Source organism: Salvelinus alpinus, chromosome 27, assembly GCF_045679555.1.
Source record: "Salvelinus alpinus chromosome 27, SLU_Salpinus.1, whole genome shotgun sequence".
NCBI classification, from domain to species: Eukaryota; Metazoa; Chordata; class Actinopteri; order Salmoniformes; family Salmonidae; genus Salvelinus; species Salvelinus alpinus.
This window is the reverse complement of record NC_092112.1, coordinates 45,414,203-45,702,560: the sequence shown is the minus strand read 5'-3', so window position 1 is coordinate 45,702,560 and position 288,358 is coordinate 45,414,203. Positions and strand designations below refer to the sequence as shown.

The following is a 288,358-nucleotide window of genomic DNA, read 5'->3' as shown; positions in this document are numbered from 1 at the left end:
TCTAAGCAACACTGAAGCATGCATGAGAGCACTAGCTGTTCCGGACAACTGTGTGATCACGCTCTACGTAGCCGATGTGAGTAAGACCTTTAAACAGGTCAACATTCACAAGGCCACAGGGCCAGACGGATTACCAGGACGTGTACCCCTCAGGGGTGCGTGCTCATTCCCCTCCTGTACTCCCTGTTCACCCATGACTGCATGGACAAACATGACTCTAGCACCATCATTAATTTTGCCGATGACACAATAGTGGCTGCATCACCGATTGGTATGGCAACTGCTTGGCATCCGCTGCATGGCGCTACAGAGGGTAGTTCATACGGCCCAGTACATCACTGGGACCGAGCTCTCTGCCATCCAGGACCTCTATACCATGCGATGTCAGAGGAAGGTCCTAAAAATTGTCAAAGACTCTTGCCACCCAAGTCATAGACGGTTCTCTCTGTTACCACACGGGAAGAGGTACCGATGCATCAATTCTGGAACCAACAGGACCCTGAACAGCTTCTACCCCCAAGCCATAAGACTGCTAAATATTTAACCAAATAGTCTGGGTAGCTATCTGCATTGACCCTTTTTGCACTAACTTTTTTCATGTAAGCTGCCGTAACTGTTAATTATCCATCCTGTTGCCTACTCACTTTATTCCTAATTATATGCACATACAGTATCTACCTCAATTACTACCTCGTACCCCTGCACATCGACTCGGTACTCATACCCCGTGTACATAGACAAATTATTGCTACCCATTATGTATTTATTATTACTTTTATTATTAGGTGTTATTACTTTTCTATTATTTCTGTTTTTTATCTCTCTTTACATTGTTGGAAAGGGCCCGTAAGTAAGCATTTTACTGCTAGTATACACCTGTTGTTTACGAAGCATGTGACTAATAAAATGTGATTTGATTTGTATGGAGTGACATATCATCTGTGTTATGACGCTATTGTGTATTCTGACAGGCACACATCATCTTTCCTCCTGCCTGTCCATTCATTTATCCCCCAAGGATCTCGGCTCTACCTCTCATCCAGTACTCTTCAATGAATGTGTGTGTGTGTGTGTGTGTGTGGCACATGGTTGTGTGAGTGTGCTTCTGTGCCTGTGTGTGTATGTGTGTTTGTGTGTGCGACACGTGAGAGTGTGTGTGTTATCTGGACACTTGGAGGAGGAACGGGTTGGTTATGCTTGGGTGGTAAAATGCAACAGATGCTTCCCATCTCGTCTCATTTAATTTCCTCCTCATCCTTTCTTATTCATTTCTTTCTATGAAAAACAACCATGAGGCGAAGATTAATTCCTGATATACACTTTAGCTACTGGGTGATTCCGTCTCGAAGTTTAAAAGACCTTTCAACAGCTCCCACAACTGGAAAACTGTGTCAGTGTCACAGTAACATGTCAGAACGACCTACTCACTTTCACTCACAACGACACTAAGCACACATCCAAGACAACACAGAAGAAGTTTCTTACAATTCTCAGAATGTCCTTGAGTGGCCAAGTCAGAGCCCGGACTTGAACATCTCTGGAGAGACCTGAAAATAGCTGTGCAGCAACATTCCCCATCCAACCTGACAGAGCTTGAGAGGATTTGCAGAGAAGAATGGAAGAAACTTCCTAAATACAGGTGTGCCAAGCTTGTAGTGTCATACACAAGAAGACTCGAGGCTGTAATCGCTGCCAAAGGTGTTTCAACAAAGTACTGAGTAAAGGGTCTGAATACTTATGTAAATGGCATATATATATTTTTCTCGGAATGGATGTCATTATCATCATTATGGGGTATTGTGTGTAGATTGATGAGGGAAAAAACGATTTAATACATTTTAGAATAAGGCTGTATCGTAACAAAATGTGGAAACGGTCAAGGGGTCTGAATACTTTCCGAAGGCACTGTATATTGGAACTCGTCCCTTTCCCGGCTTCCACATTCACCATCTGTCATTACAACCATTTTCCTGAAATAGTTTTCTAAAGATTCAGAGGTATTTAGGCACTGTGAGCCAACCACCCTCTCCATCCTTATCCGGCTATCCGACACTAGCCAATCCTCCCTCTTTAACCCTCCCTTCTCTGCCCCCCCTCCATGCTCTCCTAATAAGGACCCATATTGTCTCTCCTCTCATACAGATTAATGAGCTCAATCAGGGGGCTTGTTCAGGAGAACTCCTCTCAGCACTTATTTCATGGGTTCACTCTCTATGATATTACTATTTAAGAACCATCCCTCAAATTAGTTGCTGTCCAAAGTCAATTAATCACTTTGAATTCTGATTCAAATAATTGGACAAGCGTCGTGATTGATTACAGTTACTTTTTGACACACTTGTAGTGACATATTTGATATGTGAGATGTACTGGGTCCATCCACTGTCATCCTGCATCAACACAACTTTTGACACACTCAAGTCCCCACAACACAAGAGTTTAACTTCTATCATTCTTGCCCTACACAATGCATTAAGTAATTGAAAATTGCCTAGAAAGTAGTCAACAGGCTTCAGCTCAAAACTACAGATAAATAACTTACAGTGTTGGCTGCGCCTGGGTCTGAAGCATGGGGATACAACCACTTACTTACAGTGGTGGCTGTGGCTGGGTCTGAAGCACGGGGATACAGTGCCTTACAAAAGTATTCATCCCCCTTGGCGTTTTTCCTATTTTGTTGCATTATAACCTGTAATTGAAATAGATTTTAATTTGGATTTCATGCAATGCACATACACAAAATTGTCGACATTGGTGAAGTGAAATGAAAATAATAACTAGTTTCAACATAAAAACATTTTCACCCCCTTTGCTATGAAGTCCCTAAATAAGATATGGTGCAACCTATTACCTTGAGAAGTCATATAACTAGTTAATTTAAGTCCACCTGTTTGCAAACTAAGTGTCACCTGTTCTGAAATGCCCCAGAGTCTGCAACACCACTAAGCAAGGGGCACTACTATGCAAGTGGCACCATGAAGACCAAGGAGCTACAGATCAGGGTTGGGTTATAAAAAAATATCCAAAACTTTGAACATCCCACGGAGCACCATTAAATCCATTATTAAAAAATGGAATGAATATGGCACCACAACAAAGCTGCGAAGAGCGGGCCGCACACCAAAACTCACTGACCAGGTAAGGAGGGCATTAATAGGAGATGCAACAAAGAGAACAAAGATAACCCTGAAGGAGCTGCAAAGCTCCACAGCAGAGATTGGAGTATCTGTCCATAGGACCACTTTAAGCCATACACTCCACAGAGTGCACTCTGAAGAGTGGCCAGAAACAAAGCTATTGCTTAAAGACAGAAAAAAGTAAATATGTTTGGTGTTCACCAAAAGACATGTGGGAGACTCCCCAAACATATGGAAGAAGGTACTCTGGTCAGATGAGACTAAAATTTATATTTTTGGCCATCAAGGAAAACACTATATATAGGGCAAATCCGACACCTCTCATCACCCCGCGCACACCATCATGCTGTGGGAATGTTTTTCCATCGGCAGGGACTGGGAAACTGGTCACAATTGAAAGAATGATGGATGGCGCCAAATACAGGGACATTCTTAAGGGAAACTTGTTTCAGTCTTCCATAGATTTGAGACTGGGACGGAGGTTCACCTTCCAGCAGGACAATGACCCTAAGCATACTGCTAAAGCAACACTCCAGTTGTTTAAGGGGAAACATTTAAATGTCTTGGAATGGCCTAGTCAAAGCCTAGACCTCAAACCTATTGAGAATCTGTGGTAAAACTTAAAGATTGCTGTACACCAACAGAACCCATCCAACTTGAAGGATGGAGCAGTTGTGCCTTGAAGAATGGGCAAAAATCCCACTGGCTAGACGTGCCAAGCTTAATAGAGACATACCCCAAGAGACTTGCAGCTGTAATTGCTGCAAAAGGTGGCTCAATAACATATTGACTTTGGGGGGGTGAATAGTTATGCACGCTCAAGTTTTCTGTTTGTCTTATTTCTTGTTTGTTTCACAAGATAAAATATTTTGCATCTTCAAAGTGGTAGGCATGTTGTCTAAATCAAATGATACAAACCTCGAAAATGTCAATTTTAATTCCAGGGGGTAAAGGCAACAAAATAGGAAACACGCCAAGGGGGTGAATACTTTCGCAAGCCACATGAGAGGCTGGTGTGATTACATGAGGCTGTTTACTAAATGAAGCAAGGCGGAGAAGAAGCCTTTTCTGGATGATTATATAAAGCCTTCCCACTGGGGGCACAGAAGTAATTTCAATGTCTAGTTGTGATTTGGTTGAGTTAGTTGAGTTGTCAACTAATGTAAAATTTACATGAAATCCACAAAGAAATTCACTATGTCATTCATTGGATTTAGTTTAAAAGTTGGGTGAAAAAGAAACAAAATTCCCATACGTTGATGACTTTAAAAAAAAATCCAATCAGTTTTCCACGTTGATTCAACGTCATGACATTGAATTCTTTAGTTGAAATGACATGGAAACAACATTGATTCAAAAAATTTCTTCCCAGAGGGTTGCATCTTCAGAGCTCTTGTTTATGTGCCCAGGACTCTGGACTGTAGAGGGCTGAGGATAGGGCTGGGCGATATCGCCAAAATTTCATATCACGGCATGAACAAAAAAATGATGGTATGACGTTATTTGAAGGTATTTTATGTTTTTGAATAATAAATGTTCCAAATTTGCTTCATGAGTAGTGCATGACCTTAGGGTGGGAACACATACAGTACCAGTCAAAAGTTTGGTAACACCTACTCATTCCAGGGTTTATCTTTATTTTTACTGTTTTCTACATTGTAAAAAATAAATACTACTCTGTAACGTATAACACTTGGGTGGGGAGATATCAGGGCAAAGACCATATAAACGGAGTAGAAAATAATCCACAATATGACCTCGGAGCTATAAATCAATAAATACAAACCAGAATATGTACTGTACAGTACAAGACATTATTATTTTTTATTTTTAAACAATTTTCTACATTGTAGAATAATAGTGAAGACATCAAAACCATGAAATAACACATATGGAATCATGTAGTAACCAAAGAAAGTGTTACTTTATTATTCAAAGTAGCCAAGCTTTGCCTTGATGACAGCTTTGGAATGGAAAAATTATGGAAAAGCAGCCAACAAGTGCTCAGCATATGTGGGAACTCCTTCAAGACTGTTGGAAAAACATTCCAGGTGAAGCTGGTTGAGAGAATGCCAAGAGTGTGCAAAGCTGTTATCAAGGCAAATGGTGGCTACTGTGAAGAATCTAAAATATATTTTGATTTATTTGGTTATTAGATGATTCCATATGTGCTATTTCATAGTTTAGATTTTTTAACTATTATTCTACGATGTAGAAAATAGTACAAATAATATAGTCCAAACTTTTGACTGGTAATGTATTGAATTATCTTACAAATTCTTATTTATGGGCAGAGTGTTTTAATTGAATTGGTTAATAAACAGGAATCAAAATTCCTTTATCATGTATGTTCTGAATTTGAAAAATGTTTAAAATGTTACAAATTTGTCGAACGTTCCATATGTTCCGAATTTGCAAAATGTGTTTTATGTTACGAATTCTAGCTAGCTGACTAACGTTAGGTAGGCTAGGGGGTTAGGGTTAAGTTTAGGAGTTAGGATTAAATGGTTAAGGACAGGGATAAGGTTAAGGTCAAGGTTAGGGGAAGGGTTAGCTAACATGCTAGTTAGTTGAAAAGTAGCAAGTCATTGAAAAGTTGCTAATTAGTTAAAATACTAAAGTTGTCCGTGATGAGATTCGAACTTGCAAACTTTGGGTTGCTAGACGTTCATGTTATATGCCCACCCGTCCTCCCCGACCAACCACCGTACTTTCATTTTGCCTTAACAATACCAAACTTAACATGTCATACTAATTTGAGTGTCTCCAATTTACATTGACTATGTTTTGTCTAGTCTATGAGACCAAGCTGCACACACGTCCTTACATACAATTGTCATGTCTTTGGCATCATTAAAAGTGAAGACTTATTTTATCAAATCAATTCTCTGTAATTATTATTATGTGATTAAACTAATCATGTAAATTGAATTAACTAGGAAGTCGGGGCACCACGGAATATCATTCAGATTACAAAGTTATACTTTTCCGAATATAACTCTTCAGAAATTTTTATATCTGATCAATTCGTCTTCTATTAATGAATTATTCTTTACCACATGTCAGTCTCATTCCAAACGTCGTAAATTGTTGGTTATCTGCACAAACCCAGCCTAAACTATGAATCATCCATACACCAATTGACTTAATCATTTAACTAAATAATCACAAAAATGTATAAACAAACAAACAGTAGATATTGGTTACTAACAAGGATAGGGAAGATTCCCTAGTGGGCTAAGCCAATATGACGGCTTGGTGGACAAAGGGAAGTGGGTGAGGACTGAGAAAGAAGCTGGAAAGAAAAAAGGGATCACTACACACAGTTAATAATTATATTAATTGAAATGCTAATCATTTGAACATGAACTCTCACTCATTGGGAAAAGTTGCAATCAATATATATTTACACCCATTTGTCATTGTGATCTTCTCTGTTGGAATCCGGTCCGTATGCTGGAGAGTTCATCCGAGTCTCTCTCTCTCTCTCTCTTTCTTTCTGAAGATCAAAGTATTTCGTGGTTAGAATGGATACTTCAGAGTACCATTCAGAGGTGTTTCGGGGGTTGTCTGTATTCTCGTCCCAGGTTTACAGAATTTCTAGCTGCAGACTAGTAATTAGTATCTAAGATTTGCTCTTATTCTGTAGGGATCGATAATCTCAGAGTTTAACCATTTCCAGCCGTGTAGCCAATGCTCCACATGGTATGGTTATGAATTCAATAACTATTCGCAATCAGAGCTCACGCTGTGGGTATGCTTAGTCTTGGTACTCAAACCTGTGCCACCTCAGCTTACACCAAGGTATGCATGGCCTTAAGAGGATTTCCTCAGGGGGGGGGGGTTATTCGTAACAATAGAAAAGGTGGTTACATGACGCCAGATCATGTCTGTGCTCACAGGGGCAATGACTTAGTTAAACTTTAAAGGGAATACAATTCTCTCACATTAAAGGTTTAACATCACATTGCATCATTTCACAAATAGTTTCTCTTCACAAATATCTTTACTCATTCATTTTATACAAGAATTAGATGCAAGCCTTCTATCTGAGGAACCTGTTTAAACAGAGTTAGGGTAATGTGGCTGTACTGTCTTTCATGAGGTCACAAACATGAAACAAACTGGACCGGGTTGTAGCTGGCTTCTCCACCAACCGATTACACATTCTCCAAAATATGGATATTGTTCAATTCTCAAATTCTGGAATGTAGTAGAATTTGGCGGGAGTCCCTTTGTTCTACTGTGAAACTCTCTCTCTCTCCATACTGCATGGCCAAGGGGAGAGAGTCTCCGCCAGGAATTTACGACCTGAGATAACAGAACCTGGTTGTAGGTGAGAGTGAGAGAGGGGGAAGCCACGATCTATACCCAGAAAGGGCCATGTCATGACACAATCACACACATAGACATTTCCTCAAACCCTTCTTCCCTGAGGGTCGGGGCGTTAGATTGGAGGAGGAGGAAGAAGGGCCATGGGCGAGCAGAGAAGGCAGAGAGAGAAGGAGAAAGGCAGGTCAGAACAGGCACTGAACCAGCCAGACCATTCCTCAATGCTGGAAGGGAGATGGCTATTAGAGTGAGTGAGTGCCACATTGACAGGCGTGTGGGAGGGCTGAAGTGTTTACTGGCCTTTATAGTCAGGCCCACTCACCGGGCGCCTCAGAGTCCTCACAGAGATGTTCAAACTATAAGAGCCAGATTTACTACGCATTTGCACTGGGCAAAGTTCTCACCTGGGTTTTTCAGTTGGGAATATATCAACTACGTCATTTTAAAATGGTATATTAAGGTGAAGAGAAGGAATGAGACCTCAAATGCCACCATAGGTCTCTTCACAGCACCCAATTCCAGAACAGACTATGGGAGTCACACAGTACTACATAGAGCCATGACTACACGGAACTCTATTCCACATGAGGTAACTGATGCAAGCTGTGGAATCATTTTTAAAAAGCAGGTAAAAATACACCTTATGGAACAGCGGAGACCGTGAAGAAACACAAACATAGGCACATACACATGCATACAAACACATGAAAACATATGCACTATACACACACGTGGATTTTGCGTTGTAGATCATGTTGTAGTGGAGTATGGGCCTGAGGGCACACAGTGTGTTGTGAATTCTGTAGTGAATGTATTGTAATGTTTTTAAAATTGTATAACTGCCTTAATTTTGCCAGACCCCAGGAAGAGTAGCTGCTGTCTTGGCAGCAGCTAATGGGGTCCATAATAAATACAAATACAAATGGAGGTAAGAATAAAGACAATTGAATGGTTCAGCTTTGTTTTTTATTCTCTGAAAACAAATTTTGGACTGGTGCAAATCTAGGTTCCTATTGGTAGTATGGAAGAGGGATTATTTTGGACAGGCAGTGTTCTGAGAGAACTTTGAGCTTGATGCTAAAGGGTCTTGTAAAACTTGTCTCTCAAAGGTCTTCAGATCAGAATAGTCATTCCTGGCTGAAGTAAACATCTACTTTCTTAAAGTTGTTGTCAGGGATCTTCAGTTGGGTGCAATTATTTTGGGGTACTAAAGATTGACAGGCAGGCTTTTATAAACAAACAACACAGACACATCTAGCCCTGTCAGAGAGGATATTGTTACCATTGTAAAAACACAAGATAGTCTGGATAGCTATTTGGTGAACTATCTGCATTGACCCTTTTTGCACTAACTCTTTTGAACTCTATGCACACACACTAGACTCTACCCACACACTCACACATACTTACACTGACACTCCAAAACACACACACAAACAACACGTACGCATAAGCACATATTTGCCAAACACACACTTCCAAACTCATCACATACGCTCCTGCTACTGTCTATTATCTATCCTGTTTCGTAGTCAGCTTACCCCTACGTACAGTTGAAGTCGGAAGTTTACATACACCTTAGCCAAATACATTTAAACTCAGTTTTTCACAATTCCTGACATTTCATCCTAGTAACATTTCCTGTCTTAGGTTTGTTAGGATCACCACTTTATTTTAAGAATGTGAAATAGGAATAATAGTAGAGAGAATGATTTATTTCAGATTTTATTTCTTTCATCACATTCCCAGTGGGTCAGAAGTTTACATACTCAATTAGTATTTGGTAGCATTGCCTTTAAATTGTTTAACTTGGGTCAAACGTTTCGGGTAGCCTTCCACAAGCTTCCCACAAAAAGTTGGGTGAATTTCGGCCCATTCCTCCTGACAGAGCTGGTGTAACAGAGTCAGGTTTGTAGGCCTCCTTGCTCACACACATTTTCTATAGGATTGAGGTCAGGGCTTTGTCATGGCCACTCCAATACCTTGACTTTGTTGTCCTTAAGCCATTTTGCCTCAACTTTGGAAGTATGCTTGTGGTCATTGTCCATTTGGAAGATCCATTTGCGACCAAGCTTTAACTTCCTGACTGATATCATGAGATGTTGCTTCAATATATCCACATAATTTTCCTACCTCATGATGCCATCTATTTTGTGATGTGCACCAGTCCCTCCTGCAGCAAAGCACCCCCACAACATGATGCTGCCACTCCCGTGCTTCACGGTTGGGATGGTGTTCTTCGGCTTACAAGCCTCCCCCTTTATCCTCCAAACAAAACGATGGTCATTAATGGCCAATAGTTTCTATTTTTTGTTTCATCAGACCAGAGGACATTTCTCCAAAAAGTACGTTCTTTGTCCCAATGTGCAGTTGCAAACCGTAGTCTGTTTTTTTCAGGGCGGTTTTGGAGCAGTGGCTTCTTCCTTGCTGAGCGGCCTTTCAGGTTACTTCAACTGTATATGTACATATCTACCTCAATTTGACTCGGTACTTGTACCTCATGTATATAGCCAAGTCATCATTGCTCATTGTGTATTTATTCCATGTTACAATTTAAAAAAAATATTATAATTATTTAATGTATATTTTTATTCCGCATTGTTTGGAAGGGCCCGTAGGTAAGCATTTCACTGTTAGCCTATACCTGTTGTTTACGAAGCATGTGCCAATTCAAATTGATTTGACTTTCTATGAAGCCCACATGTGTAATGCATTATAAAGCATCATAAACTGGATGGTTTGTGCTCTGAATGCTGATTGGCTGACAGCTGTGGTATATCAGACCGTGCTCTAATTACGTAGGCAACCAGTTTATAATAGCGACAAGGCACCTCGGGGGTTTGTGGTATGTGGCCAATATACCATAGCTGAGGGCTGTATCCAGGAACTCAGCGTTGCGTCTTGCATAAGAACATCCCTTAGCTGTGGAATATTGGCCATATTCCACACCCCCTCGTGCGTTATTTCTTAAATAAGCTGTTACTACACATTTATAAAGTGGTCAAAAGGAATACCTATGTAAGAATGCTGTTCATTGACTACAGCTCAGTATTCAACACCATCGTCCCCTTTAAACTCATCACCAAGCTCAGGACCCTGGGACTGAACAACTCCATCTGCAACTGGATCCTGGACTTCCTGATGGGCCACCCTCAGGTGGTGAGGGTAGGCAACAACACATCCGCCATGCTGATCATCAACACTGGGGCCCCTAAACGTGCACACGTGGCTACACGGAGCTCTTTCTTAGATCTCAAAACAAGCACATCTACTCACAACCGCTCATGCTGTAAACACAGTCCAGTTCAAACTAAATGGCACAGATCCATATATGGCAACGGTCTATTTGCATATAGGCCTACTGCAGCTCTGATAGTTTATGCAGCACCGGTCTGTGTAGAGTACGGGCTGAGTAGTGCATGTCAATGAAATAGAGTCCTACTCCGATGCGTTCTGTATACAACAAAATTTCTTGCATATTTTGTTTTGTTTCAGGTATGTTGCATTAAAAGTGGCTAATATTGTGTTGATTTAATCACAATTGCCACAGTAAAGGGAAAAGTTGATTTTGTTAACACGGAAAACTCTAGAACAGTCGTCACCAACCTTTTCTAAGTATAGATCACTGTGAGTCAAAATGCATGCCGAGATCTACCGCTCAGATTTTTTTTTAACTTCACTTAAAAAACGTAGGCATATGCAACGTTTACCAATTAAAAACAGTACTGTAGCAATGATGTTATAGGCAGTGAGCTATAGGCCCAATACATTATTAACGCATATTGGCTTTGCTTAAAATGCCCTGCCAATGCATTGTTGTTCGGGCCATCAAAATATATATTTTAAACTTGAGCTAGGCTATATGATCACATTGGCAATAGATCCGTTGTTGTATTACTTGTGAGGCACAGCTGAGTGAGCATACATTTAAATAATTGCCATTTTATTTTACTGGGCTGATGGTGCCTGCCACTGAGGGTCCGCCTCTCAACAGCCCTCCGATCTCCCTTTACTCCACTGACCAAAAAGGGGCACTGTCTTCGAGCTGATGGTGAAATGACAGTCGCATCGCATTATTTCTGCCTCATGCACAAATTCATGTTGTTACTCCTATGAACAGAGAAAGTGAAAGCTGTCGCTGGGCAATACGGACTTTCAGCTCCCTCCAAAGATTTTCTATTGGGTTCAGGTCTGAAGACTGGCTAGGCCACTCCAGGACCTTGAGATGCTTCTTACGGAGCCACTCCTTAGTTGCCCTGGCTGTGTGTTTCGGGTCGTTGTCATGCTGGAAGACCCAGCCACGACCCATCTTCAATGCTCTTGCTGAGGGAAGGAGGTTGTTGGCCAAGATCTCGCGATACATGGCCCCACCCATCCTCCCCTCAATACGGTGCAGTCGTCCTGTCCCCTTTGCAGAAAAGCATCCCCAAAGAATGATGTTTCCACCTCCATGCTTCACGGTTGGGATGGTGTTCTTGGGGTTGTACTCATCCTTCTTCTTCCTCCAAACACGGCGAGTGGAGTTTAGACCTAAAAGCTCTATTTTTGTCTCATCAGACCACATGACCGTCTCCCATTTCTCCTCTGGATCATCCAGATGGTCATTGGCAAACTTCAGACGGGCCTGGACATGCGCTGGCTTGAGCAGGGGGACCTTGCGTGCGCTGCAGGATTTTAATCCATGACGGCGTAGTGTGTTACTAATGGTTTTCTTTGAGACTGTGGTCCCAGCTCTCTTCAGGTCATTGACCAGGTCCTGCCATGTAGTTCTGGGCTGATCCCTCACCTTCCTCATGATCATTGATGCCCCACGAGGTGAGATCTTGCATGGAGCCCCAGACCGAGGGTGATTGACCGTCATCTTGAACTTCTTCCATTTTCTAATAATTGCGCCAACAGTTGTTGCCTTCTCACCAAGCTGCTTGCCTATTGTCCTGTAGCCCATCCTAGCCTTGTGCAGATCTACAATTTTATCGCTGATGTCCTTACACAGCTCTCTGGTCTTGGCCATTGTGGAGAGGTTGGAATCTGTTTGATTGAGTGTGTGGACAGGTGTCTTTTATATAGGTAACGAGTTCAAACAGGTGCAGTTAATACAGGTACTGAGTGGAGAACAGGAGGGCTTCTTAAACTAACAGGTCTGTGAGAGCCGGAATTCTTACTGGTTGGTAGGTGATCAAATACTTATGTCATGCAATAAAATGCAAATTAATTACTTAAAAATCATACAATGTGATTTTCTGGATTTTTGTTTTAGATTCCGTCTCTCACAGTTGAAGTGTACCTATGATAAAAATTACAGACCTCTACATGCTTTGTAAGTAGGAAAACCTGTAAAATTGGCAGTGTTTCAAATACTTGTTCTCCACACTGTATATCCAATAACGTTCCAAACGGAGCGTTCTTTTCAGTCTCTATAAGTAATGGAACGCATGGCGATAACATGAGGAATGCGCGTGACCAAGAACTGGCAATCTGCCAGACCACTGACTCAAACACCTCCCATCCGGTCCCACAACACAGCATAAGCTTCATTACACGTTCTACTGACTGTTGACATCTAGTGGAAGGCGTAGGGAGTGCAAACAGATCAGTATATTTCAGGGAATTGAATAGGCGATGACTTTAACATCGACCACTCTTATGACTTTAACATCGACCACTCTTAGAATTCTCACTTCCTTTTTGGATTTTTTCTCAGGTTTTTGCCTGCCAAATGAGTTCTGTTATACTCACAGACATCATTCAAACAGTTTTAGAAACTTCAGAGTGTTTTCTATCCAATAGCAATAATAATAAGCATATATTAGCATCTGGGACAGAGTAGGAGGCAGTTCACTATGGGCACACAATTCATCCAAAAGTGAAAATGCTGCCCCCTATATCAAAGAAGTTAACAGCCCAGCCATCCTACAATCTAAGCTTGATGCCCTCAATCTCACACAAATTATCAATGAACCTACCAGGTACCACCCCAAAGCCGTAAACACGGGCACCCTCACAGATTTCATCCTAACCAACTTGCCCTCTAAATACACCTCTGCTGTTTTCAACCAAGATCTCAGCGATCACTGCCTCATTGCCTGCATCCTTAATGGGTCAGCGGTCAAACGACCTCCACTCATCACTGTCAAACGCTCCCTGAAACACTTCAGCGAGCAGGCCTTTCTAATCGACCTGGCCGGGGTATCCTGGAAGGATATTGATCTCATCCCGTCAGTAGAGGATGCCTGGTTATTTTTTTTAAATGCCTTCCTCACCATCTTAAATAAGCATGCCCCATTCAAGAAATTTAGAACCAGGAACAGATATAGCCCTTGCTTCTCTCCAGACCTGACTGCCCTTAACCAACATAAAAACATCCTATGGCGTTCTGCATTAGCATCGAACAGCCCCCGTGATATGCAACTTTTCAGGGAAGCTAGAAACCAATATACACAGGCAGATAGAAAAGCCAAGGCTAGCTTTTTCAAGCAGAAATTTGCTTCCTGCAACACAAACTCAAAAAAGTTCTGGGACACTGTAAAGTCCATGGAGAATAAGAACATCTCCTCCCAGCTGCCAACTGTACTGAAGATAGGAAACACTGTCACCACCGACAAATCCACTATAATTGAGAATTTCAATAAGCATTTTTCTATGGCTGGCCATGGTTTCCACCTGGCTACCCCTACCCCGGTCAACAGCACTGCACCCCCCACAGCTACTCGCCCAAGCCTTCGCCATTTCTCCTTCTCCCAAATCCAGTCAGCTGATGTTCTGAAAGAGCTGCAAAATCTGGACCCCCACAAATCAGCCGGGCTAGATAATCTGGACCCTTTCTTTCTAAAATTATCTGCTGAAATTGCCACCCCTATTACTAGCCTGTTCAACCGCTCTTTCGTGTCGTCTGAGATTCCCAAAGATTGGAAAGCAGCTGCGGTCATCTCCCTCTTCACTCTTGACCCCAGCTGCTACAGACCTATATCTATCCTACCCTGCCTTTCTAAGGTCCTCGAAAGCCAAGTCAAGAAACAGATTACCGACCATTTCGAATCCCACCATACCTTCTCCGCTATGCAATCTGGTTTCAGAGCTGGTCATGGTTGCACCTCAGCCACGCTCAGGGTCCTAAACGATATCTTAACCGCCATCGATAAGAAACAATACTGTGCAGCCGTATTCATCGACCTGGCCAAGGCTTTCGACTCTGTCAATCACCACATCCTCATCGGCAGACTCGACAGCCTTGGTTTCTCAAATGATTGCCTCGCCTGGTTCACCAACTACTTCTCTGATAGAGTTCAGTGTGTCAAATCGGAGGGTCTGTTGTCCGGGCCTCTGGCAGTCTCTATGGGGGTGCCACAGGGTTCAATTCTTGGACCGACTCTCTTCTCTGTATACATCAATGATGTCGCTCTTGCTGCTAGTGAGTCTCTGATCCACCTCTACGCAGACGACACCATTCTGTATACTTCTGGCCCTTCTTTGGACACTGTGTTAACAACCCTCCAGGCGAGCTTCAATGCCATACAACTCTCCTTCCGTGGCCTCCAATTGGTCTTAAATACAAGTAAAACTAAATGCATGCTCTTCAACCGATCGCTGCCTGCACCTGCCCGCCTGTCCAACATCACTACTCTGGACGGCTCTGACATAGAATATGTGGACAATTACAAATACCTAGGTGTCTGGTTAGACTGTAAACTCTCCTTCCAGACTCACATCAAACATCTCCAATCCAAAGTTAAATCTAGAATTGGCTTCCTATTCCGCAACAAAGCATCCTTCACTCATGCTGCCAAACATACCCTTGTAAAACTGGCCTTCCTACCAATCGTCGACTTCGGTGATGTCATTTACAAAATAGCCTCCAATACCCTACTCAATAAATTGGATGCAGTCTATCACAGTGCCATCCTTTTTGTCACCAAAGCCCCATATACTACCCACCACTGCGACCTGTAGACTCTCGTTGGCTGGCCCTCGCTTCATACTCGTCGCCAAACCCACTGGCTCCAGGTCATCTACAAGACCCTGCTAGGTAAAGTCCCCCCTTATCTGAGCTCGCTGGTCACCATAGCAGCACCCACCTGTAGCACACGCTCCAGCAGGTATATCTCTCCGGTCACCCCCAAAACCAATTCTTCCTTTGGCCGCCTCTCCTTCCAGTTCTCTGCCGCCAATGACTGGAACGAACTACAAAAATCTCTGAAGCTGGAGACTCATATCTCCCTCACTAGCTTTAAGCACCAGCTGTCAGAGCAGCTCATAGATTACTGCACATAGGCCATCTATAATTTAGCCCAAACAACTACCTCTTTCCCTACTGTATTTATTTATTTATTTATTTTGCTCCTTTGCACCCCATTATTTCTATCTCTACTTTGCACATTCTTCCACTGCAAATCAACCATTCCAGTGTTTTACTTGCTATATTGTATTTACTTCGCCACCATGGCCTTTTTTTTGCCTTCACCTCCCTTATCTCACCTCACTTGCTCACATTGTATATAGATGTATTTTTCTACTATATTATGTATGTTTGTTTTACTCCATGTGTAACTCTGTGTTGTTGTATGTGTCGAACTGCTTTGCTTTATTTTGGCCAGGTCGCAATTGTAAATGAGAACGTGTTCTCAACTTGCCTACCTGGTTAAATAAAGGTGAAATAAAAAAAAAAGATTAAAAAAAAAAGATAATTGAGTGAAACGAGCGTCTCACCTGAGTGATCTGAATTGAGACCAGAGAGAGAGAGTAAAAAAAACGAGGGAAGAGGGAGGTGACAGAGAGAAGAGAGGGACAAGAGATGGAAAATGAGCAGAGAAAAAAGGAAGGAAGGATTTAGAGGATGAGGGAGAGAGGAGGAAAGTGGTACGTGGAGGAGATAAGTGGAAAGTGTTTTTAGACTGGTGTAATTAAACCATTCCTAGTCTGTTATGGGAAGAGATACACATGGCGGTAGAAAAAAGCTACCATTGATCTCTGGCGGGTTTGAACTGACTGATGTTTTCCTAAATGAGCTGGCTATGGTTCGGTTTGTGCTGGTGTCCAGTTGGCAGTTTCACAGCCCCTCAGAGTTACAGGGTAATTTAGGAAAAGGGGGATGCCTAATCAGTTGTACAACTGAATGCCTTCAACTGAAATGTGTGAGTTGGATGCAGGCATGTGTGTGTGTGATGGTAAAGGGGGTGATGGACCTGATTTGGCAGAGTAAGTAACCTGTACTTTTATGAACTACTTTTTGAGCTTTGTGAACAGATTTACTCTCTCAACTTAGTCTGACAGGGAACATAGTGCTATCTCAGACCTGGGATAACTAACTAAAAACAGGGGGAACAAATAATTAATTTGGAGGTGACTACAATTATTTGAATACAGATCCCCCAAAATTACTACTTTTTAAAATGATCTGAATACAGTCTCAGAAGGTGACTAGGCTACTTTTAAAAAAACATTTGAATATAGATCTCAAGAAGTGACTACTTCTCAGAAATTACTGGATTGGCTGCCTTCAACTAACGGGAGGGCTGTATCTGGGACTGCCAGAAAGTACTCTGACCCCTTGACTTTTTCCACATTTTGTTACATTGCAGCCTTATTCTAAAATGGATTAAATAGTCCCCTCCCCAAATCTACAGACAACACCCCATAATGACAAAGCAAAGAGGATTTTAGAAGTTCACATAAGTATTTAGACCCTTTACTTAGTACTTTGTTCAAGCACCTTTGGCAGCGATTACAGCCTTGAGTCATCTTGGGTACAAGCTTGGCACACCTGTATTTGTGGAGTTTTCCCATCCTTCACCCCAATCTGAAGTCCTGAGCGCTCTAGAGCAGGTTTATCGATGATCATCTTTACCCTTGATCCTGAAAAGTCTCGCAGCCCCTGCAGCTGAAAAACAATACCCACAGCATGATGCTGCCACCACCATTCTTCACTGTTGGGATGGTATTGGCCATGTGATGAGCGGTGCCAGGTTTCCTCCAGACGTGACGCTTGGCATTTTTGGATTTTTATCAAATATTTGGCAGCCATCAAATATTTTTTTTCTGTGTGCTTGCAAATCTACAATGACATATGTTCAATGACCTTGATTTGTTACAACGCCATTGATTGGCTAAATGGAAGGCGGAACACATACAACGTGATGTTTACATAGCCAGGTAGCCACATGTCATGTTTGCTGTCAGCTAGCTAGCTAATCCAAAATTAAAGATCTTACACATTTTCATTTAATGTTCCATGTTTTATTTAACTAATATTTGTTGGCTTATTTATGCATTTTGTAGTACAGAATACTACATTTCTAGCAGTTAAATATTTACAATGTGCCATGACTAGGCTAGTTTTTTGTAAAGAAGCAAGCTAGCTAGCTAACGTTACATACAGTTGAAATCGGAAGTTTACATACACTTAGGTTGGAGTCATTAAAACTCGTTTTTCAACCATTCCACAAATTTCTTGTTAACAAACTATTGTTTTGTCAAGTCGGTTAGGACATCTACTTTGTGCATGACAAGTAATTTTTCCAATAATTGTTTACAGACAGATTATTTTAGTTATAATTCACTGTATCACAATTCCAGTGGGTCAGAAATGTACAGACACTAAGTTGACTGTGCCTTTAAACAGATTGGAAAATTCCAGAAAATGATGTCATGGCTTTAGAAGCTTCTGATAGGTTAATTGATTGGAGGTGTACCTGTGGATGCATTTCAAGGCCTATCTTCAAACTCAGTACCTCTTTGCTTGACATCATGAGAAAATCAACAGAAATCAGCCAAGAACTCAGAAAATAAATTGTAGACCTCCACAAGTCTGGTTCATCCTTGAGAGCAATTTCTAAATGCCGGAAGGTCCATGTTCATCAGTAAAAACAATAGTATGCAAGTATAAACACCATGGGACCACGCAGCTGTCATCCCGTTCAGGAAGGAGATGCATTCTGTCTCCTAGAGATTAATGTACTTTGGCGCGAAAAGTGCAAATCATCCCCCGGAACAACAGCAAAGGACCTGCTGGAGGAAACAGGTACAAAAGTATTTATATCCACAGTAAAACAAGTCCTACATCGACATAACCTGAAAGGCCGCTCAGCAAGGAAGAAGCCACTGCTTCTGATACTTACCTTTAATGTTGAAACTGTAAAGTTGAAATGTGTAAATTGATCGTTTGAAAACTGTTAACGATCTTGACAGAGATGCCTGGGTTTGCGACTAAGCAATAATAGCCATTGGAATAATACAATTTTAAAAATATACACAGTACCAGTCAAAAGTTGACACACCTACTCATTCAAGGGTTTTTCTTAATTTTTTACATTGTAGAATAATAGTGAAGACATAAAAACTATGAAATAACACAAATGTAATCATGTAGTAACCAAAAGTGTTAAACAAATCAATCATTTATATTTGAGATTCTTCAAAGTAGCTACCTTTTGCCTTGATGACAGCTTTGCAAATTCTTGGCATTCTCTCAACCAGAATCACCTGGAATGCTTTTCCAACAGTCTTGAAGGAGTTCCCATATATGCTGAGCACTTGTTGGCTACTTTTCCTTCCCTCTGCAGTCCAACTCATCCCAAACCATCTCAATTGGGTTGAGGTTGAGTGATTGTGGAGGCCAGGTCATCTGATGCAGCACTCCATCACTCGTCTACTTACACAGCTAACACAGTGTTGGGTCATTGTCCTGTTGAAAATCAAATGATAGTCCCACTGAGCACAAACCAGATGGGATGGCGTATCGCTGCAGAATGCTGTGGTAGCTATGCTGGTTAAGTGTGCCTTGAATTCTAAATAAATCACTGACAGTGTCACCAGCAAAGCACCCCCACACCACCTCCTCAATGTGGGAACCACACATGTGGAGATCATCCATTCACCTGCTCTGCGTCTCACAAAGACACGGCCGTTGGAAACAAAAATATCAAATTTGGACTCATCAGACCAAAAGGACAGATTTCCACTGGTCTAATGTTCATTGCTTGTGCTTCTTGGCCCAAGCAAATCTCTTGTTATTTGTGTCCTAGTGGTGGTTTCTTTGCAGCATTTCAACCATGAAGGCCTGATTCACGCAGTCTCTTCTGAGCAGTTGTCACGTGTGCTCATCTCGCCGGCCTCTAGGTTCCCGGGCCGCTCGTTATAGCGCACACCTGTCATCATCGTTATTTGCACCGCCGTGTCATCAGACTCACCGGGACTCCATCACTTCCCTGATAACCTTCCCTATATATATATATATATATATGTGTCACTCCCTTTGGTTCCTTCCCCAGGCATAATTGTTTCTGTTCCAGTGTCATGTCTGTACATTGCTTATGTTTCTTGTTTTGTATTTTGTTGCGTTTATTTATGAAAACACTCACTCCCTGAACTTACTTCCCGACTCTCAGCGCACTCGTTAAAGCAGTTGACGTGTCTGTTACTTGAACTCTGTGAAGCATTTATTTTTTTGGCTGCAATCTGAGGTGGTTATTTTAATGAACTTTTCTTCTTCAACAGAGGTAACTCTGGGTCTTCCTTTCCTGTGGCAGTCCTCGTGAGAGCCAGTTTCATCATAGCGCTCGATGGTTTTCACGACTGCACTTGAAGAAACTTCCAGATAGACTGACCTTCATGTCTTAAAGTAATGGAGTGTCATTTCTCTTCGCTAATTTGAGCTGGTCTTGCCATTATATGGACTTGGTCTTTTACCAAATAGAGCCATCTTCTGTATACCCACCCTACCTTGTCAAAACAACTGATTCGCACAAACGCATTAAGAAGGATAGACATTTTACCAATTAACTCTAGGCACACCTGTTAATTGAAATGCATTCCAGGTGACTACATCATGAAGCTGGTGGAGAGAATGCCAAGAGTGTGCAAAGCTATCAAAGCAAAGGGTGGCTAATTTGAAGAATCCCAAATATAAAATATTTACATTTTAACACTTTTTTTGGTTACTACATGATTCCATATGTATTATTTCTTAGTTTGTCTACACTAGAATAATAATGTAAAAAAAAAACAAAAAAAAAACGAATGAGCAGATGTGTCCAAACTTTTGACTGGTACTGTATATATTCAGGTTTGTTTTTATTGATTTGTAGCTCCGAGGTAGTATTTTCAACTCTGTTTATATGGTCCAGGCCCTGATATCTCCCCACCTAAGTGTTATAAATTACAGAGTAGTATTTAAACTGTATACGCTAACACTATGCTAACTGCGCCTGTCACGCCTATAGGGTTGCTATTAGCTTAGCGGCTACCGTTAGCTGGCTCATTGAGATGGCTGTGCTGGTTTACGGTTCATTTAGATGTTTTAAGGCATTTTTATTGAAGCATAGTACATGAGGTTAAGAAAAATACTGAGAATGTAAAATACAAGTCAATGTATTAGCTAGTATGAGTTCAATACAGAGGATATATGTTTCTGTACTTACAGTACTTTCTAGTCTTTTACAGCATTAATAATTAATTGATGTCTTGCAGATGGAATTTCAACCAGGCTCGAACTTTAATCCTAAAGAACGTCTGGAGGGTGGCCATACAACCAGGCCCACAGTTCCACAGCAGTGGCAAAGGTGCTTTTGGATGCTTAATAAAGATTTCTTATTAAACCGAATCTGATAAGCTTTTAACAAAAAGTTTATCCTTAATTAAAAATAATTATAATAATATGACCCCTAACTGCTCTTTATCATCTGTGTTGCTTTCCCCCCACAGACGCTGCCATGAAGCACTTCCCGGGTGCAACAAAGGGACAAGTGGGAAAAACTTAAACTAAGAAGCAAAAAAATAAAATGAATAGGATTAAATTGTGTTGTTTGTTTTGTTTTATTAACATGACAACAAGTATCACTGAAATAATGCTTCCGTAACAAAGATGTTAACAGATATTGTTAACAGATATTGTTAACATGTAGTGACATAAAGGACATCTAATAAACATTAGAATTCTGTGTCACACATTCTTGTGTATTCCCATCATCGGATGGGGCCACAGTGTCTCCTGACCCCTCCTGCCTCAGCCTCCAGTATTTATGCTGCAGTAGTTTGTGTCGGGGGGCTAGGGTCAGTTTATTATATCTGGAGTACTTCTCCTGTCTTATCCGGTGTCCTGTGTGAATTTAAGTATGCTCTCTCTAATTCTCTCTTTCTCTCTTTCTTTCTCTCTCTCGGAGGACCTGAGCCCATGATGACTCCTTGCTGTCCCCAGTCCTGGCCGTGCTGCTGCTCCAGTTTCAACTGTTCTGCCTGCGGCTATGGAACCCTGACCTGTTCACCGGACGTGCTACCTGTCCCAGACCTGCTGTTTTCAACTCTCTAGAGACAGCAGGAGCGGTAGAGATACTCTTAATGATCGGCTATGAAAAGCCAACTGACATTTACTCCTGAGGTGCTGACCTGTTGCACCGTCAACAACTACTGTGATTATTATTATTTGACCATGCTGGTCATTTATGAACATTTGAACATCTTGGCCATGTTCTGTTATAATCTCCACCCGGCACAGCCAGAAGAGGTGTCACGATCGTTAGATGGTGGAAGAGAGGAGGACCAAGGCGCAGCGTGAGAACAATACATCTTCTATTTATTGAAGACGAAAATGAAGAACACTTAAACAAACTACAAAACAACAAACGAACGAGACGCTATAAACAAATAGTGCAGACACAGGCAACTAACATAGACAATAACCCACGAAATACCCAATGAATATGGCTGCCCAAATATGGTTCCCAATCAGAGACAATGATCAACAGCTGCCTCTAATTGAGAACCAATCTAGGCAGCCATAGACATACAAACACCTAGACTAGACACCACCCCATAAATCTACAATAAAACCCTAGACAGTACAAACACCCTAGACGAGACAAAAACACACAAACCACCCTCGTCACACCCTGACCTAACCAAAATATTTAAAGAAAACAAAGAATACTCAGGTCAGGGCGTGACAAGAGGACTGGCCATCCCTCATAGCCTGGTTCCTCTCTAGGTTTCTTCCTAGGTTTTGGCGTTTCTAGGGAGTTTTTCCTAGCCACCGTGCTTCTACACCTGCATTGCTTGCTGTTTGGGGTTTTAGGCTGGGTTTCTGTACAGCACTTTGAGATATCAGCTGATCTAAGCAGGGCTATATAAATACATTTGATTTGATATTTGGACCCCTTCACTTTTTCCACAATTTCTTACGTTACAGCATTATTCTAAAATATATATTTTTTCCCCCGCATGAATTTACACTACCTCAATGACTAAGCAAAAACAGGTCTTTAAACAATTTTAAATGTATTAGAAATTTAAAACAGAAATACCTAATTTACATAAGTATTCAGATCCTTTGCTATGAGACTAGAAATTGAGCTCAGGTGTATCCTGTTTCCATTGATCATTCTTGTAGAAACATATCAACTATGGTAAATTCAATTGATTGGACATGATTTGGAAAGGCACACACCTGTCAATGTCACAATGTCACACACCTGTCACAGTGCATGTCAGAGCAAAAAACCAAGCCGTGAGGTCAAAGGATTTGTCCATAGAGCTTGTAGAGCTCTGAGACTGGATTGTGTCGAGGCACAGATCTTCGGAGTTGTATCAAAATATTTCTGCAGCATTGAAGGTCCCCAAGAACCTAGTGGCCTCCATTCTTAAATGGAAGGAGTTTGGACCCAATGATACTCTTCCTAGAGCTTGGCCGCACGGATAAACTGAGCAATCAGGGGAGAAGGGCCTTGGTGAGGGAGTTTACCAAGAACCCGATGATCACTCTGACTGAGCTCCAGAGTTCCTATGTGGAGATGGGAGAACCTTCCAGAAGGACAACCATCTCTGCAGCACTCCACCAATCAGGCCTTTATGGTAGAGTGGCCAGACGAAAGCCACTCCTCAGTAAAAGGCACACTACAGCCTGCTTGGCGCACCTAAAGGACTCTGACCATGAGAAACAAGATTCTTTGGTCTGATGAAACCAAGATTGAACTCTTTAGCCTGAATGCCAAGCGTCACGTCTGGAGGAAACCTGGCACCATCCCTATGGTGAAGCATGGTGGGGGCAGCATCATGGTGTGGGGATGTTTTTCAGTGGCAGAGACTGGGAGACTACCCAGGATCAAGGAAAAGATGAACGGAGCCAAGTACAGAGATATCCGATGAAAAACCTGCTCCAGAGCACTCGGGACCTCAGACTGGGGCGAAGGTTCACCTTCCACAGGATAACGACCCTCAGCACACAGCCAAGACAACGCAGGAGTGGCTTCGGGACAAGTCTCTGAATGTCCTTGTGTGGCCCAGCCAGAGCCCGGATTTTAACCCGATCTAACATCTCTGGAGAGACCTGAAAATACCTGTGCAGCGACGCTCCCCATCCACCTGGTATAGCTTCAGAGGATCTACAGAGAAGAATGGAGAAGCTCCCAAAATACAGGTGTGCCAAGCTTGTAGCTTTGATACCCAAGAAGACTCAAGGCTGTAATCACTTTCAAAAGGTGCTTCAACAAAGTACTGATCTGAATACTTATGTAAATGTGATATTTCATTTTTGTATTTTTACTAAATTTACGAAAATAAACGTTTTGCTTCATCATTATGGGGTATTGTGTGTAGATTGAGGGAAAAAACAAATGAATTCATTTGAGTAAGGCTGTAATATAAGAACGTGGAAAAAGTCAAGGGGTTTGAATACTTTCCGAATGCACTGTATATGCACCTTTATCAACACCCTTGTTAATTTGACAGGTCCATTTTGCTGCTGTTAATTGTGAACAGCACATTTACCACTGCATGCAGTCTGAACCCCAAAATAGGAAGGAGGACAGCATTAGAGGTGAAAAAAGGTCGAAAAAAACAGTATATCACAACACTTAAGTGTCTAACTGAGTCTAGATGTTATCAAATTGGGAGAAGAACAAAAGAAGGAAGCACAATAATGTGGTGAAGGCAAGGTGGGTTTATAGATATAAAATGGAGACATGGAGCATAGAAAGGCAAAGTGTGGAATAATGGGTAGCTAAAGGTGTGGTTGGCCATAGAATAAACATAAAATGAGGTGTTGGTGTGCTTCTGCACCTCTTACGTCATACTTGCTCTCAGCACATGTCCAGTCATACTTGCTGTCTCAGCACATGTCCAGTCATACTTGCTGTCTCAGCACATGTCCAGTATTACTTGCTGTCTCAGCACATGTCCAGTATTACTTTATGTCTCAGCACATGTCCAGTCATACTTGCTGTCTCAGCATATGTCCAGTCATACTTGAGGTCTCAGCACATGTCCAGTCAATCAATAATTTTGCTTGGACTGTTTGGGAGTGGGGAGGGAAAAACTGAAAATTAGCTATTATTGGCAGAGAGGTTTGGAACTCTTTCTTATTGGTCTATTAACTAAATTTACTGTTTGGCGATGTCACCAGGCAGGCCAAAACTCCATCCCACCAAAACAGGCTGACATTTCAGGCGGCCTTTTCAAACATCTTACACAAAAAAGGCATCATCGTAATTTTCACAGTATTATTCTGACCTCAGTGTGGAAATATATATAAAACACAGGAAATAAAGTTTGACTGCACTGGGCCTATAAAGAGGATGAGTGATCACAGCATCAACAAATTGAGCCATACACAATACACTTAAGCCTGGCATACACTACATGACTTTGGCTCCGATTTTTGAAAGCAGAGAAATTCCCCATGTTTATTCGAGGCGTGCGGCCGTCACCAATGCTCTTTTAAATGTGAGTCGGTCAGATGCGGGGGGCAATCGATCCCGTCTTTGAGCTGTCCCGAGATTTTCAAACATGTTTGATTTTAAATGGCACAAAATCTTCAACGCTCTTGTAGGAGGAGATGTGTAACGACACGTTTTCATAACAGTGATCAGCAATAACCAATGAGAGCTCGACAGAGAAAAAGCCAGTGAGATGAAGTTGTATTGGATCGCCCAGAATGTGTAGTCTCTCAAACATGTGTTTGAGTGTTTGGACATGTGTTTGGACTTGCCTTTAACCAAAGCGCCAAATCGTTACACATGAAGTTCACAAGCAATGTTATTAAATTCAAAATGTATTGGTTAGTTATTTCAACTCTGTATGACAAGCCTGAACGTCTGACTGAAAACATTTGAGGCTGCTTTGAGACACAGCTCGTTCTAGCTACATCAACAACAAAAAATCTAGTAATCACGTTTTTGCGAGACAGTGTGGTATGGAGAATCCTCATGAAGATGTGAAGAATGTTGTAGTGTGTGACCTCCCGTCTGTGCCACATGGTTTAGTATGCACACTACTATGTAGGCAAAACAACAAACTACAGGAAAGAAGGTTGTTTAATGTGAGAGGTTCAGCGATGTTGTGTGGTACACGCTGAGCATTAAACTTTAAGGACAGCGTGTTGTTGACAACATAGTGGGTTACACTATGTCTACTGTGTGTGAATGATGGAAGAATATTACCCCATCTGTTGGTCCATTAGTGTGTGCGGTCACTTAGCCCTGCACACCAACCAGTTCTGGGACCATTGGAGACTGGGGATGCTTAATCTCACAGTGCTGCTTGAACGTCAATAAAAGGTAAAATTCTAAATGGAAGACATTAGCAATCTGTGGCTGAGATTGAATTAAAAGTTGACAAAAGATAAACTGAGCAATGTAACGCAACAGACTACTACACACTACTGCGTTGGCCACACCCACTAATTGGCCACACCTGCTCTTAATGAGTGCTTGTTTCTTTTGAAATGGGGTCTGTTTGAATAGACTCAAATGAACATTAAACATGTTTTACTAAATGCTAGCTCCATCCTGGTGGCGCAGTGGACTAAATCCATTGATAGAGAACAGAAGATAATAGGTTTTAATCTCATTGACTCTGTGTCACAATAAAAAAATGTATATATGTTTGCGTGATTAATGCCTAAGCAAATTCAAAGAGCATTAGGCTATATTAGCTATCTAGCTTTCTTACTTGAGAAGAAGCTCCATGCTGGGGGTCCACCATGTTGCAATGTGGCTACCTGAGGATTTAAACGTCAAGTTGTATGGGTCCTGCCTTCCATCTAGCTTGCCAATCTATGGCATTGTAACAAAAAGCAGTGCTATATGATTGGACAATAAGACTGCCAATGATATTTGAGTAACATGTCATTGTAGATTTGCGACCCCACAGAGATCATATCGAGCGAGCGCAGGTGAAATTCGAGCGAACACAGGCAAGTATACCTTGAGCAGGGAAATGGGTGCTCGACACTTAATTTCTTGCGCTCAACATTATCCTCCGCGTTCTCGACATACCACTGAATTTCCATGTGTCCTTTGGTGCTTGGAGTTCAAAACAGTTAACCCAAACTAAGCTAGCAGTGTTATTAAAAGTCTTATTGAAATGTTACACAACCTTGCCTACTAGCTATACTAATTATCTGCTGTTCAAAAGGGTAACAGACAGCAGATCAATATCTTCCCACAGTAAAGTTAGCACTCTAACTCAAGAGGATGCTAAATCAGTCCATCTCTGAAACCTCTCAAAAAGCCAGACCAATATAATGACGCTATATTTAGATCTCGGGTAAGGTTAGCATATCAAGAGAGCATTGCCCAGTAAGATTCTTCCACAACAGAAGCTTGACAGACATTGACTGGTGTCCGATGAGCTTGTGTTGTGACTGGGTCATCTCCCTCCATCGGTCTGTGTAGAACAGCCAGATGTGCTGTGGATGAACAGTTATGAGGTCAGATAGAGAGAGAGCTTAAAGGCAGAAGTCACAACATGGCAGGCAACCATATCCCTACACAACCGATGTTAAGATTACCGTATGCTTCCCAATCGAAACAGTTCGGGCGTATATTAAGATAACTTTTTGTGACGTTTTGGTGTTTGGGCCGTTTGAGCACAACATTTTTTCTCAAGGCAAGTTTAAGTTCGGTAGCTGAAAATCAATGCCACTTCGTCAGTGATTGGTCTACAGTAGGGATTCTTCAAGTAAGTGTTTGTTGTTTTTCAACGAGAGACATGTTTTCATGCACATTTTTTCCTCTTGAGATATACTGCACCAAACATCTTAGTTATATGTAACATTGCGCGACTAAGACCTCATCGGCAAAACCGCCAACATTACAGATTTCTTGATTTATCTTCGATGAATGCGGACTATTTTGAAGAAGTGTTATGGCTACGTTGTTGTATGGTGTCTCAAGAAGGACAAACAGTAATATTGCCACTTCTCATTTTTCAAGCAAAGGTCTTGTTATGGGAGTATGTGAGGCACAGACGTTCACTTCGCTTAGCGGAGTTTGAAATCGAACCTAGTATGCGGACACCTTTACTAGTCCTAACCTTGATAAATGCTTCCTATTAAAAATATGCTCTATGCAGAAATAGCTTCACCATTTCCTGGCTTTTAAAATTCGAATAGTTCACCTAATTTAAGTTTATATGACAAAGCCATATTTAGAGAATCATTGTACCAAACCGCTGTGAAATATCCCAAAATATTGTATTTTCAGCTGTTTGAAGCAGGTGTACAAAACCGAAAGTAAGACGCAAAAACTAAACTTAAGAACGGGAAGAATAGAAATAGCACACATAGAACAGACCTACCGCTTCTTAGACTTGCGTTCAATGAGAATGACAGATCTATAACAAACTTTTCTATGTGAATTTCAACAGGTCGCCTAAAAAGCGACATATTGCAGCTTTAAGCTGTGTAGCTGGCGTCCAGGGGATAAGTCCAGCCATTTAGACTACAATTCCACCATATGCTCTGGCAGAAAACCAAAGCCGTTCATCTGAGTACTGCATTGCTGGTCACCATAATCAGACACACAGCTAATAAGATTTCACTTGACTTACATTAGAACACCAATGGCTGAATCACCATATAGACTCCTCCCCATGAATACTCATAATACTGCTACTCTATCAGATTCAGAACCATGGCTCTCCTGCCCCTCCCAGCATCACAGCCTGAGGCAGCGAGTGCTGATGTTGAGATGGACAAACTAATCCTCTCCAATAGAGCTGTATTCATTATCTATTGTCATGGGTGATTTATAGTTCTGGCACTCTAAGTTTCTGCCGGCCATATGTTGGCCCATCCCAACGTCCCAGCACTGGGACCTGCTCGAATAATGATGTTTGGTTACATCATAGAAAGACAAATACTCCAAATTAACTTTTAATGGCATCGACTCATGAATATTCCCTAGTTTCTCTCTTGGCTCTACCGACTTAGCTCACCTAGCAAAACACGCAAGATGTCGATTTGAAAGCAAAACTCTACGAAGCAATTCTCAGGTCCTATTGCACTTGCCAAACAGCAACAAAAACTGCCTTTTCTCTTTTCTGTGTTGAGTGTCCGCCAGATTTGTATTAAATGTATTAACCTGTTAGTGTAGCAATTACATTAGACCCGAAGACGCCCATTCAGCTGGGGCCAATCTCAATATGTCAAGTGGTTCATTATCTGTTTAGTCCCTCGAATACCATGGAGATGATTAGCTGCACATCAGGTTTGGGATCTCTATGCTGACATGTCTACTCATTCAAGGGTTCTTTATTTTTACTATTTTATATACAATGTAGAATAATAGTGAAGACAAACTATGAAATAACACATATGCAATCATGCGTCAACCAAAAAAAGTATTAAACAAATCGAAAATATATTTTATATTCTTCAAAGTAGCCACCCTTTGCCTTGATGACAGCTTAACACACTCTTGACATTCTCTTAACCAACTTCACCTGGAATGCTTTTCCAACAGTCTTGAAGGAGTCATCCCATACCTTCAATTGGGTTGATGTCGGGTGATTGTGGAGGCCAGGTCATCTGATGCAGCACTCCATCACTCTCCTAATGTCCATTGCTCGTGTTTCTTGGCCCAATCAAGTCTTCTTATTTGGTGTCTCAGTGGTTTCTTTGCAGCAATTCGACCATGAAGGCCTGATTCACGCAGTCTCCTCTGAAACAGTTGATGTTGAGATGTGTCTGTTACTTGAAATCTGAAGCATTTATTTGGGCTGCAATTTCAGAGAATGGTAACTAATGAACATATCCTCAGCAGCAGAAGAAACTCGGTCCTTCTTTCCTGTGGCGGTCCGCATGAGAGCCAATTTCATCATAGCGCTTGATGGTTTTTGAGACTATTGACTGACCTTCATGTCTTAAAAGAAATTATGGACTGTCATTTCTCTTTGCTTACTTGAGCTGTTCTTGCCGAAATATGGACTTGGCTCTATTTGGTAAAATACCATCTTCTGTATACCACCCCTACCTTGTCACGACACAACTGATAGGCTCAAACTCATTAAGGAAAGAAATTCCACAAATTAACTTTTATCAAGGCACACCTGTTAATTGAAATGCATTCCAGGTGACTGCCTGATGAAGCTGGTAGAGAGAATGCCAAGAGTGTGCAAAGCTGTCATCAAGGCAAAGGGGTGGACGGGGGGGGGTGGACGGGTTCTGAGGTACCAGAATACAGAAGAAGCATCAAACCAAGTAGCCTACTATCTATGATGATGAAACGGAGAGCACCCTCCAAGGTGCTAATTAATTTGATGTCACTGCAGTATGCTCACATACCTGAGTATAGCCGCAGGGCTTACACAAGTCCAAATTTCTTATAGCCTAATTTTCTAGACGTCAATGTACAGCAACATTTTTAGAAGACACTGCAGAACACCCGCCATATGCACACATACTCAGTTGTGGAGCTTACAAGTCCCGAACTTCATATAGTTTAAGGTAAATGTATTAGTAGAACAAATATCACAATATCGGCATATAACTTCAAATAAAATAAATCAATGTAGGCTACAGCAGAACACGCACATGAGAATATATGCCTTCTGCCTATGTGATAATATGAATCACATATTCAGATTATCTTCACAGCACAAGTTTGGAAAAAAAAAATGTCCTACCATGGTTTTCAAAACCTCCCACAATGACTCTCCCCATGTCAAGTCCATTTAACTCCTGAGAGTCAACTTCTTGCTCAAAGCCATGAGCGGGCATGTGACTGATGTTTAGCTGTTCTGAAGACTCTGGCTTAAGTGTAAATTTAATAAATTTTTCCATTTTGAGTGTTAACCTGGGTGTCTTCTTTAGCCTCGTCTACAATGCGTGCTTCCTCCAAATGCGCCTTGGTTCAGGCATGTTCAAAAACCTTTTTTCTGAAGGCTCTTTTTTTTTAACGTCTGATGCATAAAATGTAATTTACTGTACATTCCACCCACTCTTTTGCTAGTTTAAGCCCTCCAGTCATTTCTAGAGCCAAGCTTCCTACCTTTTGCGTGTTGTACAGCCAAACTTTGAATTCTGCATAACAAGCCGGGGGTTATTTTTTATGTTACCTTTATTAACTAGGCAAGTCAGTTAAGAACAAATTCTTATTTACAATGACGGCCTACCCCGGCCAAACCCTATCCCCGGACGACGCTGGGCCAATTGTGCGCCGCCCTATGGGATTCCCAATCACGGCCAGTTGTGATACAGCCTGGAATCAAACCAGGGTCTGTAGTGACGTCTCCAGCACCGAGATGCAGTGCCTTAGACCGCGGCGCCACTCGGGAGCTCATATAGGTTACCTTTTTCTTGAACTGAAAATTGCACTTTCTCTGAGCACTTCAGCTCCCCGTCTCTCTCTCCCGCTGAGCCTGACTCGCTAGTAGGCCTACTAGCTAGTAGAAGAGCGGGTGGTGATGCTGAACTGGCCCTCCCCATAACCTCTTTGTACAAATAAGAGAGTAGGTCTGGAATCAGTGTGGCAGGATAGAATGATTACACAGATGGATCACCACGCTTTTACACAATGGTCTTTCTGGGGGGCGGGAGAAATAACGAGGCGGCAACTTGATTTAATGCTGATCACTTTTATTAGAATGTCTACAGTGCGAACAGTGAAATAATGAATAACTCATGCCACAAGAAGTACAGGATTGGGGCAAATAGGTGCCAGAACAAACAAAGTCAAATCTGAGAGGTGCCGGATACTGTTCCCGGCAAGATCCGGCTCAAATTAAGCCCTGTGTACCAGTAAGTAATATGCTATTAATTTATCCAAATGTTGATAATACGATGTGTGCTCTATTGATGTCTGCTCTGAGTTTGATTGGTTATACCTAGGACTTCCAATAGGGGCAGACGGGCTTCGCAGCTCAGTCATTACAAGTGGTTTGAAGCCGAAGCTATATCTCCATACTCCCCCCCTCCCCCTGTCAAGTATGAATGCAATTTTGAATGTATTTGTTCATGTTAGAATGTTACATGTGTTAGGGTGTAATTTAGTCAGTAGTAAACATGTTTAAAACAATGTGTTATTTATATGTTCAGATCACTTGGAAATTAGCCATTAGCAATTTTGCTAGCTAGCTTGCTAGAAGGCTGCTCACTTGCACAAAGTGACTTCCTGATCAGAGCGTGCCCGAGAGTCCGTGCGCGGACAGCTCCTGTGTGCGGGTGAACGGGAGCATTTGAAAACTTTTGGGAAATGTGAATGTTTTCTTTGTTATTAAGATGAGTTTGCATACTGATAGGAATTAGTAATAAATGGGTCAATGACGAATAGGATTTCAAAATGGGATTTCAAAATGCTAATTAACGTTCTACCTTCATTAGTGTATGTATATTTTTAGTCACTGAGAATTACATTTAATTTTGAATCATTTTTTCCTCACATGAATAATGTCATTCGGTGTAATGATAGATTCTAATTATTAGATTATTTACCAGTATTAGCATTCAGCTGTTTATAGATTGATCTAAACAAACATGTACCGCTTTGAAAATCTAATTTGCATACATTAATATCATACATTTTGGCTGTTCTACTAACAAACTCAGTAGATTTTGGCACCCAAAACTTCACGCTCATAAGGGGGAACTTTTTTTTTTTAAATGTTGTGCTTTTCTGTAAAGTGGTGAAGATGATTATAGTTACCACATCTTTGAATTGATCCCAGTCCGGGCTGCAAAGTTTTGAGCTGCGAATGGCTCTGCCTCTGAGATGACTGCTTTCACGTCAGACATGTAATAAAAGATCACATTGCTTGTGTCTGGCCACATGCATTAGTTATTTCCCAAAGTGTGTCTCATGCAACTCAACTCAATGAATTTCCCACCAGATCAAGCCAATGAAAAGCTGGTCATAGTACATCAAACTTCTTTGTGCTGGCTGCAGTGTTAACTGAGGTTGTGGTGACAGGCTCCTCAGATCTTTCTTGATTGAAGTCCACCTAATTTGGACCGTTGCATTCACAATGTATATATCTCTCTGCGGCTGCAGAAGCAGGACAGCTCACTGCGACTTATCTTCCAAGGGGTTTGTGAGGCTTATTTATTTTCATGGTGCCTTTAACCACTTGCAACTGACTCGGCACTGCATCGTCATATCTATATCTTCAGATATCCAAAAGGGCTTGAGCTTGTGTTCACCTGTAGTTTGCTGTACAGATATTTCGGGGTCTGGATATCTGCTCCCATTTTCAACATGTCATCAGCTCTACTTTTGACTGCTCCACCGACTCCATCAGGAGCATCTTTACCATGCGCCTTCTCTGAGAAGTCCCACGTTACTTCTTTGAATCCCCAAAGAAATGGAAGTGTGCTGAGTATGTAAACGTTTATTTTGTTCCTGTACTGTGTGACAGGACCGTCACTCCTGGTTAGAGGGATTTTGCCCCTTCACTTCCTTCAAAATAGGCTCAAGGTGTGCCCACACGGCTCTTGCATCGTGACAGAGGCTATCTGATAATGTAGCGTATGCCTGGAACCACTGAGACGTATACACCACACTAGTGGTCTGCTTTCTGCTCCCTCCAAAATGGAAAGCCTGAACCTCTGTGTGCAATTTACATGCATAGTTTTCTGAGAAGTCCATGGGAACAACTACCTCATTGTCACCAATGTTTTCCTTAGATTTCAGCACTTCTCAACTTAATGAAGCCAGATGAAATGCTTGGCAAGCAGGTCACGTTTTCTATTCAGGATTCTATTCAGAGCTGCCGCGTTCCTGTCTTTGTGAAAAGAAAACTAAGTTTGAATGTCTTTTCTTCCTTGCTGGTCTTCTCTCTTTCCCATTGATACAATGTGGTGTTCATGTCAGGCAGAGCTAGTTCTACCTCACTTTAACAACATTTTGCACAGACACAATACATACAGTTTTTGCTATTAGGGTCACACACTATGGAGGCCACCAGCTCTGAGATGCTTGAGGTTTTCAAATATTAACTTTTGGTTCAGTTTGACAGCAAGGAGCGTGACATTTTCATGATCAATACATGCACATGTGTTGCGATCATTTGTTTTTGGTTATGTGACATAAAAAGGGACGCAAACACACAAACTGTGTGACAGGGAGAATTTTTCTCTTTTTTTCATACTTTGAATGTAGCTCTTTCAAAAGGTTTGAGAAGGACTCGTCTCTAAACTTTCTCTTTGTTTTACGCAAGTGTCTTTCTTCCCAGGCAGAAGTCTGCTATGTTCATCCCTACACAGGAATTGAGTGGCCTGTGTCTTCTCTGCTGCCAGTTTCTCCCTCTTTCCACACATTTCCCACTCAGTTCTCCTTTTCCCCTTCTTCGCCTATTCTTTCTAATTTTCTCACATTTTCTTTTTGACTGTGCAAGTTGCATTTTAAAATCTGATAATTTGTTGGTTCAACTGTGCCTTTTCTTTACCCAACTGCGTACATCGCCTGGATATCTATATCACTTCTCTCTGGGGTTGATGAAGCAAGTGGTTGTCCCTGCTCTGTTGGTGGCTTCTCAGGTGGGTGCTGTAAAGGCAGTTGGCTTTGCTGTTGAGGTGGGTGCTGCTATTGAGCTTGTGGATCTTTCCATTTATCCCTCCACTTTTCTGCCTCAGAGGTCGTCATCTCCCTAACTGGGCGATGGTCTATATGGCCATCCTCCTTACGTCTGCAGTAGCTAAACACAGGACAAATATAATTACAGATAGTGTAGGCTATAGTCAAAATTAGTTCCGTTACATTAATATTTCCTAAATGCTATAGTAAACTCCTTTGAGTAATCACCCACAGCTTTGTCTGACACTCATACATTGTATCGATTACCTAAAAGATCTAGCCTACTGCAAAAGAGTGTGAACTTAGTCTTAATTCCGGTTTAGTGGTTACTGAACTTGTCACTTAAATGCATGACCACTACAATACCTTTCTTTCCTGTTCAGAAGCCACTCTTCCCTAACTAGAGGATCTGAGCTAAATACTGTAGCTAAGAAAGCAATACTAAGTGTATGTTGTGTAATAAGGTGTTAGTAGCCCATGTGCTTCACCCTAATAATTTGGTCCCATTTCCCCTCCTAATTTTGACTACTGTTCTGACTTGGTGGTGCACATGTAGCCTATAGCCTGTTTGAGAGAAATGTAATCATTGAACATTGTATTAGCTTTCATTGTCTGTATATAGAGCTTTTCATACCCCCTTTATATAGCCTAGTTATTGTTTTATTATATATATATATATTTTTTTACTTTAGTTTATTTAGTAAATATTTTCTATACACCATTTTCTTAACTGCATTGTTGGTTAAGGGCTTGTAAATAAGCATTTAATGGTAAGGTCTACACCTGTTGTATTCGGCGCATGTGACAAATAAAATGAGATTTTATATTGAACAATTGTAACAGCTATGTAATTTTAGAGAAGATATTTTGTGCATTTGTGAATCATTCTTTTGTACCTATGTACGGGCTCCCGAGTGGCGCAGTGGTCTAAGACACTGCATCTCAGTGCTAGAGGTGTCACTACAGATCCTGGTTCGTCAGGGTTAGGCCTCATTGTACGTAAGATTTTTTCTTAACTGACTTGCCTAGTTTTACATCACTGATTTAGCTAGTTAAATAAAAGTTAAGAACAAATTCTTATTTACAATGACGGCCTACACCGGCCAAACCCGGACGATGCCGGGCCAATTGTGCGCCGCCCTATGGGACTCCCAATCACAGCCGGTTGTGATACAGCCTAGATTCGAACCAGCGTGTCTGTAGTGACACCACTAGCACGGAGATGCAGTGCCTTAGACTGCTGTGCCACCAAATGGTGGATTTTTATATGAAAAACACTCATTACAAGTGACTTAAAGCTGAAGCTACACCTCTGTGATTTCTTTAAATATTTCCCCCTAACATTAGCACCAGGTACAGTTGAAGTCAGAAGTTTAAATGTAGTTTCTATGTATACCCAGTATTTCACAATTCCTGACATTTAATCCTAGTAAAAATTCCCTGTCTTTGGTCAGTTAGGATCACCACTTTATTATGTGAAACGTCAGAATAACCGTAGAGATTAAAAATTATTTCAGCTTTTGTTTCTTTCATCACATTCCCAGTGGGTCAGAAGTTTACATACACTCAATTAGTATTTGGTAGCATTGCCTTTAAATGGTTTAACTTGGGTCAAACGTTTTGGGTAGCCTTCCACAAGATTCCCACAATAAGTTGGGTGCATTTTGGCCCATTCCTCCTGACAGAGCTGGTGTAGCTGAGTCAGGTTTGTAGACCTCCTTGCCCACATAAGCTTTTTCAGTTCTGCCCACACATTTTTTATAGGATTGCGGTCAGGGCTTTGTGACGGCCACTCCAATACCTTGACTTTGTTTTCCTCAAGCCATTTTGCCACAACTTTGGAAGTATGCTTGGGGTCATTGTCCATTTGGAAGACCCATTTGCCACCAAGATTCAATTTCCTGACTGATGTCTTGAGATGTTACTTAAATTATGTGGATATATTGTCCTCCCTCATGATGCCATCTATTTTGTGAAGTGCACCAGACCCTCTTCCAGCAAAGCACCCCCACAACATTATAATACCACCCCCGTGCTTAACGGTGGGGATGGTGTTCTTTGGCTTGCAAGCCTCCCCCTATTTCCTCCAAACATAACGATGGCCATTATGGCCAAACAGTTCTGTTTTTGTTTCATCAGACCAGAGGACTTTTCTCCAAAAAGTACATTCTTTGTCCCCTTGTGCAGTTGCAAACCATAGTCTGGCTTTTTTAAGTGGCGGTTTTGGAGCAGTGGCTTCTTCCTTGCCGAGCGGCCTTTCTGGTGGTCGATATAGGACTCGTTTTACTGTGGATATAGATACTTTTGTACCCGTTTCCTCCGGCATCCTCACAAGGTCCTTTGCTGTGGTTCCGGGGGATTGATTTGCACTTTTCGCACCAAAGTACGTTCATCTCTAGGAGACAGAACGTCTCCTTCCTGAGCGGTATGACGGCTGCGTGGTCCCATGGTGTTTATACTTGCATACTATTATTTGTACAGATGAACGTGGTACCTTCAGGCATTTGGAAATTGCTCCCAATGATGAACCAGACTTGTGGAGGTCTACATTTTCTTTTGAAGTCTTGGCTGATTTCTTTTGATTTTCCCATGATGTCAAGAAAAGAGGCACTGAGTTTGAAGGTAGGCCTTGAAATACATCCACAGGTACACTTCCAATTGACTCAAATTATGTCAATTAGCCTATCAGATGCTTCTAAAGCCGTGACATAGTTTTCTGGAATTTTCCAAGCTGTTTAAAGGCACAGTCAACTTAGTGTATGTAAACTTCTCACCCACTGGAATTGTGATACAGTGAATTATGTGAAATAATCTGTCTGTAAACAATTGTCGGAAAAAATTACTTGCATCATGCACAAAGTAGATGTCCTAACCGACTTGCCAAAACTATAGTTTGTTAACAAGAAATTTGTGGAGTGGTTGAAAACTTCCGACTTCAACTGTATATGGTTGCAAAATTTTGTTAAATTCCCTGGTTTTCTAGACATTCTGGTTGAAAGCTTCCCGTAATCAGAAGGGATTAAACAGGATATCCTGAATATTCCAACCAGGATTTCTGGAAAACCATTTGGGAACATTGCATACCTAACCAGGTATAAAACGGGCTTATGTGGCAGTGGTCCAGAAAACCACACAGCTCCTGTGCAGAGTGTTATCAGCTTTGGCAGGGGCTCTGTTTAACACTGGGCAAAGAAGGGGGTGAAGTTGACAAGGGGGTAAGTAGCGAGAGGAGGAGAAGGAAGGGTAAGGAAGCTCTAAGTCCATTCTCTGTCACTGTCAGGGCCCCTTGCATCTCACTGCCTCCACTGCCATATTGGTTCACTGAGGCTCTCTGTGTGACATACATCCTGTTTGATAGGAAGTAGGTAGGTGTTGAGGGAAGAGCGGCTGTACCTTGCAATTAGACTCTGGATAAGAGTAAGTCAGAATATTTAGAGAAATTGACATTTCAGATCTATTCTAACCAGGATCAAAAGGTCAATTCTATCATTCGATAGGAGACATGTTTACTTTATTATAGGTATTTAGTGTATTGTGAACATTCAATCACTTAGAAGCTCCTCCTAGGAACTTTCACAGCTAGACAATTGCCTTTTAAAATCATATAAATGCTCATGTTTTAAACGTCTCTGAGCTAACTACTATTTTAGCTATCCGTTATGGAACTATAGCAGGATGATAGACGTCTCTCTCATTGAATAGTTTAGCTCCCATTGATCTCATGATTACCATGTTAACCGAGCTGTCAGCTCTGCCATCTGGTGTCAGTGATTCAGCCAGGGAGACAGAAACAGAGGGGGAAAGACAGATCATGCACAGCCATGCAGCCATGCAGCCTCTCATTCCTTTCATCTGGTTCCTTGGAAGTTGTGGGAATAGATGTTTTTGGTTTCAAATTGGTTGTGGGAATGAAGTCATATACGTTTACTGACCGTTAAAACGGAAAGTTTACCGGTCAGTACAACTTTCTGGGAATGATGCAGGATCGTTGCTTGGCTTTGGAACATTCAGCACATTTAACAGGTTGCGCTGACAAAAAAACAATACTTAAGTTATGTCGCAAACAGCGAGACTTCTTTACAGTGTACCACATCTCTGGTGAGCACATGTGAGAAATGTAAAATTGTTAAGAAAGCATGTCAGCTAAGCTAACAGCAGAAATTGTTTATGATGGCAGCCATGTTTGTTCATGTTCAACAAGCGAAAACTCCCTAATCCCATTCACTGTAAAACGCAAGTAAAAACAAAGTCAAAGATGGCTGCGCCCATTGCCCGAAAACTATGATTTTAGTTTGGCCACTTTTCAGCATATTACACAATTGATGTACTTGTAAAAGTTAATTGAAGAACCGGAGCACATGACTTTAAGTCATTCACAGTTTGACAAATCACATTTCATCACCTCACAGATCACACAAAATTGCAAGCCTACCCGCTAGCCTAACCGTGGCGCGAAAGCTAAACAGGGTTGCCAGATTTAGGGGAAACTATTTTAGGGGTCCATGGGGGAAGGTATCGTGGGGGGATATGATGCAGGAAATATTACTATGATGGGGGATTATCAATAAAATGGGGGGCAAACAGAAGATTAAAAGCTAAATAAAAAATAAAACCCATGGGAAGGGTTTGTCTGAGTTACAATTTAAGTCAGTCTAGTGAAACATCCCTTCACCTTGTTTTGTTATAACATCGTTGGTCTGACAGATGATTGTGTGACAACCAGAATGCATTGTATGAGGTCAACAAACATGGCGCCACAGTGGCTTGCGAAAGTATTCACCCCCCTAGGCATTTTTCCTATATTTTTGCCTTAACCTGGAATTTAAATATATTTTGGGGAATTTTGTATCATTTGATTTACACAACATGCCTACCACTTTTAAGATGAAAATATTTTTGTGATACAAACAAAATAACAAAAAAAGGAAAACTTGGGCATGCATAACTATTCACCCCCCAAAGGCAATACTTTGTAGAGCCACCTTTTGCAGCAATTAAAGCTGCACGTCTCTTGGGGTATATCTCTATAAGCTTGGTACATCTAGACACTGGGATTTTTGCCCATTCTTCAAGGCAAAATTGCTCCAGCTCCTTCAAGTTGGATGGGTTCCGCTGGTGTACAGCAATCTTTAAGTCATACCACAGATTCTCAATTGGATTGAGGTCAGTGCTTTGACTAGGCCATTCCATTCCAAGACATTTAAATGTTTCCCCTTAAACCACTCGAATGTTGCTTTAGCGGTATGCTTAGGGTCATTGTCCTGCTGGAAGGTGAACCTCCGTCCCAGTCTCAAATCTCTTGAAGACTGAAACAGGTTTCACTCAAGAATTTCCCTGTATTTAGCGCCATCCATCATTCCTTCAATTGTGACCAGTTTCCCAGTCCCTGCCGATAGAAAAAAAAATCCTGACAGCATGATTCTGCCACCACCATGCTTCACTGTGGGGATGGTATTCTCGGGGTGATGTTGGGTTTGCGCAAGACATAGTGTTTTCCTTGATGACCAAAAAGCTAAATTTGTGTCTCATCCTACCAGAGTACCAACTTCCATATGTTTGGGGAGTCTCCCACATGCCTTTTGGCAAACACCAAACGTGTTTGCTTATTTTTTTCTTTAAGCAATGGCTTTTTTCTGGCCACTCTTCCGTAAAGCCCAGCTCTGTGGAGTGTACGGCTTAAAGTGGTCCTATGGTCAGATACTCCAATCTCTGCTGTGGAGCTTTGCAGCTCCTTCAGGGTTATCTTTGGTCTCTTTGTTGCCTCTCTGATTAATCCCCTCCTTGCCTGGACCGTGAGTTTTGGTGGGTGGCCCTTTCTTTGCAGGTTTGTTGTGGTGCCATATTCTTTCCATTTTTTAATAATGGATTTAAATGGTGCTCTGTGGGATGTTCAAAGTTTCAGATATTTTTTTATAACTCAACCCTGATCTGTACTTCTCCATAAATTCATCCCTGACCTGTTTGGAGAGCTCCTTGGTCTTCATGGTGCCGCTTGTTTGATGTAGCCGCTTGCAGACTCTGGAGCCATTCAGAACAGGTGTATATATACACTGAGATCATGTGACAATTAAATTAAGTCCACCTGTGTGCAATCTAATCCTGTGACTTCTGAAGGTAATTGGTCACACCAGATCTTATTTAGGGGATTCATAGCAAGGGGCTTCAAAGGGGGTGAATACATATGCATTTCACTTCACAACTTCACCAACTTGGACTATTTTGTGTATGTCCATTACATGAAATCCAAATGAAAATCAATTTAAATTAGAGGTTGTAATGCAACAAAATGGGAAAAACGCCCAGGGAGATGAATACTTTTGCAAGGCACTGTAGCTGGGGTTTTGCTTAGCATTAGCTCATAATCACGACAACCTTCCAGAAAGTATAGTACTTGAAAATTTGAAAAAAACAGTAAATATATTATTCTCCATACATACGGTGTACTACAGTAGAAACGACAACACGATATAGAGATATTATAATGATAACGTAATAAGGCACTTTGATAGGAACGCACAAATGTTCAAAGTTATTATTAGTAAGGAAAATAACAATGAAGGCAATGCGGGCGCCAGCTGGAAAATGTGCCAGGTGGAAAGGTTTGAGCAGGTTCTGTTCTGACTGGAGATGCGTTTGGGCTTTTGTTGAAAGTGTTTGGGCTGTTGAAGAGAGAAGTTTGTTCGGCTCAGTAAAGCCTCAAACATAAATTGTCCACAACAGTGAAATGGGCTATTTCTATGTGAATTAATGAGGAGGAACACACCTCAAATCAAACTGTTAGAAAATACTTTGAAAATGACAAGTTGAAATATAGCCTATAGATAATTGGCAGGCAGCATGCCTAGGTTTAAAGGCAGCACGGGTAAAATGGGGGGCAAGGAGAACCCCAGCTCTGCTAAAACCATTGATAACAATCCCTTGAAAACACAGTTAACTAAGATAATTCCATTGTGTGGTTTGTTATCTTACAGTTGATGTAAATAATTTGGGCTAATCATGTTATTCCACTATCATTAAGCAGTAATGATAGACATTTTAGAAAATTCATCCTACTCTGTCTGCGCAGCTTCCCAGGCAACCACCGCATCAGGAATGCTGTGATACATAATCAGCTTTCCCACGGCAAGGAAGGGTGGGATATGCTGTGAAGCAAGACCCACACTGTAAGTCAAAGTTATTCCTTTCAAATCTGCATCAACTGAGCATTTCAGACATACAACATTTCAAAATACAAACATTGAACAGTTTCACAAAAGTGCACGACTAAATATTGCCTAATTCAAATTGAGTACTTCAAAAACACCAGAAAAGACATTGTAGAATGAGTTGATCAAAACATTAACGAATTGATAGCAAATTAAATGCACTACCCATTTAATAACAAACTTTTCCCTTTCAAAAACATTTCACACTACGTAGACAGGCCAGGTACCTATATTAGGCTCATGGCTGGATTTATTTTGTATTTTTATGTCAAATGATGTCTTACATTTATTTCTCATTAGTGTTTTTTTTTAATAAATGTCTGATCAATACATACAATTCTGAACATAGACTGTCAATTATAATGCTAATGCAGAGGCACCAATACATTTACTGTATGCTGTTCTTTTGTACATTCCCTTATGTCTAAGCTTCTAAGGTGACTTACACTTCTTTACAAAAATTTGTAAAGCCCATCCATGAACTGTATTCTATAATTAGTTAGAAAACAATAGAAATGCAAAGTAGCTCTAAGAAACATGTTCTCAGAACATTATGTGCTAGCTGGGTCTTAACTCAACCTGGTAAAAACAGGCTTCCAGAATACACCTGTCTGACTCATTTCAATTCTGAATAATGGTGGGGAAAACCTCTTAAAACATGCACACAGACACACATACTTAAACGGTTAGAGAGAGAGAGAGAGCAATAGAGAAAGCACGAGAAAGAAAACGGCAGAGAGCGAGAGAGAGCACACCCACACCCTGAGATTGAGACGAGTTTAATATGTCATTATGTTTGTTTGAGGCTCCCAGCCACTGTTTCTTCCTTCCCACATAAAACTAATTATACAGTTGTATAGGTTACCACATAATTCTATAGTAAAACTATAGTATACTGTAGATTCCAGTGGAGACTGGTGACTTGAAAACTTGAGGATTGTAGACCCACAGTATCGGCACGGAACGCACAGAGACCAAAGTGTCTTTCAAAAATCTAAGAAATTATTTTAACCTAAAGCATTTAAGAAAGACATTTCTAGTACAATTTTATGGGGAGGAGGAATGAGAGGGCTACTTACAGTGTTGGAACGGGATCACAGCAGTGACTGAATGAGGGTATGTGGCATGTTCAGAGGCTTGACCAATGCAGGACAGGATTTTACTGAGAAGACAAAAAACACAAGACAGTTAGACAAAAGAGGTAAGAAAGAGTTAGTCCAAGCAAGGAGTAAAATCTTTGTGTAATAGTGTATACAGTGATAAGAGAAAATTGATAGGGGTACTCACAGTGCTTGGAGAGGAAACAGTCAATGTGCCAGTGGATGAGCGGGCACGAGACATGGCTTCAGTTCATGTCAGGTGAAAGTTGACACTGGTAGTGGAGTGGAGCCGTCATCACCTCTTAAAACAGGGAACATGAGGGTTGTAAATACAAATAGCAGATACCTCTACAGCGGCGCCATCATAGGTTTGGACAACGAGTTTCTCTATGAATTTAACTCAGAGAACTCACAATGCATAAACTCAAACAGACTGCACATCTCGCCCACTTGACACATCAAGTAGCCCAAGAAACATTCCTGAATAAAGCCCTGATCGTCCACATACCTGACAACTGCAAGCAGACTGGTGGCACCATAGGTCCCAGAGTGGTGGGGCAATTTTTACCCCCTAGGTCCTGGAGTTTTTCCTTATATGTTAACCTAAATAGGAAAACTCTGAACCCTATAAGGTATGACAGTGATTAATCAGTTGTAAAAAGGTTTCATATGGGCTGTGATGGGACCATTTTTTCCTAATCAGGTCACATGGTTATAAAAAAAATACTCCTGGCCCTGAGGGGATGAAACCCCTGTCAAACTGCAGCTACCTTATATTTGTTCATATAAATTATATTTAGACCGGATTAGGAGGGGGATTTCCTCTACCCAGACAACAATTGATAGACAATAGAACTCACAGGGCTGAGCTTGCATCATGCAGCCCTATGCAACTGTAAACTGCCATCACTATTATGTCGATTGATTCCAGGAAATAGATTTTGGATGAAATGTATATGCAGCCTAATTTTGAATATAATCTAAGTTTGATCACATTCACATTTTCTCCTGACACACAAATGGACTATAAATACATAACGTTACCAATTAGTTTACCCTGACTAAATGGACAGGGCAGATAGGCTACTAATAAGAGCAGCTGCATAAAGCCTACAGTTGATCAGACGAAAAAAATCCTCCTTTTCATCCCATACAGCATGTCAGATGTCTAATGTTTAGGTGTAGCCTAGGATGCTGCAACATTTATGTCATGAGTTTCTGCTTGTGTCTGTCGGGAGTGATTATGTGTTATTTTTGCTAAATAAATACCGGAGGAAAGTTGAAAGCCTAAGTGAGCACACGCGAAAAAAATGCGCTGCTTCAACCTCTTTAATCTAACTTTTAATGGATGATGCGATAGAAGATATCAAATAATTCAGAATTGTTTGACATGCCAGAGAAGATGTTCAGCATGTAAAGCATCGTAACGTGCAATTACAGGCGGCTTGATCATAGGCTCCCTGTTAACCAGCTACATATTTTATACTAGTTGGTATTGAACACTCATCTTTTCATCCTTCTTCATGAAACTGATCTTAGACAGCGGTCGACCCTCGCTTTTAACTCACACCTTTTCTGTGTACCCCAGAGAATGAAAGGGGTTCTTCAATAGGCCACAACATATTTCTGCAGCATTGGCCATTCTAGCGGAGAAAACTTTACACTCACGCTGAAAGCTAGCCAGCTACTGAAGTTAGCAAGGCAAATAAATTGCACTAACTAAACACAAAAATAAAGTTCTAAATCCAAGAAAACTATTTATAAATGTACCTCCATCTCCTGTAATTTGAAAAAAAAAGTGAATTGAATAATGTCCCAAAAATGCTCAACTATCATTCTTCACTCTTAATCTCTATCCAACAATGTCACCAAGCTTCTCAACCCCCATAATGCTCTGTGGCACAACCCCAATACAACATATTAGGTTCGTTCTCTGATCCTACATGATGAATGGATGGACAACACCTCAGTTCATACTGCGAAAGCTTTGGTTGGAGGACGTCCTCCGGAAGTGGTCATAAATAAGCAAAAAAAGACGTCCTCTCACTGTCAACTGCGTTTATTTTTCAACAAACTTAACGTGTAAATATTTGTATGAACATAACAAGATTCAACAACTGGGATAAACTGAACAAGTTACACAGACATGTGACTCACAGAAATGGAAATGTGTCCCTGAACAAAGGAGGGGGGGTATTTTGTGTGGCCACCAGCTGCATTAAGTACTGCAGTGCATCTCCTCATGGACTGCACCAGATTTGCCGGGGGGGGGCTAGATTTGCCAGGGGGGGACTCTAGCCCTCACCCTCCGATCCAACAGGTCCCAGACATGCTCAATGGGATTGAGATCCGGGCTCGTCGCTGGCCATGGCAGAACACTGACATTCCTGTCTTGCAGGAAATCACGCAAAGAACGAGCAGTATGGCTGGTGGCATTGTGATGCTGGTGGGTCATGTCAGGATGAGCCTGCAGGAAGGGTACCACATGAGGGAGAAGGATGTCTTCCCTGTAACACACAACGTTGAGATTGCCTGCAATGACAACAAGCGCAGTCTGATGCTGCTGTGACACCGCCCCAGACCATGACGGACCCTCCACCTCGATCCCGCTCCATAGTACAGGCCTCGGTCTAACGCTCATTCCTTCAATGATAAACGCGAATTTGACCATCACCCCTGGGGAGACAAAATAACGACTCGTCAGTGAAGAGCACTTTGACAGTCCTGTCTGGTCCAGCGACGGTGGGTTTGTGCCCATAGGCGACGTTGTTGCTGGTAATGTCTGGTGAGGACCTGCCTTTGAGCTCTGATGGAGGGATTGTGCATTCCTGATGTAATTCGGGCAGTTGTTGCCATCCTGTACCTGTCCCACAGGGACGTTCGGATGTACCGATCCTGTGCAGGTGTTTTTACACGTGGTCTGCCACTGCGAGGACAATCAGCTGTCCATCCTGTCTCCCTGTAGCGCTGTCTAAGGCGTCTCACAGCACGGACATTGACATTTATTGCCCCGGCCACATCTGCAGTCCTCATGCCTCCTTGCAGCATGCCTAATGCACGTTCACGCAGATGAGCAGGGACCCTGGGCATCTTTCTTTGTGCCTCTTTAGTGTCCTAAGTCTCATAACTGTGACCTTAAATTGCTTACCATCTGTAAGCTGTTAGTGTCTTAACGACCATTCCACATGTGCATGATCATTAATTGTTTATGGTTAATTGAAACAGTGTTTAAACCCTTTACAATGAAGATCTGAAGTAATTTGGATTTTTACAAATTATCTTTGAAAGACAGGGTCCTGAAAAATGGCCATTTTCTTTGCTGAGTTTATGTTTATGGAAGGGGGTGAGGCTTACCAGCCTCCTAGGTTTTGTATTGAAGTCAATGTAGCCAGAGGACGGAAGCCTGCTGTCCTCCGGCTACACCATGGTGCTAGCTCAGACAGTGCTGTTGAAGTTACTGTAGACCTACTTTGCAAAACAGTGTATTTTAACCAATTATTTGGTGACATATGAACATAGTTTTATCTAAAAAGGATAACTTAATGTTTCACTATTTCTATTTTTATTTGCATTTAATGTTTCACTACTTTATTCCCCTTCCTCTGAGGAGCCTCCACTGGTAAAATCCTGTACTCTCCACTGTAGTATTATTCGATCGTTTAGTACTTTAGAATTTTGAAGAATAAAATAAATTGTAGTATACTGTACAGTCGTAGCCAAAAGTTGAGAATGACACGAATATTAATTTCCACAAAGTCTGCTGCCTCAGTTTGTATGATGGCAATTTGCATATACTCCAGAATGTTATGAAGAGTGATCAGATGAATTGCAATTAATTGCAAAGTCCCTCTTTGCCATGCAAATGAACTGAATCCCCAAAAACATTTCCACTGCATTTCAGCCCTGCCACAAAAGGAACAGCTGACATGTCAGTGATTCTCTCGTTAACATAGGTGTGAGATCACTCTGTTATGCTGATTGAGTTCGAATAACAGACTGGACGCTTCAAAAGGATGGTGGTGCTTGGAATCATTGTTCTTCCTCTGTCAACCATGGTTACCTGCAAGGAAACAGGTGCCGTCATCATTGCTTTGCACAAAAAGGGCTTCACAGGCAAGGATATTGCTGCCAGTAAGATTGCACCTCAATCAACCATTTATCGGCTCATCACGAACTTCAAGGAGAGCGGTTCAATTGTTGTGAAGAAGGCTTCAGGGCGGCCAAGAAAGTCCAAAAGCGCCAGGTTCGTCTCCTAAAGTTGATTCAGCTGCGGGATCGGGGCACCACCAGTACAGAGCTTGCTCAGGAATGGCAGCAGGCAGGTGTGAGTGCATCTGCACGCACAGTGAGGCAAAGACTTTTGGAGGATGGCCTGGTGTCAAGAAGGGCAGCAAAGAAGCCACTTCTCTCCAGGAAAAACATCAGGGACAGACTGATATTCCTCAAAGGTTACAGGGATTGGACTGCTGAGGACTGGGGTAAAGTCATTTTCTCTGATGAATCCCCTTTCCGATTGTTTGGGGTATCCAGAAAGCTTGTCCGGAGAAGACAAGGTGAGCGCTACCATCAGTCCTGTGTCAGGACAACAGTAAAGCATCCTATACTCTATCCTATACTATACAAAATACTATACTATACATCCTATCCTATACAAAAAAATACCTAAAGTTGTACTACAAAAGTCGTTTGAAATGTTTTGGCAGAGTTTACAGGTAACTTTTGAGATATTTTGTAGTCATGTTTCACAAGTTGGAACCGGTGTTTTTCTGGATCAAAAGCGGCAAATAAATGGACATTTTGGATATATATCGATGGAATTAATCGAACAAAAGGACCATTTGTGATGTTTATGGGACATATTGGAGTGCCAACAACAGAAGCTCGTCAAAGGTAAGGCATGAATTATATTTTTTATTTCTGCGTTTTGTGTCGCGCCTGTTGGGTTGAAATATGCTTCTCTCTCTGTTTACTATGGTGCTATCCTCAGATAATAGCATCAATTGCTTTCGCCAAAAAGCCTATTTGAATTCTGACATGTTGGCTGGATTCACAACCAGTGTAGCTTTAATTTGGTATCTTTCATGTGTGATTTAATGAAAGTTAGATTTTTATAGTAATTTATTTGAATATGGCGCTCTGCATTTTCTCTGGCTTTTGGCCAAGTGAGACAGTAGCGTCCCGCCTAAACTCAGATTTTTGGATATAAATATGAACTTTACCGAACAAAACATACGTGTATTGTGTAACATGAAGTCCTATGAGTGTCATCTGATGAAGATCATCAAAGGTTAGTGATTCATTTTATCTCTATTTCTGCTTTTTGTTACTCTTCTCTGGCTGGAAAAATGGCTGTGTTTTTCTGTGGCTATGTACTGACCTAACATAATCGTTTGGTGTGCTTTCGCCGTAAATCCTTTTTGAAATCAGACATGTTGGCTGGATTCACAACAAGTGTAGCTTTAATTTGGTGTCTTTCATGTGTGATTTCATGAAAGTGTGATTTCATGAAAGTTGGATTTTTATAGTAATTTATTTGAATTTGGCACTCTGCATTTTTACTGGCTTTTGGCCAAGTGGGACGTTAGCGTCCCACATATCCCAGAGAAGTTAACTATAGGCTGAATATATAGCCGTCTATTGTACTGTTGATGTATTGAATTCATATTGATCTCATTGTACACATTTCACATATCAATATTTACTCAAGGTGATTATTTTTTACATTTATTTTTAAATGACAAAATATAAGCCAGCATTCTTTTCCTAAATGATTCAGCTGTGTGGTCTTCATTTCTACCTACTGCTCCAGTAGCGAACCTAACTGGTCCAATAGTTTGAGCTTAAACATACAGTAGCCCATTGTGTTAAGCAATTGTTACACAGACATATAACCATTCAACTTGAACATGTGGCTTGTCATTTCTATACTAAACAACTTTGCAGTATTTTTTTGGTTTGTGTGTTATATCTTACATTGTTAGCCCAGAAAGTTTTTTGTGTTATTACATACAGCCGGAAATAACTTGTGTATATCAGAGTGGCGGTAACTCACCAGCATTACGACCAGGAATACAACTTTCCCTAATTGGAATCTTTGTTCGTACCCCACAGGGCAATTTAATTGATCCCAGATGCTAATCCAAGACGCCAACGGCAGAGAAGAGATATTTGGAGTGGATTTCTGAGTATATTATCGCTAATGTTAAGTCTTTGGCCAATAAAGTAGACAAGCTCAGGGCAAGGATCTCCTTCTAGAAAGACATCAGGGACTACAAAATACTCTGTTTCACGGAATCATGGCTCTCTAGGGATATTCTGTCCCCGTCCATACAGCCGGGAACTCAGTACATCGCATAGACAGGAATAAAGAACTCTCTGGGAAGAAGAAAGGTGTGGTGTATGTTTCATGATTAACTAAACATGGTGTGATTGTGATAACATACAGCATCTCAAGTCCTTTTGTTCACCCGACCTAGAATACCTCACAATCAAATGCAGACCGTATTACCTCCCAAGAGAATTCTCTTTGGTTATAGTCAGAGCCGTGTATATTCCCCCTCAAGCCGATACCACAGCTTCCCTCAAGGAACTACATTGGACTTGCCGCCATCCATCCACGGTTTCTGTTTAGGGCAGGTTTTAATAGTCACAGTAGGTACAACGTCTCCTATGCACTTCCTTATAAACTTACTCACAGAATCAGCGTATACATCAATATTATTCTCTCAGGCTACCCGGAACATGTCCCAGTCCTCGTGAACAAATCAAGCTTGAAGCGGGGATTCTGATTGGTCAGACCAGCGTTGAATATTTCTTAGCACGGGGGCATCCTGTTTGAGTTTCTGCCTATATGAAGGGAGGAGCAAAATGGAGTCATGGTCAGATCACCCTAGCTCTGTGGTTATTTGTTGTGGTAGCCAAATGTAGCACCACCAGAGAAAACGGATAATAAACGGGAAATAAATGTTGTCTGATGATTTTGTTTAGTGGATCTGGTAGCAATAAGTCAATGTGTGTATATAACTTGTTTGTTCCATTTTTTTGGGGTTGGATTGAGAAATACGAACTTTGTGGTAATTAGTCAACTAACTAGCAATTATGACGCACTGCAGCGCCGGATGTTTACAGGGTATGTAACGCTCATCGTTGCATGAATTAGGTGTGGACCAAAGCGCAGTGTGGTAAGTGTTCATGTTATTTTTATATAAACAGAACACTAAACAAAATAACAAAGAGAGTGAACGAAAAGGAAACAGTCCTGTCAGGTGCAGCAACACAAAACAGAAAACAACTACCCACAAAACACAGCTGGGAAAAAGCTACCTAAGTATGGTTCTCAATCAGAGACAACGATAGACAGCTGCCTCTGATTGAGAACCACACCCGGCCAAACACACAGAAATAGAAAACATTGAACACAAAACATAGAATGCCCACACCAAACCAAAATAGAGACATAAAAAGGATCTCTAAGGTCAGAGCGTGACAGGGTAACCTCTTGGTTGCGCGTGCATATAGAGCGTGTTATTGTTTTGACAGTTGATAAGGTCTATTTGGCTGCAATTTCCACCCCGTTTTGGGGGGTTTATGTCATAGCCCCTCTAGTAATTTAATAGGATCTCTATGAACAGGGTCTACAGAGCGAAATTGGTGTGTGGTTTAATACATCTATCTAAAAAGACTGATCAGCAGCAGGCCTTCTCCCAGCAGAAATAGGGTTTATTATGCAAAAAGCTTGTTATTGAATTCAGAAGTTTTGCATTCTATCGCTTTAGGATTGCCTAATTTTTGTCAACATGACTCAGTAAAACACTTGGGACTAAATACAAAACAGACACTTTCAATGGTGGTAATCATTCTCAGAACTTAAGTGTTGCCAGCAATCATCCGTAAACTCTCAATAATGTTATTGTTCACTGATCCATAACAGTAATTATTCATGACTTGCCCGAATCCCTTTTCTTTTGTAACAATAGAACAAGACATGACGGTCGATCTTTAAGTTTACAGCTCCAGGCCCAGTTCACCCTTTGCAGCGAGGAATGCAGCGAGGAAGCGTGGAACGCCATGGCATGACCATGGGAGAAAAAGGGGAATAAACAGAAAGTAAATAAAGGCCTGTTGTTGTTTACTGGTGCGATTTGCGCATGCTAGCGGAATGGCGGCGGCAGCACCGTGATGCCAAATATCAGAGCATAGCTAATGACCCATACTGTATTGGCACTATGGAGGTTTTGACTGATCCCCCGCCCCTCCCAAATGCCTCCACCCTCGACACACTGATTTATATTTGTCTCCACCCATTAGCTCCCCGGCCGGTGCTCGGCGGTAGGAAAAGTGCCATGACAGAAGAGAAGAGGAGTAGAACTAAACCGTTTTCTAGAAAACTCTATAGATCCATCATGGCTGCAGGGAAGATGTGTCTGTGTGTGTCTGTCAAAGGGGCAATGCAATCATCTTGTAAAAGTGGGATGAAAAATGTGTGGGTGATTGCCAGTGCTAATGGCTCGGTTAGCGTGTGAATCAGAGGGCCACGGTGGAGAGAGGGGAAGGGAAAGACGACGAGCGCGATAGAAAGGAGGCGAAACGGGAAAATGGATGGAGAACTGAGGGAAAAACACATTATGAAGAGAAAGCACAAGAGGTGTGGCAAGTGAGAACATTAATTAAGAGAAAAGGGTGAAAGCGGTACAATACTAGAAGTTAATGGGAATGAGAGAAAAGAGAAATGAGTGGATGAGTGTGATTTATGCTAAAGCAGCAACGTGGTGGCTGTGCCTGCGCTCTGTCATATTAGTAGGAGTGATAATGCATTAGTGCATTAGACAGCAGTGATATATCTGAAGAGCGGGATGTGTTCGTTGCCTCTCTCCTCTCCCCAGATCTCAGTCTCCCTCCCTTTATTTAAGGCCTTTAGCTAAACATGCTGACTCTGACTATGACAAACATGGTCTGTGTAGCAGCCAGCCAAAGCCAGTCTCACTGGGAGCATCGTCCTCAGGGCAGTGTTCACCCATTAACAGAACTTCACAATACAGTAAAGTAAGAGACCTCACAGAGCGAGGCAAAGATGCAGCTAATGCCCCCGCTGCTCTATACAGTCAGACGATTTTAGATACAGTATGTTCCAGCACTTTGCAGAGTAACTGTGCATATTAATAAGGTCCTTATTCTTTTAAGGTGACTCGGGGACTTTACTTTAAAGTTTCCCTGTCTTCACAACTCTGTCTCACCATATAGTGTCCTGTCTTTGTCATCCCAACACCATCTTTCTCTTTCACTCCCTCTTTCCTTATGTATCTCTCCCTCCCTCCCTCTCTCTATCCTTCCCCCTCCCTCCATCCTGTAGGTTTCCAGCCCACACCAACCTCTTTTTCCATCCCTCTCTCTCACTGCATCTGTCCCTCCTCCGGGCCAGGAGGCAGCTACCCGCTCGTCCAACACCACTGTCTCCGCCACTACACACACACACACACACGGCTGCCAGCTCAAAGGAGACGGTCAGAGAGGAGGCCAGCGTGCGAGCTGTACCGCGTAGGGAAAAAAAAAACGAACCCATCTCCCCTCTCCCAGCCCATTTCCCCCTCCCTTCCCGTCCCCTTCGCTGGAACCACCATGACGACTGGCCACTTCACAGCAAGCCCGTAGGATGACGGCTGAGGAAGTTGAGGGAAAAGCATAGAGAGGATGTTGTTTTTTTGTTTTACTTAGTAACAAAGACATTTAGTACAAACAGATTGTGACACACCAGGGAAGCAAATTAAATTGGACTGTTATTGTTTGAATGCCCTTATTGAGGGACTGAGATGATGATGTAGGATGATGTTTGATCTAACTGCCAAGCTGGGTTCACGCTACACCATGACAGATATACAAGCAGCACTGCAATCCACTGGAACTACCGGTTAGCGGATTATGACTGGTCCAGGTTTACTGCTATGCTACACTGTTGTAGAATGTGAGCATGAGGTATTCATCCATGGATGTCAGCTAGCTAGCCAAGACCAGCTTAGCCTTTAGCAGAAAGGTCAAAGCATGTTTCCAAGGCTGAGATTGAACATTTTGTCACTTGAGTTTCAGATGGGATGGCAAGACGTTTTCTGCAACATTTCAACACATGCAAACTAAACATGAGCAATTCCGTTATTGAACTTCTCAAACCGCATGCTTTCAGGGGAGCCATGGACACGAAATAAGTTGTTCCGACTTTGCCTCAGCCTTGGCTTTTAATTAATGGTCAGTGGTACTGAACGCAGTGAAGAGCCTCCTCTGGGTACACAAGTTCATAACTTATTAATAATGTATGTACCATTACAAGTGAGAACATCACTAGGGTACAAACTGGGTGTGTTTGACTAATTGACACACCCTGGGACCCTAGGGAGGATAAAATATCTCTATTTGAACAGTACCTAAGCAGTTGAAAGACTTACTCCTCGCTCTACTTGCTATATACTACTATATGGAGGCTGCTGTTCCATCTAATCATACCCAGCTTCCAATTGGCTCATTCATTCCCCCATCTCTCCCCTGTAACTATTCCCCAGGCCATTGCTGTAAATAATGTGTTCTCAGTCAACTTACCTGGGAAAATAAGGGTTAAATATACACATATTGAAGTGTAGGAGGGAGGCTGACCAGTCGAGTGCCACTGGAGATGAAATAAAGTTCACACTTGCCCGGCATGCAGATATTCTAGCTGCACTACTTAAACTAATTAGTGACTCTGGGGTACATGCTGGCCGCTCTACAAATAGATTTGATCAAGAACATGATCAAGGGATTGGTCTGAGTACAGTCGAAGTCTGAGTACTCCTTTTCTCTGGCTGAGCACTATGCTGGTGAGGGAAATTAAGTGAGGGGTTAGGTTTCCACCACGTTGCTTTTACGTGACCGCCTTTAGGATGTGTCATGCTAACCTTAGAAAGGGAGGAAGGAAGGAAAGGAGGAGGGATGGAGAGACAGAAATTAGGTGGAAGAAAGGAAAGACGAAGAATTGAAGGGAAGAAGGAAGTGATTGATAGGCTAACCTCTATCGAAAATAATACAGATGGTGTACAAAGCAATGAGCATACAGGAACAGTTTCAGCGCCATTTATATGACCAAGATGAATCTCACCTCCAACAACATTAATTGGACATATACTCTTTAAATAAAAGGGTGTACAGGAATAAGTGATGAGTAATAATCTGGTGAAATAACTTTTTTGCGTAGTTTGGGGTAACAGAGGACTGCATGCGGAAGGTAGGAAGCTGGGTTTGTTGGCTAACTACTTCCCATCATTAATTTGTTCTCTCAGTTCCCGCTCAGCGCCTTCCTCTGGTAATATTACTATAATGACAGAACCTCATGCTGTGCAATCAATTTCTTTGATAAATAATAATGATGAAGCCCGCGCTGGGCGCCTGGCGACGTGACAGATTTCTGCTCATAACGAGGACCATTTTCATCATAACCGTTATGGATGCCCGCCATGGGACGGCGTTGAATCCTGGGTAATATTTTCCTGATGAGACGTTTGCAAAGAGGGAGTGTAAACAACTTCACATATGTGTTTGTTTACAAAATGTATGAATGGTGATAGAATGCTTCACATTAGAAAGTAATATCTACTGGGTTGTCTGTGACAAACTGACAACAATCCTAATGACACTATTCAGTGTTCCCAATGTCACTTGATTGCCTAACTGTTTAACATACGTTGGACATTTGTACTGCTAACAACACCATAAAGGATCTCGCCATTTTTCACACTTGTTGTTTTGTATTATAAGACTAACACACAGTTGCCGGCTTGTAGAGCAGAACCAAATGTATATTTCTGGGGAAGCACACATTGTTAATAATAAGTCCTTGAATCAAGAGGCCACAGAAAGAACAGCTGTTGTAAAAATGTATTTAGAATAAAACATATGTAGCCATATTACATGTAGAGTGGTCAATTTATACTACATACCTCAGGAAAGACCATCATCATCATCATCATCTCTATCATCATCAGTCCAAGGACATAGTTGGAAGAGGTTATAGTAGTGTTATTAAAACGAACACGTTTTACAGGATAGCAAAGCACAAAACACGACAAGTAACTCAGAGAGAGACCAGTGCTAGTGGTCTGACAGGGGAAAATCAACACATACAGACACAGTATACTGATGAGGGGCAGCAGGCCACAGACCCATCGGTGGTGAAGTAATAGGATGTGTTTTGTCTACTAGGTATCTCAACAAAGCAGTACACATCTATAAGCAACACACTTCGAATGTTTTTTCGGTTCGTTTTCTTGTCACGAGTACAGTCAAATTGAAAGGAAACAAGTTACAGACCACGCAAATGAAAAGGTGTTGGTGTCTGAGGTAGCAAGGCAATCATGGCTTTCTAATTTTATTTACATCGATTTATAAAACTATTCTACACAATGACCTCTTACAATTGCCACTTACAAACCCGGTTATTTCTGAACAGCTTCAAATTCAATTAATTTATTGTTTCCACTATTTCGCCTCAATACAACAATCCAACTTAACTACTACAACGTTAAACCAGTCTGCCACACTTGGAATGACAACTGTATAGGCACAGAAGGGGTTAAGTTTACATTGCAATTGCGGCCGGCATGACAACTCCGACAGAAAAGCTTTATTAACGCTTTAAAGAGGAAAAATATTTTCAAAACAAACGTGACGCTTCAAGGACTGACACAGCCGATTGTCTAAAATGATCATTTGAGGCGATAATCTTAAATTGGGCCTTCTCTTTCCCAAATCAGAGAGAAAAACAGTGAACATGTCCATCGTGATGACAGCAGAGGGTACAAGCAGAGGGGGAGCAGTGGAATAACAACAATGTAAACAGTTTGATTCCCAGTTAAAGCAGAACAAAACAAAAGCAACAAAAAAATCCCCAGAAAGCATATGCTCTTATACAAAGCCGAACTCCATAGCAATCGGCATGTTCTTACAAATCACTGACAAACGTTTAACCGACTCCAGGTACAATCTACAGTTCATAAAATGTACATTTTGCATAGTACTAGACGACGACGTGGTAATAGCAGTGAAGTTCTGTATGTCTTTGGGTTTTAGGGACGTCTCTTGCTAGGGGCTCTAGCTCTCGTCTGTCCTCCAGAAAAGTGAAGCGAGGGAGAGCGTATAAGCGGTGTGTTTCTGTCTCTCCGAAAGGAACTTTCTGTGGGTCCTCACATCACCTGAAAACAGAGATAAAACACACACATAACGTTTCAGACCATTCACATACAAACGTACACACACACACACTGGCGAGCACACACATGCACACAAATTAGCTACACTAAACAAAGTTGTCAGACGTGTCAAAAATGATCAAGACCCTTCTCTCTGGGTAAATCATTTCTCTGTCACAATAATCACTGAGGTAAAATACACATTAAGCAGAGCAAATACACTATTCCAAAAGATGAAAAATTCAAATAAAATGTGTCTACCCACAGTTATTTCTATATGGGGAGGGAATGAGAGTTCAGGGATGCATAGACAATAAATATATTTCGCTGTTTTTTGATATAAACCACGCACATCAGCAGATAAAGTAACAGAGGCTCTTAAAATGCAATCAGGGCATGTTGGCAAACAGACTGGCAGTCTCTCAAGCCCTTCACAACCCATTTAGAGAGAGGAGACAGGAGACATAAGGGACGCAGATGGGCACTAAGGATTCTGGGATAGGCTTTTAAATGTAACACCGGGGTCTCCTCGGGAACAAGAGACTGGAGTCTGAATGGACATTTGAAGCTATTCAACCACACTCTGGGGTTAGAGAAACCTACAAGAACCACTTTTAACGGAGTTACACTGAACAAAAACTATGAACGCAACATGTCAAGTGTCGGTCCCATGTTTCAAGAGCTGAAATAATACAAGAAATATTCCATGCGCACAAAAAGCGTATTTCTCTCAGATGTTGTCGTTCTACATTCCCCTCTCTCCCTCAGTGACATGAATAAGGATATTTCATATTTTCAAGTGTCGAAGTCAGAACCCATCAGTATAGATAAGAAAGAAGGGAATAAAAAGAGAGACAAGTGGCAAATGTGTGTTGACTGCGGGTGCATATTAAGAGGACATAAATTCCAAATCTGACCCAGGTTTAATTAAATATGTGGATAAAAAAATCAGATAGCACTGGCTAACATAATGGACATCAAGGGGAAAAGAAAATACTGGAGAGGGAAAAGAAATGGGCTCTTGTGAAGGAGCGGCCAAATACTACTACGTAACAAATAAATGGTTTAACTGACTATAAAGGCATCGGGGAGAGTTGAGATGAGCTGAGATGTTATTAGGCGAGAGAGAGAGGGTGGGAGAGAGAGATAGAGAAGACTATACAGTAATTAGAGTAACAGCAGTAAAATTGTGCTGCTGGTCTACAGTGCCTCAGAATCCATCTCTGCCTCCATATACAAGTACATTTCAGTGATCTATTTTATTTTCTGTGTGTTTTGTTACTCCCTCCCCTTTGTCCTTATCTACTGGCCGTGATAAGCACAAAACTGCCATTCTCCTCCAGAGAGTGCCTGAATCTCTTGTACATTCAGTTCATTGAACATTTGGAATGCATGCCAAGTAGCTAGTCACAGTATACCTGTTTTTCTCATTTGCACATTCACCCTTTAAGAAATAAGCTCCAGCTAATTTCCTCCTATCAGATCCTGAGTGCAACGGATATTATGCAGAGGGATGAGAAATATAGATTACCTGTGGTCTCGAGGAGAGGCTTGAAGCTACAAGAAAAACAGAAACAACTTTGTGAGAACACGTTCCACAGACATGTGACTAACAGAAATGTAATAATGTGTCCCTGAACAAAGGGGGGGGGGGGGGGGGGTCAAAATCAAAAGTAACAGTCAGTATCTGGTGTGGCCACTGCATCTCCTCCTCATGGACTGCACCAGATTTGCCAGTTCTTGCTGTGAGCTGTTACCCCACTCTTCCACCAAGGCACTTGAAAGTTCCCGGACATTTCTGGAGGGAATGGCCCTAGTCCTCACCCCCCGATCCAACAGGTCCCAGACGTGCTCAATGGGATTGAGATCCGGGCTCTTCGCTGGCCATGGCAGAACACTGACATTTGTGTCTTGCAGGAAATCTCGCACAGAACGAGGAGTATGGCTAGTGGCATTGTCATGCTGGAGGGTCATGTCAGGATGAGCCTGCAGGAAGGGTACCACATGAGGGAGGAGGATGTCTTCCCTGTAACACACTGCGTTGAGATTGCCTACAATGACAACAAGCTCAGTCCGATGATGCTGTGACACACCACCCCAGACCATGACGGACCCTCCACCTCCAAATCCTGCTCCAGAGTACAGGCCTCGGTCTAACGCTCATTCCTTCGCAGATAAATGTAAATCCGACCATCACCCCTGGTGAGACAAAACCGCAACTTTTCTGAGAAGATCACCTTCTGCCAGTCCTGTCTGGTCCAGCGATGGTGGGTTTGTGCCCATAGGCGACGTTGTTGCCGGTGATGTCTGATGAGGACCTGCCTTACAACAGGCCTACAAGCCCTCAGTCCAGCCTCTCTCAGCCTATTGCGGACAGTCTGAGCACTGATGGAGGGATTGTGCGTTCCTGGTATAACTCGGGCAGTTGTTGTTGCCATCCTGTACCTGTCCCGCAGGTGATATGTTCGGATGTACCGATCCTGTGCAGGTGTTTTTACACGTGGTCTGCCACTGCGAGGACTATCAGCTGTCCGTCCTGCCTCCCTGTAGCGCTGTCTTTAGGCGTCTCACAGCACGGACATTGCAATTTATTTCCCTGGCCACATCTGCAGTCCTCATGCCTCCTTGCAGCATGCCTAAGGCGCGTTCACGCAAATAAGCAGGGACCCTAGGCATCTTTCTTTTGGTGTTTTTTAGAGTCAGCAGAAAGGCCTCTTTAGTGTCCTAAGTTTTCATAACTGTGATAAGTCTACCGTCTGTAAGCTGTTAGTGTCTTAACGACCGTTCAACAGGTGCATGTCCATTAATTGTTTATGGTTCGTTGAACAAGCATGGGAAAACAGTGTTTAAACCCTTTACAATGAAGATCTGTGAAGTTATTTGGATTTTTACGAATTATCTTTGAAAGACAGGGTCCTGAAAAAGGGACGTTTCTTTTTTTGCTGAGTTCATTATCTATTAGTGTTGTTGAGATCATTGTTGAAATCTTTGAGCCATTGTGCCTGCCAGGTGAGCAGTAAACCAGTATTGATACCCACACAGCACCCTGTAGATGACTTTGAACTAAACTCCTCTTGCCCAGAAAAAGGTAAGAGGAGAGGGAGGTAAACAGAGAAAAGATGAGAGGGAGGTAGAGTTAGAGGATTTACGACTGCACGCAGGAAAAGTGCTGTTGATCTGTTCCAAGACGTCTGCCTTGTCAGAGCTTCTGTTGTGTGAGTGGTACAACAGCTCATCTGAAACACACACAAACACAAACAGCAGATTAACACAATGTGTGTGTGTGTGTGTGTGTGTGTGTGTGTGTATGTGTGTGTGTGTGTGTGTGTGTGTGTGTGTGTGTGTGTGTGTGTGTGTGTGTGTGTGTGTGTGTGTGTGTGTGTGTGTGTGTGTGTGTGTGTGTGTGTGTGTGTGTGTGTGTGTGTGTGTGTGTGTGTGTGTCGAACCGACCTGTGTTTTCCGTGAGGGCCCTTCGTTCCTGCATGCTGGGGGACGACACTCCATTCACCCTGGCGTCCATCTCCGGCTGAGAGAGAGGAAAAACGATGAATGATAGAGTTGTAAAGAGGACAAGGGAGGAGGGGAAAAAAACAGGAGGAGGGATTGAGGATCAAGTAAGACGAGAAGAGGCGGACAGAAGAATCGAGAGAAAAACAAGAACAAAGTCAGAAAGAAAAGTAAAAAAATAGGGAGGGAGAGAAACAAGGACAAGCATCATTACTAAAACATGGAGACCTCACTCTTCATTATTTATAGTGGCATACTTCACTTGTGAAGGCATCAAACAAAAACATTGCTCCGCATAGAAATCACCAGTCACATACAAGGAAATACCACACAGTGTGACACGATGGGGCTGGGATAAAATATGTCATCACGTGTAGTAATATTTACATGTCTATAGCCCTGTCCCAATTTTTGTCAAACACTGCCACTCCCTGTCTATGAGTTCAGCTAAATGTCTAAGGGTTTGGATTCTCGTTAGTTTAATTTGATGACTTTCAGTCATGAAAAAGTACAATTATTTCATGGGGAACTGGCTTAGAAACTTCTGAGAATCCATGTTGTTTACTTGGCTAAGGCATTTCAGTTACCATGAAAAAGAGAGAGAGAGACAGAATACCAATAAAAGGAATAAACAAAGTTAATACTGTAAGACAGCATACTCAACATGTTTTTAAGAATCCTCAAGCAAACTTGACAGTTCATCAATGCAGTAAAAGCATGAATGTATGACCACGCACGCACGCACACAGAACAGGGCACCTGATATCCACTGACATTTACTATCTAGTCCAATATGCCCCTTAGCTTTCCAGAGACAATCAAATTAGCCTGCCTGCCTATCCCATCCATCGCTCCTCTCCTCCCTCCCCGTCTGTACAATCTCTGGCTCGTCTCCTAACTCCTATTCAGTCCCCAGCTGTACTAAAGGTTAACGTGATGGAAATGTCTCCAGAGCATTTCACACAACGTCTTTAGGGTTCACTGAAAAATAGCACTGACTACACAGAGCTCTCTAATAAAATCTGAAACATGCAGTACAAAATATCTTATTTTTTGTTTATCGTTTATTTCAATTGATTCGGATTTAAAGGCCTACATGGGTATTTTGGGTAATTTCCTACAGACGAAATCATGGATACATTTTTATGTCTCTGTGTGCAATTTGAAGGAAGTTGAAGGTAGCATATCATTAGCCTAGCGGAATTCCTGGAAGAATATGGGCATCTACTAGCCAGCTTCTCCTCTTCTTACTACTCCTAAACTGGGTGGTTGGTCATTTAAAGTCTTACAAAGCTATACATACATCATCATAACATTTGATAAATCATGTCGGACTTTGAGATATATTTTTTTATACAGAGCCATATTTATTGGTCGCTGAGCAACACGTCGTTGGAGGTTCCGGACTGTGGCCCGTCGTTGGAGGTTCCGGACTGTGGCCCGTCGCCGGAGGTTCCGGACTGTGAAACGTCGCCGGAGGTTCCGGACTGTGAAACGTCATCGGAAACTCTGGGCTGGGAACTGTCGCCGGAAGCTCTGGACTGGGTACTGTCGCCGGAAGCTCTGGACGGTACTGTCGCCGGAAGCTCTGGACTGGGTACTGTCGCAAGAAGCTCTGGACTGGGTACTGTCGCCGGAAGCTCTGGACTGGGTACTGTCGCCGGAAGCTCTGGACTGGGAACTGTCGCCGGAAGCTCTGGTCTGGGAACTGTCGCCGGCAGCTCTGGACTGGGAACTGTCGCCGGAAGCTCTGGACTGGGAACTGTCGCCGGAAGCTCTGGACTGGGAACTGTCGCCGGAAGCTCTGGACTGGGAACTGTCGCCGGAAGCTCTGGACTGTGAAAGCGCACTGGAAGCCTTGTGCATGGTGCCGGAACTGGTGGTACCGGGCTGAGGGCACGCACCCCAGGGCGAGTGCGGGGGAAGAAGCACAGGCCGTACTGGACTGTGGAAGCGCACTGGAGGTCTGATGCGTGGTGCCGGCACTGGTGGTACCGGGCTGGGGACACGCATCTCAGGGCGAGTGCGGAGAGGAGGCACAGGACGTACTGGACTGTGGAGGCGCACTGGAGATCTGGAGCGTAGAGCTGGCACAATGCGTCCTGGCTGGATGCTCACTTGAGCCCGGCAAGTGCGAAGAGCTGGAATAGAGCGCACCGGGCTATGAATGCGAACTGGAGACACCGTGCGCATCACTGCGTAACAAGGTGTCTGACCAGTCACACGCTCCCCACGGTAAGCACGAGGAGTTGGCTCAGGTCTCCAACCTGACTCAGCCAATCTCCCCGTGTATCCCCCCAACATTTTTTGGGGGGAGCTGCCTCTTGGGCTTCCGTGCTAGCCGTGTCCCCTCGTATCGTCGCCGTTCCTCCTGCGCTATCTCCACCTGCTTCAATGGTAGGCGATCCTCTCCTGCCAATATTTCCTCCCACGTCCAGGATCCTTTACCGTCCAAAATCTCGTCCCATGTCCATAATGTCTGCTCCTGCTGAACACGCTGCTTGGTCCTTTTATGGTGGGTTCTTCTGTCACGTTCGTTATATGAATCGGACCAAGGCGCAGCGTTGTATGCTTACATTCTATATTTATAAAAAGAATGAACACTGAACAAACTAACAAAACAACAAAACGAACCGTGAAGCTAATATGAATAGTGCAGACAGGCAACTAAACATAGAACAAGAACCCACGAACACAAAAGGGAAAAACAGCTACCTCTGATTGGGAACCATATCAGGCCACCATAGACATACAAATACCTAGACCTACAAAACCCCTAGAACTACAAAACCCTAGACAATACAAAAACTAGCATACCCACCCTCGTCACACCTTGACCTAACCAAAATATAAAGAAAACATAGATATCTAAAGGTCAGAGCGTGACATGCCTTCATGTGTAGTTTGTGCAATTCGTCGCAAATATCCCTCACCGACAGGAGTCTACATGGGATTAAGGAGGCAGAGGATGTAATGGGTCTGTTGTAATTATACTCTTATGATTCAGCTTATCAGCCAGACATTGCCTGACCAATTTTATCAAATCAACCTATTTTGTTACTATCTACTACAAGTGATTGATTCATTACAGTATGCCACATGAGAGTGTTGTGTATGAAATACAGTATAGCAGTCAGATCAATGTATCAGCAACATTTTAATACTAAAGATACATTGGTAAAAGCCAACAAAACATAGTGTAGACCAGGGATGGGCAACTGGCAGCCCGCATGGTTAATCCCCCCCCCCCCCCCCCCCACACAAATGTAATAATCAAAAATGTGGAACTCAGTCGGTGTCTCAACTGTTGAGAGTTGAAAATAGTAGAATACTCAATTTGCATTTTCAAAATGTGGTTGTGCATCAGCAGTTTATTTCGTTATGTCAGTCACTGACTGTCAATCAATTAACTCATGTCACCCATAACATTTTTAAGATTGGCAAGTTTGTCTCGCTAGCTATCTAACTTGTAGTAATCATGGTCAAATTACCGACTGTTGGGCCACCATTTATTTTTGTCACTCTCACTCAGATATCACATTTAAAACTTATTTCACATTTAAAAGTATTTCTCTCCACACTATGGTAAAATGAGTAGAATTTCATTTCACAAATTTGCTGTAAAACTGCATTTTGTCTCTGCCCCTTGGAAAAATGAATAGAATTTCTCAGCTGTCAAGGGGGCCGCTAAAATGTTTTGCTCGCAAGGTGAGGGTGCACCCAAAAGGCTAGGGCCAGCTCTGACTGCATGTGAGGGTATGGATGTTGGTACGCAGACCCTGTGAGCCAATGCGGGCCCTCATGAGGAATTCAGATCTTCTTTGGCCCCCACCCCTATCAAAGCTGCCCTGTTAGACAGTAGCCTGTGGAATGGCAGACCAATCAGGACTCATTTCTCAGCATGACCAGCCCCACCAATGTCTTAGCCAATCAAGTGTAGTCAGGAAGAATCCTTTGTTACTCCGTAATTATTATGACTTATTCATATTTACAGTTCACCTATGAGTTTGTTATTAAGGCACCAGAAGGTTCACCAAAATGAATACATTTTCAAATGTTTCCTGTCAATTAGGAACATCCATCTTATGCCTCACTTCAGAGATCCAGACACATTTGGTTAGCCATAAACTGACAATGATGAGCTGAAAAGATGAATAAACATTTATTCTGTAAGGGGTGCATACTGGCGGCAGAGAAGTCAGGCGCAGGAGAGCAAAAACTGTGTTACAACGGCGCAGTTTAATAATAAAAATCACCGTAAACAGACCAATCAATACGATGGGTACAAAACCCGTCGCACACCAGAAATAACGTGTACAAGCACTTACAATAAACAATTCCGAACAAGGACATGGGGGGAACAGAGGGTTAAATGAACAACATGTAATGATGGAATTGAAACCAGGTGTGTGGGAAGACAAGACAAAACAAATGGAAAATGAAAAATGGATCAATGATGGCTAGAAAACCGGCGACGCCGACCGCCGCCCGAACAAGGAGAGGAACCAACTTCGACGGAAGTCGTGACGTATTCTGTGAATGTCAGAGAACTACAGAAGGCGCATTTTTTTTATAAATCTCATTTGAACGACTTAGTATATCTTTTGAATGACTTATAATCTCGTTCAAACAACGTAGTACAGTTAAAGAAAAATAATGTTCATTGTGGCTGAGTCAGGATCTGGATATCTGAGGACTCTGTGTATGCATGGATGTGTCTATGCTTGGATGTTCATGTTTGTGTAAGATGCCGGGCTGTGGTGTGTGTGTGTGCATGGGTGTGAGTGTGTGTTTTGTGAGTGTGTGTCTTGCAAGGTTTAAATGAGCCCCTGATCCCCTAAAAATCAGCCGAGTCATCTCCCCCAGGCTGAGGTTACTTAATATTTTGTCTCTCTGCTTTCAGCTCCAGGGCCTTGAGTCAATACCTACCTGCCTGCCGTTTATCTGCTCTGATTGACTCTGTTTGGTTGGGGAGCTTTTATTTCTGCACACCTAAAAACTCATCCTAATTTACTGAGCATCAGGCGAGGCATTCACAGAGGAAAGAAGGATTGGATACTGGAAAGGGAGGGATTATGAGGCTGGTTGCAATATGATCAGATCCTAACTTTATAGGAATGAGTTATAAAACAAACAAGGACACTTTCTAGGCTAAGAAGGATGTTTTGTTGTTGTTGCATGATCAGTGCAATAGAAGTAATGCCACAGCTGGAACGTGCATGTTTGTCTCTGTGTGTGTGTGGTATCAACACACAAATTGCACTAACAAGCTGTCTGAGTTGGTGTGTGTTCGTGGGTGCGTATACTGTATGTGTCCCTCTATGTGTTCCCCACCTGGTGCAGTAGCTGTCTGAGCCGGTGGAGCTGGGACTCCAGCTGTTTGTTGTGCTCCTCCAGTACGTGCATGCGGGCCTCCAGACGGCCCTTGTGCTGCCGGAGCAGTTTGGCCTCAGCCAGCAGGTCAGCCTCGTCAGGACCCCTGGGGTGAGATGACCCCTCAGGGTCCCAGAGCCCCACAGAACCAGGCCCCCGCTGACCCCCGTGCTGCTCCTTCAGCTGCTCATACTCCCTCTGCAGGGTCCTTGGGGAGACACACAGAGATAGGCTTAGGAAGATGCAGAAGTCCGACACACTGCACATGCAGACGCACACACACGTGCAGACACACGAGCACACACACACAGTCACCACACAATCGTGCCCACACATACTGTATGACGAGCCCAATAGTACTACTAGAATCTCCCTCTACCCCTTCTCTGTCTCAGTGAAATCTTATCTAAAGCCACTGTACAAAGAGGTCCTGGCCCTGTTTTTATCTGTGTGTATAGAGCCGTAGGCTCCAGACTGACTGTATTAATTTAGCTGGCGTTTATAGCCTGGCTCATAAAGCCGACTGTGAGCAGAGCTAAATCACAGACATAGCCACTGCCTCAAACAGAGAGAAAGACACAGCAGCTCCAAATACAATAGAATGCAGTCATTGCTGACCTTACACTACCTCAATTCACTATTCAAAGAGGGGGAGAGAGAGAGAGAGAGCTGACTGAGACAGCCTGAGGTGGCAGTGTGTATGTGTGAAAGTTTGTCTAGGGTAAAGAGAGAGCGAGAAGAGATGAGGAACTATGAGAAGAAGACACTGGGCATCACTTTTGGTAAGACGACCTATCCTGTACCACTGCTCGTCCTCCAGACGCTGGATGATTCGCTCCAGCTCTCCCCGCTCCTCTCTCTCCACGGCCTGTAGGATCTGGGCGGGGCTCTGGGGCTGGCTGCAGGGAGACACCTCCCCCCCTAGGGTCTGGCAGTACTGCAGGATCAGAGCATGCTCATCATCCCTATGGGAGACAGAAGGGAAACGAATCGATACTAATTAACTGCATGACTTTTACGGGTTATGTCTTGACTTTTGATTTGAAATGTGTCTGTATGTCCTGTATGTTGGATATAATGTTTCCATGTTTATATATTCGCCTGGCCGGGAACTGCACATGTAAATGAGCTGTTAGCTAAACCTGGTACAACACATCACTTCTCACATCTGAGACTTTTGTTTTGATGTACGTTGTCGCTGCTCAATTAAACATAATAAATAAATACAGTGCTTATTGTCATTCTATTAGAGTTTCATTATATTAGATGCATTGTGTGACAGTGTGCTCCCACCTCGAACTAAGTTTAAGTTCAAAGAGCTTTGTTTCTCTAAATAGTCTTTGGTAGTTCCATTACATGGGCTCAGTGGTTTTGACTTTAGCTTTGGCTAGCTGTTATAGGACTGTACTGTATGCCTGGGAGCTAGATCCTCTCTGCAACACAGATGTGTCAATCTCCACCATCAGATAAACGCATGAGAGCGATAGAAAGGAGGGAGAGAGAAGGGGAGTAGGAGAAAGGAGACAGACAGGGAGAAAGAGTGCTTTCCTACACAACAGCGAGAGGAACTACCCCTCCCTACCTTCAGGCTATGCTCAAACCCAACTCCCGCTCAGTCCCTCTCAGCTAATTTACTTTAAAATATAGTTTGTATGTGATATGTGGTTGTCCCACCTAGCTATCTTAAGATGAACGCACTAACTGTAAATCGCTCTGGATAAGAGCGTCTGCTCAATTACTAAAATGTAAAAATGTAACGAGAATGAAGTATGGGTCCACGTTTTTCTGTGTCATATTTGAATGATCTGAGATGCGGTAGCAGGTCTTCCTAAGCCACAGCTGTCACTTTCACTCAAACACCCACACACCCACACACCCACACACACACACACACACACACACAGGCCCAGGGATTGCAAGGATTAAACCACGACAAACCATCACACATTGCATATAGACTTATTTTTCTACTGTATTATTGACTGTATGTTTGTTTTACTCCAAGTGTAACTCTGTGTTGATGTATGTGTCGAACTGCTTTCGCAATTGTAAATGAGAACTTGTTCTCAACTTGCCTACCTAGTAAAATAAAGGTGAAATAAATAAATGAAATAAAATGCATGGAGGGGTAGGATGATTCAGCCACCTGTCCATTAACAAAAAACATCTGTAATGACTGTTATTGTCAGTCTATGGCAAGGTCAGGGCCATGGCTTGGCGCATGTACCGCTAACTGTGTTGTTAGCATGGCTAGGCTAAGCAAACACCATCTGGCTAACACAGCGCCAAACTCCTAATGTACAGCACCCAGGAGCCACATTACAGAACCCAGACACAGAATTCCATAAAGTCCCAAGTAGTCAGGTCCTCATTAACATTGCATGCATATTCAGAGCGTTTAGTAAATGAATGAACAAAGAATGCTTTGCTGCACAGGTAATTGCGGTTCTATTGTGTTCACAAGAAGGTGGACTCCTAATGGATTCATGGCCAAATATGGCTAAAAGGCACTGATGACAGGATATAATATTGGAAAGTTAAACAAGATGGGTAGGGAACTTGTTTGTCTGGCCTTTATTAATGACCAAAATTGTCCCTAAAAATTGGCATAAATAAAATAAATATGTATCAGTTTTACTTTAGGACCAAAATGCTGACCGCCTCGCGATGCAGGTTGCAAAAAAGTGGGGAAGAGATTTTCGATGTGCCGATTCCGTGGCACAAAACATCTTCCATCCAAGATGGCGTAATAGTGCAGACGTGTTTGTCATTGTCCCGTGTAAATGTAGTTTTTTTCCTCTTCTTTTTTGTACATATTTCAATATCTTTTTCCATTTTTAAATGAAATATACCTTCCGGCAACCCGCCTCACCCAATGTGATACGGATCTGCTGTTTTTAGACATAGCTAGAACCTCCATCAGCAGCTAGCCATCAGATGCTAAACAGCTAATTAGCTACTAGCTATTTAGTCATTGTTAGACAATGCTAGCAGGCCTTTACCTTTAGCTGAGCCGCTTTTAGCCTGGATAATACCCGCCAGTCTGCACAGCGCGATATCAACCCTGAGCATACCGGACTGCTTTTCTCCACTACATCACCAGATTCCTGCCGTAAGCTCTGGACCATTACTCCAGATCATCGCAGCTAGCTAGCTGCTACCGAGTGGCCAGCCCTGAAGCTAGCCTTGAGCCAGGCCCATCTCCTGGCCTGCTCAGTGGACCCTATGATCACTCGGCTACACAGCTGATACCTCCCGGACTCTTCACTAACACGACTAGAAGCCACTACATCACCGGATTCTTGCCGTAAGCTCTGGACTTTTGCATCGGATCATCGCAGCGAGCTAGCTGCTACCGAGTGGCTATAGTGGCTAACACACTTGTCCCGAAGCTAGCACCAGTTACTCAAGCTACAATACCTCTTTTGCCAATTGGCCTGGACCCTTTATCTACACAGAGCCCCGCCGATCTATCACGACTGTTCTGCCGACGTAATTCCGTCCGTTGTGCCCTCAACCGATCTTTGCCGGACGTTGGTGAAGATGCTTCTGCTAGCCCCGGCCTGCTATCTTTATGAACGCTGTGTCTCCCGCTTTCTAGCGTTGTAACGACTACCTGACGGCTTCCCTGTTTTATCTATTGCTGTTCACTGGCTACATAGCTGATGCCTGCTGGACTGTTCATTAATCACGGTACTCCATTTTATTTTGTTTATCTGTCAGCCCCAGCTTCGAACTCAGGCCCTGTGAGTAGTTAACTAACCCTCTCTGCCAATTCATCACCATTTTACCTGTTGTTGTTGTCTTAGCTGATTAGCTGTTGTTGTCTTACCCGTTGTTGTCTTAGCTAGCTCTCCCAATCAACACCTGTGATTGCTTTATGCCTCGCTTTATGTCTCTCTCTAAAGTCAAAATGCCTTGTATACTGTTGTTTAGGGTAGTTATCAATGTCCTAGCCCCAATCAAAATGCCCCAGATACCTCTTATGTTCCACACATGCGGTGACCTCACCTAGCATAACTATTTCCTCCAGAGAAGCAACCTCTCTCATCATCACTCAATGCCTTGGTTTACCTCCAGTGTACCCGCACCCTACAAATACCCCTGTCTTAATATTATGCCCTAAATCTATTCTACCGCGCCCAAAAATCTGCTCCTTTTATTGATCGCACTAGACGACCAGTTTTGGTCGCACTAGACGACCAGTTTTGATAGCCTTTAGCCGTACCCTCATCCTACTCCTCCTCTGTTCCTCGGGTGATGTGGAGGTTAACCCAGGCCCTCTGTGTGCCCAGGCACTCTAATTTGTTGAGTTCTGTAACCACAAAAGCCTTGGTTTCATGCATGTTCACATCAGAAGCCTCCTCCCTAAGTTTGTTTTACTCACTGCTTTAGCACACTCCGCCAAACCTGATGTCCTTGCCGTGTCTTAATCCTGGCTTAGGAAGGCCACCAAAAATTCTGAGATTTCCATCCCCAACTACAACATTTTCCGTCAAGATAGAACTGCCAAAGGGGGAGGAGTTGCAATCTACTGCAGAGATAGCCTGCAGAGTTCTGTCATTCTATCCAGGTCTATGCCCAAACAGTTTGGGCTTCTAATTAAAAAATGAATCTCTCCAGAGATAAGTCTCTCACTGTTGCCACCTGTTATACACCCCGCTCAGCTACCTGCTGTGCCCTGGACACCATATGTGAATTGACTGCCACCCATCTATCTTCAGAGTTCCTTCTGCTAGGTGACCTAAACTGGGATGTGCTTAACACCCCGGCCATCCTACAATCTAAGCAAGATGCCCTCAATCTTACACAAATTATCAAGGAACCCACCAGGTACAACCCTAAATCTGTAAATATGGGCACCCTCATAGATATTATCCTTACCAACTTGCCCTCCAAATACACCTCTGCTGTTTTCAATCAGGATCTCAGCATTCACTGCCTCATCGCCTGCATCCGTTATGAGTCTGCGATCAAACAATGACTCCAACCTAAGTGTATGTAAACTTCCGACTTCAACTGTATATTAGTTATACAACCATCTAATTTCTGCAGATTTTGCTATGAAGAGACAATCATTAGATCACTTATTTTTGTATTGGCCCTATGTAACTTGGTTCTGGTCACAGATTCAGGAATTCATCTAAAATGAATCGTACAAATAGCACGGTTGGGAGATTTGGGAAACCACAGTCAATCAACCAACAATATAATAATACTTTCAGTAAAAAATACTTGTCTTTAACTTAAAATCTGTAGATACTATGTGATTAGACAGGTTCAGAACGTATGTGCAACATAACAGCAGAGTTTTTATATAGCACATGGAAATCATAAGAGGGTGGTTTACGGAAATAGGTGTAGACGGACTGAGAGTAGATGAGGTGTGGGTTTAATAGCTCATGTGCTATATATTAGTTATGACTGAAAACACGATGTATAATGTACTATCTAGATATAATGTTCTTCAAAATATCAAATTACTTTAATCTTGTAACTACTGTATTAATTATTGCTGTAATTTTTTAAAACAAAATATATGTAAAATGTGTGTAAAATGTACATGTTTGAAAAAAAATTTAAATAAAGATGATTTTTGTCCTCTGAAAAGGACAAAAAAATGTATTAATAAATAAAGTTAACCAAGATCCAAGAAATGTTACTGAATACCGTAGCCATACATGTATTCAGGTTCTCCATGATATTCAGTACTAGAGGAAGTGAGTCCAACTTGTCAGTCAGTGCAATCAATGACTGTCTGCCTCAAGGCTAAGGGCTGTGATGTGTAGGAATGGAATGAGCTATGATGGTATAAATGTACTATGAAGCTATGAAGGTATGGAATTCTATTCTTCCCCTCTCTGTATGGTGTGATTGATGCTTCCATTAGTGCTCACTCCACTGCATAGTAGAGCTTCACATGTGAACGTACGCACCCATGCACCCATGAACGCACACAGACACACTCTCACACACACACGCCTAACATACTCCACTCTCATCTCAAAGACAGTTATCTATCAAACTTCCTTCCGTTACAGAATCAGTGCCATGCCTGAAATCAATGAGACATAGATAATGACATAAGAGCTAGGCGGAGAATGGAGCTAAATCTCTCCAGGACATGTTTACAAGCAACACATCTAGCCAATATATACAGTTGAAGTCGGAGGTTTACATACACCTCAGGCAAATACATTTAAATTCAGTTTATCACAATTCCTGACATTTCATCCTAGTAAAAATTCCCTGTCTTAGGTCAGTTAGGATCACCACTTTATTTTAAGAATGTGAAATGTCAGAATAATAGTAGAGAGATGGATTTATTTCAGCTTTTATTTCTTTCATCACATTCCCAGTGGGTCAAAAGTTGACATACACTCAATTAGTATTTGGTAGCATTGCCTATAAATTGTTTAACTTGGGTCAAACATTTCAGGTAGCCTTCCACAAGCTTTCCACAATAAGTTCGGTGAATTTTGGCCCATTCCTCCTGACAGAGCTGGTGTAACTGAGTCAGGTTTGTAGGCCTCCTTGCTCGCAGACGCTTTTTCAGTTCAGCCCACAAATTTTCGATGGGAATGAGGTCAGGGCTTTGAATTGGCCACTCCAATACCTTGACTTGTCCTTAAGCCATTTTGTCACAATTTTGGAAGAATGCTTGGGGTCATTGTTCATTTGGAAGACCCATTTGCGACCAAGCTTTAACTTCCTGACTGATGTCTTGAGATGTTGCTTCAATATATCCACATCATTTTCCTACCTCATGATGCCATCTATTTTGTGAAGTGCACCAGTCCTTCCTGCAGCAAAGCACCCCCACAACATGATGCTGCCACCTTCGTGCTTCATGGTTGGGATGGTGTTCTTCGGCTTGCAAGCCTCCCCCTTTTTCATCCAAACATAACGATGGTCATTATGGCCAAACAGTTCTATTTTTGTTTCATCAGACCAGAGGACATTTCTCCAAAAAGTACGATCTTTGTCCCCATGTGCAGTTGCAAACCGTAGTCTGGCTTTTTTTATGGTGGTTTTGGAGCAGTGGGTTCTTCCTTGCTGAGCGGCCTTTCAGGTTATGTTGATATAGGACTCGTTTTACTGTGGATATAGATACTTTTGTACCTGTTTCCTCCAGCATCTTCACAAGGTCATTTGCTGTTGTTCTGGGATTGATTTGCACTTTTCGCACCAAAGTACGTTCATCTCTAGGAGACAGAACGCGTCTCCTTCCTGAGCGGCATGACGGCTTTGTGGTCCCATGGTGTTTATACTTGCGTGCTATTGTTTATACAGATGAACGTGGTACCTTCAGGCGTTTGGAAATTGCTCCCAAGGATGAACCAGACTTGTGGAGGTCTACAAATTTTTTTCTGATGTCTTGGCAGAATTTTTTATTTTCCCATGATGTCAAGCAAAGAGGCACTGAGTTTGAAGGTAGGCCTTGAAATACATCCACAGGTACACCTCCAATTGACCCAAATTATGTCAATTAGCCTATCAGAAGCTTTTGAGCCATTACATTATTTTCTGGAATTTTCCAAGCTGTTTAAAGGCACAGTCAACTTAGTGTATGTAAACTTCTGACCCACTGGAATTGTGATACAGTGAATGATACAGTGAAATAATCTGTCTGTATACAATTGTTGGAAAAATGAATGCACTAACCAACTTGCCAAAACTATAGTTTGTTAACAAGACATTTGTGGAGTGGTTGAAAAACAAGTTTTAATGACTCCAACCTAAGTGTATGTAAACTTCCGACTTCAACTGTATATATATATATATGATATGGTAAGGGAATATGGAACGGGAAGGAGAGCTGTGTGAGAAGATGCTCATATAGGGCCAGGATGAAACCTTGACCGCACTGTGAGTCACCAATTAAATAGTGAGAGAGAGAGAGAGAGAGAGAGAGAGAGAGAGAGAGAGAGAGAGAGAGAGAGAGAGAGAGAGAGAGAGAGAGAGAGAGAGAGAGAGAGAGAGAGAGAGAGAGAGAGAGAGAGAGAGAGAGAGAGATCATGTTAGGTATAGTAGGGGTTAGAGAAGGACAGTGTGGTTGTCACGCCTGCTCCTGCTCTCCCTCTCTGGCACTCAAGGGCGCCAGGCTGCCCTTCATTACGCACACCTGTCACCTTCATTACACGCATCAGCTCTCACTAGACTCACCAGGACTCCTTCCCCATTCCCAGACGCTGTTCATGTTCTGTTTCAAGTCCGTTGTTTTTTAAATATTCTCCCTGTACCTGCTTCCCGTCTCCAGCGTTGTTCCTTACAGAACGCTGACACCACTATACGAAGCATCAGGGAGGTCTTTGTTTTTTGGTTGATGACGTCGGGTCCAGGTGTCGTCGCTGATGAAACCGGGGGTGCCTCAGCTAGCTCGTCGGGTTTCCACGCCTTAGCTGGCTCGAGACATCTTGCCTCGGTGGCCTCGGCAGGCGCCCATCCCCGTCATGCTTGAAGGGCACCTAGGTTGCCCTTCATTATGCACACCTGTCACCTTCATTACCTACAGCTGTGCAATATTGGACTCATCTGGACTCCATTACCTTGTTGATTACCCTCTCTATAACTGTCTGCTCCCCCGTTTGTTCCCGGTGTCAGCTTTAATGTTGTTTTGTGTTCATGTCCAGACGCTGTTTCTGTCCTGTTCCATGTCCGTTGCTAATCAAATGCTCTCCCTGTACCTGTTTCTCGTCTACCAGCATCGATCCGTACAGTGGTAGGGTAGAATTTTGCCAGCTTTACTGCAACAATGTGTTCAGGGCTCTGTGCCTAGAACTTCACAAAGCACAGGCATCCCAATGAAGCTTATTGACCAAATTAGGCCGAGAACTCTTTCATGCCATACTTCAGATGAGATTTCAAACCTTTTCTCTCCTGGGACTGGTGCTATGGAGTCGGTTGTGTGGAGGTTTGAGGGGGAGGAGAGGCGGGGGGGGTCATCAAATGGTTCATTTCAGGGGATTTTTGTCTAGTTTTTCTCTGTGATGCAAAGAGGGTAAATTGAGTTCAGAGTTGAATGAGAAGCCTGGTTTAAGCCCAAAAGGTAAAGCTTGATTTTACTAGAGCCAAATCAGATGGTGTGTAAGAGCGGACTTATGGAGGGAGAAAAGGAAAGAAGAAGGGAGGGACAGAGCGAGTGCTAGAGGGAGAGAGAGAAACATATGAGGAAAAAGGAAGAGTCACATAGGGAGAAGGTCAGAAAGAGAGGGATTGAAATACTGGGGAGAAGGAGACAGAGAAGAGAAGAGAGGAAGGACAGGCAGAATCCTGGCACCTTGGTGATTAACAGCAGCATCAATGACAACACTGAGGCTTGGCTGGAGATAACACAAAATAAGCAGCTCTCTGGCTTGCCTGGACACAAATGCATAGTACAACAACAAACACATACACACAATTAAAGACGTATGTGTGTGTGTGTGTGTATAACTGAGCATTCTAAGACACAGGTGGTGTTGGAGAGATGAAGACCTCTCTAAAGATCAAGTGTAGGTGGAACAGACCTAGATATGACTCTTTAAAAAATTATTGAAATCATAAAGCGTGATATAAAAGGGAATCAGAATTAATCCTTAGCAGAGTACAAGCTGAACTCAGTGTTAAGCCTGGCCGCCGTCCAAACGCATCACACAAGCAAAGTGATTTTTGGATTTGGGAAATGTGGCTGCGCTCAGATCAGCTTAGACAGGATTTACGGGTGTTAACACGTTTGTCCACAGATTCCAGGCACTTAATCCTTTTAAAGGAAGCATCGATAATTTGCCTGTTAAAACTGACACAGCGCGGAGTAGTGTGACATTAGATATATCGCTGCATTTAGCAGTCTTGGAGTTAAAACAAAATTTGGAGAACATTGACAAATTTTATCCTCATCCCTGTCACGTTCTGACCTTAGTTCCTTTTTTATGTCTTTATTTTAGTTGGTCAGGGCGTGAGTTGGGGTGGGCATTCTATGTTGTTTTTCTATGTTTTGTTCTAGTCGTTATATTTCTATGTGTTTGGCCTAGTATGGTTCTCAATCAGAGGCAGGTGTCGATCGTTGTCTCTGATTGAGAATCATACTTAGGTAGCCTGTTTTCCCATTGTGGGTTGTGGGTAGTTATTTTCTGTTTAGTGTTTTTCTTTGCACCTTACAGAACTGTTCGTTTGTCGGTTTGTTGATTTTGTTTAGTATTCATTCTTTATTAAATTATTATGAATACGTACCACGCTGCACTTTGGTCCTCTTCTCCTTCCACCAACGACAACCGTTACAGAACTACCCACCAACCAAGGACCAAGCAGCGTGGTAAACGGGAGAAGAGGATTATGGACTCCTGGACATGGGAGGAGATTTTGGACGGAAAAAGATCCTGGGCACAGGCTGGGTAATATCGCCGCCCCAAGGCAGAGCTGGAGGCAGCGAAAGCTGAGCGGCGGCGATATGAGGAGGCAGCACGGCAGCGCGACAGGCACGAGAGGCAGCACACGCGGTGTGGCAGAGTCAGGTTGGAGACCTGATTCCACTCCTTGTGCTTATTGTAAGCAGCGCGTTACTGGTCAGGCACCGTGTTATGCGGTTAAGCGCACGGTGTCGCCAGTACGCGCCCATAGCCCGGTGCGCTATAGGACAGCCCCCCGAAAGTGTCATGCGAGTGTGGGCATCCAGCCAGGGCGTATTGTGCCGGCTCAGCGTGTCTGGTCTCCGGTACGGTTTCGGTCCAGGGTATCCTGCGCCGGCTCTGCGTGCTGTGTCTCCGGGGCGCTGGGAGGGTGCAGTGCGTCCTATGCCTCCACTCGTGCCGGCGAATGTGGGAATTGAGCCTAAGGGAGAGGTGCGCGTAGTATGCACCAGATCTCCAGTGCTCACCCACAGCCCGGTTCAACCTGTGCCTGCACTCTGGAGGGTCCGGGCTAGAGTAGTCATCCAGCCTGGGGGAGTGGTGCCAAGGCTGCGCACCAGAGCTCCAGTGCTCCCCCACAGCCCGGTCCTTCCGGTGCCTCCTCCAAGCACCAGGCCTCCTGTAGGTCTCCCCAGCCTGGTGGGTCCTGTGGCAGCCCCACGCACCAGGCTGTCTCTCCGTCTCCTCCCTCCAGGTACTCTCTCCAGGCCAGAGCCACCCGTCTGTCCTGAACCGCCAGAGCCGCCCGTCTGTCCTGAGCCGCCTGAGCCGCCCGTCTGTCCTGAGCCGCCTGAGCCGCCCGTCTGTCCTGAGCCGCCCGTCTGTCCTGAGCCGCCTGAGCCGCCCGTCTGTCCTGAGCCGCCTGAGCCGCCCGTTTGTCCTGAGCCGCCTGAGCCGCCCGTCTGTCCTGAGCCGCCCGTCAGTCAGGAGCCGCCTGAGCCGCCCGTCAGTCAGGAGCCGCCAGCCAGTCAGGAGCCGCTAGAGTCTCCATCCAGTCCGGATCCGCCAGAGTCTCCCTCCAGTCCAGATCAGCCAGAGTCTCCCTCCAGTCCGGATCTGCCCATCAGTCCAGAGGCGCCCGTCAGTCCATAGGCGCCCGTCAGTCCAGAGGCGCTCCTCAGTCCAGTGGTGCCCTCTACTAGGGTCTCCAATCCGGAGTCAGTGGCGAGGGTCGCTACTCCTAAGGTGCCACATAAGTGGGCCGAGACTATGGTGGAGTGGGGTCCACGTCCCGCTCCAGAGCCGCCACCGCGGTAAATGCCCACCCAGACCCTCCCCTATAGGTTCAGGTTTTGCGGCCGGAGTCCGCACCTTTGGGGGGGGTACTGTCACGTTCTGACCTTAGTTCCTTTTTTATGTCTTTATTTTAGTTGGTCAGGGCGTGAGTTGGGGTGGGCATTCTATGTTGTTTTTCTATGTTTTGTTCTAGTCGTTATATTTCTATGTGTTTGGCCTAGTATGGTTCTCAATCAGAGGCAGGTGTCGATCGTTGTCTCTGATTGAGAATCATACTTAGGTAGCCTGTTTCCCATTATGGGTTGTGGGTAGTTATTTTCTGTTTAGTGTTTTTGTTTGCACCTTACAGAACTGTTCGTTTGTCGGTTTGTTGTTTTTGTTCAGTATTCATTCTTTATTAAATTATTATGAATACGTACCACGCTGCACTTTGGTCCTCTTCTCCATCCACCAACGACAACCGTTACAGAACTACCCACCAACCAAGGACCAAGCAGCGTGGTAAACGGGAGAAGAGGATTATGGACTCCTGGACATGGGAGGAGATTTTGGACGGAAAAAGATCCTGGGCACAGGCTGGGTAATATCGCCGCCCCAAGGCAGAGCTGGAGGCAGCGAAAGCTGAGCGGCGGCGATATGAGGAGGCAGCACGGCAGCGCGACAGGCACGAGAGGCAGGCACGAGAGGCAGCACACGCGGTGTGGCAGAGTCAGGTTGGAGACCTGATTCCACTCCTTGTGCTTATTGTAAGCAGCGCGTTACTGGTCAGGCACCGTGTTATGCGGTTAAGCGCACGGTGTCGCCAGTACGCGCCCATAGCCCGGTGCGCTATAGGACAGCCCTCCGAAAGTGTCATGCGAGTGTGGGCATCCAGCCAGGGCGTATTGTGCCGACTCAGCGTGTCTGGTCTCCGGTACGCTGTTTCGGTCCAGGGTATCCTGCGCCGGCTCTGCGTGCTGTGTCTCCGGGGCGCTGGGAGGGTGCAGTGCGTCCTATGCCTCCACTCGTGCCGGCGAATGTGGGAATTGAGCCTAAGGGAGAGGTGCGCGTAGTATGCACCAGATCTCCAGTGCTCACCCACAGCCCGGTTCAACCTGTGCCTGCACTCTGGAGGGTCCGGGCTAGAGTAGTCATCCAGCCTGGGGGAGTGGTGCCAAGGCTGCGCACCAGAGCTCCAGTGCTCCCCCACAGCCCGGTCCTTCCGGTGCCTCCTCCAAGCACCAGGCCTCCTGTAGGTCTCCCCAGCCTGGTGGGTCCTGTGGCAGCCCCACGCACCAGGCTGTCTCTCCGTCTCCTCCCTCCAGGTACTCTCTCCAGGCCAGAGCCACCCGTCTGTCCTGAACCGCCAGAGCCGCCCGTCTGTCCTGAGCCGCCTGAGCCGCCCGTCTGTCCTGAGCCGCCTGAGCCGCCCGTCTGTCCTGAGCCGCCCGTCTGTCCTGAGCCGCCTGAGCCGCCCGTCTGTCCTGAGCCGCCTGAGCCGCCCGTTTGTCCTGAGCCGCCTGAGCCGCCCGTCTGTCCTGAGCCGCCCGTCAGTCAGGAGCCGCCTGAGCCGCCCGTCAGTCAGGAGCCGCCAGCCAGTCAGGAGCCGCTAGAGTCTCCATCCAGTCCGGATCCGCCAGAGTCTCCCTCCAGTCCAGATCAGCCAGAGTCTCCCTCCAGTCCGGATCTGCCCATCAGTCCAGAGGCGCCCGTCAGTCCATAGGCGCCCGTCAGTCCAGAGGCGCTCCTCAGTCCAGTGGTGCCCTCTACTAGGGTCTCCAATCCGGAGTCAGTGGCGAGGGTCGCTACTCCTAAGGTGCCACATAAGTGGGCCGAGACTATGGTGGAGTGGGGTCCACGTCCCGCTCCAGAGCCGCCACCGCGGTAAATGCCCACCCAGACCCTCCCCTATAGGTTCAGGTTTTGCGGCCGGAGTCAGCACCTTTGGGGGGGGTACTGTCACGTTCTGACCTTAGTTCCTTTTTTATGTCTTTATTTTAGTTGGTCAGGGCGTGAGTTGGGGTGGGCATTCTATGTTGTTTTTCTATGTTTTGTTCTAGTCGTTATATTTCTATGTGTTTGGCCTAGTATGGTTCTCAATCAGAGGCAGGTGTCGATCGTTGTCTCTGATTGAGAATCATACTTAGGTAGCCTGTTTCCCATTATGGGTTGTGGGTAGTTATTTTCTGTTTAGTGTTTTTGTTTGCACCTTACAGAACTGTTCGTTTGTCGGTTTGTTGTTTTTGTTCAGTATTCATTCTTTATTAAATTATTATGAATACGTACCACGCTGCACTTTGGTCCTCTTCTCCATCCACCAACGACAACCATTACAATCCCAAAACGTCTGACACATTTTGCCATTTAGCATTACCTTTCAAAGAATACAATAAAATGTATTTTTATAAATGTGTAGAGGGGGAAATCTACTAGTGAATGGGGGGAAAAAATCTATATTTACATATCAGGATATAATTTGACGATATATCCTATTGTATCGTTTTGACAATATGACATAATTTTTGCGCTAGTTTGCTGTACCTGCACCAAAACTCTGTGTTTTTCTTTCATAGCTTGTTCTCCATCTTCTTTTTAAATAGGGAGTCAATTTGTTTTCAGCACTTTTTTTTCCATGACTAATCAAAACTAATTTGCTCCTGGCTCTCTCTTGTCTCTGCAGCAGACGTATGGTGAGCAATATGTTTGGAACATCAAATCGCAGTATTGAATCACAATACATATAGAATCGTGAGAACGTACGTGAGAAAATAAGATATATAAATGGGATATTACCTGAGCAGAAAGGTGTAAAAAACACCTTACAGTGGGTGTACTTACTGAGCTGATAAGGATAAGTAGTTTGAGCCTGGAGGCTGTTTTTACTCTGCTACTTCTAATGGAGCTATCACATTAACCTTCCTCATCCTCATAATCATCATCCTTCACCTATCACTTCTGTCTGGCCCTGTAAAAAAATAAAATCTCTATCCATCCATCTTTTCCTCCCTCTTTCCTCTCATCGATCCAAAGCAGATAACATTGTTATACCTAATCAGAGCAAAAAGCATGTTCAGGCCGTTACTGTGGTGAAACTGTACTTTGGGGTGTCTCGAGCACAGCTGTTTTAAAATAGAGTTTTTTAGTAGAGAGGGCAGGCGGACAGAAAGAGGTGTGGGGGCAGATGGCTGAAAGGAACACAAAACACACGTGAGTATGGACACGCACAAAATCAAATTGTATTTGTCACATGCTTCGTAAACAAAAGGTGTAGACGAACAGTGAACTGCTTACTTACAGGTCTTTTTCCAATAACGCAGAGTTAAGATAAAGAGGGCTTATCACTGAAAACGATGAGACGTTCTATAGGGAGGAGGTCAGAGAACTGGCAGTGTGGTGTCAGGACAAGCACTTCTCCCTCAATTGGAGCAAGACAAAGGACCTGATTGTGGACAACAGGAAAAGGAGGGCCGAACAGGCCCCCAATTACATTGATTGGGCTGTAGTGGAGCGGGTCGAGAGCTTCACGTTCCTTGGTGTCCACATCACCAACGAACTATCATTGTCCAAACATACCAAGACAGTTGTGAAGAGGGCACGACAAAACCTTTTCCCCCTCAGGAGACTGAAAAGATTCGGCATGGTACCCAGACCCTCAAAAGGTTCTACAGCTGCACCATAGAGAGCATCTTGACCGGTTGCATCACCGCCTGGTATGACAACTGCTCGGCGTCTGACCGTAAGGCGCTACAGAGGGTAGTGTGAATGGCCCAGTACATCTTTGGGGCCAAGCTCCCTGCCATCCAGGACCTATACAATAGGTGGTGTCAGAGGAAAGCGCATAAAATTGTCAGAGACTCCAGTCACCCAAGTTATAGACTGTTTTCTCTGCAACCACACGGCAAGCGTTACCGGAGCGCCAAGTCTAGGACCAAAAGGCTCCTCAACAGCTTCTTCCCCCAAGCCATAAGACTGCTGAACAATTTAAAAAATCGCCACCAGACAATTTGCCCCTCCCTTTTGTATACTGCTGCTACTCGTTGTTTATTATCAATGCATAGTCACTTCACACCCACCTACATGTACAAATTACCCCGCACACTGACTCGGTACCGGTGTACCCTGTATATAGCCTCGTTAGTGTTATTCTTATTGTGTTGCGTTTTATTATTACTTTTTATTTTAGTCTACTTGCAAATATTTTCTTAACACTTCTTGAACTGCACTGTTGGTTAGGGGCTTGTAAGTAAGCATGTCAAGGTAATGTCTACACTTGTTGTATTCAGCGCATGTGACAAATAACGTTACAAAATAAAATTGTAAAAAATCTCGAGTGGCATAATGGATAATTACACAATGAATAACAATAATGAGTTAAAGTAACATGGCTATATACAGGGAGTACCAGTACCGAGTCGATGTGTAGGGGTACAAGGTAATAGAGGTAGCTACGCAGATACTGTATAGGTAGGGGTAAAGTGACTAGGTAACAGGATAGAAAATAGACAGTAGCAGCCGTGTATGTGGTGAGTGTGAATGTTGGTGAGTGTGTGTGTGTCATCAGTATGCATGTGTATGTGTGCGTCCGGTGTGTGTGCATAGAGTCAGTGCAAGAAAGGGTCAATGCAGGAAGTCCGGGTAGACATTTGATCAGCTATTTAGCAGTCTTGTTTAGCAGTCTTATGGCCTGGGGTAGAATCTGCTTAGGATCCTGTTGGTCTCAGACTTGGCGCTCCGGTACCGCTTGCTGTGCGGTAACAGAGAGAACAGTCTACGGCTTGGGTGGCTGGAGTCTTTGACAATTTTTGGGGCCTTCCTCTGACACCACCTGGTGTAGAGGTCCTGGATGGCAGGGAGCTCGGCCCAAATGATGTACTGAGCCGTCCTCACCACCCTCTGTAGTGCCTTGCGGTCAAATGCCTTGCAGCTGCCTCATGAAGCAGAGGCCGAGCAGTTGCCATACCAGCCGGTGATGCAACCAGTCAAGATGCTCTCAATGGTGCAGCTGTAGAACTTTTTGAGGATCTGAGGGCCAATGCCATAGCTTGTCAACCTCCTGAGGGTGAAGAGGTGCTTACGTGCCCTCTTCACAACTGTGTGGGTGTGTCTGGACCATGTTCATTTCTTAGATATAAGGACACAGAGGAACTTAAAGCTCTCAACCCACTCCACTACAGCCCCATCGATGTGGATGGGGGTGCTTGCCCTGCCGTTTCCTGTAGTCCACGATCAGCTGCTTTGTCTTACTGACTTTGAGGAAGAGGTTGTTGTCCTGGCACCACACTGCCAGGTCTCTGACCTCCTCCCTATAGGCTGCTTCATAGTCGTCGGTGATCAGTCTTACCACCGTCGTGTTGTCAGCAAACTTGATGATGGTGTTAGAGTCGTGGGTGAACAGGGAGTACAGAAGGGGACCAAACACACACCTCTGAGGGGCCCCCGTGTTGATGGTCAGCGTGGTGGATGTGTTGTTACCTACCCTCGCCAGGATCCAGTTGCATATGGGGGTGTTCAGACCCAGAGTCCTGAGCTTGGTGATGAGCTTGGAGTCGTACTATGGTTTTGAATGCTGAGCAGTAGTCAATGAACAGCATTTTTACATAGATATTCCTTTTGTCCAGGTGGGTGAGGGCAGAGTGGAGTGCAATAGTGATTGCGTCATTTGTTGATCTCTTGGGGCGATATGCGAATTGGACAGAGCCATGACCAGCCTTTCAAGGCATTTCATGGCTATAGAGTGCTACAGGGCTCGCACTTCTTTCATATTTCTGTCGCTCTCTTTTCCCTCTCCAATCTGTCTATCCCGCTCGCCGTGTTCCTGATTATGTTTCTCTCTTACGCAGTTGTCTCCCCCTCCCTCAAACACGCCTGATGCGCCTTCGCGTGTGGATTGACTTTTGCCAACGTGTCCTCACTGAAAACCATTTCCAAATCCCACATGTGCTTCAGTGAAGGGACACGTGCACACATGCAGATCATCTGAGTGATATCTGCCGACTTCAGCTCTGCTTTTCCCTCTTATCAGAGCAGGTTGAGGGATCATCACATTCTAACCCCTCTCTAAACAGAGGATCATAGCGACAGAGGGTGTACAGAGAGCTGTGTGTGTGTGTGACCTCAGAGGGCGTCAGAGCTCAGGGAACTCATTCCCCCGATAAGAATCTCAGTTGGGAATAGGTCTTAACACTCTCAAGCTCTCTCTCTCTCTCTTTCTCTCTCTCCCTCAGACAGGCACACGCACAAATCTGCAGCTTCGGTATTGCTTACCGCCTTTCTATCTTTTGTCATCCCCTCTCCCTCTCTCGCCCCGCCTTTTCTCTTGAAAGTTCTCTCTTCCCATAAGCGTCTTCCCACTCCAAGATCATTCATTTTAATCTGTGTCAAAGCAAACCATCTTTCTCGTTTTAACGCACTCTTTTCATCCTTGTCTTTCAAACTCCTCTCCTCCTCCCTCTCAGTTTCTCCATCTCCATTTCTCCTCCTTCTCCCCCCATCCTCTCCGCATCCTCTTTTTCTATCTATTGTTCTCGACTTATTCAATTATTATCACAGACCAAATACTGACGATAATAATCGTTATATTTTTTTTTACACATGCCACTCAAAGCTCCAACACATGAATTGACTGAGAGACTTCAATATTTTACGGCAGGGTGCGACAGTCCACGGAGCCAAACATAACACAGGTAGTCATGACAGAGATGTGAAGTCCATTAGTCTAACCTCAAGGTTGACAAGTAGGTGGACAGTAGGGAAACGGGGAAACCTAATGTTTACTCATGGTTACTTGTGGCTACTAATGTTTACTTACATGCTTCCTGTAGTTGAGCTGCTGTCAGTGGGCAGAGAACCATTGGAACGTTCCATCTGAGCCAGTCTGAGAAACACAGAAACAGACATTAGTTGGATGAGTTAATGAACGTTAAGTTGGGGGTCCATGCCTACGAAACATTACTGGGTACAGAAGCAACTACTGCTGGCTCGTGCACCATTCTAGGTGACCGGATGAAATGTGACATAACATAACGAGTGGACATCAGACATTCAGACAGAGTTCAGTCCAACAGCCAGGGGGTCAGCCACTACAATATGGGATCCAATTATGACATGAGATGGATTATAGTGCAGTGACTGGGATGAGAGGTTCAGAACCACACCGGTCCAATCCTATTGGGCACGGGTGGAGTGTGGGTGTGGTGATAGATCCATGCGATTGGGAGAGGAACACCGTGGATTACTGGCCCTATACTGGCCCAAGGCTAACAATGGGATAGGGCTAGTATGTTAATACAGAGTCTGTGTGTACAGTATGTGTATGTTTGCGTGCGTGTGTGTGTGTGTGTGTGTGTGTGTGTGTGTGTGTGTGTGTGTGTGTGTGTGTGTGTGTGTGTGTGTGTGTGTGTGTGTGTGTGTGTGTGTGTGTGTGTGTGTGTGTGTGTGTGTGTGTGTGTGTGTGTGTGTGTGTGCGCGTCAAGGCAGCTTGTTAACTGGTAACAGTGAGGGGCTGCAGTCTTTGAGCTGTGGGTTAATGGTTCATGAAAGGGAAGGATGGGTCAGACCAGGTGGTGAAATCCTATCAGTATAAATCAAATGAAATGTTATTTGTCACATGTGACCATGCATAGATAATAAACAGAGAGTAAACAGAGAGTAGCAGCAGCGTAAAAATGGGGGGGGTAGTCATTTGATTAGCTGTTGAGTAGTTTTATGGCTTGGGGGTAGAAGCTGTTTGGACCTAGACTTGGCGCTCCTGTACCGCTTGCCATGCAGTAGCAGAGAGAACAGTCTATGACTAGGGTGGCTGGAGTCTTTGGCATTTTTATGGGCCTTCCTCTGGTATAGAGGTCCTGGATGGCAGGAAGCTTGGCCCCAGTGATGTACTGGGCCGTTCGCACTACCCTCTGTAGCGCCTTGTGGTCTGAGGCCGAGCAGTTACCATACCAGGCGGTGATGCAACCAGTTAGGATGCTATCGATGGTATAGCATATGGAATGGCTGAAACTGAGGGGGCACCATAATATTTGCAAGGGAGGCTAGCCCTACTGTCTCTAATTTAATGGACAACAGTGTAGATGAAATAGGCGGTAATACATTGCATTCGGAAATAATTGAGACCCCCTTTTTCCACATTTTGTTACGTTAAACTAAAACAGAAATATTACATTTACATAAGTATTCAGACCCTTTACTCAGTACTTTATTGAAGCACCTTTGGCAGCAATTACAGCCTTGAGTATTCTTGGGTATGACAATACAAGCTTGGCAGACCTGTATTTGTGGAGTTTTTCCCATTCTGCAGATCCTCTCAAGCTCTCAATCATATCAAGCTCTGTCAGGTTGGATGGGGAGCGTTGCTGCACAGCAATTTTCAGGTCTCTCCAGAGATGTTCGATCTGGTTGTCAAGCCACTTCTGCATTGCCTTGGCTGTGTGCTAAGTGTAGTTGTCCTGTTGGAAGGTGAACCTTCATCCCCAGTTTGAGGTCCTGAGCGCTTTGGAGAAGGTTTTCATCAAGGATCTCTGTACTTTGCTCCATTAATCTTTCCCTCGATCCTGACTAGTCTCCCAGTCCCTGCCGCTGAAAAACATCCCCACAACATGATGGTGCCACCACAATGCTTCACAGTAGGGATGGTATTGGCCAGGTGATGAGCGGGTCCTGGTTTCCTCCAGACGTGATGATGAGCTCAATGTTGGTTTCATCAGACCATTTTTTTTTTTCTCATGGTCTGAGAGCCCTTTAGGTGCCTTTTAACAAACTCCAAGCGGGCTGTCATGTGCCTTTTACTGAGGAGTGGCTTCCATCTGCCCACTCTACCATAAAGGCCTGAATGGTGGAGTTCTGCAGAGATGGTTGTCCTTCTGGAAGGTTCTCCCATCTCCACAGAGGAACTCTGGAGCTCTGTCAGAGTGACCATCGGGATCTTGGTTACCTCCCTGACCAAGGCCCTTCTCCCCCGATTGCTCAGTTTGGCCTGGAAGCGAGCTCTAGGAAGAGTCTTGATGGTTCCAAACTTCTTCCATTTATGACGGAGGCCACTGTGTTCTTCGGGACCTTCAATGTTGCAGAAATGGTTTGGTACCCTTCCCCAGATCTGTGTCACAACACAATCCTGTCTCAGCGCTCTACGGACAATTCCTTTGACCTCATGGCTTGGTTTTTGTTCTACAATGCACTGTCAACTGTGGAACCTTATATAGACAGGTGTGTGCCTTTCCAAATCATGTCCAATCAATTGAATTTACTACAGACGGATTCCAATCAAGTTGTAGAAACATCTCAAGGATGATCAATGGAAACAGGATGCAATTTCGAGTGTCATATTTTTTTTTTTAATTGTAAACATTTGTCATTATGGGGTTTTGTTTGTAGATTGATGAGGGAAAATGTTTTTCATCCATTTTAGAATAAGGCTGTAACGTAACCAAATGTGGGAGAAAAATGAAGGGGTCTGAATACTTTCCGAATGCACTGTATATATTCTCAACTTCTACGCGACCAAGTGTGTGCAACGTTTGTGTGATGGAAGCGGACAGTGCCTGCTAGCGTACTGTACCTGCTAGCGTACTGTACCTGCTAGCGTACTGTACCTGCTAGCGTACTGCTCTATCCTGGAACGAGTGTCATCGTGAGAGAGCTGGGGTGACTGGGAAAGTCTGGAGAGGGGGAATGAAGGGGCGGAGATGGGTACACAATGAGACACAATAACACAACCAAAAAGACTGATTACAAAGTCAAATCCAATCAGCAGCGAGAAATCAATGAGAAGAAAATAAATAAACAAACAAATCAACAACAGAAGAGTGTGATGATCTAGGTAGCCGGTCAGGAGTGGGACGAAAGGATGTTAGGAGGAAGAGGATGCTGTAAGGAAGTGGAGGAGGAAGTGCTTGCTTGGTAGATCGGGCAGACAGGCAAACATGCGGTATGACGGCTGAGTGGGGGTGGTTGGGGTGGTGAGTTTTAGATGTATAGGGACATGGGGAAGAACATTCTGATCTGGAAGGGGGGAGGGAGGGGACACATGCAGATACTCACTCATACTGCTCCGGACACATGCTGATGAGAGTGACGGGACTGCAAGAGAAACGGACGGAAGGAGGCAGGGACGGGAGGGGAGGAAAGGCACCACAGAAAATCAATATTTAGGACCACATAACAGGAACACGTTCAAGAACCAAATACAACAGGAGGAGAGTACAGGTGGTAGGGTTCCAACCAACAGCACAAGAGGGTCTATGCTTGGTATAGCCAGCAGTGGTGTGACAACAGGAGCACGCAGCACACCAGGTAGATGTTGCCCTTAGGCACAGATCTAGTATCAGCTTGCCCACACCAAATCCTAACCTTTACTATTATAGATGAAAATACACTGACCTTAGGAGCAAGTTCATCCTATTCTCAAAGCCTGCTCCAAATGAAATCTTCCCTTTCGTCTTAAGCCGATGGTCCAATGGTTTCCAATAATTAAACTATTCATTTCCAAATGATATTGTAACTGATTTCCTATTTAAATCATTTTTGTGGAATATTAACTTACAAGCAAGGTTATGTAGCTCCAAGCCTGTATTTACCGTAGTAGCTAAGTATGCTTTTTCATTTCAGCACTGATTGATTGCAAGGACAAATTTGCAGCTATTATTAGGCTTACTTGACATTTGCCGGCATTACTGTCACGTTTGTCGTCTGAAGATGAGGAATCATCGGACCAAAGCGCAGCGTGGTAAGTGTTCATGTGTATTTATTAAAACAGAACACTAAACAAAAATAACAAAGAGAAATAACGAAACGAAACAGTCCTGTGTGGTACAGACACAAAGACAGAAAACAACTACCCACAAAATACAGGTGGGAAAAGGCTACCTAAGTATGGTTCTCAATCAGAGACAACGATAGTGTAACGGTCGTTTTCCTCCTCGTCTGAGGAGGAGCAAGGATCGAACCAAAATGCAGCGTCGTTTGAATACATACTTATAGTTTATTAAACGAAGACGGAAAAAGACAGCTCACGTCCTGACCAACTAAACAAAGACAAAACAAAGGAAATAAGGTCAGGAACGTGACAGATAGACAGCTGCCTCTGATTGAGAACCACACCTGGCCAAACACACAGAAATAAAAAACATAGAACACAAAACATAGAATGCCCACCCCAACTCACGCCCTGACCAAACCAAAATAGAGACATAAAAAGGATCTCTAAGATCAGGGCGTGACAATTACCGAGATTATCAAAGTACCATATCCTATCTGTGCCGTTCCCTTATTACAGTTACAATTCATTTGCAGTCTTCAAAATGTCTAAACTTGGAATGCACAGTGCAACAAAAAAAATGAATGTAATGTACCGAAAAATAACAGCTGCTAAATATAGATGTGATAGGAAGAGAAGGAAAGGACGTTTGAGAGGCTAAGGTAATTGCTTGTGAGCTCTGAAAGTTAGATCATTCCTTGTGTTATAGTTCGCAATATGAAAGTGGAGACATTCAAACGCAAAACACTGAATCGCGGATGTGTGTGTGTGTGTGTGTCTCGCATTGGTAAAGAAAGCCGTAGTCTCTTCTCTGCCAAAATGAGACTCCTATTGTACATGATCACTCAGTGAAGCTGAGATTGCACTATTTGGGACTGCTGTCTGCAGTGTGCTAGCACTTTGTGCAACCCCGTTAACTGGTGCCATTAGGACGTTTTTTTTTCTCGACAGAACAACACCAACTAAGGTTTCAGTAGAATTTTTCAAAACCAGACACACTGCTGTGATGTGACGGTTTTCTCTCCTCCAATTTTTCTCATGACAGGCTGAAAGGGTGCAATCTTATGAAAAAGATGAAGAGAGCGAGGGAGGAAGGAGAGAGGGCGACCTTTGGAGCGTTTAGCTCTGACTAATGTTGCAGCTGTTGCTGTATAGAGCGCAGTCAGAACAGGCAGCAGGAGTAAAGGGCCTGGAGAGTCAGTGATGCTGGGCCCTAAGTTCACTTTTCCCTGGGATGGCAGCAGGCCAAAGGACAGCGCAACTACAGCCAACCTCCCTGGGTATACCGAGTAACCACATTTAACCACCGTGATCGACAGGAATGATATTGTCACTGTCAACAACCAGCAACTATGGAAAAAAGTTAGAAATTCACAATGATCACATGACAAACACAAACATGCTCAATGTATACCCCTGATATAGAATAGTCGTAATACACTCAGTAGTCTCGTTCTGACAAAATGTGAACAAATAACTGTTGGATTAACTATTTTCTGTAAAAATAATTATTCCAATTATTTTTAAACACATTGCATAACAAAAACTGATTCATTGAAATTCACACCTAAACAAAAACACGTCTCTGCATTGAAGCATGTCCCTGGCACCATCAGGGAGACTTTGTGTGTGTGTGTGTGTGTGTGTGTGTGTGTGTGTACTTGTGTATTAGGGAAAGGGACTGACTGGTATGTTCAAAGCCAACAGTAGACTCCTACACTGACTCTCAAAATGAAGGGGAGGGAAGGGCATTTTCATATGCAAAGCCTTGATCACATGATGTTGTGTGTGCAGAGTGCTGAATATAGTGTGGTGTCATATGTGATACTATACAGATGTTGCTGGAGTTTCTACAGCAACTAGCCTACATGGCACACACACACACACACACACACACACACACACACACACACACACACACACACACACACACACACACACACACACACACACACACACACACACACACACACACACACACACACACACACACACACACACACACACACACACACACACACACAGTTCCATGTGTTGAGTGTTCCATACTGTAGCAAAAGGTTTTCCTTATTATTGTTTGCATGATGTTGTGTCATATATTCTATCTTTTCACTGAATACCAAAACACGTATTAAATAAAATTCAAACCTGATTATTTCAAAAACACTTGTACGCCAGTGCAGCTCAACAGGTCTTAAGGGACAAGCTGCCCCCACTTTTTCACTTAACACTTTTTCACTTCTGTTTCTTTCCTCCCCTCTCCTCTCATCCTCTATCACCCTCTCCTCTCCTCTATAAGGGGGGTAAACAACACATGTGCATTCCGACACCTTTCCTTGCTTGACAGACAGACAGAGAGGGTGCTGGGAACACAGAAACACTGCCATATGTTCAGGAGGAATTTCATTAGCCCGCGCTCACTACTGCCGCCTCTGCTCGGGTTGACAGAAGTGCGTGTTTGTGTTTTGTGTTTGTCAGAATGTGTACATCTCTGTGATGTGTTATTGACTCCACACAAAAGTCTGAGTTAATGTGTCTTAAGATGAGTCCCCAAATGCACGCTCTCAAACTCCAAACCACGCAACTCCTAAACTCATCAGACTCCCTGCTATAGTTAATGTAGTGTACAGCCTTATCCTGAGCTCTCACAAATAAGGGTGGTGAACGACACATAACACAGCAAGGTAGGTGGCTCCAATGCGTCTTTCAAATTAACATATGCCTCTGTGTTAGATATCCTATTTGTCGTGTGATGAAGGAAGAGCAGGTGGGAGGGAGTTAACAGTGGGTGTGATTGTTTTGAATAGTCATATTCAAGTCACCATTTCCTTTGCAGCATTTTAAAGAATCCCTTCCTGATTTTCCACCTTTTAAAGGCATTTGTCAGGTACACACCACTGCAGGTGGTACACTATATTTACTAAAGTATGTGGACACCCCTTCAAATTAGTGGATTCGGCTATTTCAGCCACACCTGTTTCTGACAAGTGTATAATATCGAGCACACATCTCCATAGACTAGCATTGGGAGTAGAATGGCCTTACTGAAGAGCTTAGTGACTTTCAATGTGGCACCGTCATAGGATGCCACCTTTCAGATTTCTGCCCTGCTAGAGCTGCCCCGGTCAACTGTAAGTGCTGCTATTTTGAAGTGGAAATGTATAGGAGCAACAACGGCTCAGCCGCAAAGTGGTATGCCACACAAGCTCACAGAATGGGACTGCCAAGTGCTTAAACGCGTAAAAATCGTCTGTCCTCGGTTGCAACACTCGCTACCGAGTTCCAAACTGTCTCTGGAAGTAACGTCAGCACAAGAACTGTTCGTCGGGAGCTTCATGAAATGGGTTTCCATGGCCGAGCAGCCACACAGACAAGCCTAAGATCAGCATGCACAATGCCAAGAATAGGCTGGAGTCGTGTAAAGCTCGCAGCCATTGGACTCTGGGGCAATGGAAATGCGTTCTCTGGAGTGATGAATCACGCTTCACCATCTAGCAGTCCGACAGACGAATCTGATTTTAGCGGATGCCAGGTGAATACTACCTGACCCAATGCACAGTGCCAACTGGAAAGTTTGGTGGAGGAGGAATAATGGTCTTGGGCTGTTTTTCATGGTTCGGGCTAGGCCCGTAAGTTCCAGTGAAGGGAAATCTTAACGCTACAGTATACAATGACATTCTAGACGATACTGTGCTTCCAACTTTGTGGCAACAGTTTGGGGAAGGCCCTTTCCTGTTTCAGCATGACAATGCTCCCGTGCACAAAGCGAGGTCCATACAGAAAAGGATTGTCGAGATTGGTGTGGAAGAACTTGACCTGCCTGCAGAGAACCCTGACCTTAACCCCATCGAACACCTTTGAGATGAATTGGAACACCGACTGCAAGCCAGGCCTAATCGCCCAACATCAGTGCTCAACCTCAATATCAATGCCCATGATTTTGGAATTAGAATTTCGATGAACAGGTGTCCATATACTTTTGGTAATGTATTTTATGTCTTAGGCATAGAGAGAGGTGGGAGGAAAAGAAGGACAGAGTGGAGAGATGAGTGGAATGAGGATGGTGGGGTAATTAATCTGAGGAGTGGCTGTATAGATCTGGAATGTGCGTGCGTGAGTGTGTGTGTGCGCGTCTGTGTGAAGGAGAGAGAGAAAGAGAGAGAGAGAGACATACAAAGATGGAAAGATACTGATAGAGGAGGATATAGCAAAAATGGGTGAAATAAAGAGATGTGGGGAGAAAGAGAGACATTCTATGAAGCTACTAGTTGATGGAGACAGAGAGGGGGACATAACTCACACCTCCCGCCACCTGACTTTAGCATCTGCATAATCTGCAATAGCTAAACACCATTACTGAGGATTTATGTGTGTCTGAGCGAGCGACCAGCGTAAATTCCGACAGACTCACTCCACAGCAGAGCAGCAACCCTGTGCTACAGCTCTGTGCTACACGGGAGATAAATTGCCTGAGTCTGCCAGAGGGTATAACGCTCCGCAGACAGGTAAATAAACACACAGGGAGTGTAAATTAAAGTCTTGACAGGAGGGCAACACAACGAGACCATCCCTTCAAGGCACTTACATCTCCATATTGTCTCCATCAAGAACAGTCTGGACTGGTAAATAGCCCAAGCGGGGGTGCTTGGCAAAGTACTTCTTGGAGCGGAACTTGTTTTTCAGCACCTTGGTGAAATCACGCATGTCCTCACCTGAAGTGGTCTGGAGGAGAGAGAGAGAGAGAGGAGAAAGATTGCAAGACGGAGAGGAGTGTTAAATGTATGTTTTTTATCTGGCTGTGTTCCTCGTTAATGAGTTAATTAGCAACCAAATTTCTAATCAAATCCAATTGCATTTGTCACGTGCTGCATACAACAGGTGTAGACCTTATCGTGAAATGCTTACTTACAAGCCCTTAACCAACAATGCAGTTCAAGAAATAGAATTAAGAAAATATTTACTAAATGAACTAAAGTTAAAAAATAAAATAAAAAGAAACACAATAAAATAACAATAACGAGGCTATATACATGGGGTACCGGTACCAAGTCAATGTGCGGGGGTACAGGTTAGTCGAGGTAATTTGTACTGTAGGTAGAGGTAAAGTGACTATGCATAGATAATTAACAGCGAGTAGCAGCAGTGTAAAAACAAAAGGGGAGGGGGTGTCAATGTAAACAGTCCGGCTGGCCATTTGATTAATTGTTCAGCAGTCTTATGGCTTGGGGGTAGAAGCTGTTAAGGAGCCTTTTGGATATAGACTTGTCGCTCCGGTACCGCTTGCCGTGCGGTAGCAGATAGAACAGTCTATGAATTGGGTGACGAGTCTGACAGAATTTTGGGCCAAATTTTTGGGACAACGCCTAGTATATAGGTCCTGGATGGCGGGAAGATTGGTCCCAGTGATGTACTGGGCTGTACGCACTACCCTGTGTAGTCGGTGATGCAACAAGTCGGGATGCTCTCGATGGTGCAGCTGTATAACTTTTTGAGGATCTGGGGACCCATACCAAATATTTTCCTGAGGGTAAAATATTTTCTTCACGACTATCTTGGTGTGTTTGAACCATGATAGTTTGTTGGTGATGTGGACACCAAGGAAACTCTCGACTCAATCCACTACAACCCGGTCAATGTTAATGGGGGCCTGTTTGGCCCTCATTTTCCAACAGTCCACGATCAGCTACTTTGTCTTGCTCACATTGAGGGAGAGGTTGTTGTCCTTGCACCACACTGCCAGGTCTCTGACCTCCAACCTATAGGATGTCTCATCGTTGTCGGGGATCAGGCCTTCCACTGTTGTGTCATCATCAAACTTAATGATGGTGTTCCTTTTGTCCAGGTGGGAAAGGGCAGTGTGGAGTGCAATAGATTTTGCATCTGTGGATCTGTTGGGGCGGTATGCAAATTGGAGTGGGTCTAGGATTTCAGGGATGATGGTGTTGATGTGAGCCATGACCAGCCATTCAAAGCACTTCATGGCTACCGACGTGTATGCTACGGCGCGGTAGTCATTTAGGCAGATTACCTTCGCTTTATTGGGCACAGGGACTATGCTTGGGACAGGGTCTATGCTTGGGCACAGGGACTATGCTTGGGCACAGGGACTAAGCACAAACCAGATGGGATGGCGTGTCGCTGCAGAATGCTGTGGTAGCCATGCTGGTTAAGTGTGCCTTGAATTCTAAATAAATCAGAGACAGCGTCACCAGCAAAGCACCCCCACACCATAAGACCTCCTCCTCCATGTTTTACCGTGGGAAATACGCATGCAGAGATCATCCGTTGACCTACACCGCTTCTCACAAAGACATGGCGGTTGGAACCAAAAATCTCCAATTCGGACTCCAGACCAAAGGACAGATTTCCACCAGTCTAATGTCTATTGCTCGTGTTTCTTGGCCCAAGCAAGTCTCTTCTTATTATTGTTGTCCTTTAGTAGTGGTTTCTTTGCAGCAATTCGACCATGAAGGCCTGATTCAGAGTCTAAATACTGTGAAGCATTTATTTTGTCTACAATTTCTGAGGCTGGTAACTCTAATGATCTTATCCTCTGCAGCAGAAGTAACTCTGGGTCTTACATTCATGTGGCGGTCCTCATGAGAGCCAGTTTCATCATAGCGGTTGATGTTTTTTGAGACTGCACTTGAAGAGACTTTCAAAGTTCTTGAAGTAATGATGGACTATTGTTTCTCTTTGCTTATTTGAGCTTTTCTTGACATTATTTGAACCTAATACCAAATAGGGCTAACTCCCTACCTTGTCACAATACAACTGATTGGCTCAAACGTATTAAGAAGGATATAATTTCCACAAATTAACTTTTAAGAAGGCACACATGCTAATTGAAACGCATTCCAGGTGACTACCTCATGAAGCTGGTTGAGAGAGTGCCTACAGTGTGCAAAGTTGTCATCAAGGCTTTGAAGAATCTCAAATCTAAAACATATTTTGATTTGTTTCACACCTTTTTGGTTACTTCATGATTCCATATGTGTTATTTCATAGTTTTGATGTCTTCAATAAAAAATAAAAACCTTGCATGATAAGTTTTGTCCTGTAGTGTATATATATATATATATATATATATATATATATATATATCTCTACTATTCTCTTAATTCCATTCATTTCTATTTAAGGGCTTTATTGGCATGGGAAACATATGTTTACATTGCCAAAGCAAGTGAAAAAGATAATAAACAAAAGTTTAAAAAAAACAGTAAACTCACAAGTCAAATGTCATTATGTCTCTCTCTCTCTGCCTCACTGTCTCTCTCTATGTGTGTGTGGCGAAAAACGCCTTTCTCACAGAAATTATAAAAATTATTTTATGTTTTTTTCAGTCAAATCCAATTTGCTCCGGGCTCCTGAAGTTGATGTAGCTGGCAAGACAAGTTGCAAAACTAGTGATTTGTTGAATGAGGTTGCACAGAGGTGTGTGTGTGTGTGTGTGTGTGTGTGTGTGTGTGTGTGTGTGTGTGTGTGTGTGTGTGTGTGTGTGTGTGTGTGTGTGTGTGTGTGTGTGTGTGTGTGTGTGTGTGTGTGTGTGTGTGTGTGTGTGTGTGTGTGTGTGTGTGTGTGTGTGTGTGTGTGTGTGTGTGTGTGTGTGTGTGTGTGTGTGTGTGTGTGTGTGTGTGTGTGTGTGTGTGTGTGTGTGTGTGTGTGTGTGTGTGTGTGTGTGTGTGTGTGTGTGTGTGTGTGTGTGTGTGTGTGTGTGTGTGTGTGTGTGTGTGTGTGTGTGTGTGTGTGTGTGTGTGTGTGTGTGTGTGTGTGTGTGTGTGTGTGTGTGTGTGTGTGTGTGTGTGTGTGTGTGTGTGTGTGTGTGTGTGTGTGTGTGTGTGTGTGTGTGTGTGTGTGTGTGTGTGTGTGTGTGTGTGTGTGTGTGTGTGTGTGTGTGTGTGTGTGTGTGTGTGTGTGTGTGTGTGTGTGTGTGTGTGTGTGTGTGTGTGTGTGTGTGTGTGTGTGTGTGTGTGTGTGTGTGTGTGTGTGTGTGTGTGTGTGTGTGTGTGTGTGTGTGTGTGTGTGTGTGTGTGTGTGTGTGTGTGTGTGTGTGTGTGTGTGTGTGTGTGTGTGTGTGTGTGTGTGTGTGTGTGTGTGTGTGTGTGTGTGTGTGTGTGTGTGTGTGTGTGTGTGTGTGTGTGTGTGTGTGTGTGTGTGTGTGTGTGTGTGTGTGTGTGTGTGTGTGTGTGTGTGTGTGTGTGTGTGTGTGTGTGTGTGTGTGTGTGTGTGTGTGTGTGTGTGTGTGTGTGTGTGTGTGTGTGTGTGTGTGTGTGTGTGTGTGTGTGTGTGTGTGTGTGTGTGTGTGTGTGTGTGTGTGTGTGTGTGTGTGTGTGTGTGTGTGTGTGTGTGTGTGTGTGTGTGTGTGTGTGTGTGTGTGTGTGTGTGTGTGTGTGTGTGTGTGTGTGTGTGTGTGTGTGTGTGTGTGTGTGTGTGTGTGTGTGTGTGTGTGTGTTCCTCACCGGCGTACAGTACTCCACCATGGGGTAGTTGAGCTTGTGGCCCTTGGCGGTTCGTCCAGAGAAGAAGCAGCTCTGACACACGTCATAGTTAAAGTGCTTCAGACTGCGATACCTAGGGAAAAACAAGATAATACGAGTAATGATTCCGTCAAACAGATTCCTCCATTTCCCAATCTTGTTCTTTCATGTGCATGTGTGTGTGTGTTCTGTTATGCTCTCATATTGGCTATTCCAGGGCCTCCTGTCATCACCTTCTCTCTCCAATTCCTCTGCTAAGATCGAAATGAAGCACCTGCAGCTCTATCCCAAAACACCTTTTCATCGTACTCAAGTCAGAGTATATAAGACATTCGTAAGACAACTGTAAATTAAGATGGGCCGAATTCATGCCCAACATCAGAAGTCTTCCATCCCTCTGTTTCTCTCTCCTCTACCACAGCCAAGGTGATCTGAGTGATGACAGGGCCCATAGCAATGCATCAGACAGTAGAGCACAGTATACCCCACGTCCCACTACACAGCAACCTTTTCATTAGCCTTGACACAGACGCCTACTCTCTCTCTCTCTATCTATCTCTCTCTCAATTCAATTCAATTTGCTTTATTGGCATGACGTAACAATGTACATATTGCCAAAGCTTATTTTGGAAATTTACAATATAACTAAAAATGAGAATCAAAAATGTCAACGGGTCAACAGTAACAACAATAACCAAGGGTCAAAATAACCATACATTCAACAATAACAATAAGCATACAGTTGAGTACATGTGCAGGTTGATTGGTCTGTCAGACACTGTCCCTCAACTTATGGCAGGCAGCAATGTAGTGTGCTGCCAACCCACAGCACTCTGCGTCCTCCCCCAACAGGACGGGTAGCCTATCCTCATCAGAGAGGTCTTTGAAACCTTGAATAAGGGTTTCAAATTTGGGAAAATGACACTATATTTTTGACATTTTGTCAGGAAATGCAGCTCCGTCTCAGGTTCTGCTGTTGTGCAGTGGTTGCACAGCCTTTCCACTACAGGGAGCCAGGTTTTCCTGTGTCTACCCTTCTCAATGGCAAGGCTGTGCTCACCGAGCCTGTACTTTTTCTAAGGTTTTGATCAGTAACCATGGTCAAATATTTAGCCACGGTGTACTGTCGATTTAGGGCCAGATAGCACTGCATTTTGCTTTGTGTTTGTGCTTGTGTTTCCCAATAAGCAATGTAGTTTTGTTTTGACTGTGTTGTAATTTGGTTTATTCTGATTGATTGGATGTTCTGGGCCTTCAGGCTTCAGTGTGTCCCTCTCCCTCTCCCTCTCCCTCTCCCTCTCCCTCTCCCTCTCCCTCCTGACAGACGACCAAAGGAATGTGTCGTGTCAAATGTCTCCTGGTGTGGCCTGTGGACATCTTTGAACTCAGCTCATCACAGGGAGGTCTTTGGAATCATAAGAGTGTGATTATGTTAAACTACTGACATATCAGATGGTGGTGTTTGTTCATTTGTGTGAGAGAGACCTTTAGGAGTCTTTTGAGACCCCCAGTATCACAGGGGTGGTCTCTTATGCACTGTTTGTGGATGTCTGCGTCTGTGTGTACGCGCGTGTGCAAGCGCGTGTGATTCTAGATGTCCTCCTCCAGTTGGTATTTAGTCAGAAGTTTATGATCTGCTGGCATTTAGATAAATGCCTGCCCTCCAGAGCAGGCCTGCCCTTTCTGCTCTACTCTACTAGAGCAGGGAGACCAGCATGCATGAACCCACTGGGTGTGTGTGTGTGTGTGTGTGTGTGTGTGTGTGTGTGTGTGTGTGTGTGTGTGTGTGTGTGTGTGTGTGTGTGTGTGTGTGTGTGTGTGTGTGTGTGTGTGTGTGTGTGTGTGTGTGTGTGTGTGTGTGTGTGTGTGTGTGTGTGTGTGTGGGGGGGGACAAAAATAGATAAGATCTTGCTACCGTGGAAAGGAAAATATCTGTCTATTTGTTTAAAAATCACCCTGATTAACTTTTTAGTCATATCCCAGTTTAACTATTTGCTTATGGCCTGGTGGCATTTTTAAATTTAATGAGCAACATTTTTTTCCATTTAATTTGGAATGGCAAGCCAGACAAAATTAAGTGTGCCTATTTATATAATGAACTTAAATCTGAACTGGTTTTCTGAAAGATTAGTAGGAATGCCTCAAAATGTCTTAACATTTCCCAGATTGACTGACCTTCACTGACCTCAATGCAATGAAAAACCCTTGAATGAGTAGGTGTGTCCAAATGTTTGACTGGTACTGTATGGCAAATAGAAATCAAAACTGGATGGTGTTCAGAGATAGATGGGAGGGATTGAGTGGAGCTGAAGGATGGGACTAAAAACAAACAAAATATAAAAATGTATGTTTAAGTTGGAAGTAGAAGCCTAAGTGTTGTTGTCTATTCGTTTACTCCAATTAGGGATTAATGTCAGGGTTACGGGAAAATAATAAAGATATATAATTTTTATATATATATATATTTCCCCAAAAATATATGGGGGATTGGAAATTATGCAGACAATTAAATTGATGGAAACCACAATCTATCTTCAATTTTAAAGCTGATCTACCGCCCCCCCAAAAAGGAAAAAAAGAAAAAGGAACTAACATCAAAGTTGCTGTGTGTGTGTGCACATTTGTGCCTATATGCGTTTGTGTGTATTTTTACCTGAACCCTACAATGGGACACTCTTTACAGATGTTACACTTGGCCTGGTGCTTGGCGGTCTCAGCAGCCGCCACTCTATGTAGCACAGGAAGCCACACCACAGACTGGGGCTCCAGTCTCATCCAATCAACAAACTGCCTGGGCTCCAGCTCCACCTTATTGGTCACCTGGACAGGAAGAGGAAAGAGGAATGGGAGGTTTCAAGTCAAAGTGAATTCAACAACTAGCCTGCATCCAAAATGTCACCCTATTCCCTATATATAGTGCACTACTTTTGACCAGGACCCATAAGAGTGCACTATACTGGGAACATGGCGACATTTCAAGCACAGCCCTAGTGTTAGACCTATATTCTTTACCATTTACAGAGGTATTAAATTATTTTACACCTCGAGATAGCTGCTGTCCAAAATACAGCAAACACACCTGACCTTTCAGTTGCCACGGCTACCCACAAAGGTCAGTGAGTAAACATTCTGAGAGGGAAGAGAGAGACTATACAGACATGCCTGGTGCCAAAAATATATTACGCTTGAAAAGCGTGCCCAAAGTAAACTGCCTGTTACTCAGGCCCAGAAGCTAGGATATTCATATGCATGGTAGTATTCGATAGAAAACACTCTAAAGTTTCGAAAAACTGTTAAAATAATGTCTGTGAGTATAACAGAACTGATTTGGCAGACAAAACCCGAGCACAATCCATCCAGGGAAATTTTAGATGGCAGCAGTGTATGTGCAAAGTTATAGACCGTTCCAATGAGCCATTGCATTTCTGTTAAAAATGTTGTATCAAGACTGCCCAAATGTGCATCATTTGTTTATTAATAACTTCTCATGTTCAAAATGGTGCACCTTCCTCAAACAATAGCATGGTATTATTTCACTGTAATAGCTACTGTAAATTGGACAGATCAAATCAAAGTTAATTTGTCACGTGCGCCGAATACAACAGGTGTAGACATTACAGTGAAATGCTTACTTACAGGCTCTAACCAATAGTGTCCAAAAAAGGTATTAGGTGAACAATAGGTAAGTAAAGAAATAAAACAACAGTAAAAATAAAGTGAAAAATAACAGTAGCGAGGCTATATACAGTAGCGAGGCTATAAAAGTAGCGAGGCTACATACAGACACCGGTTAGTCAGGCTGATTGAGGTAGTATGTTAATGTAGATATGGTTAAATTGACTATGCATATATGATGAACAGAGAGTAGCAGTAGCGTAAAAAGAGGGGTTGGGGGGCACACAATGCAAATAGTCTGGGTAGCCATTTGATTACCTGTTCAGGAGTCTTATGTCTTGGGGGTAAAAACTGTTGAGAAGCCTTTTTGTCCTAGACTTGGCACTCCAGTATCGCTTGCCATGTGGTAGTAGAGAGAACAGTCTATGACTGGGGTGGCTGGGGTCTTTGACCATTTTTAGGGCCTTCCTCTGACACCGCCTGGTGCAGAGGTCCTGGATGGCAGGCAGCTTAGCCCCAGTGATGAACTGGGCCGTATGCACTACTCTCTGTAGTGTCTTGTGGTCGGAGGCCGAGCAATTGCCGTACCAGGCAGTGATGCAACCAGTCAGGATGCTCTCGATGTTGCAGCTGTAGAACCTTTTGAGGATCTCAGGACCCATGCCAAATCTTTTTAGTTTCCTGAATAGGCTTTGTCGTAACCTCTTCACGACTGTCTTGGTGTGTTTGGACCATTCTAGTTTGTTGTTGATGTGGAATCCAAGGAACTTGAAGCTCTCAGCCTGCTCCACTACAGCCCCGTCGATGAGAATGGGGGCGTGTTTGGTCTTTCTTTTCCTGCAGTCCACAATCATCTCCTTAGTCTTGGTTACGTTGAGGGATAGGTTGTTATTCTGGCACCACCCGGCCAGGTCTCTGATCTCCTCCCTATAGGCTGTCTCATCGTTGTCGGTGATCAGGCCTACCACTGTTGTGTTGTCTGCAAACTTAATGATGGTGTTGGAGTCTTGCCTGGCCATGCAGTCGTGGGTGAACAGGGACTACAGGAGGGGACTGAGCACACACCCCTGGGGAGCTCCAGTGTTGAGGATCAGCGTGGCAGATGTGTTGCCACCAATCCTCACCACCTGGGGTTGGCCCGACAGGAAGTCCAGGATCCAGTTGCAGAAGGAGGTGTTTAGTCCCAGGATCCTTAGCTTAGTGATGAGCTTTGAGGGTACTATGGTGTTGAACGCTGAGCTGTAGTCAATGAATAGCAATCTCACATAAGTGTTCCTTTTGTCCAGGTGGGAAAGGGCAGTGTGGAGTGCAATAGAGATTGCATCATCTGTGGATCTGTTTGGGCGGTATGCAAATTGGAGTGGGTCTAGGGTTTCTGGGATAATGTTTTAGATGTGAGCCATGACCATCCATTCAAAGCACTTCATGGCTACGTCTGTGAGTGCTACGGGTCTGTAGTCATTTAGGCAGGTTGCCTTTGTGTTCTTGGGCACAGGAACTATGGTGGTCTGCTTGAAACATGTTGGTATTACAGACTCAATCAGGGACACGTTGAAAATGTCAGTGAAGACACCTGCCAATTAATCAGCACATGCCCGGATCACATGTCCTGGTAATCCGTCTGGCCCCGCAGCCTTGTGTATGTTGACCTGTTGAAAGGTCTTACTCACGTCGGCTACGGAGAGCGTGATCACACAGTCGTCCGGAACAGCTGATGCTCTCATGCATGCCTCAGTGTTGCTTGCCTCGAAGCGAGCATAGAAGTGATTTAGCTCGTCTGGTAGGCTCGTGTCACTGGTTAGCTCGCGGCTGTGCTTCCCTTTGTTGTCTGTAATAGTTTGCAAGCCCTGCCACATAAGACTAGCGTCGGAGCCGGTGTGGTATAATTCAATCTTAGCGCTGTATTTACGCTTTACCTGTTTTATGGTTCGTCTCAGGGCATAGCAGGATTTTTTGCAAGCTTCCGGGTTGGAGTCCCGCACCTTGAAAGCGGCAGCTCTACCCTTTAGCTCAGTGCAAATCTTGCCTGTAATCCATGGCTTCTGGTTGGGGTATGTACGTACAGTCACTGTGGGGACAAGGTCCTCGATGCACTTATTGATAAAGCCAGTGACTGTGTGGTGTACTCTTCAATGCCATCGGAAGAATCCCGGAATATGTTCCAGTCTGTGATAGCAAAACAGTCCTTTAGTTTAGCTTCTGCTTCATCTCACCACTTTCTTATAGACCGAGTCACTGGTGCTTCCTGCTTTAATTTTTGCTTGTAACCAGGAATCTGGTTAGATTTGTGGTTGGATTTACCAAATGGAGGACGAGGGAGGGTTTTGTACGCGTCTCTGTGATTGGAGTACAGGTGATATAGAATTTTTTTCCCTCTGGTTGCACATTTAACATGTTGATAGAAATTAGGTAGAACTGATTTAAGTTTCCCTGCATTAAAGTCTCCGGCCACTAGGAGCGCCCCCTCTGGGTGAGTGGTTTCCTGTTTTCTTATTTCCTTATACAGCTGACTGAGTGTGGTCTTAGTGCCAGCATCTGTCTGTGGTGGTAAATAAACAGCTACAAAACTCTCTAGTCAAGTTGTGTGGCCTGCAAATTATCACAATATACTCTACTTCAGGCGAGCAAAATCTAGAGACTTCTTTAGATTTCTTGCACCAGCTGTTTTTTACAAATATGCACTGACCCCCCGCCCCCCTTCCCCTCGTCTTACCGTAGTGTGCTGTTCTATCTTTCTGGTGCAGCGTATATCCCGCTAGCTGAATATCCATGTCGTCATCCAGCCACGATTCCGTGAAACATTGGACATTACAGTTTTTGATGTCCCGTTGGTAGGATATTCGTGAACATACCTCGTCTAATTTATTGTCCAATGATTGCACGTTGGCGAGTAGTATTGACGGTAATGTCAGCTTTCCCACTCGCCTTCTGCGGGTCCTCACGAGGCATCCGGGTGTTTGGAGAATGTCCTGTGCATCCTGCTTGTTGTAGAAAAAATCTTTGTCTAATCCGATGTGAGTGATCACTGTCCTGATATCCAGAAGCTCTTTTTTGCCATAAGATACGGTTGCAGAAACATTATGTACAAAATAAGTTACAAATATCGCGAAAAAAAACACATAATAACACAATTGGTTGGGCGCCAGTAAAACTGCTGCCATTTCTTCCGGCACCATTTTACAGCAGTTAGACTAACAAGAATTAAAGTTTTCTGCCAATATCAGATATGTCTATGTCCTGGGAAATGTCCTTGTTACTTACAACCTCATGCTAATCACATTAGCCTACGTTAGCTCAACCGTCCCATGGACGGGACACCGATCCCGGAGAAGTTTTTAATATTTGATGTTTTGTTGGATAAGGCTTGAAAAGGTTGGAGACCGCTAATCTAGTTACTTCCCTTGAAGTAATTGAGTGAAATGATTTGGCCACATTAGCTACAGCTGCCCAGTGATGCAACTGCTGCCCAGTGGGAAGCAACAGAGGGAAACACCTCGATACAACACCGTTACACTGGTCATTCACACCAGCTTGTCTTTACGTTAGCTAATTGGCCACAAGTCACAGTGACATGCAGATTCCAGATTGTGTCCAACACTACAAGTGTTTTTCTCCCTTGCCCATCGAAATTAAGACCTACCCTAATTAAAACCTACCCTAACCAGAAACCGTGGATAGGTGGCGGCATTCAAGCAAAACTTAAAGTTCGAACCACCGCATTTAAGCATGGAAAGGTGACTGGGAATATGGCAGTTATTCCCTCCGCAAAGCAACCAAACAAGCGAAAAGTCAATGTAGAGACAAAGTGGAGTCGCAATTCAACGGCTCAGACACGAGACGTATGTGGAAGGGTCTATAGACAATCACAGATCACAAAAAGAGAACCAGCCACATCACAGACACCAAATTGCTTCCAGACAAACTAAACATCTTCTTTGCTAGCTTTAAGGATAATACAGTGCCACCGAAGTGGCCCGCAACCAAGGACTGTGGGCTCTCCTCCGTGGCCGAAACGTGTTAACCCTTGCAAGGCTATCGGCCCAGACGGCATCACTAGCAGCGTCCTCAGATCATGAGCAGGCCAGCTGGCTGGTGTGTTTCTGGACATATTCAATCTCTCCCTATCCCTAGTCAAGGATCATATCACCTCCACCTTACTTGTCACCCTAGACCCACTTCAATTTGTTTACCTCCACAATTGGTCCACTGAAATTGCAATCGCCATAACAGTGCACACTGCCCTATCCCATCTCGACAAGAGGAAAACCTATGTAAGAATGCTATTCATTGACTATAGCTCAGCGTTCAACACCAAAGTACGCTCCAAGCTCATCATTAAGCTTGAAGCCCTGGGTCTCAACCCCGCCTTGTGCAATTGGGTCATGGACTTCCTGACCGGCGGCCCCCAGGTGGTGAAGGTAGGAAACAGCATCAACACTTCGCTGATCCTTAACACTGGGGCCCCACAAGGGTGCATGCTAGCCTCCCTTCTGTACTCTCTGTTCACCCATGACTGCATGGCCATGCACGCCTCCAACTTAATCATCAAGTTTGCAGACGACACAACAGTAGTAGGCTTGATTACAACAACGACGAGACAGCATACAGGGGGAGGTGAGGGCACCCGGAGTATTGTGTCAGCAAAACAGTCTCTCACTCAACGTCAACAAAACAAAGGAGATGATTGTGGACTTCAGGAAACAGCAGAGGGAGCACCCCCCTATCCACATCGACGGGACAGTAGTGGAGAAGGTGGAAAGTTTTAAGTTCCTCGCCGTACACATCACGGACAAACTGAAATGGTCTACCCACACGGACAGTGTGGGGAAGAATGCGCAACAGCGCCTCAGGAGGCTGAAGAAATTTGGTTTGTCATCTAAAACCCTCACAAACTTTTACAGATGCACAATTGAGAGCATCCTGTTGGGCTGTTTCACCGCCTGGTATGACATCTGCACCACCCACAACTGCAAGGCTCTCCAGAGGGTCAGTACAGGTGCATCAAAGCTGGGACCGAGAGACTGAAAAACAGCTTCTATCTCAAGGCCATCAGACTGTTAAACAGCCATCACTAACACAGAGAGGCTGCTGCCTACATACAAACTTGAAATCATTGCCCCTTTGATAAAGGTATCACTAGTCACTATAATAATGCCACTTTAATAATGTTTACATATCTTGTATTACTCATCTCATATGTATATACTGTATTTTATACCATCTATTGCATCTTGCCTATGCCGCTCTGTCATTGCTCAACCATATCTTTATATGTATATTTTCTAATTCCATTCTGTCACGCCCTGACCTTAGAAAGCCTTTTTATTTCTCTATTTGGTTAGGTCAGGGTGTGATTTGGGTGGGCATTCTATGTTTTCTATTTCTTTGTTTTTGGCCAGGTATGGTTCCCAATCAGAGGCAACTGTCTATCGTTGTCTCTGATTGGGAATCATACTTAGGTAGCTTTTCTCCCACCTGTGTTGTGTGCACCACGGTTGCGTCACATTCGGTTTCTGTTTACCTGTTTTTTTTGTGAAGGTTTCACTTTATTAAAGATGTGGAATTACATGCACGCTGCGCCTTGGCTCATTTATGACAGGGAGTTTGAAGACAGTGAACGTGACACATTCCTTTACTTAGATTTGTGGGTATTAGGTAGTTGTTGTGGAATTGTTAGATTACATGTTAGATATTGCTGCACTGTCGGAAACTAGAACCACAAGCATTTCGCTACACTCGAAATAACATCTGCTAACCATGTGTATGTGACCAATAAAATGTAATTTGATTTGAAATAAACATCACTTTCTTTTATAGTTTTTACTAGCGCCATGTTGCTGTTGTTGCCAGCATAAACTAGCTATTTGGAAGGGCTCTTCTGGACGACTGACTGAACCAAATCCATTCGTCTCCACTTGACTCTCAGCAGTGCAACATACGTCATCAATTTGGGCACCAGGTGTGTCCATATAACGTCTCCCAAGAGGGAACTCTCGGGACTCGGGGAAGAAATTGTCCGCAGGTCACAAGATACTCACACGCACACACAAACTGAGAATCACCATGGTTTTGGTCAATGAGGGGAACGCTCAAAACCTTTTCCTGTGTGTGTGATCTCTGTTTTTTTACAGTGACCTCTAGCTGAGCACCTCTGTTGGGGCTAAATGTCAGATATATGTGATTCAGCTCTGAGATCACACACACACAGACAGAAAGACATGGAGAACCAGTTCTGGAGTGACAAGGCATTGAGCCAGAAAGCAGACACCACCAACCCTTCCCTACATTTTCCTCCCTGTTTTCTCTTTCTCTCGTCTGTTTCCCCCTCCCTCCCTCATCCCTGAGTCCCTCCTGTCATCCAAGGGGCAGAGTTACGGCACTTACAGATCAATTATCCGAAGGAAGTAGGGATGGAGGGAGGATGGAGGGATGGCGAAAGTGGAAAAAGGGAGGTCAAGGCCCGTAGAACAGGCCGTATTTATGGGCCCCCACCTCATTCATTACAGCCCCATTCAATCAAATGGAGTGGGTGACTGCACTGTGGCGGCTCTTCACTGGCTGGCTGATACAGGGAGGTCACAGGGACAGAGAGCGAGACAGAGAGAGAGAGAGAGAGAGAGGCTACTGGGCAAAGAGGCAAGAGCCATCAGTCACTCTCACCACGAACTTTAATGCATTATGAATTGTACCGTGAATATCACACCGTCTCGTTGTAATGGTGGTGGTGCAGATGATGGTGTGCGTGCGTGTGTGTGTGTGTGTATGTGTGTTCAAGTTTGTTTATTTGTCATATGCAAAGGGAAAGGGAAAGGGTGATACCTAGTCAGTTGTACAACTGAATGCATTCAACTGAAATGTGTCTTCCGCATTTAACCCAACCCTTCTGAATGTATTTAGACCCCTTCCCTTTGTTATGTTACGGCCTTATTCTAAAATTAATTGAATCATTTTTTTCCCTCATCAATCTACACACAATATCCCATAATGACAAAGCAAAAACAGGTTTTTAAACATTTTTGCAAATATATTACAAATAAAAAACAGAAATACCTTATTTACATAAGTATTCAGACCCTTTGCTATGAGACTCGAAATTGAGCTCAGGTGCATCCTGTTTCCATTGATCACCCTTGATGTTTTTACAACTTGATTGGAGTCCGTCTGTGGTAAATTAAATTGATTGGACATTATTTGGAAAGGCACACACCTGTCAATGTAAGGTCCCACAGTTGACAGTGCATGTCAGAGCAAAAAACAAGCCATGAGGTCAAAGGAATTGTCTGTAGAGCTCTGAGACAGGATTGGGTCGAGGCACACATCTGGGGAAGGGTATCAAAACATTTCTGCAGGATTGAAGGTCCCCAAGAACACAGTGGCTTCCATCATTCATAAATGGAAGAAGTTTGGGACCACCAAGACTCTTCCTAGAGCTGTCCATCTGGCCAAACTGATCAATAGGGGGAGAAGGGCCTTGGTCAGAGAGATCCAGAGTTCCTCTGTAGAGATGGGAGAACCTTCCAGAAGGACAACCATCTCTGCAGCACTCCACCAGTCAGGCCTTTATGGTAGTGTGGCCAGAGGGAAGCCACTCCTCAGTAAAAGGAAATATGACAGCCAGTTTGGACTTTGCCAAAAGGCACCTAAAGGACTCTCAGACCACGAAAAACAAGATTCTCTGGTCTGATTAAACCAAGATTGAACTTTTGGGCCTGAATGCCAAGCGTCACGCCTGGAGAAAACCTGGCACCTCCCTATGGTGAAGCATGGTAGTGGCAGCATCTTGCTGTGGGGATGTTTTTCAGCAGCAGGGAATGGAAGACTAGTCAGGCTTGAGGTTAAGATGAACGGAGCGAATTACATTGCCTTGATGAAAACCTGCTCCAGAGCGCTCAGGACCTCAGACTGGGGCGTAGGTTCAACAGGACAACGACCCTAAGCACACAGCCAAGACAACGCAGGATTGGCTTCAGGATAAGTCTCTGAATGTCCTTGAGTGGCCGAGCCCAGACTTGAACCCGATCAAACATCTCTGGAGAGACCTGAAAATAGCTGTGCAGCGACACTCCCCATTGAACCTGACAGAGCTTAAGAGGATCTGCAGAGAAGAATGGTAGCGTCATACCCAAGAAGACTTGAGGCTGTAATCTCTGACAAAGGTGCTTCAACAAAGTACTGAGTAAAGGGTCTGAATACGTGTGCAAATGTGATATTTCATTTTTTTTTTATATATATAGATTTGCAAAAATGTCTAAAAAACAAGTTTTTGCTTTGTCATTATGGGGTATTGTATGTAGAATGATGAGGGGGAAAAAACTATTGAATCAAATTTAGAATAAGGCTGTAACCTGAAAAAAGTCAAGGGGTCTGAATACTTTCTGAATGCACTGTACACATGATATACATGGAGTACACAGTGCAACGAAATGCTTATTGGCAGGTTCACCACTCAACAATGCAACAACCATAGGAAAGTAAGTATGTGAATAAAAAAGTAACAACAATAAAAGCTCAATTAATACAAATATAGTGTACGGGGAAAGGGGGCAAGGGTGTAATGGGGGAGAGAGTGGAAAGAGGTTGTAGGTAGATAAGGAGTGAGAGAAGGGGAGTGTTGAGGCGATAGGAGAACGTACAGACAGTAAAGACATCTCCAGGTCCGTAGCGGCTCCTGTTACACTCTGTGACATTCCCAATGTCAGCCGCGCTCCATCACCCCACTATTTTGGGAGCCCGAGCAGCGAAATCTGGGATATTTATTGCTTACTAATTTAATTCTGCCGCAGAGTTTATGACTGACGACACATGAGTCATGGGAAAAGAGAAAAATGAAAATGTGAACCCAAGGGATGGAAAAGTCATTCAACAGGAGTGGTGGCCAGACAGGGAAAGTGCTTGGGTGGCCACGGTGAAACATTAGAGGACAGGCCAACCACGTGAACGTTCATATTTGTACTTTCATGAGCAATGTGTATGTGTTTTGTTTGTGTGCGCGAGTGCCTGTGCGCATGCATGTGTGCTTGTGTGCGCGTGTGTCTGCGTACATCCATGTGTGTGGGTGTACGTGTTTACATACGTGTTGGAAGCAGCTCCGGACACTGGGTTCGATGTTGCTCCCTCCGAAGGCGGCGACCTCTCCTAGTTGCCGTGGTATCTGGATAGCGTCATGGAGCAGCAGACCCAGCTGTCTCTGGTCACACCTATCCCCTGACGATGCCACCTGACTGAACAGGTCTGGAAGAAAGAAAGAAAGAAAGAAAGAAAGAAAGAAAGAAAGAAAGAAAGAAAGAAAGAAAGAAAGAAAGAAAGAAAGAAAGAAAGAAAGAAAGAAAGAAAGAAAGAAAGAAAGAAAGTGTTTGAGTGATTGAGCTAGGAGACTACACAAATACAGTTTCTCATCCAAGACTCCACTGTCACTTTTGATCAGCGTGTTGTGTGAGTCAGTGTGTTGTGTGAGTGTGTGTATTAATAGCTTCATGTGGGTAGTCATCACTAAGAGCTCGGGGAGGAGGAGGTACAGTAGAAGAGTCCTGGTAAGATGAGCAACACTGTCAGAATACAACCCAAAATAATCAACAGTCTTTCTCTCCCTCCGTCTCCCCTCGCTCTCTTCCTTTTCCTTCCTCCCGCTGTCTCTATCACAGGAGAGCAATCAATTTCCCAACAACCCCTGCCCTGAGCGGAGAGGAAGGGGCATCTGCCCATTGTTAAAAGGGATGACAGAGTTCTTAGACGTACACACCCAACGTTTTTTTTCTTTAAGTTATAAAACAAAACAAAACCAAATTGAATACAAGAGCTCAGTTGATTCTTGTCAGAGCTCTGTCTGCCTTGTTACTCATAGATAGGACAAACAAGGAGAGAGAAAGAAAGAGAGAGACAGAGACAGTGAGAGAGAGATGAGGGATGAAGGGAGAGAGAGATGGAGAGCGAGAGATGAAGAAAATACAGGGAGAACGTTGGAGAGAGAGAAATACAGTAGAGACTAGAAAAAGGTGATAGAGAGTAGGGTGGAGAGATGTGGCTCTTCTATCTATCTGGTGTTCCTGGCCATGTCTTTGATCTCTGTGTGAGACCCTGCCTTGACGTCAGCTCTCATTATGTGGAATGGTAATGCCGCCTCTACCATACCGTGTGTGTATGTCTGCATGTGCGCAAACCAGTCTTGATGTAATTATGGCTCTTCTTCGTTAGTGCACGTCCTGAGCCGAGCGTACTTATTCATGAGCAGCCATGCGTTTCAGCTTCATAAGCCTTCATAGCCACTACGTAGGACATAATTGTGAACGACCTCAAAATCACATGAACCCCAGGCTTACTTAATATTTCCACTCTGAAGGACAAAACGAGGACACAAAAATGGGTGAACAACAGAGCACACTCCCCCAGTGCACCAGCCATATCCCTAATCCCCCTGCAATAAAAAAAAAGACTAAACTAGTGGGAGGTCTCTCATCTAATTAGACGGGCCATTCACTGGCGTCCTCTGCCACGGGTCCAGCCGCTCGTCACCCTGGGTAACTGAGCTGGGATTACAGCCTGGCAGAGGGCATTATGGGATACACTGGCACGGAGAACACTACAATGCTCACCACAGGGCTGTTCTCAATTCACCTCAGGGCGTGGGTGTGTGTCAAAGTGAGCGATAAAGTTGTATGACTTCACTTTGTGTGCGTTTGAGTGTTTCTGGGTGCGTTATGTGTGTGAAAGAGGTTTTGTGCGATGGTTGGTACTTACATTTGTATTTCTCCTCCAGATGGCCTTTGGAGAGCGAGAGCAATCCTATCTTCATGGACAGGACACGAATCTTCCCACTGCGTCCACTACAGAGTGAGGGAACACAAATACACAAGAAGAGAAAATAAAATAAATACAAATTCTACAAGGGGTGTGTGTGTGTTTAATACATGAATATAACGTGTGTGTCAACGTGTGTGTCGACGTACGTGTCATAGACATTTAGCAGCCAGTTGAGACACATGTCGACACACAGCGGAACGTTGACCAGGTCCTTGTGCTGCTGCTCCAGCCCGTCATAGATGGATGTCAGACAGTTGATCACGTCAGGCACTGTCAGCAGCTGGGCATTCTGGGTAAGCTTGTGTTGTTCGAAGGTGCTCTGGGCCACGTTCAGGTCCAACAGGTCCACTGGATGGAGGGAGGGATTTCCCAAAGTTGTTTACTAAGCCCACTCAATTACAACAAAGGGTATTATAAAATGCTGAAGAACAGTGGAAACTGCCACTGCAAATTACAGATGGCTGGAATGTCACAACAAGGCCGTAGACAGGATATGAGGTGGCTGTAGACATTGGTGTGACACCAGGGTGGCAGGCCAACCAATTTCTGTTACAGCTACTGCAGCACACGGCTCAGAGTTAACCTAATTAGCCGTTTAAGGGGAATATTGCTGTCTGAGTGTGTGTGGGAGACACACACACAAACACACACGTCTCACAGTGGGGGTCCATGGAGGAAAAACAAAACACCAGGTGTTTGAGGAAAATATACCGACTCGTTCCCTCTCTCTCTCATCCCTCTCTCTTACTCTCCTTCCTCACTCACTGTATGTTTCAGAGCTCACATTAAGCCAGAGTAATAACTAATAAATACAGATCCTGTGTCTATGCTTCAGGCTTCGACTCGTAATCTAATGGGTGAAATTGAATTGGAATGCCTCTGGTCCAAATCACTCAGTTGTACTAGGAGCTCTCATCTCATCATCACAAGCAAATAGAGGCAAAGTATTAGAATGCAATATGAGATGAACCCAAAGAGCCTGAATCATCTAAACTCATTAACACACACACTGCTCCTTGCATAGAACTACCAGACGCTGAACACACACACACACTCTGTCACCTACTCTCAGCACGACAAACACCTACCCATCCTCACCCACCCACAGCACGACAGAAAGCAGACAGCGAAATAAGAAAGTAACGGCGTGAAGTTTGGGGTATTAGTTGGAGCGCTCTTAATAACATAAACACCTGGGTAATTATGGTAGAGAGCCTGGCTCAGTCCCAGCAGCAAGGTACAGACAGTACCCAGAGGAACAGGTGATCATATCTCTGCACTGCCACACACCAACAGGGAACAACTAACACAATGATAGCTATAGCCAGCTGGTTATTGTAGAAGACAATTTGATCCCTTATAGAATGAAACAGACAAGGCACAGGTGGATTCTCAGCTAAACAAAATGATGTACACACTTACAGGCACACACAAACTCAATCACATACACACACGCACACACCTGCAAAGTGGGATGGACATACTTCAAAATATGCCAGTCCATGTCAGACTAGATCCAAACTGTTTGGCAGTAGATCAGGTCATTAAGGCATCTGATGCCTTGCACCTGGACTATGTTGTGAACAGGTGAGGAGGGAGAAGATTCTGACGGCACATGAATCTCTACAGCCTGAAGACATTTAGCATAGGTGTGTGTGAGTGTATAGAAAAGGACACTTACAGCCTAGTGCTTTCTGTAGCCTGCGGATTTTCATGGCTGTTCTGTAAGCGGAAAATCTCACGTTGTTTAGGTCGGCTAAAAAAAGAGAGAGAGAAAGATAGAAAGAGAGAAACCAGAGGGAGGAAATACATCATACAGAATATAAAATAGCGATCTGACACATGGGCATAAAATAACTGGAAAGGCGGGGAGACATAAAATAATCATGTCAAACTGGAAACCTGTTGAGAAAAATGTGCTGTCGTGTAATTTATATGTGGTCACACAGGGATGGCTGGAAATGACGGGTAATTGGGTTAGTGAGTCCTCTCTCGGAGGAGTAGAGTCCTATTTGTTGAGTGTTGGCCTTCAGGAAATGTTCCCAGAGTTCCACAGTTTAGTACTGATCCATCAGCTCATTAAAGAACAATCACACTCGCCACCGCAATGGCATGACAACATGAATTTGGATGTTACAGTCAGTGGGAGTGGGAGAATGTGAGTGTGTGTGCATGTATGTGTGTGTGTGTGTGAGAGAGAGAGCGAGAGAGAGAGGGAGAAAGAAAAGGTGAGAGAGAGAACTTTGGAGCTACTCCATGGTGTAAAATGTGTGTGAGGTGAAAGTGATTTTTTTGGTGATTTTTGTGATTTTATATACAGTGGGGAGAACAAGTATTTGATACACTGCCGATTTTGCAGGTTTTCCTACTTACAAAGCATGTAGAGGTCTGTAATTTTTATCATAGGTACACTTCAACTGTGAGAGACGGAATCTAAAACAAAAATCCAGAAAATCACATTGTATGATTTTTAAATAATTAATTTGCATTTTATTGCATGACATAAGTATTTGATCACCTACCAACCAGTAAGAATTCCGGCTCTCACAGACCTGTTAGTTTTTCTTTAAGAAGCCCTCCTGTTCTCCACTCATTACCTGTATTAACTGCACCTGTTTGAACTCGTTACCTGTATGAAAGACACCTGTCCACACACTCAATCAAACAGATTCCAACCTCTCCACAATGGCCAAGACCAGAGAGCTGTGTAAGGACATCAGGGATAAAATTGTAGACCTGCACAAGGCTGGGATGGGCTACAGGACAATAGGCAAGCAGCTTGGTGAGAAGGAAACAACTGTTGGCGCAATTATTAGAAAATGGAAGAAGTTCAAGATGACGGTCAATCACCCTCGGTCTGGGGCTCCATGCAAGATTTCACCTCGTGGGGCATCAATGATCATGAAGAAGGTGAGGGATCAGCCCAGAACTACACGGCAGGACCTGGTCAATGACCTGAAGAGAGCTGGGACCACAGTCTCAAAGAAAACCATTAGTAACACACTACGCCGTCATGGATTAAAATCCTGCAGCGCACGCAAGGTCCCCCTGCTTAAGCCAGTGCATGTCCAGGCCTGTCTGAAGTTTGCCAATGACCATCTGGATGATCCAGAGGAGGAATGGGAGAAGGTCATGTGGTCTGATGAGACAAAAATAGAGCTTTTTGGTCTAACTCCACTCGCCGTGTTTGGAGGAAGAAGAAGTATGAGTACAACCCCAAGAACACCATCCCAACCGTGAAGCATGGAGGTGGAAACATCATTCTTTGGGGATGCTTTTCTGCAAAGGGGACAGGACGACTGCACCGTATTGAGGGGAGGATGGATGGGGCCATGTATCGCGAGATCTTGGCCAACAACCTCCTTCCCTCAGTAAGAGCATTGAAGATGGGTCGTGGCTGGGTCTTCCAGCATGACAACGACACGAAGCACACAGCCATGGCAACTAAGGAGTGGCTCCGTAAGAAGCATCTCAAGGTCCTGGAGTGGCCTAGCCAGTCTCCAGACCTGAACCCAATAGAAAATCTTTGGAGGGAGCTGAAAGTCCGTATTGCCCAGCGACAGCCCCGAAACCTGAAGGATCTGGAGAAGATCTGTAGGGAGGAGTGGGCCAAAATCCCTGCTGCAGTGTGTGCAAACCTAGTCAAGAACTACAGGAAACGTATGATCTCTGTAATTGCAAACAAAGGTTTCTGTACCAAATATTAAGTACTGCTTTTCTGATGTATCAAATACTTATGTCATGCAATAAAATGCAAATTAATTACTTAAAAATCATACAATGTGATTTTCTGGATTTTTGTTTTAGATTCCGTCTCTCATAGTTGAAGTGTACCTATGATAAAAATTACAGACCTCTACATGCTTTGTAAGTAGGAAAACCTGCAAAATCGGCAATGTATCAAATACTTGTTCTCCCCACTGTATGTATTAATTTATTTAACCTTTATTTAACCAGGTAGGCCAGTTGAGAACAAGTTCTCATTTACAACTACGACCTGGCCAAGATAAAGCGAAGCAGTGCGACAAAAACAACGACACAGAGTTACACATGGGATAAACAAACGTAATCAATAACACAATAAAAAAATCTATGTACAGTGTGTGCAAATGTAGTAAGGTTAGGGAGGTAAGGCAATAAATAGGCCATAGTGACAAAATAATAATTACTATTTAGCATTAACACTGGTGAAAGATGTGTAGATGATGATGTGCAAGTAGAGATACTGGGGTGCAAAAGAGCAACAACAAAAAAATGAGATAGGGATGAGGTAGTTGGGTGTGCAATTTACAGATGGGCTGTGTACAGGTACAGTGATTGGTAAGCTGCTCTGACAACTGATGCTTAAAGTTAGTGAGGGAGATCTAAGTCTCCAGCTTCAGTGATTTTTGCAATTCATTCCAGTCATTGGCAACAGAGAACTGGAAGGAAAGGTGGCCAAAGGAGGTGTTGGCTTTGGGGGTGACCGGTGAAATATACCTGCTGGAGCACATGCTACGGGTGGGTGTTGCTATGGTGACCAGTGAGCTGAGATAAGGTGAGGATTTACATAGTAAAGACTTATAGATGACCTGGAGCTAGTGGGTTTGGTGACGAATATTTAGCGAGGGCAAGCCAACGAGAGCATACAGGTCACAGTGGTGTGTAGTATATGGGGCTTTGGTGACAAAACGGATGGCACCAATTTGCTGAGTAGAGTGTTGGAGGCTATTTTGTAAATGACATTGCCAAAGTCAAGGATCAGTAGGATAGTCAGTTTTACAAGGGTATGATTGGCAGCATGAGTGAAGGACGCATTGTTGCGAAATAGGAAGCCAAATCTAGATTTAATTTTGGATTGGAGATGCTTAACGTGAGTCTGGAAGGAGAGTTTACAGTCTAACCAGACACATAGGTATTTGTAGATGTCCACATATTCTAAGTCAGAACCGTCCAGAGTAGTGATGCTGGACGGGCGGGCTGGTGCGGGCAGCAATCGGTTGAAGAGCATGCATTTAGTTTTACTAGCATTTAAAGAGCAGTTGGAGGCCGCGGAACGAGTGTCGTCTGGCATTGAAGCTCGTTTGGAGGTTTGTTAACTTCTTGTCAATATGGAGGCGCTGTTTCCACTTTGGAAAAAATCATGCCGAAATTAAACTGCCTCGTACTCCATTCTAGATCATACAATATGCATATTATTATTACTATTGGATAGAAAACACTCTCAAGTTTCTAAAACCGTTTGAATTATATCGGTGAGTAAAACAGAACTCATTTTGCAGCAAACTTCCTGACAGGAAGTGAAAAATCTGAAATCGAGGCTCTGTTCCAGGGCCTTCCTATTCAATTGCCTGAAATCTATGGATATACATGCACTTCATACGCCTTCCACTAGATGTCACGAGGCAGTGGGAGGTGGAATGGGGTGTCTAGCTTGATCTGAGGTCGAATAAGAGCTTTTGGAGTGACAGGTCTGGAAATTTCATTGTCTTCGAAGGCGCGAGAAGGAACCCCAGATTGCCTTCTGAAAAGCGTTCGGTATACAAGGCTAATATCTCCGGCTCTGATTTTATTTGATACATGTGATAATATCATCGTAAAGTATGTTTTTTCAATCGAGTTTTATCAGATTATTCAACGTTTATCGGGAGTTTTGGAGTTTTCCGTTCTCTGCGTTAGGTGAAGATGGACATCTTCGCGCCACTTGGCTAGCTAAGGTTGCTAATTCGACAGGAGAGAAGGACATTCTAAAACCAAACAACGATTTATTCTGGACAAAGGACTCCTTGTACAAGATTCTGATGGAAGCTCAGCAAAAAGTAAGAACAATTTATGATGTTATTTCGTATTTTTGTGTGAAATGTTTAGTCCTATTCTCCGCGCTATATTCACTTTGGGAAAAAATCGTGCCCAATTTAAAACCTTTTGTCAATAGGGGGGTGCTATTTTCACTTTGTAAAAAATCGTTCCCAAATTAAACTGCCTCGTACTCAATTCTTGCTCGTACAATATGCATATTATTATTACTATTGGATAGAAAACACTCTCTAGTTTCTAAAACCGTTTGATTTATATCTGTGAGTAAAACAGAACTCATTTTGCAGCAAACTTCCTGTCAGGAAGTGAGAAATCTGAAATCGATGCTCTGTTCCAGGGCCTGCCTATTGAATTGCTTTATATTTATGGATTTGCATGCACTGCATACGCCTTCCACTAGATGTCAACAGGCAGCAGTGTCTAGCTTGATCTGAGGTCGAACAAGAGCTTTTGGAATGACATATCTTATCTTCTGATAAGCGTTCGGTATACACGGCTAATATCTCCGGCTTTGTTTTTATTTGATACATATTAGAAAAACATCATAAAGTAGGTTTTTTCAACCGAGTTTCATCAGTTTATTTAACTTCTTGGAACTATAGGGGGTGCTGTTCCGCATTAGCATATTTGTGTCTCCAAATTAAACTGCCTCGTGCTAAATTCTTGATCGTACAATATGCATATTATTGTTATTATTGGATAGAAAACAGTCTATAGTTTCTATAGGAGTTGAAATTTTGTCTCTGAGTGGTACAGAACAATTTCTACAGCACTTTTCATGACAGGGTTCAGATTTCAGAAATTTTTACCTCTGATCTGGGGTCTGTTTATAAGGCCACAGTGAATGCTATGAAGAAACCGACACTGCCTACGTCTTCCTCTGGGTGTCTGTACGTCATCACGTTTTCAATGAAGTCGATGGGACGTTCACAGCCATTATAAATGACAAAAATGTACAGAGACCCCCCTTTCTCAACGTGCGCCTCAAGCGTGAAGGCCATCGGACCTGCCTCGTTCCAAATCGTTTTCTAACCAGCAGTATTTCTCCGGTCATGTTTTCAGTCGTTATAGTTGTTAAAAACATCATAATGTAGTGAATTTTAACCGTTTTATATCAATTTATATCCGTTTAGTGCGATTTTGAGGAATTTCTTTGTCGTGCACTCTGAAAGTTTGGACACGTTTTAGGGTGTCGGTCGTTGGTGATGGACATTTCGAAGGACAGAGGACATCTATCGACCAAAAGACGTTTATAACATAGAAAGGATACATTGCCCAAGAATATGATGGAAGATCAGCTCAAAGTAAGCAATATTTAATATGATAAACCGTGTTTCTGTCGAAATATTTTAAACGCATATATCGCCATTTTGTTTGGTATAGCTTCACTTGGCGAACCCTGTATTGAAAAGTAAGGATAATTTTAAAAATGTAAATCAGCGGTTGCATTAAGAACTAATTTGTCTTTCGATTCCTGTCTACCCTGTATTTTTTAGTCAAGTATATGATTAGCTTTTAATTAAACTAGATCACTCTGATAGATGACGTCAGACATATTGAGGCTTGATTTCCTAGTATTTTCATTGTGTAACCACGGTTTTGTATGGCTAAATATGCACCTTTTCGAACAAACTGTATATGTATGTTGTAAAATGATGTTACAGGAGTGTCATCGGAAGAATTCTGAGAAGGTTAGTGAAAAAATTAATATCTTTTGGCGGTGGTTACGTTATAGCGCTCTTTGGCTGGAATCGATGCTCTGGTAACGTTGGAACATGTAGTATGCTAACTTATCGATTTATTGTGTTTTCGCTGAAAAACGCTTAGAAAATCTGAAATATGGTCTGAAATCACAAGAACTGGGTCTTTCCATTGCTATGCTTTGTCTATTTTTATGAAATGTTTTATGATGAGTAAATTGGTCATACACGTTGCTCTATCTAGTAATTCTAGTGGATTTGTGATGGTCGGTGCAATTGTAAACTGTGATTTCTACCTGAAATATGCACTTTTTTCTAACAAAAACTATCCTATACCATGAATATGTTATCAGACTGTCATCTGATGGTTTTTTTTATAGGTTATTGGCTATCAATATCTTAGTTGAGCCGAATTGGTGATAGCACCTGAAGGAGTAAGAAACTGATGGAGTTAGAATAGTGGTGTATTTTGCTAACGTGTTTAGCTAATAGATTTACATATTTTGTCTTCCCTGTAAAACATTTTAAAAATCTGAAATGGTGGCTTTATTCACAAGATCTGTATCGTTCATCTGGTGTCTTGGACTTGTGATTTAATGATATTTAGATGCTACTATCTACTTGTGAAGCTATGCTATCTATGCTAATCAGTGTGTGGGGGGTGGGGGGTGCTCCCGGATCCGGGGTTAGTAGCCGTGAAAGGTTAACGTTTAACTTGTTATGGCTGCAGGGGGCGTATTGAAAAACTGGAAAATATGTGCAAATTTTCAAACGGCCTCTTAATCAATTTTTGCTCTTACAATATGCATATTATTATTACTATTGGATAGAAAACAGTCTCTAGTTTCTAAAACCGTTTTAATTATTTCTCTAAGTGGAACAGAACAATTTTTACAGCCCATTTCCTATCCGGAAGTGAGATTTCCAAAATCGATGTCGCTTTTCAAGCCCTTGTCTATAAAAGGGCATGTCACTTAGGACTGTAGAAACACGTCATACGCCTTCCTCTGGGTGTCATGCGGAAGTGAGAGAAGAAATCACTTGATTATCTCGGTCAGGGATTGTATACAACCTCTTGGAGTGAGAAGTGCGCACTTAATTTTTTTTGGAAGGCGCGAAGTTGGATCTGGAGTAGCCTCCTGGAAAACCGTCGTTATAGGTGAATATGATCTCTGGCTTCGATTTTATTTGATACATGTCACAATATCATCCTAAAGTATGTTTTTTCAATATACTTTAATTATATTATTGAAATGTATTCTGGACTTTAGACGTGATGCGACGCAATAATTTTTTCAAGATGGAGAGGTTAGCGTCGCACTGCCAGTGTGCTTGCTAATTCAAGAGGGAAATTGTTCGTTCTGGATCGAAATAAAGACATTTCTGAACAAAGGACCCCTTGGAGAACATTCTGATGGAAGATCAACAAAGATAAGGACCCAATTTGGGATGCTTTTTCATATATCTGTCGAACTGTGCTATGCTACCGTTTGACTAGAATCAATGCTGCTGTGTGCTAGCTATTGTAGTAAGCTAATATAACGATATATTGTGTTTTCGCTGTAAAACACTTGAAAAATCTGAAATATTGGCTCTATTCACAAGATCTTTGTCTTTCATTAGCTATCCACCATATATTGTTCTGAAATGTTTTATGATGTGTAATTAGTAGTTGACGTTGGTGTCTGTATTTTCTCTGGCTACTCCCGTGCGATTTCTGACTGTAGCTATGATGGTAGCAGTAATGTAAAACTGATTTATAGCTAAAATATGCACATTTTTTGAACAAAACATAGATTTATTGTGTAACATGTTATAGGACTGTCATCTGAGGTAGTTTTTTCTAGGTTATTTAGGTTGGTTCTAGGTTAGTTAGGTTGGCTTGTGCATGCTACTTGCATCCTACTTGTGCTGTGAAAAATGTCTGTCCTCCTTTTTTATTTGGTGGTGAGCTAACATAAATATATGTGGTGTTTTCTCTGTAAAACATTAAAAAAATCGGACATGTTGGCTGGATTGACAAGATGTTTATCTTTCAAATGCTGTATTGGACTTGTTAATGTGTGAAAGTTAAATATAAAAAAAAAATAGATTTTGAATTTCGCGCCGTGCACTTGAGCTGGATGTTGTCATAGGTGTACCGGCGTCGGGCTGCAGCCATAACAGGTTAATGGGTCTTTTGGAGTTTTCCGTTCTATGCGTCGAGAGGAGATGGACATGTTCGCGCCACATGGCTAGCTAAGGTTGCTAATTCGACAGGAGAGAAGGACATTCTAAAACCAAACAACGATTTATTCTGGACCTAGGACTCCTTGTACAAGATTCTGATGGAAGCTCAGCAAAAGTAAGAGCAATTTATGATGTTATTTCGTATTTCTGTGGAAAATGTTTAGTCCTATTATCCACACTTTTTGCGAGCGCTGTCTCGCTATAACGTAAGCTGTTTGTTATGGTAAAGTTAATTTAAAAAATCTAACACGGCGGTTGCATTAAGAACTAGTGTATCTTTCATTTGCTATCCAACATGTATTTTTTAGTAAAGTTTATGATGAGTTATTTGGTCAGATTAGGTTAGTGTCAGAAATATATCCGGACATTCTGGGAAAAAGTTGCTACATTTTCACAATGTATAACCATGGTTTTCAGCTCTAAATATGCACATTTTCAAACAAAACATAAATGTTTTGTGTAACATGATGATATAAGACTGTCATCTGATGAAGTTGGTCAAGGTTAGTGATTAATTGTATATCTTTTGCTGGTTTTTGCGAATGCTATCTTTGCGGTGAATGAATGCGGTTGTGTGTTTGGCTATTGTGGTAAGCTAATATATTTCTATATTGTGTTTTCGCTGTAAATCACTTAAAAAATTTGAAACATTGGCTGGATTCACAAGATGTTTATCTTTCATTTGCTGTACACCATGTATTTTTCATAAATGTTTTATGATGAGTATTTATATATTTCACATTGCTCTCTGTAATTATTCTGGTTGCTTCGGTGCTATTTGTGATTGTAGCTGCAATGTAAAACTATGATTTATACCTCAAGTATGCACATTTTTCGAACAAAACATAAATGTATTGTGTAACATGTTATAAGACTGTCATCTGATGAAGTTGTTTCTTGGTTAGTGACTAATTATATCTATATTTTGTCGGTTTTTCGAAAGCTACCTATGCGGTGGATAAATAGCGACATCATTGATATGTACAGAGAAAAGAGTCTGCCCGAGAATTGAACCCTGTGGCACACCCATGGAGACTGCCAGAGGTCCGGACAACAGGCCCTCCAATTTGACACACTGAATTCTATCTGAGAAGTAGTTGGTGAACCAGGCGAGGCATTCATTTGAGAAACCAAGGCTATTGAGTCTGCCGATAAGAATGCGGTGATTGACAGAAGCCTTGGCCAGATCAATGAAAACGGCTGCACAGTACTGTATTTTATCTATGGCGGTTATGGTATCGTTTAGGACCTTGAGCGTGGCTAAGGTGCACCCGTGACCAGCTCGGAATCTAGATTGCATAGTGGAGAAGGTATGTTAGGATTCGAAACGGTCGATGATCTGTTTGTTATCTTGGCTTTTGAAGACTTTAGAAAGGCAGGGCAGGGCAGGATGGATATAGGTCTGTAACAGTTTGGGTCTAGAGTGTCTCCCTCTTTGAAGAGGGGGATGACCGCGGCAGCTTTCCAATCTTTAGGGATCTCAGATGATACAAAAGAGAGGTTGAATAGGCTAGTAATAGGGGTTGCAACAATTTTGGCAGATACTTTTAGAAAGAGTGGGTCCAGATTGTCTAGTCCAGCTGATTTGTAGGGATCCAGATTTTGCAGCTCTTTCAAAACATCAGCTATCTGGATTTGGGTGAAGGAGAAGCTGGTGGGGGGCGGCTTGGGCAAGTTGCTGCGAGGGGTGCAGAGCTGTTGGCCGGGGTAGGGGTAGCCAGGTGGAAAGCATGGCCAGCTGTAGAAAATTGCTTATTGAAATTCTCAATTATCGGAGATGTATCGGTGGTGACAGTATTTCCTAGCCTCAGCGGGGTGGGCAGCTATGATGAGGGGCTCTTATTCTCCATGGACTTTAGTGTCCCAAAACTTTTTGGAGTTATTCTTGCAACTATAGGGGGTGCTGTTCCGCATTAGCATATTTGGGTCTCCAAATTAAACTGCCTCGTGCTAAATTCTTGATCGTACAATATGCATATTATTGTTATTATTGGATAGAAAACACCTTCTAGTTTCTATAGAAGTTGGAATTTTGTCTCTGAGTGGTACAGAACAATATCTACAGCACTTTTCATGACAGGGGTCAGATTTCAGAAATTTTTACCCCTGATCTGGAGTCTGTTTTTAAGGCGACAGTGAATGCTATGAAGAAACCGACACTGCCTACGTCTTCCTCTGGGTGTCTGTACGTCATCACGTTTTGAATGGAGTCTATTGCACAATCCCAGCCATTATAAAACCACAAAATGTATAGGGACCGCCCTTTCTCGTCGCGCGCCTGAAGCGTGAAGGACATCGGACTTGCCTCATTCCAAATCCTTGTCTAACCAGCAATATTTCTCCGGTCATATTTTCAGTCGTTATAGTTGTTAAAAACATCATAATGTAGTTAATTTGAACCGTTTTATAGCAATTTATATCCGTTTAGTGCGATTTTGAGGAATTTCTTTGTTGTGCACTCTGAAACTTTGGACACGTTTTGGGGTCCCGTTCGATCGTTAGTGGATATTTCGAAGGACAGAGGACATCTATCGACCAAAAGACGTTTATAACATAGAAAGGATACATTGCCCAAGAATATGATGGAAGATCAGCTCAAAGTAAGCAATATTTAATATGATAAATCGTTGTTCTGTCGAAATATTTTAAACGCATATTTCGCCATTTTGTTTGGTATAGCTTCACTTGGCGAACCCTGTATTGAAAAGTAAGGATAATTTTAAAAATGTAAATCAGCGGTTGCATTAAGAACTAATTTGTCTTTCGATTCCTGTCAACCCTGTATTTTTTAGTCAAGTATATGATTAGCTTTCGATTAAACTAGATCACTCTGAAAGCTGACGTTCCTCATTTTGAGGCTTGAGTTGTGACTATTTCCATTGTATAACCACGGTTTTGTATGGCTAAATATGCACCTTTTCGAACAAACTGTATATGTATGTTGTAAAATGATGTTACAGGAGTGTCATCGGAAGAATTCTGAGAAGGTTAGTGAAAAAATTAATATATTTTGGCGGTGATTACGTTATAGCGCTCTTTGGCTGGAATCGATGCTCTGGTAACGTTTGCACATGTGGTATGCTAACTTATCGATTTATTGTGTTTTCGCTGAAAAACGCTTAGAAAATCTGAAATATGGTCTGAAATCACAAGAACTGGGTCTTTCCATTGCTATGCTTTGTCTATTTTTATGAAATGTTTTATGATGAGTAAATTGGTCATACACGTTGCTCTATCTAGTAATTCTAGTCGATTTGTGATGGTCGGTGCAATTGTAAACTGTGATTTCTACCTGAAATATGCACTTTTTTCTAACAAAAACTATCCTATACCATGAATATGTTATCAGACTGTCATCTGATGTTTTTTTTTATAGGTTATTGGCTATCAATATCTTAGTTGAGCCGAATTGGTGATAGCACCTGAAGGAGTAAGAAACTGATGGAGTTAGAATAGTGGTGTATTTTGCTAACGTGTTTAGCTAATAGATTTACATATTTTGTCTTCCCTGTAAAACATTTTAAAAATCTGAAATGGTGGCTTTATTCACAAGATCTGTATCTTTCATCTGGTGTCTTGGACTTGTGATTTAATTATATTTAGATGCTACTATCTACTTGTGAAGCTATGCTAGCTATGCTAATCAGTGTGTGGGGGGGGTGGGGGGTGATCCCGGACCCGGGGTAGAGGCTCGTGAAAGGTTAATGGTTCAGGATGCAAATTTCTGTTTGAAAAAGCTAGCCTTAGCTTTCCTAACTGACTATGTATATTGGTTTCTGACTTCCATGAAAAGTTGCATATCGTGGGGGAAATTCGATGCTAATGCAGTACGCCACAGGATGTTTTGTGCTGGTCAAGGGCAGGCATGTCTGGAGTGAACCTAGGGCTATATCTGTTCTTAGTTCAATTTTTTTGGGATGTGGGGTATGCTTATTTAAGATGGTTAAGGAAGCACTTTTAAAGAACAACCAGGCATCCTCTACTGACGGGATGAGGTCAATATCCTTCCAGGATACCCGGGCCAGGTCGATTAGAAAGGCTTGATTGCTGAAGTGTTTTAGGGAGCATTTGACACTGAAGAGGGGTGGTCATTTGACCGTGGGCCCATTACGGATGCAGGCAATGAGGCAGTGATCGCTTAGATCCTGGCTGAAGACTGCAGAGGTGTATTTAGAGGGCAAGTTGGTCAGGATGTTATCTATGAGGGTGCCCATGTTTACAGATTTAGGGTTGTACCTGGTAGGTTTCTTGATAATTTGGGTGAGATTGAGGGCATCTTGCTGAGATTGTAGGATAGCCGGGGTGCTAAACATATCCCAGTTTATGTCACCTAGCAGTACGAACTCTGAGGATAGATGGGTGGCAATCAATTCACTTATGGTGTCCTGGGCACAGTTGGGGGCTGAGGGCGGTCTATAACAAGCGGCAAAAGTGAGAGACTTATTTCTGGAAAGGCGGATTTTTAAAAGTAGAAGCTCGAACTGTTTGGGCACAGACCTGGATAGTATCACTGCAGTAGATTGCAACTCCGACCGCTTTGGAAGTTTTATCTTGATGGAACATGTTGTAGTTGGGAATGGAAATCTCAGAATTTTTGGTGGCCTTCTTAAGCCAGGATTCAGACATGGCTAGGACATCAGGATTGGCAGAGTGTGCTAAAGCAGTGAATAAAACAAATTTAGGGAGGAGGCTTCTGATGATAACATGCATGAAACCAAGGCTTTTACGGTTACAGAAGTCAACAAATGAGAGTGCCTGGGGAATAGGTGTGATGCTGGGGGCTACAGGGCATGGGTTAACCTGTACATCACCACAGGAACAGAGGAGGAGTAGGAAAGGGACGGCTAAAGGCTTTAAGAACTGGTCGCCTAGTGCGTTGGGAACAGAGAATAAAAGGGGTAGATTTCTGGGCGTGGTGGAATAGATTCAGGGCATAATGTAGAGACAAGGGTATGGTAGGAAGTGAGTACAGTGGTGGTAAACCTAGGCAATGAGTAACGATGAGAGAGCTTGCATCTCTGGAGACACCAGCTAAGCCAGGTGAGGCCTCCCCATGTGTGGGGTGTGTGTCAAAAGAGGCATGTTGAGCTGGTCTAGTGGTTCTACAGTGAAATAAAACAGTAACTGACCGAAACAGCAGAAGACAAGGCATATTGACATTAGAGAGAGGCATGTGTAGCCGGGGGATAATATGGTCCAATAAGCAGCAATTGGTGAGTCCGGGAGCTGTTCGGTAGTTGCTACTATGCTCGGCGAGCAGGAGGCACGGCGTTCAGAAAGCTAGCGGGCCGGGGAAAGCAGATGGGTCTTTGGTGACATCGCAACGGAAATACCTGTTGAAACCATATCGGACGATTACGTCGGCAGACCAGTCGTGATGGATCGGCGGGGCTCCGTGTCAGCAATAAAGGGTCCAGGCCAATTGGCAAAAGAGGTATTATAGCCCACGAATTAGCGGGTATACCTCTTCGGCTAGCCGAGAGATGGGTCTAGCTCGAGGCTAGCCCAAGGCTACCTAGTGCTTGCTTCGGGACAGAGGCGTTAGCTAGCGGTAGCCACTCTGTTGCAGCTAGCTTGCTGCGATGATCCGGTGTAATGACCCAGAGCTTGCGGCAGGAATCCGGTGATGTGGTGGAGAAAATCTGTCTGATATTCTCTGGGTTGATATCGCGCTGTGCAGACTGGCAGGTATTGACCGAGCTAAAGCTGACTGGTGTCCGATCTAAAGGTGAAGACCGCTAGCCGTGACTACTAGCTATTAGCTAGTTAGCTGGCTAGCTTCTGATGGAGGTTCCAGTGATAACGTATAAAAATAGCAGATCCGTACTACATTGGGTGAGGCGGGTGGCAGGAAAGTATATTTAGATCGTAGGTGGAAAGTGAGATTAAAATATATACGTGGGGAAAAAATTAGGCTGGACAAGACAAACCCACGTCCGACTGCTACGCTATCTTGGATTGGAAGTTTTTGAGTGGAGTGGAGTCTGTGTGTATGCATACATGTCTGGTTGTGTTTGTGTTCCATACCAAGTGATTGGGTGAGCTCTGTCATCTTTGGATGGTCCCAGCAGGTAGTCTGAGTCTGGTGGCTGGAAAACAACAGGGGATAACGATAAGGCTTTTGTCACACACACACACATAAATTGCTCTGTGCAATCACAGTCTAGACTGCTTCTCTACCTGTTTTCTTATCGGCTCAAAGATAGAGGCCCATGTACACAAATCAGAAACGCGGATTTGATTGTGATTACCAAAGCATACACATTTTCCGGGACGCCTTCAGAGTGATGCACAAGGAGACACACACCAACACACCCCTCTCACATACCCCTCTCATCTCCACCTGGCCCCTCTCAATATGGTATGGTAAATCAACGAAAATAAACAACATTTGAAATGAAAATGCATACAAAAAACAAAAAAACAGATCTGGTCAAGGAGAGAGAGTCTTGTTGAGTTTAGTACTCCAGAAGACAACATTGATAAGCAGGATTGGGGTTTGTGTCAGTCTGCACTGCTTCATGTGATCAGGGAACTGATAAATATTGGAGGTATTCCGCTTCGGCAAAATATACCTCCCTGTACCCACACTGGTATCAAGGGACTGTAATGAGTTAACGTTTTACAAAGGAGGCGTGGGTTTAAAATTAGATGTCTATTCTGTTGTGAACGCCAGTGTCTCTGTGATTAGGTTATCGTGGAGGAGACTGTCTCCACAGAGAGAGAGACAGAGAGAGTTGGAAAGAGAGTGAGAGCAAGAGAGAGAGAAAGAGAGAGTGAGAAAAGACAGGGTAGCTAGTGAAATGCTGACAGTAGAACACAGGGGAGACTGACTACAGAAGCCGTCAGCAGGTGTTCATCCCTATTCATCATGCTCTGAAATGGCTGACACTTTTACACCTTCCTCCACACACACGTCTTGCATTCCAAATATCACTGGAGCTCAGAGTGTCTTTTTTAGCTGTCCTACACTAGACAGGGCCTGATTCAATCACGGTCGAGTGGATATTATTGTGTCCCAGTGAAAATTTGGACACCAAGCCATCAGAAATGGACAGCTTGAGCATTTTGCCGCGGCTGTGGCATAAACATGTACACACACATGCATGCACGCGAGCACATGCACGCACACACCAAAACTCATGTCAACAGCAGTCGGAGTAATTGCAATAAATGTTGCAATTCCAATAAGTGTCAAGGAGTCACATCAAAGAGAAGCCAGCCTTAGCCCCAAAGATGAAACACGGGGAGTTGACTGATCTGGCAACCCGCCTGTGTCTTGCCACAATGTATTCAGACCAAAGCAGCGGAATGACAAACACAGAACGAAGGACACTGTCTCAATCAACAAATGGACTACACTAGCTGCCTACTACCTCCTCTGGATCTGGATTGGCAATGTAGGACTGTCGTCATGAAGTCAACCGACAAGAGTTGCCAGGTTCTAACTTTCCTCAATCATCCCTACCCTCTCCCTCTGCCATCCGTCTTCATTTATCCTCAGAAACTCCCAAGTTTAAGATTACCTGCAGTAACCATAACAAGGACAAAGCTGTGATGTATGTACACATGTTAAGGCTTGAAGAATACAAGGATCACACAGATGTTCAGGTCCCAGAATGTCAAAGAGATGGTTTGGCAGCAAGGACAGGGTTTTAGAATCGGTCGTCACTAGTTACCCCAGCAACAAAGTCATAATTATGGCTAAACCCCACCAATTTCTAAAATGCATCTTCATAAAATCTGATTTTAAACTTAACCCTCATCTTAACCACACTGATAACCTTATGCCTAACCTTAAAAATATATTTTATACATTTTTATGATATAGCCAATTTTGACTTGGTGGTAACTAGTGACAAATCAAAAATCACTCGGATTTGAAGAACAACACAGAGATGCATCTTCCTGAATAAGCAGTTAAGGTTGACTGTTCTGAAGCTACTGCCTGAATGGAACGAAGGGGCTTGGAAGTGCCATATAGAATGCAACATTTATTATCAAACTCGGTTAGAGATGTAGTCTTTTCCATGTGTGCACCAATGGTTCCGAGTCAATTATATTCTACTTGTAATGCCTATTGGAATGTAATTGTTGTGTAATATCTGGTGCCAACATGGATGATAAGACAGCTTTTGGGTAATGAGCTCAGACAGGAACTCAGAGATCAGCACCACCGGTGTTGATGTGTTGAAGGTACCGAACTGTCTGTTCAAGCAGTTGGCACACAGTTCGGACACTCATCGGTGCCAACAAGACCTGCAACCAGAGGAGAAGATGGCAGATGTTTTATGTGCCCCCAGCCGATTGTGTTATTTTGCTCGCTTATTTGCGTTGTTTGTAACTTATTTTTTTACTTATTTTGTACATAATGTTGCCGCTACCGTCTCTTATGACCGAAAATAACTTCTAGACATCAGGACTGTGATTACTCACCACGGACTAGCCAAATCCTCTTTTTCCTTTCACGACTCTGACGAGCCCGACGCGAAGGATACGCTGCTTCCTTGGGAACCAACAAACTAACATGTTCCAAGCACACCAAGACAGTCGTGAAGAGGGCACGACAAAATCTATTCCCCCTCAGGAGACTGAAAATATTTGTCATGGGTCCTCAGATCCTCAAAAGATTTTACATCTGCACCATCGAGAGCATCCTGACTGGTTGCATCACTGCCTGGTATGGCTACTGCTCGGCCTCCGACCACAAGGCACTACAGAGGGTAGTGCGAACGGCCCAGTACATCACCAGGCCAAGCTTCCTGCCATCCAGGACCTCTATACCAGGCGGTGTCAGAGGAAGGCCCTATTCATAGACTGTTCTCTCTGCTACCGCACGGCAAGCGGTACCGGAGCGCTAAGTCTAGGTCCAAGAGGCTTCTAAACAGCTTCTACCCCCAAGCCATACTCCTGGACATCTAGTCAAGTGGCTACCCAGACTATTTGCAGTGCCTCAAATAACATTGACTCTGTATCGGTACCCCCCTTTATAGTCTTGCTTCTGTTATTTCACTGCTGCTCTTTAATTACTTGTTACTTTTATCTCTTATTCTTATCTGTATTTTTTGAAACTGCATTGTTGGTTAGGGGCTCGTAAGTAAGCATTTCACTGTAAGGTCTACACCTGTTGAATTCGGTGCATGTGACTAATAACATTTGATTTGATTTTACTTGAATACCCAAGTCCAGAACAGAGGCTGGGAAACACACTGTATTAAATAGAGCCATGACTACATGGAACTCTCTGCCACCCTAGGTAACTCAAACTAGCAATACAACCATATTCAAGAGCTTATTACAGCACTGTGAAGAGAGACAGACATTTTTTTGTATTTCATTTTTGCATTGTAGTATGTAGTGGTTGTGATACAACTGTGATATGTGGTTGTCTCACTTGGATATCTTGAGATTAATGTACTGCCTGTGGGTCGCTCTGGATGGGAGCATATGCCAAATTGTAATGTACGTGTAGTGCTATGTATATTGTGTATTTTATTTGTTGTGTTTTGATACCTGTGTGGATCGGGGATCCTAATACATACTATTATTACTGAATCTGTCCTCAGCAGGGAGTGAATGAGTGAGTGATATAGAGAGCAGCACTTGACATTTCTGTGTGAAGAGTGAACATCATTACAACGGGCCTCTGGGATGGAATACTACCTAAAACCTAGGAAACTCTACATTTTATGTAACCAAAAAGCTACAGGAAAGTGCTGTTTAAAAGAGTGTGTGGCCAAGCTGTAGCAGAGTAGTGTGAATAGAATGACAGAGGTGAGTCTGCTATTCTGCTTCTCCCTGGCTCCAGGTTGCCTCGGATACTGGGTGCATAATTACAGTGTTTTGAATCCTCTGCATAATGACTACTTCTCCTGGCATTTCCTGTTTGGCTTGGCTACTTCATCCACATCACAGACCAGAGAGAAGATAAAGGATGCATAAACATCATACCCCCCAAAAAACATGCTAACCTCCCCTGTTATTGGCATGTCTTGGGGGTAGGATCTTTGTGCCTCTGTAACTTTCTGATTCATTATTCACAACTCATTCAGGATTATCCGTAATCATGGTGTTATCCAGATTCATGCAGAAGTGTTCAGAAACATATTATATTCTTACTTACAATAAAAGGGGATCCAAAATGACACAAATGATTTAGCATTGATTTCTCTTGGCCACAAAATTATCTGAAACACAACTAAAACTGCAAATGTATCAAACACGTTTGTAGAGTCACAAGCTTGATGTAGCCATTGCGCGCTAGGAATATGGGACCAAATACTTAAACCTTTGATGCGTACGATTGTTGAGTGGTCCCTGCAGCGTACCATCGCACATATGTGATTGGAAAGGTAGCAACAGAACGTGTAAACAGCATCGTTGTCTGAAAAGCATCTAAACAATGTTTTGTACTGATGGGAAATAAATCACAATTTGTTATATATGCTTACAGCTTTTGCATATTTGCATATTTAATTGTTTAATTCCAACATTCATTTCCAGCATTTTAATACATTTCTTAATTTCCTGCACTAATGTGTTATCATCTGGCTAGCAGTTTCTTTTACTGGTGATAAAAATGTATGATTTCCATAATTTTTTCCAAGTCTTTAGTAAATTATTTAATGGAACAAATCAAACATTAAACATTGTAAACAATTCATGCTAACCTCGTAAACAATTCATTTAGACCCAGCGTTTATTTGATATAGCCATTTATTTGCTCAAATGTGTGCCGTTCCCGGCTATTAAAAAGGGACAATCAGCTATTTGAGAGACTGCTTTTAATTGAAGTTTTACAGTATAGGCGAATTTGTCCAAATTCTTTTGGTAAAATGGGGGAACTGTGTAAAAAAAGTACTGTAAATTCTCAACGGTTCACTGAATATGAATGAAAATCCCAACAAATTAAATCTGACAGTCACTTTAACTTCATAGTCATTGTATAATTTTAAATCCAAAGTGCTGGAGTACAGAGCCAAACTACAAAACATTTGTCACTGTCCAAATACTTTTGGACCTCACTGTATATAATTGAATGCAATGTAGATGTACTGTAAATTGGGTATAAAATGCACAAAAAGCAAACATCCAGGCCAGTCGACCCAAACATTTTCATTTGAAACTAATTGGAAACAAAAGTGTAGGCGGTAAGCCTTAAATTATGTAAAGCTAGGTGAAACACTGAGCTATGCTCGGTGTAGTGATGCTCTGTCAACTCCCAAAGTCACAGAGTCATAGACATGTAAGTCATGAATAATCATTAGCGGTTATGACTAAACATTTAAAAAATATTAGGGAAATAGAATTAGGGAAATATCTGTGACTCAGGGAGACTTTTCCTGCATCTTCTGTGACAGTCCTTGTGGTAGACTTATCTCCAACCATTCTCCAATTGACATATTCCAAATACATTTTGCCTCTAATCCTCCCCTCAAAATGTTATATATTTTTCTCTCCTCTTCTCCTTTGCATTTCAAAAATGCAAACCCATACCACACATGTCCCGTAGAGTGTCATGTGAAGCTTAAGCTAGCTCTTATGTGTGCAGAAGAGAACGGCAGTCCAATATTATACCCTGACAGTGTTCTGGACGTCTGAGCCCACTGAAATGCCAGAGGTCAGCTGGGGGTCAACTAGGATGGCAGAGTGGCGGGTGTCGAGGTGTCCGTGTGTAACCGTTTGATTCGCTAGTGTGTCGCTTCTCCCGGGGAGGGGAGGGACGGGGGTAAGGCGTGGTTTAAACAGCGGCCATTGTGCAATCAGGCCGACGAGAAGTGGGATGAGAGAGAGAGAGGTGGGGGGGCAAGAGCCAAATGAATGTGCCAAAGCCTGATGTTGAAGTCACAGTAATATCATTACACTGTAAGTGACCTACAATTAGCCCTGTGACGGCTGTGGCAGAGTTTTGAATTCACTCAAAGGGGTCAGAAGATTTTTTGAGAGATGTTTAATCACAGACGACAACAGTGGCGATAACTGAGTGTTGCAGCTCCCGGTGGTTGCATTCATTTGAATGATATGAAAACCTCACAGTGTTTTGGATCTAAGGGAGGCTTTCAATAGGCTGATTTCTCGTCCTTTCTCCCCTTCTTATAGGGTCACTCAGGATGAATGTGAGTGGGGCTCAGCTAAACCCGTGGTCAAGTTGTTGTGCTATGTAATACAGAGTCAAGAATGGTACATATGGTAAAAAGTGTGTGTGTGTGTTTGTGTGTGTGTGTGTGGGGGAGGGGTGGGGGCAAAGGGTTCAGTAGTCGGCCGCTTGAGGGCCAACACCTGTGATCACAGAAAGCTGTTGTTGATTCCATAGTTCGAAGCCTGTCCTGTCTTCCCAGCCTCTTGCTGCTTTCATCTCCGATGCTTTCCAGTGCAAAGCTCCAGGGCTAAACAAATTGCAGGTGTTCACAGGAATGCCTCCCTGTCTCACTCAGTATCTCTCACAACCTGTCTCTGTACCTCTACCTCCTTATCACCCCCTCTCCCTCTTTCATCCTCACCCCATCTCTCTCTGACTGTCATTTCCTATTAATCACAATTTTTCTCTTTCTACTCATATCCTTCTCTCTCAGTTTATTTGTCTCTCAGTAGCCCCCGTATCTCTGTCCACTTTCTCTGTCCACCTGTCTCTGTCTCTTTCTCTCTGCATGTGTCGGTCTGAAAGCCATTCCTGAGTGGCTATCAGCACAAACCTCTCCCTCCCTCTCTGCTTTTTTAATGGACCAGCTGTCTGCTGCTAAGCTTGTCTGTGAATGTATTTCAATGGGCAATGTGACACCTACCTTAAGCAGTAATACCGCTGCTATAGACCGACTGTAAAAGGGTCCATGAATACTTCATCATTATGACAGGTATTATGCAAATCGGAAAGACCCCCCGGCAAAATGAATGAGCAACAATTGACATTGCACTTCGAATCACTTCAAATTCAATATGATGAAACTGCCACGTCCGTTTGGGACGCTCCTCTCCTGTTTCTCCTCTCATAAACAAAACAAAAACTACAACAAAGGTGCTGGGGGGCGAACAGTGGCACTGTTTCCCCAAATGAGGATTCAATCTTTAAAGGAAACTTTAGAGCATTAATAGAATCACGCACTCACAAGTCAAATTAGTTCCCATACAATAAGCATAAAGACATTTTTTTCTTATAGCATGCACAAGCAGCATGTTTTCAGTAAGTGTTACTCACTTGATGTAGTATGGAACCTTATTCTGAGAGACCGCCCTCTGCCACGGGAGCTGCACAGAGGCTGTTGAGAAAAAGGACGAAAAATACACCATGTAAATATAAAAACACGCAATATTTGCAGCACAATAATCATTTTAGTCTTTCGAGCCACACGCTTCTGCAAATATCCACTAATAGTTCCATTATGTAATTGGCTTGTTGTACAAATACGATACCCACTATGCGTGAAATTGAAAAATGTATGGGTATAACCTTTGGACAGTGAGAGTAAGTTAAGATGGCTGTAGCTGTAAAAAGGTACTGCGCCGTCTAAATAACCGGTTAATGTGTTCTAACGGCATGTTATTGTTATAGACTACACAGATAAAGGGCAGAACAAACGGAGAGAAGGAAAGTGGAAGAATAGGCTGAACTTCAAAGCCAAAACACAACCATCATGAAGTGCTTTTGAGAGACAAGTCAAGAATCATATCACCTCCACCCTACCTGATACCCTAGACCCACTCCAACCGCCCCAACAGGTCCACAGACGACGCAATCGCCATCACACTGCACACTGCCCTATCCCATCTGGACAAGAGGAATACCTATGTAAGAATGCTGTTCATTGACTACAGCAATGAACAGCTGTTCATTCGTTAGGCTCGGAACCCTGGGTCTCGACCCCGCCCTGTGCAACTGGGTCCTGGACTTTCTGACGGGCCGCCCCCAAGTGTTGAGGGTAGGAAACAACATCTCCACCACGCTGATCCTCAACACTGGGGCCCCACAAGGGTGCATTCTCAGCCCTCTCCTGTACTCCCTGTTCTACCATGACTGCATGGGCATAAACTCAATCATCAAGTTTGCAGACAACACTACAGTGGTAGGCTTGATTACCAACAACGACGAGACGGCCTACAGGGAGGAGGTGAGGGCCCTCGGAGTGTGGTGTCAGGAAAATAACCTGTCACTCAACGTCAACAAAACAAAGGAGATGATCGTGGACTTCAGGAAACAGCAGAGGGAGCATCCCCCCATCCACATCAACGGGACAGTAGTGGAGAAGTTGGAAAGTTTTAAGTTCCTCTGCGTACACATCACAGACAAACTGAAATGGTCCACCCACACAGACAGCGTGCTGATGAAGGCGCAACAGCGCCTCTTCAACCTCAGGAAATTTGGCTTGTCACCTAAAACACAAACTTTTACAGATGCACAATCGAGAGCAAGGCTCTCCAGAGGGTAGTGAGGTCTGCACAGCGCATCACTGGGGGTAAACTACCTGCCCTCCAGGACACCTACAGCACACGATGTAACAGGAAGGCCATAAAGATCATCAAGGACAACAACCCCCCGAGCCACTGCCTGTTCCACACGCTATCACCCAGAAGGCGAGGTCAGCACAGGTTATATCTCAAGGCCATCAGATTGGTAAACAGCCATCACTAACATAGAGTGGCTGCTGCCAACATACAGACTCAAATCTCTTGCCACTCTAATACATTTAATAAATGGTTTAATAAAGGTATCACTAGTCACTTTAAATAACGCCACTTTAATAATGTCTATATATCCTACATACTCATCTCATATGTATATAGTGTATTCTATACCATCTACAGCATCTTGCCTATGCCACATGGCCATCGCTCATCCATATATGTACATATTCTTATTAATCTCTTTACATTTGTGTGTATAAGGTAGTCGTTGTGAATTTGTTAGATTACTTGTTAGATAGTACTGCACTGTCGGAACTAGAAGCACAAGCATTTCGCTACACTCGCATTAACATCTGCTAACCATGTGTATGTGACCAATAAAATTTGACTTGAAATTCGATTTGACAACCAATAGACCGACAGGACCTGAAATAAAAGCTGCCAAATGTGATGACAAGACTTTACGAGCTGTCGTAAGCCATTCACACATAGCTGCCTTTCCCTGCCCTCTATATGCCTAACCTATACACCCTCCCTGCATATTAGCTACAGTTGCAGTCAGAAGTTTACATACACTTAGGTTGGAGTCATTAAAACTAGTTTTTCAACCATTCCACAAAATTATTGTGAACAAACAATAGTTTGGTTATCTACTTTGTGCATGACAAAAGTCATTTTTCCAACAATTGTTTACAGACAGATTATTTCACTTATAATTCACTGTATCACAATTCCAGTGGGTCAGAAGTTTACATACACTAAGTTGACTGTGCCTTTAAACAGCTTGGAAAATTCCATAAAATGATGTCATGGCTTTAGAAGCTTCTGATAGGCTAATTGACATCATTTGAGTAAATTGGAGGTGTACCTATGGATGTATTTCAAGGTTTCAAACTCAGTGCCTCTTTTCTTGACATCAGGGAAAAATCTAAAGAAATCAGCCAAGACCTCAGAAGAAAAATTGTAGACCTCCACAAGTCTGGTTCATCCTTGGGTGAAATTTCCAAACGCCTGAAGGTACCACGTTCATCTGTACTGTATCTGTACTGTTCTGCAACTTTATGTAGAGCAACAATTATTTTTTTCAGATCCTCAGAGAGTTCTTTACCATGAGGTGCCATGTAGAACTTCCAGTGACCAGTCACAATACAGGTGAATATAACGGAGACGCTGAAAGTTGAGAAGCATGTGCAGGTGAAACATTTATTAAAACAACAAACATGAACCGAGACAACATAACAGTAGCGTCTACGCATAAACAATACTGACTGAGGAAAGAACCAAAGGGAGTCCAATCCAAGATGGCGTAGCGGGCAGACGTCTTTGTCCTGTCGTGTCCCTTGTATATATCTTTTTACATCTTTTTCTTCGCATGGCTTTTAAAAATATTTTCCTAAACCTCAACTTCTAAATACTCTCCTGCAACCCGCCTCACCCAATGTGGCGTGGATCTGCTTTTTTCTAAAGTATTTCTATTTACTTCGGATCTGGAATCCCTCAACTGAAGCTAGCCAGCTAACTACCTACCAGCTCTCAGTTAGCAAACCACTGCTGGCGGTCATCAGCTAACCTTTAGCTCGGAAAGCTCTCGCCAGTTCGAACAACGTGACTCAAACCAGAGCATAATGGATCTATTTCTCTCCATATCCCCGGATTCCTACTCAAACTCTGAACATTTTCATCTGGATCTTCGCAACTAGCTAACCGCAATCCCGGGTGACCACTCCTGGCTAGCGTTTCCATCCCGGAGCAAGCACCAATTAGCCTGAAGCTAGCCTGGCCAGGGCTCCTGTGCTACCACCGAAGCCCACTCCTGGGCTACAATATCCGGACCCCTTCTATTGCCGGTACGGGGCAGGGAACCCTGCCGATCCTCTACGACTGGAATACCGACATAATCTGCCCGAGGACTCCAACAGGCCGCTCATGCGCGACGCCCGCTGAAGGCCCATTCTGCTAACCTGCTACGCCTGCTAGCTACCTAGAGCTACCTGGATCCCTACTAATTCCACGACTGACTATCGACGTCACCGCACGAGGAGGCAAAAACAGACTTACCCCCATCGCGACGTCCCCCAAAGGCTAACTTGCTAGCCCCGGTCTGCTAACTGCTAGCTGGGCCTGCCCCGGTCTGCTAACTGCTAGCTTGCTTTCCCCGGTTTGCTAACTGCTAGCTTGCCTGCCCCGGTCTACTAACTGCTAGCCCCTGCTAACTGCTTGCTTGCTAACCCGGTCTGCTAACTGCTAGCTTGCTAGCCCCGGTCTGCTAACTGCTAGCTGGGCCTGCCCCGGTCTGCTAACTGCTAGCTTGCTTTCCCCGGTTTGCTAACTGCTAGCTTGCCTGCCCCGGTCTACTAACTGCTAGCCCCTGCTAACTGCTTGCTTGCTAACCCGGTCTGCTAACTGCTAGCTTGCCAGCCCCGGTGTGCTAACTGCTAGCTTGTTTAGCCCCGGCCTACTAACTGTTAGCTTGTTAGCATCGGCCTGCTAACTGTCTGAATCACCGTGTCACCAGTCAGCCCAACCACTCACTGGACCCATATGTTCACTTGGCTACACATGCCTCTCTCTAATATAATATCAATACTGTCCTGGTTAGTGATTACTGTCTTATTTCACTGTAGAGCCTCTAGCCCTGCTCAATATGCCTTAACCAACCATGTTGTTCCACCTACATATGCGATGACATCACCTGGTTTAAACGTCTCTAGAGACTATATCTCTCTCATCATTACTCAATGCCTAGGTTAACCTCCAATGTACTCACATCCTACCTTACCTTTGTATGTACACTATGCCTTGAATCTATGCTATCGAGCCCAGAAACCTGCTCCTTTTACTCTCTGTTCCGAACGTGCTAGACGGCCAGTTCGTATAGCATTTAGCCGTACCCTTATCCTACTCCTCTGATCCTCTGGTGATTGTAGAGGTTAATCCAGGTCCTGCTGTGCCTAGCCCCACTCCCACTCCCCAGGTGCTCTCATTTGTTGACTTCGGTAACCGTAAAATCCTTGGTTTCATGCATGCTAACATTAGAAGCCTACTCCCTAAGTTTGTTTTACTCACTGCTTTAGAACACTCTGCCAACCCGGATGTCTTAGCCGTGTCTGAATCCTGGCTTAGGAAAACCACCAAAAAAACTGAAATCTCCATTGTCAACTATAACATTTTCCGCAAAAATAGAACTGCCAAAGGGGACGGTGTTGCAATCTACTGCAAAGATAGCCTGCAGAGTTCTGTATTACTATCCAAGTCTGTACCCAAACAATTAGAGCTTCTACTTCTAAAAATTCACCTTTCCAGAAACAAGTCTCTCACTGTTGCCCCTTGCTATAGACCTCCATCTGCCCCCAGCTGTGCCCTCGATATCATATGTGAATTGATTTCCCCCCATCTATCTTCTGAGCTCGTGCTACAAGCTGACCTAAACTGGGGCATGCTTAACACCCCGGCCATCCTACAAACTTGATGCCCTCAATCTCACACAAATTATCAATGAACCTACCAGGTACAACTCAACTGTCATCCTAACCACTTTGCCCTCCAAATACACCTCTGCTGTAAAAACTCTATTGTAAAACGCTCCCTAAAACACTTCTGCGAGCAGGCCTTTCTAATCGACCTGGCCGGGGTATCCTGGAACGACATTGATCTCATCCCGTCAGTAGATGATGCCTGGCTATTCATTAAAAGTGCCTTCCTCACCATCTTAAATAAGCATGCCCCATTCAAAAAATGTAGAACTAGGAATAGATATAGTCCTTGGTTCACTCCAGACCTGTCGGCCCTTGAACAGCACAAAAACATCCTGTGGCGTTCTGCGTTAGCATCTAATAGCCCCCGTGATATGCAACTTTTCAGGGAAGTTAGGAACAAATATACACAGGCAGTTAGGAAAGCTAAGGCTAGCTTTTTCAAACAGAAATTTGCATCCTGTAGTACTAACTCAAAAAAGTTCTGGGACACTGTAAAGTCCATGGAGAATAAGAGCACCTCCTCCCAGCTGCCCACTGCTCTGAGGCTAGGAAACACTTTCACCACCGATAAATCCACTATAATTGAGAATTTCAATAAGCATTTCTCTACAGCTGGCCATGCTTTCCACCTGGCTACCCCTACCCCGGTCAACTGCCCGGCACCCTCCACAGCAACCCGCCAAAGCCCCCACCATTTCTCCTTCACCCAAATCCAGATAGCTGATGTTCTGAAAGAGCTGCAAAATCTGGACCCCTACAAAATCAGCCGGGCTAGACAATCTGGACCCTCTCTTTCTAAAATTATCTGCCGAAATTGTTGCAACCCCTATTTCTAGGTTGTTCAACCTCTCTTTCGTATCGTCTGAGATTCCCAAAGATTGGAAAGCTGCCGCGGTCATCCCCCTCTTCAAAGGGGGTGACACTCTAGACCCAAACTGCTAAAGACCTATATCTATCCTACCCTGTCTTTCTAAGGTCTTCGAAAGCCAAGTTAACAAACAGATTACAAACCATTTTGAATCCCACCGTACCTTCTCCGCTATGCAATCTGGTTTCAGAGCTGGTCAGGGGTGCACCTCAGCCACGCTCAAGGTCCTAAACGACATCATAACCGTCATCGATAAGAGACATTACTGCGCAGCCGTATTCATCGACCTGGCAAAGGCTTTCGACTCTGTCAACCACCACATTCTTATTGGCAGACTCCACAGCCTTGTTTTCTCAAATGATTGCCTTGCCTGGTTTACCAAATACTTCTCTGATAGAGTTCAGTGTGTCAAATCGGAGGGCCTGTTGTCCGGACCTCTGGCAGTCTCTATGGGGGTGTCACAGGGTTCAATTCTCGGACCTACTCTCTTCTCTGTATACATCGATGATGTTGCTCTTGCTGCTGGTGATTCTCTGATACACCTCTACGCAGACGACACCGTTCTGTATACTTCTGGCCCCTCTTTGGACACTGTGTTAACTTACCTCCAGACAAGCTTCAATGCCATACAACTCTCCTTCCATGGCTTCCAACTGCTCTTAAACGCTAGTAAAACTAAATGCGTGCTATTCATCCTATCAGTGCCCGCACCTGCTCGCCCATCCAGGATCACTACTCTGGACGGCTCTGACTTAGAATATATGGACAACTACAAATACCTAGGTGTCTGGTTAGACTGTAAACTCTCCTTCCAGACTCACATTAAGCATCTCCAATCCAAAATGAAATCTAGAATCGGCTTCCTGTATCGCAACAAAGCATCCTTCACTCATGCTGCAAAACATACCCTCGTAAAACTGACCATCCTACCGATCCTCGACTTCAATGATGTCATCTATAAAATAGCCTCTGACACTCTACTCATCAAACTGGATGCAGTCTATCACAGTGCCATCCGTTTTGTCACCAAAGCCCCATACACTACCCACCATTGCGACCTGTACGCTCTCGTTGCTTGGCCCTCGCTTCATACTCGTCGCCAAACCCACTGGCTACAGGTTATCTACAAGTCTCTGCTAGGTAAAGCCCTGCCTTATCTCAGCTCACTGGTCACCATAGCAGCACCCACTTGTAGCACACGCTCCAGCAGGTATATCTCACTGGTCACCCCCAAAGCCAATTCCTCCTTAGGTCATCTTCCCTTCCAGTTCTTTGCTGCCAATGACTGCAATGACCTGCAAAAATCTCTGAAGCTGGAAACACTTATCTCCTCCACTAGCTTTAAGCACCAGCTGTCAGAGCAGCTATCTATAATTTAGCCCAAACAACTACCTCTTCCCCTAGTGTATTTATTTATTTATTTTGCTCCTTTGCACCCCATTATTTCTACTTTGCACATTCTTCCACTGCAAATCTACCATTCCAGTGTTTTACTTGCTATATTGTATTTACCTCGCCACCATGGCCTTTTTTGCCTTTACCTCCCTTATCTCACCTCATTTGCTCACAATGTATATAGACTTATTTTTTTACTGTATTATTGACTGTATGTTGTGTTTATTCCTAGTGTAACTCTGTGTTGTTGTATGTGTCGAATTGCTTTGCTTTATCTTGGCCAGGTCGCAGTTGCAAATGAGAACTTGTTCTCAACTGGCCTACCTGGTTAAATAAATAAAATATATAGGGGAGGTAATCAGGAAGGTGATGGAGTCGAGGTGAGTATCATGATGACGTGCAGGTGTGCATGATTGATGCCAGGTGTGCATAATGATGAATCCCAGGACCGGTGGTTAGTATACCGGCGATGTCAAATGCCAGGGGGAAGGAGCGGGAGTAGACGTGACAGTATACCCCCCCTCCGACGCACGGATCCAGCCGCAGGACGACGCCGACAAGACGGTCGACGCCGACCAGAGGGACGACCCCGAGGACTTGGAGCGGGCGGCGAAGGTGGAATTCACAGATGATGTTGGGACCCAGAATGTTCTCCACCAGAACCCAACACTGCTCCTCTTGGCCATACCCCTCCCAGTCCACCAGATACTGGAGCTGACCCTCACGACGTCGAGAGTCCAGTAGGGATCTGACGGCATAGGTCGGACTCCCCTCGATATCCAGGGGGGGTGGAGGGGTGTCATGGGGGACAGCATTAGCTAGGGGACCAGGAACCACCAGCCTGAGAAGTGAGATTTTAAATGGTGAGATACATTTGTCACTCGGAACCTGTAATCTATACGTCACTTTGTTGATCCTCCGGAGAACCTTGAATGGCCCCACAAACTCTCTGCTCAGTTTCTTGCAGAGTGGGAGGTGCCTGGTAGAGAGCCAGACACGATCCCCAGGGTGGAACACAGGGGTCGCACTGCGGTGGCCTGCTCCTTTTGACGGTGGACGGCGCACTGGAACCTCTCATCAACCGCAAGAGTGTCGGTCTGGGTCCATGGAGCCAGGGCCGGCTGAAAACCCAGAACACACTGGAAGGGGGTCAAACCAGTGGAGGAGTGACGTAGCGAATTCTGGGCATACTCTGCCCATGGAAGGAATCGAGCCCACTCTCCCTGACAGTGACTCCTCAGGAACCTCCCCAGCTCCTGGTTCCTCCTCTCCACCTGCCTGTTGGACTGAGGCCGGTACCCGTAAGTGAGGCTGACCGTGACCCTTAGCTTCTCCATAAAGGCTCTCCATACCCATGACGTGAATTAATGTCCACAGTCGGAGAAGATGTCCTCCGGAAGACCTGCTGGAATAGTGCCTCAGTGACCTGGAGAGCAGTAGGGAGACCAGAAAGAGGGATTAAACAACTGGATTTTGAAAATATATCCACAACAACCAAAATGGTGGTGAAACCGTCAGAGGGGGAAGATCAGTCACAAAGTCAATTATTAGATTGGACCAGGAACGCTAAGGCACAGGAAGGGCTTTCCCTGCTGCAGTGTTCCAGGTGAATTTGGTTTGGGCACGTACGGAACAGGAGATGACTAAACATCTTGCGCCAAGGTGGGCCACCAGTATTTCTCAGACATGGATTGGGTAGTGCGAGAAAAACCAGGATGTCCAGCGCCGACAGCTGTGTGTGCCCAGGTCAGCAGCCGGTCCCTTATCCGCATAGAAACGTAGATGCACTTGCCAGGACAGTTAGTGGGTGCAGGCTCACTCTCCAGAGCCTGGTGGATGTCCACATCTATGTCCCAGACCACCTGGGCTACGATTCGGGAGGATGGGATTATAGATGCATTCTGGACAGGACCCTCTCCCGAATCATAGAGACGGTACAAGGCATCGGCCTTGGTGTTCTTTGAACCTGGCTGATATGCCAGCGTGAAGTCGAACCTTGTGAAGAAAAGGGCCCGTCTTGCTTGGCGAGGATTCAGCCTCCTCGATTTCTGTATGTACTCCAGGTTCCGATGGTCGGTGAGGATGACAAATGATTCCTTGGTGCCCTCCAGCCAGTGTCTCCACTCCTCTAATGCCAACTTCACCGCCAGAAGCTCCGGATCCCAAACCCCAAAAACCGTTGTGGAACCACAGGGGATGGGGAAGCAGGTCCTTCGGCATTCGGGTAACCAGTCTGTGATTCTCATCCTTGACCATGAGATCAGGTGAGGTTATGGCATTGAAGCCAAGGGAGGCAGAGGATGATCTTGTGAACTGGAGCACTGGTAATGAAGAAGGGGATGTTCTCTTGATGAATTGACTCCACGGTGAGGGTGAGTGGTTGGGTGATGTGTGTAATTGTTCCGGATCCTAGTGCCCGACTATCAAGGGCTTGAACCGGGAAAGGAGAGGAGAGCGGGTATGAGATGTTAAGAGCGGAGGCAAGGGTCTGGTCAATAAAGTTCCCCATGGTACTGGAATCCACTAATGCTGTAGACACAGTACATGAGGGACAGTCAACTAGTGTGATGGACACCAAAAAGAGTTCAGCAGAGAGTGATGAAGATGGAATACTCACTCCTGCCCCAGGAGGTGGAAGATCACGTGACCTTCCCTCTGCTCTTGTGGATCCTGGATTAGGAGGTGCCGGACACCACTAGAGCTGGTGCCCTCCTTGACCACAATACAGACAGAGCCCCTGCTGTCTCCGTCTGTGTCGCTCCGCCGTGGGGAAGCGTGCGACTCCTACCTCCATGGGTTCAGGCTCTGATACAGAGGGAGAGAAGCAATGCGAGTACCGACGTTCCCGAAGTAGGTTATCCAGATGGATGGTCATCGCAATGAGTGCGTCCAAGGAGAGCTTGTCATCTCGACAGGCCAGTTATGTCTTGACCTCCTCGCGCAGACCTTCTGAATAGCATACTAAGCGCTGGCTCATTCCATCCGCTGGATGCTGCTATTGTCCAGAAGGTGAGCGCCTACTTGGCAGCAGTCTGGTCCCCCTGCAGTAATTGGAGTAAGCTCTCACCCTCTCTCTGCCCTCAAGGGGGATGATCTAAGAAACATTTCAACAGAGCCATGAACCCCTCATAAGAATCTAGCTCCTCCCCTCTCTCCCAGACGGCCACGGCCCATTCCAACGCCCGCCCAGTCAGCAGAAAAATAACCATGGCAACCTTGGACCTGTCGGTGGTGGGAGCTCCCATCTGGTGTGTAAAGTAGAGGGAGCACTGAAGTAGGAAGCCACGGCATTTAGATGGGGCCGTCATATTTATCAGGGAGGGACAAACAGGCGTCGCTGACCTGAGCGGGTTGCTAAATGGGCTGTTGTGCTGACTCGCTGGGTCGACTGGTTGTAGGGTATCCTCCGCTAGTTGATGACAACGCCTCCCGGGTATGTTCGAGACGTTGCACACTACAACGAACCTCTTCCATAGCCATACCCAGTTGTGCCAGCTGGTCATGTTGTTGACTTAGAAAGTATCCCTGCTCGTCGACTTTCTGGAGATATTCTCTTTTCCTGCTGCTTCCATTGTTTGAGTCAGTATTCTGTAACGGAGACGCTGAGAGTCGAGAAGCAGGTGAAACATTTAATAAAACAACAAACATGAACTGAGACAACATAACAGTAGCGTTATATCATTATGTGTACGCATAAACACAGGACGAATACTGACTGAGGAAAGAACCAAAGGGAGGGACAGATATAGGGGAGGTAATCAGGAAGGCGATGGAGTCCAGGTGAGTATCATGGTGACTTGCAGGTGCGTGTAAGGAATGATGCCAGGTGTGCATAATGATGGATCACAGGACCTGTGGTTAGTATAGCGGTGACGTTGAACGCCGGAGCGGGAATAGACGTGAGGGTGAATGCATATCCAATATGAGTGTGTGCGTGCATTGAGTTATTGAGCTTGTTTTGGCTGATTTCAAGGGGGTACAGATGACAAACAATCTTTTTCCCTTCCATTTGTACTGATCTATAACCAGTAATGGCGTCTTCCCGTGGGAAGAGGGGGGTGGCCCCTCGGAGCCTATGGTTGGAGCCCTATTCACACACAGTCAGTTCGCTAAGGCAATAGATACATCTTTGGGAGCGACGTAAGAGAGAGAGGGATTAAGTTGATGATTCAAGTTTGGGTGGCAATCAGCTTTGAAATCAGCATATTTTGCATTATGGTTTGCATATTATCACAAACAAAGGGTAGTGAATTGATGTTAGCTGCCTTCAGCTGTAAGCTAGCAAGGAAAGATAAAAAAAAGTTTGCAAACAGTAATTAACGGTTTCAACATATTTACATTGTGTGTCGCATTATTCAAGTGTGTTAACTTCTCAGCATGACAGAGCTAACATGATGCAACCCAGACTCCCAGTGCAAGCTAAGCGGAGCAGGCACGGTGCATTCACGTTATAAGGGGGATATCGGCTGCGCTGATAGACAGATTTGATCCGTGAGACACATTTGACAGAAGTACCAAAAGTAAAACAAAATCTAGTACCGGACCCTTTTTCACGTTCTAGTATCTTAGTGCAGAGGTTCAGAATACCAACACTAATCAGGAGAGATTATAATAAGAATGAAATAAAGAACAGAGTAGCAGCAGCATATGATGATTGTGAAAGTATGGTGTTTATGTGTGTTGTCGGTATGCGTGTGTATTTGTGTGGGTTTGTGCGAGAGTGTCAGTGTAATGTGTGTGAGTGAGTGTATATATTGTGTATATAGAGTCTTCCGAGTGTGCATAGTCAGTGCAAGATAGGATCATTGTAGATAGTCTGGGTAACCATTTTATTAACTATTTACCAGTCTTATGTTTATTTAGCAGTCTTGTGGCTTAGAGGTAGAAGTTGTCTCGGAGCCTGTTGGTCCGAGAGCTGATGCTCTGGTACTAATTGCTGGACGGTAGCAGAGTGAACAGTATGTCTACGGCTTGGGTGGCTGAAGACTTTGGAAATTTCTTGGACCTTTCTCTGATATAGAGGTCCTGGATGGCAGGGAGCTCGGCCCCAGTGATGTACTGGGCTGTCCACACCACCCTTTGTAACGATTTGCGGTCGAGGGAAGTGCATTTGCCATACCAAGTGGTGATGCAGGCAGTCAATATGCTCTTAATGGTGAAATTGAAAAAGCTTTTGAGGATCCGAGGACCCATGCACAATCAGCTCCTTGTTCCTACTGACGTTGAAGAAGCTGTTGTCCTGACATCACACTTTCAAGGCTCTGATCTCCTCCCTGTAGACCGTCTCATCGCCATCGGTGATCAGGCCTACCACCGTTGTGTCGTCAGCAAACTTGTTGATGGTGTTGGAGTCGTGCGTGGCCATGCAGTTGTGGGTCAACAGCAGTACAGGAGAGGTCTAAGCACACACCCCTGAGGGGCACCCGTGTTGAGGGTCAGTGGGGCAGAGGTGTTGTTGCCTATCCTCACCACCTGGGGCCGACCCATCAGGATGTTCAGGATCCAGTTGCAGAGGGAGATGTTAAGTCCAAGGGTCCTGAGCTTGGTGATGAGTTTGGAGGGGACTATGGTGTGGAACACTGAGATGTAGTCTATGAACAGAATATTCACAGTTATTTCCCCTCTTGTCCAGATGGAAGAGAGCAGTACGAAGTGCAATTGAGATTGCGTGATCTGTTGGGGCGGTATGCAAATTGGAGTAGGTCCAGGGTGTCTGGGATGATGGCTTTGATGACTGTCATGACCAGCCTTTCAAAGCACTTTATAAATACAGATGTCAGTGCAAGGGGAATATAGCCATTTAGGCAGGTTACCTTTGAGGGTCAATGATCTTCAGCTTGAAACATCTTGGGATTACAGACTGGGACAAGGAAAGATTGATAATGTCTGTGAACACACTTCCAGCTGGTCTGCACATGCTCTAAGAATGCACCCTGGTATTCCATCTGGCCCGGCCACCTTGCGAATGTTAACCTGTTTAAAAGTTTTACTCACATTGGCCACGGAGAGTGAGATCACACAGTCAACTGGAACAACAGGAGCTTTCATGCAAGACTCTGTTGGTATAATCCATGGTTTGGTTATGTTTGTATGGTCACTGTGGAGACTCCATGATGAAGCCTGTGACTGATATGGTAAACTCCTAATGCTATTGGATGAATCATGGAACAGATCGCTGTCTGTACTAGCAAAACGGTCTTGTAGCCTCACATCTGCTTCATCAGATCACTTCCATATTGAGCGCAAGCTTTTGTTTGTAAACAGGAAGGATAGAGTCGTGGTCAGATTTGTCGAAGGGAGGGCGAGGGAGGGCCTTGTATGCGTTTTTTGGGGTAGAATAGCATTTTGAAGCCCCTTATGGCGCAAGAGACGTGTTAGTAGAAGTGAGGTAGAACGTTTTTAAGTCTCCCCGAGTTAAAGTTTCCTCCCAAAAGATGCCTCTGGGTGTGTGGTCTTTTGTTTGTTTATGGCCCCATAAAGTATTGTTGGCTTCTGGTGGGATGTAGACAGCTGTGATATTTTGGATGAGAACTCTCTTGTTAAATAAAAAGGTCTACAGCTTACCATGAGGCATTCCATGTCTGAGTTTCCTTCGCACTGGAAGAGGTGCACCAGTTGTTGTTTATTTAGATGCCTTCACCTTCACCTTCACCTCGTGTTGCTAGCCTGACCACTAAATTATTCTGTCATAATTTAAGTAATTTGTTGTAACGAGAGGTACTAGGGGTGTTGTACAAAAAGTTGTCTAACCAATCAGAGTATCATAGCAAATGGCAAATTTTCAAACTGCCACTTTACCCATGTGTGTTCTGGCTCTGGCCCGAACCATCAGTTTCTGGACCAATCAGACAGCCCCTAATGTGTTCACATTCAGTGAAGGGGATATACTCAGATCCAGACTGTCGTCTGTGGGCGTGGCGTAGCATTTGGTTGGAGCAAGTAGTCTGGGCATCCAGGCAATAATAATGCAGCTTTTCAAGTCTCTCTGATAGGAGACTCTGGAACGAAGCTCATCCATCTTATTCTCGAGTGACTGGACATTTGCCAATAAAACGGAGGGGAGTGCCAGTAGATTTTCTCTTCGTCTCAATCTCAACAGGACTCCAGCCTGTCTGCCACGTCTACAACTGCAGTGTTTTGGTAGCCCATGAAATAAAGGAATAGGGTCTGGTATAAACAAAGGTACAGCTGTCAGAGTCGGGTTTGAAGTTGAAATTGAGGTTAGTAACTGTCGATCTAATGTCAAAAAGTGCTTGGCGGTCATATGGGATGATAGTAAGAACTTTAAAACTCCATAAACTCAAAAAAATGTGGTAAAGTTGGGTTGAAACTTGTAAAGTTTCGACCTTCTCCGTCGGATACGATGAGAAGGAACGGTATATTCTGTCTATGAGAGATGAAAGGGGAGCCAGAATGGCATCTTGGCTGATACAGTAACTCAGCTGTCAACACAACTCAGGTCTATGGACACACGACAACTAAGTTTCCTCCCTATTCCACCACCCTGTTATCATCAAATGGAGAACATTTTGGATCCATGTCAGAGCCAAATGGGGTAGACAAGAGAGGGGTTGGATTTGAGACGGAGAGAGGAAAGGGACATAGCAATGAAATAGAACACGACTGTATAATTTGGAGTAAATGGGGATGGAAGGAGGGGATGAGGGGGGAGGGGTGTGGCTTGTCTGTCATTAATGATCTCTCTCTCTCTCTCTCTCTCCCTCCCTCCCTCCCTCCCTCCCTCCCTCCCTCCCTCCCTCCCTCCCTCCATCATTACTGACCACTGGTCTGAAAGGAAAGAGAGTCAGAGGAGAGTTGTAATTAAGCCTTGAATGATTCAAGAGTGAAGAACCTTGCCGCCTGTAAACAACCTGCTTGAGTGTGTGTTTGTGTGTGTAGGAGGCAAGGGACGAGGGCAACCCTGACAAAAAGTACAACAGCAACAACAACAACAAAAACATAATGGATAGGCTACCTCCTAGACATTCATAGGCTGAATCGATAAACATCAAGGGAAGTCATTGGAACGCGAGGTCAGTACAGGTGCATCAAAGCTGGAACCGAGAGACTGAAAAACAGCTTTGATCTCAAGGCCATCAGACTGTTAATAGCCATCACTAGTCAGCTACCACCCATTTACTCAACCCTGCACCTTAGAGGCTGCTGCCCCATATCTTTTATTTCATCATTTATTTAACTAGGCAAGTCAGTTAAGAACAAATTCTTATTTACAATGACAGCCTAGGAACAGTGGGTTAACTACCTTGTTCAGGGGCAGAACGACAGATGTTTTCTTTGTCAGCTCAGGGACTCGATCTAGCAACCTTTCGGTTACTGGCCCAATGCTCTAACCACTAAGCTACCTATACTGTACATAGGCATGGAATCACTGGGCACTTTAATAATGAAACAATAGTCAAGTAATAATGTTTACATACTGTTTTCTCATCTCATATGTATATACTATATTCTATTCTACTGTATTCTAGTCAATGCCACTCAGACATTGCTCATCCTAATATTTAGATATTTCTTGTTTCATTTTTTTACTTTTAAATTTGTGTGTATTGTTGTGAATTGTTACATACTGCACTGTTGGAACTAGGAACACAAGCATTTTGCTACACCCGCAATAACATCTGCTAAAAAGTGTGTATGTGACTAATATACTTTGATTTGGCTACTCACTGGATAGGAAGTGCTGGGAGGAAGGGCCAAAGTCTCTGTGGGCTTCCTGAAGGAGCTTTAGTCTCTCTTCAATGGCCACCTGCACACCAGAAAGAGGAGAGAGTTAGACACACACCAACACACACCCGCATCCCGCCAACTCTATATTGACCAGTCCAGCTGAGTGTGTGTGTGCACGCATGTGTGTGCACTGCTGAGTGTCCTTACTGTGTGCAGTGACTCCGTCATCCTCCCTACAGTGAGGATATAAGGCTGTCTCTACACAGGGAACCAGGAGGCAGACAAAATGTGTATTCCACACTTTCATCCAGCCTCAGTGAATCTCTATGGGGTGCCTGGTGACTGAGTCCTGCTGTGCTGTTTGCCCTTCTGTTTGATCAGACCAAAGTGGCACGGAGTCCTATCTCAGTGGTCATCATCAACTCCAGCATGGCAATACTAGGGGTGGGGGGCATGGAGAAGGAAAGGGAAGGAATCTAAGATCTATCTCTTGATGTCTCTTTTTTTCTCTTTGTCTCACACACACGCACACGCACACGCACACACACATTAATCTAAACAGCATAGTGACAAATGATCCTGAGGGGTGCACGAGTAAGGCTCTGATCCCGGCCATCAGCAGGCTGGACCAGGACACGAGTCCGCTGTGTCAAAAAGTGTTATTTATCTACAGTGACAGAAGTCCACTGTGCCAACATAGAACTCAGTAACCTGTAGAGGTAGACAACTGGAAGACCACCTCTCCCCACCCTCTCTGTGTCTGAGCTAAAGTACAGCAGGCTGACAAAGAGAGACAGAAGGAATAATGAGAGAAAGCAACATAACAAAATGACACAAACAGGGGGAAAGAGATGGACAGAAATACTTGATTACAAAGACAGCAAGAGGGCTAATATGACATTGAGAGAATAAACATGAGCGTACAGACAGGTTGAGATGTGAATAAGGTGGGTGAGAAAAAAGAGTAGAAAGTAGAAAAGTCAAGAATATGATAGCTCGTAAAAGGAGGAAGGTTTTACATTTGACCTTATAGTCATTTAGCAGTGACACGTGCTCCCAAAAGGGAGGGGGTTTGTAGCTGTGACACCTCTTCTTAAGTATGACACATAAAAGGGAGATGCTTGTAGGCATGAGACCCGTTGCCCACCTGTAAAAAGGGGAAGGTTTTAGGTGGGACACCCATAGCCCACCTGTAGTAGTTTCCAGCGCATGTTGAGGTCATCCAGTTGTCTGGAGGAGGAGGAGGACAGCTGGACATCCAGAAGAGCCAGCTCACCAGACAGCTTATTCACCACATGCACGTCCTGCCTCAGAGGGGCCATCTCCTCCTTGAAAGCCTGGAACATACACAGGATGCACACACACAGGTCAGTGTTTTGATGTAAGCAGATGTCTCTATAACATACTGTTATGGTGCAGGGGTGATACCTGTACCAATGGTGATTAGATGTTGACCTAGGTAATTCATTTTTTTGACACTGATTTATGTACAGGTTAATCACTACCTACACTGGTTGGTCCTAAATGTTTTGCAGTGGAAGTTAAAAAAAACGCCTCTCTCTCTCTTTCCCACTTAACTTCTCTAGGATAGGGGGCAGCATTTTCACGTTTGGATGAAAAGCATACCCAAATTCAACTGCCAGCTACTCATCCCCAGAAGATAAGATATGCATGTTGTTAGTAGATTTGGATAGAAAACGCTCTGAAGTAGTTTCTAAAACTGTTTGAATCAAGTCTGTGAGTATAACAGAACTTATTTAGCAGGCGAAACCCCGAGGACAAACCATTCAGATATATATTTTTTTGAGGTAACTCTCTTTTCAATGGTTTTCATTGGAAATACAGATTTCTAATTGACCTTCTTGCAGTTCCTACCGCTTCCACTGGATGTCAACAGTCTTTAGAAATTGGTTGAGGGTTTTTCCTTTGTGTAATGAAGAAGTACGGCCATTTTGAATCAGGGTCACTTGTTGTGTACTGTTAGAGGCGCGTGACCAGAAAGCATGCTACAGATTGCTTTAATCCTGTATTGAACACAGATCATCCCGTCTTCAATTTTATCGATTATTTACGTTAAAAAATACCTAAAGTTGTATTACAAAAGTTGTTTGAAATGTTTTGGCAAAGTTTACAGGTAACCTTTGAGATATTTTGTAGTCATGTTTCACGAGTTGGAACCGGTGTTTTTCTGGATCAAACGCGCCAAATAAATATATATATCGACAATATATATCGACGGAATTAATCGAACAAAAGGACCATTTGTGATGTTTATGGGACATATTGGAGTGCCAACAACAGAAGCTCGTCAAAGGTAAGGCATGAATTATATTTTTATTTCTGCGTTTTGTGTCGCACCTGCAGGGTTGAAATATGCTTATCTCTCTTTGTTTACAATGGTGCTAACTCAGATAATAGCATCGTTTGCTTTCGCTGAAAAGCCTATTTGAATTCTGACATGTTGGCTGGATTCACAGCAAGTGTAGCTTTAATTTGGTGTCTTTCATGTGTGATTTCATGAAAGTTAGATTTTTATAGTAATTTATTTGAATATGGCGCTCTGCATTTTCTCTGGCTTTTGGCCAAGTGAGACAGTAGCATCCCGCCTAAACTCAGATTTTTGGATATAAATATGAACTTTACCGAACAAAACATACATGTATTGTGTAACATGAAGTCCTATGAGTGTCATCTGATGAAGATCATCAAAGGTTAGTGATTCATTTTATCTCTATTTCTGCTTTTTGTTACTGCTCTCTTTGGCTGGAAAAATGGCTGTTTTTCTGTGGCTATGTACTGACCTAACATGATTGTTTGGTGTGCTTTCGCCGTAAATCCTTTTTGAAATCAGACATGTTGGCTGGATTCACAACAAGTGTAGCTTTAATTTGGTGTCTTTCATGTGTGATTTCATGAAAGTTGGATTTTTATAGTAATTTATTTGAAATTGGTGCTCTGCATTTTTACTGGCTTTTGGCCAAGTGGGACGTTAGCGTCCCACATATCCCAGAGAAGTTAATAAATCAGTAACACCCCAGTGACTCCCCTCACCGTGGTCTTCTCTATGTGTTCCTGCAGTGAGTCTATGAGCAGGTCTCCTACAGGCTGCCAGCCAGCCGCCTTGGTCTCTTCTGCCCTGGCTAGCCACAGGTCCAGCTGGTCCATGTTGCTCTGGAGCTCCTGTAGCCTCTCAAATGCCCTTTCTACCTGACTCTGCCATCCACCCACGTGGTCCTGCAGAAGCTCCCAACGCTCCTGCACCTCCGCTGTCTGCTTCCTGATGGCCCTGGCTACACCCTGCGCCTTCTCCTCTGGAGTCAGGTCTGTGAGAATGGTAGAGAGTGAGGGAGGGAGAGAGAGAGAGACAGGGAGAGAGAGGGGGAGAAATTGAGCAAGGACAAAGACTTTAACAACCTCAAAGGGGAAAGTTGGTTGTACAATAAAAGCCAGCATTTAAACTTAAAGAGAGACTTGTGAGCTAAAGAGAAAAGAGCATGACCAATGTCCACAGTCAACCATCTTGTCTGCAGACCTGAAATTTGAATCAGTGTGTCAATGACGATCTAAATCATAAACACCCTAAGCTAAAGCATGCATGCAAGCACACATCAAGGGTCTGTCTGTCTGTTAGTCTGTAAGTCTGCCAGCCAAGCACACATCAAGGGTCTGTCTGCCTGTCTGTTAGTCTGAAAGTCTGCCAGCCAAGCACACATCAAGGGTCTGTCTGTCTGTTAATCTGCCCGCCAAGTACGCATCAAGGGTCTGTCTGTCTGTTAGTCTGCCAGACAAGCACACATCAAGGGTCTGTCTGTCTGTCTGTTAGTCTGTTAGTCTGTCAGCCAAGCACACATCACGGGTCTGTCTGTTTGTTAGTCTGTTAATATGTCAGCCAAGCACACATCAAGGGTCTGTCTGTCTGTTAGTCTATTAGTCTCTCAGCCAAGCACACATCAAGGGTCTGTCTGTTAGTCTGTTAGTATGTTAGGTCTGCCAGCCAAGCACACATCAGGGGTTTGTTAGTCTGTTAGTCTGCCAGCCAAGCACACATCAAGGGTCTGTCTGTCTGTTTGTCTGTCTGTCTGTTAGTCAATCACACATCAAGGGTCTGTCTGTCTGTTAGTCTGTCAGCCAATCACACATCAAGGGTCTGTCTGTTAGTCTGTTAATCTGCCAGCCAATCACACATCAAGGGTCTGTCTGTCTGTTAGTCTGCCAGCCAAGCATACATCAAGGGTCTGTCTGTTCGTCTGCCAGCCATAGATGCCACACACCCCAGACAGGACCAGCGTGGGAGCTGTCTGTTTTGAAAATAAGAAGTTTGACAAGCAAACAAAGGCCAGGGAAAGTCTGGGAGCGTTTGATTGGGTCTGAGAGGATCTGAAGACTAAGGTGTTCTCACCCACTGGGTTCAGTTAGATTAGAGTAGACAGAGGTGTCCGTGCTGACACTGGTCTCCGTTTTACCCTGTGAAGCCCCTTGTCCCTCCTGTGAAAGCATCCAATCACTGGTTTTAGATCAGATTGAGATCCGATATATCCTTTACAGTCAAACACCCCTTTCAAAAGTATCTGAGGTCATTGCAGGGTCGGTTTCAGATTACACCTACCCTCTGATATACCACGCACCGCTATGAAACCATCCTACCCATCACAGCCCTTAGATCAGTTCTTAACCACCGATTAGACCAAAGGCCTCTTTTGATAATTACATCAAAGATCACACAGAAGGGCCAGATCTCTGCCTGCTCGGAGCTCTGGCCACACCCTCCCAGATTGTCTCAGGGGCCTGCTACATTATTTAACAGCACGATTCTATTAAAGAGGAAATGTGCTGACACAGCGATGACTTCACTGTTTCAGCCTCTTAGGCCCAGCAGCCTTTAGATACAGAATTACTAATGAGTTCTGGTGCGTATTTAGTGTTTGGGTGTATTCTGAGCCTCATATCACACCCAACATAAACATCAAGTGGATTGGGGAACTTTTAAGGTGCTTTTCAAGGACATTCTCACCCACACTGATACTGGGTTTCCCAGATCATGGTTTTGGAGGGCCACTATGTCCGCAGGTTAAACGGAATGGTCAACATAAACTGACCAGAACTGACATCAGTTACGTAGATTATGGCACATAGAAGGTTTTATAAAGGAGTTCAATTAAAATATAACGTAAGACTAAGTGTCGGTTGATGTCACTGGACTTTGGCGTGTGCGTATTCAAGCAAGTCAGTGACAGGAGACTCACCTGTTTTGGGCTGTAGGTTTTTGCATGGTTCTCCCGGCCCCTCGATGGGCTGGTCAGCCAGGAATGTGTGTGCCTGGTCCAGTGTATTGGCCACAACATGCTCGCGGTCCTTCAGCTCCGACTGCAACACCTAGGGAGAAACACACACAGGGACTGGTCAATTGATGGTATCCTTTTAACCTGAATGTCTCACTCAAAATGTCTTACTTCTAACTGAGCTCTTTCATATCAGTTAGAGAATTTTTGTTGTGGACCACATTAGCAGTAACGGTGCGTGGGTAAAATCATTGGGAAAGCCAAGCCCCCCAAAAATATTACAACCCACAGTATGTGTTGTGATCATTGCGTTGTTCTCTCTGTAACCTGTCAGTTCATATGCATATTGCATGTAACAAAAGTCCACAAAACATATTGCATGTAACAAACAGTTACATGACCTACAGCATGGTCAAGCAAGGTAATGTTTCCCGACATTTTCAGACTACTAAACAACTATTTAGAACCAAGTAGAGTTACCGCAAGATGCAAAGAAAACAGGAGCTGCCTTCAATACTCCAGCACCATTTCTACTTCAACATCATCTAATCACCTATGCTTAGTCTAATATGGTGACAACTAAAAGATACCAAATTATTTAGTCCAATCAACGTAAGGTAAATAGGATGTGGCTGATTTCTCTCTGTGTGTGTGCGCAAGTAGGAAAAACATGTTGACTCACCCTACTTGTAAAGAAACGCCAATGCCATCCTCCTCTTTCATGTTGCCTAAACAGTCTGTGACTATCATACAGCACATGCTTTTAGTTTTTGTTGTCCTAGGCTACCTGGTTAAAATGTTTGTTCGCCAGACTAACTTCCTTTCATGGGCATTGATGTGCCAGGCCAGCTAGTAAACATTAGCATACTACATCAAGCTATGTATTGAACTTCCATCCTCTCAGGCCAGGGGCACAATGTATGAATTAATCGTTGGATCTGAATCGCCGTTATAATCATTGGCGAGTACTGCAAATTAAGTAAAACCACAAGTCCAAATCTCCATCCATGGCTAATTTAGGAAAGGGACGATTTTAGCTTACTAGCTTGCCACCAGAGGACAACAACACAACGAGATGCAACAATTAAAAAAAATTCCGGTCAATGATGTTTGGCTTCTGAAGTGATTGGTCTGAAGCCAAATCCAAACTGGCTTCCTTTGACACATTTCTTTGTTGCGCCAGGACCATTCACAGCTCATCTCACTCAGTTCAGGTTGTCTAATATTCTATAATGTTTTTTATCAAGGGAGGCCAAATGCTCGCTGGCTTCCTTGGCATTCAGTGCTTCAGGCGGAAACAACGTCATACTCTTTCTGACCAGACAGCATCAGATAGATACGCTACACATACTGAGACAGAGGGGTGCTGTGTCATTCGCTCAGATGCTTTCGCCGGTGAGATACACTGCATGACCAAAGGTTTATGGACACCTGCTCGTCAAACATTTAATTTCAAAATCATGGTTATTAACATGGAGTAGGTTCCCCTTTGCTGCTATAACAACCTCCACTCTTCTGGGAAGGCTTTCCACTGCTGGAACATTGTTGCGGGGACTTGCTTCCATTCAGCCACATGAGCATTAGTGAGGTCGGGCACTGATGTTGACCGATTAGGCCTGGCTCACAGTTGGCGTTCCAAATTCATCCGAAAAGTATTTGAGTGGTTGAGGTCAGGACTCTGTGCAGGCCAGTCAAGTTCTTCCACATCAATCTCGACAAATCATTACTGTATGCACCTCGCTTTGTGCACGGGGGCATTGTCATGCTGAAACCGGAAAGGGCCTTCTCCAAACTATTTCCAAAAAGTAGGAAGCACAGAATTGTCTAGAATGTCATTGTATGCTGTAGCGTTAAGATTTACCATCACTGGAACTAAGAGGCCAAGCACAAAACATGAAAAACAGCCCCAGAATATTATTCCTCCTCCACCAAACTTTACAGTTGGTACTATTCTTTCGGGCAGGTAGAGTTCTCCTGGCATCCTAGATTCGTCCGTCGGACTGCAGGATGGTGAAGCGTGTTTCAACACTCCAGAGAACGTGTTTCCAGTCCAATGGCGGCGAGCTTTACACCACTCTAGCCGACGCTTGATGTTGCGCATGGTGATCTTAGGCTTGTGTGCCACTGCTCGGCCATGGAAACCCATTTCATGAAGCTCCCGACGAACAGTTCTTGTACTGACATTGCTTCCAGAGGCAGTTTGGAACTCGGTAGTGAGAAGATTTTACGCGCTTCAGCACTCGACGGTCCCTTTCTGTAAGCTTGTGTGGCCTACCACTTCGCAGCTGAGCCGTTGTTGCTCCTGGACGTTTACACTTCACAATTAATAGCACTTACAGTTGACAGCTCTAGCAGGGCAGAAATTTGACAAACTGACTTGTTGGAAAGGTGCCATCCTATGACTGTGCCACTTTGAAAGTTCCCATTGGGAATTTTAAGGAAATTTATGAAACAGAGAGACGAAAGAGAAGCCTGGCATCTATGAACACACACCACTGCACATTAGTGAACTCAAGCAATAATAATGTCATTTTCATCAAAATGATAGATACTGCAAGGACCGTCTTTATCTCTAAATGTCCAAGTGCCTCAGTAGAAGTGCCTGTATTGGAATCATAGTTTATCTCCCAGTATCATCAACGTTGTGAACTCTATGTGAACCCTATTTTCCACACTGTTCTGATTCCTATGGCACCCTATCCACCACAAAACTACCATCTCCATATCAAACAAGTAAAAAAACTCAAATGTCACTTTATTCAACCCCGCCTTTCATTGTAAAACAAGACATTTTCCATTCAAAGGAACGGGCGTCTAGATGCACACATACTCATACACACGCACGAACGCAAGCACGCGCACGCGCACACACTATACTGAGATGGGGTCTCTCCTCATCACAGGACTGTAAACAATAATCTCAACATCTATTCAGGTGATGGCAGCAATTCAGAATGTGCTCCCTATCTAACCTTCTCTCATCGAAAGAGACAACAAGAGATCGAGAAGAAAGAGAGAGAAAGAGGGAGATAGCAGGAGCAGCGATTGAAGGAGGGAAAGGCGGGTCAAATGAGATTTCCCTGAGGTCATAGTGAAATTAAATGAGCGATATAGAATAAAGCGAGGCGTTCACCCAGCACTGTTCACAACACAGCAGCCTGCATGCTTCCTCAGAGGACTCACTAATACCAAATTATATCACCCACACATTCTCTCTGTCATACACTCACTTTCTCACCCTCTTTCTCACACACACACGCACGCACTCTATCTTTTTGTGTTCTATTTCACTAACTCGAAGTCACTCTACCATCCTCTCCACTACCTTACTCTTTCTCCCCCACATCCTCTCTTTCTCCCCCACATCCCACACACACACACACACACACACACACACACACACACACACACACACACACACACACACACACACACACACACACACACACACACACACACACACACACACACACACACACACACACACACACACACACACACACACACACACACACACACACACACACACACACACACACACACACACACACACACACACACACCGGTTAGTCCTGGGGACTAGCGGTCACTCTCTAAATGACTTTTTTTTTTTTTAAACATGAATTTAACTAGGCAAATCATTTAAGAACGAATTCTTATTTACAATGACGGCCTACCCCGGCGACACCCTACAGGACTCCCAGTCAAGGCCTGATGTGATACAGCCTGGATTTGAACCAGAGACTGTAGTGATGCCTCTTGCACTGAGATGCAGTGCCTTAGACCGCGGCGCCACTCGGGAGCCAAACTAACATGTGTGCCAAAACATCCACTACAAGGGACGAGAGGAAGAAGGGGAAAGCAGCACTACATGTACCAGAGTAATTATTCTTGTTTTGATATAGCAGCCGGAACCCCAGGGGGCCTCTGATGCCTATCGGGCTGTGTGATTGCTTTGTGAGAGGACGATGTCAGAGAGAAATAAAGAGGAACTACATTATATTGTTATCACATTTCAGGTAAGACCCAGATGCAGACAATGTCAAAGTAACAACAGTTTATTAATCGATCAGGGGCAGGCAAAAGACAGGTCCAGGGCAGGCAGATGGGGAAGATGGGAGACACCTGGAGGGGGGTGGAGACAATCACAAAGACAGGTGAAACAGATCACGGTGTGACAATTGTGAGCCTTGCTGTTTTTATAAAGGCTTATGGTTTAATCAGACAGGACGAGATGAGGAAGACAGAGTAGCGGGATTTCCGGGGCGCCATTTGTCACGCAACACCGGCCCAAGTCCATTGAAGAGATTATGACAGCATGCTGGGTTGAGTGTTGTAGTAGGATACATTTATCAACAGACATATGGAAATACTTACAAAAAAAGGAAACATTAACAGTTATATTTGAGTATACTTCATGTCATAAATCGGATTTTAGAATATATATTTTCTTCAAAATATATATATATATTTTTTTACTTTGGCAGAGTTGAGGAAATAAATGAAATTAGGGAAGACAAGTACATTGAGAGGTAGATGTGATTCATGTGCCTTTATATGAAAAGAAAAGAGGGAAATTGAAAGGGTGTTGACATTGGCAGTGGGTATAAAAATATCTTCCTTCAAATATCTTCCTGTCGAAATATTGAATTATGTTATATTATGCACATGTCCCCTATGGTGGACAGAACATGTTACTACTACATTACACAGACGGAACATTTTCACCACACAATAATAACAGGAAATACACACTTTTTTTTAAACCTCAGATTGGTGATGATACAATAAAAGTCATCACGATTACACAAAATCGAATGCTTAAAACAGATCAATATATTTGGTTGAGTACCAGTGTTTTTGTCATATGCGACTGTTTGTGGCAGAACCCTGAACGCTGCTGTCATTTTCCAGACCATTGTGGCAACAAAATGTTTTGTCTGGCCTCAATACCACACACAGATTTGAAGCTCAAACTATCACTCAAATGAAAGACAACTCCTGTTGCTATTTAGAAATCGATGTGGGAATTCGATTTGTTGAAATTATACAGTCAAAAAAGTGTCATTTCCTTTTTCTGTACAGGCCATCTACCGTGAACATCTCCCCACAGATATGAGTTGATAAATGGCTAATACAGGTTCTCATCTAGTAGTACACCAAAGTTATTTGACGTTTGTCTGTTAGAAGAGTGCAAACGGTACATGTTGCCACAATTATAGTCCTAGATCCATTGATTTCAATACAATATCGATGTGAGTGATACATTTGTGCTCGCTATTGATTAAAGTGTAACAAGCTAATACATTTCAGTGTAGAGCGACCGCTTGGTAAACATTGGTGAGTGAGCAGTTTTTTTAGGTATTAATACAAGTAGTCTGAACACAAGAATTACACATGTGTTGGGAGTCATTTATATGTCTCGGTCTTCAACATATCACATATTTCTGCATATTGATATGAATTTGGACATTTAAAACCAGTGTTTGATATTTGGCTATAAATTTTAAAAAACATGACAACAGGAAGCGGCAACAGCATCAGTTTCAACTTATGTTTAAGTAAAATAAATGGTTGTTTTAACATAATTTTTTTTACAGGATTCTACTTAATCAGGTAAAAACTACTGAATGATTTCTTGATTTTGAAGATATTACTGAAATCGTGAAAAACGTGTTGGTCTTGCCTACTTATGGACAGGGCCTTGAGGAAAAACACTCAAAGTAGAAAACAACCATTAAAATAAAAGCTGATGCATCCCCTTTCAAGAGGAAATAAAACAACTTTCCTCAATTGCCTGGATGAGATAAGGGATTACGATCTGTCTGAGGAGGAGAAAATAGGGAAACAAGATGCATGAAATGCAAAGAGGTTGACACAGTCTTCTGTTAACTTCTCTCCTCTCCGATAGAGTAGTTGCAGTATTGGTTTTGGCACTAACAGTAACAGAGTTGTGACTCTTCAGAAAAACGTTATTCTTCAACTAAGAGCAGAATAAGTGGTGCTACAGTAACAAAAATTCCCCCAGGATGCCATTTTTTCAATGCACCGTAAGCCTGGAGTGTATCTTGTAGCTGTGAGACGTGACCTTGACTGTGTGTTGTGTACAAAACAGCAGAGAAGACGGTCTTATCGGCCCCTACCCTGTGCTGATAGCATTACAACACAGTAGAGAGAAGGTTATTTTCAGACCTCCATGAATCTGGCCTCTTGTTAAGGATACAGGGATCCTGTGTGTGTATTTCTTTTCTCTCCTTCTCCCCTCACAGGTGGCAATCATCATTCCCCAATCAGTCATCAATCTGAAGACACACCTCCTCACTCACTCACTCACTCACTCACTCTCTCTCACTTTGTCCGTTACCCTGTGAGTATTGGATTTGTTATGGTGTTTGACTGTTTGTTTGATGATGGGAAAGGGGGTACCAAGACAAGTCGCCCATGGGCATACACTACCCGTAGGAATACTTTGTCTGAGAACACTAGTTAGAACTGGGCGGACCACCCACTATTTTTGGTTAGTTAGTTAGCTGTATTGAAGTAGGTTAGTCTAGCTTAGGGGTGTTTTTGGATATTTGTTTCTTTCCTTGGGTCCAGCTCAGCCCCTTTTCCCGCTCCCCATTACCGTGTGTTTACAAATAAACCATGAGTGTTAGATGGTAATTTAGTTGTGTGTGGTTTTTCGTTCTCACTGTTTCGTTTTCACTATTCTACTTTGCATGAGTTATGTTACGGGTCTCGTTACCATCCCCGTAGACTGCAAGGCCAAAGGGATTCGTAACACCTCTCCTCCCTTTTACTTTCCCTCTCAATATCTCTCTCCCCCTCTCAAGGCTGTCAGTGTGAATTGAAGCAGAATCATGCTAACTCTGGAAGACATTGCTGATAGGATTGGAACCTGGTCTGGTCGTCTGCTGCAATAGCCAATCCGTGACAATGACTGATGAGTTGAACATTCTGAGATGCCGTTCTGCACACCACTGTTGTACTGTACTGTTATTTAGTTTGTTTGTGGCCCACCTGTTAGCTTGCACGAATCTTGCCATTCTCCTACCTGTCATCAACGAGCTGTTTTCACCACAGAACTGTCCATTCTAATGTTCAATCAAATAGTAACTGAATGCCTTGATGCCTGTCTGCCTGCTTTGCATAGCAAGCCATGGCCACATGACTCGCTGTCTGTAGGAGCTCCCGAGTGGGACAGCAGTCTAAGGCACTGCATCTCAGTGCTAGAGGCGTCACTACAGACACCCTGGTTTGAATCCAGACTGTATCACAACCGGCCGTGATTGGGAGTCCCATAGGCTGGCACACATTTGGCCCAGCATCATCCGGGTTTGGCTGGTGTAGGCCGTCATTGCAAATAAGAATTTCTTGGCCCCTCAAAGTCAGAAAACTCCCCTACAACCCAGTAAGACATGACATTTGAGACTTGACTTTGCTAAGTAAACTAAATGAACGCCAACCAACACAATAAAGGACCTTTAAAGTTCACCAGGCTCAATTCAGATACATAGGAATCCCTCAACACTAGACGTTTCTAAAGTTAAATGGAGAAACAAATTAAAAGTTAAGTCATCAATGATAGGTAATAGTTCAAAGTCAGAAAGTCTCTGTTTCCCTCTCTCTGGTTCTCTCTCTCTCTTTCTCCCTCTGAGGGAGATGAGGTTGTGGCAACGCAGCAGTTTAATTTCATTTTACTTTACAACCTGCCCATCCAGGTACAAATGGTGCTAATCAATCACACAGACAGTGTGATTAAACCACCTTAGCGTAGCTATTCAGATTATATTAGCTTCAACTTTGGCTTCCATAGCTTAACATAGGCTGTGTAAAAATGTTAGCTTGGCTCAGCCTCTCAACTGACCGTAGTATTAGCAAAATGAGGACAACAACACTCTCGAAACGTAAGCCTCCGGAAACATTGAGTTAATTAAACCCCTTCAAAACCAGTAAATAGCAGACACACACTCCTAATCACTCCTTTTAATTATATACTTCACTCCGTTTTAATTATATACTTACATACAACATATTGTTGTAGCTTCTCCCCACACTGGGAAGAAAATGACAACTGTTGCAGGGAGATAAAAGTAGAGTGATTAAAAAAAGGCCACAAAGTGCTCTCTTCTCGTCCCTCTCTCTCCCCCTACGCCTCTCTCTCCCGCTCTAAAATCGGTTAATTTAATAAAGCTGATTGATGAGTTTAATCAGTGAGACGCTTACACGGGGCTTTTATTGGATAATTGAATGCGTGATTAATAAAAGCTATTATCAGCAGACAAAAACACAGACACAATCGACAAACTCGCTGGAGGAGAAGAGCACTGTCGGGCAACACCCGCCCCGGAATAACAAAATGTCTTCCCTTTCCGCCCTTTCATTTGTTTACATTCATCTATATGTACTGTAAACAACTAGCTGTATTCATAAAAACAGAGGAGAAATGATGTTGACTTGGTGATATAAGGATTGATATGCCCCAATAAAAATGCAACGGTTCTATCGCTCCCTTTGAGTGATTCAGAAAATGTCTCTCTACTACCTCCTGAGCTCTTAATCTCAATCTCGCCGCTTCTTCGCCTGTCTCTCCATTAACATCATCCTTCTCTCACACTCCTCTCACTTCCTCTCCGTCGCTCTTTCTGTCTCCTTGATTTCTCAGACTGTCATCTCATCATCCTTTTCTTCCTCTCCTTTCCACTCTGCTCCAGCCCTCCTATATCTTCCTCTTTATTCATGGGAGTGGCTTAGCTTGCTTATTTCTTCTTTCCTTCTTTCCTTCCTTCCTTCCGGACATTTCCCTGTACCTTCCTAAGCCTCCATTCAGACCTCCAATTTCCATATAGCCATACATTTACTATATGTATAGTACACTGAAATCAAAAAAGCAACATGTAAAGTGTTGGTCCCATGTTTCATGAGCTGAAATAAAAGATCCCAGAAATGTTCCATACGCACAAAAAGCTTCCTTCTCTCATATTTTGAGCACAAATTTGTTTACATCCCTGTTAGTGAGATTTTCTCCTTTGCCAAGATAATCCTTATCCTGACAGGTGTGGCATATCAAGAAGCATTGTGCTGGGGACAATAAAAGGCTTCTCTAAAATGTACAGTTTTGTCACACAACACAATGTTACAGATGTGTCAACTTTTGAGGGAGCGTGCAATTGGCATGGGGACTTCAGGATTGTTCACCAGAGCTGCTGCCAGATAATTGAATGTTGATTTCTCTACCGTAAGACGCCTCTAACGTCGTTTTAGAGAATTTGGCAGTACGTCATGTGGGCGAGCGGTTTGCTGATGTCAACGTTGTGAACAGAGTGCCCCATGGTGGCGGTGGGGTTATGGTATGGGGCAGGCATGAGCTACGGACAACGAACACAATTGAATTTTATTGATGGCAATTTGAATGCACAGAGATACCTTGACGTGATCCTGAGGCCCATTGTCGTGCCATTCATCCGCCGCCATCACCTCATGTTTCAGCATGATGATGCACAGCCCCATGTCGCAAGGATCTGTACACAGTTCCTGGACGCAGGCATGGTAATGACTGTGTAAAAGTTGTGTTACGGTACTGACCGTACAGGGTCTGTGTTACGGTAAGGATGGCGCAGTGGTTGTGTTACGGTACTGATTGAGCAGTGGTTGTGTTATGGTACTGACCGTACAGTGGTTGTGTTACGGTACTGATTGAGCAGTGGTTGTGTTATGGTACTGACCGTACAGTGGCTGTGTTACGGTACTGATTGAGCAGTGGTTGTGTTATGGTACTGACCGTACAGTGGCTGTGTTACGGTACTGATTGAGCAGTGGTTGTGTTATGGTACTGACCTTGCAGTGGTTGTGCTGCTGCAGCAGGGTGGGTACATCTCCTCCTATGGGCATCTGTTTGGCCAGTTCCTTCTCCTTCAGACAGATCCACCTCCACAGCTCCTCCAGCAGGCTCTGAAGACGACTCCAACGCTCTGCACTCGCCTCCAGGTGAGCACTGGAAACAAATGGCCATAATATGGTTAAATTATGGTTAAAACACAGTCACAACCCAGGTAAAATATGTTCACAATACGGCTATAACCTGGTCATAACATGGTTAAAACACAGTTACAACCCAGGCGGAAAATATGTTCACAATACGGTTATAACCTGGTCGAAACATGGTTACAAGAATGTTATGACATGGTCAGGTCCATCTCCATGTAAAAAGCAAGTTGCACAAGTCTTGGAGTGGCTAGTGTGTGCCGGAACGACTCAGAGCAGGAGCCTCCTATCTCCTGGGTTCTGTAGCCTGAGACACGAGTATACCCCCTGGACAGGACTCTAGTCTATCGCCTGGCCATACCCCCAATCTATCTCCTTAATGCTGAGGAAGCAAGTAGAGAAGCACCGGGTCCCATTTTTTAAGTCTTTACATGGTATGACTCTCAGGACAACAAACAAACCTCAAGGCCTCTAAGTTTATCTCCATATAAGCAGCAGGTTAAACCAGCCATACAAGTCCTACTGGTTACTACAACAGAATAACATGGTCAGACCATGGCTAGACTGGTGAGGTTGGGGTGGATTGGTGTGTCAACCATTACAGTTGGCCGCATTTCAAAGTAGCAAGTTTGCTGGATATCTCTTGTCCAACATCTTGAAGCATTAAGACCTGGAGACAAAGTGAGCATTAGAGGGGAAATCTACTCTCTCTGGAGGGCAGCCAAAACCACTTATATTGGAGTGTATGTGCGTTGGTGCATCGTGTGCATCAAAGTGTGTGGATATATAGCATAATGTGCATTATTATTTAATGTGTGTGTTCTTAAATGTTTTGTTTTGACATCCTCCGCTCACCATAATGCGTCTGACCATTATGTACAGCAGCAAAGTTTCATAGCAGCTACTCATTATTATTATGTACAGTAATTAAGACATAATGTGCTCTAAATAGTACACACATTGCAGCACACACACCCACGCGCTCGCATGCACAGGCACAGTGCATGCACGAACACAGCACACACACACACGCGCACAACCTGCTGACAGCTCAGCCTTGCCTCCATCCTATGGAGATACACAGAGTTACATGGTTTATAGGGAATAATAGTGCTCTTATGAATATGCAGTTACTTTCTATCTTTATGGAACGTTGCGGTGTTTCTGTCTTATTTCACTCCATCTGTGTCTCTTTTGCCTAGTAGTAGTTGGGGCTTTCAGGCTGTGAAGTGTTGATCTTCACCTGCTCCTACCTTCGCCTCGCATAACATATTTTACCCTCACTCTGCATCTATCTCTTGATCTATTGTTTTCTAGTACGCTGTAACCTTCCTTCGCTATTCCTCACATATTACTTTTCTCCTTTGCTCACCACACCTTTTCTTCCCCTTCACAGCCGTTGCTCCTATCAACATCTCCATCTTGCCCCTGCCACCTTCATTCTCTCTCTCCCTCCATCTCTCTTTCACTCTATGAATATCTTCCACTCTCTCCGTCTCTCTCTTTATTTATGCCAAGGTTGTGGTCGCTCCTCCACTGTTCAGGTCCTGAAGAGTTCCGTGACACCATATTGGTTCCAACTCTCACCGGAGGCAAGTAAAGCATACATGCTCTAGTTACAGTTTATTGAGTGGTTTAATCAACTTAGTAGTCAAATCTGCTAAATTGCTATCCTCGGTCTGCTAACTGCTAACTTGCTATCCCCGGTCTGCTAACTGCTAGCTTGCTATCCCCGGTCTGCTAACTGCTAGCTTGCTAGCCCCGGTCTGCTAACTGCTAGCGTCCTTGCCCCGGTCTGCTAACTGCTTGCTTGCTAACCCGGTCTGCTAACTGCTAGCTTGTTTAGCCCCGGCCTACTAACTGTTAGCTTGTTAGCATCGGCCTGCTAACTGTCTGAATCTCCGTGTCCCCAGTCAGCCCAACCACTCACTGGACCCATATGTTCACTTGGCTACGCATGCCTCTCTCTAATATCAATATGCCTCGTCCATTACTGTCCTGGTTAGTGATTACTGTCTTATTTCACTGTAGAGCCTCTAGCCCTGCTCAATATGCCTTAACCAACCATGTTGTTCCACCTCCTACATATGCGATGACATCACCTGGTTTAAACGTCTCTAGAGACTATATCTCTCTCATCATTACTCAATGCCTAGGTTTACCTCCAATGTACTCACATCCTACCTTACCTATGTCTGTACACTATGCCTTGAATCTATGCTATCGTGCCCAGAAAGCTGCTCCTTTTACTCTCTGTTCTGAACATGCTAGACGGCCAGTTCGTATAGCCTTTAGCCGTACCTGTATCCTACTTCTCCTCTGTTCCTCTGGTGATGTAGAGGTTAATCCAGGTCCTGCAGTGCCTAGCTCCACTCTCACTCCCCAGGTGCTCTCATTTGTTAAATTCTGTAACCGTAAAAGCCTTGGTTTCATGCATGTTAACATTTGAAGCCTACTCCCTAAGTTTGTTTTACTCACTGCTTTAGCACACTCTGCCAACCCGGATGGCTTAGCCGTGTCTGAATCCTGGCTTAGGAAAACCAAAAACTCTGAAATCTCCATCCCTAACTATAACATTTTCCGCCAAGATAGAACTGCCAAAGGGGGCGGTGTTGCAATCTACTGCAAAGATAGCCTGCAGAGTTCTGTATTACTATCCAAGTCTGTACCCAAACAAGTCAAGCTTCTAATTCTAAAAATGCACCTTTCCAGAAACAAGTCTCTCACTGTTGCCGCTTGCTATAGACCACCCTCTGCCCCCAGCTGTGCCCTCGAACCCATATGTGAATTGATTGCCCCCCATGTATCTTCTGAGCTCGTGCTACTAGGTAACCTAAACCGGGGCATGTTTAACACCACGGCCATCCTACAATCTAAGCTTGATGCCCTCAATCTCACACAAATTATCAATGAACCTACCAGGTACATTTACATTTACATTTAAGTCATTTAGCAGACGCTCTTATCCAGAGCGACTTACAAATTGGTGCATTCACCTTATGATATCCAGTGGAACAACCACTTTACAATAGTGCATCTAACTCTTTTAAGGGGGGGGGGGGGGTTAGAAGGATTACTTTATCCTATCCTAGGTATTCCTTAAAGAGGTGGGGTTTCAGGTGTCTCCGGAAGGTACAACCCCAAATCCGTAAACACGGGCACCCTCATAGATATCATCCTAACTAACTCACCCTCCAATTACACCTCTGCTGTTTTCATTCAAGATCTCAGCGATCACTGCCTCATTGCCTGCATCCGTAATGGGTCTGCGACCAAACGACCACCCCTCATCACTGTCAAACGCTCCCTAAAACACTTCTGCGAGCAGGCCTTTCTAATCGACCTGGCCGGGGTATCTGGAATGACATTGACCTCATCCCGTCAGTAGATGATGCCTGGTTATTCTTTAAAAGTGCCTTCTCACCATCTTAAATAAGCATGCCCCATTCCAAAAAATGTAGAACTACGAATAGATATAGTCCTTGGTTCACTCCAGACCTGTCTGCACTTGACCAGCACAAAAATATCCTGTGGTGTTCTGCGTTAGCATCTAATAGCCCCCGTGATATGTAACTTTTCAGGGAAGTTAGGAACAAATATACATAGGCAGTTAGGAAAGCTAAGGCTAGCTTTTTCAAACAGAAATTTGCATCCTGTAGTACAAACTCAAAAAAGTTCTGGGACACTAAAGTTCATGGAGAATAAAAGCACCTCCTCCCAGCTGCCCACTGCTCTGAGGCTAGGAAAGACTGTTACCACCGATAAATCCACTATAATTGAGAATTTCAATATTAATTTCTCTACGGCTGGCCATGCTTTCCACCTGGCTACCCCTACCCCGGTCAACTGCCCGGCACCCTCCACAGCAACCCGCCAAAGCCCCCACCATTTCTCCTTCACCCAAATCCAGATAGCTGATGTTCTGAAAGAGCTGCAAAATCTGGACCCCTACAAATCAGCCGGGCTAGACAATCTGGACCGTCTCTTTCTAAAAGTATCTGCCGAAATTGTTGCAACCCCTATTACTAGCCTGTTCAACCTCTCTTTCGTATCGTCTGAGATTCCCAAAGATTGGAAAGCTGCATCGGTCATCCCCCTCTTCAAAGGGGGTGACACTCTAGACCCAAACTGCTACAGACCTATATCTATCCTACCCTGCCTTTCTAAGGTCTTCAAAAGCCAAGTTAACAAACAGATTACCGACCATTTCGAATCCCACCGTACCTTCTCCGCTATGCAATCTGGTCATGGGTTCACGTCAGCCACGCTCAAGGTCCTAAAGGATATCATAACCGCCATCGATAAGAGACATTACTGTGCAGCCGTATTCATTGACCTGGCCAAGGCTTTCGGCTCTGTCAATCACCACATTCTAATTGGCAGACGCAACAGCCTTGGTTTCTTAAATGATTGCCTCACCTGGTTTACCAACTATTTCTCTGATAGAGTTCAGTGTGTCAAATCGGAGGGCCTGTTGTCTGGACCTCTGGCAGTCTCTATAGGGGTGCCACAGGGTTCAATTCTCGGACCTACTCTCTTCTCTGTATACATCAATGGAGTTGCTCTTGCTGCTGGTGATTCTCTGATCCACCTCTATGCAGTCGACACCATTCTATATACTTCTGGCCCCTCTTTGGACACTGTGTTAACTTCTTCGGGGTAGGGGGCAGCATTTTCACTTTTGGATAAATAGCATGCCCAAATTCCACTGCCTGCTACTCATCCCCAGAATATAAGATAATCATATTATTAGTATATTTGGATAGAAAACACTCTTTCTAAAAAGAGTTTCTAAAACTGTTTGAATCATGTCTGTGAGTATAACAGAACTTATGTAGCAGGCAAAACCCCGAGGACAAACCATTCAGAATTGTTTTGTTTTTGAGGTCACTGAATTTTCAATGAGTTTTCATTTTTCACCAGATTTCTAAGGGACTTGTTTGCAGTTCCTACCGCTTCCACTGGATGTCACCAGTCTTTGGAAATTGGTTGAGGTTTTTTCTTTGTGTAATGAAGAAGTACGGCCATCTTAAATGAGAGTCACTTGAAGTAAATTGTTTGAGAGAGGCACATTACCAGAAAAGTTGCGTCAGTTTGTTTTCTTTTTGTATTGAACACAGATCATCCCGTCTTCAATCCCGGCTCCAGCAGGTATATCTCACTGGTCACCCCCATAGTCAATTCCTCCTTTGGTCACCTTTCCTTCCAATTCTCTGCTGCCAATGATTGGAACGAACTGCAAAAATTACTGAAGCTGGAGACTCATATCTCCCTCACTAGCTTTAAGCACCAGCTGTCAGAGCAGCTCACAGATCACTGCACCTGTACATAGCCCATCTGTAAACAGCCCATCTATCTACCTCATCCCCATACTGTATTTATTTATTTATCTTGCTCCTTTGCACCCCAGTATCTCTACTTGCACATTCATCTTCTGCACATCTACCATTCCAGTGTTTAATTGCTATATTGTAATTACATCGCCACCATGGCCTATTTATTGCCTTAACACCCTTATCTTACCTCATTTGCACTCACTGTATATAGACTTTTTGTTTTCTTTTTTTCTACGGTATTATTGACTGTATGTTTTGTTTATTCCATGTGTAACTCTGTGTTGTTGTATGTGTCGATTACTATACTTTATCTTTGACAGGTCGCAGTTGCAAATGAGAATTTGTTCTCAACTAACCTACCTGGTTAAATAAAGGTGAAATGAAGAAAAAAAAAAATTGGGACCATCATTTGTTTTTCAACAGGACAATGACACGTCCAGGCTGTGTAAGGGCAATTTGACCAAGAAAGAGAGTGCTGGAGTGCTGTATCAGATGACCTGGCCTCCACAATCACCCGACCTCAACCAAATTGAGATGGTTTGGGATGAGTCGGAGCGCAGAGTGAAGGAAAAGCAGCCAAATGAAATTGTAACGTGCACACTTTCAGTTTCTATCGCCTAGTCATCCATTTACATCATTCATTCAGTGAGGAGAGAAACACATTAGTGCCTGGCTGGTTACCAACGTCCCACAGCGCATTTGTCTTGGCCCGTTAAGGTAGGAATAGGTGTGGAAAAAACAGTTAAACAGGCTTTAAATACTTTTCTGTTTGTGATTAAAAGATTCGGACAACTGAGCAATGTAAAATACAAATATTTAGGAAAAGTCAGGGAAGGAGCAGGACGTTTGTTTGTTTTTTGGCAGATTTTTCCCCCTATGGCGGTTCTAGTGTTAAATACTTATTTTCTGTGTATTGGAATATTTTCAAATAATGTGGCCCGAATCAACTACTTATACTGCAAGTATTTGAAATACATTTTTTTAAATAATGGCCTATAAATAGCCTATTTACAAATACATTCCAATATTCAGCTACTTGTCTTTAAAAAAAAAAAAAAAACTTCTGAACACTTACTACGGAATGTACGTAAAAGTAATTGAGAAATAGTATTTCAACCCAGGTCTGTACAGTACTGACCATATGTCATCAGTATCTTACAGTAATGACCGTATTATGTTAGCAAAGATGTGTTGTTTAGTATTATGGGACTGACCGTATGTTGGCAGATTTGGTCTTGAGGTCGCTCCAGCGCTGGTTCATGTCGTCCAGTCGGTGCTGCAGAAACACTGCCTCCTCAGAGGTCCCCAGGGCCTTGACCATCTTGGGCCTGTTCCCGTCCACACTCTTATAGATATCATTATGGGCATCGATCTCTGCCTGGATATCCTACAGAGAAACGGAGAGAGGCTTGAGTTTGAACAAGTCTGTGCTATTCTTTGAGTGTTACATAGAGTACAGAGCTTCAAAGCTGCACACGTATTATTGAATAGTTAAATCAAATCAACAAAATACTGTGCTTGTCACTTTCTATTAGCTTTAAAACGGTGGGACTGGAGAGGGGTGAAGGAGAGAGAGAATGATGGAGAGAAAGCCGTATGAGTGTGCTAGCTGGTCATGCGAGTGTGGAGGGACAGCTAGAGAAGCAAAGAAGGCAGAGCAGTTTAAACATCTTTCAAATGTACTCTACCTACTCAGGACTCTTGGAAAATAAATGCGTTCCAAACTCCTCTGCCTCCCAATAGAGAACCAATTCATTCAAAACCCCCTCCACACCCTAACCAAGCATTGTGGGTTTCCATACTAATAGTAATACCCTACTAATTAGCTGGTTGATAAACTGAATCAGGTTATTTACAACTGGGGTTGGAGTGAAAACCTACAGGAGGGTAGCTCTCTAGGAACAGGGTTGGAGTGAAAACATACAGGAGGGTAGCTCTCTAGGAACAGGGTTGGAGTGAAAACCTACAGGAGGATAGCTCTCTAGGAACAGGGTTGGAGTGAACCTACAGGAGGGTAGCTCACTAGGAACAGGGTTGGAGTGAACCTACAGGAGGGTAGCTCTCTAGGAACAGGGTTGGAGTGAAAACCTACAGGAGGATAGCTCACTAGGAACAGGGTTGGAGTGAACCTACAGGAGGGTAGCTCACTAGGAACAGGGTTGGAGTGAACCTACAGGAGGGTAGCTCTCTAGGAACAGGGTTGGAGTGAAAACCTACAGGAGGATAGCTCACTAGGAACAGGGTTGGAGTGAACCTACAGGAGGGTAGCTCTCTAGGAACAGGGTTGGAGTGAACCTACACGAGGATAGCTCTCTAGGAAAAGGGTTGGAGTGAAAACCTACAGGAGGGTAGCTCTCTAGGAACAGGGTTGGAGTGAACCTACACGAGGATAGCTCTCTAGGAAAAGGGTTGGAGTGAAAACATACAGGAGGGTAGCTCTCTAGGAACAGGGTTGGAGTGAAAACCTACTGGAGGGTAGCTCTCTAGGAACAGGGTTGGAGTGAAAACCTACAGGAGGGTAGCTCTCTAGGAACAGGGTTGGAGTGAAAACCTACAGGAGGGTAGCTCTCTAGGAACAGGGTTGGAGTGAAAACCTACAGGAGGGTAGCTCTCTAGGAACAGGGTTGGAGTGAAAACCTACAGGAGGGTAGCTCTCTAGGAACAGGGTTGGAGTGAAAACATACAGGAGGGTAGCTCTCTAGGAACAGGGTTGGAGTGAAAACCTACAGGAGGGTAGCTCTCTAGGAACAGGGTTGGAGTGAACCTACACGAGGATAGCTCTCTAGGAAAAGGGTTGGAGTGAAAACATGCAGGAGGGTAGCTCTCTAGGAACAGGGTTGGAGTGAAAACATACAGGAGGGTAGCTCTCTAGGAACAGGGTTGGAGTGAAAACCTACAGGAGGATAGCTCTCTAGGAACAGGGTTGGAGTGAACCTACAGGAGGGTAGCTCACTAGGAACAGGGTTGGAGTGAACCTACAGGAGGGTAGCTCTCTAGGAACAGGGTTGGAGTGAAAACCTACAGGAGGATAGCTCACTAGGAACAGGGTTGGAGTGAACCTACAGGAGGGTAGCTCACTAGGAACAGGGTTGGAGTGAACCTACAGGAGGGTAGCTCTCTAGGAACAGGGTTGGAGTGAAAACCTACAGGAGGATAGCTCACTAGGAACAGGGTTGGAGTGAACCTACAGGAGGGTAGCTCTCTAGGAACAGGGTTGGAGTGAACCTACACGAGGATAGCTCTCTAGGAAAAGGGTTGGAGTGAAAACCTACAGGAGGGTAGCTCTCTAGGAACAGGGTTGGAGTGAACCTACATGAGGATAGCTCTCTAGGAAAAGGGTTGGAGTGAAAACATACAGGAGGGTAGCTCTCTAGGAACAGGGTTGGAGTGAAAACCTACTGGAGGGTAGCTCTCTAGGAACAGGGTTGGAGTGAAAACCTACAGGAGGGTAGCTCTCTAGGAACAGGGTTGGAGTGAAAACCTACAGGAGGGTAGCTCTCTAGGAACAGGGTTGGAGTGAAAACCTACAGGAGGGTAGCTCTCTAGGAACAGGGTTGGAGTGAAAACCTACAGGAGGGTAGCTCTCTAGGAACAGGGTTGGAGTGAAAACATACAGGAGGGTAGCTCTCTAGGAACAGGGTTGGAGTGAAAACCTACAGGAGGGTAGCTCTCTAGGAACAGGGTTGGAGTGAACCTACACGAGGATAGCTCTCTAGGAAAAGGGTTGGAGTGAAAACCTACAGGAGGGTAGCTCTCTAGGAACAGGGTTGGAGTGAACCTACACGAGGATAGCTCTCTAGGAAAAGGGTTGGAGTGAAAACATGCAGGAGGGTAGCTCTCTAGGAACAGGGTTGGAGTGAAAACCTACAGGAGGGTAGCTCTCTAGGAACAGGGTTGGAGTGAAAACCTACAGGGGGGTAGCTCTCTAGGAACAGGGTTGGAGTGAAAACCTACAGAAGGGTAGCTCTCTAACTCTCTAGTTAGAGAGCCTTGTCCTAGGGTCTAGGTTGAAAATAACACAGGTTAAGACAATGTTATAATTCCATGCAGAAACGTTAGAAAATAAACAAATTCATTGGAACAGCGGCAGACTATTCACAACTAGCCTAGTGTAAGGAGGAAGTCAGTTATTTTCACAAGGGATAGAGGTGAATGGCCCTACTATGAATCTCTCGCTCTCTCTCGCCATCACAGTAAATGATCTCCCCACCACAAATCAAATGACTAAAGGTCATAACGAGAAATAACTCAGAGAGTGTGTGAGAGAGAGAGAGAGAGCGAGAGAGAAATAAAGAGAGAGACGTTGTGCCAGTCAGTTGGATGTGTTCCAGCTCATTCCCAAAGTGATTTTCCTCTAACAATTTCCTTCCAGGGGAAGTTGCTGCCGAGGTGATGCTTGGAATACACACACACACACGCACACACACACACACTAGTGCAATGAAATAGCCTTCTCATTGAGTGGTGGAAAAGGTGACACGTGCACATGCATACTCAAACATGTTTGTGGCATCAAATAGTCTAGTCATTGAGTGCTGCCACCATGAATGGCTACTTTGAGAGAGGGACGAAATATGAAGAGAGAGAAAAGCATGTTTCCTCAAGTACTCCTTAAGTACTCATGTGGGATAAACACACACCTTCCAGCTTTTTTCTTACAAGGACACTGTAGATGAGGGTCACATATGTCTGCAATTTCAGCAGTGAGGAGAGACACACACACACACACACACAGCCATTCCTCTAGACATTCCATGGCTGAACCGCTACTTGAAAAACGATACAATACCTCCACTGTGTTTAGGATTAGATGAACCATGTCCAACTGATAGCTGTGGCACACACACACCCTCTACCAAAGCCATGTCTTTTCTTGCTCTTCAGACACAGAGCAACAGCAGGAGCATAAGGATAGTGGATAATGGATTTGTCCCCGTCACACACCCATTAATGAATGGGAGATTGGCTGGCTGTGAGCAGCCCAGACAGCAGACACTTTCCCCAGGAGGCCTAATGTTACACCTATTTTGGTTTGCAGAGGAACAAGACCTTAGAGCTGTACCTATCAGAGGAATGGCTGACTGACTAACACACACGTGAACACAAGCGCACACACACACAAAATAAACTAAAAGAACTGTTGGACATCAACTAGCAGCTTTGGTAAACAAATACTGGACAGAAGTGGCAAAACCTCTAGGAAGACCAAAAAATAAAGCACCACAGCGTTCCAGACATCTGAGACCAGAGCACTTGAAGGAATCTCAGTCTCCCCATGCGTTCTGCTGCAGACTAGCTGTACCCCTCCACGCTCTGGGCACTCTAATAATGTTGCTACCGTGACAAAAGCTTTAATGAGTTCAGTAATAACTCCTCATTCTTCATAAACCTCCGACTCACTCAGATTGCCCCACTTTATATTACACAGACAGAGAGGGGAGGGAGAGAGAGAGGGAGACAGTAGATTTCAGCAGTGTATAGATAGAAGAGAAATTACGTTCTCTGGTTGACAGTAACAGGTGAGCTGACCTAAACGTGTTTTGAATACAGAGACTACAGTGAATTAGTACGAGGCTGGGCTTTCATCTGTGGCATCAAAAAGAAACAACCTTTCCGATCAGTTTGTCCCAATAGGAGCTCAAATAGGTGTCAAACATCTCAAATCTACCTCTTCAAATTTCCCGAGGAGCTCTTGCAAGCTGAAGTTCAGGCCAATCATCTTCGGCTCCAGGATGAGTCTCCTCCCCCTCCCCCTCACTTCTACGTCGTCTCTGATGCCTCAGAGGGCACAAGGCACAGAAGGGTCGCAGGGGTTAGGGTAGTCCTCCAGTGGTTACGGTCAAACCCGGCTTTCAAAACAGGGTCAAGGTCAGTACTTGAAACGCAGTCAAATCCATTCCAAATAGGGTCAAAAACAGTTCTCAAAATACAGATACAATTAAATCCAGCGCTCAAAACACAAATTCGGGCTATCCAACCCGGCGACATACACACTTCACATACCCTTCGTCGCCGTTGTGTTTGTGTCAGTGTGTGTGTTCGCCCTGCTCGGCTACATGGTAGAAGCATCCTCCTCGATGGAACGCAGGCTAAGAAGGGAGCCGTAGCTAGCCTGCTGTCATGCCTCAAGCCTGGGGTTAGATGTCCTGAGAGCTGGGCTGAGGCTGGGTAGGAGGTGACAGGCTGTCTGAGGTGGTCTGTAGGCTGGGGAAGAATTCCTTGAGCTGGGGTGGAATTCCAGGGGTCAGGGTAGAGGGCTGGAGACTGGAGGGAACTATCCAAGTGCTGTCAAGAGAGGTTTGTAGACTGAGGTGGAAAGACTGAGGGGCTGAAGAAATGTTCAAGCTTTTCCTCTTATTCCTTCCCTTTTTCTCTCCCTTCCTCCACTGCTTCTCCGGTCACTAAGGAAGGGGTTTACACTCCAACCCGGGGTAGAGACGAGTGTTTGTTCTCAATTACTCAGATTTAAAAAACACTATCCATGCACACACACACACACACACACACACACACACACACACGCACACTCAGGTGAAAGGAGGCAACACAAAGAGGCACATGGTCTGCCGACCTCTCATTCCTCTCTTACTAAGGTAATGCTAACACACTGCAGAGGAAACACAAACACACATCAGACACACTCTCACAGAGAGAGACAGAGGCATGCAGTCTTAGCCCTACTACTAGCCCCCTGCCCCAGCCTGGACTCCCTCTCACACCCTTCTATTCACAGCCAAGGCAGAAAGAATGTCTCCTTCTCCTCTGGAGCCCCGGGCCACGTGTCCAAGGGTTGAAGCCCCTGATCAGAATCACGATCCTGGAGAGAGAGAGTCTGGCAAGCTGGTCTCTATGTCATGGAGCTCTGCAGAGAAGTTCCTGTCCATTGCAGATCTCCTTTGCAGAGTGGTAATGGTAGAAGTTGTTCTTCCTCTTCTCTCATCCTCTTTCACACTGCTTTGAGGAACCTTTGAGTAGAGTACCAATTATTTTTCTTCCTCTGCATTTTTTTTTTTTCTTTTTCTTTTACCTCCGAGCTGGTATCCCTCTCTTCCTCTCCGGGTCTCTTTCTCTCCCTCACTCCGGCCAGTGGCTCGGCTCTTTCCAGCAGCTGTTTATTATTTTAATCAGCATCCTCCCTTTCTACACCTCCTCCTCTTCCCTCTCCTTCTTTTCAGGTCCTGCTCCGTTCGCTGAACTAACTCAGCACCCACCCACTCCCCGAGGCCTCTACTGGCACAGAAAGAGAGTGGGGGACAGAGGTAGCAGAGGTAACAAGTGGACAGAAAGTTAGGAAGATAAATGCCCAAACCAAGGGAGAGAGGGGGAAGAGCAAGTGGAAAATAGAGAGTGTTGTGAAAACAAAGAAGGAAGGGAGAGAAAGAAAAGAGGTGGCAGAGGGCCAAGTAATGCAGCACTTTACGAGCAGACCTTCCTACCTGTCAGAGTCAGGGATGGTGAAAACATGTGGCTCTCACGTGAATGGAGAGAAGGAAAAAGAGAAAAGAATGGGCTGGGGGTTAGTCGGCCCTTGAGGAGGTTTGGGGGTTTTATCTTTGAAACTACAACCATACAGATACGTTAAGTCTATTTGCCTCTGTGTGGGTCGGCCTACGTGCAAAGGCAGAGTCAACAGCAGGACAGACATATTGTGTGCATCTCACAAACAGATTGGCTACCAATGGGAGAAAGAAATAAGAATGATACAATGCAGAATATTCATAAGAAAACTATGAAGTGTGCTTTACCTAATCAAAATATTGACATGCATTTTTCCCCTGTAACGGCACTTCTGATGAGGCACTATGTATGCAGAAATGAATATGTGCTGTGTGTGTTTTTGAGAAGCAAGTCCAAGTTGATTAACCAACGGGAAATGAGAGAGTCCAACATGCGAGTGAGACAAATACAACAACAGCCGTTGTTTCCCTGGAGTTTGATGCACACCATGTCTGTAGGTGACAAGAAAATAAAAACACTCACACACAGAGGAATAAACACAGACACAGGCAAACAAGGACACACACATCCACACACGGTCACACAGAGGAATATGAGGTAAAAGTTACTTAACGTTACTACAGCTAAGAGGGATTAGGACCATTACAGAGGTAAGATGTAGAGCTATTAATAACCCTCAGACTGGGAGAGAAAAAGAGAAATTAAGAACGAAAGAGAGAGGAAAAACTGAAATTGCTGATAGAGAAACAAAATCACAGAGAAAGAGCGAGAGAAAGACATAGAAAATAGAAAGAAAGACAGAAAAAAGAAAGAGCGAGAAGAGAGACAAAAAGAGAGGCGAGATGGAGAAAGAGAGACAAAGAGTGAGAGTGAAAAGAGAGAAAATGAAAGGGAGGGGGAGGCCATACTATGTGGTTTACAGGACTTAGGCACATCTGCCTGTAATTCCCTGGCTGGATCATAGAGGAACGTCAACGGGAATCTGATCCGCACCCACTAAAACCCTGGGATCTACAGCCCACGGGGGAGAGGAAAGAGAGCGAGAGAAGAAGCGACACTGTATATAGACATAGAAAGATGTAACGTAGAGAGCTTAGGGAGAGGACACGTAAAGGACTTATCTAAACACTTGCTCTCACGGAGGGGATAAAGGACAGGGGAGCACAGAATAGACACAAAAGCATAAACACGTGTTCGCGTGCACACACACGCATACACACCTGGCATCTGTAAAGTAGCTTTTGCCCTCTGATGGGATCGAACCGAAATCAATATCAATGAGGTGCAATGACCTAGGTGGTATCTATCAACAGCAGAGAGGGAGAGAGAGGAAGAGAGAAATGCACTGCTCTTATTCTGTATGTGTGAGGGAGGAGAGAGTTTGAGAATGTGAAGGAGGAGAGAACGGGAGGGAGCTGAGTTTGTCTCACCCTGTGAGTCTAACATGCTGACCAGACCGGGCGCATGTTGATTTTGTCCACCCTCACCAGACTTGAACTATCAAAACTATCAAAACCAGACTTGAACTATCAAAACGAACTCTGAACCAACCATATTAATTTGGGGACAGGTCGAAAAGCATGAAATATTCATGGACATTTAGCTAGCTAGCTTGCTGTTTCTAGCTAATTGGTCCTGGGATATAAACATTGGGTTGTTATTTTACCTGAAATGCACAAGGTCCTCTACTCCGACAATAATCCACAGATAAAAGGGTAAACCGAGTTTGTTTCTAGTAATCTCTCCTCCTTCAGGATTCTTCCTCTTCTCTGGACTTTATTTGGCGGTTGGCAACCAACTTTAAGGTGCGTTACCAACTGGACTGGAGTTTGGACCTTAGTTCATCTTTCAATCACCCACGTGGGTATATGCTCCTAAAAAACTATGAGGAGATGGGAGAGGCGGGACTTGCAGCGCGACAAGCGTCACAAATAGAATCAAGTTCTATTTTAGCGCCTGGCTACGCAGATGTTCGTTGGCGCGCGCGAGCAGAGTGGGTGCAATGATTGAACAACATGTATGTGTACATTTATTTTTGCAATGCTCGCGCACGCGACGTGAGCAGTGTGGTCAGCATGTAAGTAGACAAGGAGCCAGAGTAGAGCTATGAGCTAAAACAGCCCAGTATCAGCTACTGCAGGGACAACAAACACTAGCTATCCTGTGTGGACTGTAAAATACTGCTTTAAAAGAAACCACACAAACACCTTTCAGCGATTGATGTGGCCACTAAGTATTTGTCCAAGTTACGTGTTTTACTTCCTTACAGATCTACGTTGAAAAATGGCCAGAAGCTTAAAGAAAATGCATGTAGCTTCACTTAACAAGGTATTTAGAGGACACACAACAGGACATACAGACCCCCTCCCAGATGTAAGATGAACTTAAGTTGAGAAAAATAACAATGTTTCTAATGTGTGGGTTGGGTGTATAGGAATGTATAGTGTTCCCTCTTCAGACTGGGAGAGCATCCACTACTGTATGTCACAACAAACAGTATTATTCACATTGCTCTATCATTTAGTTAGGTTATTCTGTATGCAGAGATTAACCTGACAAAGTTTACAGTGTAAAGACAGTAATGTGATATTCTTAAGGCATCTATACGTCAAACTTCGGTCACCTACCTCTCTAATGTGTATCATGTCTGTTTTGCATATCATTGTTTCTCACTTTTGACCTTTTTGCTCTCTGGCAGCCTCTTTCTTCCTGACCTAGATAACTTTGTCTCTCTCTCTTACTCTCGTCATTCCCTCTCTTTCTTCGTTTCTCACCTTCCAATGTCTCTGATGCAGGCACACGCACACACACACACACACACACACACACAAACAGCTGAGGACCTCAAAAACAAACTGTACTGTATTCACTGCGAAGGCAGTTAAGGAACTCTTTCACTACCATAATATCATAGGCCAGCTTTCAGACAGAGGAATCACGCATTCAACACTCGTTCCCACCCAGCCTCTCCACAGGCCACGTCAACGAGGTCACTTCCTGTGCCCCGGGGTTATCGCCAACGCAACACTTCCGGTTAGGGGGACAGCGTCCTGTTCGGGAGATGAGAGATCTGTGCGTGTGTGTGCGTGTGCGTGCGAGAGAGTGCATGTGTGTCCTCAACTACACTACTCTTAGAAATGTTTCTCTAGGGGTCCAATAAGAGGTGTTGGAGAGCAGAGCCCCACCTGAGCGTTAGAAGAAGTTACACTGTTACACTTTGCACAGCAATCAATACAGGAAAGGACACCAGCATAGAAAGGTCTCAGAAGGCACCACTCTCAACTAGACTCCTCTGTCTTCCTTCACAGAGCTACAATTGAATAAGAATGGATAGAAGGTAGATGGATGGATGGAATGATGGATGGATAGATAGTGAACCATGAACAGACCATACAGATCGATGGACAGATGGATCTACATTGTCAGTGTTGCAGTGGCAATTAAGCACATTGAAAATAGATACATTGATTGCGTCATGGACACATTTCTCAAATCAGGCAGGCACATGCAGATGCATACAGGATATTCATACTCTTAATTACAATATTGTGTGAATTACAATTACCAGTATGTTTGAGTCAAACAACATTTCATAATTGAAGGACTTCATTTAAGGACTTCATTTAACAAAACACATTCCACATTCAATATCTCAAAGAAGCTGTATTGCACAGCCAGACAAAACAACGTTTTGGGACCCTGACAATTAACCAAACAATGTTGTGTGATGTAATCATATGAACAAAAGCCGTCATGTAACAGAAAAAAACATTTCCAACTAGGGTATCTCCCAAAGTACCTAAAACGCCATCCAGCTTTGAATACCTATCCCTCTTCCTCTACGGCCAGACGACATCATTGTATCGGCAGCAGACGACCTACCTGGCCACGTCAACAGGGCCATTATAAAAGACAAAAGGGACGAAGGTCATGGAGCAAATCGCTAACAATGTGGTAAGGGTCAATCAACCAACCCAAGAATGAACCATGAATCTCAAGTCTCGGTGTGGCCGGACAGCCTAATGCTCCCCACGGTGAGATGCGTCTGAAAACCTCAAGGGTGTTTTCAATAGGGAAATTTCAATTGATTTGGACCAGTGGTTCCATGGCTTTGCTGCTGACTGACTAATTTAATCAATCAGCTATTGATTATGGTGGAGTGTTGTTGTGGTTTGGTGGTGCTGAGCTATAGTCAATGAACAGCATTCTTACATGCCCTATCCCATCTGGACAAGAGGAATACCTATGTAAGAATGCTGTTCATGGACTATAGCTCAGAATTCAATACCATAGTACTCTCCAAGCTCATCATTAAGCTCGAGGCCATGGGTCTGAACCCCGCCCTGTGCAACTGGGTCCTGGACTTCCTGAAGGGCCGCCCCCTAGGTGGTGCAGGTAGGAAACATCACCTCCAGATATTTACAGCAGCAGTTTTTTTTATGGTTGTGTGTGAATGACAAGCACACGTATGCACATAAATACACAAACAAGTGCAGGCACTCAGACACTCTCAAACACACAGCACTATACCAACATTCAAAGCTAATTTAGAGCACTTCCTTTGTTTAATCAGAAACAGGGAATTGTGGTTAACCCAAACAGATGAGTGCAGGCCTTGAAGCCTGATTGGAGAGTCGTCAAGGAGCCAAGGAGAGGAGAGTAAAGACTTAACAAATATTAGCCAGCTAGGCTCTTGATCCGGGGAGGGGATTCTCTGCTGTTACCAAGCAAATACTTGGTTTTGGAATCAAATCAAATCAAATGTTATTTGTCACATACACATGGTTAGCAGTTGTTTATGCGAGTGTAGAGAAATGCTCGTGCTTCTAGTTCCGACAATGCCGTAATAACCAACGAGTGATCTAACCTAACAATTCCACAACTGCTACCTTATACACACACGTGTGACGGGATAAAGGATGTGTACATAAAGATATATGAATGAGTGATGGTGCAGAACGGCATAGGCAAGATGCAGTAGATGGTATCGAGTACGGTATATACATATGAGATGAGTAATGTAGGGTATGTAAACATAAAAGTGCATTATCTAACCACTTACCTAGATAGCTAACTATAAGGGCACAAGGTGAGTCCCAGATGCAGACACAGGAGGCAGATGGTTAAAGTCCAAGATGTTTATTAACAATCCAAAAGGGGTAGGCAAGAGAATGGTCGTGGACAGGCAAAAGGTCAAAACCAGTTCAGAGTTCCAGAGGTACGGAATGGCAGGCGGGCTCGAGGTCAGGGCAGGCAGAATGGTCAGGTGGGAATGGTGGGAATGGAGTCCAGAAAAACAGGCAAAGGTCAAAACCAGGACTAGTGAAAGAGAATTAAAAACGCAGGGGCATGGGAAAAACACACTGGTTGACTTGAACATACAAGACAAACTGGCACAGAGAGGCAAGAAACACAGGGATAAATAGAGTGGGGAAAATAAGCGACACCGGGATGGGGTGGAGACAATCACAAGGACAGGTGAAACAGATCAGGGAGTGACATAACTAGCTACTAAATCAACAACTGCAGAGCATTTAGCACTTTTTAGACAGTTAACTTAATAGTTACAAGATATCTGGCAAACATTTAGTTGAGTGACTCACAAGGCTCCGGGTCTCTCGTCACCGTGTGCTGGTAAACAAACACCATGTGACACGTGACTGGGGACTACCTAAGCTTCATAATAATGTGAAAGGTGAAATGACTAATTAATAATGTATTGCAAAAGTTGACTGTAGGTATATATTTAAAAAGTAGCTACACATATTGAAATGTATTAAAAAACTTATAAATAGTTTCAATGCTATTGATGGTATTGAAAAAACATATTTGGTCTTTTTCCAAATATACTGAATTCAGCCTAAGCCTATACACTACACTACAGCAGCCAGGCAGCCAGCCAGCAGACAGACGAACAGGGAATCTCAATGAGAACAAAGGCCATTGTAAATGACTGGCTGTCTACGAGAATCAAAGAAAAAAGGAATGTCCGCAACTCTGGTATGCTCCTATTGTGATTTAATGAGACGCACAAAAAATACAACTTCGTTTCCCAAGTTGACCTGAGAAAGATCCAACTCGGAACAAAAATATTTTTTTTGTGCTTCTGATTAAATCACCATGGGAGCCTACCAGAGTTGCGGACATGCGCCTGATAAATTTGATGTGCATATTCTATTCATTCTATAGTCTATAGACAAAGAAATACTGCTGTCACTGAATGCTGTATGAACTCACTACTGTAAGTCACTCTGGATAAGAGCATTTGCTAAATGACTCAAATGTATAGCAAATGTACTGAGTATATAGTTTGGTAACTGCATGGTGAGGGGGAAAGTTGTACGGTCTCTGTTGATGACCTCTGAATGACAAGGAGAAGTGAGGTGTGAGGGAGGGATGGAGACAGGTTATTGTGATTGCTGTGTAAGCTAGAGTGCCTTGTTTACAGGTTACAGACTCCCTCCTCCTCCCAGTTAGATTATTGCTGGTGAAGGTGGGAGTTGTGTAACTTGGCCGGGTCACCCAACGCTGCCTGTCCACATGACAAGAGGCTGCTGGTTATTTGCTTCCTGAATGTTTACAGTAAGTCAAGTCACTATGCAATACTATATGTTCCCTCTGGGGATGCAGCACCAAAATCAATGTAGCAATCACTCTTATCACGATGTTAGAGTTTCATCTCTCCTTTGCGCTTCTCTCCATCCCTGTGTCTAGATCAGAAGGGATAGAAGTCCCCTCGGGTTTCATCCTGAATCTCTCTCCTTTGTTGACTGCATGGTCTGCAATCTCCTCCAATCCATTTTTCCATTTAGGTCTAAACTAACTCGTACTCTGTGTTCCATCTGTTCTTAGCAGGGGCTCCCTTCTATCACCTAGTCTACTATCTCATCACCTCCCCTGGGGGTTAGACGCTATGGTGTGTGCGTGCGTGCCTCAGTCACTTTCACTCTCAATTGCATCTCTGTCCTCCCTCGGGATCCATTTTCACACCTACCCATTTTACTTTATGGAGTTTCCATCTCTCTCCGTCTCCCATATATTGCTGCTCTCTCCCAAGGTGCCTCTGGTGGTAATGAGAATATGCAGAAGATGCAGCCTTGTCCCGCCGATCCTTCTCTGCTGTTGTCTCCCTTGAGATCAAAAGGCCTCCGCAGAGTCTAGATAGAGTAATGTTCTCGGCATGCCTTCACCTCCCTCCTTACTGCGGGTCTCTCAGACACCTCATAAAGTGAGAACTGGGCCCGTCCCAATGCTCTAGCCAAGCGGTTCTCTCTATAGGATAAGGGCTAAGTAGAGATACAGGCTAGGCCTTAAATAATGTTCTTTGTCTGTATGACCCTACGTCTGGTCTCTCCAGGGATGAGGTCTTACTCTCTGTAGTCAACAGGGATAGGAGAGTGTACTCTCTAAACGCCTCTTATATTACCTCTCACTCTATGGCATTAGGTTCAATTCACAGAGCAGCACATATTAACTCAACGCACCCTATAGCACCCTTGTCTTGCTTGTAGTTGGCCTCAGAGCGTACGTTTTCAGTGGGCAGAACCTAGATCAACTCTGTGTTAACAGCTCTCTCTAGTCAAAGAGACAGAGAGCCCGGTCGGCAAGGGCCATTGTTCATCCTTAACAGCCATTGTGTTGATTGGCAGGTCCTGTTCCGTAGGGGCGGGGCTGAGTCTGGAGCACCATTAACCTGCTGTTCCTGTTGCGCCCTCCAATCAGCTTTAAGGGCCATTAACATGCCTCAACACGACACTTAACACAGCAGTTAACACCGTGTTCCACAATGTAGCTAATGAGATGGGGGTGTCTACGCAGGTACTCAGACAGCACCCAGACAAACAGTTAGACATCTTGGGAAGGTTGCTTGTCCGTGCATCATTGTAATGCATCTTCTGTGGACAATCAGTGTTGCATGCACACACACCCACACACACACCCACACACACTCAAGGTGGTGACAGGGCAAATCCTCTTGTCATCAGTTTTCATGATGAATAACCCATCTCTGTCATGGATGGAGTAATCTGAGGTGACTGGAGAAGAATTATGTTATCCAAGACAAGGGCACCAGGAAATTAAACACAATACAACAGGCCAGAAAAATACCAAGTCCACCCTGCCATTCACAACACATGGGCTGGGGCTGCGTAGAGACTCGACCCCTAGTATAGTCACTGGAGGAATGAGAGGGATTTCTGGGAGAGTGCTGCTATGCTTCTTGGCCAGTAAAGTGTGTTTCTTTGAAATTGCGCTTACAGCACAGTGAGGAGTTATTCAAATTAGCCTGAAAAGGAGGGATAAAGAGAGAAGAGACGAGGGGAGTGATAGAAAGAGAAGGGCAATATCTGAGAGGCACAGATCTAAAAGAGCTGACTCTTCCCCTTACATTTATTCATATAGAGTCGAGTGATTGCCCCCGTGTGTGTGTGTGTGTGTGTGTGTGTGTGTGTGTGTGTGTGTGTGTGTGTGTGTGTGTGTGTGTGTGTGTGTGTGTGTGTGTGTGTGTGTGTGTGTGTGTGTGTGTGTGTGTGTGTGTGTGTGTGTGTGTGTGTGTGTGTGTGTGTGTGTGTGCGCGAGCGTGCTTAAGTTTGTGTGTGATTGTGTGTGTGTTGTACAGTAACATACACAGTCTTCAAATAATGTTAAAAGCAGCCATCCATTTTGATCTGCTTGTCGTTTTCTCCTCCCTCTCTTCTCTCTCCCCATATCCGTCTCTGTGATGAAACAGGCTGTGCCAGCCGAGAAGCGAGGCAAGACGAGGCTGCGGTGCTGAGAGGCAGAGAGGTGTTAGTGTGTTGGAGCTTCAGACTCATCCACAACACAAAACTCAATTAGCCTAATTACATGGAAATGGAAAGAACAGAGTGAGTGGGAGAGCATGAGGGATGGAGGAAAAAGGTGTGTGTGTGCTGCATATGTGTGTGTGTGTGTGTGTGTGTGTGTGTGTGTGTGTGTGTGTGTGTGTGTGTGTGTGTGTGTGTGTGTGTGTGTGTGTGTGTGTGTGTGTGTGTGTGTGTGTGTGTGTGTGTGTGTGTGTGTGTGTGTGTGTGTGTGTGGGCATGCTCCATATTACATATTGCTCCTGGAGACTGGGGCTACCTAAGGAAGCTAATGAACAAATAGCTGTTACCATTACTATGGGGGCCAGAGGGAGTGGAAAGGAGGGAGGGGGTGGATATTCCTCTTCATCTAGGTCTCTGCTGTGTCTACTACAACCCTTCTAATTTAGATGGCAGAAAGGAGAGAGCAGAAAAAGCGGCAGACAGACAAGGCTTGAACCATAGGGGTTACACTGACTCAAGTGGTTCTGAAACACCACGTAGTGTCTGAACCACACCGTCTGCCCTAGACACACACACTAATGTGTGACTCAAGTGGTTCTGAAACACCACACCATCTGCCCTAGACACACACACTAACGCGTGACTCAAGTGATGCCACAAGATATGCCTTAATGCTGTGTCTAAGGGGATAGAGTCATACATTGTCCAATGTCGTGATATAATGAATGATTCTTGACTGCAGAATGAGATGAACTAGTTAGTATGACTATGTGATTGCATGGTGCCTTACGGAAAACACTTACACAGTTGATTGAAGATGAGTCCTACGTTATGGACTACGACTGATGTGTATAGTAAGATCATGAGATTTAATTCATGGCTGGAGTGCTCTGGAGTGCTATTGAGCGCTTCCACTTACTTCTCTATAAGAGCTGTGCTGCAGCTAGACAAATGCGGAGCGCTCTCCTATATCTCGATATCTATTTCTCTCTCTCTCACCTCATCTATATCTATTGGTCTCTCTCTCTCACTTCACGAATTCCCTTCTCTCTCACACCATCTACTGTATTTCCTATCCCTTTTCTCTTGAGCTTTACGGGTTTACTCCAACTCACTCCATTTGTTTTCCCCTCTCTCCCCCTCTTAAACACTTCATCCATTTCCCTCAAGTCAATCACGTCATCTCTCCTTCCCGCTCTCTTTCTGTTGCACCTGTGCCTTTGTCTATCAGTCATATAGTTCATTAGTCAAACCTTTCTATAGCAACACCAACGCACAGAGAAAACAGAGTACCTCTCTACATTTGAAACGAAATGAAAATAACCCCGTAAAACACAATTACTACATTCACAAACAAGCACCAAATGTAGGGCTGAACCCATTCAGTCGACTGGTCCATTGTTTGGTCGATAGGCTGTTGGGCGACTGAGATTTCTTCAGTCCAGCCGTCGCAATTTATTTTTATGGCGCACAAGACACCTGTCTGATTCGCGCCCATCTCGGAGGCCACGGGGATGACACAGTCCATCACTGTAAGACGTGATACTGAAATTGTATATGGTTATCTTATGTAAAAATAATGGTGCACTCTAATAAATCGAATGTTATTTTAGAACAAATGCGCTTTCTCCCACATTGGATATAGTTGCTGTCCGCGGTTCTGAAACAATATTCAATGTACAGTAGTATTGGCACCGTTCCCTATGTTACTATATGCTATGTGCATAATAGCAAAGTTAACTAGCATATTGAGATTGAGAATAATGCAGTGGAGGCACAGCAGCAGAGACGAAGAGACAGCCCTTGCCTTTAGATTAATTGTCCAAGAAAATTGAGGAGAGAGGAAACCAACCTAATTAGGTCTGTAATCAATAGCCTAACTGTTAAATATGCCTGGCTTTATAAATCATCCATATATGTCTACAGAAGACAGATCTGTCTTCTGTTGCTTGTTTAAGTGTTTGTTTAATAGCCTACTGATTCCGCACCAAGCCTCGTGCTACGGCAAAATGTCAGATAAAGCAATTTAACAGCTGTTTTCTATCTTTGATATGCTGTAATAAAGGCTTTTTAAAAAAGTAGTTCGAACAGACTGGAATTACTTATAATTTATTTAGCGTTGTTTAGACTGTTCCAAACAGGATGAACGTTTTTATTTTAATCTAACAACACCTGTTTGTCACACATAACATGCATGCAGCTCTTGCTCCTACACTACACCCTCCGTTGTCTTTTATTTTTTAATTGAACCTTTATTTAACCAGGCAAGTCAGTTAAGAGCAAAATTCTTATTTACAATGACGGCCTACCCCTGCCGAACCCTAACGAGGAAGACGCTGGGCCAATTGTGCGCCGCCCTATGGGACTCCCGATCATGGACGAGAGTGATGCCTCTAGCACTGAGATGCAGTGCCTTAGACCGCTGTGCCACTCGGGAGCCAACTCAGGAGCCCACTCGGGGATCTCCTTTCTATTGTTCTTATTACAATTATTATCATGATCATCATTATAATAATAAGTAATGTCGTTATCATTAGTAGGCTTTGTATAGTAGACTTGTATAACCACCATTGAGCTGTAGGCCTAAGAGCGTGTTTTGTTTAGTCTTAATACCCTAACTTACTTCGGTTCACATGTCAATACAGTATATAGGCTACTGTATCAATCAATCATTCATTCCTTCATGCCATCTGTCACGACTTCTGCCGAAGGTGGTCCCTCTCCTTGTTCGGGCGGCATTCGGCATTCGAAGTGGCCGACCTTCTAGCCATCGCTGATCCTCTTTTCATTTTCCTTTGGTTTTGTCTAGTCTTGTATCACACCTGGTTCCCAATCCCATTCATTACATGTTGTGTATTTAACCCTCTGTTCCCCCTCATTGTCCTTGTCGGTGATTGTTTGTTTGTAAGCATTGTGCAAGATATGTTCTGGTGTGCGACGGGTTTTGTACCCACGTGTATTATTTAGTATATTTTGGTTTTCAGAGTTTTTGAGCACTTATTAAACTGCTCCGTTTTATACCAAGTTCGATCTCCTGCGCCTGACTTCCTTGCCACCAGCACGCACCCTTACACCATCACACAGCATACCAGACATTCATGCTTAGAAATGCAATCAAGCATTTTAGTCTTACAATTAAATAACAAAGGAAGCTTTGAAAAAATTTGCCGAAACAATAAACAAACCACAATTCACGAATGCATGCAACTGTTTTAAGTCTGCTGTAATAAAGACGTTATATATCTTTTTTATCATTAGAGTAGACTCTCTAGTACACTTGTGATTCTTACATTGTTCCAAATGGTCAGAAAAAATTATATTGTAATCTAACTAACTGTTTGGCACACATAATACTCACGCAATGCTATACCCTCCGGCTATACCCTATACCCTCCTTTTTCTGGATCTCCAGTAATTTCCACAACTAAGTCAAATGTCTTCCACACATCTGACCTATCCTTTCCCTCCTTAGCAACCAGTAAACATTTGCTCGTTTCGAGTTTCTTTTTCACGTCCTCCGCATCCATTTTGCTGTCACGTGTTACTGTGTTCGGAGTTTGTTATAATCATGCGTGCAACGCTTACATGTTTCACATAAAGAGAGCAAGGGTTGAGGGAATAGGGAATGTTTTTCCTAATCAAATTAGAGATTTCGGTCGCAGAGCTTTTCAGTCAGAAACAAGTAAGAACCTAAATGGCTGAAATGATGTAGCAGCTTCAGCACGGACAGCGCAATGAACACTTGCTGTGCTGTGGTGCCTTTTCAGTGCAGTAGGGAGGAGAGAGAGACAACGTGCGCCAGTCACACATGCACTAACACAGTGTGACCACTGGGCTCTTTCTTGAGTAATTTTTGTTTCTTAATTATTTAATCAAACAGTGTGCTTAAAGCATCAGCCAAGCTCAGTGCATATGTAGTTGATGTTATACAGTGCCTTCGGAAACTATTCAGACCCCATGACATTTTACACATTTTGTTGCGTTACAGCTGTAATCTAAAATGGATTAAATAAATAAAATCCTCAGCAAGCCACACAATACACCATAATGACAAAGCAAAACAGGTTTTACATTTTTTGAGCAAATGTATTAAAAATAATAAACAGAAATACTTTATTTACATAAGAATTCAGACCCTTTCCTATGCGACTCGAAATTGAGCTCAGGTGCATCCTGTTTCCATTGATCATCCTTGAGATGTTTCTACAACTTGATTTGAGTCCACCTGTGGTAAATTCAATTGATGGTACATGATTTGGAAAGGCACACGCCTGTCTATATAAGGTCCCACAGTTGACAGTGCATGTCAGAGCAAAAACCAAGCCATGAGGTCAAAGGAATTGTCCGTATAATAATTGTGTCGAGGCACAGATCTGGATTGTGTTGAGGAACAGATCTGGTGAAGGCTACCAAAACATTATGCAACATTGAAGGTCGCCAAGAAACCTTGGCCTCCATCATTTTTAAATGGAAGAAGTTTGGAACCACCAAGACTCTTCCTAGAGCTGGCTGCCTGGACAAATTGAGCAGTTGGGGGAGAAGGGCCTTCGTCAGGGAGGTGACCAAGAACCCGATGGTTACTCTGACAGAGCTCTAGAGTTCCTCTGTGGAGATGGGAGAACCGTCCAGAAGGACAACCATCTCTGCAGCACCACTAATCTACCAGGCCTTTATGGTAGATTGGCCAGACGGAAGCCACTCCTCAGTTAACGTCTTATGGATGGGGGGCAGTATTGAGTAGCTTGGATGAATAAGGTGCCCAGAGTAAACAGCCTGCTACTCAGGCCCAGAAGCTAAGATCTGCATATTATTAGTAGATTTGGATAGAAAACACTGAAGTTTCTAAAACTGTTTGAATGATGTCTGTGAGTATAACAGAACTCATATGGCAGGCAAGAACCAGAGAAAAGATTCAACCAGGAAGTGGGAAATCTGAAATTTGTAGGTTTTCAAGTCTTTGCCTATCCAATATACAGTGTAAAATTTGGTCCGATTGCACTTCCTAAGGCTTCCACTAGATGTCAACAGTCTTTAGAACCTTGTTTCAGGCTTCTACTGTGAAGGGGGAGAGAATAAGAGCTGATTGACTAAGAGGTCTGGCAGAATGCCACGAGCTCAGTCTTGTGCGCACCCGTGAGAGTTAGCTGCGTTCCTTTTCTTTTCCAAAGACAAAGGAATTGTCCGGTTGGATTATTATTGAAGATTTATGATAAAAACATCCTAAAGATTGATTCTATACATCGTTTGACATGTTTCTACGAACTGTAATGGAACCGTCGTCTGAACTAAGTGCCTGCGCCGTGTGAATTTGGATTTGTGAACTAATCGCTCATACAAAAAGAAGGTATTTGGACATAAATGATGGACTTTATCGAACAAAACAAACATTTATTGTGGAACTGGGATTCCTGGGAGTGCATTCTGATGAAGATTATCAAAGGTAAGTGAATATTTAAAATCCTATTTCTGACTTCTGTTGACTCCACAACATGGCGGGTATCTGTATGGCTTGTTTTGGTCTCTGAGCGCTGTACTCAGATTATTGCATGGTGTGCTTTTTCCATAAATCTTTTTTGAAATCTGACAGAGCAGTTGCATTAAGGAGAAGTTTATCTATAATTCCATGCATAACACTATCTTTTATCAATGTTTATTATGAGTATCTCTGTAAATTGATGTGGCTCTCTGCAAAATCACCGGATGTTTTGGAAGCAAAACATTACTGAACATAATGCGCCAATGTAAACTGAGATTTTTGGATATAAATATTAGAGGTCGACCGATTAATCGGAATGGCCGATTAATTAGGGTCGGTTTCAAGTTTTCATAACAATCGGAAATCTGTATTTTTGGACACCGATTTGGCACAGATTTTAATTTTTTTACACCTTTATTTAACTAGGCAAGTCAGTTAAGAACACATTCTTATTTTCAATGACGGCCTAGGAACGGTGGGTTAACTGCCTTGTTCAGGGGCAGAACGACAGATTTTTACCTTGTCAGCTCCAGGATTCAATCTTGCACCCTTACAGTTAACTAGTCCAATGCTCTAACCACCTGCCTCTCATTGCACTCCACGAGGAGCCTGCCTGTTACGCGAATGCAGTAAGAAGCCAAGGTAAGTTGCTAGCTAGCATTAAACGTATCTTATAAAAAACAATCAATCAATCATAATCACTAGTTAACTACACATGGTTGATGATATTACTAGTTTATCTAGCGTGTCCTGCGTTGCATATAATCGATGCAACGTAGGGTGATGATTTAACAAAAGCGCATTTGCGGAAAAAAGCACAATCTTTGCACGACTGTACCTAACCATAAACACCCATGCCTTTCTTAAAATCAATACACAGAAGTATATATTTTTAAACCTGCATATTTAGCTAAAAGAAATCCAGGTTAGCAGGCAATATTAACCAGATGAAATTGTGTCACTTCTCGTGCGTTCATTGCACGCAGAGTCAGGGTATATGCAACAGTTTGGGCAGCCTGGCTCGTTGCGAACTAATTTGCCAGAATTTTACGTAATTATGACATAACATTGAAGGTTGTATAATGTAAAAGGAATATTTAGACTTAGGGATGCCAGCCAATAGATAAAATACAGAACGGTTCCGTATTTCACTGAAATAATAAACGTTTTGTTTTCGAAATTATAGTTTCCGGATTCGACCATATTAATGACCAAAGGCTCGTATTTCTGTGTGTTATTATGTTATAAGTAAGTCTATGATTTGATATTTGATAGAGCAGTCTGACTGAGCGATGGTAGGCAGCAGCAGGCTCGTAAGCATTCATTCAAACAGCACTTTCGTGCGTTTTGCCAGCAGCTCTTCCCTGTGCTTCAAGCATTGCGCTGTTTATGACTTCAAGCCTATCAACTCCGGAGATTAGGCTGGTGTAACCGATGTGAAATGGCTAGCTAGTTAGCGGGGTGCGCGCTAATAGCGTTTCAATCGGTGATGTCACTCGCTCTGAGACTTGGAGTAGTTGTTCCCCTTGCTCTGAAAGGGCCGCCGCGGCTTTTGTGGAGCGATGGGTAACGATGCTTCAAGGGTGGCTGTTGTCGATGTGTTCCTGGTTCGAGCCCAGGTAGGGGCGAGGAGAGGGACGGAAGCTATACAGTTACACTGGCAATACTAAAGTGCCTATGAGAACATCTAATAGTCAAAGGTATATGAAATACAAATGGTATAGAAAGAAATAGTCCTATAAATACTATATTAACTACAACCTAAAACCTCTTACCTTGGAATATTGAAGTCTCATATTAAAAGGAACCACCAACTTTCATATGATCTCATCTTCTGAGCAAGGAACTTAAACGTTAGCTTTTTACATGGCACATATTGCACTTTACTTTCTTCTCCAACACTTTGTTTTTGCATTATTTAAACCAAATTGAACATGTTTCATTATTTATTTGAGGCTAAATGGATTTTTATTGATGTATTATATTAAGTTAAAATAAGTGTTCATTCAGTATTGTTGTAATTGTCATTATTACAAATAGACATATATATATATATATATTTTTTTTTAAATCAGCAGATTAATCGGTATCGGCTTTTTTGGTCCTCCAATAATCGGTATCGGTGTTGAAAAATCATAATCGGTCGACCTCTAATAAATATGAACTTTATCGAACAAAACATACATGTATTGTGTAACATGAAGTCCTATGAGTGTCATCTGATGAAGATCATCAAAAGTTAGTGATTCATTTTATCTCTATTTCTGCTTTTTGTGACTCCTCTTTGGCTTGAAAAACGGCTGTGTTTTTCTGTGACTAGGTGCTGACCTAACATAATCGCATGGTATGCTTTCGTCGTAAAGCCTTTTTGAAATCTGACACTGTGGTGGGATTAACAACATGTTTATCTTTAAAATGGTGTATAATACTTGTCATGTTTGAGGAATTTTAATTATGAGAGTTCTGATTGTTTGAATTTGGCGCCCTGCATTTTCACTGGCTGTTGTCATATCGATTCCGTTAACGGGATTTCAGCCGTAAGAAGTTAAAGACAAACGACAGCCCCCTTGGAGTTTACCAAAAGGCAGACCATGAGAGACAAGATTCTCTGGTCTGATGAAACCAATATTGAACTCGTTGGCCTGAATGCCAAGCGTCATGTCTGAAAGAAACCTGGCACCATCCCTACAGTGAAGCATGGTGGTGGTAGCATCATGCTGTGGGGATATATTCAGCGGCAGGGACTGGGAGACAAGTCAGGGTCGAGGGAAAGATGAACGGAGCAAAGTATTGTCACGACTTCCGCCGAAGTTGGTGCCTCTCCTTGTTCAGGCGGCGTTCGGCGGTCGACGTCACCGGCTTTCTAGCTTCCACCGATCTACATTTATTTTTCCATTTGTTTTGTCTGTATTGTACACACCTGGTTCCAATTACGTTTTAATGATTTCCCTATTTAACCCTCTGGAGCCATCATGGTTTTGTGCGTGTTTATTGTTGTCAGTTGTCTCTTTCATGTGATTCTGGATTTTCATTCTCCTTGTTGGAAGATTTTTTGAGTAAACTTACTATTATTACTCATCTCTGTGTCCTGCGCCTGACTCCGCCTTACCCACATCACCTAGACTCTGACAAGTACAGAGAGATCCTTGATGAAAGCCTGCTCCAGAGCGCTCAGAACCTCATACTGAGCCGAAGGTTCACCTTCCAACAGGACAACGACCCTAAGCACACAGCCAAGACAACACAGGAGTGGCTTCGGGACAAGTCTCTGAATGTCCTTGAGTGGCCCAGCCAGAGCCCGAACTTGAACCTGATCAAACATCTCTGAAGAGACCTGAAAATACACTCCCCATCCAACCTGACAGACGTTAAGAGGGTCTGTAGAGAATGGGAAAAACTCCCCAAATACCGGTGTGATTACAGCCAAGAAGACTCAAGGCTGTAATCACTGCCAAAGGTGGTTCAACAAAGTACTGAGTAAAGGGTCTGAATGTAATGTTTCAGTGAAATGTTTAAAATAAATTAGCACATATTTAAAAAACAAATGCTTTTGCCTTGTCATTATGGGGTATTGTGTGTAGATTGATGAGGGGGGAAAAAATTGATACATTTCACAATAAGGCTGTGACCAAACAATTTGGAAAAAGTGAAGGGATCTGAATACTTTGAAACATTTCAACCAATCGATTGGTCGAAAGACCTGGACGACTCTCGGTCAACCAAGATTTTTTTTTGTCAGGGACAGCTCCACCCAGATGTCAGGCCTGCTTTATGAGAAAATTATTGTACAATGACATCACACAAAAAAACGAGTTTTTGTACAGAAGGTTATTGCTTAGTATGGTTCAGATGGTATTTATATTAAATATTAATTTCATGGTTTCATTAATTGAATAGCTTGCTAAATTATCATTCTGGCATCTATCACAGTGATGATGAAAAAAGGGTGTACAGTACAGAGAGAAGAGTAAGACAATGACAGAGAGAGACAGAGAGAAAGAGAGCAGAAGAGATATGTGTTCCGTTGTCCGATTTTGCCCTAGATGCTCGGTTCTAGATGAGTGCGCGCACACACACAAATGGTCGTTATCGGTCTCCTCTCTATTCTGTGTATGATTCCTTTGATCTTCTGAGTGATAAGGAAACACTTAAGGAAGGAAACACTTAAGGATAAGGAAACACATTTCAGATATAGTCTGTCCAATTAGTGAGAACTAAAGCGTAACAGAGAAGAGAACAGAGAATGTTTGTAATATAGCACGTTTGGGCTGTGTAGATGTTTAAATACACTTAGTTCACACACTGTCAAACAAGGTGGTGAAAAACAATGAAGAGATGTCAGAATGTAGAAACAGAATGGCACTAACAGATATTACAAAGACATCTCATCTATGAAGCAAAAAATGTGGACACAGAATGGAAGACCGCATATGCTAGTTGACAGTCCAGACAGAACGAGGTCTGTTGACTCTATATAACACCACTCCATCCAGTTCAGTCAGCACAGTACAGGCATCTTGTTTACACCAATCACCCCTCGGTAACAATCATCCTCCTACTAACCCCCTAATTTCCTTGGATACGCTCGCCCGTATCTGCTGTTCCATTTATACAAGTCTAGTACACACGCCTAAAGCCTTCTCCAAGCATCACATTAAAAACAGCTTTAATTTAATGTTTTATTTTTAACCTTTATTTAACTAGACAAGTCAGTTAGGAACAAATTCTTATTTACAATGACAGACTACCGTGGAACAGTGGGTTAACTGCCTTGTTGAGGGGCAGAAAGACAGATTTTTACCTTGTCAGCTCAGAGATTCAATCCAGCAATTTTTCGGGTTACTGGTCCAATGCTCTAACCACTAGGCTACCTGCTGCCCCAATGCACACATATATAAAAAATATATACCAGCTGTAAAGTTGTCCACAATAACTGGCAATTACACTGACTCTCCTTCACAGTCTTCCAAACACAGATGAGTTTTTTATGAATACAGTTTTGAGAAAATATATGATGAAATGCATTACACCGTACCCAAACCGGCCACGTGCATTTGTCATCTTGCCCAAATATCTTTTGTCCCCCCACACCAAACGCGATCACGACATGCAGGTTGAAATATCAAAACAAACTCTGAACCAATGATATTAATTTGGGGACAGGTTGAAAAGCATTAAACATTTATGGCAATTTAGCTAGCTAGCTTTCAGTTGCTAGCTAATTTGTCCTATTTAGCTAGCTTGATGTTGGTAGCTAATTTGTCCTGGGATATAAACGTTATGTTATTTTACCTGAAATGCACAAGGTCCTCTACTCCGACAATTAATCCACATATAAAACGGACAACCGAATCGTTTCTAGTCATCTCTCCTTTTCTTCTTTGGACTTTATATGGCGATTGGCATCTAACCTCCATAGTTACCATGACGACCGTCCAAACTCAGTTAATCTTTCAATCACCCACGTGGGTATAACCAATGAGGAGATGGCACATGGGTATCTGCTTCTATAAACCAATGAGGAGATGGAAAAGGCAGGACTTGCACCGCGTTCAGCGTCACAAATAGAACTGACTTCTATTTTAGCGCTTGGCATTGCAGATGCTCGTTGGCACGTGCGAGCAGTGTGGGTGCAATTGAATAACATGTATTTTAAAATGTATTTTGCAAAGCTCGCACACGCGACGCGAGCCGTGTGGTCTGCATGTTAGACGTAACTAATGTCCCCATAAGTGGAAGTTATGTGTAATAGAGATGACCACTAAATCCATTTTCATGCCTATGATTTTCATCTTTTTGGTGCTTATGGGATAGACTGGTGTCACTGGCCATTCACTCACCTTTTGATACACCAATAGCAGCCCATTGTCCCACCTCCTCCTCTTCCGCTTCCCATCCCTCCCTTCATTCATTTCTACTTCTATCTCTCCCGCCTGCCGTGTACATGCACGCACACAACTATGTATGAGTGCAGCGGTGTGTGTGTGTGATTGCTCCCAGCTGTTTTAAAAGCACTAGCCCCTCTCCCGGCAGTAAGCACGGTGTGGGTAATTGAACTCGCTATGTGGCTGAGACCCTATCTCCTACTTACAGCTTTGAAAAATCCATGACATCTCGCAGACTCACGTTTACTATCACGCTTCTCCAAAACGCATCTTTATTTATTAACTAGAAAGTAACCATCGTCGTTTCCCACCGACCGGTCCAAGATAGCATATATCATCACCCTGCTGTCGGGAAAAGCCCTAGCCTGGGCTACTGCTGTGTGGGATGCCCAAAGTCCCTGCTGTGCCAGCTACTCTACCTTTGCTGAAGAATTCAAGCGAGTGTTTCAAGGTCCTACCAACGGCCCTGACTCAGCCAAACAGCTCCTGACTCTCCGCCAAGGTCGGCGCAGCGTGACGGACTATGCCATCCAGTTCCGCACTGTGGCAGCAGCAAGTGGCTGGAACGACGAGGCGCTCACAGTGTGTTTTTTGAAGGGTCTTTCTGACACCATCCAAGATGAACTGGCCACTCGGGAACCACCGGACAACCTCGAGTCCCTTATCAAGTTGGCTTCACGCATAGACCAGCGTCTGAGAGAGAGAGAACTCAACCGTAGACCGCTCACCCTAGCTCCTATCGGTTCCAGCTCCGAGTCTCCACCTTTATCCTCGCTGGCTCCACCAGAACCCATGCAGGTTGGACGCATCTCCCAGGCTGAGAGAGACCGCCGGATGAGGGAGCGATGCTGTCTATATTGCGGCAAACCGGGCCATTTCCGCTCCACGTGTCCCGGGCTCCAGGGAAACGCACTCTCCCGTGCAGGCCTGGGAGGACTGTAACGGGAAACATAACCTCCTCCCATCCATCCAACTCCCGCCTGCTCATTCCAGTTACCCTTTCCTGGGACGACCACGAGTTTTCTCTTCAAGCCTTGGTAGACTCTGGAGCCGCAGGTAACTTCATGGATGGGGTCTGGGCGAAAGAGAATGGCGTTCCTTCTGAACCTCTGAGTGACCCCATAAGGGTTACTACGTTGGATAGAAGCCCTTTGGGATCTGGACTTGTTACTCGTGCCACTACCCCCTTGCGACTTTCAGTTTCCCAACACCAGGAAGTGATGAACTTTCATCTGATCTCCTGTTCCGAGTTCCCTCTCGTCCTTGGTTATCCCTGGCTTCACAGCCATAACCCTCACATCGACTGGTCTGTGGGCACTATCAAGCAGTGGGGTCCTACGTGCCAAGCCACTTGTATCTTCCCGAGTTCCCCGAGTTCCCCTTCCGAGTCTCTAGAATCCATCGACCTGTCCCGAGTTCCCGAGTGTTACCATGACCTCAAACTGGTATTTAGCAAACAGAGGGCCACCAAACTACCACCCCATAGACCTTACGATTGCACCATCGACCTGTTTCCGGGGACCTGCCCTCCCAGGGGTCGGATCTTTTCCCTTTCTCCTCCCGAACGAGCTGCTATGGATACCTACATCAAGGACGCTCTGGCAGCAGGCCTCATGCGTCCATCTACCTCGCCGGCGGGAGCAGGGTTTTTCTTTGTGGCAAAAAAAAAGACGGTGGATTACGACCTTGCATCGACTACCGGGGAATCAATGCCATAACCGTCCGTAACCGCTACCCGCTACCCCTTATGGCCACAGCCTTTGAGCTGCTCCAGGAAGCAGTTGTCTTCACTAAGCTTGACCTGCGGAACGCATACCATCTTGTGCGGATCAAACCCGGGGACGAGTGGAAGACCGCTTTCAACACGCCTACTGGTCACTACGAATACTCGGTGATGCCCTTCGGCCTGACCAACGCTCCGGCTGTGTTCCAAGCGCTCATAAACGATGTGCTTAGGGATATGCTTCACATCTTCGTGTTTGTTTACTTGGATGACATCCTCATCTTTTCGAGCTCCCTTCAAGAACACACTAAGCATGTCAGACAAGTGCTCAAACGCCTCCTAGACAGCCATTTGTACGTTAAGCCGGAAAAGTGTGAATTCCATTCCTCTCGAGTACAATTCCTGGGATTTATAGTGGAACCCGGTCGAGTCCAGATGGACCCCAAGAAGGTAGGGGCGGTAGCGGATTGGCCCACCCCCAAGTCCGTTAAGGAAGTTCAGCGTTTCCTGGGCTTCACCAACTTTTACCGCAAGTTCATCAAGAACTTCAGCTCGGTGGCAGCCCCTCTCTCAGCTGTAACCAAGGGTGGCAACACAAGGTTTCTGTGGGGAAGAGAAGCTGAGACGGCCTTCCAAGGACTCAAGCAGCGCATCCTCTCTGCTCCCATCCTGACACTACCAACGGCGGATGAACCTTTTGTGGTGGAGGTAGACGCATCAGAGGTTGGGGTTGGAGCTGTCCTGTCTCAGAGGGGTGAAGACAAGAAGCTTCATCCTTGCGCCTTCTTCTCTCACCGGCTTACCCCGGCCGAGAGGAATTACGATGTGGGGGATCGTGAACTCCTAGCGGTTAAGATGGCATTGAAGGAATGGAGACACTGGCTCGAGGGGGCTTCTCAACCGTTTCAAGTGCTTACGGACCACAAAAATCTGGAGTATATCCAGCAGGCGAAGCGGTTGAACTCCAGACAAGCTCGATGGTCTCTTTTCTTCAGCCGATTTCAGTTTATCCTCACCTATAGACCCGGGTCGAAGAATCTCAAACCGGACGCCTTGTCACGAATCTACTCTCCTGCCATTCGAGAAGATACTGACATGACTGTCCTTCCGGCCGCTAAGATCGTGGCTCCGATCTCGTGGCAAATGGAGGATACCGTGAAACAAGCTCAAGCCATCGAACCGGGCCCTGGAGGAGGTCCTGCTAATCGGTTGTTTGTTCCCAAGGCAGCAAGGTCCCAAGTCCTTCTGTGGGGGCACACCTCTCGCCTCACCTGTCACCCGGGCGTAGGTCGCACCTTGGAGTTCATCCAGCGTAAGTTCTGGTGGCCCACCATAAAAGAAGACGTTGCCAATTTCGTCAAGGCCTGTTCCGTGTGCTGCCAGGGCAAATCTTCTCACCTCCGCCCTCAAGGACTCCTTCACCCTCTATCTATTCCCCACCGACCCTGGTCCCATATCTCGTTGAACTTTATTACTGGCCTTCCTCCGTCCCATGGTAATACTACGATCCTAGTCATCATCGACAGGTTTTCTAAGGCGGCCAGGTTTGTTCCCTTGACCAAATTACCTTCTGCCAAGGACACAGCTGAGTTGGTGATTAACCATGTGTTCCGAGTCTTTGGGATTCCGCAAGATATGGTTTCCGACAGAGGTCCCCAGTTCGCCTCAAGGTTTTGGAAGGTCTTCTGCCAACTCATAGGGGCCACGGCCAGTTTATCTTCAGGGTACCATCCGGAGTCCAATGGCCAAACTGAGAGGATGAATCAGGAGCTGGAAACCACCCTCAGATGCATGGTTTCCAACAACCCGTCCACATGGTCATCCTTCATTGTTTGGGCCGAGTACGCGCACAACACCTTGTGCTCCTCCTCCACTGGTATATCACCGCATGAGTGTCAGTTTGGCTATGCGCCTCTATTGTTCCCGGACCAGGAGGCAGAAGTCAGAGTGCCTTCAGCCTCGAGGTTCATCAGACGCTGTCGGCTTACGTGGAAGAAGGCACGTCTTAATCTTCTGCGTTCCTCTCAGCAGTACCAACAACAAGCCAACAGACGTCGCCGTCCAGGTCCTACCCTGTACCCCGGCCAGAGAGTATGGCTCTCAACTAAGAATTTACCACTACGGGTGGAGTCTCGCAAGCTGTCCCAGAGGTTCATCGGTCCCTTTAAGATTGCCAGGAGAGTCAATCCCGTTACTTTTCGCCTGCACTTACCCAGATCCCTTAAGATCAATCCAACATTTCACATTTCTTTATTAAAACCTGTTGTTTTTTCTCCCCTTATCCCGGCAGGCAGACCTCCCCCTCCGCCCCGTGTCATCGGTGGCCAGTCGGCTTATACCGTCCACCGGATACTGGATTCCCGCCGGGTGCAGCGGTCCTGGCAGTATCTGGTGGACTGGGAATGCTACGGTCCCGAGGAGCGCTCCTGGGTTCCTGCCAAGGACATACTGGACCCTGACCTCATTCGTCAGTTCAGGATCCTCCACCCTGAGAAGGCTGGTAGGAACGTCAGGAGCCGTTCCTAGGAGGGGGATTCTGTCAGGTTTTGGCCAAGACTGTTCGGGTTTTGGTCACTAGATGTCCCCATTGCACCTTTTTTGTACCTTTTGTTTTTCTTGCTCTAATTATTGTTTGCACCTGTAGGTCATTCCCTTGTTAGTATTTAAACCCTGTGTGTTCCTTTGTTCCTTGCTCAGTGTTTGTAAGTTAGCACCCAGCCCCAGCCCAAGCCTTGTTTTATTCAGAGATTTCTCTTGTTGGATTTTCCAGAGGTTCTCTGGTTTAGTTCTTGTGTATTATTTGAGTAGTCTTTTGAGGTTTGTTTTTCCCTGCTGTTTTTTACCACTTTGTGAAGTTTCTTTTGTATTTTGGAGGATTTCCATTTTGTGCCTTTTGGCTTTATTTTTGGACATTGTGGATTTAGTTTCTTTGCCTGAAGATTTTGTTCTTTATTAAACCACTATCGCTAGTACTGCTGTGTCTGCCTCATCTTCTGGGTTCTGACGATTATTAGTGACTGTTTCTCGCACCGGGTCCTGACAGATTGGCTATGAAAAGCCAACTGACATTTACTCCTGAGGTGCTGACTTGCTACACCCTCGATAACTACTGTGATTATTATTATTTGACCATGCTGGTCATTTATGAACATTTTGAACATCTTGGCCATGTTCTGTTATAATCTCCACCCGGCACAGCCAGAAGAGGACTGGCCACCCCTCATAGCCTGGTTCCTCTCTAGGTTTCTTCCTAGGTTTTGGTCTTTCAAGGGAGTTTTTCCTAGCCACCGTGCTTCTACACCTGCATTGCTTGCTGTTTGGGGTTTTAGGCTGGGTTTCTGTACAGCACTTCGAGATATTAGCTGATGTACGAAGGGCTATATAAAATAAACTTGATTTGATTTGATCAAACAGTTGGAAACAAGATGACAAACCACTGCTGAGATAACAAACTAAGTTCCTCTCCAATTCCAGTTGCCTCCATCCCTCCTTACCTCTCAATCCCGTCCTCCCTCATTCCCCCATCTCGCCATCTTCGGTTTCATAAAACACAACTGGTGTTTGACTGGTGCCGTGATATACCCATCATGCTTCTGTTGGTCCACTTAACCCCGACTGAGGCAGAATAATTGGATGTGCTTAAATCCTTGTCACACACAGTAAATCCTAGTAAAGCAGAGCTAGCCGTCAAGGCTGTATGTCTCTTCGGCTGATCTATATCTCATCCCCCCTTTTTCATTCCTCCTCTTTCCTTCTCTTTTTTTTAAGTTGACGACCCACAGTTACCTGATTGATAGCTGAGTAATGCATGACGTCATGCAATCACACACACACACACACACACACACACACACACACACACACACACACACACACACACACACACACACACACACACACACACACACACACACACACACACACACACACACACACACACACACACACACACACACACACACACACACACACACACACACGTGAGACAGAGATGGCGTAAAAGCTTTGGTTTGGTACAGTGTTGCCCATCAGGCTGACCTCTTCCTGCTGGGGCATACTTGATCAATGGAGAGAACACAGGACATGCTTTTAGAGAGAGAGCGAGAGAGCGAGAGAGCGAGAGAGCGAGAGAGCGAGAGAGTGAGAGAGCGAGAGAGCGAGAGAGCAGAGCGAGAGAGCGAGCGAGAGAGAGAGAAGAAAAATGAAATAGCATGAGAGAGAAAGATGTGAGACAGAAAATGGAGGAGAGAGAGAGAGAGAGGTAGAGGTAGAGAGATGTATTACTCCCTCCCTCGCTCTGTATCCTCCCCCCTTTCCCAGTGATGAGACTTGCAGCGTAGTTCTACTGGTAACACTTGCTTTCTTCTCCGCTCTAACACACCCAACACCCTTAGAAATGACAAACCTCATTCACACACCATACTTACCATAGCTTGTACGGTAAATGCCAGGTCAAATAAGGAACATGGAGCAAACAGGCGTGTCTTTACCCATAGCATCAAAAAGATAGACCAGACCGTGAGTACTGACTACTGTAATGGAGAAGGTCAGATCCCTTCACAAAACTAACAGGGGACACACACAGCATATGCCAGCCTTATGTAACATGGCATCATATATGTGCACTGGGACAAGGGGCATTGGGACCTAATGATGGTGGGACCAAATGTATCTAGATTTTGGCTATAAGTGGTCATTTAATTTCTACCCAGATGATGTAAATGAAATGTGCGTTTGCCCTCAGCTTCCTCTCTCTCTCAGACTCTTTCAGTTCCCGTCGTATCCAGTTTTGACTGGTTCAACCTTCAAAGTTACAGAACATATCAAATACAAATAGCTAAATCAATTTAACTATAAACTATACGTTTTCATCCGTGTGACTATGATGATAAAGTATTGAAGGTCCACAAGAACACAGTGGCCTCCCAGTTCCTCTGTGGAGATCGGAGCACCTTCAAGAAGGACAACCGTCTCTGCAGCACTCCACCAATCAGGCCTTTTATGGTAGTGGCCATACTGAAGCCACTCCTCAGTAAAAGGCACATGACAGTCCGCCTGGAGTTTGCCAAAAGGCACCTAAAGAACTCCCAGACCATGAGAAACAAAATTCTTTGGTCTGATGAAACCAAGATTGAACTCTTGATCCTTGATGAAAACCTGATCCAGAGAGCTCAGAACCTCAGACTGGGCCGAAGGTTCACCTTCCAACAGGACAACAACCTAAGCACACAGCCAAAACAACACAGGAGTGGCTTCGGAACAAGTCAAAGGGAAGCACAGCCGCGAGCTGCCCAGTGACACGAGCCTACCAGACAAGCTAAATCACTTCTATGCTCGCTTCGAGGCAAGCAACACTGAGGCATGCATGAGAGCATCAGCTGTTCCGGACGACTTTGTGATCACGCTCTCCATAGCCGACGTGAGTAAGACCTTTCAACAGGTCAACATACACAAGGCTGCGGGGCCAGACGGATTACCAGGACGTGTGCTCCGGGCATGTGCTGACCAACTGGCAGGTGTCTTCACTGACATTTTCAACACATCCCTGATTAAGTCTGTAATACCAACATGTTTCAAGCAGACCACCATAGTCCCTGTGCCCACCATAGTCCCTGTGCCCAAGAACACAAAGGCAACCTGCCTAAATGACTACAGACCCGAAGCACTCACGTCTGTAGCCATGAAGTGCTTTGAAAGGTTGGTAATGGCTCACATCAACACCATTAGCCCAGAAACCCTAGACCCACTCCAATTTGCATACTGCCCAAACAGATCCACAGATGATGCCACCTCTGTTGCACTCCACACTGCCCTTTCCCACCTGGACAAAAGGAACACTTATGTGAGAATGCTATTCATCGACTACAGCTCAGCGTTCAACACCATAGTACCCTCAAAGCTCATCACTAAGCTAAGGATCCTGGGACTAAACACCTCCCTCTGCAACTGGATCCTGGACTTCCTGACGGGCCGCCCCCAGGTGGTGAGGGTAGATAGCAACACATCTGCCATGCTGATCCTCAACACTGGAGTTCCCCAGGGGTGCATGCTCAGTCCCCTCCTGTACTCCCTGTTCACCCACGTCTGTATGGCCAGGCATGACTCCAACACCATCATTAAGTTTGCAGACGACACAACAGTGGTAGGCCTGATCACCGACAACGACGAGACAGCCTGTAGGGATTAAGTCAGAGACCTGGCCGGGTGGTGCCAGAATAACAACCTATCCCTCAACGTAACCAAGACTAAGGAGATTATTGTGGACTACAGAACAAGGAGGACCGAGCACGCCCCCATTCTCATCGACGGGGCTGTACAGTCGTGGCCAAAAGTTGAGAATGACACAAATATTAATTTCCACAAAGTTTGCTGCTTCAGTGTCTTCAGATATTTTTGGCATATGTTACTCTGGAATACTGAAGTATAATTACAAGCATTTCATAAGTGTCAAAGGCTTTTATTGACAATTACATGAAGTTGATGCAAAGAGTCAATATTTACAGTGTTGACCCTTCTTTTTCAAGACCTCTGCAATCCGCCCTGGCATGCTGTCAATTATCTTCTGGGCCACATCCTGACTGATGGCAGCCCATTCTTGCATAATCAATGCTTGGAGTTTGTCAGAATTTGTGGGTTTTTATTTGTCCACCCGCCTCTTGAGGGTAGACCACAAGTTCTTTTTGCTCTTCACTATCACAATATTAAAAACGGTCAAATTGATTCATGAATTAAATCGCTTTAGCCAACATATTTTGGTTCATCTGTTGAAGGATTGACTGACTGAAAACGGGCAATAAGATACACTACAAGAAAGGAAACACATATATAACCGTAGAAAACGGTTGCAGGTCGGAGGGCCATCAAACAAGTGCAGATCGGAGGGGCATCAAGCGAAACAGACCAATGAAGCATGGGTAAACGGCGGGAGTATCTATGACTCTGAGGACTGGGTAGGGTAGGGGGCCCACGCCCTCCACTTCTCCCTTCCCTCGGCGCGGGGTTCTGGGCCGGGAGGGTTGGTAAGTTTTCTTCGGCTCTCGCCCTAGCTCGGATCCCCACATCTCCATGTCGCCTGGCTTGTACCCGACCGGCTCCATCCCCCCTTTCCCTGTTAGGCACGGCCGCATGGCGCACCCTTGTTCTCCGTTCAGCACGGCCGTATGGCGCACCCCCAATATGAAGGTGCACATGGGCCTATTTATATAATGAATATGAATTATGAGGGCAGAAATTATTAAATATTAAAGCAGAAGACCTCTCACTAAAGGCGTTAGTCATACAAAAGTTATACTTCAATCCGAACTGGTTAGAGATTATAAGAGTACATGGCCATAAAGGCTAGATCATTTTCCAAGCTGTTCAAACATTCATAGATGACCAGCAGCGTCAAATAATATAAACAGTGGTTATAGAGGGTGCAACCAGTCAGCACCTTAGGAGTAAATGCCAGTTGGGTCAAGACAGCAAGTGTGCGAGAGAGAGAGAGGATCGAAACACACACAGTAACGCATGGAATATATCAATAAGAATGTCAGATTAATATGCAGTGCAGATCACCTATTATCCTTCTCATACTTTTAAGAATTGTGTGTGTTCAATTATGTGACATTGCGGTATTTAAAGCATATTGAAGACAGGATTTGAAGCAATAGCCTACCCGCGTATGGTCAACTATTTCAGCACTGTTTCGCACTGCTCTGAGACAAGCATGGGGACTGATCTTGATAAATCAATAAAAACACATTTTCACTGAATCTCCATTTGGCTATTAGTTAGCCTACAATTAGGGTTTGGAAATGTTAGGATTATTTTGCCCTTAGTACTGTAGCCTACTCCCAACCGGTAACGTTGTACAGCGCCATATTTTCCTAACGGAAACCCTGAGGGTTTCGTTTTTTGTTTTTCTTGGGATAGAAACACCATAACCTTAATCAAATGAATTAATCAATCCCATATACTATGTTTTTACAAAAAAGGTTTTAAATTCTCTAGTACAGCCAATATTAAAACAAGTCAAATGCTTCTCAAAGATGCCCTCTGGTGGTCAAATTAGCACTAACCAGCATTAATGGCAACAATGGCTGACACTTAAATAACATGCCATAGAATTCTGCGGCAGCACGCAAGGTGTCCTGCAGTATGATGCAACTTTTTCCGGAAGAACCGCTGTATGCTACTGTAAAATGCATTTCAATTTTTCTTGGAATAGAAACACCATAATATTAATCAATTTAATTTAGATACATTTCTAACAGTATAAACAGCACAACAAATTCAATAATAATAACAAATTATAATCAATCCCATATAGTCTGTTCTAACAACAAAAGGTTTTAAAGTCTCTCCAGTACAGCCAATATTAAAAACAGTCAAATTTGTTTGTGAATTCAATCGCGTGAATTCAAGGGTCCCTTTGTGATTTAGTTTTGTAACTAAAATGCTTGACTGTATTTAAAGACATGGGTGACTTGTATGCTGTGCGATGACATGCACAAATGAATGAATGATTGATTGATATACAGTATATTGAAGTAGGCCTTTATTCCAATAGGTAAGTTATGCTAAAACAGCTACAGTAAACAGGACTCTTAGGCCTACAGCTCCATGTCATTTCAATAACTTAGCTTCTCACAGATGCCCTCTGGTGGTCGAATCAGCATTAATGGTAAAAACGTCCGACAGTAAAATACAATGACGTTATGCACTCCAACATGCCATACCATTCCGCAGCATCCCGCAATCTGTTAAAGGAAGAACCACTGTAGGTGGTGTGACTGAAACTGTACTGCCTCACACAAACCCCACCTGACAGTTTCTTGGCTAGAGCCTGAGCCATGGTGCTTCCATGCCCTTCTAGCACATCAATGGAGGGATGACATTTCTCATTTGTTTATTTCTTGCCTTTCCTCTCCTCCCCGGGGTTGATGATCACAGCTCTTTTTCTACGACTACCTGTCAACAACAACACTTATGGCAACCAGTGGTAAGCAATCCCAGAACATTCCAAAATTCAGTTATGGCATGTATCACATCAGTGATCGAGTTATGTTCTCCCCAGTGCTACTGCTACTATGTGACCTTTCTGATGCATTATACATCCTACTTTATATGATAAATAGAATGGTGTGTTGAAAGACCCCTAGGAGCCTGTCAGGCATCACAGACATGTATTCAGGCAGTGAGGGGTACAGCTATCAGTAATGTTTCATTCCAGAAAGTGGTTCCTTTCCCTCTGACCACCCCTTTACAGACACTGAGACAACCTGAAAGGTGTGTAAACAATATATTTACTTTGATACTGTATTGCTTTCACCTATGCAGTCCTATCAGATGCATTGAGGGAATTAAGAAGTGAGCAAGGGCCAGGCCATAAGGGGGGGACAACTTTTCGGAATGGAATACAGCCCTAATCCATTTTCTTTCTAGGATGAAGGAAGCTGGAACACACTACTCCCACCAACCATCATCAACACAAGTCCTCCAAATAGAGCAGAAAAGGGGCCCATACAGAAACACAATAGACCACTATAATACTCTGCTGCCAAGGCTAAAACTGGAAAACAATGAGTTTTCCTCTCCTCCCAGCCGAGACACAATGTACTGTTGAGGCCCAGACACTTTTAGAGAGAGAGAAAGAGAGAGAGAGAACATTTCATTGAGTTGTGCCTTCATGAACGCTGACTCCCTGCACCCTAAAAATAGCAAACAGTCATTTTTCACCATTGGATGTGTCTAAGAAGTCTGAGTGGAGCTAGGGGAAAAGTCTGAGAGAAAAAGACGGAAAGTTTGTTAGTTTGAGAGAGTGCAATGTGGCAATTATTTTCTACAGCTATACACTCCAGGCCTCTGATGTGTCTTCCTGAGTAACAAAATTGAATGTGTGTGTGGTGTGTGCGTGCGTGCGGGGCCTGCAGTGGAGTAGCTAGGTGGATTTACGGTGGCTGTGAGCCTTTCAGATTGATACTCAACTAGGGAGAAAGACCCATTAATTACTACTAACAACTCTGTCCTGTTCAGCACACACACACACAAACAGGATATAACCTAAATACTGAACAAAAAACTATGCACTATCATTAGATTGAGAGATCTGACACACTTACAGCCTTATACACATATTTGCAACCATCTACCCACACATGCAGACTCCATTAAATCAAAATCTAATCAAATTGTATTTGTCACATGCTTTGTAAACAACCTGTGTAGACTAACAGTGAAACGTTTACTAATTGGCCCTTCCCAACAATGCAGAGAGGGAAAAAAGAGAAATAATAGAAAAAAAAGAACACAAGGAATAAATACACAATGAGTAACTAGACTATAACTAGATATCATAACTAGACTCGTGTACCAGTACCGAGTCGATGTACAGGGATAGAAGGTTACTGAAGCCATAACCCAGTTGTTTCTGGTGACATGGTCCCTACATTATGTTTCTGTGTTGTCCTCTGTCCCATACCCATCATGCTCTGCTCCTAGCGGCTCTATTTATATGCCCCCTGAGGCCCACGCCTTGGTGACCGAGTGATTGACAGGGCAATCGACAAGCAAGCTTGATCCATCTGACTTCCTCCCACCTCCCACCGACCTTCCCTGATCGCTCTGACATCACAGTGGCACTCCGCTTTTCAGACATTAAGTCTCCTCATCTTGGGTCCCAGACTGTGTGTGAGTGAATGAGTGAGTGAGTGAGTGGATAACTGAATTTGGAATTTGCTATGGCCCTGTGTTCCTTTGCTAGGTGGCCCTTCAAAAACTGGGATGAGGTCACCTAGCAGAGGGGCAAACACACACACACGTTTTGGGGTCACTAAACATGCTCAGACACACTCCTTTCATTCTTCTCCAGTGTAGGTGTTTTCAAGGGCACTTTCACCAATTCTCCAGGGGATTATCTCATTACTGACATTAAAGGAATCTAATTGGGCCTTGAAATGAATAGATTAATTTAGCCATTACAAGTGATAACCTATTAAAGGGTTTGGGGATTTGTGTGTGTGCGTGCGTGCATGTGTGTGTGTGTGTCAGTGTTGCTTTGTGTGTGTTTCTGTGTATATATGTGTGTATGCTCACTCACCCTAGTACCTTCTTCAGGGTTAATGTGTTTATGGGGAAATCATTACCCCCTTTAACCTCATATCACAGGCAATAACTCACACACTTCAAGAGCAGACATACGTGTCACAAACATACGTGTCTACCTGAGCTCTCTCGATGTCATTAAGAGACATGATGGACATTAATGTCATCAGTGGAAGAAAGCAAAACTGTCCAAGCATCCCTTTCTACCACATTCTCCCCTCCCACCCCCTGTAACTAACAGCTATTCTAATCTCCCTTTAGTGTTTGTGTGTGTGGGTGTGTGTGCTCGCTCACTGTGTGCGAAATACTGTATGTTGATGTCACACTGTCACTGTGAGTGTGTAAATGTGCCTGTGTGTAAATGTGCCTGTGTGTATGCATTTGCATGTATGTGAGAAAGTGTGCATGTGTGCATATTAGAGGTCTTCACGGATATACCCAAACCCAATTTGTATTTATTTATTTAACCTTTATTTAACTAGGCAAGTAAATTAAGAACAAATTCTTATTTGCAATGACCGCCTACCCCGGCCAAAACCTCCCCCGGACTTCTGTATTGACACCTCTAGCACTGAGATGCAGTGCCTTAGATCGCTGCGCCACTCGACTACCCGATATCTGACCCTATATCCGAACAGGTCGGACCAAAATTCTGTAGTTGACCCTTGGATCCCAGATCGGATCACACTCAGGTGACAAGGACTTTGGATCTGTCTGATTATATGTGAAATACTGACTAGATCCAAAATTATATTTGATGAAGAAAATATTCGGATGAAAATAGATATCCTCTATAAATCACACTTGCTATGCGTGGCAGTTGTTTCAGTCAATAGCCTATCTGGCTCGAGCTCTCATTATAGCGAACTTGAAACATTGTTAGGACAGGGCCCTGCAGTTTCCTGCACCAATGAGCTCCAAACAGACAGCTGTATTTGCACAAGGGTAGCCTATTTTATGACGTTTCCACCGGAGATATGGGATCAGCAATGTGTTGCTATTTTACACCAAGGCACTGTGGTTACTTAGGCATGGGAAGGAGAGTGTTGGAAAGATTTTTTAAATACAGTGAGGAGTGGTGGTGTGTTAAGACAAATCAGAAATAATATCAGACATCCCCTAATGGGAACTTTCGTAGGGATACATTTGCGTACATAATGAATGCGCACAAATGAACGGGAAACAAAGAGCGAATTCTGAAGAGAGACAAGCACAGTGTATCTTTGCCACACACCCCTTCCCTTCTTCTTTGTGGACATTTTAGGGATGACATTTATGAAAATACTAAGCTGTGGGCGTAGACAACTCAATTATTTTAGAAAAATGCATGTGAAATGTTAACGTTCACTGCCTGCCTGCCAGACAAGTCAAAACAATTCTACTGGCTTGCGCATCAATAAAGCTGAATTTGTAATATTTCAGATCCATTTGGGTCCGATACAGACTGGACCCAATTTGGATCAGATTCTCCCTTATCTCGGACATATTTTGGGTCGGATCTGGTCCACCTCGGCTCTGAATCGGATCGGGTATTGATTTTCAAAAACATTCCCGGGTTCTGTCGTTGTCGGACGTGAATTTCACAGATTCAATTTGGCTCGGATCTTAATTTCGGGAAGCCCTCTAGTGTATATGTGTGTGTGTGTGTAATTAAAAAGGTCCGTCACACTTATGACCAGATTAGCCCTCTGCCCGTCCCCGTGGGTCGTCCACGGAAACTAAAGGTAATTGTTTTTGAATTAAGCCCCGGGCGCTAAGCCCACTGATATTTAGCAGGGCAGCTTCTAGAGCAGACAGTCACATACACAAACAAAGGACACACAAAGGGCAGACAGACACTCAAGAGAAGAAACCGTATTCACTATGTGTGTGAACTGAAGAGAAACAACATGAAAGACAAATGAAGTATTGATTAAAATGATTTTGCTAAATGCAGAAAGAATGTAATGTTTTATTTATCCTGGATATCGGATTTATCCTGGATGTGTGTGTGTGTGTGTGTGTGTGTGTGTGTGTGTGTGTACATGTTCATGACTACAGAGCACCTCATCATAATTGCCATATAAATGTGAGAAGAAGGAAACTCACCTTAACTGAAAAACGGGATAAGGTGGCCTGTCAGATTTACAAAAACATAGTGTGATTTACTCAAACATGTTTTGTTTCTCCTCTCAACGCGATTTCATTGCTTAAAATCAATGCAACACGAAGCAAAATCAGATCTACTAGTTTGAATCATGTAGGGGGAGTGTGAACCAATAAAGTTAATTCATGCGGAGTAACAATTCAAACCGCGCGAGCGACGAATCTTCCAGAAAGAACACTGGCGCGTTAGCGGAGAAGATGTACCTAGAATTTTGGTCAAGGTAAGCATGGTGGTTGATTTTATTTAACGTTTGTCTGTGTGGTTTTAGTCAGAATTGTAAGCAGTAACGTTATTAGTGATTGCTCTATATCCTCATTTTGTGCTCGTGTCTGAAACATATCGGCACGGCAGCTAAAGGTAAAAGACGATGTTGCTAGCTAGCTTCTATGAACAGTAAAACAGGACTAGGTCAAGATTAACATTTTGAAAGGAGGTAAAGTTAGTTGGCTAACATGCTAGCTAACTTGCTAGCTAGCTAATGCTTTGGTACGACATCATCTGCAATCACTTTGCAGCAACATTTAGTGCACCAACTTTTTTTCTTGTGAGGTAAAAGTTTAAAAAAATTAAAAGCTCATGTATTTGCATCAAAACAGACATTTTAAAACAATTGTTTTTCATTACATATTTGAGATCTAATGATTATACACCTAAACCTATGAGATTCATGCTTTCATGCAGTTTAACAGTTTGCCAATGGCTGCCTCCATGTTGTAAAACGTGGCGCAAAGGGGACATAGACTTATTGAAATGGGGTGTGGAGTTCATTTCAGCAGTTGAACATTATTACTTTATATTATAGGTGTCCATTTATCTATAAATTTAAAATTATTTGACAAAAATAAAAAATTATTCAACGTATGTGCATATGAGTGGATGCATGCATAAATCAATAGATATTTGAATCAAACATTTCATAATGAAAAAATTTATTATTTCATGAACAAATGTTTTATTTACAGGTCCATCATGTTTGCCTACTACATTTGAGCTGCTTTGTCTACCCATTCACAGGCTATGTAGTGTTGGTGAGTACTGTTATCAGAGGTTGTTTTAATACCCAAAAACAATTTGCTCCGAATGTCAGTCTTTAAGTCTTATGGTACTGCTGTTCTCTTTTTTTCAGTGTTGTGTGAATGTGGAAATGTAAGGGGTGTTCAGAATTGGTGTCAAGTAGGTCCCAACTTTTGCATAAATACAAGTTAAAGCACCCACATTATGGCCGTACTGTCCGTTACCCATGTACACACATTGACTGTCCATGCGCATTTAAGACCCGAGATGCCTTAATTGTGCACCAAAGTCCACTCAACAGAAGTTACAAAAAATCTGACTGAGAAGTGTTCTTTCACTGTATATGGAGGATGGAGAACCCGTTTGAAATACAAACTGGCAAACTACCGCACTCGCCCTGAGAAGACTGGGATGTCCAGAGGTGACGATAAACTCCTTGAAGCACAAACCTGCAGGGAAGTCAAGTGCAGCCTATGGTGTTAAAAAGCCGAAGAGAGCAGAAGTGAACTTTTGCCCCGCATAGAAACAGAAGAGAGCCTCGGGGACATGCGGAAAGCTCTACTGTCCGATGTGAAGAAAAGAAACAGAGACACAGTGAAGTTCAAAGTTAAGAAGATGTTTGGGTACAGGAGACATGAAGTTGTCCGTGACGCGCCCATGGTAGAGGACTTTGTGGCCAGACGGCCTGTGCTCTTTGAAGTCATTGAGGTAAGTTAGCCATGCTTGTCTTATTGTTGATCTATTGGTTATGTTATCTGGGATTAGTTGGTGGAGGTAGAATGTTATTTTCCCTCAGCTTGCCACATAAGTGAGCCTTATTCAGAGTTACCACCATTTGTGCTGACTGCCTAGTTATTTCTCTCCCTATCGAGAACAATCTAGTTTGCCGCTTGTGTGATCATACCCCGTCTATTTTCCGTTCTGCAGTTTTTCATCTAATTTGTTTAACTACTGTTTTCAGGTCAATGCCGAGTTTAAGAGAATCACCACAACCCCACTCCAGTCCAAATGTATTTCTCAACTTGATATACACTCAGATAACCTGCTGAAGTTGTTCCAGAGAAGGAGGAGGACAGCTGGGCAGAAGACTCATGTCACAATCCTTCTCTTTTCTTAGAATAGCAACATAGATGTCAGACGAGAGTGCATCCTAAAGGGAGTGTGTGTATATGGGTGAAGACCCAGAAAAGCTTGTTCAGGAATGTGGTATGTGTTTCCTTCTTCTTTCTCTTCCTCTCCTGTTCCGTGCCACCATCATATTCTATCACTAGCTATTCTATTACTGTGTCATCTCCTCGGTCTTCCATCTTATTTCATTAGCTGCGGTTAGATGCACCATTTTTTTCTTCCAGAATTGTATCATTCAGATTAAAGAGTCAGTTTTTTTTTTGTTTGCATGAATGCTGAATAGAGTGATCAAAATTGGCTGTGTCTAAAATATAATCTGAATGGAAATCTTGATTATAACCACTTAATTTTAGCCTTGTAATAGGCGGTGTTCAAATATTACCAGCAGTTCTTGATTTAGTTGACACTTAAAAGGACTCCAGTCTTGATTTATTTCTGTCTGTATCATGCTCTTGTGCTTTATGAGCTATACTTTTTGCAACCTAGAGTCCCTAACTGTAAACACTTCATTGATGAATGATTCATTTTGTATGACTGACCAGTTTTGCCTTTGTGTCTTGTTCAGGGCATGGATGACGAGTCCACCAAGGCAGCCATTGAGGACACTACTGTGGGGATCTACATTATCAAAGACCATGTGAGTGAGGAACCAGAGGACACTGGGATTATCCTTGAAGTCGTCAGTGCTGCAGGATCTGGGCAACGTAGAATTTGCAGTTGCAATGCTGTTCGGCCTCATCTATGCCATAAACCTCAGTTACTGAGCTCAGCTACAAGTCTTTCAGAAGGTTTTTATGGAACTGAATGGGGAAAACTTAACAAAGCTGTTGCATTTCAAAACAGGCTGTTTCAGTGAGCTGTTTTGTTGTGTGTTTCAGACTGTAGGTTGTGTTTCACACTGTATGTCTGACTTAGGTTGAACTTGTTAGATTGTTCACAAACTCAAAACAGAAGCTCCATCTTTGGACATGCTGATATCGTGATTTTGTTAGACATTTTGTATGGTGTGTTGAGTAGATGCCCTTAATTTTCTTTGCTGCTTCTGTAAAAAGTTCAGTTTCACTTTGTAGTGACTTTTAGTCAATAGAATTAACATGCACCAATATGTACACATACCTACCTCATTCTTTGTCTGTTACTCCTTATGAAAAAGAACTACCTCATTTTGTAACAAAATGCATTAGAGAGTGTGACCAATCACTGTTAGGACAAGTATTTTTCATACATATATATAGCCTACATTACTGTGATTTAGACCTGTGCAATTCATTGAACGCTGAATGTCAGTGAATGGACATTTGTCATTCCAAAGAGCTGAACCGTTACAAAAAAAATACAGTCATTTTTTAAACACATGCCTTTTGCCTTCTTTGTCACTGATACAAATGGTCTCTTGCTCCGTTGTTACACATCTTTAGCATATGCTTTTTATTATGTTAATCATTAAGTAGTGATCAGGTTTAGTGAACATGATCAAATCCATTTGAAGCTACAAATTTAATTCAAATAATTAGCTTTACCATGTTAAATTGATTAGATTCCATTACAATGCATTTACCTGAAGAAATGATATTTGCTTGACAAAAATATAATAAGTAAGCTGAAAAATAAAGATTTGTGTTTATCTAACATGTTTCATTCATGTGGAACCGATGTACAAATTTGAATGAAGTAAATTCAAAGCACCATTTTTTTCAGTGTACTTGTGATACCCCGGAGGGCAATGCACAGATGACGTTGAGAGAGATGGTGAGAAGAGAGCTGATTGAGAATCTGACTGATAGTGAGAGAAGATATCAGGAGTGAAACGCTGATGAGATTGGAAGGGATGGAGAGACACGCACAGAGAGGGAGAGGGAATGAAAGTCAAGGAGATAAACAGGTGAGTCAGACAGAGAGAGAGATGATGAGAGGAAGGAAGGGAGAGAGAAATGAAGAGGGGGAGTGAGAGAGCCTGACAGAACTTGAGAGTGTGTGACAGAAGGAAGGTGAGAGGGAGACAAAAGAAATGAAAGGACAGATTGATAGAAGTCCAAAATTGCTTTTTACATGTTTGTGCGCTAACTCCTAAACCTAACCTCTTTTTCTAATCCTAACCCTAATTGTAACCTTAACCCTAAACCTAACCCCTAAGCCTAAAATAGCCATTGTCCTTGTTTTACTATCCTTGTGGGGGCTTTTGAGGATTTCCTCACACACACACACACACACACACACACACACACACACACACACACACAGAGGTAAGGCTCTGTTCAATGTACGAGTCAAACACACATACAGTCCCTTCAGAAAGTATTCACACTCCTTGCCTTTTTCCACAACTTGTTGTGTTACAGCCTGGATTTAAAATGGACTAAATTGAGATTTTGTGTTACTGATCTCCACACAATACCCCATAATGTCAAAATAGAATCATGTTTTTAGAATTGTTTACAAATTAATGAAAAATGAAAAAATGAAATGTCATTAGTCAATAAATATTTACCCCTTATGTCGTGGCAAGCCTAAATAAGTTCAAGAGAAAAAATGTGTAACAAGTCACAGTAAGTTGCATTGGACTTACCCCTTATCTAAAAATAACAAATCAAGTTTAAAAAAAGGTGCATGGACTCACTCTGTGTGCAATAATTTGATGCACAGATTCTACCACAAAGACCTGGGAGGCTTTCCAATGATTCGCAAAGAAGGGCACCTACTGATAGATAGATAAAAAAAAGCAGACATTGAATATTCCTTTGAGCATGGTGAAGTTCAATAAACATATTCCAAAACATGCATCCTGTTTGCAAAAAGGCTCTACAGTAACACTGCAAAACATTTAGAAAATGATCCTGAATACAAAGCGTTATGTTTGGGGCATATCCAACACATCACTGAGTACCACTCTTCATATTTTCAAGCATGGTGGTGGCTGCATCATGTTATGGGTATGCTTGTCATTGCCAAGGACTAGGTAGTTTTTGTGGGGATAAACATAAATGGAATAGAGCTCAGCACAGGCAAAATCCGAGAGGAAAACTTTGTTCAGTCTGCTTTCCAACAGACAGGACAATTACCTAAAACACAAAGCCAAATATACAATGGAGTTGTTTACCAAGACAACGTTGAATGTTCCTGAGTGGCCTAGTTACAGTTACATTGACTTAAAAATCTACGGCAAGACTTGAAAATGGCTGTCTAGCAATGATCAACAACCAACTTAGAGCTTGAAGCATTAAAAAAAACAAATGGGCAAATACTGTACAATCCAGGTGAACAAAACTCTTACATGCTGACCAGACCGGACACGTCGCGTGCGCGAGCATCGCAAAATAAATGTTGAAATCCATGTTATTAAATTATTGCACCCACACTGCTTGCGCGCGCCAACGAGCGTCTGCGACACCAAGGGCTAAAGTAGATGTCGTTCCTATTTCTGACGCAGATTGCGCTGCAAGTCCTGCCTCTCCCATCTCCTCATTGGTTTATAGAAGCAGGTACCCACGTGCCATCTCCTCATTCGTTTATAGAAGCAGGTACCCACGTGCCATCTCCTCATTGGTTATACCCACGTGGGTGATAGAAAGACGAACTGTTTTGCCGGTAGTCGTGGTAATACAATGAAAGTTTAGATGCGATCACCATATAATTTAACTTCTCACGAGTCACCATCCCGGTTCCGGGAGCACCCCCCACAGTAAAAAAAGCTGACTAGCATAGCCGAGCATAGCGTCACAAGTAAATACTAGCATCTAAATATCATGAAATCACAAGTCCAAGACACCAGATGAAAGATACAGATCTTGTGAATCCAGCCATCATTTATGATTTTTAAAATGTTTTACAGGGAAGACACAATATGTAAATCTATTAGCTAACCACGATAGCAAAAGACACAACTTTTTTTTCCCACCATTTTTTTCCTGCATGGGTAGCTATCACTAATTCGACTAAATAAAGATATATATAGCCACTAACCAAGAAACAACTTCATAAGATGACAGTCTGATAACATATTTATGGTATAGCATATGTTTTTTTTGAAAAATTTGCATTTTTCAGGTATAAATCACAGTTCTACATTGCAGCTGCAATCTGAAATAGTGCCGAAGCTGCCAGAATAATTACAGAGACCAACGTCAAATAACTAATTACTCATCTTAAAACATTTCTGAAAAATACACAGCGTACAGCAAATGAAAGCCCAACATCTTGTGAATCCAGCCAATATGTCAGATTTCTTAAGTGTTTTACGGCGAAAACACAATATAGCATTATATGAGCTTACCACAATAGCCAGAAACACAAGCAATTTACCAGCAGCACAGGTTAGCGATCGTAACAACTCAGCAAAAGATATATAATTTTACTAACCTTGATATACTTCATCAGATGACAGTCCTGTAACATCATATTACACAATGCATATAGCTTTTGTTCGAAAATGTGCATATTTAGCAGCACAAATCGTGGTTATGCAATGATATCAGTAAAAACATGGCATGCATTCTGGCCGGCGCCATCTTGGAAAGGCACCTAATCTAATCAATAAATAATCGAAAACTTGACTAAAAAATACAGGTTGGACAGCAATTGAAAGATGCATTAGTTATTAATGCAACCGCTGTGTTAGATTTTTAAAATTAACGTTACTAGACATACAGTGTGCGTTACAGCCAGACCAGTGCCGCAATAATGGCCGAAAAATACTTTTACATTTTTCCACAGAACAACGAATTAACATCATAAATAGTTCTTACTATTAGTTGAGCTTCCATCAGAATCTTGGGCAAGGTGTCCTTTGTCCAAAAGAATCGTTGCTTTGTTGTAAAACGTCCTCTTCAACTTCGGATTTAGCAGCTAACAATAGCTACGTGGCACACACATGTCCAAATCCTCCAAACGCAATACTACGAAAATTCCGAAAATAGCAATATACTCGCATAAACTGATATAAATCGGTTTAAAATAACTTCGTTATGATGTTTCTAACACCTATATCGAATTAAATCACAGACGGATATATCTTAGGCCGATAACGAGAGCTTTTGAGCATGCCATTCGGATGTCCTCTCTTGCGTCTTGACGAGCGTCGAAAAGAACGGACCTCCCACTCCATGGTCTTTTATAAAGTCTGAGAAATACGTAGAGACTCCATTCCACTTCTCATTGGTTACTGACATCCAGGGGAAGGCGGGTGAAGTTCATTTCGACCCATAGGACACATACAGAGCTTTAAACTGATCCGAGATCAGAGCCTAGTTTTCAGACCTTCGCAGTTCCTGTCATGATTTTCGCTGCAGAAAGACTTCTGGTTCACCCACAGACATAATTCAAACGCTTTTAGAAACTAGAGATTGTTTTCTATCCAATAGTAATAATAATATGCATATTGTACGAGCAAGAATTGAGTACGAGGCAATTTAATTTGGGAACGCAAAATGTCGAAGTTGAAACAGGACCCCCTGTATTCTCAAGAGGTTTTAAACAATGAAAAAGCCTGGAAGGAGGAGAGATGACTAGAAACGATTCGGTTGGCCGTTTTATGTGTGGATTAATTGTCGGAGTAGAGATCCTTGTGCATTTCAGGTAAAATAACAACTCAATGTTTATATCCCAGGACAAATTAGCTAGCAACAGCAAGCTAGCTAAATAGGAAAAATTAACATTAGCTAGCAAGTGCAAGCTAACTAGCTAAATTACCATACATGTTTAATGCTTTTCGACCTGTCCCCAAATTATGTAATGGTTCAGAGTTTGTTTTGATATTTTAACCTGCGTGTCATGATCGCGTTTGGTGTGGGGGGGCAAAATAAATTTATGCACGATAGCGCACGATGGCGCACGCACACAGCCGGTTTGGGCAAAGTGTTAGAGATTTACCCATAAAGTCTCACAGCTGTAATCGCTGCCAAAGGTGATTCTAACATGTATTGACTCAGGGGGTTGAATACTTATCTAATCAAGATGTGTGTTTTATTTTCCATTCATATTAAAAAAAACTATGTTTGAATGTTTCTTCCACTTTGACATTATGGGGTATTGTGTGTAGATCATCTCGATTTAATACATTTTAAATTCAGGCTTTATCACAACAAAATGTGGAAGAAGTCAAGGGGTGTGAATACTTTATGAAGGCACTGTACACACACACATTATTATTTTCTGTCACACGCACGCACACACCTCTTTCTCTCCTTTTCCACTTGTCATATTCCCACAATACAGGCACAATATAAGCCGTGATGGGGGAAAAACTCCAATAAATGGAACCTCAACAGTCAATCATATTCCACTCTCTAACGTGCTCCTCTATTTCCCCCTTCCTTTAGTGCTATAGTTTACACTATTATACTGCTTGTTTTACTCAGTGCTGACAGTATGTTCTCCATGGTCCCCTGCAGGCCTCCTGCAGATTACAGACTATTTATAGAATGATTTATCTTTAATCTCCTACTGACATAGTCATTCTCCACAATGCATTGCACTGTGTTTACCTCTCAGGGCATGCTCTGCCTTTTCTCTCTCGTGCCCTCTCTCGTTCTCTCTCTTTATATTTTGCTCTAGCTCTCACTCCATTTTCCTCTTTATTAATTATCTCTCTTCTGCTCTACAATTAGGCCCGTGAGTTATATCTCCACCCATTACATGAGACATCCGACTGATACATGTAGGCTGCTGACGAGTCATCTTCTCACACACAAACTCAAGTGCACACACACACACACACTCACTCTCACAGACATTTTCACACTCACTCCCGCTCTCTCTCTCTCTCTCTCTGTCACACACACACACCTTCTCCCGAGCCCTCAGCCATGTTAGGACTAAACACAGGTCAATTGAGTGACTGAACTGTAATGTGATGTGGTGTGACTGATGTTGGCGTGTCAGAGAGAGGCTTTGATGTATCACTCATGGTCATGTAATGTAATGCTTCATGCAGAGCCAGAAGAATGCAGATGCTACAGTACAGCATATCTATGACGCATCACATGAAACCATCTGTCAAGGGAAGCCTTGAGAAGACAAAAAGAGAGAAAGAAAGATGGAGTTTGAGTGTAAAGTTTACTGTGAATAGTTTTTTGTTGTTGTTAAATTTGTTTCTTCTCACCTTTGTTAACTGCACTTGCTTTGGTAAACATTTATATTTTACATTTTAGTCATGTAGCAGACGCTCTTATCCAGAGGGACTTACAGGAGCAATTAGGGTAAGTGCCTTGCTAAAGGACAAAGACATATTTTTTTACCTAGTTGGCTCAGGGATTCGAACCAGTGACGATCCGGTTACTGACCCGACACTCTTAACCACTAAGCTACCTGCCGCATATGTTTCCCATGCCAATAAAGGCCCTTTGAATGTAATTTAACTGAGAGGGGGGGAGAGAGAAGAAGGAAGTGAAGTAGCATATGCAGGGGCACCAATGAATGATTAGGCACTGGCTTCTTCAAAGAGCTGATGATGTATAAATAGGAGGAGGGCACATGAAGCACAGCTGTAGGGTGTGCAGGGTGGCACTATACACACCCTGCAGAGAGAGTGGCGGGGAGGAGAAAATGAGGAGGGGAAGGGAGAAAAGGTCAAAAGAGGTAGGAGAAGATGAGAAGCAGAGAAGTGAGTAAGAGCGGAGAAGAGGAGCAAAAATAAGGAAAGGAGAGGGAAAAAGTGCATAAGGGAGGAGGGGAGAGGAAAGATAACATAAGGAAGAGGGGAGAGAGAATAAGAGAGGTAGCGGTGTTGTTTGAACTGTGGGAGGATTACTGATCATACACACGGTCTCATGTAATGACTCAGACATTTCTCCTAGAGGTTAGGTTTAGTTTTTGAGCTAGGGGTTAAGGTTAGAGGTAGGGTTAAGGTTAGGTTAGGCAAAATAGGATTTTGAATGGGAGAACATTTGTTGGTCCCCATAAGGACAGTAAAACAAGGATTAGGTGTGTGTGTGTGTATGTATGTGCGTGTTGGTTCTTCTATCCTTGTGGGGGACCTAAAATCCCCTTTTCCCACATCCCCATGAGGACAAAGGCTATTTTAAGCTTAAGAGTTAGATTTCGAGCCTCCCGAGTGGCGTAGTGGTCTAAGGTACTGCATCGCAGTGCTAGCTGTGCAACCAGAGATTCTGGGTTCGAGTCCAGGCTCTGTCGCAGCCGGCCGTGACCGGGAGACCCATGGGACGGCGCATAATTGGCCCAGCGTCGTCCAGGTTAGGGGAGGGTTTGGCCGGCAGGGATATCCTTGTGTCATCGCGCACTAGCGACTCCTGTGGCGGGTCGGGCGCAGTGCACGCTAACACGGTCGCTAGGTGTACGATGTTTCCTCCGACACATTAGTGCGGCTGGCTTCTGGGTTGGATGGGCATTGTGTCAAGAAGCAGTGCGGGTTGTGTTTCGGGAGGACGCATGGCTCTCGACCTTCGCCTCTCCCGAGTCCGTACGGGAGTTGCAGCGATGAAGCAAGACTGTAACTACTACCAACTGGATACAACGAAAAAGGGGTGAAAATACAACAACAAAAATTGTTACAAGGCATCACTTGTTTGTTTGCTGGAAATCAACTCTCCCTCTTGTTGTTTCTCTCACTCCCTCTCTCTCCCTTTTGCTCTCTCTCTCTCTGTTCCAGGCCCAATCTAACCTGTTCAGGTCAGGGCTGGTCATAGTTCGTGGCTGTCAAACACCGGCCAAAATTGACAATGAAACTAGAATACACAGCAGAGCCACAAATGGGTACTCCCAAAATATGACCAATGACCATCTGCCTTCCCTTCACTATGAGAGAGACCAGGAAAACAATGGACCACGAGTCAGCAGAGGAAAAACATTCTGAGTGTGAATGTCTGCATCTATCTAATCTCTGTACAATCAACTGCTGCATTCATCCATTCCAACCGTATCGTTTAGTATGGTGACGATCACTTTGACTCCACATCACACATCTGGACTACAGTAATCGACATTACCACTGGACCCCCACTGGGATAAAAGCCTTCACATACTGGGAGGGAGAGAGCTCTCTATCATGTCAATTCTATCGCCGTGTTTGCTCTCAAGACACTCGCTGTCTTAGTAATGTCTCTTCCCTGCCTTTCTGTCACATTCTCTGTCTTCATAACTGCCCAGTCTGTCTCCTCATCTCTCTATCTCCCGCTCCCTATGGGAACAAGACTCATCCATAAAGCTTAGAGTACTGTAAGTTAGGTATCCTAACAAAGAGCAGGACTGTGGGGTGGACGTGACCGCAGTGTGCTATTCTAAAACAAAACACTCATAAAAACTGGGCCATTAGTTTGAGCCTGGGCCAAGAGGCATTAATGCAACCTCACAATCTCCTCATAACCAGAGCACTAGATGGATAATAGCCATTACTGCCTCGATATCTGGGAATACTGAGAGAGAGAGGGAGGGAACAGAAAGGTAAAAAAGAGAGAAATACCAAGAGAGATGTTAGGATTCGGTGAAACAGTCCAAGTAAATGACAGATAGAGCTTGGCAGAGAAAGAGGAGGAGAGAATAGGATGTTGCCATTTCTGCCTTAAGCCTTTGACACATACCAACAAACGGGTGTGATCATTCTACAGTCGTCCCTGCAGCGTACGATCAAACCGGTGTGATTAGAACATTTATTTAGAACGTCCAGTTTCGATTGATGCAACAGTCAGCGTTTGAGTTGTCTAAGTCTATTATTGGATGCAATGTTCAGACATTCACAGAAGTAGCGACAGCATAACACAATCATCCAAACCGGAAAATGTCGGCTACATTAGTCCTGGCGCTAACTGAGGAAAGATTGACATAACACAAGCGCTCATATTTAGCTAACTCTCAGCTGACAGAAGCCACAATATGAATTAGCTAATAGCAATTACTATTTACAATTCATCACATCACGAGTGAGCTCACTATTGATCGAAATAATTGAGTAAAATACTTTCTAAAACTCGAAAGTAATCCGACGATGGGTAGTTTGTGCACTCCACCATGTTTGTTTTTTCACATGAACCAAAAATAATAAGGAGACAAGATAAGTTTGGTCTATTTGCAGTATGAATGTTGAAGGGGGAGTGTCATCTACGATCATTCCCTTCCCTTCATTCAGTTACGGAAGTTTACTCGAAAGATGAGTGAACCATTCCTTCACCTCATTATAACATCTTGGTCTGACAGACGTTTATGTGACAACCAGAATGCATTGTATAATGTTAACAAACATGGTGCCACACATAGCTGTCAAAAAGCTTAGCATTACCTCATCATAATCAGTACAACCAAAAAAGTATTTCACACATATTACAGGTGTCCATTACAATCTATAAAATAATCGGAATGCGTTATTTGTCACTAGTACTTGAAAACATGTGGATAAAAACTGTAAATACATTATGCTCCATACACACATACTGTATGCTACAGTAGAAAAGACAACACAATAAGGCACTTACTTTGATAGGAACGGAGACATGTCCAAAGTTATTATTTGCAAGGAAAACAACAATGAAGGCAATGCAAATGCGAGCCAAAAAATGTGCCACGGGGAAAAAGTTAGTGCAATACCGCGCAAATGTCTGCATACTTGATCTGCGGAAACACTGTGGAAGTGCTTTGGCTCTCCTCATAGAGAGAAGTTTGGACGAGGACGACAAAATGCCCAAGTTCAACCTGCCAGAGCAAAAGAAGTTCAAAAGCCCAGCAGAATGCTGGGAGTGGAGACAGAGATTCTGCCATTTCAGGACTGCTACAAAACTGGACAAAGATCATGGAGTCATCCATGTCAGTTCGATAATCTACGTGGTGGGCAGTGAGGCTGAGAAAATACTCATCTCATTTAAATTCGCTCAGGAGAAAGATAACACAAACTTTGATATAGTGTTGGAAGGACTACTTCATTCCACAACGGAATCTCATTCACAAGCGGGCATGTTTTTACCAACGCAGCCAAAGAGAGAGAGAAAAGGCAGACATGGACCTAGTTTGGACCTAGTTTTGTCCCATGGAATAAATGTTGTAGATCTTAATGTTTTTCCACATAATCCTGGACTATCGGACCACCATTTTATTACGTTTGCAATCGCAACAAATAATCTGCTCAGACCCCAACCAAGGAGCATCAAAAGTCGTGCTATAAATTCTCAGACAACACAAAAATTCCTTGATGCCCTTCCAGACTCCTTCTGCCTACCCAAGGACGTCAGAGGACAAAAATCAGTTAACCACCTAACTGAGGAACTCAATTTAACCTTGCGCAATACCCTAGATGCAGTTGCACCCCTAAAAACGAAAAACATTTGTCATAAGAAACTAGCTCCCTGGTATACAGAAAATACCCGAGCTTTGAAGCAAGCTTCCAGGAAATTGGAACGGAAATGGCGCCACACCAAACTGGAAGTCTTCCGACTAGCTTGGAAAGACAGTACCGTGCAGTACCGAAGAGCCCTCACTGCTGCTCGCTCATCCTACTTTTCCAACTTAATCGAGGAAAATAAGAACAATCCAAAATTTCTTTTTGATACTGTTGCGAAACTAACTAAAAAGCAGCATTCCCCAAGAGAGGATGGCTTTCACTTCAGCAGTAATAAATTCATGAACTTCTTTGAGGAAAAGATCATGACCATTAGAAAGCAAATTACGGACTCCTCTTTGAATCTGCGTATTCCTCCAGGGCTTAGCTGTCCTGGATCTGCACAGCTCTGCGAGGGCCTGGGATCGGGAGAGACACTTAAGTGTTTTAGTACTATATCTCTTGACACAATGATGAAAATAATCATGGCCTCTAAACCTTCAAGCTGCATACTGGATCCTATTCCTACTAAACTGCTGAAGGAGCTGCTTCCTGTGCTTGGCCCTCCTATGTTGAACATAATAAACAGCTCTCTATCCACCGGATGTGTACCAAACTCACTAAAAGTGGCAGTGATAAAGCCTCTCTTGAAAAAGCCAAACCTTGACCCGGAAAATATAAAAAACTATCGGCCTATATCGAATCTTCCATTCCTCTCAAAGATTTTAGAAAAAGCTGTTGCGCAGCAACTCACTGCCTTTCTGAAGACAAATAATGTATACGAAATGCTTCAGTCTGGTTTTAGACCCCATCATAGCACTGAGACTGCACTTGTGAAGGTGGTAAATGACCTTTTAATGGCGTCAGACCGAGGCTCTGCATCTGTCCTCGTGCTACTAGACCTTAGTGCTGCCTTTGACACCATCGATCACCACATTCTTTTGGAGAGACTGGAAACCCAAATTGGTCTACACGGACAAGTTCTGGCCTGGTTTAGATCTTACCTGTCGGAAAGATATCAGTTTGTCTCTGTGAATGGTCTGTCCTCTGACAAATCAACTGTACATTTCGGTGTTCCTCAAGGTTCCGTTTTAGGACCACTATTGTTTTCACTATATATTTTACCTCTTGGGGATGTTATTCGAAAACATAATGTTAACTTTCACTGCTATGCGGATGACACACAGCTGTACATTTCAATGAAACATGGTGAAGCCCCAAAATTGCCCTCGCTAGAAGCCTGTGTTTCAGACATAAGGAAGTGGATGGCTGAAAACTTTCTACTTTTAAACTCGGACAAAACAGAGATGCTTGTTCTAGGTCCCAAGAAACAAAGAGATCTTCTGTTAAATCTGACAATTCATCTTGATGGTTGTAAAGTCGTCTCAAATAAAACTGTGAAGGACCTCGGCGTTACTCTTGACCCTGATCTCTCTTTTGACGAACATATCAAGACTGTTTCAAGGACAGCTTTTTTCCATCTACGTAACATTGCAAAAATCAGAAATTTTCTGTCCAAAAATGATGCAGAAAAATTAATCCATGCATTTGTTACTTCTAGGTTAGACTACTGCAATGCTCTACTTTCCGGCTACCCGGATAAAGCACTAAATAAACTTCAGTTAGTGCTAAATACGGCTGCTAGAATCCTGACTAGAACCAAGAAATTTGATCATATTACTCCAGTGCTAGCTTCCCTACACTGGCTTCCTGTTAAGGCAAGGGCTGATTTCAAGGTTTTACTGTTAACCTATAAAGCGTTACATGGGCTTGCTCCTACCTATCTTTCCGAGTTGGTCCTGCCGTACATACCAATACGTACGCTACGGTCACAAGACGCAGGCCTCCTAATTGTCCCTAGAATTTCTAAGCAAACAGCGGGAGGCAGGGCTTTCTCCTATAGATCTCCATTTTTATGGAACAGTCTGCCTACCCATGTGAGAGACGCAGACTCGGTCTCAACCTTTAAGTCTTTACTGAAGACTTATCTCTTCAGTAGGTCATATGATTGAGTGTAGCCTGGCCCAGGAGTGTGAAGGTGAACGGAAAGGCTCTGGAGCAACGAACCGCCCTTGCTGTCTCTGCCAGGCCGGTTCCCCTCTCTCCACTGGGATTCTCTGCCTCTAACCCTGTTACAGGGGCTGAGTCACTGGCTTGCTGGTGCTCTTTCATGCCGTCCCTAGGAGGGGTGCGTCACTTGAGTGGGTTGAGTTACTGACGTGATCTTCCTGTCTGGGTTGGCGCCCCCCCTTGGTTTGTGCTGTGGTGGAGACCTTTGTGGGCTATACTCGGCCTTGTCTCAGGATTGTAAGTTGGTGGTTGAGGATTTCCCTCTAGTGGTGCGGGGGCTGTGCTTTGGCAAAGTGGGTGGGGTTATATCCTTCCTATTTGGCCCTGTCCGGGGGTTTCTTCGGATGGGGCCACAGTGTCTCCTGACCGCTCCTGTCTCAGCCTCCAGTATTTATGCTGCAGTAGTTTGTGTCGGGGGGCTAGGGTCAGTTGGTTACCTGGAGTACTTCTCCTGTCTTATCCAGTGTCCTGTGTGAATTTAAGTATGCTCTCTCTAATTCTCTCGTTCTCTCTTTCTCTCTGAGAACCTGAGCCCTAGGACCATACGTCAGGACTACCGGGCATGATGACACCTTGCTGTCCCCAGTCCGCCTGGCCTTGCTGCTATTCCAGTTTCAACTGTTCTGCCTGTGGTTACGGAACCCCTACCTGTCCCAGACCTGCTGTTTTCAACTCTTAATGATCGGCTATGAAAAGCCAACTGAGATTTATTCCTGATTATTATTTGACCATGCTTGTCATTTATGAACATTTTGAAAATCTTGGCTCTCTCTAATTTTCTCCTTCTCTTTTTCTTTCTCTCGGAGGACCTGAGCCCTAGGACCATACGTCGGGACTACCGGCCGTGGTGACTCCTTGCTGTCCCCAGTCCGCCTGGCCTTGCTGCTATTCCAGTTTCAACTGTTCTGCCTGCGGTTATGGAACCCCTACCTGTCCCAGACCTGCTGTTTTCAACTCTTAATGATCGACTATGAAAAGCCAACTGAGATTTATTCCTGATTATTATTTGACCATGCTTGTCATTTATGGAAATTTTGAAAATCTTGGCTCTCTCTAATTTTCTCCTTCTCTCTTTCTTTCTCTCGGAGGACCTGGGCCCTAGGACCATGCGTCGGGACTGCCGCCCGTGGTGACTCCTTGCTGTCCCCAGTCCGCCTGGCCTTGCTGCTATTCCAGTTTCAGCTGTTCTGCCTGCGGTTATGGAACCGCCACCTGTCCCAGACCTGTTGTTTTTCAACTCTTGATGATCGGCTATGAAAAGCCAACTGAAAATTATTCATGATTATTATTTGACCATGCTTGTCACTTATGAACATTTTTGAACATCTTGGCATAGTTCTGTTATAATCTCCACCCGGCACAGCCAGAAGAGGACTGGCCACCCCTCATAGCCTGGTTCCTCTCTAGGTTTCTTCCTAGGTTTTGGCCTTTCTAGGGAGTTTTTCCTAGCCACCGTGCTTCTACACCTGCATTACTAGCTGTTTGGGGTTTTAGGCTGGGTGTCTGTACAGCACTTCGAGATATTAGCTGATGTACGAAGGGCTATATAAAATAAAATTGATTGATTGATTGACATGTATATCAGAGCTCTTATGAGCTAGCTGAAAACTGTGATTTCGGTGCTAATAGGGATGAACATATCCGAGACCATTTAGTAGTGGGCATCACAGACAAAGTGCAGCTCTGGGGCCCAACCCGTGACCCCTGCCCTCATGCCTTGAAACTCGCGTGCTTTCAGTTGATACAGCTGGACAACTGCAAGGCAATCCCATTGTGCGCCACTCGGGAGCCATGATCAATATATATTGTCCTGCTAATAACAGGGTTAATAATATATCTGTGAGAATATCCAACAGGCCTTTTTATAAATCTAAATGAATAATAATAAAATCGCTTTGTTTAAAAAAGAACAATATTTTGGAGATAGGGGAGGGTTTGGCCAGGTGGGCTTTACTTGGCTCATTGCGCTCTAGCAACTCCTTGTGGCGTGCCAGCCGCCTGCACGCTGGTCATGTTTCGGTCATGTTTCGGAGGACGCATGACTCGACCTTCGCCTCTCCCGAGCCCATTGGGGAGTTGCAGCGATGAGACAAGATCGCAATAGGATCGCAATTGGATATCAGAAAATTGTGAAGAAAAAGGGGGTACAATTACTTCTTTTTTTTTATAAAGCGTGTTAGAAAATAATTGGAAATTGACAAGTTGGAACATAGCCTATAGATAATTAGCAGGCAATGTCTAGTTAATAGTTAAATGTCATATTGCGTAACAATCACATTTTGGAACAGTGAGTGCATTCTGACATTACGTGCATAAAACAACTCATGCTGGGGGCCACCGTTAGAGATATTTGGAACTCACACGTGAAGAGGTTAAATCTGTAGCAGATAAGAGCATTATGATGTGTTAGTTTTTACTCTGTTTACTTAGAACCTAAGACAACTATGAAAAGCTCAAATCAAGTTAATTCACTCACTGGGTCACACAGCTGCAAAAGACAAAAACACATTTACACAAGCACTGGTATTTAAATATCTCCTCCTTACACATCTGGACAGCCAATACATATCTGTTGCTAGGCAGGAAGTTAAGTGATATGGGAAATAAACTGTTTCTTCTCCCTTAATGTGACCTGACTTCACCCCCCATTACTCACTAATTCACAGCTTTCCACCCTTATCAGTGACCGCAACCATGTGATTACCTTTCCCTTACTTAGTAACTCTCCAAGCCCTGGTTCATATTCATATACATTCCTTCTACAGATAACTATAAACTTCTGGTGTAGCAAGTATTTCAAATTACAACCCAACAACTGAAACCAGACCGTGGCCCTTCTCCTTTCCGTAGATACCTGATGTCTAAACGTTCTGCATTCCCCTCTCTCCCTTGGTGATTTCAAGTTTATAAATCAGAACCAGATCAGTTAAAGCCAATCAGAACATGGCTTTAACCTGCGCCATTCTGAATTACACCCTGTTCTCTCTGTTTCTGTTGCAGTTAACACAAGTGGTCATATTTCTTATTAATCTAGCATGTGCAGGGATTTTTCTGCCATTGAAATCCTTGCGTGGGCCGCCTAAGCGTTTTTTCGGGTCGCCTAAATCCCAACAGTGTAAAAAAATTAAAATGGAAATTTGAGATAGAAAAACAAAAAACTAAAACAAATTGGTCTAACACTTGCTGACTCAAGACATTTCAGCTTTTGTAAAAATGTCTGAAAACATAATTTCACTGTGATATTATGGGGTATTGTGTGTAGGCCAGTGACATAATTTAATCAATTTTAAATTCAGGCTGCAACACAAAATGTGGAAATAGTCAAGGGGTGTGAATACTTTCGAAGGCACTGTAAGCTAGTCGTAATGTAATAGATCTACCGGTATGTCACTGAATAAATTCCCTTAATACTCAACTAAATACACTACATGACCATGAGTATGTGGACACCTGCTCGTCGAGCATCTCATTCCAAAATCATGGTCATTAATATGGAGTCGGTCCCACCTTTGCTGCTATAACAACCTCCAATCTTCTAGGAAGGCTTTCCACTAGATGTTGGAACATTGCTGCTGGGACTTGCTGCCATTCAGCCACAAGAGCATAAGTGAGGTTGGGCGATTAGGCCTGGCTTTGAAGTCGGCGTTCCAGTTCATCCCAAAGGTGTCCGATGGGGTTGAGGTCAGGGCTCTGTGCAGGCCAGTCAAGTTCTTCCACACCGATCTCGAAAAAAAAATATTTCTGTATGGACCTAGTTGTGTACGGGGGCATTGTCATGCTGAAACAAAAAAGGGCCTTCCCAAACTGGAAGCACAGAATCGTCTAGAATGCCATTGTATGCTGTAGCGTTAAGATTCTCATTACTGGAACTAAGGGACCTAACCCGAACCAGGAAAAACAGCCACAGACCATTATTCCTCCTCCACCAAACTTTCCAGTTGGCAATACGCATTTGAGCAGGTAGCGTTCCCCTTCTCCATCTGCCAAACCTAGATTAGTCCGTCAGACTGCCAGATGGTGAAGCGTGATTCATCACTCCAGAGAACGCGTTTCCAAATCAAATCAAGTGAAATTGTATTTATCACATACACATGGTTAGCAGAGGTTATTGCGAATGTAGCAAAATGCTTATGCTTCTAGATCTGACAGCGCAGCAGTATTTAACAGGTATCTAACAGGTAAAACAATTCCACAACAAAACCTAATATCTAACAAATTCCACAACAAAACCTAATAAACACAATCTAGAAAAGGAATGGGGTGAGAATATATAAGTATAAAATATGGATGAGCTGTGACAGAGCGGCTAAGATGCAATAGATAGCAAAGAATAGATAGTGAAGGATACAGTATACAGTATATACAGTTGAAGTCAGAAGTTTACATACACTTAGGTTGGAGTCATTAAAACTCGTTTTTCAACTACTCCATAAAATTCTTTAAACAAACTATAGTTTTGGCAAGTTGGTTAGGACATCTACTTTGTGCATGACAAAATACATTTTTCCAACAATTGTTTACAGACAGATTATTTCACTTATAATTCACTGTATCACAATTCCAGTCGGTCAGAAATGTACATACACTAAGTTGACTGTGCCTTTAAAAAGGTAGGAAAATTCCAGAAAATGATCTCATGGCTTTAGAAGCTTCTGATAGGCTAATTGACATAATTTCAGTCAATTGGAGATGTACCTGTGGAGGTATTTCATGGCGTACCTTCAAACTCAGTGCCTCTTTGCTTGACATCATGGGAAAATCAAAAGAAATCAGCCTAAACTGATTTGGGGTGGGCATTCTATGTTTTGGCCGGTTATGGTTCTCAATCAGGGACAGCTGTCTATCGTTGTCTCTGATTGGGAACCATACTTAGGTAGCCCTTTTCCCTCCTTTCTTTGTGGGAAGTTGGCTTTGTTTGTGGCACTATAGCCTTAAGCTTCACGGTTGTTTTTTTAAAATTGTTTTTGTCGGCGTCATCCTAAATAAAGGAAAATGTACGCTCACCACGCTGCGCTTTGGTCTACTTCCTTTGACGGCCGTGACAGGGACCTCATAAAAAAACTGTAGACATTCAAAAGTCTGGTTCATCCTTGGGAGCAATTTCCAAACGCCTGAAGGTACCACGTTCATCTGTACAAACAATTTTCCGCAAGTATAAACACCATGGGACCACGAAGCCGTCATACCGCTCAGGAAGGAGACACGTTCTGTCTCCTAGAGATGAACGTACTATGGTGTGAAAAGTGCAAATCAATCCCAGAACAACAACAAAGGACCTTGTGAAGATGCTGAGGGAAGCACAAAAGTATCTATATCCGCAGTAAACAGAGCCCTATATCGACATAACCTGAAAGGCCGCTCAGCAAGGAAGAAGCCACTGCTCCAAAACCGCCATAAAAAAGCCAGACTACGGTTTGCAACTGCATATGGGGACAAAGATGGTACTTTTTGGAGAAATGTCCCCTGGTCTGATGAAACAAAAATAGAACTGTTTGGTAATAATGACCATTGTTATGTTTGGAGGAAAAAGGGGGATGCTTGCAAGCCGAAGAACACCATCCCAACTGTGAAGCACGGGGGTGGCAGCATCATGTTGTGGGGGTGCTTTGCTGCAGGAGGGACTGGTGCACTTCACAAAATAGATAGCATCATGAGGTAGGAAAATTATGTGGATATATTGAAGCAACATCTCAAGACATCAGTCAGGAAGTTCAAGCTTGGTCGAAAATGGGTCTTCCAAATGGACAATGACCCCAAGCATACTTCCAAAGTTGTGGCAAAATGGCTTAAGAAAAACAAAGTCAAGGTATTGGAGTGGCCATCACAAAGCCCTGACATCAATCCTATAGAAAATTTGTGGGCAGAACCAAAAAAGGTGTAGGCGAGCAAGGAGGCCTACAAACCTGACTCAGTTACACCAGCTCTGTCAGGAGGAATGGGCCAAAATGTACCCAACTTATTGTGGGAAGCTTGTGGCAGGCTACCCGAAACGTTTGACCCAAGTTAAACAATTAAAAGGCAATTCTACCAAAAACGAATTGAGTGTATGTAAACTTCTGACCCACTGGGAATGTGATGAAAGAAATACAATCTGAAATAAATCATTCTCTCTACTATTATTCTGAAATTTCACATTCTTACAATAAAGTGGTGACCCTAACTGACTGAAGACAGGGAATTTTTAATAGGATTAAATGTCAGGAATTGTGAAAAACTGAATTCAAATGTATTTAGCTAAGGTGTATGTAAACTTCCGACTTCAACTGTACATATGAGATGAGTAATGAGAGATATGTAAACATTCTTAAAGTGGCATTATTAAAGTGACTAGTGTTCCATTTATTGAAGTGGCCAATGATATCAAGTCTGTAGGTATGCGGCCGCCTCTCTGTGCTAGTGGTGGCTGTTTAACAATCTGATGGCCTTGAGATAGAGATTGAAAAACAGCTTCTTTGTCCCAGCTTTGATGCATCTGCAATGACCTCGCCTTCTGGATAGAAGCGGGGTGAACAGGTAGTGGCTCGGATGGTTATTGTCCTTGCTGATCTTTTTTGCCTCCCTGTGAAATCGGGTGTTGTACGTGTCTTCGAAGGCAGGTAGTTTGCCCCCGGTGATGTGTTGTGCTCACCATCCTCTGGGGAGCCCTGCGGTTGTGGGTGGTGCTGTTGCCGTACCAGGCGGTGATACAGTCCGACAGGATGTTCTCAATTGTGCACCTGTAAAAGTTATTAAGTGTTTTCGGTGACAAGCTACATTTTCTATGCCTCCTGAGGTTGAAGAGGCTCTGTTGCGCCTTCTTTACCACACTGTCTATGTGAGTGGACCGTTTCAGTTTGTCGGTGATATGTACACCGAGGAACTTAAAACTTTCCACCTTCTCCACTACTGTCCCTTCGATGTGGATAGGGGGGGTGCTCCCTCTGCTGTTTACAAAAGTTAACGATCATCTCTTGTGTTTTGCTGACATTAAGTGAGAGGTTATTTTCCTGACACCAGACTCCGAGCCCTCACCTCCTTCCTGTAGGCCGTCTCATCGTTGTTGGTAATCAAGCCTACCACTGTAGTGTCGTCTGCAAACTTGATGATTGAGTTGGAGGCGTGCATGGCCACGCAGTCATGGGTGAACAGGGAGTACAGGAGAGGGCAGAGAACGCACCCTTATGGGGCCCCAGTGTTGAGGATCAGCGGACTGGAGATGTTGTTTCCTACCCTCACCACCTGGGGGGGTGGCCTGTCAGGAAGTCCAGGACCCAGTTGCACAGGACGGGGTGAGACCCAGGGTCTCAAGCTTAATGATGGAGGGTACAAAAGGTGTTGAATGCTGAGCTGTAGTCAATGGACAGCATTCTTACATAGGTATTACTCTTGTCCAGAAGGGATAGGGCAATGTGCAGTGTGATGGCGATTGCATCATCTGTGGACCTTTTAGGGCGGTAAGCAAATTGGAGTGGGTCTAGGGTGACAGGTAGTGGAGGTGATATGATCCTTGACTAGTCTCTCAAAGCACTTCATGATGACAGAAGTGAGTGCTACGGGGCGATAGTCATTTAGTTCAGTTACCTTAGCTTTCTTGGGAACAGGAACAATGCTGGCCATCTTGAAGCATGTGGGGACAACAGACGGGATAGGGATTGATTGAATATGTCCGTAAACACACCAGCCAGCTGGTCTGCGCATGCTCCGAGGACACGGCTAGGGATGCCGTCTGGGCCGGCAGCCTTGCGAGGGTTAACACATTTAAATGTTTTACTCACGTTGGCCACAGAGAAGGAGAGCCCACGGTCTTTGGTAGCGGGCTGTGTCAGTGGCACTCAAAGCGTGCAAAGTAGTTTTTTAATTTGTCTGGGAGCAAGACGTCGATGTCCGTGAAGGGGCTGATTTTCCTTTTGTAATCCATGATTGTCTGTAGACCCTGCCACATACATCTCGTGTTTGAGCCGTTGAATTGCGACTCCACTTTGTCTCTATACTGACGCTTTGCTTGTTTGATTGCCTTACGGAGGGAATAACTACACTTTGTTTTCGGGCCATGTTTCCTGTCGTCTTGCCATGATTAAATGCGGTGGTATGTGCTTTCAGTTTGCTCCAGAGTCCAATGGCAGTGAGCTTTACATCATTCAAGCCGACACTTGGCATTGTGATCTTAGGCTTGTGTGCAGCTGCTCGGCCATTGAAACCCATTTCATGAAGCTCCCGACAAACAGTTTGTGCTAACGTTGTTTCCAGAGGCAGTTTGGAACTCGGTAGTGAGTGTTGCAACCGAGGACAGACAATTTCGGCGCTCCCATTCTGTGAGCTTGTATGGTCTACCACTTGGCGGCTGAGCCGTCGTTGCTCCTAGACATTTCCACTTCAAAATAAAAGCACTTACAGTTAACCTGGGCAGCTCTAGCAGGGCAGAAATTTGACGAACTGATTGTTGGAAAGGTGGCATCCTATGATGGTGCTATGTTGAAAGCCACTGAGCTCTTCAGTAAGGCCATTCTACTGCTAATGTTTGTCTGTGGAGATTGCATGGCTGTGTTCTCGATTGTATACACCTGTCAGCAACGTGTGTGGGGGAAATAGCCGAATCCACTAATTTGAAGGCATGTCCACATACTTTTGTATATATTGTGTATCAAGCGTTCAAAGTAATTTACGACACTTATTTTCATCTCACTCCATTGCAATGCATTCACTTAAGGTAATGGACACTTTATAACTTGAGTGACAGTTGAAATCAAATTGCTTTCAGTTATTATTTGAGCCATAAATCAATTATCAAATGCGGGAAGATCAAGTAATTTACCATACCTACCACATGTAGGTAATGGCAGAAATCAGTGCTTCATTTCAAGTTATTGTCCTTGGGCTTTTCTGAGCGTTGGTAAATTAATTCAAATGATTGGTACTTCTGAATTTGTTACCATATCATTTTCTCTCACAACTTATCACTATGTCACCTTGCATTGTGTAGCACAGCTGTGTGTGTGTTGCGTGCAAGTTAGTGTTGAGTGTAATAATGTGTGTTTAATGACAAACAGCCCGACCTGGCCACCTAGTCCAGGGGGAATGATGCGTGTCCACACTCCTGCGGTCCTGTGCCACTGATGTAACGCATACTAATGACCCAGGGCCCTGGTCCTGGTGGAGCACAAGGACAGAGAAGCAAAGGTGCTGCACTCTGTGCCCAGGGCTGACTCACCCTGCATGGGGTAAAACTGAGCGGGAGTGGGGTGGTGAATGGAGGGGTGGAGTAGGAGCAGGGGCCAATGTGTTAGTCACAGGGCTAGGGTACTGAAGGGACAATATAACTGGATGGATTGCTGCTTTAGGCTATTTTAAAGATGGCATCTGCCAGTGTTTATGCGCACTCTCTCTCCCTGATACACACACACTTTCTCTCTCTCTTGCTGTCTCTGTCTCTCCCTCTCTCTCTCACACCACACACAAACTCCCCAGAAAGTATAATGAGAGTAAGAGGACACTCCTCCTGAGACCAGAGTGCCCTTCAGCATATTTGCAGACAGTGATTACACAGACAGAACAGAGCTGAGTGCAATGCAAATAGCCATCGGGACCTTCGACGCTCTCCAGCACAAATACACCAGACTAATCACACACACACACACACGAACACACACACACTGCGGGTGATTTTACTTGGCCCCCCAACTTTTCTGATCCCGGTCAATTTGCAGTCTATAAATGATTTGTAATTATGTTCCGGCCCCCTGTCCATCCGCTCAAGAAATCGGACCACCACTGAATCTAGTTGATGATCCCTGGTATAGGGTTATGGCCAGCACTGTCAGCCCGGAGGCCAGGCTATTTCCTGAGACGGAGAGCCAGGTAACAGCGAGACATGCCCAGAGAGAGCAAGCCGAGCGCACATTCATCATCAAGAAGCACTGTTACCGCCGGCCGGCCAGTGAGCGCGCCCAGGGGAGTCCAGACGAGCCCAGAATGACTGATCCTCTCAGGGGGAGCCCAACGGGCCCAGAATGTCTGATGCGACCCAGGGGAGGGTAATTGAGTGTAAAATGATGGATTTCTCCCACTGGGTGCGGGAGGGTAGGAGAACGGTCGGCTCCTTCCAAGGGAGGTTAAACGAGCGACGAATGACTGGTGCAACCCAAGGGAAGGTGGTCAAGTGCAGAATGCATAGGTCTGTATTACGATAAGTTAGGAAAGTGTGGAGTGAGTGGTATTAACAGGAGATGGTACTAACAGAGTAGTGATCAGACGAGGCTGGCCGCTGACAGGGAGATTCAACCAACACAGATTCGGCCGCGCTGGTTAAATGAGCAAAGAACAAGTGCCTACTTTGTTCTAAGGAATTAACCAGCGAGTGAAAGAGGGAAATATACTATTTAAAAAAAACTCCCATTCTGTCTATCATGCACTTTCTCTGTTTCTGTAAATTTCGGTTTGCGCTCACTAATCTACAGATGAGTATGACATCCTGCCATTTAAAGCACTTAAAGTTCACATACTATAAAACTTTATATTTTCCCATACCTAAAATGCATACTATTTAGAACGCAAGTATTGGTATTCAGACACGGCCTGGGTCTGATCGTGTTTATGTCATATAGAGAGAATCCATATCATAGGTTATAGAAAGATTTTAAAAATGGAGCAAGAGAGAATATATAGCAAGAGATGAAATGAGAGAGGGAAAATTAAAGACCGAGAGTGAGAGGTGGAGAGAGAAAGAGGGACATTTGCCTTGGGAGAAAATCCAAGGCTAACATGCGTGTTAAAGCGTGATTGCAGCTGTTTCCTAATGATAATTGGTTCCACTGTACACACACAGCTTTGTATTGCTATCCTTGTGGGGACCAAATCATTTATTCCCATTCAAAATCCTATTTTCCCTAACCTAACCATAAACCCAAACCCTAACCATAAAACTATACCTAACCCTAACTTCCAACACTAACTGTAACACCTAACCCTAATTCTAACCCTAAAATAGCATTTTTCTTCGATGGGATAGTCAAAATGTCCCCACGTGTCTGAATTTTCCTTGTTTTACTATCCTTGTGAGGACTTCTGGTACCCACACGGATAGTTAAACAAAAACACACACACAAACAGTTGTGTTTGCGGCTGGCCAGCTCTAATCCTCCTGAGCAGCTGGTCCATCTTTCACAGCTCGCTGCAGTGTCGCTGACTAGAGCGGTCACTTGCAACCTCGCAATATATCCTTCAGTGTAATAACAAGTAGGCTACAGTTTATTAAAAATACAAACTCATTGTACCTCTTACTCACAGCGTGCATACCATAGTGCATGGTGGTTCAGGCATTCACAACACACGTGCTCACTCACACACACACACACCTCACAACTTCTCTACCTTGTTACTTTGTTTACTTCACCACAGCGGAGACAAGACTGTACACACACGCTCTCACACACACAGCAGACACACACACAGCAGAGCCTGATTACTTGACGTGCAGCTAAGCCAGTAAATCAGTCCCGTATCCAGCCAGGAATATGCAGACACACACTGGAGGTGACAACCACAGGCGTCAACACTCTCCCAAACAGATAACAGGATGGAGAGAGTTGTTGACAAAAACCTGAGTCACAATTTAAATATGCAAGCCCCAAAATAGTCAGAGGTGTGAAAAGACTTGGTGATGGGGTTATAGCACTTTGTGACATCGGCTGATGTAAAAAGGGCTTTATAAATACATTTGATTGATTGATGGGGTGAGGTAATATAATCATATAACAATGTTATAAATTAATAACCAGCAAACCAACAAAAGTAGCAATTCACTCGAAACTATGCCAGAAACATACAACTTTATCAAAAGCCATGAATAAAACTAGGCATTCTTGAGAGACAAAAAAGTGTTACAAATATGCCCCAAACCAACAAGATGACCAAACTAAGCCACACAGTTAATCAACTCGATCACATTACCGAACCAAAACACTGAATGAACAGACGAAACAAATGAACAAATGACTGAAAACAGGGATGAAAGAGCGTCGGACAGAACTCTTACTCTCCGTCTTTCGTTTTGTGACTCACCTTGCAGAGTTTGTGATAACGTGGGGATGAGATGGCCATTCTCTGGAGCCTGTGTAGGAAGACCACCACTTTCTGAAGGGAGGTGCGGACCATGGCCATCATCTTACGAGTGCCACAGGTCTGCAGCCTGCTCAGAGTCTGCATGGCCCTCTAGCACTGCCCAGGCCCGCTCATATCCTATTCTCCTCCTCCCCCCAGAGATGCACCACAGCAGTCACAGTGTGACGTGAACACACACACTGTCTGAGACACACAAGCCGATCGGCATGCCCCCGCAAAAGCGTATATACTGGCACACACACAGTGCGCGGTCAATCACGGCACATGCGCACTCTTACAGCAAATACTCTCTCTCACACACACACACACAGAGAGTCAAACACAATCTCCCTCACACTCTCCCCTCATGCGCCCTCACACTCGTGCTCAGGCATTTAAGCAATCTGAAACACTCGCATTCACACACACTCAAACCAGGGCACAAAACTACTCCAAAAAGAGATGTCACTCTGTGGTTACCCCTTTAGAAGCCAGGGGTCAAAGAAGAAAAAGAAAAGCGAAAGAGAAAAATCTGCCGACATAGCAAACCAAGAGAAGAAGGATGAGCGAGGGAGGCAGAAGTTGCTCTGAAGCAGCCGATCACGGCTCACTGTAAAGCCAGAGACGGGAGTGGGATAAAGACTGTGGCGCTCCGCGGAAAGCCCTCCGAGCGGACAACACAGAGAGAGAGAGAGGGTGAGAGAGAGGGGGGGATAAGGAGCGCTGGGTTAACAGAAGACAGAAGCTCCCTCAGCTGTAGGGAGGGAATGACACTACACCAGCCAGAGCGGACGGCTGACTGGGCTGGAGGGAGAGAGTGGAAGAGAGGGAGAAGAAGAGTGTGAGTAAGAGAGAGAGAGAGAGAGAGCAGGGGCGAGAGAGCGAGCACCAGTGAGATGCACAGCGTGCAGCTCGCACACAGCGGGGGCAGCAGTGTGTGTGTGGTGTCCCAGACGTAATGATATGCTCTGACACAGATACAGAGGGATGAGAGAGCAGTCTGATATGGGAACAGGGAAGGAAGGAGAGAATTAAAAACCGAGAGAGAGAGAAGGGAAGACAGAAGCAGATAAAAGGGTGAGTGCATGAAATTACAGTTGGTGAGTGCATGAAAGAGGGAATATAAAGAAAAAAAGTAAGGTATAGAGAATGAAAGATAAACAAAAGACATGTGGAAAGGAATGAATGCAGGAGGAGCATCTGTCATTTTCTGTGTTAATAGATTCAGAAACATTACTTTCTCCTGCACTCACGATCTGAACCCGTGTGTCTTCACCTAAGGACTCCCCCAGCGCGACAGACAAAACACTCTGACACCAGGACTGCCTCATCTCAGTTCCCCATGACTTACATACACATACATCATGCACACAAAGACACACTCACGCTCAGTTAAACATGTGAGAAAGCGACATGATCATTGAGTGCTTTGTGAAGAGCTTTACATAGCCAGATCTGAAATTGGGGTGAGCCTGCCATACGTTTATTCACTCATCCCACACAGTATTGATTCTCCTAAGGTAATTACAGAAGGGAATACCGTTAGCTAGGCCAGTTATTCCACTGACGGAACTAAGTTTCTAATAAGACCGTTAGCATTAGCATATATGAACCCCCTTGGGAACTAGCATCATGTTCACCTGCACTGACAGCTATGTTTGGCTTGCGACTCCAATGTAGTGCAGAATGAAAGCTAATGTTTGAGCAGGGCAAAATCCGTACTGTGTTTCCTGTACAGATATGCATTGTTATATAGACTGGAACACACACACACACAGTGCATTCGGAAAGTATTCAGACCCCTTGACTTTTTCCACATTCTGTTACGTTACAGCCTAATTCTAAAATGAATTAAAATATTATTTAAAATAATTCTCATCAATCTACACACATACCCCATAATGGGCATGTTCAAAGTGTTTAAAAAAAGTACAAAGTGTTTGTTAGGTGTTAAGCCTGTGTTAAAAAATGCCTAAAACGATTACAAGACAAAAAAAAGCTATGGTGATTGTGTTTAATTATGTTTGGGAAATAAAGATATACATGGTTTTAACAAGGTAATGGTAGTATTTAATTCAGTACAGCAATTTGTAGGTGGCTTAATACCCTGTCCCTGTGCCTCAACTTACCCTCCACCCCATTGAGTAGGTGTGTCCAAATTTTTGACTGGTACTGTATATAACACAATGAGCCAATTAAGCATTTTGTACACATAGTCCATATCAAGGTGGAAACATCTGAGCTACACGTAGGCTAACTTCCTTCCCACAGTGTGCCCTTTGCCCTGTCTGTCTAGCATTACTAGACCCTTTGCCATCCCGGACTCTGGTGTGTGTGTGTGTGTGTATATATATATATAGTGGGGAGAACAAGTATTTGATACACTGCCGATTTTGCAGGTTTTCCTACTTACAAAGCATGTAGAGGTCTGTAATTTTTATCATAGGTACACTTCAACTGTGAGAGACGGAATCTAAAACAAAAATCCAGAAAATCACATTGTATGATTTTTAAGTAATTAATTTGCATTTTATTGCATGACATAAGTATTTGATACATCAGAGAAGCAGAACTTAATATTTGGTACAGAAACCTTTGTTTGCAATTACAGAGATCATACGTTTCCTGTAGTTCTTTACCAGGTTTGCACACACTGCAGCAGGGATTTTGGCCCACTCCTCCATACAGACCTTCTCCAGATCCTTCAGGTTTCGGGGCTGTCGCTGGGCAATACGGACTTTCAGCTCCCTCCAAAGATTTTCTATTGGGTTCATCTCTGGAGACTGGCTAGGCCACTCCAGGACCTTGAGATGCTTCTTACGGAGCCACTCCTTAGATGCCCTGGCTGTGTGTTTCGGGTCATTGTCATGCTGGAAGACCCAGCCACGACCCATCTTCAATGCTCTTACTGAGGGAAGGAGGTTGTTGGCCAAGATCTCGCGATACATGGCCCCATCCATCCTCCCCTCAATACGGTGCAGTCGTCCTGTCCCCTTTGCAGAAAAGCATCCCCAAAGAATGATGTTTCCACCTCCATGCTTCACGGTTGGGATGGTGTTCTTGGGGTTGTACTCATCCTTCTTCTTCCTCCAAACACGGAGAGTGGAGTTTAGACCAAAAAGCTTTATTTTTGTCTCATCAGACCACATGACCTTCTCCCATTCCTCCTCTGGATCATCCAGATGGTCATTGGCAAACTTCAGACGGGCCTGGACATGCGCTGGCTTGAGCAGGGGGACCTTGCGTGCGCTGCAGGATTTTAATCCATGACGGCGTAGTGTGTTACTAATGGTTTTCTTTGAGACTGTGGTCCCAGCTCTCTTCAGGTCATTGACCAGGTCCTGCCGTGTAGTTCTGGGCTGATCCCTCACCTTCCTCATGATCATTGATGCCCCACGAGGTGAGATCTTGCATGGAGCCCCAGGCCGAGGGTGATTGACCGTCATCTTGAACTTCTTCCATTTTCTAATAATTGCGCCAACAGTTGTTGCCTTCTCACCAAGCTGCTTGCCTATTGTCCTGTAGCCCATCCCAGCCTTGTGCAGGTCTACAATTTTAGCCCTGATGTCCTTACACAGCTCTTTGGTCTTGGCCATTGTGGAGCGGTTGGAGTCTGTTTGATTGAGTGTGTGGACAGGTGTCTTTTATACAGATAACGAGTTCAAACAGGTGCAGTTAATACAGCTAATGATTGGAGAACAGGAGGGCTTCTTAAAGAAGAACGAACAGGTCTGTGAGAGCCGGAATTCTTACTGGTTGGTAGGTGATCAAATACTTATGTCATGCAATAAAATGCAAATTAATTACTTAAAAATCATACAATGTGATTTTCTGGATTTTTGTTTTAGATTCCGTCTCTCACAGTTGAAGTGTACCTATGATAAAAATTACAGACCTCTACATGCTTTGTAAGTAGGAAAACCTGCAAAATCGGCAGTGTATCAAATACTTGTTCTCCCCACTGTATATACTACCAGTAAAAAGTTTGGACACACATACTCTTTCAAGGGTTTTTCTTTATTTTTACATTGAATAATAATAGTGAAGACATCAAAACTATGAAATAACACATATGGAATCATGTAGTAACCAAGAAAGTCAAATAAAAAAAGATGTAATATTTGAGATTCTTCAAAGTAGCCAGCCTTTGCGTTTATGACAGATTCATGTAGTCATCTGGAATGCAAGCTGTGCCTTATTAAAAGTTAAGTTGTGGAATTTCTTTCCTTCTTAATGCATTTGAACCAATCAGTTGTGTTGTGACAAGGTAGGGGTAGTATACAGAAGATAGCCTTATTTGCTAAAAATACCAAGTCCATATTACAGCAAGAACAGCTCAAATTAGCAAAGAGTAATGACAATTCATCCTTTCAATAAGACACGAAGGTCAGTCGCAAAAACCATCAAGTTACCGGCCTCAGAAATACGAGTAATGGACGTTAAAGCATGGAGGAGGTGTGCTGTTGTGGGGGTGCTTTGCTGGTGACACCGTCTGATTTATTTAGAATTCAAGGCACACTTAACCAGCATGGCTACCACAGTATTCTGCAGCGATACGCCATCCCATCTGGTTTGCGCTTAGTGGAACAATCAAGGAGGAGAGTGATGGAGTGCAGCATCAGATGACCTGGCCTCCACAATCACCCTACCTCAACACAGTTGAGATGGTTTGGGATGAGTTGTTTGCAGCGTTTCCTTCACTCTGCGGTCCAAGTGCTCAGCATATGTGGGAACCCCTTCAAGACTGTTGGAAAAGCATTCCAGGTAAAGCTGGTTGAGAGAATGCCAAGAGTGTGCAAAGCTGTCATCAAGGTAAAGGGTGGCTACTTTGAAGAATCTCAAATATATTTAGATTTGTTTAACACTTCTTTGATTGCTACATGATTCCATATGTGTTATTTCATAATGTTGTATTCACTATTATTCTACAATTTAGAAAAAAAAACTTGAACGAGTACGTGTGCCCAAACTTTTTACTGGTACTGTGTGTATGTGTATGTGTATGTGTGTGTGTGTGTGTGTTGCACTCTGCCCTCTCTCTCTGTGCTGTGCGTGTCCCTGTGCTCCTGTGTGACAGTGACTAATAGCAAACAGGCTGCATGCTGGCTTCACATGAAGTCACTGCAGCAGAACATGGAGTGAAACAGGCTAGCATGGTATAACACAATATGGCACTACACCAGCGTAGGGAAACAGGCTAGCACAGAAAGATAACCACACAAAGATAACCATCTACTTCTTTCACCTCAAACAATCTCCTACTGCAAGACAATTTGTGATAAGGTTCCCCCAAAAATGTTATGCCATTTTTTCTCTTGCAATAATAAGGTGCTTCGTCTTTCTATGGCTCCTCTCGAAGACCAAACTTCTAAGGAGCAATTATTATCCTAAGAAAGAATGTGACTTGTAGTTATATTGAACCTCTCCATAAGAGACACAGGTAAGGTGACCGACTTGACATTGATTGGTGACAGACGAGTCACTCTGAATGAAGGAAGGTTCCAGGTTCCTTTCGACCCATCTCACTGACCACCTTCAATCTGTCCTACTCCCTCCTCTCATTACAATATCCCTCTCTTTTCTCATTCCCCTTTCTCGTTCATTCTATTTCATTAATCCAGTTTCCCTTTAGTACTGAGCGCAGTCCATCAATCTTACCCCAAGTTGAGACACAGAGCCAGAGAGAGAAATAAGCGAGAAGGAGGCAGTGGTGAAAATAGTATCCAATTGTCACACTTGAGTAAAAGTAGGAATAACTCAAGCAAAAGTGAAAGTCACCCAATAAAATATTACTTAAGTAAAAGTCTAAAAGTATTTGGTTTTAAATATACTTAGGTATCAAAAGTTAATCTAATTGCAAAAATGTACTTAAGTATCAAAAGTAAAAGTATAAATCATTTCAAATTCCTTATATTAGATCCCAGGCTGTGTCCCAGCCGGCCGCCCCATGAGGCGGCGCACAATTGGGGAAAGGGGGATACCTAGTCAATTGTACAACTGAATGCATTCAACTGAAATGTGTCTTCCACATTTAACCCAACCCCTCTGAATCAGAGAGGTGCGGAGGGCTGCCTTAATTGACATCCACGTCTTCAGCGCCCGGGGAACAGTGGGTTAACTGCCTTGCTCAGGGGCAGAATGACAGATTTTTAATTTGTCACCTCGGGGATTCGATACAGCAAACTTTCGGTCACTGGCCCAATGCTCTAACCACTAGGCTACCTGCCTCAGCATCATCCGGATTAGGAGAGGGTTTGGCCGGGATGTCCTTGACCCGTCGCGCTCTGACCTCGGTCGCCAGTTGTATGGTGTTTCCTCCGACACATTGGTGCGGCTGACTTCCGGGTTAAGTGAGCAGTGTGTCAAGAAGCAGTGCGGCTTGGCAGGGTCGTGTTTCGGAGGACGCATGGCTCTCAACCTTCGCCTCTCCCGAGTCTGTACGGGAGTTGCAGCGATGGGATAATTGGATATCACAAAATTGGGGAGGAAAAAAATTATAATAATCCTTATATTAAGCAAACCAGATGGCACAATCGTTCATGTTTTTTAATTTACGGATAGCCAGGGTAAAACTCCAACACTCAGACATCATTCAGAAACAAAGCATTTGTGTTTAGTGAGTCCGCCAGATCAGCGGCAGTAGAGATGACCAGGGATGTTCTCTTGATAAGCGTGTGAATCGGACTGTTTCTGTCCTGCATAGCATTCAAAAGGTAACGAGTACTTTTGGGTGTCATGGAAAATGTATGGAGTAAAAAGTACAGAATTGTCTTTAGGAATGTAGTGAAGTAAAAGTTATCCAAAATATAAATAGTAAAGTACAGATACCCAAAAAAACGACTTAAGTAGTACTTGAAAACATTTACTTCACACCACCGGAAGGAGGAGAAGGGGGAGAGAGGATAAGAAGGGGTAGAGGGTAGAATGGAGAAAAAAAACAATTTCCAGAAAACTCCATTTGAAATGACAACGACGTGGGCGTCCTATTGGTGGAAGCAGAGATGGAGAAAAGAGCCCACGTAGGAGACCATGTATGACCAGGCTGTTTTTAGAGCATCAATGCCCCTTCAAGTGAGACTAACCTAGAAAAACACAATGAAAAAGCACATCTCAATGGTAGCTGAATGAAATCACATTTCTGTAGGAGTCTATAGTATTTAATCTGTGAACAGATGAAACCTCTGTGTTTCAGCCCCTCATCTAAACCATATACCGCTACATCCCAGTTCCCTTTATTTTCTGTCACCTTACAACTTTTAAAACACGCACACATACCCCCAAAACACACCGACACAAACAATCAGCAGATCAAAGGGCCGTGGTCTACCTCCAGTTGCCCTCTCAGCTTCTTGATGTGGGCAGAGTCCTGGGATAGCTCCTCCAACTGGGAGACGTCAGCCAGGACGTTGACGGTAGTCTCGGCCTCTTACAGCTACTTAAGGAAGGCCTCCAGCTCGCTGAGTGACATCTGCAGAGCATTCAGACCACTGTCCAGCTTGGCCTGGTGGTCACTAGCTCTGTCAATCAATCAACATCAATATGACAATTAATAATCAATGTAATGACAAATGAACAAGCATTGGTTTGGTTGGAGGTCCATCGTTGAATGAAATAGCTGAGTCAAGGATTCAAGTAGCTCAGGACATTATAATAGGGGAGACTTGACAAGTGTGTGCGTATACGTGCGTGTGTGTCTGTATGTGTGCGTCCACCTCTTGTTGATGCCGTTCCAGGCTATGTTGTTTTTCTCTGTGACATCTTTGATCCTCCTTGTGTCGTCAGCGGAATACTCTCGCAGGAGCTGATTGGACAGCTCGTTAAAAGGTTGCCACGGTACCCTGACCTCTTCCAAGGTCTTGCAAGAACACCTGGAGAAAAAAACAAACAACAATTAATGACAACAACCTACTCCTCACGGACTAAACTATTTCACTTCTTTCATATCCTTGTCACTTCCCATTTAATCTCACACTAATTATCATGGTTCCCTCAGGATCTCACTTTGTTTTAACTTAAGGTATGCTAACCTATTTAATTAAATAATACATAATTGTCAGAACAGCTATCAGTACCTGTGCTATGGCATTGTAACTACAGTACAACAGTGAATTAGACACAGATGCCCTCTACTGTTTTAAATTGGCATTGCATTGGGCAACAATTGAAAAGAAAGTCCACGGCAATCCCCATAGGTGACAGCTCATATGCTTACCATTATTTACCTGCAAGGTATGTTTGATCAGCATTCATCAACACTATCAATAATAATCGTGACTAACCAACAGTGAGACCTCTCATCTGCATATACTCCTTGTCATAATCAGCACGATACACTGGAATACTAAAACGCATGATGAATGGTACACGTGTGTTATCTATTGGGCTAAGAAGCAAACACACAAAAAAATACTTGCCATTCGCTGTTTCAAGTCACAGTTCCCAATCCTAACCTTAACCATGAACATAATTACAAAAATCTTTCCCTTTATCATTGATTAAAAGCTATCCCACCCATCTGGCTAATGGGGCCGAGTATCAGTAGTCCAAAGGTCAAAGGGGAAGGGTCGCTGTATCTCTCACCTTGTTGTCACTGAGCTGTATGGTCAGGGGTTCCCTGGAGCGGTGAAGGTTGTGCAGGTGCCCCTCGCTCTGACCAATCAGAACATTCAGTTCCTGTCTCTGCTTCTCCCACTGATCGCTGTGGCCAATCATGTTATCCAGCTGTTGGAGCCGCGCCACCACACCTTGCTGAGTGTTGTCCCATTGGCTATGCCCTTTCTCCACTGCAGAGAGAGAAAGGAAAAAAGTAGGTGTGGATGACCTTGTGCGAAGGCTAAACTGCACTTGGGACAATCATATTTCTACAGAAACCGAAACTGTTTATGTGATTTTGTGTATCCAAATGCATTTCTCTTAAGGTATATTCACACTTTTCTCTCTAGGTATGACGCAGTACATTATGTTCCTGCTTTACTGGCTCTGTGAGCATACATGCGTTTCTCAGTGACAGAGGTATTCGAGTTGGAGGTCTTGTTCTTGGTGTTCTGGGCCAGAGTGAAGATGTTCTCCAGCTGGGGGTGACGCAGCTCCAGGTCATTCTTCGTCACCTGAGCAGAATACCCAACCAATCCATCCGTCAATTGGATTTATAAAATCCCTTTTACATGAACATATTGCAGTAATCACAAACACAGCTGCATTTACTATTACTAACACTTTTCACAGGCACAGTATATGATACACATGTATACCTTCACACACAGTGACCTAACGGTCACGATAAGTTACATGCCACAGGTACAGTATATGATACACATGTATACCTTCAGACACAGTGACCTAACGGTCACGATAAGTTACATGCCACAGGTACAGTATATGATACACATGTATACCTTCACACACAGTGACCTAACGGTCACGATAAGTTACATGCCACAGGTACAGTATATGATACACATGTATACCTTCAGACACAGTGACCTAACGGTCACGATAAGTTACATGCCACAGGTACAGTATATGATACACATGTATACCTTCACACACAGAGACCTAACGGTCACGATCAGTTACATGCCACAGGTACCCACACAAATGATGGCTGACTAAAGCCATCACCCAGTACACTCCACCAGTCCCCATACACACGTACATGCAAGCGCCCCATGGTAGTGCGTATCTCGTCTGTGTCCCCTACAGTGACGATGCTGGACTTATGCATCCGGGTGATGAGCAGCAGCCAGTCAGCCAGCTCTGTGGCCGTCTTGTTCAGGTCTGTGGGGGCCTCCAGCTCTGGACTGCAGGGGGGGTGGTGGGGGTCCTCACTCATCAGACTGGCCATCTGTACTTCCGACGGGCCCATCGAAACTGAGTGCCTGAATGTCTTCATTTAAACTGAGAGAGTTATGGTTGAACATGACTACAATAAAAAATATATATATATCTAAAGGTCTGCCAAAGCATCTTCAGTTTAGCGTAGTTAGCCATAGCGCTCTGTGTGTGTGTGTGTGTGTGTGTGTGCGCACGCATTACCTGGCTCTCTGCAGGGCTGACCCCTCTCCTACTGAGGGTCTGGTGTGTGACCTGGATGCAGTCGGTCATTCTGTTCATCTTGTCCTGGAACTGACCGTGACTCTGGAGGTTCCCCTCCACCTCCCCTACTTTATCTAACAACTCATGAGTCACCTGCAGGACATGGGGAGAGGAGAGTGAGAGAGGGACAGAAAGAGACAGAAAGAGAGAGAGAGACAAAGAGAAAGAGAGACAGACAGACAGACAGACAGACAGACAGACAGACAGACAGACAGACAGACAGAGACAGACAGACAGACAGAGACAGACAGACAGAGAGAGAGGGAGAGGGAGAGGGAGAGGGGACAAGGAATGGAGAGATGAAGGGAGATAGTTCATCTCCACTGTTACTCTTTAAGTGTTACCCTTCCTTTTTTCCAGTTGATGTTTAGGCTACTGAGTTGCATTATGTTCATTAGTAAACATAGGTTCAAGAGGTTATTCTCACCTTGTTCCAGTTGAGATTGACGGTCCTGAGTTAGCTCATGTGCTTGTCTCTCTCCTGATGACTCACGCTCTGATTGGCCAGAATCTGGGGGACGTTCTTGTTCAGCCAAACAAGACACTCATTCTGGGCGTCCATCTCTTCAGCCAGAGTCTAGAGAGATAGGTGACAAAGGGGTGAAGAGGGTTGAAAGATGTGAGGGATGGATGAGGGGAGAATTATGGGGTAAATGAAAGGGTAGGTCAAGGTGAGGGTTAGGGGGGCAACATGTCCTGACTCTAAGCCTTACCTTAAGTTCTTTGAGGTTGCTGTTGGTGGCAGTGATGGGCAGAGGGCTCACAGCACATTCAGCCTGCTCCAGCCACAGAGCCAGGTCTCCACTACGTGTCACCAGCTCTAATAGGGCAGGGTCACTTCCAGTCAGCCTACAGACAAACACACACACACACACATACACAGATAAACAGGCGCAAGCCGCACAGACACAGACACACACACACACACATTAAGATCTCAATTTCCCTACAGCTGCCGTGTGTAGGCCAAATCCTAACATTTATATTACATTTGTATGCTGATCTGTCATGCTGATATCATCACCGCTTAGGACATTGATGCAGCAAATATTCATACGTTTCGATACATATCTGCAAGAGTTTATCCTGCTCATATAAACATAATCCAATTTCTAAACATAATTTTTTCCACTGTAAACTATTTTTGGGGTCCAAAATGACATTCTTATCACTCCTAACAAGTTGTCCTATTTCTATGGCGACTATGCTTAGTTTCCATGGTGTTCATCTCCATGGTTACCTGTGCTGTCTGTCAAGCACCTTTCTGTGCACGGCCCTACAGCGCTGCCCCAGGGCCTCCAGCTCGTTTTCCAGCAGGGGCCCGTCAGGGGCTGACAGCTGCCCGATGATCCTCTCACCTGTCTGGGTCAACGCGGCCAGGACAGGCTGGTGACTGGCTAGGCCCTCCTCCAGCTCCAAAGAGAGAGAGGGGCTTACAGATCAATATAAAACAAGAAATCTAAGTTGTATTAATCAACAGAATGAGTCAATTGGGGGCGGCAGGAAGCCTAGTGGTTAGAGCCTTGGGCCAGTAACCGAAAGGTTGCTAGATCGAATCCCTAAGCTGACAAGGTCAACATCTGAAAAAGGCAGTTAACCCACTGTTCCTAGGCCGTCATTGTAAATAAGAATTTGTTCTTAACTGACTTGCCTAATCAAATAAATGTAAAATAAATAAATTGGAAATGAGCTGCTATGAATAATGGATTGCAACCATAGGTATTGGATAGATTGTACTCTATGGTAACTAGTGCTGGCTGCTCCACATCCTAATAATAATTCTGATGATGTGAGTGGTGTAAACATAAAGATACTATTTAATACTAATAGTATTGTTCTATTTAATTATGTGGGTGTCAATGCCTGGCTTTCAAATAGCTCTTCCCCACAGGGGAAAGCCTGGGACTCTTTAGTATTGCAAACAATACAAATTAGAAAACTCTCTCTCTCTTTCTCTCTCCTCTCTGCAGGAATATAATGAACGACAGAGCATGAAAAGTGCTAAATAATTAAGGAGAGAAGGCATATTTTTCATATTCAAAAACATACATTTTCTCACACCAAAACCCCCCATCCGCATCAGTCGCTAATGTAAACATATTGGTCTGATTTGTTTTATCGTATTCAGATGATAGAAATACTTGTGCTTATCATAAATAAAACATGTTGTGCTGATGCAGGTTTATACAGTTGATCCAACATTTTGCATACTATCTCTGCATAATGTCAGGGTCATCATTAAAGTGGGTGAGTTAGCACACACACACACAAACGCACACACACACACACACACAAACGTTCTAACATTAACTCTCACACACACACAGAAACACACACTCCCTGACCTCCTGGTGTGTCCTGGGTGTGTACCGGGTGCAGTTGTCCATCAGGTCCTTTTCCCTTAGTGAGGACCTGTTCCGTGTCGGTCATCCACTGACTTAGGTTGTTCAGGTCACAGTGGAACTGTCTCCACTCCTCCACTGCACGGTCAAAACTCCTACAGACAGGGGACAGCAGATCTCATATTGGTTGAGTTTACCCAGACCAAACCCTAACCTTAACAATTAGGGTGGAAACTAACAGATCTGGAATCAGTTAACTCTGACCAAGCCCTGATATACAGTGGGGAGAACAAGTATTTGATACACTGCCGATTTTGCAGGTTTTCCTACTTACAAAGCATGTAGAGGTCTGTAATTTTTATCATAGGTACACTTCAACTGTGAGAGACGGAATCTAAAACAAAAATCCCGAAAATCACATTGTATGATTTTTAAGTAATTAATTTGCATTTTATTGCATGACATAAGTATTTGATACATCAGAAAAGCAGAACTTAATATTTGGTACAGAAACCTTTGTTTGCAATTACAGAGATCATACGTTTCCTGTAGTTCTTGACCAGGTTTGCACACACTGCAGCAGGGATTTTGGCCCACTCCTCCATACAGACCTTCTCCAGATCCTTCAGGTTTCGGGGCTGTCGCTGGGCAATACGGACTTTCAGCTCCCTCCAAAGATTTTCTATTGGGTTCAGGTCTGGAGACTGGCTAGGCCACTCCAGGACCTTGAGATACTTCTTACGGAGCCACTCCTTAGTTGCCCTGGCTGTGTGTTTCGGGTCGTTGTCATGCTGGAAGACCCAGCCACGACCCATCATCAATGCTCTTACTGAGGGAAGGAGGTTGTTGGCTAAGATCTCGCAATACATGGCCCCATCCATCCTCCCCTCAATACGGTGCAGTCGTCCTGTCCCCTTTGCAGAAAAGCATCCCCAAAGAATGATGTTTCCACCTCCACGCTTCACGGTTGGGATGGTGTTCTTGGGGTTGTACTCATCCTTCTTCTTCCTCCAAACACGGCGAGTGGAGTTTAGACCAAAAAGCTCTATTTTTGAATCATCAGACCACATGACCTTCTCCCATTCCTCCTCTGGATCATCCAGATGGTCATTGGCAAACTTCAGACGGGCCTGGACATGCGCCTGCTTGAGCAGGGGGACCTTGTGTGCGCTGCAGGATTTTAATCCATGACGGCGTAGTGTGTTACTAATGGTTTTCTTTGAGACTGTGGTCCCAGCTCTCTTCAGGTCATTGACCAGGTCCTGCCGTGTAGTTCTGGGCTGATCCCTCACCTTCCTCATGATCATTGATGCCCCACGAGGTGAGATCTTGCATGGAGCCCCAGACCGAGGGTGATTGACCATCATCTTGAACTTCTTCTATTTTCTTCTATTTTCTAATAATTGCGCCAACAGTTGTTGCCTTCTCACCAAGCTGCTTGCCTATTGTCCTGTAGCCCATCCCAGCCTTGTGCAGGTCTACAATTTTATCCCTGATGTCCTTACACAGCTCTCTGGTCTTGGCCATTGTGGAGAGGTTGGAGTCTGTTTGATTGAGTGTGTGGACAGGTGTCTTTTATACAGGTAACGAGTTCAAACAGGTGCAGTTAATACAGGTAATGAGTGGAGAACAGGAGGGCTTCTTAAAGAAAAACTAACAGGTCTGTGAGAGCCGGAATTCTTACTGGTTGGTAGGTGATCAAATACTTATGTCATGCAATAAAATGCAAATTAATTACTTAAAAATCATACAATGTGATTTTCGGGATTTTTGTTTTAGATTCCGTCTCTCACAGTTGAAGTGTACCTATGATAACAATTACAGACCTCTACATGCTTTGTAAGTAGGAAAACCTGCAAAATTGGCAGTGTATCAAATACTTGTTCTCCCCACTGTACGTAGCTATAGCCAGCGTTATTATGTTGTATATTGTGAATACTACGGAGGTTCCATTGAGTTGTCATGTGTCTGTCTGTGTCTGTCAGCGTAGTGTCCAGAGCATGGAGGCGCTACCAGGAGACAGGCCAGTACATCAGGAGACGTGGAGGAGGCCGTAGGAGGGCAACAACCCAGCAGCAGGACCGCTACCTCTGCCTTTGTGCAAGGAGGAGCAGGAGGAGCACTGCCAGAGCCCTGCAAAATGACCTCCAGCAGGCCACAAATGTGCATATGTCTGCTCAAACGGTCAGAACAGACTCCATGAGGGTGGTATGAGGGCCCGACTTCCACAGGTGGGGGTTGTGCTTACAGCCCAACACCGTGCAGGACGTTTGGCATTTGCCAGAGAACACCAAGATTGGCAAATTCGCCACTGGCGCCCTGTGCTCTTCACAGATGAAAGCAGGTTCACACTGAGCACATGTGACAGACGTGACAGAGTCTGGAGACGCCGTGGAGAATGTTCTGCTGCCTGCAACATCCTCCAGCATGAACGGTTTGGCGGTGGGTCAGTCATGGTGTGGGGTGGCATTTCTTTGGGGGGGCCGCACAGCCCTCCATGTGCTCGCCAGAGGTAGCCTGACTGCCATTAGGTACCGAGATGAGATCCTCAGACCCCTTGTGAGACCATATGCTGGTGCGGTTGGCCCTGGGTTCCTCCTAATGCAAGACAATGCTAGACCTCATGTGGCTGGAGTGTGTCAGCAGTTCCTGCAAGAGGAAGGCATTGATGCTATGGACTGGCCCGCCCGTTCCCCAGACCTGAATCCAATTGAGCACATCTGGGACATCATGTCTCGCTCCATCCACCAACGCCACGTTGCACCACAGACTGTCCAGGAGTTGTCGGATGCTTTAGTCCAGGTCTGGGAGGAGATCCCTCAGGAGACCATCCGCCACCTCATCAGGAGCATGCCCAGGCGTTGTAGGGAGGTCATAGAGGCACGTGGAGGCCACACACACTACTGAGCCTCATTTGACTTGTTTTAAGGACATTACATCAAAGTTGGATCAGCCTGTAGTGTGGTTTTCAACTTTAATTTTGAGTGTGACTCCAAATCCAGACCTCCATGGGTTGATAAATTTGATTTCCATTGATAATTTTTGTTTGATTTTGTTGTCAGCACATTCAACTATGTAAAGAAAAAAGTATTTAATAAGAATATTTCATTCATTCAGATCTAGGATGTGTTATTTTAGTGTTCCCTTTTTTTGAGCAGTGTATATAAATATTGAGAATGTAAGTTTATAAAGTAATGCTTTGTAGTAATTTTTGATTAAAGCAGCCTAATTTTTCAATTCAAATCCAAAATGTAAACCCAATTGAATTCCTTATCATCTTGTCCTTACAGTCTGCTTTCAATCCTGAGAAAGTATTCAGAACAGGTAACACCCAATCACACTTTGATTACTGTTTTTAATACTAATTCATTCTTCCTTCTGAGGGTGTTGGGTGAATTTTGGAATCGGGCCGGGATCAGAATTAGGATCTCCCAAGACATACCCTCCACTGGAAAAATCCTTATTTTTCTGATAAGGAGAAAAGGAAAAGTAAGAATGTCACCCCATTCCTTACCTTCATTAAGCAGTAGTGAATGTGTTGTGTGCCAGGGAATGACTGATAACACCGTAGTAAACTCCATTGAACCTCACAATGCACTGCCACATAAAGATAACTACCACCATATATCTTAAATAAGAACAGGTCGGGAGCTTTTATGAATTTTGAGCAGGAATTAGCATTTTTTCAAGATGGCGTAGCAGTGCAGACGTGGTTTGTTGTCCTCTCGTTTACTGTTGCGTCAAAAAACAGAACACTCAAAACATGAGCACAATGGCAGCTCTTCCTTTAAAGAACTCCAGGCCTCAAGAGGGCAGATAACCCAAAAACACGGGTGGAACTTAAAAATTGAGCCAGGATTTCTGGAGGGACTACTTTTACATGCGCACCTGGCAGATAAGCATGGGTATAAGATGTTTGGGCTTAGCTTTGCTTGGGTCCTCAACATACAAACAGCTCATTGTTCAACTGGTATGTAATGTTTGGAATTATTTATTATGTTGCATCCAGTGCTTAGCATAATTTACATGTTTAACTCTGGTAGGAGTGGTGACTTCTTTTGTTGTGGATATTTTCTGACTGCAGAAGTAATTGCTTGAAGTGCTAGATTGAATTGTTTAAACGTTTACTATATTCAAAGCCATGCTTTGTTGCTGTGTCATGCATTGTTTGTGTAAAATTATGCATGTTTATTCTCTGTTTAAGGTTATCAACCTATTCCTATTCCTCTGTCATTCAACTACTCTATTCAACAAATCAACTGTTTCAACATATTCAACAAATGGCATCAAAACCATAATAAAACACTAAAAAGGAATTGAGTTGTCCCTTTGCATCCTTCACGTGTTGAGCAAGCCATTTTCAAGTTTGGGCAGAGCTGAAATGATTATTACACCTAGACAACTTGACATTACTTTTTGTATTTTTTGTATATTTACGTTTATTTTTCAACCTCTTTTCCATTTTTAAATGAAATGTGACACGGATCTGCATTTTTTTTGTTGACCTTATAGCCAAAACTTTCATCAGAAGCTAACCAGCTAATTAGCTACTAGCTATTTAGTCATTGTTAGCCACTGCTAGCGGCCTTTACCCTCTGCACAGGCACCAGACGTTTTTTAGCCTGGATAATACCTGCCAGCCTCGGACTGTTTTTCTCCACTGCAACTCTGGTTTCCTGCCATAAACCCTGGACCATTACTCCTGATCATCACAGCTAGCTAGCTGCCACCGAGTGACCCAGCCCTGAAGCTAGCCCTGAGCCAGGCGCATCTCCCAGCTAGCAAATGAAATTACTACAACTACAATTCCTCTTTCGCCATCTGGCCCGGTCCCTTCGTCAACACGGCGCCGAGCCGTACCACCACGACTGGTCCGCACGACTGGTACATGCCTCTGTTACGTTCCCCAGTTTCTGTGTTGTAGTTTGTATTTGAGTGTGTGTTTCAGGAGATGGCTTCCTGAGTTCTCCCCAAGCAGCTGATTTGTCGACTCCATGGCTAATTGGAGCTGACCCCGCCCCCTCGTCAAGACGCAGCTGTTTCCAATTAGTCTCCTGAAGCTATATAAATGCCAGTGTTCTGTTCAGGAGAGAGGAGAATGTAGAGAGATTGATTGTGATAGAGAATTAAATTGCTGAGAGCGGTGTTGGTTGTTTTTCAGGGAGCTGAGGGTAATAGTGTTGGTTGTTTCTCAGAAAGCGATTTGGTATGTACTGTGTTTGTTTGTTGCATTATCAGATAGTGCTTATTTGATGTCCTTGGTTTCTTAGTTTGTTTGAGTAATTGTTTGATATTCTGTTTCATTTGTTCCCAGGGGGGAAGGGGAAGGCACCTAGGGAGTGCTTAGGCAAGAGGCCCGCGGGCATACATATACCCGTAGTATATTCACTGTCTAGGCACACTAGGTAAGATCTGGGTGGACCACCCCCTGTATTTTGGTCAGTGCACCAATTAGGTAAGTAGTGGTTAGGCAGGTTAGATAGGAGAGGGGGAGCTTTGATATTTACTTTCTTTGCTTTGGTTCTGTCCAGCCCCTTTTCCCCATATTACCGTGTAAAGGAATAAAGTCCTTGTAAACGGTACCACATTCTGCCGTTTTGTCATCCTTACTCGCACCTACAGTCCATACCTCTTTCACTTCACGGGGAGTTGAGTTGTAGCAGGGTGTTGCGTTCCCTCTTCTTAGAGGCGTGCGTAACAGCCTCAGATACCTCCTTTGTCCCACCTCCCACACATGCGGTGACCTCACCCAGTATAACCAGCATATCCAGAGATGCGACCTCTTATCATCACTCAGTGCCTGGGCTTACCTCTACTGTACCCGCACCCCACCATACCTCTGTCTGCACATTATGCACTGAATCTATTCTACCATGCCCAGAAATCTGCTCCTTTTATTTTGTCCCCAACGCACTAGATGACCAGTTTTGCTAGCCTTTAGCCGTACCCTCATCCTACTCCTCTGTTCCTTGGGTGATGTGGTGGTTAACCCACGCCCTGCGTGTCCCCAGGCACTCTCATTTGTTGACTTCTGTTATCAAAAAAGCCTTGGTTTCATGCATGTTAACATCAGGAGCCTCCTCCCTAAGTTTCTTTTATTCACTGCTTTAGCACACTCCGCCAACCCTGATGTCTGAATCCTGGCTTAGGAAGGCCACAATTCTGAGATTTCCATACCCAACAACATTTTCCATCAACATAGAACTGCCAAAGGGGGAGGAGCTGCAATCTACTGCAGAGATAGCTTGCAAAGTTCTGTCAAACTTTCCAGGTCTATGCCCAAACAGTTCGCGCTTCTAATTTTAAAAATGAATCTCACCAGAAATAAGTCTCTCACTGTTGCTGCTTGCTATAGACCCCCCTCAGCTCCCAGCTGTGCCCTGGACACCATATGTGAATTGATTGCCCTTGATCTATCTTCAGAGTTCGTTCTGTTAGGTGACCTAAACTGGGATATGCTTAACACCCCAGCAGTCCTACAATCTAAACTAGATGCCCTCAATCTCACGCAAATTATCAAGGAAACGACCAACCCTAAATCTGTAAACATGGTCACCCTCATAGATATCATCCTGACCAACTTGCCCTCCAAATACCTCTGTTTTCAATCAGGATCTCAGCGATCACTGACTCATTGCCCGCATCCGCTATGGGTCCACGGTCAAACAACCACCCCCCATCACTGTCAAACGCTCCCTAAAACACTTCTGCGAGCAGGCTTTTCTAATCGGCCTGGCCCAGGTATCCTGGAAGGATATTGACCTCATCCCGTCAGTTGAGGAAGCCTGGTCGTTCTTTAAAAGTAATTTCCTCGCCATCTTAAATAGGCATGCCCCTTTCAAAAAATGTAGAACTAAGAACAGATATTGCCCTTGGTTCACTCCAGACCTGACTGCCCTTGACCAGCACAAAATATCCTGTGGCGGATTGCAATAGCATAGAATAGTCCCCGCGATATGCAACTGTTCAGGGAAGTCATGAACCAATACACTCAGTCAGGAAAGCAAAGGCTAGTTTTTTCAAACAGAAATGTCCATCCTGTAGCTAACTCCAAAAAGTTTTGGGACACAAGTCCATGGAGAACAAGAGCACCTCCTCCCAGCTACCCACTGCACTGAGGCTAGGTAACACGGTCACCACCGATAAATCCATGATAATCGAAAATTTCAATAAGCATTTCTCTATGGCTGGCCATGCTTTCCTCCTGGCTACCCCAACCTCGACCAACAGCTCTGCACCCCCCGCAGCTACTTGCCCGAGCCTCCCCAGCTTCTCCTTCACCCAAATCCAGATCGCAGATGTTCTGGAAGAGCTGCAAAACCTGGACCCGTACAAATCAGCTGGGCTAGACAATCTGGACCCTCTCTTTCTAAAATTATCCGCCGCCATTGTTGCAACCCCTATTACCAGTCTGTTCAACCTCTTTCGTACCGTCCGAGATCCCTAAGGATTGTAAAGGTGCTGCGGTCATCCCCCTCTTCAAAGGAGGTGACACTCTAGACCCAAACTGTTATAGACCTATAACCATCCTGCCCTGCCTGTCTAAAGTCTTCGAAAGCCAAATTAATAAACAGATCACTGACCATCTCGAATCCCACCGTACCTTCTCCGCTGTGCAATCCGGTTTCCAAGCTGGTCATGGGTGCACCTCAGTCACGCTCATGGTACTAAATGATTTCATAACCGCCATCGATAAAAGACAGTACTGTGCAGCCTTCATCGACCTGGCCAAGGCTTTCGACTCTGTCAATCACCGTATTCTTATCGGCAGACTCAATAGCCTTGGTTTCTCAAATGACTGCCTCGCCTGGTTCACCAAATACTTTGCAGACAGAGTTCAGTGTGTCAAATCGGAGGGCCTGTTGTCCGGGACCTCTGGCAGTCTCTATGGGGGAACCACAGGGTTCAATTCTCAGGCTGACTTTTTTTCTCTGTACATATCAACGATGTCGCTCTTGCTGCGGGTGATTCCCTGATCCACCTCTACGCAGACGACACCATTCTGTATACATCTGGCCCTTCTTTGGACACTTAACTAACCTCCAAACGAGCTTCAAAGCCATACAACACTCCTTGCGTGGCCTCCAACTGCTCTGAAACGCTAGTAAAACCGAATGCATGATTTTCAACCGTTCGCTGCTCGCACCCACCCGCCCGACTAGCATCACTACTCTGGACGGACCTAGAATACATGGACAACTACAAATACCTGTGTCTGGCTAGACTGTAAACTCTCCTTCCAGACTCATATTAAACATCTCCAACCCAAAATCAAATCTAGAATCGGCTTTCTATTTCGCAACAAAGCCTCCTTCACCAACGCCGCCAAACTTACCCTAGTAAAACTGACTATCCTACCAATCCCCGACTTCGGCGATGTCATCTACAAAACAGCTTCCAATACTCTACTCAGCAAACTGGAACAGTATCACAGTGCCATCCGTTTTGTTACCAAAGCCCCTTATACCACCCACCACTGCGACCTGTATGCTCTAGTCGGCTGGCCCTCGCTACATATTCGTTGCCAGACCCACTGGCTCCAGGTCATCTGTAAGTCTATGCTAGGTAAAGCCCCGCCTTATCTCAGCTCACTGGTCACGATAACACCCACCCGTAGCACGCGCTCCAGCAGTTATATCTCACTGGTCATCCCCAAAGCCAACACCTTTGGCCGCCTTTCTTTCCAGTTCTCTGCTGCCAGTAACTGGAACGATTTGCAAAAATCGCTGAAGCTGGAGACTTGCATTTCCCTCACTAACTTTAAACATCAGCTAACCAATCGCTGCAGCTGTACATAGTCCATCGGTATATAGCCCACCCAATTTACCCTACCTCATCCCCATATTGTTTTTACTTACTTTTCTGCTCTTTTGCACACCAGTTTCACTACTTGCACATCATCATCTGCTCATTTATCACTCGTGTTAATCTGCTAAATTGTAATTACTTTGCTACTGTGGCCAATTTATTGCCTTACCTCCTTACGTCATTTGCACACACTGTATATACTTTCTTTTTTTCTATTGTGTTATTGACTGTACGCTTGTTTATTCCATGTGTAACTTGTTTGTGTCGCTTTGCTTTATCTTGGCAAGGTCGCAGTAGTAAATGAGAACTTGTTCTCAACTAGCTTACCTGGTTAAATAAAGGTGAAATTTTTAAAAAGAATAATAAACATTTGCTACTCCTATTTGAAAATGTTTAATGTTATACAGTCGTATGAAAAAGTTTGGGCACCTCTGACGATTTCCATTTATAAATAATTGGGTGTTTGGATCAGCAATTTCGTTTTGATCTATCTTCAGTAGTGAAATTAGGTTTATTGGATTAACAGAAAAGGTGCAATATGCTCATGTACTTTGCTGATAAAAGTCTGCAAATGGTTACGTTCTGTAAAATGTTCTATTGGCATAACCAATGGACTAAAATGGTAAGTCAAAATGGCTGAGGGTCTTCAAATGGCAGGGATCTAAGTGACGCTGACCAATGCACAGAGGGTCCTATCCAATGTATTTAAACACGTGACCCCAGGCCTCATAATAAGCCTCCTCTGCAGAATGGCTCTATAATCACGGAGGGGGAGCATCAACAATGCTAAGCCAGGCTGATGGTATCTCCACTAATCTGCACAGGAGGACGCAGACAGGTGCATAAATTTGGGCACCCCAATAGAAAAATCACATGAATATTTAGTAGAGCCTCCTTTTGCTAAAATAGCCTCTAGACGCTTCACATAGCCTCTAATGAGTGTCTGGATGAAGGTATTTTGGACCATTCCTCCTTACAAAACATCTCCAGTTCAGTTAGGTTTGATGGTTGCTGAGCATGGACAGCCCGCTTCAAATCATCCCACAGATTCTCAATGATATTCAGGTCTAGGGACTGGGATGGCCATTCCAGAACATTGCACTTGTTCCTCTGCATAAATGCCCGGGTAGATTTTGAGCAGTGTTTTGGGTCGTTGTCTTGTTGAAATTTCCAGCGCCGGCTTAACTTCAACGTTGTGACTGATTCTTCAACATTATTCCCAAGAATCTGCTTATACTGAGTGGAATCCATGCGACCCTCAACTTTAACAAGATTCCCAGTACCGGCACTGGCCACACAGCCCCACAGCATGATGGAACCCCCACCAAATTTGACTGTGGGTAGCAAGTGTTTTTCTTGGAACGCTGTGTTCTTTTGCCCCCATGCATAACGTCCCTTGTTATGACCAAATAACTATCTTTGTTTCATCAGTCCACAGCACCTTATTCCAAAATGAAGCTGGCTTGTCCACATGTGCGTTTACATACCTCAAGCGACTCTGTGGCGTGTGTGCAGAAAAGGCTTCTTCCGCATCACTCTCCCATACAGCTTCTCCTTGTGCAAAGTTTGCTGAATTGTTGAATGATGCACAGTTACACCATCTGCAGCAAGATTATGTTGTAGGTCTTTGGAGGTGGTCTGTGGGCTGTTTTTGACCATTCTCACCATCCTTCGCCTTTGCCTCTCCGACATTTTACTTGGCCTGCCACTTCTGGCCTTAACAAGAACTGTGCCTGTGGTCTTCCATTTCCTCACTATGTTCCTCACAGTGGACACCGACAGCTTAAATCTCTGCGATAGCTTTTTGTAGCCTTCCTCTAAACCATAATGTTGAACAATCTTTGTTTTCAGGTCATTTGAGAGTTGTTTTGAGGCCCCCATGTTGCCACTCTTCAGAGGAGAGTCAGAGAACAACTTGCAATTGGCCACCTTAAATACCTTTTCTCATGATTGGATGCACTTGTCTATGAAGTTCAAGGCTTAATGAGCTCACCAAACCAATTGTGTGTTCCAATTAATCAGTGCTAAGTAGTTACAGGTATTCAAATCAACAGAATGACAAGGGTGCCCACATTTTTGCATAGCCTATTTTTCACATCTGATTTAATTTAACTTAATATTGCTACACTAAAAATCTTTGTCTGGACAATACCCCAGTACTCAGCTTTTATTAGAAAATGAATGGCATGCCACTGTGATCATTTTCTGTGACCAGAGTAAGTTATTATGCAGCCTCAAAGGGGTGCCCAAACTTTTTCATACGACTGTATATTGATAGATGGTAAAGTTGTATTGGTTGATTCTTAATTCAAAATAAAGTTACTATATCACTCAATGTCTGATATGTAGAGTGTACTGTATGTGTTGATCAGTCTGCCTGTGTGTGTGTGGGCTCCTTGTCAACTTGGCCTGTGTTGATTTCTTAATTTTTCTTAAACCTTTATTTAACTAACCAAGTCAATTTAAGAACAAATTCTTATTTACAATGAAAGCATACCCTGGCCAAACCCTCTCCTAACCCGGACGATGCTGGGCCAATTGTGCACCGCCCTATGGGACTCCCGATCACAGCTGGTTGTGATACAGCCCGGGATCGAACCAGGGATGCCTCTATCACTGAGATGCAGTGCCTTAGACCGATGCGCCACTCGAGCGTGTCTGTCTGTGTGTGCGCGCCCAGTCAACTTGGCCTGTGTTGATCAGTCTGTGTGTGTGCTGAGGTCTTGGTATACAGTATGTGCACTGTTATATATCTCCATCCTCGCTCCTCTGTCATCCATAGCAGATAGAAGACATGTATTCATGTACCCAGGATAGGTCAGTTGTAGATGGAACTCCCTGACAGTACAGAGACAGAATGGAGACAAGGTCATGACTAAGTGACATCATACACTCACTCTCTCTGTGGGTGACACTAACCAATCAGTGATGAGAGTAAAGCTACATCTACAGTACATAGCCCTGTTAGAGGAGACAAACAGATCCTCTCACATCCAATAGTGGAAATGCAAAGACTTTACAGAGCTGCTCATTTCCCCCTTATTGTGATGCTACAATGAGTATATTTTCAGTTTCTTCTTCCTTACACTCTTTCATGGTCATTAAGTATTAAGATCTTGGTAGTTACTAAGTAACTTAATGTTGATCGTCCGTCACCCACCCTTTGCGGTGGTTGTAAATGCAGTTGAGACGGTCCCACTCTGCTTTGAGCTGGGTGAGGGTCCCTCTGATCTGTGCACCCTCGCTCTGCGGTGCCTCCAGGATGGCGCTCATGGATCAACGTCACCTGCTCCCCGACATACTCCAGACTCTCCTTTATACTCTGGGAGAGAGAGAGGAGGCAGGGAGAGAGGAGAGAGAGAAGGAGGAGAGGAGAGAGAGGTAGGAGTGGAGAGAGGGAAGTAATTAAATGAGTGAGAGGTCTCCATTCAGACCTACAGGACAACAGTTACTCCCTTCCCCTTCCTATATCTCCCCTCATCTCTTTCTCACCCTCCACCCCCTGGCTGGAGAAGTCGTCATAGAGACCACTGCTGAGCTCGATAGAGTTGCGCAGCAGTTCGTTGTGGGCCATGGCCAGCAGAACCTTTCTGAACCTTTCAGAACCTTATATCCAGCAGATAGTCTGAGGGACTGAGAGGACACCCTCTCCTCTGGCTCTATCTGCTGGCAAGAGACGGTGTAATGTTAGAAACAGTGAATGCATGTGTATGGGTGTGTGTGAATCTATTACATTTTACCGTTGCATTTAGCAGACACTCTTAGAGTGACTTACAACCAGTACATTCAAATAAGATAGGTAACACAACCATATCAATCTGTGTGGGAACTGGGAAGCATCACTTGTCAAACTTTTTGATATCAAATAGCAAGTTCACACATTTCTATGTATACATATTTTCACTCTTTCTGGGATTATAGTTGAACCTCAAAACATTTTTTGAAATGTTTTGTTTCATTACAGAGACAGTTGGTAGACAATCTTTGCTGAGTCACCACTTGCCATCGACTACAATGCATTATGAAAATGTGTCTAAAGCATGTTAGAAAAGACTCCAAAACACTCCAATCCAAATCCTATTCTGATTAGAAAGAATCTTGTGCAGGCCACTTTTCTCTCTGTAATTGATTATGGTGACTTGCTGTATATGCATGCAACCTCATCCGTCTTACAGAGATTGGACTCTGTTTATCATGCATCCTTGCGCTTTATTACAAATGCCAAGTCACTCACCCACCATTGCACATTGTACCAAATGGTAGGTTGGACCTCACTTTATATGCGCAGAAAGATACATTTGTGTGTTCATCTACAAAGCCCTTTTGGGTAAACTCCCTCTTTACCTATGTAGTCTGGTCTCCTTCACCACCAGCAGTCACCATACCCGGTCTGCTAGATGGTTGCTACTTAAAGTCCCCAGGACATTTACACTATTATGCAAGACTGCCTTCTCATCTTGTGCACCAGATGCATGGAATAGTCTACAATCCATGCTTCCTCTAGATATGTTAGTGCCACTGAATTCATTTAAAATATTGATGGGAGACTGTTACAGAGGAGTGAACATGCTTTTTTTAGGGCTGGATCATGTTGTATGTTTTAATTATGTAATGTATTGATTGTTGCTGCCTTCTTTGCCAGGTCTTCCTTGAAAAACAGGCTCTGGGTCTCAATGGGCTTTTCCTGGTTAAATAAATAGAAAAAATAGGGAGTGACAAATTCCAGAGTGGAAGTGAAGGCCCACAATTGTCAGTATGAAATTTGTTCAATATTTGTTTATTACAATTTAATTTTACTCTATTAGCAAAGTTTGAGAATATTAGCCTGTGTGCTAAAATAATAATTTGAGTAATAGCTATTGATAAACCTGTTAATGTATTAATTGTTTGATTGATGTGTTATGTGCAGACCCTGCTAGAGGAGGTGGATGACATCAGAGTGTGGACAGTGTGAGAGACCAGGCCACCCTGATGACCAGTAGAGGTCCTGCCTGCAGAGATGTAGTGGAACCCAAACTGGCCAAACTCAACCGCAACTTCCACATGGTCTCCCAGTGCATCAAAGCTGCCATGGTACAACTACTCTCACATCACTGTTTCAGTGTGTTACAATTACAACTGTTCAGAGCTTTATCATTCAAGCCGTCGACACACACAGAGGTGTAATTCTGTCACTCTTTTGTTTCTGATACCTAGATGTACTGCAGGTTCCGTTCTTTGCGAGGAATTGGAAACCTCCCTGGTCTTTGTGTTTGAATATGTATTTGAAATTCACTGCTCCTCTGATGGACCTTACAGATAATTGTATGTGTGGGTTACAGAGATGAGGTAGTCATTCAGAAATAATGTTAAACACTATTATTGCACACAGAGTGAATCCATGCAACTTATTATGTGACTTGTTACATTTTTACTGCTGCACTTATTTAGTCTTTACATAAAAAAGGTGTTGAATACTTATTGACTCAAGGCATTTCAGCTTTTGATTTTTAATTAATTTGCTGAACTTTCTAAAAATATAATTCCACTTTGACATTATGATTTAATCAATTTTAAATTCAACAAAATGTGGAACAAGTCTAGGGGTGTGAATACTTTCTGAAGGCGCTGTTCATTGATAATTTGTGTGAGATTGAGGGCATCAAGCTTAGATTGTAGGATGGCCGGGGTGTTAAGCAGTCCCAGTTTAGGTCACCTAACAGCACGAGCTCTGAAGATAGATATGGGCAATCAATTCACATATGGTGTCCAGGGCACAGCTGGGGGCAGAAGGTGGTCTATAGCAAGCGGCAACGGTGAGAGACTTGCTTCTGGAAAGGTGGATTTTTAAAAGTAGAAGCTCAAATTGTTTGGGCACAGACCTGGATAGTAAGACAGAACTCTGCAGGATATCTCTGCAGTAGATTGCAACTCCGCCCCCTTTGGCAGTTCTATCTTGTCGGAAAATGTTATAGTTAGGGATGGACATTTCAGGGGTTTTGTTGGCCTTCTTAAGCCAGGATTCAGACACGGCTAGGACATCCGGGTTGGCAGAGTGCGCTAAAGCAGTGAATAAAACAAACTTAGGGAGGATGCTTCTAATGATAACATGCATGAAACCTATTGTTCTAGGAAAGTAAAAACCAATAAAACAATTGGCTATAAAGTTTTCCATATGCTACACAACGAAACACAAGGAATTGTGTTTTTGTAATGTGTGTCTCATTTGGTCAACATCCCTCGTTTATTGATGGAGCTGCGTGCGTGTACGCCCTAATGGGTTACCTGTACATTTCTCAAAAGTCCAATACAATAAAAAATGTCCAGTCACTTGTTTGCCGCCAAATTTTCCTAACTGAAACCCTGGTATATACTATATATACAGAGTATAGTATAGACTACAGTAGGCTACAAAATAAGCTTTCCAGTGACACTGACTCACCCAATGATGAAGATGAATCATAGGCTATTCAAATCAAATCAAATGTATTTATATAGCCCCTCTTACATCAGCTGATATCTCAAAGTGCTGTACAGAAACCCAGCCTAAAACCCCAAACAGCAAGCAATGCAGGTGTAGAAGCACGGTGGCTAGGAAAAACTCCCTAGAAAGGCCAAAACCTAGGAAGAAACCTAGAGAAGAACCAGGCTATGAGGGGTGGCCAGTCCTCTTCTGGCTGTGCCGGGTGGAGATTATAACAGAACATGGCCAAGATCTTCAAATGTTCATAAATGACCAGCAGGGTCAAATAATAATAATCACAGTAGTTGTCGAGGGTGCAACAGGTCAGCTCAGGAGTAAATGTCAGTTGGATTTTCATAGCCGATCATTGAGAGTACCTCTACTGCTCCTGCTGTCTCTAGAGAGTTGAAAACAGCAGGTCTGGGACAGGTAGCACGTCCGGTGAACAGGTCAGGGTTCCATAGGCGCAGGCAGAACAGTTGAAACTGGAGCAGCAGCACGGCCAGGTGGACTGGGGACACCGGTGATGGCCGATGTGCTCGTGCCAATACCTCAAGATAAACTACTTTGAAAAACAGTGCCGTTTGCTCAGAATCGCTCATAAATTATGGAGAAAAATGTTAGCTTTTACAGACAGATTAGGCTTTCTAAGTGGTAGGCCTACGCTTTTGTTGCTATTATATTTAGAAATTTGTGAAAAGCAAACTGACAGCCGCAACCAACCATAGAAGGCAGTTTCCATTCAAGTCAGGACTGACAGGCATTGCTGGTGTAGACATGAGCTTAACAGTCAAAGTGCAAGAGTTAGTTAGAGGTTCCAGTTAGAGATTATATTTATGGCCACAACGCAACAAGCTGTTCTGTATTTGGCGCACGTGCTGCCCAAATTACGGCCTCCGACTGTAAATTCTTCTGATAAAACTTAATCCACAGCAATTTTTTTGAAGCTATTATGCTCTCTGGTGTAGTGTTTAGAATTTATTTAATTTACATGTACATATTTTGGGGGACAAGAATGTCTACTCCCGTGGCTATGGTCTCAACTGATGGCGGCACAACACAAAAACCTCAGATGATGTGAAATAGGTTACAACATATGAAAAAAAATACATGTTTTTTTTATATAATTGACTTGCAGGAAATTAGCTTTAAAACTGAAAAGATGTCTCTCCACCTCATGACAAAACGGGTAGAATTGCAAGAAATTAACTGTGAAACTTTCTTTTTTTTTGTTGCCACATGGCAAAAATAAGTACAATTTCAGGTCATTTACAACTTAAATATTCCTCTCCACTGTGAAGAGGGGGGGACAAAAATATTTTGAATGCAGGGTGGGAGGGGGCAACCAAATCTTGCTTAGGCCCCAGAATTTCTCATTTGGGTCACAGGCTGAAAAAGTTTAAGAACCCCTGTTTTAAATGATATCACACTCAACCGTTTATCTTTTCCAGTGATGAAGACATGGATGTCTCATGGTATAGTGGGGAATGAAAAATGGGTCAACTTTAAGCAACTTTATCTCCTGAATGTTTTGGTATTCAGGTGGGAAAGAAAATCACTTTCTGACCACTTCTTCCATGGGCAAACACGTATGGAAAGTTTTGTTTAAATCAAAAGGGATGCTGTCAAAAAGTGTTTGAATTCAAATGGATTCATCTGACTGTTTTCACAAATAATTTACTTAAAATAATTGTACCTCTATGTGATGTGTTGTGCTGTGAATTGTCACGTCATCCTTCTCCGATTTGCTGAGCTAATCAGAGAAGGATGACATTTGGCAATGTATTAATTGGAGGTGCTATAGGGTAAGGTCAATGTTAACACATTTTTCCAAATCTGTCACCACAGTTCATCCAGAATAGGCATACAGTAACACTTTACATTGTATACCTTATGAAGAGTTGAAGTAGTTCAGTTTATATACCCTTTATAAGACCATTATTTGAATAACTTTTTAATATGGCTCTACCATGAGAGTAATGAACACTCAATAGGGCCACGTTTTTATAATAGCCTAATGCTTGGAGAGTGATGTAAACATCCAAATATTGCATCTGTAAAGATGAATAACGGCAAACCACTTGACCCCTACCTTCTTAATTTCAGCTACAACCGAAGACAAAAGATCAGCAGTGGACCCAGTCGATTAGTTTAACAAAATTAAAGGGCATTTAAACGCTTCAGTAAATTTCACTAAATAGCAAGCATATCTAGAATGGATTGCACTAAATAATACAGTTGTATGCTGAGTTATAAATCTCTTTATTAAAACGTAATAGTTTGCTTTGTATGGCACCAATGTCTGATAAAAAAAATAAAAAACAAACTGGCTACGCGCCTAACATTTTCACAAACAAGACATATGATTCAACAAGGGGCCAATAAATAATAAAATAAACAATGCATTGCTAGTTGGGTCATAAAATCCTTGCACAATCACAGACAATATATGTTTTATTGATATGGCAAGTAGGCTACATTGTGTGGACTGCATTTTCTTCCGTGTATTGGGGTAAAAAAATATTTGCACGTTCATCTTGAGTGTTCGCAAAACAGATCGCACTCACCGTAGCTTCTGTCAGTCAGGGTCGCGAGCATGGAAAATCTGCGTTAATTTAGCACAGAAAAATTATTAAAAGTTCGCTGAATTAGTGATTTTTTTAAAAAGTGGTTAGATTTTAAATGTTCAAATATATTAACATGAGGACCTTATGCCATTCTAAAAGGCAGAAGCACTCCAGCCTATGCCAAAAAAGCAGTCCTCCAGTGCATAAACACACTTCATAATAACACATTTGCAAAACTTCTATGTGGAACAAACTGCTTTCTGTGGTCTGCGGTAGAGGCTGTTGACTTCCTGATGGTTATCCAGTGAGTTTAGTTTTTTTCCCCCGTCTATTTCACTGGAGAACCGGTTCAGCTAAGGAGTGAGTCTCCGTCCCAAACATTGTTACTGTTGCTGCTACCTTTACCTGTATACCCGCAAACTTCTGACGCTTGGACGTAAACATGGCACGGTCGGTGTCACGTGACTACGCGCCCAACGCCCCAAGGATGGAAAAGAAAACTTGAACTGAGTATAACAAGCAAAAACATTTTCCCTAAATGCAATTTCTGTTTTTCTGTTGTGTAACATTATCTCAAATATATGGATATGTTACTAAATTATTATTATTGTTTTAATATTGACACATTGACAGGAATGGAGAGTATCGTTCGCCCTTAACATTTGAGTCAAGGGTGAAATTGTGGTGTATATATTGGGAAGGATGAACAGTAGACAGGGGTCCGGGGGTCCTTCTCCCTGATTTATTTTTATAAAATGTACTGCTATTCTACCAGTGGCGATTTTAGCATGTACATCTTGGTGGGGCAAACTCAACTTTTTGGGGGTTGATGCATGTCAGCAAAACCACTACACAACACTAAACGATACATTAATTAAACAATAACGGTGACCTCAAACTGTTAGGGCCTACATAAAGCTGTCCCAACAGTAGAGCTTTCTTTTCAACACCATGGAGTGAATCCTTACCACGGCTACTGTACACCTGGTTATCAGCGGAGCCTTGTCTGGCAGCAAAACAGTTAATTCAGCCTCATTTACTGCCTTTAAAAAGCCATAGCTGATATGGCTGACTTGCTTATACAAATGTGGTTTCTACTGACAATTGAGATGTACAAGCTATGGCATAAGGGAACGATGAGTAGATGAGCAGCAATCCGTAATTTCGATTAAGACATCAATGAGCGAGCTAAAATGGACGTACAGTGCCTTGCAAAAGTATTCATCCCCATTGGCGCTTTTCCTATTTTGTTGCTTTACAACCTGTAATTTAAATGGATTTTTATTTGGATTTCATGTAATGGACATACACAAAATAGTCCAAATTGGTGAAGTGAAAAAATAACTTGTTTAAAAAAATATATAAAAAATAACAAAAAATGGAAAAGTGGTGCGTGCATATGTATTCACCCCCTTTTCTATGAATCCCTAAATAAGATCTGGTGCCACCAATTACCTTCACAAAATGTTTGAGTTTGAGTTTATTTTATTTTTACAGGGACAGTGCACATTAATCAACGTTTCAGTAAAAGTGCCGGTTTTAGCCAGCCGGCTAATTTTCAACCGCAGTCCCTGGGCAGGTTATTAAAAACAATTACAATATGGACAATAGCAACATAGAACAAGACATAGCATACAGACATAGCAGCATAGGACAAGCAAGACGTAGCATACAGACAGAGCAACATAGAACAAAAAGCAGCAAGACAAAATTCATAAAAGCAACAAAGTGTTTCCACACCTCACAAGTTAGACAACAGACATGGAAAGCGGCAACACACAGCTAGGGACCATGTTCACAAATCTGATTGACCTTAAGCCATGTCTTCAAGCATTTTGTGAAAGTGTGATATGTGGTGCAGTTATGTGTGTCTGATGGCAGTGTATTCCAGACATGGGAAGCTCTCACAGAAAAAGCGGATTTACTAAAGGTGCTTTTCCTTAGGGGAACTACAGTCACCTCTCATGGCAGACCTTGTGGATCTGCTGCCATATGTTTGGGTTTTCTGTTTAACAAAAATACTGAGTGGAGGGGGAGCCAAGCCATTTAGGATCTTGAATACAAGACATGCATCAGTGTATTGCACAAGATTTTCCCAACTCAGGAGCTCATGCTTTCTGAGGATGTGACAGTGATGATGGCTATTGGGCTTCCTATCAAGCACTTTGAGAGCCTGTTTGTAGACAGACTGAATAGGTCTTACTGTTGTACAGCAAGCTTGGGCCCAACTAGTCAAGCAGTATGTTAAGTGGGGGAGTATCATAGATTTGAAGTACAGTTTTGCTACCTCTGTAGTCAAACAATTTCGAATATATCGGAAATTAGCTAGCTAAATTAATGTGTTAAATAAAGTCCACCTGTGTGCAATCTAAGTGTCACATGATCTCAATATACTGTATATACACTTGTTCTGAAAGCCCCCAGAGTCAGCAAAACCACTAAGCAAGGGGCACCACCAAGCAAGTTGCACTATGAAGACCAAAGAGCTCTCCAAACAGGTCAGGGACAAAGTTGTGGAGAAGTACAGATCAGGTTTGGGTTATAAAAAAATATCAAACTTTGAACATCCCAGGGAGCACCATTTAAATCCATTATTAAAAAAATGGAAAGAATATGGCACAACGACAAACCTGCCCAAAGAGGGCCGCCCACCAAAGCTCACGGACCAGGCAAGGAGGGCGTTAACTAGAGAAGCAACAAAGAGACCAAAGATAAGCCTGAAGGGTCTGCAAAGCTCCACAGCGGAGATTGGAGTATCTGTCCACAGGACCACTTTAGGCCGTACACTCCAGAGCTAGTCTTTACAGAAGAGTGACCAGAAAAAAGCCATTGCTTAAAGAAAGAAATAAGCAAATATGTTTGTTGTTCGCCAAAAGGCATGTGGGAGACTCCCCAAACATATGGAAGAAGGTACTCTGGTCAGATGAGACTAAAATTGAGCTTTTTGTCCATCAAGGAAAACGCTATGTCTGGCGCAAACCCAACATCACCCCGAGAACCCTATCCCCACAGTGAAGCATGGTGGTGGCAACATCATGCTGTGGGGATGTTTTTCTATCGGCAGGGACTGGGAAACTGGTTAGAATTGAAAGAATGATGGATGGTGCTAAATACAGGGAAATTCTTGAGGGATACCCATTTCAGTCTTCCAGAGATTTGAGACTGGGATAGAGGTTCACCTTCCAGCAGGACAATGACCCTAAGCATACTGCTGAAGCAACACTCGAGTGGTATAAGGGGAAATGTTTAAATGTCTTTGAATGGCCTAGTCAAATCCAATTGAGGAGCTTTGATATGACTTAAAGATTGCTATACACTAGCGGAACCCATCCAACTTGAAGGAGCAGATTTGCCTTGAAGAATGGGCATAAATCCCAGTGGCTAGATGTGCCAAGCTTATAGAGACATACCCCAAGAGACTTGCAGCTGTAATTGCTGCAAAAAAGGTGGCTCTACAAAGTATTGCCTTTGGGGGGTGAATAGTTATGCACGCTCAAGTTCAGTTTTTTTGGTCATATTTCTTGTTTGTTTCACAGTAAAAAAATATTTTGCATCTTCAAAGTGGTAGGCATGTTGTGTTACTCAAATGATACAAACCCCCCAAAAATCAATTTTAATTCCAGGTTGTAAGGCAACAAAAAATTTAAAATGCCAACGGGGGTGTAACGGGTGTCGTCGGAAGGATGAGACCAAGGTGCAGCGTTCTTTGAGTTCCACATAATTTATTGACGAAGTGAAACTTTAGAAAATTAAAAACAATATGGAATACAACCACCGAACAGCTTCGTTGTGCAAACTACCTGCACACAAACAAAGAACAAGATCCCACACAGAAAGAGGGAAAAGGGCAGCCTAAGTATGATCCCCAATCAGAGACAACGATAGACAGATGCCTCTGATTGGGAACCACACTCGGCCAGAAACAAAGAAATACAAAACCTGGAAATACAGAACATAGAATGCCCACCCAAATCACACCCTGACCAAACCAAAATAGAGACATAAAAAGCTCTCTACGGTCAGGGCGTGACAGTGGGTAAATACTTTTGCAAGCCACTGTATATATGTATTTCTCATTAAGGGAACCTAAAGATAAACCATCTTCAGTTTTTAATAAAGAATTCAAATGTGAGTGTGTTGGGGGCAACTGGCCCCTCCTCCAACGGAGCAACTGGGCCCCCCAGCAAACCAATGCAAGCAATGGTAACAAAAGTAGCATCTTCCAAATCATGTCCAACGTCATTGAGTTACGCATACATTTTATATATGATGATTTGGACATGATTTGGCATCAAAATCTCATCATAGTGAGATTATTAATAGCAACATGTGCAATACCATTGTTTCAATATTTGATTTATTTAAGTAAAATAAGACACCTAGACTTTTAAGAGTTCGTTACAACAAAAAAATCGAAAGAAAATGGATCAAATAGATTAACACACAGTTACTCCATAATTGGGGGAAAATGCCCCTTTTCTTAAAACAATATTTCATTAAATAACAAAAAAAGTGTAAACTGTATCAACTTATTTCCCTTCATAGTTTTTTTGCCTAAGCATAACCATCAAACACATACCTAATTTTTACCAAACATTTTTTTGTCAACAATTGGACATTGTTCTTAGGAAGGGCGCGATACTTGTACAGTGGAAGTCAGACGTTTACATACACCTTAGCCAAATACATTTAAACACAGTTTTTCACAATTCCTGACATTTAATCCTCGTAAAAATTCCCTGTTTTAGCTCAGTTAGGATTACCACTTTATTTTAAGAATGTGAAATGATTTTTCAGGCCTTTCAGTTTATGTCGATATAGGACTCGTTTTAAAAGTGGATATAGATATTTTTGTACCTGTTTCCTCCAGCAGGGTCCACAGGGTCCTTAGCTGTTGTTCTGGGATTGATTTGCACTTTTCGCACAAGTACGTTCATCTCCTGGGGACAGAGCGCAACTCCTTCCTGAGCGGTATGACGGCTGTGTGGTCCCATGGTGTTTATACTTGCATGCTATTGTTTGTACAGATGAACGTGGTACCGTCAGGCGTTTGGAAATTGCTCCCAAGGATGAACCAGACTTGTGGAGGTCTACAATTTTCTGAGGTCTTGGTTGATTTCTTTAGATTTTCCCATGATGTCAAGCAAAGAGGCACTGAGTTTGAAGGTAGGCCTTGAAATACATCCACAGGCACACCTCCAATTGACTCAAATTATGTCAATTAGCCTATCAGAAGCTTCTAAAGCCATGACATAATTTACGGGCCTTTTCCAAGTTGTTTAAAGGCACAGTCAACTTAGTGTATGTAAACTTCTGACCCACTGGAATTGTGATATAAATCACTCTAATGGAAATAATGTGTCTGTAAACAATTGTTTACAAAAATTACTTGTCATGCACAAAGTAGATGTCCTAACCGACTTGCCAAAACTATAGTTTCTTTACAAGAAATTTGTGGAGTGGTTGAAAAACGATTTTTAATGATTCCAAGTGTATGTAAACTTCCGACTTCAACTGTATCTAATTAAAATTAAAGGGCACAAGGCAACACGTGGAAATCTAAAATGGAAATCTAAAAAACAGTCTCTGCCTGGACCCCAGTGGCTTTAGTGACGCAGAGATGTTGATCTTCCATTGTAGGCTGTTGTCCGGATCGATTATACAAATTAGTGCTCCACTGGGCCCCCGTTCTGTTTTCAGGGAACAGCACAGTCAGAGAGCAGGACTCCAAAAAGAAGATTGAATGTAAGACCAACTGGTTTATCGGTCAGGTTGGGAGAGAGTTTATTTGTAGGGAAAAGAACCATAAGCCAAATGCCATGATGGGCCACATAGGCTATAGGCAGCTGACATGTCACCATTAGGCTACATGCTAAAACATGCATGAAATGATTTAACATTTGATATTAAATGTTGAATACACTGGCAGCAGTATCTGTACCAGATCTTGCAATATGTATTACACATGGCCATGTATTTACAAAGCTACTAGTTAATACAATGTTTAGTTATTTTATTACTGTGTAATTACATAGATATATGGAAACCTATGATAAAGTGTTACTGTCTGAGATATATAATACTGCTCTAATTCTTGCAATGTAAATGATGTGGTGCCCTTGGACTGAAAATTATGGAATTGAATGGGCATGTATTGCAGGCCTACACATAAAGGAGTTCTCATGACCCCTTGTGTCCAAAAGAGGACATTGTCCTGTCATTTAATCACTGACGAAATAATAAAAGAACGTTATTCTAAACACAGATGTGGCATGAATGAAGCTCAGGAGTAATATAGTGATAGTCAAGTGCACGTTGCGTATTTCAACAATAATCACACTTCATATTTTTTGTAAACAACCCACTGTTATTACAACATTACATCGTAGTTAATCCAGACAATACTTTACATTGACCAGTAGGAGGTAACCATATACGCTTTATCATTTGACAAAAACGAGAAATAAACAGTAATATAATATTTTAAACTGCTTCTTATATGACATAAAGGTGTTACAATAATAGTAGCTCAAATATCAGACATGATTTTGCGATCTAACACACTGAAAATGGTGCCGGATTACGTTGTACAGTTCTAGATTCGTCTATTGCTACAAACTGATTGCAGCATGTTACAAGGAATACACTACGGTTGTGTAGAGCATCTGCCTACAATACAAACCCTTCAAATGAATAACAATGCCGTATATGTTTGTGTTCATGAAAGATGGAGGTGCTTCTAATTTCACGGAACTGCTTGAGAAAAATATTCTACCAGGAGTGGGGTTCGAACCCACGCGGACAATGTCCATTGGATCTTAAGTCCAACGCCTTAACCACTCGGCCATCCTGGTATATACAACTACTTTTTGTGACATTTTGGTTTATAAGCCTGAGAGTGAACCATTTGTACTATGACGATTGCTGTATGTACGCTAACATGCACAGTAATAATTCCATATTAAATGTAAACAATGGTCAAAAACAAAGTAACCATACGCCTATTAAAATTCCCTAGTTGTGTTAGAATACCCACACTAACATACTGTATAATACATTCTTAATAAGTAACGTTATATACTACCTACTATATACAAATACTTCATTTTAGTATACCGTAAATGAACGGTAATCTTTCAATTGAGAGTACTACGCTCTTCGCCTGTTTATCGGAAATTGATGCTGTTGCTATGCAATCTCTTGTCAGCTTAACAAGTTACTTGTTTTTTTATTTAAAAAAAAGTAGATATTAAACAGTAACATGCAAGAGAAAGAATATTATAATAATACAAATCCACATATCAATTCAAATACAGACATGTAGTGAATACATTTCTTTGACATTTTGTTTTGTATACGTTTTAATGATTCAAATAGTTTTCCAAATCAGATAAAAAATTAAGAAAAGGGGCTTTTTCTTCATAAATGTTCATTTGTGTATGAAACATTTTCCTAATAAAATAAAGAGATGTATGACATACGTTCAATTGTGGAATCGGTGTAGTAAAATAATATGTTTAACTTTGATATTTCAATGGTTGTATGCATTTTGTTGCAAATATATAGTATTACATCAGTCCAGAACACTATGTAAACAATGACAGAAGAAGTGTTTTTTATTTTTTACTTATTTAACTTTTATTTAACTAGACAAGTCAGTTAAGAACAAATTCTTATTTTACAATGACAGGGTTCAGGGGCAAGACAACAGATTTTGACATTGTCAGCTCAGGGTTTCCAGCAAACTTTCAGTTAATGGCCCATTGCTCTAACCACCCCAATAGATTCAGCTTCTAGTTCACAAAAACTGCATTCACTGGTACCATCAGGTCTATATTTAGAAATCAAGCTATTACACGGATAGAATCTAAGGATAATCTTAAAGGAGATCTCCTTTACTTTATTGGTCACCATACATTTGTGTGGAGTGAGCCAAGCATGATGCCAGAGGAAGCCCAACAAAATATGGCAGAGGGAATAGACTTCCTGTAGAAAATATCCCTTAAATTATGATTGTTGAATTTCTTATCTGGTAAACCTATGCCATTCACCTGGATATCGCTTACAATAGGAGATATTCCAAAATATGCATTATTCTGAAGTAAAGATTTTATCCCACTAGCTATAGCTTTTATAACAGTGTCAGACTCATTACCTGAAACCTCAAAGTTGTTTCTTTCCATAAATTCTCTCCACGTAAATAGATTCCCACCAATACTAACTAATTGGCTGACAAGGATCATGTTTTTCGAGAACAAGTTAAGGTAAAATAACATCTTGTTTCTATGTAATATCGACCCATTATTCCATATAAACATTTATGAGGTGAAAAGTTGTTTATATAGCAAAGCCCATCACATTAAAGCCTGCTTGTGAAAGGCTGCCAATTTCACAGGAAGTTTACCCACAATATATGGACAATGTAGTAAAAAATTAAGCCCTCCGAACTTCTGAAAAACAAAATGAGGTATAATATTCCAGAAACTGAGGACTTTTTATGTACCTTTTAATCCAGTTGACCTTTGATATCTGATTAAAGAGAGTGAAGTCTGAGACATTTAGACCGCCATCACAAACCCTGTTGGTGATAACATCTCTTTTTATCTTATGTGGCTTGTTTTTCCATATGAAGTTGTACAAAGCCTATCTAAGGTACAGCAAGTGGATTTGAGAATGTCCATAGATGAAAAAAGAGGATGCACGAGATAGCCCCTCAGCTTTAGATAAAAGCACCCTTCCTTGAAGACTTAAATCCCTCACTAACCATGAGGATACATTTTTTTTTGACTGATTCAGTTACAGGGTTCAAAGTAAGATCAAGCCTTAAGATTTTTGGTGATCTTTACACCGAGGTAGGTTACAGTATCTTTTTCTGAGATGTTACAGTCTGCTGGATTGACAGCTCCTTTCAGAACAAACATCTCACATTTGGAAAGATGTATTACCAAACCTGAGATTTTGGAGAACTGATTCACAATATCCAATGCTAATCGAGCTTGTAACACATTTTTCAAATAAAGTGAGGTGTCATCCACCAGTTGGGATATCTTGATCTCTCTGGCCTGGAATGTAAATGCCTTCAAATTGACTTTGATAAACTAATGAGCATAAGATTTGAGATACTAACAAAAATGTTTAAAAAAGTTTGATTGGACAACCTTGTCGTGTTCCTTTGTAAATGTTAAACCTTGAGGATGTTCCATGACAAAAGTTTGATACAGCTATTTCCACCATTATACAGAGTTCTAACAGCATCAACAACAAAAAATGACCAAACTTCAAATGCTCAAGACAATCAAAGATAGAATTGTGACTTACGGTATCAAATGATTTCTGAAATTCCAAAAGTAAGATAACAGGGAAGTCATCCAAAGGATTGCAATACTCAACCAAGTCTAACACCAGCTTCAGATTATTAGATACAGTGGGGAGAACAAGTATTTGAAACACTGCCGATTTTGCAGGTTTTCCTACTTACAAAGCATGTAGAGGTCTGTAATTTTTATCATAGCTACACTTCAACTGTGAGAGACGGAATCTAAAAAAATATATACAGAAAATCACATTGTATGATTTTTAAGTAATTAATTGACCTAGAAGGAGACGTGAGGTAGCTGAACTCTCTAAGACAATTGTGGATATCACAGCGATTGAGCATCTTGATCTTAATGAGAAAGCTAAACTGAATGATTTACAGAATCAACTAGATACATTGTATGAGGAAAAGCCTAGAGGAGCCTAAATAAGATCCAGAAAACAATGGCTTGAAAAAGGCGAAAAGAACAGTAGATACTTTTTTAATTTGGAATAGAGGAGAGGGGAACTCAAGACACTTCGTGAATTTAAGATTAATGGGGTAACCTCTGAGGATAGAGAGTTGTTATCAGACTTTACCACTAAGTTTTATGAGAATCATTACTCATTAGATAACAATTTGAGTGACTCTAAGGATATCCTTGATTCTATAGAGAATGTTAACTCGGGTTAGTGAAAAATTCAAATCGGTCTTGTTGTCAAGATGTATTCACTATGGACATCCATTATGGGGTTGCTCAATTAAAAAATAACATCTCCAGTTTGTGATGGATTAACCTCTGAATTTAACAAAATCTTCTCTGAAGAAATAGCACAATTTTTACTTGAAACCTTTAAGGAGGCTATCTAGGGCATATCCACAGGAACAATGGGGATCCCTAAACTATGGGCAAATTATCTGCCAATTGGACTGCTGAATGTATATTTTTCCCTTGCTTTGTTTGCTCTTTTCAGTGTTATGTCTATCTCTGATAACCTTTTTATTTATTTTTTTTATTTTTTTTTTACCAGGTAAGTTGACTGAGAACACGTTCTCATTTGCAGCAACGACCTGGGGAATAGTTACAGGGGAGAGGAGGGGGATGAATGAGCCAATTGTAAACTGGGGATTATTAGGTGACCGTGATGGTTGAGGGCCAGATTGGGAATTTAGCCAGGACACCGGGGTTAACACCCCTACTCTTACGATAAGTGCCATGGGATCTTTAATGACCTCAGAGAGTCAGGACACCCGTTTAACGTCCCATCCGAAAGACGGCACCCTACACAGAGCAGTGTCCCCAATCACTGCCCTGGGGCATTGGGATCTTTGTTTAGACCAGAGGAAAGAGTGCCTCCTACTGGCCCTCCAACACCACTTCCAGCAGCACCTGGTCTCCCATCCAGGGACTGACCAGGACCAACCCTGCTTAGCTTCAGAAGCAAGCCAGCAGTGGTATGCAGGGTGGTTTCCTACTCAGGAAAGGGCTGAAAATAGCCCATATTAATATATGTAGCCTTAGAAATAAGGTTCATCAAATCAATAACTTTCTAAAATCAGATAACATTCATATACAGTGCCTTGCAAAAGTATTCACCCCCTTGGTGTTTTTCCTATTTTGTTGCATTAAAAACTGTCATTTCAATTGATTTTTATTTGGATTTGATGTCATGGATATGCACAAAATAGTCCAAATTGGTGAAGTGAAATGAAAGAATTATTAGTTTAAAAGAATTATTTAAAAAAAAAACGGAAAAGTGGTGCGTGCATATATATTCAGCCCCTTTGCTATGAATCGCCTAAATAAGATCTGGCGCTACCAAATACCTTCAGAAGTCAAATAATTTGTTAAATAAAGTCCACTTGTGTGCAATCTAAGTGTCACATGATCTGTCACATGATCTCAGTATATATACACCTGTTCTGAAAGGACCCAGAGTCTGCAACACCACAATGCAAGGGGCACCACCAAGCAAGCGGCACCATGAAGACCAAGGAGCTCTCCAAAGAGGTCAGGGACAAAGTTGTGGAGAAGTACAGATCAGGGTTGGGTTATAAAAAAAAATATCAGAAACTTTGACCATCCCACGGAGCACCATTAAATCCATTATTAAAAAATGGAAAAAATATGGCACCATAAAAAACCTGCCAAGAGAGGGCCGCCCACCAAAACTCATGGACCAGGCAAGGAGGGCATGAATCAGATGGGCAACAAAAAGACCAAAGATAAACCTGAAGGAGCTGCAAAGCCCAACAGCGGAGATTGGAGTATCTGTCCATAGGACCACTTTAAGCCTTACACTCCACAGAGCTGGGCTTTACGGAAGAGTGGCCAGAAAAAAGCCATTGCTTCAACAAAAAAATAAGAAAACACGTTTGGTGTTTGCCAAAAGGCATGTGGGAGACTCCCCAAACATATGGAAGAAGGTACTCTGGTAGATGAGACTAAGATTTTGCTTTTTGACCATCAAGGAAAACGCTATGTTTGGCACAAACCCAACACCTCTCATCACTCTGAGAACACCATCCACATGGTAGTGGCAGCATCATGCTGTGGGGATGTTTTTCATCGGCAGGGACTGGGAAACTGGTCAGAATTGAAGAAATGGTGGATAGTGCTAAATACAGGGACATTCTTGAGGGAAACCTGTTTCAGTCTTCCAGAGATTTGAGATTAGGACGGAGGTTCACCTTCCAGCAGGACAATGACCCTAAGCATACTGCTAAAGCAACACTCGGGTGGTTTAAGGGGAAACATTTAAATGTCTTGGAATGGCCTAGTCAAAGCCCAGACCTCAATCCAATTGAGAATCTGTGGTATGACTTAAAGATTGCTGAACACCAGCGGAACACATCCAACTTGAAGGAGCTGGAGCAGTTTTGCCTTGAAGAATGGGCAAAAATCCCAGTGGCTAGATGTGCCAAGCTTATAGAGACATACCCCAAGAGACTGGTGGCTCTGCAAAGTATTGACTTTGGGCGGGTGAATAGTTATGCACGCTCAAGTTTTCAGTTTGACTTATTTCTTGTTTGTTTAACAATAAAAAATAATGTATCTTCAACGTGGTACACATGTTATGTAAATCAAATGATACAACCCCCCCCCAAATCCATTTTAATTCCAGGTTGTAAGGCAACAAAATAGGAAAAATACCAAGGGGGTGAATACTTTCGCAAGCCACTGCATTAGCCATTTCTGAGACTCACTTAGATAATTAATTTGATGATATAGCAGTAGCAATACAAGGATATAACATCTATAGAAGTGACAGAAATGCTTATGGGGGAGGTGTTGCTGTATATATTCAGAGCCATATCCCTGTAATGCTTAGAGAATATCTTATGTCAAGTGTCTTTGAAGTGTTGTGATTGCAGGTTCACTTGGCACATCTAAAGCCTTTTCTTTTGGGGTGTTGCTATAGACCACCAAGTGCTAAAAGCCAGTATCTAACTAATATGCATGAAATGCTTGATTGTGATTGTGATGTAAGCAGAGAGGTCTACTTTGTTGGGGACTTCAATATTGATTGATTTTCATCAAGCTGTCCACTCAAGAGGAAGCTTCTTACTGTAACCAGTGCCTGTAATCTGGTTCAGGTTATTAACTCAACTACCAGGGTGTTTACAAACGATACAGGAACAAGATCATCCACATGTATCGATCACATTTTTACTAATACTGTAGAACTTTGTTCTAAAGTTGTATCCGTACCCATTGGATGCAGTTATCACAATATTGTGGCTATATCCAGGAAAGCCCAAGTTCCAACAGCTGGGCCTAAAATAGTGTATAAGAGATCATACAAAATATTTTGCTGTGACTCTTATGTGGATGATGTTAAAAATATTTGTTGGTCTGATGTGATTAATGAGGAGCATCCAGACGCTGCACTTGATGAATTTATGAAATTGCTTCTTCCAATTATTTATAAACATGCAACTGTTAAGAAACTGACTGTTAGAACTGTTAAGGCTCCATGGATTGATGAGGAATTGAAAAACTGTATGGTTGAAAGAGATGGGGCAAAAGGAGTGGCTAATAAGTCTGGCTGCACATCTGACTGGCTAATGTGACTAAACTCAACAAAAAGAAGAAGAAGCTGTATTATGAAGCCATTATCAATTAAGAATGATGGGAAAAACTTTGGAGTACTTTAAATGAAATTATGGGCAGAAAGACAAATTCAACTCCATCTTTCATCGAATCAGATGGCTTATTCATCACGAAACCATTTGATTTTGCCAATTATTATTTAATTGGTAAACGTAGGTAGGAAATGCCAACAGCGAACAGTGTGCAATTGTATTCATGCATAAAAAAACATAATGAAAGAAAAGCATTGAAATCTTGTAAAGTTAGTGTGGGAGAGGTTGGAAAATTATTGTTATCGATCAATAATGACAAACCTCCTGGCATTGACAACTTACATGGAAAGCTACTGAGGATGGTAGCTGACTCTATAGCCACTCCTATCTGCCATATTTTTAATCTGAGCCTAGAGGAAAGTCTTTGTCCTCTGTCCTGGAGGGAAGCCAAAGTAATTGCGTTACCCAAGAATGGTAAATGGGCCTTTACTGGTTCTAACAGCAGACCTATAAGCTTGCTGCCAGCACTTAGCAAACTGTTGGAAACAATTGTTTGACCAAATACAATGCTATTTCTCTGTAAACAAATTAACAACAGACTTTCAGCATGCTTAATAGAGAAGGGCACTCAACATGTACTGCACTGACACAAATGACTGATGATTTGTCACGCTCTGATCTGTTTCACCTGTCCTTGTGCTTGTCTCCACCCCCTCCAGGTGTGGCTTATTATCCCCGGTGTATTTATCCCTGTGTTTCCTGTCTCTCTGTGCCAGTTTGTCTTGTTTGTCAAGTCATACAGCGTTTTTGTATCTCAGCTCCTGCATTTCCCAGTCTCTCTTTTCTCACCCTCCTGGTTTAGACCCTTGCCTGTCCCAACTTTGGGGCGGCAGGTAGCCTAGTGGTCAGAGCGTTGGACAAGTAACCGAAAAGTTGCAAGATCAAATCCCCAAGTTGACAAGGTAAAAATCTGTCGTTTTGCCCCTGAACAAGTCAGTTAACCCACTGTTCCTAGGTGATCATTGAAAATAAGAATTTGTTAACTGACTTGCCTAGTTAAACAACTTTAGGGATAGGGGGCGACATTTTCCCTTTTGGATGAATTTGTGCCCAAATTAAACGGCCTCGTACTCTGTCCTAGATCATATGATATGCATATTATTATTACTATTGGATAGAAAACTCTGAAGTTTCTAAAACTGTTTGAATTATATCTGTGAGTAAAACAGAACTCATATGGCAGGCAAACTTCCAAACAGGAAGTGAAAATTCTGAAATGGGTCGCTGTGAAAGGCATCGCCTATTCAATTGCCTTATATTTATGGATCTGTATGCACTTCATACGCCTTCCACTAGATGTCAACAGGCAGTAGAACGTGGAATGAAGCATATAGCTTCATGTGGGACCGGATGAGAGCCTTTGGAGTGACAGGTCAGGCAGATTGCCAGTTCTTGGCCACGCGCAGAGGGAATGGGATGTCTTTGTCTGCACTGCGTTAGATAGACATGAAGAAATGCTCCGTTTGGGACGTTATTGGATATACAGTGGGGAGAACAAGTATTTGATACACTGCCGATTTTGCAAGTTTTCCTACTTACAAAGCATGTAGAGGTCTGTAATTTGTATCATAGGTACACTTCAACTGTGAGAGATGGAATCTAAAACAAAAATCCAGAAAATCACATTGTATGATATTTAAGTAATTAATTTGCATTTTATTGCATGACATAAGTATTTGATACATCAGAAAAGCAGAACTTAATATTTGGTACAGAAACCTTTGTTTGCAATTACAGAGATCATACGTTTCCTGTAGTTCTTGACCAGGTTTGCACACACTGCAGCAGGGATTTTGGCCCACTCCTCCATACAGACCTTCTCCAGATCCTTCAGGTTTCGGGGCTGTCGCTGGGCAATACGGACTTTCAGCTCCCTCCAAAGATTTTCTATTGGGTTCAGGTCTGGAGACTGGCTAGGCCACTCCAGGACCTTGAGATGCTTCTTACGGAGCCACTCCTTAGTTGCCCTTGCTGTGTGTTTTGGGTCGTTGTCATGCTGGAAGATCCAGCCACGACCCATCTTCAATGCTCTTACTGAGGGAATGAGGTTGTTGGCCAAGATCTCACGATACATGGCCCCATCCATCCTCCCCTCAATACGGTGCAGTCGTCCTGTCCCCTTTGCAGAAAAGCATCCCCAAAGAATGATGTTTCCACCTCCATGCTTCACGGTTGGGATGGTGTTCTTGGGGTTGTACTCATCCTTCTTCTTCCTCCAAACACGGTGAGTGGAGTTTAGACCAAAAAGCTCTATTTTTGTCTCATCAGACCACATGCCCTTCTCCCATTCCTCCTCTGGATCATCCAGATGGTCATCTGCAAACTTCAGACGGGCCTGGACATGCGCTGGCTTGAGCAGGGGGACCTTGCGTGCGCTGCAGGATTTTAATCCATGACGGCGTAGTGTGTTACTAATGGTTTTCTTTGAGACTGTGGTCCCAGCTCTCTTCAGGTCATTGACCAGGTCCTGCCGTGTAGTTCCGGGCTGATCCCTCACCTTCCTCATGATCATTGATGCCCCACGAGGTGAGATCTTGCATGGAGCCCCAGACCGAGGGTGATTGACCGTCATCTTGAACTTCTTCCATTTTCTAATAATTGCGCCAACAGTTGTTGCCTTCTCACCTAGCTGCTTGCCTATTGTCCTGTAGCCCATCCCAGCCTTGTGCAGGTCTACAATTTTATCCCTGATGTCCTTACACAGCTCTCTGGTCTTGGCCATTGTGGAGAGGTTGGAGTCTGTTTGATTGAGTGTGTGGACAGGTGTCTTTTATCCAGGTAACGAGTTCAAACAGGTGCAGTTAATACAGGTAATGAGTGGAGAACAGGAGGGCTTCTTAAAGAAAAACTAACAGGCCTGTGAGAGCCGGAATTGTTACTGGTTGGTAGGTGATCAAATACTTATGTCATGCAATAAAATGCAAATTAATTACTTAAAAATCATACAATGTGATTTTCTGGATTTTTGTTTTAGTTTCCGCCTCTCACAGTTGAAGTGTACCTATGATAAAAATGACAGACCTCTACATGCTTTGTAAGTAGGAAAACCTGCAAAATCGGCAGTGTATAAAATACTTGTTCTCCCCACTGTATATGAGAAAGACATCCTGAAGATTGATTCTCAACTGAGTTTGACCAGTTTATTCTATTTGTAATATCACTTTTTGAAGTTTTCGTTAATTCGCGTAAAGTTCTCTGGACACGTGAACGACACATGCTAGCCAAAGTTGCTAATTCGACAGAAGTAATGGACATCATAAATAAATAAAAAAAACAATATATTGTGGAACTAGGATTCCTGGCACTGCATTCTGATGAAAGTTCATCAAAGGTAAGGGAATATTTATGATGTTATTTCGTATTTCTGTTGACTCTGTTGACTCCAACATGGCGGAGAATGGCTGAGCGCTGTCTCAGATTATTGCATGCTGTGCTTTTTACTAAAGTTATTTTTTTAAATCTAACACAGCGGTTGCATTAAGAACCAGTGTATCTTTAATTATATGTTAAACATGTATCTTTCATCAAAGTTTATGATGATTATTTCTGTATTTCATGTTGCTATCTGTAATTACTTTCGCTATTTTGGAGCCATTTCTGAACATGGCGCCAATGTAAAACCACGATTTCTGGCTATAAATATGCACATAATCGAACAAAACATAAATGTATTGTATAACATGATGTCATATGACTGTCAACTGATGAAGTTGTTCAAAGGTTAGTGATTAATTTTATCTCTATTTGTGGGTTTTGTGAAAGCTATCTTTGCGGTGAAAAAATGGCGGTGTGTTTTTTGATATTGTGGTGAGCTAACATAAATATATGTTGTGTTTTCGCTGTAAAACATTTTAAAAATCGGACATGTTGGCTGGATTCACAAGATGTTTATCTTTCATTTGCTGTATTGGACTTGTGATTTCATGAAATTATATTATATGATATCCCTGTGGTGCTAGGCTAGGCTATTCTAGTCAGCGTTTCTGATGAGAATGATCCCGGATCCGGGATGGGGGGTCCGTAGAGGCTATTAGGTAAAATTTAAAAAAAACTCTGAGCCCACCTGCCTGACCACTCTGCCTGCCTATCATCTTGTACTGTTTGGAATCTGACATGGTTATTGAACCCCTGCCTGTCCTGACCTCGAGCCTGCTTATCTCCTGGTACTGTTTGGACTCTGACCTGGTTTATGAACTCTTGTCCGTACCCGACCTGCCTTTTGCCTACCCCTTTTGTTATAATAAATATCGGAGCTCAACCATCTGCCTCCTGTGTCTGCATTTGGGTCTCGCCTTGTGCCCTTATATGATTGGTTGAAAGAAATTGATAATAAGATTGTGGGAGCTGTACTGCTAGATTTCAGTGCAACCTTTGATGTTATTGAACAAAACCTATGTGTTATGGCTTTTCAACCTCTGCCATATTGTGGATTCAGAGCTATCTATCTAATATAACTCAAAGGGTTTTCTTTAATGAAAGCTTCTCTAATGTCAAACATGTAAAGTATGGTTTACCGCAGGGCTGCTCTCTAGGCCCTCTACTCTTTTCTATTTTTACCCATGACCTGCCACTGGCATTAAACAAAGCATGTGTGTCCATGTATGCTGATTCAACCATATACGCATCAGCAACCACAGCTAATGAAGTCACTGAAACCCTTAACAAAGAGTTGCAGTCTGTTTTGGAATGGGTGGCCAGTAAGAAACTGGCCCTGAACATTTCTAAAACTAAGAGCATTGTATTTGGTACAAATAGTCCTTGAGTTCTAGACCTCAGCTGAATCTGGTAAAGAATGCTGTTGAACAAGTTGAGGAGACTAAATTACTTGGCATTACTTTGGATTGTAAACTGTCATGGTCAAAACATATAGATTCAATGGTTGTAAAGATGGTGAGAGGTCTGTCTGAAATGAAGAGATGCTCTGCTTTTTTGACACCACACTCCAAAAAGCAAGTTCTGCAGGCTCTAGCTTTGTCTAATCTTGATTATTGTCAAGTCGTGTGGTCCAGTGCTGCAAGGAAACACCTATTTAAGTTGCAGCTGGCCCAGTTCAGAGCGGCACGTTTTGCTCTAATTGTAATCAGAGGGCTGATATAAATACTATGCTTGCCAATCTCTCTTTGCTAAGAGTTGAGAGACTGACTGCATCACTTCTTCTTTTTATAAGGAACATTAATGTGTTAGATCCCAAATTGTTTGCATAGTCAACTTACATACAGCTCTGACACACACACTAATCCCACCAGACATGCCACCAGGGCATCTTTTCACAGTCCCCAAATCCAGAACAAATTCAAGAAAGCGTACAGTATTGTATA

General features: G+C 43.5%; 1 protein-coding gene, 1 long non-coding RNA gene, 1 other non-coding gene and 1 pseudogene across 7 annotated transcripts; 1 reads left to right on the top strand and 3 right to left on the bottom strand.

Moving 5' to 3' along the window:
• Positions 1–54,428: 54,428 nt before the first annotated feature.
• LOC139556650 (utrophin-like) lies at positions 54,429–240,162 on the bottom strand. 5 transcript variants are annotated; one of them, XM_071370857.1, is made up of 25 exons: positions 239,307–240,161; positions 170,460–170,632; positions 163,763–163,919; positions 153,890–154,019; positions 151,698–151,969; positions 149,837–149,983; positions 148,647–148,725; positions 132,796–132,856; positions 125,631–125,692; positions 111,560–111,634; positions 110,025–110,226; positions 109,816–109,901; positions 108,155–108,312; positions 98,120–98,286; positions 95,449–95,560; positions 91,572–91,708; positions 86,272–86,310; positions 85,824–85,889; positions 83,045–83,110; positions 65,437–65,598; positions 64,595–64,841; positions 59,204–59,279; positions 58,903–58,989; positions 57,285–57,310; positions 54,429–55,756 (listed from the first exon to the last, which is right to left on the bottom strand). In XM_071370857.1, exons 1-25 carry the CDS (start codon positions 239,448–239,450, stop codon positions 55,748–55,750), a joined length of 2,940 nt encoding a protein of 979 aa, XP_071226958.1. In that variant the 5' UTR covers positions 239,451–240,161; the 3' UTR covers positions 54,429–55,747. The 5 variants fall into 5 exon arrangements, with proteins under 5 accessions (XP_071226958.1, XP_071226960.1, XP_071226959.1 ...); XM_071370859.1 differs by lacking the exon at positions 239,307–240,161 and adding an exon at positions 174,914–176,336; XM_071370858.1 differs by lacking the exon at positions 85,824–85,889.
• On the top strand, positions 211,893–215,382 carry LOC139555838 (uncharacterized). Its single transcript, XR_011671030.1, has 4 exons — positions 211,893–212,024; positions 212,767–212,832; positions 212,931–213,526; positions 213,780–215,382. It is a non-coding gene; the product is annotated as an uncharacterized lncRNA (long non-coding RNA).
• Positions 240,163–246,777: 6,615 nt separating the features above from the next.
• Positions 246,778–264,790, bottom strand: LOC139555888 (utrophin-like; annotated as a pseudogene).
• Positions 264,791–276,371: 11,581 nt separating this feature from the next.
• trnal-uaa (transfer RNA leucine (anticodon UAA)) lies at positions 276,372–276,453 on the bottom strand. Its single transcript has one exon. It is a non-coding gene; the product is annotated as a tRNA-Leu (tRNA).
• Between the last annotated feature and the right edge of the window lie 11,905 nt (positions 276,454–288,358).

What these genes read in the sequence shown, in the direction of transcription:
- LOC139556650 (XM_071370857.1), bottom strand. Translation starts at nt 239,450, where the DNA reads ATGCAGACTCTGAGCAGGCTGCAGACCTGTGGCACTCGTAAGATGATG. An exon ending in GTTATCACAAACTCTGCAAG is followed by an intron (nt 170,633 to 239,306) that starts GTGAGTCACAAA and finishes GTTTCTCTGTAG; the next exon opens with GATATCCAGGCAGAGATCGA. An exon ending in AGAGCTCACCCAATCACTTG is followed by an intron (nt 111,635 to 125,630) that starts GTATGGAACACA and finishes CTCTTTTTTTAG; the next exon opens with CCGACCTAAACAACGTGAGA.